The sequence below is a fragment of the Plecotus auritus genome, assembly GCF_963455305.1.
Source record: "Plecotus auritus genome assembly, chromosome: 8".
In the NCBI taxonomy this organism is placed as follows: domain Eukaryota; kingdom Metazoa; phylum Chordata; class Mammalia; order Chiroptera; family Vespertilionidae; genus Plecotus; species Plecotus auritus.
The window spans coordinates 111,635,195-111,922,207 of record NC_137782.1 but is presented as its reverse complement, the minus strand read 5'-3'; the positions used below and the strand labels follow the sequence as shown (position 1 = coordinate 111,922,207).

At 47.1% G+C, this 287,013-nt stretch overlaps 5 protein-coding genes, 1 long non-coding RNA gene and 2 pseudogenes across 21 annotated transcripts in view; 3 read left to right on the top strand and 5 right to left on the bottom strand.

Annotated features, from left to right (window-relative positions):
* LOC308256322 overlaps positions 1-4,633 on the top strand; it is a 9,543-nt gene extending 4,910 nt beyond the window's left edge. The window contains exons 4-7 of the long non-coding RNA XR_013961442.1: positions 3,317-3,386; positions 3,515-3,698; positions 3,850-3,969; positions 4,058-4,633. This is a non-coding gene — a long non-coding RNA (uncharacterized lncRNA). The remainder of the gene's footprint in view (positions 1-3,316; positions 3,387-3,514; positions 3,699-3,849; positions 3,970-4,057) is intronic.
* A 35,752-nt stretch (positions 4,634-40,385) lies between these two features.
* Positions 40,386-41,157, bottom strand: LOC308256645 (RNA-binding protein 7-like; annotated as a pseudogene). The gene has a single exon. The product of its transcript is annotated as an RNA-binding protein 7-like (transcript).
* Positions 41,158-99,406: 58,249 nt separating this feature from the next.
* Positions 99,407-207,325, bottom strand: NPHP1 (nephrocystin 1). Of its 9 annotated transcripts, none has more exons than XM_080683195.1 (20): positions 207,199-207,319; positions 203,042-203,115; positions 189,146-189,206; positions 188,561-188,685; positions 185,646-185,878; positions 175,619-175,716; positions 170,032-170,132; positions 169,428-169,470; positions 168,481-168,577; positions 167,089-167,183; positions 165,058-165,186; positions 151,179-151,253; positions 147,490-147,600; positions 144,952-145,034; positions 138,016-138,092; positions 127,271-127,370; positions 111,558-111,670; positions 111,097-111,170; positions 102,072-102,116; positions 99,407-100,175 (listed from the first exon to the last, which is right to left on the bottom strand). In XM_080683195.1, the coding sequence occupies exons 1-20, from the start codon at positions 207,265-207,267 to the stop codon at positions 99,903-99,905; spliced, it is 2,076 nt and encodes a 691-aa protein (XP_080539321.1). In that variant the 5' UTR covers positions 207,268-207,319; the 3' UTR covers positions 99,407-99,902. The 9 variants fall into 9 exon arrangements, 8 of the variants coding, with proteins under 8 accessions (XP_080539321.1, XP_080539323.1, XP_080539320.1 ...); XM_080683197.1 differs by having other exon boundaries at positions 111,093-111,170; positions 175,619-175,720; positions 185,650-185,878; XM_080683194.1 differs by having other exon boundaries at positions 175,619-175,720; positions 185,650-185,878.
* A 5,034-nt stretch (positions 207,326-212,359) lies between these two features.
* Positions 212,360-213,700, bottom strand: MTLN (mitoregulin). 2 transcript variants are annotated; one of them, XM_080685752.1, is made up of 2 exons: positions 213,400-213,700; positions 212,360-212,905 (listed from the first exon to the last, which is right to left on the bottom strand). In XM_080685752.1, exon 1 carries the CDS (start codon positions 213,626-213,628, stop codon positions 213,458-213,460), a length of 171 nt encoding a protein of 56 aa, XP_080541878.1. In that variant the 5' UTR covers positions 213,629-213,700; the 3' UTR covers positions 212,360-212,905; positions 213,400-213,457. The 2 variants fall into 2 exon arrangements, with proteins under 2 accessions (XP_080541878.1, XP_080541877.1); XM_080685751.1 differs by having other exon boundaries at positions 213,320-213,699.
* Positions 212,360-233,334, bottom strand: TMEM127 (transmembrane protein 127). Of its 3 annotated transcripts, none has more exons than XR_013961496.1 (4): positions 233,035-233,278; positions 223,341-223,505; positions 222,294-222,682; positions 212,360-212,905 (listed from the first exon to the last, which is right to left on the bottom strand). XR_013961496.1 is itself a non-coding variant. In XM_080685750.1 (3 exons), the coding sequence occupies exons 1-3, from the start codon at positions 233,276-233,278 to the stop codon at positions 222,375-222,377; spliced, it is 717 nt and encodes a 238-aa protein (XP_080541876.1). In that variant the 5' UTR covers positions 233,279-233,334; the 3' UTR covers positions 220,009-222,374. The 3 variants fall into 3 exon arrangements, 1 of the variants encoding a protein (XP_080541876.1); XR_013961497.1 differs by lacking the exon at positions 212,360-212,905 and adding an exon at positions 220,328-221,686 and having other exon boundaries at positions 222,282-222,682; XM_080685750.1 differs by lacking the exon at positions 212,360-212,905 and having other exon boundaries at positions 220,009-222,682; positions 233,035-233,334.
* CIAO1 (cytosolic iron-sulfur assembly component 1) lies at positions 233,146-239,476 on the top strand. 3 transcript variants are annotated; one of them, XM_080685748.1, is made up of 8 exons: positions 233,146-233,370; positions 234,034-234,311; positions 235,080-235,228; positions 235,366-235,477; positions 235,585-235,673; positions 235,909-236,110; positions 236,725-236,812; positions 237,377-239,476. In XM_080685748.1, exons 2-8 carry the CDS (start codon positions 234,173-234,175, stop codon positions 237,615-237,617), a joined length of 1,020 nt encoding a protein of 339 aa, XP_080541874.1. In that variant the 5' UTR covers positions 233,146-233,370; positions 234,034-234,172; the 3' UTR covers positions 237,618-239,476. The 3 variants fall into 3 exon arrangements, with proteins under 3 accessions (XP_080541874.1, XP_080541873.1, XP_080541875.1); XM_080685747.1 differs by lacking the exon at positions 233,146-233,370 and adding an exon at positions 234,862-234,943 and having other exon boundaries at positions 234,035-234,385; positions 237,377-238,040; XM_080685749.1 differs by lacking the exon at positions 233,146-233,370 and having other exon boundaries at positions 234,035-234,311; positions 235,116-235,228; positions 237,377-238,040.
* Positions 239,477-240,778: 1,302 nt separating this feature from the next.
* SNRNP200 (small nuclear ribonucleoprotein U5 subunit 200) lies at positions 240,779-282,734 on the bottom strand. The gene is made up of 45 exons (XM_080685746.1): positions 282,569-282,734; positions 281,989-282,152; positions 270,826-270,997; positions 269,717-269,909; positions 268,410-268,465; positions 264,486-264,584; positions 263,756-263,908; positions 263,554-263,653; positions 263,255-263,391; positions 262,623-262,706; positions 262,358-262,531; positions 261,936-262,073; positions 261,566-261,721; positions 260,847-261,017; positions 257,885-258,078; positions 257,543-257,666; positions 256,250-256,399; positions 255,904-256,014; positions 255,401-255,532; positions 255,054-255,242; positions 254,199-254,396; positions 253,645-253,797; positions 253,453-253,533; positions 253,112-253,195; positions 252,217-252,323; positions 251,777-251,895; positions 251,336-251,490; positions 251,047-251,236; positions 250,713-250,886; positions 249,407-249,567; positions 248,866-249,093; positions 248,358-248,549; positions 248,094-248,272; positions 247,723-247,874; positions 246,604-246,712; positions 245,335-245,443; positions 244,721-244,910; positions 244,461-244,625; positions 244,151-244,272; positions 243,789-243,932; positions 243,512-243,688; positions 243,072-243,232; positions 242,889-242,970; positions 241,298-241,390; positions 240,779-241,198 (listed from the first exon to the last, which is right to left on the bottom strand). Exons 1-45 carry the CDS (start codon positions 282,611-282,613, stop codon positions 241,055-241,057), a joined length of 6,411 nt encoding a protein of 2,136 aa, XP_080541872.1. The 5' UTR covers positions 282,614-282,734; the 3' UTR covers positions 240,779-241,054.
* On the top strand, positions 276,750-277,451 carry LOC308255846 (solute carrier family 25 member 16-like; annotated as a pseudogene). The gene has a single exon. The product of its transcript is annotated as a solute carrier family 25 member 16-like (transcript).
* Positions 282,735-287,013: the final 4,279 nt, after the last annotated feature.

Here is a 287,013-nt window from a genome sequence, read left to right as displayed (position 1 = left end):
TTTAGTAATCAGAAGCAAGAATTTCAAGAGGAAAAAGCCCAAGTGTGCGCACTCCGTGGCTGCGCATAAGTCTAGCACACCCCTGAAATTCCTAGGGTGTCCCTGCACTTCAGATCAAAATGGGTTGCTTTTTAGAGAGCCCTTCTGTTAGCAGCTCTGAGGACCCCCTTCCACATTCACAGATCACGCCAGCCCCAACAGCCACCGATTTTTCTAGGCACAGACTTCCCTGGTCCTCCAGCTCCCGCAAAACGCGCGTTCCTCTCTCGCGCTGGGACCAGAGACCTCACCTTATCCCAGGCGAAATCTGACCTTTCCGTGGTGGAGTATAGAGCTCCTCTGAACCCGTGTGTTTGCGCCAATTGGGGAGCGTTGTTCTGGGGCTCGCAGCTGTTCCGTGGGTGCCCCAGTTGTGGATTCTCAGGCTTCCGATAAGCTCCACTTTCCGGTTCAAGATGGCGCAGATTCCGCGTCCAAGCCCACAGCTCCGGGAGGGGACCCAGCCGCAGTGGGAGCTGCCAGGTCAGGGGAACCCCGTCTAGCAGTCTCCCACCTTCTTCTGGAGTTCAGCTGTCCCCCAACTTGCCAACAAACACTCCTCGTGCGACCCTCAGCTGTTCTTTCTTTCTGCTCCGAGACAAGGCTCGGAACACGTCTGTCTATTCCGCCGCCATTTTTCTCCTCGCTACCTTTGCTTTCTTTTGATAATTCCAGTATCAGCTACCTTTGCTGCATTGCTTTTAGGCCAGGACACTGCTGTCCTTTGGAGTCCCAGTCATTGCGCAGGCAGAAGTGTGACTTAAAGTTAAATCAGATAGAGTCCCGAGTGTGAGGCTGTCCCAGCAGGAGAAAAAGGGGAGAGATAGGACATACAGGCACCTGTTCCCTAAGGACACGGTCCACCCGTCCCTCCCTCCTCCAGGAGCTGGACACGACTACACCTCGGGGGCTGGGCCAGAGTCAGAGGTGGCTGTCTCACTAAAGGCCCAGGTTTCCCCGTGGATGTTCCAGGTCCGCTGACTCTCCAGCCCTATGTTCTCCGCGGGCTAGAATTCAGATGACAGCCCCTGTGAGCGGTCCCTGGAGCTCAAGTTCCCAACCGCAGGCAGCACGGGGCGTGGACGGTGTGTGGTGCCCTTCCGCCTGGGTTATCACACCTGTTTCCATCAACAGTGCTTTTCCTTCAAGCTAAGGCCTGTGTGCAAATCCCACACACAGAGGAGGTGAACGAGGAGGTGTTGTGCTGAAGTGGGAATGGGGACCCACAGTTCCTCAACACCCTTTTCCTGCCTCCCCTAGGGGCCTAAGCATGCAGCTCCTGCTTACCTCCCTCCAGTGATGGGTGTCACTACTTCTGGAGGCTCTGACTCCTCTTGCTGGCAGGAAGCGCTAGTGGCCCAGGCACAGAGCACTGATTGCAGGAAGGTCTCACCTTCCTCACCTGGACTTTAGTTGCCCAGAGCAGCTCCCAGTTGAAAATTTCATCTTAGAAATTGGTGGAAACACTTGCCATCTCAAGTAGGCAGAAGGGAATCAGTGAATGATACCAGCCTTTTCAAACATTAACAGTTGCTTTGGGTTTTTATAATTCCTGAGAACAAAATCCTAGGAGGGTGGGAAGCTAACGTTTTGAATAAAGTGAAAACTGAGAGAGTTTCCATTGGATTCAGCTTCTGAAGTAATCAACAGTAAGTGTAGCAGTGAGCATTATCTCCTCCCTCCCATTGCCTAGAAAGCTCCATGGTGCTGGCATGGACTCTTACAACTTATGGGCAGAGACAGGCTCTGTGGGGAAACAGTGTGAAACCCCGGAGCCCTCACATCTTCTCACTGGGTGGAGGGGAACAGGACAGGAGGAGTCGGCCACCGCTCTTGGAAGTGTCACTGAGGGGACAGATTTATGCCGAATCAGCTGAGGAAAAGGGTCTTATTCCTGAGTGTTCTGATTCCTCGAGCTTCTCATATCAAGAGACAGAGGCGAAGGGGTGGGCAGTGCTGGGCTCCAATGGACGGAGGGTTTGGAGCCCGCTGATCTGTGTCACAGTTGCCTTTCAGTGACACGTCCTTTTCCAAGAGGAAGGTGGATGTTTCTGTTCAAGGTTTTTCTTTCTCAAAGAGGGGGCTGGTTCTGCTTCTGTGCTCTCCACGGAACCAAGTACTTTTCGGCTCACCCCCAGCCCCGCTGCTAACAGGCTTTTTCAGAATCCTGCTATTTGGGGAGCGGGCCAGGGCTGGGGAACTGGGTGCCCTGTGCCCCTGTGAGTCCAGAGCAGACTGCTAGGTGGGGCAGAAGCAGAGCTGCTCCTAGTGTGTCCCCGGTTCTCAGTGCAGTTCAGCTCAACACCAGCTGTGTGCAGGGAGGACGGGCACACAGTCCCTGTCCCCAGCTGTGACTGTGCGGTGGGACAAGCCCTGATGGTACACGGGGCGGGGCCGTGGGACTGCGTGTGCTGGGGGCATGGACCAGGAGGGGCGGTCTGCAAGCCTGGAAGGGACCGCCTGCCCTGGCCAGGTGGTGCTGCCCTCCCTGCAGCAGGTGCTCCCCCTCTGATCCAGGGAGGCAGGGAGGGCTGCCCTAGACACGCTCAGGCAGGCACACACCACAGCCAGGAGGGCGGCTGCCCCACACTTGTCATCGTGAGGTCCATTTCTTTTCCCTTTGGGGCAGCTGTCAATTTGAGACAAAAAGAAGAGGAGCTGAAGGACAGCAAACAGCCACGGAAAGCCAGCATGTTCTTTCCTCCTGAGACCCAGCACACGCCCCTCGGACCCCCGAGGTGAAGCGGCCCCTGGAGCGGGCACAGGCTTCATTGTGCACACGTGGAGCGGGCACAGGCTTCATTGTGCACACGTGGGCGCTCACTCTGCCCTGTCCTGGCTCCCGCCCTCACCAGGTGCCACTGTTCTGGTCTAGGCAGCGTGTTTCCACATGTTCTAGAAAGCTCCATGTGTCCTAATGGTGGGCTCCTCACCCCTCCAACGTTTTGCTTTCCCAGAGCCACCCCATTTGGTCTATACCGGAGTTCTGCGTGAAATTTCCTTTGTCAACAACATTGTTTGAGCTCCAGACTGCACATACACAGACGCACAGGCTGTCATCCCGCACAGCCCATGCCCACTGTGCACGGGGCCTGACTCTCAGGGGAGGCGGGTCCCCTCCTGGGGTGTCTCCAGAACCTGCGTCTGTCATTCTGAGGGCACTCCCTGAGCTGTGGCAGAATCGCTCTGTTCTGTCCTCCTTTGAAGACTGGATGGCGTAGTCTGGGCTAGACTGGGTCAGCGGCCCTTTCGGTTCAGGGTGGTCCTTTCCTCTCAGGGTCCCGGCCAGGCAGCTTAAGAGAGCCGCAGGGATGCATCCAGTGACTGCTCACCTCACAGCATGAAGGGTAAATTGGCCTTCCTTCTGGGCACTTTCTAGTGCCCTTGAATCTCTGCTCCGGGCTTGGTGCTATCTGTGTGATTTAAAGAAGACGATTAGCAAGTTCTTCAAAGCTTGATGGGTTTGCCTCCATAGGGCACACCATGCCGTTTCAGGCTCAGGCCTGGGAGTTTTCACGGATTGGGGTTCAGATCCCTTCTCCTCACTGACCAGCTCTGGGCACCTGGGCAAGCCACCCATCCTCCGAGTCTGAGTTCCTGCAGCTTCCGGAAGGGGACAGGTCCGTGAGTTCCGGTCCATCGTAGTCAGAAGACACGGGGTGAGTGTGATTCCTTTACGATGTTTAAGCTTGTTAATGGTGCAGAAGATGGCTGTGTACGCCTCACAGCTGTTGCTAATTTCAGCTTTAGCAGAAGCTCTGCACCTCCCTCCCACATATTTTGTTTTTAAATCCCACTGTGAACTTCTAGAGAATTCCAGCATGTCCTTGACATCCCCAGTGCCAGCCTGGGAGAAGTGTGCTCCGGGTCCCCCAGCAGGGCTCCCTGTGTTCCATGAGCCGGAGGCAGCGCAGAGCCCACTGGAGGCAGGTGAGTGAGAGTGAGTGACTGACGTGTGTCCCTCTGTGTCCCCTCGCCCGGACACCAGGTTCCTCTGACCCGGCCCTCTTCACCGCAGGCCCGAGAGCTTCCGCAGTGAGGACCTGATGCCCAGCAGGGACACAGCACTCTGCCCCGCCCCGCAATGCCAGGACCCCAGGACACACTACCCTCAGCCGCCTGGAGTACCCACCACCCGGAATGGGCCTCTCCACCAGGAGGCATCCAGAAGAGGGGTGTGGCCCAGCCCCAGGGATGGTCACCCTGGAGGAGTTCCTGGAGGAGCGTGACTGGGCTCCCCCTATGCTGCGTGTGGCCCGGGAGTGCTCTTTCCTCACTCTCCCCTCAGATGGACCTGGACCAGAGGGGAGACCTGGACAGCAAAGTCACAGGGAGGGATGGGATGGGGCTGGCGCAACCTGGCTGCAGAGCTGGCTGGATGGGAACATAACCACTAGCCAGAAAGTGACTGTGCTGGCGGCCCGCCCAGACCTGGGAGGCTGTTCTCTCCATCTGTGCAGAGAGTGGCAGAAATGCTAACATGAGGGGTAAGCCATGCAGTCTCTCTTGTAGTTATACGACGCTGCCACTGGGAAGGAGGCGGTCCTAGTCCATCTGTCAATAAACGGGCAAGGCTGTGCTGCAATGACACTTTACTTATGGACATTGACCTTTGAATTCCATAGAGTTTTCACAAAAGATCGTTTAAAAAAATTTTTTTAATCATTTAAAAATGTAAAAACACTGCTTAGCTCACAGGCCATACCAAAGCGAGTGGCAAGTCCTAGCCGGCTTGGCACAGTGGTTAGAGCATCAGCCCGTGGACTGAAGGGTCTCAAGTTGGATTCCAGTCTAGGGCACATATGCAGTTGCAGGCTTGATCCACCAGTCTTGGTCGGGGCATGTGCATGGGGCACCCAATCATTGTGTCACTCTCACATTGATGTTTCTCTCCCCCTCCCCCCTTCCCTTAACCCCTTCTACTTTCTCTAAAAATTAATGGAAAATATATCTCCTCAGTGGAAGGTTAACAACAACAACAAAAAGAGAGAGAGTGGATGTCAACGGGCCTATAAAAAGTCCCAGCACAGTCTGGCCTGTGCCAACAAGCTCTTCCATCCATCCACCTGCTTTCATTTTTGAGCACTTGCCCTGCGCCTCCCTGGGCTTGACACTGGGAAAATGCAAATGCAAAGGCCGCAAACAGCGGAGACTGGAAAGAAGGAATGCTATCAAGGCCACTCATGCTGGATGGAGACATTTGGGCCCTGTCTCTGGAGCCCAGCCTGCTGTGGTGGTTTTTGTGGCCAAGAAAGACAGCGATCAGTGCAGCATCTCAGATCAGCGTTCCATGAGCACAGGCCAAAATTAACCATTTTCTAGGTCCTAGAAGGCTCTAGAAGGCAGTTGTACTTCATTTTAATTAAATGAACTGAGTGCTGTTCACAAGGCCAATGCCTGATGGTGTTTGCTTCTGCCACGAACTGGATAGTTCTTGGTTGAAGCATCTGCCCCCTGGTAGTCAGTGCGCATCATAGCAACTGGTAGAATGGTCAAATTGTCAGACACTTAGTATATTAAGCATATACACACACACACACACACACACACACACACACACACACACATACTAGAGGCCCAGGGCACGGAATTCATGCACTTGAGAGAGGGGGGGCGTCCCTCAGCCGGGCTGCGCCTTCTCCCAGTCTGAGACCCCTCAGGGGATGTCCACCTGCCCACATTCAGACATCCCTCTTGCAGCCCGGGGCCCTTGCAACAGGACCCCTCACTCCTTACCGCCCACCTGCAGTGGAGGGAGGAGCAGCTCTGCCACTGAAGCTGAGCTAGCCAGCCATGAGCCCAGCTTCTGGCTGAGTGGCGCTCCCCTTGTGGTAGCACACTGACCACCAGGGGGCAGCTCCTCTGTTCAGTGTCTCCCCCTGGTGGTCAGTGTGCGTCATAGAAACCAATCTTTCAGCCGTTCAGTTGATTTGCATATGAGGGTTTTATTATATAGGATATATAGAAGTGGCCCGGTGCACAAATTCATGCACATTGATAGGAAATTAATTAGAAGAAATAATGTCTGGCCAGGGAGGGACCGCGGGAGGTTGGTTTCAGGGAGTGTCCAGCCCATCTCGCCCAGTCCTGATCGGCCAGACCCCAGCAGCAAACTAACCTACTGGTCAGAGCATCTTCCCTGGTGGTCAGTGCGCATCATAGCAACTGGTCAAATGGTTGGACATGTAGCATATTAGGCATATATATATATATATATATATATATATATATAGACTTTTAAATGACAAAAGTATAGAGATGGAGCGCAGGTTAGTGGTCATCAGGTGTAGGCACGGGGATGGGGGTGGTATATGTGACTATAAAGGAGAAGCATGAGGGAGAGCTTTAAGGTAATACAGAAGTTCTGTTCCTTGACTGTGGTGTCTGTACAAATCTACACACACAGAACTTCCTGGAATACACACACACACACACACACACACACACACACACATCCTTGTAAACTGATAAAACCTGAAAAAGGTCTGAATATGATATCAGTTCCCTAGTTTTGATCATGTACTGAATTATGTACTAAAGTTATGTAAGATGTTACCTCTGGAGCAAAAAGAGTGCAAGAACCCTCTACTATTTTGCAACTTCCTGTGATTTATAATTATTTCAAAATAAAGAGGTAAGTAAATGGGCAAAGACATGAATACACATCTCCTCTAAGAAGATAAATGGCTAATAAGCACATGAGAAGATGCTCAACATCGTAAGTCATTAAGGAAATGCAAATTAAAACCCCTCACACTCACTGGCATGGCTACAATCAGAGACCAACAATACCCAATCTTGTCCAGGAGAAGGAAGCTGAACCCTTCAGGCGTGGCTGGTGGAAATGGAAACAGTCTGGCAATTCCTTAAAAAGTTAAAAGTGCATTTATCATTTGACACAACCATTCCACTCCTAACAATCTACCCAAGGAAAAAGAAATCACAGATGTCCCCACAAAGACCATAGCTCCAGTGTTCATAGCGCAGTAACTCACAATGTCAAAAAGTGGGAGCAGACCAAGTGTCCATCAACTGCTGAGTTATAAACCACACGCGGTGCATCTGCACCATGGACAAGGGCACAGAGAGGACCACAGCATCACACGCGCTACACATGGGCCTGGCAAACATTGTGCTGGTGAACGAAGCGGGCCACAAAAACTGCCTTTCGTACGATTCTATAATCTGTCCAGGAAAGGCAAACCCACAAAGGCTGGAAGCCTGCAGAGCAGCTGCCCGAGGCTGGGAACAGGAATAAGACTGACTGCAAATCACATACGAGGGATCTTCTTAAGATGAGAGGAATTTAAAAAGCTGGATTGTGGTGATGGGTGCACAACTCTGTTCATTAAGTAAAACCATTTAATTGCACACTTAAACATGGCAATTTTATGGCATGCAAATTATTGAAATATAGCTACTTAAGCAGCAAGAACAAATGAGAGAGAGAGAGAGATAGAGAGAGAGAGACTGCAGGAGGGCTCCAGAGTGTGTCTGGCCCATCTTGCCCAGTCCCAATTGGCCAGACCCCAGCAGCAAGAGGGGTCTCCTGCAGTCCCTTATCTACACAGAATCTATGGAATATGCACTTACCTTGACTGCAGCTGGGACTCTACTAAAGAGCAGGAGAACTTCTCCCACATTGGTCAGTTGTAATGGACACTGTTGAGGACCTTGAATTTTTCTCTCTGCCAGATACATTAAAGAAATAGCTGTCAGCATTGGTTCAGAAATCTATTAAAAGTCATACAAATTATTCTGCAAGAAACCTAAAAACTCCATGGGCCAAGCAATGTCCTTAGAGACCCCCAAACACTTCTAGGATTTGAATTTCATGATCTCTGAGATTACTTTCACTTTGAGACTGAGTCACCTCCACAGCTTTTTTTGGGGGGTGGGAGAAGGAGAATCAAAATACATTGAATTAACATCAATGGACTTTTTCTTTTCCTTCCATATTACGCTAGTCACCTACTGCTAAAGTAATGCAGACTTGAATTTTAACCCGTCAAGGGGCTCAGGCATTTCATAACATCTGTGTGTGTGTGTGTGTGTGTGTGTGTGTGTGTGTGTGTGTCCCTCTCTCTCTCCCTCCCATCTCTCCTACTAGGTTCTACTTCCTCACTCATTTTAAAACCATGCCACTAATGCCCCAAAATTTCTTCCTGGAGTGGTGCAGAAGACCAGAAACCTGTAACAGGGATCTGCAATATATTCAACTTACCAACAAGGTCTTTAAAGACAGGGGTTTTTATTTTATTTGTGAGGACCAACACAGAGAAGCACCATCAGCACTGTATTCCCATCTCTCCTTCCCCTCCAACCCGCCCCTCTAAGAGCATGCATTTGCCTGCTGTGTCACAGCTCACCGCCTACCTCTGTGTGTGATAAACACAACCTCCTTTCTCCTCAGCCTACTCTACCCCTCCTCAGTCCCTCTCCCCTGTATTTCCAATGCTTTCCCAGCTTGGGTGTGCTCCTTAAAACCTATTCTCTCAATTAAGATAAAGGTCTCAAAATATAACGGTGGGCTGGCTATTATTTTTAAATCTTTATTGTTGGAAGTATTACATGTAACCCCTTTTTTCTCCCATTGACCCCTTATAGCCTGCCCCTGCCCCACACCCCAGGCCTCCACCACCCTATTGTCTATGTCCATGGGTTATGCATAGATGCATACAAGTTCTTTGGCTGATCTCTTCCCACCCACCCATCCACTCCTGCCACCTCTGACATTCGACAGTCTGTTCCATGTTTCTGTGTCTCTGGATCTATTTGGACGGACTAACAGATGACATGAAGGACTCATTGAAAATTAGCAGGTGTGACAATGGTGTTACGGTTAGTTGAGGAACTGCCCTCAATTTTTAGAGACACACTGAGGTATTTGGTCATTAAGACGCATTTCCTTTAAGTAGGTCAGCATACACAAACTCGCCCTTGACCCAGACCTCCGTCCGGCTAGTTGTGTATCCTCACGGCCATTCAAAGGCAGACTCCTTAACACAGCCTCTAGGTCCATGTTCACTTCCTCAGCCCCATTTACTTCCTCCCCCAACTCCTCTCCACCACCTGCTCCCCACGTGTTCTAGCCAAGGTCCCTGTGCAACCCATCAGAAGGGAAGGGATCCTCTCTCCTTGCTCAGGCCTCGGGACTCCAGAAGGAGGCTGACTTCCCTGTAAGCCTCATCCACAAGGAAGCAGAGATTGGAAAAGAGTTTTAGAAACTACGACATCCATTCTCATTTGAAACGGAGGAAAATGGACTCGGTCGCACATTGCTGACGGGGGTGTGAATTCCCTCCTAGAAAAGTCTGGCAGAATCTATTTAAAAGTACACATGCTATCCCCACATGTTTTGAGAGAATCTAGTGAATAAGCACAAATTATATAAGGAGGTTTATTGTATAGTTATTTGCAATGGCAACCCCCTGGAAACCAGTTCCATATTCATCAACAGGAAATTAGATGAAGAACTCTGGTATGTATGCTATGAAATATTATGTACGTCTTGAAAATAAAGAGATGTGTGTGTGTGTGTGTGTGTGTGTGTGTGTGTGTGTGTTGAAGTGGAAGGATGGCCATAATATGTTGTTATTAAGTAGAAAAAAGTAGTAAGTGGAAAAAGCAAGTTACCGAGTATGTGTAAAATATCTTCCCATTTTTCATTACAGAAGAAAAACTGCTATATAAATACATTAATGTACACAAACACAAACATGTATGAAAGAAGAAACACATATATATTTATGTAAAAATCTGGACTAATACCCACACACATAAGGGTTAAAGCCACAACCCGAGGAGAGAGCCCTGGGCGGCCCTAGGCACAATGGGAAGTGGGGGTGCACCAAGTGGTCCTTGACTTCCCACTTCAAACACTCATCCTACCTGTTCTGCCAGGGCCTGGGTGGAGGACAGAGGCAGAGAGATTGCCTGGAAGGTCCCTCTGGTCCCTTGCTTTGTCCTTGGCTGAAACTCCCCACACCGGAGGGCAGACGTGCTGGTGCCGTGAGCATCCTGAGCAGGTCAGGGGCAGCTGGGCCTGTCTCTGCACCTCCGAGAGGGATGGCACTTAGCTTCCTGGGCAGGGCTTGCTCCGAGAGGCGGAGGCTTGGCAGGCGAAGTCCCAGCTCTCGCTCCACTTGCTGGGAGTGGGGCAAGCCTTGTCCCGTCCAGCACAGGAGTGGTGGTCTCAGTGCCTCTGAACCCCTCGTGCCCTGGCTCCGTGTGGCATCGATAGCAACACGTTTCTAGTGAGCTTATCCTGGGGAGTTCTGTCCACAGATCTGGTCATGCAGGGAGGGGCAGGGCGGGTGGTGGCAAGGCAGGTAGGAGCTGGGTTTAAGATCGGCCTCGGGTCTGGTGGTCTCACACTCTCTGCCTGCTCCAGGCCCAGCCTTTGCCACTGTAGAACTTGGGCACAGCTTCTTGCCTTCTGGTCTCTCACTTCTACGTTGGTGGGCTGTGCAATGCAGGTTTAGATGTTTCTGCTGCCTAATACCTGGGCACATGGGAATAGTAGCTATAAATCATTTAGGTCACGCTGTACTCTGCTTCTGGACACTTGTCCATTCTGGCCTGTCCCCAGGTCCTTCAGGGCTCAACTCACATGGCACCTCTGATTCCCCCTCATGGCACCTCTGATTCCCCCTCAATCACCTCGTGATTCCGCTGACAAGTGTCTTTGAACACTTCTGGGAGCCCCATGAGAACAGAAGTGCATAGTCCTGCCCTGCAGAACTAGCCTTGGGGTGGGGGACAGGCCAGCTCTGGGTTGCCTCATAGTAGGCACTCTGGGTGCCCCAGCATCTGATTCAGTGGGTGGGACAGAGTGGAGTTGAAGTCCTTCTCAGAGGGAGCTGAATGAAGACAATTACACTTCAATGGACACCAAGGGCCTTCTCCAGGAGCAGCTGACTGTTTCTTGGTTTTGGACTGAAAAGCTATTCGAGCAGGAGGAGAACGTGCAGCTGAAATCTAAGCTGCGCCACCTACAGTTGGTAGGACAGGCTGTTGTCGCCACGTGTAACACAGAGAGGGGCAGTTTCAGGTTCATGTTGTGCCCTTCTCTGATGTTCAGCTACTGGGTTGGTGCTGCTGCGGACACAGTGACCCGTTGACGGCGGAGAGTCGCTTGCTAAGCTCAGTGGCTTGAGTGGGCACCACTTAAGGCTCCCAACACAGAGAGGGCCTGATGCTGTGTTGCTTTCCTGTGAGGATGGATGGATGTGGGCATCTGTTGTAAAATGGGTCTCTGCTGGAGTTTATGGTGTGGTTTGAGCTGTGCTGTGTGAGTCCCTATGGCCTTTCCAAGGTGTTAGGCCTGCTAAGGGGCCACAGAGCTGCCACCATCATAGCACTTCCTTTAAAGCCCTGTGCTGTACGTCACTTTGTTCAGACACCGCTCAGAGACCTCGGGTGTCTTCATCCCCTAGGTCACTGGGTCAACATACCTTCTAGTGGTTGTAAGTCTCACAGCTGGGCTGTATGTTGGGGTCATTTCTGTGTGGCTGTGTTTTTGAAGTGAGCAGGGCATGGAGGCCCTTCATCCTGGGGGAATTAGGGCAGATGCACGGGGGCTGGGGGCTGTCCAGAGCGTGTCCCAGGCCGCATCCTCACCCCCCCCCCCTTTCTGCACTAGGCCTGGGACACAGAGCAGAAACGCCTTGAGGAGCTGCGGGAAGAGAACTTGGCCCTCAAGGCAGCACAGGGGCAGAGTGTGGAGGAGTCCGGCCACCTGCGCTGGGAGCTGGAGCAGCTGTCAGAGGGTAGGCAGCAGCCCTTGGTGCCTGGGATCCAGCCTGATTGAAGACAATTACACTTTAATGGATACCAAGGGCCTTCTCCAAGAACAGCTGACTGTTTGGCTTCTCCCTCACCCAGGGAGCTGAACCCTTGGCTCTGAATCGTATGTGTCAGCCCATCCTCAGCCCAAGTAAATAGGGTTTTATTCAAGGGCCATTTGGAACTGTTTCATTGCAATTCTCCCAAGAACATGAAGGGCCTGGCAGCCTTGAAGTCAGGACATGAAATGCAAAGGAAGTGTTGCCAGATTTATCAGTTCCCATTCGGCCAGGCCCAGGAGCTTCCAGATGACAGCACGCTGACACCGGGAGGGTGTTTCAGATCTCTCCCTGGAGCACTGGAAGCTCTGGATGCAGGAGACGTCGCCAGTGGTCACTAACCCCCATTATAGTTGTCCCCGGGGCATGGTTTCCTTAGTTGCTTTCATAATCGGGCAGATGGGTGTAGTCTGCTCTCCTTCTTCCTGGGCAGGGGCTGCTCAGGGGCTGCTGTTCAGGGGACCCAGGCCTCTTCCTCTCCCTCTGGCATTGGCCCCCTCCCAGCCCCCAGAGGAGGTGTGGGATTGGCCAGGGAAGGTGTGTGGGTCAGCTGGCAGTGCAGCAGGAGTCTCAGCACCCAGCAAACAACAAGCCAGTTCCCGTGTCCAACAATCGCACGCGTGCACCTGAGAGTGCAGGTGAAGGCTAGCTTAGAGCTCTGCAGAGCCAGGAGGGCCTGTGGCTGGTTTGGGGAGGGGCTGCTTTTCAATTCTGAGCAACACTACTCAGCGTCATGGAAAGGCTGTTGAAAACAGCTGGGTATTCCTTCTCTTCAAGGCCCCCATCCACTCCAAACCTAAAATCAGTTCATTGAACTAGGAGTCTGTGTGGGAGTTAGTTCTTTCTGTGGTTTGGTGTCTCCCTGCTCCTGGGAACCCAGGCTCTGGGAGTTCAGGTTCCTGGGGAGCACCACTGCCCCCTGGTGGGACACAGAAGCGGTGCGGCTGGCAGGGACTGGCTCAGACCAAATGTGCTTCTGATAGGGACCAGGGTGGCTGATGGGGTTGGAAAGCCTCCCTGAGTCAGATGCTCAGTGTAGCCTGAGAGCCCTTTCAGGTCACTGACTGACTCCTTCTTGGTGTTCCCAACTCCTACTGCTTAGCTGGCAGCTCACGAACAAAGCGGGAATGTACTTTGGTGTGGTTGGTGTGGTGACGTCTTGAGTCAGAAAGGCCTGGTTTAAAGTCCTGGCTCCTACACTTGTTAGCCAAGTGACCTCTTCTAAACCTCAGTTTTCTTATCTGCAAAATGGGGGTAGTGAAGCTGCCTCTCAGGATTGCTATGGAATCTTGTGAGGAGACAGTGAGGCTGTCCCTGGCCCACGGGGCACCAACAAAGAATGGCTGTACTTATCGCCCTTGTCTTACCCAAAGAGACGCACTGCTCTGCTTCTTGGGGTGCTCATGAGTAGCCTTATTAGCAGTACAGTGCGATAAGGCTCACAGGGCTGACTGTGTGGCCCTGGAGGGACAGCTGAGGGAACAACCCTGACCCCTCATGCATTCATGTTTCCTCCTGAACAAGCCCCGGAATCTACTCAAAGTCACGCACCTGCTGGTGGCAGGGAGGGGCCGAGAACTCCAATTCTTCTCAGGTGTCTGCTCCCTTTTCTGTTCCGCATTCAAGCTGTTTCAAAGCCACGGAGGACATTGCCTTTTTCTGGCTTTACCCTATGTTTTCATCTCACTTAGAATTTTTAAAGCAATTTGGATACACTGTCCGATTCTTTTTCAATGCAATTGTGAAAGTACAAAATGAAATCTCTGTCTGAAGGACCTTACCCAGAGATGGCGAGTACTGGGCTTATGCGCCCCATAGCCTCTTCCACCCACAGACATGTGGGTCAATGATCGTGTCCCCCCTACACCCTAGGCTGAACCACCCGGACACCCCCACTCTGAGGCTGGCACAGAGAGCGCACTCTCTTTGCCATCTCTGTTCCTCTCTGAAATCCTTGACTTGACCGTCAGGTTATAACTTTATAAAAAGTGGTGCCAGCTGTTCCACCATCTTGAACTTTTACATTGGCTTCTCCACCGTCACTTGCTTTCTTCTTAAGCTCTGGCTGCTTTCCTAACAAACCCATCTGAGCCAGCAGAGGGCCTATAACCGCCCAAGGAGCCCTCAGATGCACACAGCAACAGCACCCTGGGAAAAAGGGAGGGCATCCAGCTGACCATTCTGGCCCCCCAAACCTAGGGCTCAGCCTGATGGCTGTCTTGGGGCGGGGGCAGAGAGGCCCCTGGACTCTGGGCTCTGACTCCACTTGCTCTTCAGCCTTCAGGTGCTTCCTGAAGCTTGACCAGGAGGAGCAGAGCCTCCAGGGCACCATCCAGGGGCTGCGGGACACCTCCCAGGTCCTGCAGGAGAGCAGCCTCCAGCGCGGGGAGCTGGAGAAGGAGAACCAGCAGCTCGGCAAGCAGGTACCCGTGGGTGCTATCCGGAACCTAGGGGCATGGAAGTGGCCAGGGGGAGCACCCAGGGGTCGGTGAGCATGCGCAACTGGGGGAAAGGCAGTGTCCGGTGCAGCCACCGTTATGGGAGGGGGACAGGAGTCCTCCTGGAGAGGCGTCACGAGGCAGCATGAGGTGTCCCTGCCGCAGTGAGACCGCACCCGATGGACCTCTGTGTGCCTCGCTGCCTTCACCTGTGAAATATGTTAATGATGTACCCCCCTAGTAGGTGTGGTGAGGATGGTGTTAGTCAGTGCAGATAAACGGTCCAGCTCGTGGTAAGTGCCTAAGGAAAGGAGAGCAGCGCCCTGTTAGGAAGCACCGGGCCGGCCGGGGAGGGAAGTGGCGATGGAAGACATGCTCGTGTGTGGAGGACACGGGTGGGCCGTTTCAGGGCATGGCTGCTGGTGACACGAGCGCAGTGCTCACTCTCCTTTCGGTCAAGGGGGTGAGGAAGAAGAGAAGGCTGGACTGCACTGCCTTTCTGGACAACCCAGGCCTTCCCAGTAGTGCAGTAGGACAGACATCTGGGAGGACAGACAGGCTCATCAGCCAGGTTCATCCTGCAGTTACCAGGACCCCATTCACGTGGCCAGAAGGGCCCTGAGGGGCTAGCAACAGCCTCCCTGTGCAGGTCATTCTGGGTCAGAGGCCTCAGTACACGTAGCCACCGCGGGTGACACAGCTGCGTCTTGGGCTCTGAGCCCACCTTGACCGGTGGCTGGATTCTGGATGAGGGAGGGGCAAGGGCCCTCTTGCTGTCTGACCGCCTGGCAGGACTGATGCTTTCAGGTGTCTGGGTGTCTGCCCGACCTGCCCAGGGGTCCTGCGAGCGTCATTCGCTGAGGCTGCCCCATCAATGGCAGGGACATGGGCTGCAGACCGGAGACCTGAGTCCCGCTGGTCACAGCTCTGCTGGAACTTAATCTCTGGGTGAGGCTTGGGACCCCCCTCCTCCTGTGAAGTGGTTTCTCCAGGCCTCTCGTGGGACGTCCGAGGTTCGGTGACTCACGCTTCTCATCGTTTGAGGCTCCCTGTGTCCTGTCTGTGGGCCAGGGGGAAGCCCTCCTCACACCGTGTCTCTCTGCGCATCACAGCTCAGGGAAGCCCCCAGAAAGTCTGGGTGTTAGGTTCACGTGGGCCGGGCACAGGGAATGTCTTTAAATGGCAGCCTGACCTCGGCCGAGATAGAAAGGCTTGACCTTTAGAAAGATGAGAACCTCCAACGGGGCGGGTCCTCATGGCTGAGCCGCAGAGGCCTGCACTGTAGCCTCTGGCCCAGCCCCCGGCAGGCCTGACAGGTGCCCACTGATGCTTCTCCTGCCCTCGGGGTCCACTCGGGTCTCTCCTCCGCACACACAGGACTGGCAGGGAGTGCCGCTTCCCCGCATGCCTCCTTAGCCCTGTCTCTCGGGTCTCATCCCCTGCTTCCTCTCCGGATCAGTTCCCTCAAGGACACTGTGGCCATCCTGCCACAGCCCTAGGGAGGCCAGTCTTGGCTCTGAGTCCCTGGTGGGAGGGAGGGGCCGCAGTTCCCAGACCAGCACCTTCCCTTGTCTGCTGCCAGAAGCCCTGCGAAGGCGGTTCTGCTGCTGCTCCTCCCTGTCCTGCTCAGCCCGCTCGGGGCCTTCCTGCATCTGTCCTGGCCCAGCGGGGCTGGTCGGCTTTCTCCCCCGAGCCTGGCTGCATCATGGGTCCTCCCTCATGTTGGATCGATGGTGTGTCTTGGCCATCAGCTGAGCATCACAGGGGACATGGTCCGACATTGACCTCCCTGGAGCCAGGGCAGGCCCAGCCTCGGACACTTCCAGGACACATGGTTCTCTGGGAGGTGTCTGAGAAGGAGGGGCAAGCATCAGCCAGGACAGGCGGCCCGGAGTCCCAGGTTTCCTGGTGCCAGCTCAGCTCTCTCACCGCCCAGTGTCCCTCAGGCTGTTGGCTCGCTTTGGTCTGTGTAACCGTAGTTGCCAAAGTTCACGTCCTTCCCTGTTACTCACGACCCTTCTCTAAGGGAGGACCTGAGAGAAGGTGCGTCCCCCACCCTCACTTGGCTGTGACATCCTAAGAGTTCATTCCTTCAGCCAGGAGTCGTGGTTTTGAGAGGAAGAGGGGCAGCCCTTTGGGGCCTATCATGGGAACACAAGCGTAGCACAGGGGCTGATAGGCAGGCCCCTGGTACCCGCGTGTTCTGGGGACCTGGAGCCTCCCCACAGGAGCCCACGGCCCAAGCCTGGTGCTTTGGGGAGGACGGGAAAGCCATCTCAGCCCAGTGAGCTCTCCCGAGGGGAATGGAGGGCCTTTGGAAAGGACAGGAATGAGGACTCCCGTTCCAGGGCACAAAGAAGCAGAGAGAGAAAGATGGGGGTGTCCAGCAGGGGAGGGTGGGACATGGGGCTGTCATATCTTCAGACCAGAAGCAGCCACGCCAGATAGGCAAAGGTTGGACATAACATTCCTTTCACTGGGAGAGAAGGGGCAGCGGGGGAGAAAGATTAACAGCAAGACAGGGAGGTGTGAATAGGCAGGAGGTTGGGGGGCCACACACCCCAAGGCCTGACTGACAGAGCTAGCCTGGGGTTGGCCCCTGCTGTGCGTTTGACTCTGCTGCATAGTCACTGTGAGGCTCTGGGCAGATCACTGGACTCCCTGGGCCGGTGCCCTTGTCTGAATGAGGGTGAGTGACCGCTGCGCAGGGCCTTCCTCCTCAGGGCTGGCTCCGGAGCAGGGGCTGCCAGCAGGGCAGATGCCTGCCTCCCTGCTGAGCCCAGACCTGGTGCTAGGAAGTGGGGCAGCGATCAGGAAGGAGAAGAAAGATGTTCTCACTTGTGAGAAAGACTCAGACACGTGGCACGTTACAGCGCCTTTTGCTGTTGGCCCTGTCTGGGTGGAGCTGCCCCGTCCTCGGGTCCCCATGTTGGGGCAGGGGGCTTGATGTGCCGACAGGGTGCCATGAGGGCACGAATATGAGCCCCACTGTGCCTGACCGACCCCCATCATGGGGAAGAAGCTGGCTGCCTGCTGCTTCTGGAGGAGTCTGGAGACTGTGCCCAGACCTGTGAGATAAGGCAGGGCGGCCCTCGGCCCAGGAGAAGTAGGCAGAGCTGGCATCAGGGCAGCGATCCTTCCGGGAGTTTGTGAACCTACCTGTGCCAGGCCGCCGCCAGCCAGGTGAAGGAGCAGTCTCTCGGTCCTGCTGCTCACCGGGTCGCTGGGCGTCTGAAGGTCCTGCCCCCAGAGGTTCTAGTCTATGGCCTGAGGTCTGAGGTGTTTAAAAGCTCTGAGAACCACCTGATCTTCGATCGTGGGGATCCTCTGTTTTAGTTTTAGAGCCGTCATCCCAAACCAGCAGCATCAGGGTCACACGTCCAAATGCAGGTTCTTGGGCCCCAGCCCAGACGGACCGTGTCAGGAGCTCTGAGGGTGGGAGGGGCCGGTGTTCTCTCACGGGGTCAGCTCTTGTTGGACCTGCCACCTGCCAGGTGTGTGCTGAGCACTTTGCCCTGACAGAAGCGGGTGCCCTTGCCTGCTGCTTGCTGGCCCTGTCAGTTACAGAAACCCGCTCGTGGTCACATTGTTAGCAGGGAACAATCCTTTCCCCCTCCCGGCTGGTCATGAGTTTGGTGTCAGTGGGAAGGGACAGCAGCACGGGCCTCGCCTGGGAGTCGCACCTCAGGTCCCACCCTGAGTCGGAAGCTGCGTCCATCACGGTGTTCAGGTGTCAGGCACAGAGTGGGAGACCTGCGGGTCCAGGTAGTTCATGTTCAGGGAGTGGGCATTGGTGGGTCCCGCAGAAGAGCTCTGTGTCGGGCCGCTGATTGGGCAGTCGTGCAGGCAGCACGGAGGTGGTCGGGCCTGGCGGCAGTGGGGTGTGGAAGGGAGCCGCATGGGGAACGAGGACAGGCCTTGGTGGCCCATTTACTTGGAGGGGAGAGGAGGGAGAGAGATGGCAGAAGACACCTCTGAGCAGCTGGATGAATAGGAATATCACCAACCTGGAGATGTCCCTGTAGGACATCCAGTGGTGGCTGCTGGCCCCAGGGCATGTGGCCTGACCCTCAGAACAGTAGTTGACAAGGCCTAAGACGGAAGCAGTGAAAGCTAGTAGTGGAAAGGGGAGAGGGAAGCTGACCGATTGGTTTCCATGGTTTTTCCTCTACCAGGAGCTGGAAGCGGACGCTGTGGGCTGAGAGGTGATGGTCAAGGGTGTGGGGAGCTCACTGCACAACTAGGCCTGACCGGGGCAGCGGCTTAGGGACACCACCCAGGCCCCAGGCTTCTCCCTTCCTGCTCTGCAGTCTTGGCAGTGGCTGTTGTACCTCCCCAAGAAGGGCAGGAAGGTTTTCCCTTGAGAAAAGGCTGATAAAGTGTCTGTGGGGCTGACAGGTTTCAGGTTTGCTTTAAAACAAAGTTCACTTCCTAAAACTGACTTTGCATGGGCTTGGTCTTTGGCTCTGCAGATTGAAGACTTGTGGGTCCAGATGGAAAAAGAAAAGCAGACCAGTCAGGATCTGGAGACCCTCAGTGAGGAGGTGGTGGAGGATTACTCCCATTTAGATCGCAATGTATCCTCTCCTGCAAACCTACACTTCATGACCTTTGAATTATGGAGTCTTATCAGAGCAGACAATTGGCCCAACTTCCTGAACATGTCACATACATGGGCATAACTGGTTTATCTGATTTCTGATTTTGGATTCAAGTCCATAGCAGGACCTCTGTTATTTCTCTCTCCACAGCACCACCTGGTGGCCACAGCTCACACCACAGGAGAAGGGACCCACTATGCAATGCTGGTGCCCAGGCTTGGTCAGCACCTTCAGGGACCAAAGCAGCTTTAACTGCAGGCAGTGCTCACAGTGGTGAAGAGTTCAGGCTCCATAATCTGTCAGACCCGGGTTCGGATCCCAGCTCCGCCCCTTATTCTCTGGGCAAGGGCTTAACCTTGTCAAGCCTCACTTTCCCAGCCCTGCAAAGGGGATAGGAATTGTGCCTGCCTCACGTGGCAGTTGGAACGAAAGGAGAGACATAAAGTGTGAAACTAGCTAAAGGGTGCTGAGCCCAGAAAGAGCACCCATTACATGGCTGCAGTTACTAATATCTACCACTGACCTGCTCATTCACGGATCCAAACAGTTGTTTGTTTTGTTAGTCCTCACCCAAGGATTTTTTTTTTTTTTTCATAGAGAGTGGAAGGGAGGGGCAGTCAGAGAGAGAAACATCTATGTGAGAGAGACACATCGATTGGGTACCACCTACACACCTCAACCGGGCCCGGCATTGAGCCTGCAACCCAGGTACTTGCCCTTGACCAGAATCAAACCCTGGACTCTTCAGTCCGAGGGCCGACCCTCTAACCACTGAGACAAACTGGCCAGGGCAGTCAAGCATCTTTTTTCTGAAAGTTTTGCTAGCTCAGTTAGGATGATTATCGTTCATTAAGTCAACTTAGACAATAACACAAGTGGAGGTGGTGAATGTAAAAAAAATTATACAGCCTGAATGAAAACCCGAGGCAACAGACGCCTCTACAACAATGTTCATAAGCTTTATTATCATTTATCTGCATGTGAGCATTTTACCTAATTCACTTCCTGTAAAGACTGGGAATGCAAGCACGAGTCCCAAGCACTGGTATGATGCGTGTGCACACTTTGCTTTTTGCGTTTCGAGGGAAACACCAGGACATGCAGTGGTGACTGTCACCTAGAAAGGCGTGTGCACAGGTCTTACTCAGATGGCAGCTGATCAGTGGCCCTGGGTGCTGTCACGGCCGCCCCTGAGAGGGCCCGAGTCCCAGGCATGGGCTGGTCTCAGGAAGTCCTGGTGTCCTTCATAAATTTAAATTCTCAGGGAGCACGTTTGGCAGGCTTATAGGTAAGTCATGCAGGACATGATTTTTAAAAGTAAATTGAAAACTAAACCATGTTTAAGGCAAGTAAGGTGCGCTTTGGCCCTCTCCCAAACCTAAACATCTCTGAAATCAGGATGCAGCTTCGAGCCTGTCGGCCAGGTGGCAATTCTGACAAATCGTCACTGCCACAACCCATTGATCTTCTTTTTATGTGAGCACCCTTGTCCTGACAGCTTGTTAGATTCCATGAAATACATACAGCACATGCAACTAGAAATCCACTTCAGACCTAAGGCAACTCCACACGTCAGCCCTGAAGGACGAGTACAGTGCACCCCGTGGTGGCAGGACTCAAGGCCAGATCAGGTTTGAGGAGAAAACCAGACCCGCTTTTCAAAGTGACAGAACGATCAGAGCCACAGGAGGCCTTGCTGGAGACCTTGCCGCTGTCCTTATGCGCTCAATGCACCGCGGAGCTCCCTACAGAAATGGCCTATTGTAGGCCTGGAGGAAACCGGGAACCCCAAACACATCCGCGGTGGAGCTTGTCTCTGCGGCAACTGTGTGGACTTCAGCTCTGATAGTCGAGTCCCTACCACAGTGTCCACGATGCGTGAGGCTCCTCATGCTAAAGGACCTGAATTGTTCTGGGACGGAAGTGCAGCAACACTGATGGGGGTTTACATTTTCTACTTGGTGTTCACATACCTCAGGAGGCAGTTGTGCATGTATGGAGCACTCCCCCTTCAGGCTCCTACACACACACACACACACACACACACACACACACACACACACGTTTGAACACCCAGCATGCAGTGTCCTTGGTTCTCCCCTGTCCCTGAGGGTGACCTGAGATCCTCCCCTTCACATCCCACCTGCAGCCAGGTCTGCCCCTCCTACCTTTTCCCTTGCGCCCCCTGCGGGCATCTTGCTCTTCTGAACACTTTGAGTTGCATGGGGTGGCCTCGAGGGGCTCCAGCTGAGACTGAAGAGGCTGAGAAGTACTGGGCGAGGCCTGTTCTGAGGACCCCAGCAGCCAGGGAGGCCTCTCTGGGGTTGACTTTGGTTGTTCTCTGGAACCCCCTTTCTTTCCTTTGATGAATTTGACAATGGCTTTGGCTCCAATCCAGTACTTCTTCCTGTAAGAAGTAGGTTTTTAATACATAGCCAACCTTCACTGCCCCTCCATCAGGTCCCTGGGTGCCCCATGCCAGCTGGGATTTCCATCACCAGCTTGGGAAGGCGGCAGTTAATCTGGTTCAGAATGAGGGTGCTCTTCGCCATCACCACGCTCATCCCACCTGGGGCTCAGGAGGTGGCACACCATGTGCAGTTAATTCGCACAGACCCAGGGATGGTAGAAGCCTTCCTCATGGCAGGAACCCACACTAGCCCCTCGGGAAAACAGAACCTCCAACCCAGCTCTCAGCTCTCCATTACTGTGCCAAGTGCAGGAAGCGGTGCTGTGCTGACTTAATCATGCTGGTTGGCAAAATTCCACCAAAATGCCATTTTCAGAACGGGTCAGGGACCTCCTCATTTTCTGCTAGAGTTAATAATACGTGGAATAGGCTGGTATACTTGCCCGTTCCCGGCATTGAGGAGTCTGGGTGAGGGGAAGAGGGCAGGACAGTGGGCCGCTTCAAGTAGAAACAGTGATCCCTGGTGGGGAGCCTGGTGGTTGGAGCATCAGCCTGAGCACTGAAGGGTGGTGGGTTCGATTCCCCATCAAGGGCACATACCTGGGTTGCAGGTTCGATCCCCGGTCCCAGTCAAGGCGTGTGCAGATGGAAACTAATTGATGTGTCTCTCTCACTTCGATCTCTCTCTCTCTCTCTCTCTCTCTCTCTCTCTTTCCTCCCGTCACTTCCCTTCTACTCTCTCTAAAAATCAATGGGAAAAATATCCTTGGGTGAAGATTAAAAAAATAAGTAAATAAATGAAAACAGTGATTGTAAAGGTAATACGCTGCAGCTAACAGGAAATGAGGCATTCTAATGTAACAAGGACCACAGCTGGGTTCTGACCCTGCTCTGCCACGTAACAGCACTGTGCGACACAAGCCAGTCCATTTCCTCATCGGTGCCTCAATTTCCCTGTCAACGGCAGGGTCAGGCAGAGGTTCTGAAATTCTGTGGTTCTGTGATTTCCACAGAGAGGCCCTGCCGGATTCATGGGGATTTGACGCCAAGGCTGGGCTGGGACAGGACAATGAGAAGGTCCAGCTCCTGGGCTCGGGCCCGGGCCCAGAGGAAGCCCTGCTGGACTGAGTCCGGCAGTCTCAGGGACCGAGCCGTCCCACCACTGGGGCTGCTGCTCTCAGGAGAAGGGAAAGTGTTTGTGAACCTGCCCTGGGGGGTCCAGTGAAATCAGAGGAATGGAGGTCAGAACAAAAGATTCCTGTGCTTGAAGATGGGGGAGCTGGTCCAGATATCTGACCCAAGCTTCCTTCCCAAAACAGAAACATGGTTTTCTAGGTCCCACAATCTTGAGACCAAACCTGATACGCCTGCTTTAGTGGCTCTAAAAGCACAGACTCTCTGCCCCTTAGACAGGCTCCTGGCCAGCTGGCCTTCACCGTCCCTCATAGGATGACCCAGATTACAGAGGGCGGGACCAAAAGAAACTCTAAATTCTTTCCTTGCTGTGAGAGACCTGCATATAGGGCAGCTGCCATACAGCAGAAGGTACGGGCCCAACAAACTGGTCGTTGCTCTAGATGCTACAGCTTTCCCTACTCGTGAAAGAGGAAGCTTCTGTTCCGTGTGTAAGTTACTGATGCTTAGATCAACTCACTTCTTTGGCGCTGGATCATGGAACTTGTGCTGAGCCATGCTTTGTTCTTCTAGGTTTTCATTAGTTTTCTGTGAGGCATTTACTTTGTCTCTAACAGAGGAGAGAGGAAAAACAGTCTGGTTTTTAAAATAAAACACGTGAATTGACTCATCAGCCCCGCCTGGGACCTGGCCCAGGAGGAACCGGTGTGTTTCTGGGACTCAGACATCACGCTGCTCATGGCCATCATGACCACCGAGTTAGGAATATAGGGGTGGAAGCAGGTGACGTGGGTCCAGGACCCCTAGCACATCGAGGGGACTGGCTGAACACCTAGGATCAGGCTGTATGTCACCTCAGGAGAGCAGACCCCGAACCACCTGAAATTCAAGCTGGGAAACTCCGAGGATTCCGGGCAGGTCAGCTCAGGATCTTGGGCACTCGGGTCGGACACGGGGCTAGGCGGGCTCCTGCGGGTGCAGAGCAACGATGCCTTTAGTGGTGGGGAGGGGTCTGCCCTCCGTGAGATAGACGGGCATCAGGTGAAAAAGGTCAGTTTAGCAAAGTCAGACCTCCGACCTGGACCCACTCCAATGTTGGGCTTCTGCTCACACTTCCAGGGAAGCAAACTCAAAGCCTTTCGGGGGCCAGACAGAGAAGATAAGGAGCAGGGCGGCCTGGGAGGACCGAAGGACGGGTGGGGCCTGCGGCGAGGCTGAGCGCATGGTGCCACGTGGGACCTAACGCAGGGCCTGTAATCAGAGCGCTGCTCTCCATGTGGGGGAGCTTCTGATTGCTTTTCCCGAAGGATCCAGAAGCCCCGGCTCTGAAGCATAAACTCTTAATTTCTAAATGTGGGAAGTCAGTTCACATTTTCAAAAAAGCAGAAAGGACCAGAGAGACACCTCTTAAATCTTGGGCTGGCAGAGGGCACCCCCGCTCTTGGGAGAGGGAGCCTGGCCTTCCTGAAGCAGACGGCATGGCATGCTTTCGTTCTGTGTGTCTAGGAGCCGTGCACGCAGTGCTCGCTGTACAGCGTCCCCCACTGGGCCGCCGGCTTTGGTCCTCTTCCTGCCTCTCCTCACCCATGTGGCCATGACAGCTCAGACCCCTGCTTTCCTTGCTTGAAAGTGAGTCCTAGCCATCGAGGCAGCTGCTCAGGCTCCTTCGGTCATAAGGTGCCCAGGCCCCACCTAATCCCAGGGCTTTCCCGCGAGTTCACCGCGAACTGGGCACCCGTGAAAAGTGATCTCTTGCAAACCACTGGGCCCTTGGCCCCTGACCTGCTCTGCTGCCAGCGCCCTTGGCTCAGCCTCTGTTCTTCTAGTCTGTTATTCTGTTCCCACGGCCGTCCGCCAGCCCCGCAAACTCATGGCCCAGCTATCCTAGGGCTGGGGAAGACTCTGCTCAGAGCAGGCTCAGGAATCCTGCCCACTCCCTGGCCTCCTGCAGACACTTTCTAATGCAAAAGCATCATCAGATCATCCCCCAGGGTACCAGGTCCGCACTCTTCTAGGTCACACCCGCCCAACCTCTGCTGGTCATTTTTAGTAGCTGTGTAACTTCAGGCTACAAACTCTCACTTCTACCCCAAAACTGCAGTGCGGTTTTCCATGTCAACCATGTCAACCATCTTTGGTACGTGGCGAGCCCCCTGTAGATGAGCAGACGACTCTGGGAGAACAGTGAGCAGCATCGTCACCCCAGGGAGCTGGGACGGTGCCATGTGGTCACTGTGCCCATGTCCCTCTGTCCCACACTGGCCAGCCATTCCCGATCACAAGGAAGGACAGTCCCAGCAGCACAGCACCGAGGGGTGAAGATCACCCTGGACCCACAAGACGCATCTCATATTACTTGACTTCCAGACCACGAGGTTTCCAGCACCAAGGCTCTTCCTCCTGCCCTCATTTCTGGCAGCTTCCTAGGCCCTGTACACCAGCATCCCTTAAACACTTCCCAGTGAATCCGACTCATTAGCGGGCATGGAAGCCTTCCACGGCTGAGCGCTGCCCCTTCCAGCCTTCCCTCCTGCCACTCCTTGCACCTTCCCTGCACCCAGACCATGCCATGCTCCACCCTCACGTCCCCCACCTTCTCCCCTCCACACACACACACACACACACTGGCTAGCCTTTTCCCCATCCGTGTCAGCAGAACCCCAACTCCCACCACCACGCTTCCTTCTGGTGTGCACACAGCTCTGCTCACATCCCATCATCCCTACTGGTTCCTGGGGACAAGGTAACTGGTTCTGTGCACCTCGCAGGGCCCACGCCAAAGCCAGGACTGGTGACAAAGTCAATGTCGGCAGAGCGAGGACAGCTACTGTGCACCAACAACCCACTCTCCAGCCCATTAAGGGAAACACCGACACAGAAAGGGCTCAGCCTGCGAGCTGAAGTCCTTCCCTAGGACCTCTCTGTATCACTGTGGTGTTTTTCAAAGTGAACTTAATCCCCAAAGCAGATTAAGAAGAGTCTGGCAGGGGGCAGTGTCTCTGAAAAGCCAACAAAGCCAACCACCCCTACTTGCAGAAATCTAGAACCATTCCAGGGAAAGCGTGAGAAGGATGAGCTGGTAAGATGGTCTGTCCCCTCCCCTTGCCCTGGGGACACCAATGCGCCCAGGATTCTCTGCTGCCCAGAAGGGCACTGTCCAATCCTGGAGCTGGAAGCCACGCACCCTCTGTTGATGGGCGGCCATCAGCCCACACCCCTCCCACTTACTGCTGCTGCTCCTCCTGGTGCTGGTCCTCATTCTCCAAGTCCTCCTGGAGAAGCTTCTGGTTCTGCTCATTCAACCTTTGGACTTGGCTCTGCAGGTGACGGTTTTCTCCCTCCATGTTCCTCTTGAGACGGGAGAGCAGCTAAAACACAGATGGACAATGTCTCAAAACACCACACGCTCCCGTGATTCCACTGCTGGGAATCTACTTCCAAAAGAAGAAACAGGCCACGTGCACAAAGATGGCCACTTTGGTATTATCTGAACCAGCTGGAATGACCAATGCGGCCAATGCCATGGAGACAGCCAAGCCTTCTGCCACTGCACCGTCCACTCAGGCAGCCAGTGGCCACGTGTCACTGAGCCCTGAAAACGCAGCCAGTCTGAGCTGAGACAAGCCATAAGTGCAAAATACATAATAGATTCTGTGGACTTAATTAAAAATAATGTAAAATATCTCTTTAATAAGCTTCCCGACGCTGTGGCTCAGTTGGTTGAGTGTCTCCACATGCACCAAGAAATCACCGATGTAATTCCTGATCAAGGCATATGCCTGGGTTGCAGCTCCATTCCCCAGTAGAGGGCATGCAGGAGGCAGCTGATTGATGTTTCTCTCAAAAAATCAACAAAAACGTATTTTAAAAATCTCATTAATAAGCTTTTGCGGTTACATGTGACATTTTAAATATAATGGTTAAATAAAATAGACCATTACATTAATCCCACTGTCTCCTTTTACTTTTTGAATATGGCTACTAGAAAGTTGAGTATCACATGTGGTGGCCTGCATTATATTCCTGTTGGACATCTCTGCTCTAGGCAGGGTTGGCACGCTTTTCCTGTCAAGAGCGAGGCACTAAATATGTGAAGCTTTCCAGGCGGACAGTGGTCTCTGTTGCAACTGTTCAACTCTGTTATTACAGCAGGAAAGGAGCCAGAGATGCAATGTACACACATGGGTGTGGCTTTGTTTAAAAAAAAAAACAAACAAAAAATCTTTATTCATGGACACAGACTTATAAATTTCATATCACTTTCACTTGCCACCAAATATTATCCTATTTTTTATTTTCCCCAACCATTAAACACTGTGGAAGCTATTATTGGTTCACAGCCGAACGCAAGCAGGCGTGGGGCTGGACCTGAATTTGGGGCTGAGGCTGGCCAGCTTCTGCTCTAGAATTTCATCACAGGTGGTGAGTAGAAAAGCCCCAAGTTTTGGCTTCAGACAAACGGGGTTCCAACCCGCTACTTCAGAGGGACAGGGATGGGCACCCCAGCTCAGAGATCATTGTGGGAATTAAATGAGATGACACAGAGAGCAGAGTGCTCAGCCGAGAGGTCGGAAATAAAACGGTACTCGGCTGTTTCCATGCACCGCCCCGACCCTGCAGAAAGCAAAGATCGGGTGAAAGGTGTTGTGTAGCACACCCCTGCCAGTCATGGTGTTCATCCCAGCCACATGCTTCTGGCTTCCCCTCCGCCTCTGTGTGACATTCACACACACTCTTTGAGCAGAGATGCCAATGAGGACCCATTCCCACCTGGCTGAGCCCAAGGCGTCAGCACAGGGAACAGGCCCACCCAGGGTGCTGAGGCCCTGCAGCCCCAGGCCTCACCTGGCAGTGGTTGTCCAGCTCCGTCAGCGAGATGTCCATGCTCTGGAGCTCCTCCCTCAGCCTGTTGCACTGCGCCTGCCAGCAGTTCACCTCCAGCTGCATGTCGTTCAGGGAGATTTGCAGCTTCTTGGTGTGGGTCTGCAGCTCCTCCTGCTCCCCCTTCAGCCCCTCATACTGGGCCTGCCAGCGGTTCACCTCCAGCTGCGTGTCGTTCAGGGAGGTTTGCAGCTCCTTAGTGTGGGTCTGCAGCTCCTCCTGCTCCCCTTCCAGCCCCTCATACAGGGCCTGCCAGTGAATCACCTCCAGATGTGTGTTCTTCAGGGAGGTTTGCAGCTCCTTGGTGTGGGTCTCCAGCTCCTCCTGCTCCCCCCTCAGCCAGTTGCACTGGGCCTGCCAGCAGTTCATCTCCAGCTGCATGTCGTTCAGGGAGCTTTGCAGCTTCTTGGTGTGGGTCTGTAGCTCCTCCTGCTCGCCCTTCAGCTGCTGGTGCAGGAAATTGGCCCTGGGGGTGGAGAGACACAGGGCCAAGGGCTGAGGAGCACTCCCAGGCTCTGTCCCAGTTGTGCAACCTTAATCAAAACTGCAACCTCTCTGGGCCTCAGCTTTTTTCATGCGTTAATGAAGGGTTGAACAAAACCAGCGGTTTTCAAATTGTGTTCATTGGGGTTCTATGAGGGAGGCTTCCCCAGGTGCCCCACTGTGGGCTGGGGGAGACAGGACAGGCAAGCTCGGACACCACGTCCACAGAGCATTCCTGTAGAAGTCCTTTCTATGTGAGGCTTTGACACAGCTGCCTACTTGGAAAAAGGGTTCTTTGATTCAAACACTTAAACACTGAATCAGAACATCTTTGCTCTAAGACTCTATGTCTATGCCCAGCTCTTCTTCCCAATTGCAAACCCCTTTATAATTTCAACACCTGAGATAAATAAAATAGGAGATTCTGCAGTGTTATGTAAATTCATGAAATGATCACCATCATCATCATCATCATCATTAACCAACTGGGATTCCTAGGGGAAGATTTATACCAAAAAACTCCTAAGACCAGAGGCTGGTGGACTCAATTTGAACACATGTGTGTGAAGTTTGGCCCACATAGCTTTATTTTTTTTTAATTTTTAACATTTACTTGTTTTTTCTATTTAATTTCATTTTAAACCGTGTATGGTTTTATTAACTGATGTCTCCTCAATAAAGTCGACTACAAAAAAAATAAAATAACATAAAGAAAGGAAACACAAAAAGATGAAAAGATTCCTCCGTTGTGGTCCTGTGAATACTCTCGGGTTTAGGTTTAAGGGTCCCCGGCCTCAAAAATGTTTCCAGGTCCTCCCAGTCCTCTGCCCCGACCAAAAAAGCAGCTTTTTAAAAAACAACAACAAAAAAATTAATTAGTTTACCAGCATTCAAAAATTTTAAGTTTTCACATCAACATTCAGATATGAGAAAAAAAATTTAAAAAAGCATAAAGAAAGATGACCTGGCAGCCTGGCCTGCCTCCCAGCTGACAGCCTTTAGCCAGGTGTGTTCTCCCCCAGGGCCTGGTCTATCGCTGACTCTCCTTCCCCACCTGCTGGACCTGCCCGGCCACTGCAGGCAGCTGAGTTTACAGCCCCACAACACATGTTAAATCAGGGCTGTGCCAAGGAAGGCTTCATATGGTCACGCCTCTGGGTTGAGGCAAGACCTGGATTTGAATCCTGCCGGTGCCACTAACTAGGAGCACTGACCTTGAACAAGTTGTGTCATCTCGCTGAGCCTGTTTCCTCCTCTGTTGCTGTGGTTTTTTAAAGGATAACAATAGCTCAGCTAATTCTCATGATTCACAGTCTACTGTTCTACCCAGCCACCCGAACACTGAATTAGTGTATACTGAAACTGTTCCCACCGGTTCCTGGAAGTCTCTGTTCACATTTTGTCTACTGATCAAGACATGAAGATGCCTCCTGTAATACACTCACAGCCAACAGCACCAAACCTGGGCCTGAATGACCCTTGTGTGCCACTCGTATGTATATTCCCCGTGAGGCCCAGCGCAGCCTCGCACCTGGGAACACTAGACAGAGCTTCAGCACTCCATTTAGGGGCCATTTCATGCGGGGAAATCGCCCCCACAGAGCACAAATAGAACACCATGGCACTCAATGGACCACAAAGAGGACGCTTGTTTGAGAGAGCTGGAACAAGCCCGGAGTCAAAGGTTCAACCTCAGCTGCAAATGTGCACATCAGGCGAGTCCAGTATCTCCCACACTGGGCACGTCCATGAAAGGCCACGGGAACTGATTTGGGGGTCACCGGTACATTTCAGCGAGGAGGTGAATTCACAAATGGGAATGCGAAAATGCTGAGGACCGAGCCTCTCTCCCTCAGGGAGCGCTGGTGTTAGAGGATGCAGGTGCCGGTGCCCCACAGTCATCAGCATCATAAATGTGGGAGCGGAGGTAATCCAAACCTAGACAATGCACCATCCCAGCTGCCCGAGTCCTTCCTTCCAGCCACCAGCTGCAGTCCCCTCTACCTTGTTGCCACCAGCTGTTACCATGGCAGGTTTGGTAAAGATGCACCATCACCAGGGGTCTCCCTTGAGCTCAGCTCAGTGGGTGCTGAGTGAGTGGGTGTGAATGACATCCTGGCAGAGGCGCTGCAGGGGGCCTGGCGGTTACCTGTCCAGCTCTCGCTGCAGCCTCTGGTTCTCCTCGGCGGCCATGGTGCTCGTTCTCTGCTCCTGCTGCAGAGCCTCCCGCTGGGTGTTCAAGAGCCTCCCCAGCTGCTCCAGAGCTGCCTTATGTTGGAGCTGGTCCTTGTAGCTGTTGAAGGGAAACACACCCGCTAGGAATGGACACCCCGGGAGACTGCAAAGCCTGGGTGAGCGGCTTCTCTCTGCAGAGCTGAGGGAGAGGGCGATAGGTAAGGGGCGGGGCTGGACAGAGAGAAGGGACAGACACTGGGCCAGCTCTGGGGGTCTCCTCCAGCCCAGGAGCCAAGCCCCCCTCCTCCACCCGAAGTGTCTCCATGGTCCCTTGCAGTCCCTGTCAAAGCAGCCTCCCTCCTTTATCCCACTGGAAACAAAACCACTGTTTCTGAACTCCACGCCCTTCTCAAAGAAACCACCACACATACAGCGGAATTCCACCGCCCATAACAGCTGATCCCGCTCACCGGGCCCTGGGTGAGCCGTACACCCCAGCTCAGGAACACGACTCTCCCTGCTCTGAGCCAGGCAGCGTGGGAGCCAGAGGCTTGCCTGGTGGGGTCCAAGCAGCCACCAGGGGCAGTTGCACATACACTCGCACACACCCTGCTCCTCAAGGCACCCCTAGTCCAGCCCTTGCCCTCTCTTTCCCACAGCCTCCCCTCAGCTCGGGCTTTTATTTCCTTCCTGTCTCAGTCTGTAGAGGGTCCCGCACAGCCCTCTCTGGAGGGCAGCAGAGCACAAGAGGGAGCCCCTGACCAGCCCCAGGCCGTTCCTCCTTCTGCAGGAACCTTCCCTGTTCAGGGGGACTCGGAAGCCTCCCCAGGTCCAAGGTGGAGACTGATTCACCCTTTCAATATTCCCCTTGCAGGCAAATCCCTTTCCAGACCCCCTTCCTGAGTTGTCCACACCCAGAGACAGGCTGACAGAGACCGCCCAGGTTCCAGGGTTTCAGCCTCTGTCTGCAGCCCTGCATCCCCACCTGCTGGCCCCATATCAGCTGTACTTGTACCATCTTCCTAGAGCCAAGACTTGTGGGGACTCAGACTCAGACACCTGCTCGGGTGGCTGTTGGAAGACAAACGTTCCTTCGTGTGGCCTTTAGCCACGGGACGTGGGAAGTGGAAGGAGGGGGTGGGGGCTCTGTCTGGCTTTCAGGGAGGCGATCTTTCTCATCAAAGTTTGACAAGCAGGGCCACGGACCATTAGGGTCCCCACCTCCTGCTTCCCTGTTGTGTTTTGGAAAAGCACATGGAGCAAGCATATCGAAACCATTAGTAATCATCCTACTGCAAGGCAGAAACTGCGAGTCCTACTCCCCATGAATCCGGGTAGGAGGCTTGCCACCCAGTACATGTGTGCCAGGGGAACGAAGGAGCGAGTGTCCCAGTCAAGTGTCAGGTGAAATGAATACAGAGCCCCTGGCCTGTGTTCCAGGTACCTCCACCTCCAACCTCCAGCCCTTCTGCAGATAGACCAAGAGCCTCCAGCTCTCTGTCCAACCAGCAAAATCTACTGAGTCACACAGCAGGTCCATCAAGCAAGGAGCTACAGGCAGAACAACAATGAACTCCTCCTTCAGACCAGTCAAATGCCACCTGCACAAACCTTCCCATGTGAACAGACAAAGGAATATATCCACACGGTTACCATAGGGCATTGAGGGTAAGGCCCGCAGTTCCTGGGGAGGGGTGGGCACCACAGGAGGCTCCCATCATTAGTCAGCTGTGTGCATTCCCACCACGTCAGACAGCACCAAGCGCCCAGTGGGTGCTCACTAAGCGTCTCCTGAACCCAGGATCGGTGCGGAGGAGGCAGAGATGGAGATGCCAAGAGGAAGAAGATGCTCATTCTGGCTAGAAGGAACGAGGGCCTGATAGGAGCAGACATCTCGCCCCCCCCCCCCCCCGAAGGATGGGGATCTGGGTGGAGAAAGGGGGTGGAAGGCACCAGAGAGAGTCCACAGGAAGCACTGGGTGAGGGTGTAAATGAACGTCATTGCTCCCACACTCAGGGCAGCAGCAGGCACCTCAGGAGGCTCCGCAGGTTCAACGCCTTCCCTGGTCTCTGTGATGCCAACTCCCTGCACCTCAGCTGCTCCCACGGAAGCCCCAGCGTTTGCCTAGTGTCTTGCTGAGGCAGAGGCAAGGGAAGTACTCAGCAGGGCCGCCTCTCAAGCACAGGAAGTGGACAGCTCCCTCCTGCACTGCTCCAAGTGTGGGAAGACCTCTCTTTAGCGCATCTCTCCCTCTCTCTCCCCAGCCTTGGAGTCCTGTGCACATCACACCTCCTCCGGCTCTGGGTCCCGCTGTAACTGCCCGGGCCATTGCAATCAAGGGTCTGCCGGGGCAGACGCTCGGCCCACCTTGGTTGGCTACATGCACACACAGCCCTGATTTGGCAAGAGCACAAAGCTAAGATTTGCATATTTAAGGTACATCAATTGTACCTTAAAAAAAAGGAGTATGAAGAGTCAGAGGTAGAGGTGACATGAGAATGGCAGAGTATGGTTAAGTACTGATGCAGGAGACGGGAACACGGGGCTTTCACTTTACTATTCCGTTCACTTCCATATATTCAGCAGTTTCCAAATTAAAAGTAAAAAAAGAAAATCAGAAGCCCAAACTTTGAGACTTTGACAGGGAAAGGCCTGGGGAGCTAGGTAGGGCACACCCCTGAACATCGGCAGCTGAGGTGAACTTCCCCTCATTGTTCTTGGTTTGGAGAGAAAAGGAAGAGGTAGGAATCCCCAGGGGATCTGGGACCCCAATGCTGACGCCTCGATTCCCTGAGCTGGGATTAGCTGGGCTCACCCTTCTCCCCTGGGGGACCCTCCTCCTCCTCAGCCTCCAGCCACACCAACTCCACATCGCTGAGGGTGACGGTGGATTTTTTTCTCTTCACTGTGAAGCAGAGGAACCAGAGGACACACGAGGGGCCAGAGTGAAGGGGGGACAGGAGCTGGGAGAGCCCGCCAGTCACCCACCAGCCGCAGGCACGCACCTGTCACTGAGCGCCTTGCTCTGCAGCTCCAGGGACGGACGCAGCAGCGTCTTCTTGTGGCTGTACTGGTCCCTGAGGGCCTCGTGCTCCCCAGACAGGTGCTCGTGGAGCACGCCCAGGCACGCGTGGTCCCGCTGCAGGGCCTCGTGGGCTGTCGCCTGCTGCTCGTGCTGCTCCTGCAGGGTCTCAAGCTCCCCCTCGGTGGCCGCCTGCTGGTGCTGGAGCTGCGTGCTCTGCTCCCTGAGTGTAGTGAGCGAGGCGCTATGGGAGCTCAGACTGGAAAGTTCCACCTGCCGGGAGGGAGAAGGGGATGATGCCTCACCAGGTGCAGGCCCAGGGGAACCACAAGCTCTGGATCCCCACATCCCCACATGCAGTGAGGGGCCAAGAGCGGGTCAAGTGCAGACACCAAAATAGCAGGACCCTCAGGACAGGCAAAACCCAGCCGTGCTGAGGACAGTTCTACCAGCACTTAAGGAACTGCTCTGGGAAGGGCCCGCGGCATAAACAGACTGTCACATGGGCCTAAGCTTAGTCCTGGCCCCCTCTCTGCACATGTGACCCCTCTTGGGCAATTGGCTTTCTCTAGATAAGCTCCTCGGGTTCCCTCTTTGACTACTTTGAAAAGTACATAGGAAATCAGTAAGGATATAGAGTACCTGAACAGCACTACCCACCCATGTAACCGATATTACAGAACACCCATCCCACAGCATTCAAACTATCAGAAAGCTGACCGGGGAGGAATCCGTCCTCACTCATTCTGAGGCCAGAATTACCCTGGTGTCCATCTGCTGGTCCCGCTCCAGATCCTCAGGCTGCAGGGTGTCCAGAGACGTCTGCAGCCTCTGGTTCTCCAGCAACAGGCCCTGTCTCTCCCGCTCCAGGGCATGGACCCTCTCGGGGGCCATCGTCAGGGTGCTGACCTCCGTGGCCAGGTTTTCCAGGGCTCCTCCTGCAACCGGTGCAGCTCCTGCTCCAGCTCCTGTGCCCGCGCCGCCTGCTCCTTCACCTGCTCTAGGTCCCAGCACAGCTGTCGCCACTCCCACTCCAGCTTACTGACTTTGCTGCTGGTCTCCATCACCATCTGCTGGAGGACTTTGTTTTCATTCTCAATGCCCTGCACGCGGGCCTCGCTGCTGGCCTGTGAACTCGCCCGCGGCAAACGCACCACTTGTTCAAGATCCTTGATCTGCAGGAAAACACAATGGAAATGACACAGGCATGATTTCAGTCCAAACTGGGGGCCTAACATGTAGGCCTGGAACGACCATCTCCTCATGGACCCAAAGGACGTCCTAACGTTTCCCAGAGGCCTGATATGGACACAAGGTGAAGGGCACGGAGATCCCCACCCAGACAGTTCAAGTCTAAACTCATTCACAGCAGCTGATGATTTAGAACCAGAAACCACAGCTCCTCTTACTTAAGACAATGACAGTGACTTCCTTGGTGCTTTTTACCCTGGTCCACAGGGGCCCAACGAGCTGGCCGCCCACCCCTGTGGCCGCTCCTCACGCCACTCTCCCCTGCAGACATTGCACGTGATCTTCCCTCTGCTGTGCATGCTCACCTGTCCCTACCCCTGGCCTCCAGCATCACTGGCTCCTTTTCACCCTCCCGGGCTCATTGTGATTGACAGGTCCTCAGGGAAGCCCTGCACCAGGATTCTAAACATCCTGCACCTAACAAGACTCTCCCTGGACCCACGTATATTCCCTCCATAGCACACGTCTGAAATCACCTGGCTTGTCACCTGTCATTCAGCCTGCTACACTGGAAGCTGTATCAGGGAAGGGTGGATGCATGTCTCTTAAGTCTACACAGCACCATCCCAAGCCCCCTTTTTTGCTCTACTAGAGGCTGAAGAACTCAAGTGCCTGATACCCAGCCTCCCTTGTAGCTAGGGGTATCATGTGTCAGGTGAGGCCAATGAGATGTCCACAGAGGGTGCTGGGAGCCCTTCCCTCTGTCTCTTCACCCTCCTCATTCTTCCTGCCCACTTCTTGGGGAGGTACAACAGCCACTGCCAATACTGGCAGAGCAGGAAGAGAGAAGCCTGACTCCTGGGTGCCGTCCTTGAGCCACTGCCCCAGCACTGGGCTGCCTAGTTTGGGACTTCTTGTAGAGTGAGGCGGACCAGCCCTGGAGGTTTTCCAGGGCTCAGAGCGTGAGGCTGGACATTGGAAGAGGGATCTTTGTCCTGCAGGCTGTCCCATGTGCTGCAGGACATTTAGCAGCATCCTGGCCTCTCCCTCCACAGCCAGGAGCACAGCCAGGAGCATCTCCCTTCTCCTCCCCCAGGTCATGACAATCATAAACAACATGGACAGTGTTACCCAGCCAGTGTGGGTCACTGGTTGAGCATCAACCTATGAACCAGAAAGTCACATTTCAATTACCGGTCAGGGCACATGCTCAGGAGCTGGTTCGATCCCAGTAGGCGGTGTGCAGGAGGCAGCCAATCGATGATTCTCTCTCATCATTGATGTTTCTCTCTATATATCTCCTTCTCTCTCTCCCTCCTCTCCCCTCCAAGTAAATGGGCCACCAAGGCCTGTCCTCGTTCCCCATGCGGCTCCCTTCCACACCCCACTGCCGCCCAGGCCCGACCACCTCCGTCCTGCCTGCACGACTGCCCAATCAGCGGCCCGACACAGAGCTCTTCTGTGGGACCCACCAGTGCCCACTCCCGGAACATGAACTGCCTGTACCCACAGGTCTCCCACTCTGTGCCTGACACCTGAACACCGTGATGGACGCAGCTTCCGACTCAGGGTGGGACCTGAGGTGCGACTCCCAAGCGAGGCCCGTGCTGCTGTCCCTTCCCATTGACACAAAACTCATGACCACCGGGAGGGGGAAAGGGTTGCTCCCTGCTAACAATGTGACCACGAGCGGGTTTCCGTAACTGACAGGGCCAGCAAGCAGCAGGCAAGGGCACCCGCTTCTGTCAGGGGGAAGTGCTCAGCACACAACTGGCAGGTGGCAGGTCCAACTAGAGCTGACCCCTCGTGAGAGCGCCGGCCCCTCCCACCCTCAGAGCTCCTGACACGGTCCGTCTGGGCTGGGGCCCAAGAACCTGCATTTGGACGTGTGACCCTGATGCTGCTGGTTTGGGATGACGGCTCTAAAACTAAAACAGAGGATCCCCACGATCGAAGATCAGGTAGTTCTCAGAGCTTTTAAACACCCCAGACCTCAGGCCACAGACTAGAACCTCTGGGGGCAGGACCTTCAGACGCCCAGCGACCCGGTGAGCAGCAGGACCGAGAGCCTGCTCCTTCACCTGGCTGGTGGCGGCCTGGCACAGGTAGGTTCACAAACTCCCGGAAGGATCGCTGCTGTAATGCCAGCTCTGCCTACTTCTCCTGGGCCGAGGGCCGCCCTGCCTTATCTCACAGGTCTGGGCACAGTCTCCAGACTCCTCCAGAAGCAGCAGGCAGCCAGCTTCTTCCCCATGATGGGGGGCGGTCAGGCACAGTGGGGCTCATATCCGTGCCCTCAGGGCACCCTGTCGGCATATCGAGCCCCCTGCCCCAACATGGCGACCGGAGGACGGGGCAGCTTCACCCAGACAGGGCCAACAGCAAAAGGCGCTGTAACGTGCCACGTGTCTGAGTCTTTCTCACAAGTGAGAACATCTTTCTTCTCCTTCCTGATCGCTGCCCCACTTCCTAGCACCAGGTCTGGGCTCAGCAGGGAGGCAGGCATCTGCCCTGCTAGCAGCCCCTGCTCCGGAGCCGGCCCTGAGGAGGAAGGCCCTGCGCAGCGGTCACTCACCCTCATTCAGACAAGGGCACCGGCCCAGGGAGTCCAGTGATCTGCCCAGAGCCTCACAGTGACTATGCAGCAGAGTCAAACGCACAGCAGGGGCCAACCCCAGGCTAGCTCTGTCAGTCAGGCCTTGGGGTGTGTTGCCCCCCAACCTCCTGCCTGTTCACCCCTCCCTGTCTTGCTGTTAATCTTTCTCCCCGGCTGCCCCTTCTCTCCCAGTGAAAGGAATGTTATGTCCAACCTTTGCATATCTGGCGTGGCTGCTTCTGGTCTGAAGATGTGACAGCCCCATGTCCCACCCTCCCCTGCTGGACACCCCCATCTTTCTCTCTCTGCTTCTTTTTGTCCTGGAACTGGAGCCCTCATTCCTGTCCTTCCCTGAAGGCCCTCCATTCCCCTAGGGCAGTGGTCGGCAAACTGCGGCTCGCCAGCCACATGCAGCTCTTTGGCCCCTTGAGTGTGGCTCTTCCACAAAATACCACAGCCTGGGCGAGTCTATTTTGAAGAAGTGGCGTTAGAAGTTTAAGTTTAAAAAATTTGGCTCTCAAAAGAAATTTCAATCATTGTACTGTTGATATTTGGCTCTGTTGACTAATGAGTTTGCCGACCACTGCCCTAGGGAGAGCTCACTGGGCTGAGATGGGTTTCCGTCCTCCCCAAAGCACCAGGCTTGGGCCGAGGGCTCCTGTGGGGAGGCTCCAGGTCCCCAGAGCACACGGGTGCCAGGGGCCTGCCTATCAGCCCCTGTGCTACGCTTGTGTTCCCATGATAGGCCCCAAAGGGCTGCCCCTCTTCCTCTCAAAACCACGACTCCTGGCTGAAGGAATGAACTCTTAGGATGTCAATGCCAAGTGAGGGTGGGGGACGCACCTTCTCTCAGGTCCTCCCTTAAAGAAGGGTCTTGAGTTACAGGGAAGGACGTGAACTTCGGCAACTACGGTTTACACAGACCAAAGCGAGGCTACATCCTGGGCGACACTGGGCGGTGGAAGAGCTGAGCTGGCACCAGGAAACCTGGGACTCCAGGCCGCCTGTCCTGGGTGACACTTGTCCCTCCTTCTCAAACACCTCCCAAAGGGCCATGTTATCTGGATGTGTCCGAGGCTGGCCTGCCCTGGCTCCAGGGCAGTCAATGTCGGGCCATGTCCCCTGAGGTTTTTAGCTGATGGTGGAGACGCAAAATTGATCCAACATTAGGGAGGACCCATGATGCAGCCAGATAGGAGCAGGCTGAGCAGGACAGGGAGGAGCAGCAGAAGGGCCTCCTGGCATCAGACAAGGGAAGGCGCTGGTCTGGGAACTGCGGCCCCTCCTTCCCACCAGGGACTCGGAGCCAAGACTGGCTTCCAAGGGCTGTGTCAGGACATGTAGTACAGGGAACTTACCCTGAGAGGAAGCGGGGGATGGGACCCGAGAGACAGGGCTAAGGAGGCATGCAGGGAGGCGGCAACCCCTGCCAGTCCTGTGTGTGCGGAGGAGAGACCCGAGTGGACCCCGAGGGCAGGAGAAGCATCAGTGGGCACCTGTCAGGCCTGCCGGGGGCTGGGCCAGAGGCTACAGTGCAGGCCTCTGCGGCTCAGCCATGAGGACCTGCCCCGTTGGAGGTTCTCGTCTTTCTAAAGGTCAAGCCTTTCTATCTCGGCCGAGGTCGGGCTACCATCTAGAGACATTCCCCGTGCCCGGCCCACGTGAACCTAACACCCAGACTTTCTGGGGGCTTCCCTGAGCTGTGATGCGCAGAGAGACACGGTGTGAGGAGGGCTTCCCCCTGGCCCACAGACAGGACACAGGGAGCCTCAAACGATGAGAAGCGTGAGTCACCGAACCTCGGACGTCCCACGAGAGGCCTGGAGAAACCACTTCACAGGAGGAGGGGGGGTCCCAAGCCTCACCCAGAGATTAAGTTCCAGCAGAGCTGTGACCAGCGGGACTCAGGTCTCCGGTCTGCAGCCCATGTCCCTGCCATTGATGGGGCAGCCTCAGCGAATGACGCTCGCAGGACCCCTGGGCAGGTCGGGCAGACACCCAGACACCTGAAAGCATCAGTCCTGCCAGGCGGTCAGCCAGCAAGAGGGCCCTTGCCCCTCCCTCATCCAGAATCCAGCCACCGGTCATGGTGGGCTCAGAGCCCAAGACGCAGCTGTGTCACCCGCGGTGGCTACGTGTACTGAGGCCTCTGACCCAGAATGACCTGCACAGGGAGGCCGTCGCTAGCCCCTCAGGGCCCTTCTGGCCACGTGAATGGGGTCCTGGTAACTGCAGGATGAACCTGGCTGATGAGCTTGTCTGTCCTCCCAGATGTCTGTCCTACTGCACTACTGGGAAGGCCTGGGTTGTCCAGAAAGGCAGTGCAGTCCAGCCTTCTCTTCTTCCTCATCCCCTCGACCGAAAGGAGAGTGAGCACTGCGCTCGTGTCACCAGCAGCCATGCCCTGAAACGGCCACCCGTGTCCTCCCCACACGAGCGTGTCTTCCCTCGCTGCTTCTCCCCGGGCCCACCCGGTGTTTTCTGTTTTGTTTTGCTGTATGTTTTCAATATATTAAAAACTAACAGTATAAAAATGCTATAGTTATTTAAAAGGATCCAAATATAGGAAGGAGTGAATTTGTGCAAACTAGTTCTATAATTAAAGGGAAACATCTTGATACATAAAAGTTTTAACAGGATTTAAATTTTTTTAAATCAGTAAGTGTGAAAGACTTAACTCTTTCAAATGTTCAAACAAAAAGACAACATGTACAATCCTTATAATAAAATGCACACATACTCTTCGTCTCAAAAGGCTTTGTGAACCTTTTCCCAAACAAGCATACTTCCAGTAAATCATGTTATCTGACTCTGCATTTGCATTTTTGTTCTTCCTGAAAAGGAGAATTTACACTAACACTGAATTTTTAATTTAAAAAAGTACATTTAGAGATATTTAACTTTCTGATTGACTTCAGTTATTCAGTCAAACATGATTTAATGAGAAAGTTCTAATATTTTAGAATGAGATAGGAAGTGAAGACTTACACTTGATATCCAATTAGGGCAAAACTCAAAGACGAAGTCAATGAACTTACGTTCTCCATGAAGTTAAAGAATATGATTAATCCCAACCTTCACCAATAATGTTTCTCAAATGTTAGTAAAACCAATCATTGAAATTCCATTTTCTCATTTGTTAACAAAATACTAGTATATTTTAGACTACCAACGTGAATGTTTTCTATTATAGACACAAAATGTGATTCACTAATAAGCAGGTTCTTGCAATACAATAGATCATTAAAATATTTGCTTTATGATACAACCAATACATATAACATGTGCCTTCCTCAATTTCTAAAACGATTAGGAATTGTGGAACTTTCTTTTGCATAAAACACTTTCCTCTTCATGAAACCCTGAGGTGAAAGTCTATTAATGTAAAACTGTAATCACAAGTCTTCTCATTTCTGTATTAGACTATAGCTATATGTTTAAAAATTTTTATAAAGAAATGTGGCAACTTGTAAAACTGCTCTGTACAGTTTTAACAAAACATTCCCAGACCAACTTGGTCCAAAGGACCTAGGATGACCCTATGAAAACAATGTCCTTTGAACACTTGTTAGCTCCAAGATGAATGCCACTTCCCAGCTCTACTGCTGTCTCTTCTGCTATCGTGGTCATGGCTCCAGCCATCGCGATTCCTGTCTGCATAGAAGTCATCACCTCTGTGTCCTCTCTAATGCTGCTCACGACTGAGTGTGTCTGTCTACTAGGGAGGGACGAGGACTCTGCCTGGCTTTACGCAGTGATGATGGTGTATCTTGACGCCATTGGGAGCTTGGAGACTTGTTATAACTATGATTGTGTAATTGAACTGATGGGGAAAATCCTGATCGATCAAGATGTGGAGAACCAAATTTCCCACCATATGACCTCTGTCTTAAAACGTTCATCCCTGCTTGTTTCTGAAAATTTTCTGGAGAAGAGTAAGTTCTCTGAATGACCTGTGGTGATGGAGTCATGTTATCCACAGTCCTTTCATGTCTGTTAGGAGATGGAGAGGCAGGGCTTGAATTTCCAACATGATGCTGGGAATATGACAAACTAACCTCCTGCGAGGCATGGCTGCTTCCTGATCTAAACTGAAAGTTGACGGGCCTTCCAAAAAGTCTTATTCCATTAAGGAGATTCGTGGCCTAAGGAACAGACACTTCCTGTTTGAAATTCACAAATGCAAACTGCTTTGGTTTACCATCCTTATCTGTGGGAATTTTCACTTGGATCACTGGCCCAGCCTGCTGGAAAGGCTGGGAAAGGAGCTCCTGGGTCACTTTAGTGTCTAGGATGCCCACTAAGAGAGTAGGATCCGCTTCCGGGGCCGCCGCCCCCATCTCGGCGTCGCCCCCTCCCGGAGAGGCCGAGGGGTCCTGGCTGAGGCTCCCACTGCGCACTCTCCAAAGCTCATGTCCTCGCGCTCCCAGGCCCAGGCGTCACCCACGTAAACGTCAGTCACGCTTGCTCCCGCCTGGCGTCAACGTGCACTGACGGAGTGCGCAAGCTCCGAGTAGAGCGCTGGTCGAAGGCCATGTCTCCCAGGAAGGCTCGCGGGGCAGGCCGTGTCCACGCCACACACGGGCTGCACTGACCTGGAATCGCGGAGGCCTCCCTGGTCCCAGGGACGTGAGGCAGATACAGCGGCCGCGTTTGAAGATGGCCCTGAAACACGTGTCCCTGTGCCTGGGCGACTAAGGGAACAGGGTGGCCCATCACACTCCCCTCAATGGCCGCAGTCCACTGGCTTCAGCACTGGCAAAGGTCTCTGGAGACAGCGCCCTCCTGGCCAGGCCCAAGGTGACCCACCGGGGACCTCCTCCTCTGCAGACCACATGGCCAGGCGTCTGGACCAGAGCCCTGAGCGACTGGCAGCGGCAGGGGCCCACCTTGCTCATTGAAGGGAAGGGACCCAGATGTGTGGTGCCAAGGCCACGAGGCGAGATTCTCCCTGTACCTGACCCTGGTGCGGAACTGGACCTGCCACGGAGCTCATGGTGCGGGACGCTGCGAGGGTGACCCTGCTGCTGTGTGACCCTGGCCCGCATTTCGGCCCTGCCCGGTGCTTCCTAACAGGGCGCTGCTCTCCTTTCCTTAGGCACTTACCACGAGCTGGACCCTTTGCCTGCACTGACTCACACCATCCTCACCACACCTACTAGGGGCGGTACATCGTTAACCCATTTCACAGATGAAGGCAGCGAGGCACACAGAGGTCCATCGGGTGCGGTCTCACTGCTGCAGGGACACCTCATGCTGCCTCGTGACGCCTCTCCAGGAGGACTCCTGCCCTCTCCCATAACAGTGGCTGCACTGGACTCTGCCTTTCCCCCAGCTGCGCATGCTCACCGACCCCTGGGTGCTCCCCCTGGCCACTTCCATGCCCCTAGGTTCCGGACACCACCCACGGATACCTACTTGCTGAGCTGCTGGTTCCCATTCTCCAGCTCCCCGCGCTGGAGGCTGCTCTCCTGCAGGGCCAGGGAGGCGTCCCGCAGCCCTTGGATGGTGCCCTGGAGGCCCTGCTTCTCCTGGTCCAGCTTCAGGAAGCAGCTGGAGTCTGGAGAGCAAAGTGGAGTCAGAGCCCAGAGTCCAGGGGCCTCAGCTTCTGCTCTCTGCCCCCGGCCCCAAGACAGCCATCACCCTGAACCCTAGGTTTGGGGGGCCTGGATGGTCAGCTGGATGCCCTCCCTTTTTCCCACGGTGCTGTTGCTGTGTGCATCTGAGGGCTCCTTGTGCGGTTATAGGCCCTCTGCTGGCTCAGCTGGGTTTGCTAGGGAAGCAGCCAGAGCTTAAGAAGAAAGCAGGTGGCGGTGGAGAAGCCAATGCAAAAGTTCAAGATGGTGGAACAGCTGGAACCACTTTTTATAAAGTTATAACCTGACAGTCAAGTCAAGGATTTCAGAGAGGAACAGAGATGGCAAAGAGAGTGTGTTCTCTGTGCCAGCCTCAGAGTGGGGGGAGTCCAGGTGGCTCAGCCGAGGGTATAGGGGGGACACGATCATTGACCCGCATGTCTGTGGGTCGTAGAGGCTATGAGGTGCATATGCCCAGTCCTCACCATCTCTGGGTAAGGTCCTTCAGACAGAGATTTCATTTTGTACTTTCACAATTGCATTGAAAAAAAATGAGACAGTATATCTAAGTTGCTTTAAAAATTCTAAGCAAGATGAAAACATAGGGTAAAGCCAGAAAAAGGCAATGTCCTCCGTTGCTTTGAAACAGCTTGAATGCAGAACAGAAAAGGGAGCACAGACCTGAGGAGAATGGGAGTTCTCGGCCCCTCCCTGCCACCAGCAGGTGCGTGACTTTGGGTAAGTCCCTAGACTTGTTCAGGAAGAAAACATGAATGCATGAGGGGTCAGGGTTGTTCCCTCACCTGTCCCTTCAGGGCCACACACTCAGCCCTGGGAGCCTTATCACACTGTACTGCTAATAGGGCAGCTCACGAGCACCCCAAGAAGCAGAGCAGTGGGTCTCTTTGGGTAAGACAAGGGCGATAAGAACAGCCATCCTTTGTTGGCACCCCGTGGGCCAGGCACAGCCTAACGCTTCACTGTCTCCTCACAAGATACCCATAGCAATCCTGTGAGGCAGCTTCATTACCCCCATTTTGCAGATAAGAAAACTGAGGTTTAGAAGAGGTCACTTGGCTAACAAGTGTAGGAGCCAGGACTTTAAACCAGGCCTTTCTGACTCAAGAAGCCACCACACCAACCACACCAAAGTACATTCACGCTTTGTTCGTGAGCTGCCAGCTAAGCAGTAGGAGTTGGGAACACCAAGAAGGAGTCAGTCAGTGACCTGAAAGGGCTCTCAGGCTACACTGAGCATCCGACTCAGGGAGGCTTTCCAACCCCATCAGCCACCCTGGTCCCTATCAGAAGCACATTTGGTCTGAGCCAGTCCCTGCCAGCCGCACAGCTTCTGTGTCCCACCAGGGGGCAGTGGTGCTCCCCAGGCACCTGAACTCCCAGAGCCTGGGTTCCCAGGAGCAGGGAGACACCAAACCACAGAAAGAACTAACTCCCACACAGACTCCTAGTTCAATGAACTGATTTTAGGTTTGGAGTGGATGGGGGCCTTGAAGAGAAGGAATACCCAGCTGTTTTCAACAGCCTTTCCATGACGCTGAGTAGTGTTGCTCAGAATTGAAAAGCAGCCCCTCCCCAAACCAGCCACAGGCCCTCCTGGCTCTGCAGAGCTCTAAGCTAGCCTTCACCTGCACTCTCAGGTGCACGCGTGCGATTGTTGGACACGGGAACTGGCTTGTTGTTTGCCGGGTGCTGAGGCTCCTGCTGTACTGTCTGCCACCCCACCCACCTTCTCTAGCCAACCCCACACCTCCTCTGGGGGCTGGGAGGGGGCCAATGCCAGAGGGAGAGGAAGAGGCCTGGGTCCCCTGAACAGCAGCCCCTGAGCAGCCCCTGTCCAGGAAGAAGGAGAGCAGACTACACCCATCTGCCCGATTATGAAAGCAACTAAGGAAACCATGCCCCGGGGACAACTATAATGGGGGTTAGTGACCACTGGCGACGTCTCCTGCATCCAGAGCTTCCAGTGCTCCAGGGAGAGATCTGAAACACCCTCCCGGTGTCAGCGTGCTGTCATCTGGAAGCTCCTGGGCCTGGCCGAATGGGAACTGATAAATCTGGCAACACTTCCTTTGCATTTCATGTCCTGACTTCAAGGCTGCCAGGCCCTTCATGTTCTTGGGAGAATTGCAATGAAACAGTTCCAAATGGCCCTTGAATAAAACCCTATTTACTTGGGCTGAGGATGGGCTGACACATACGATTCAGAGCCAAGGGTTCAGCTCCCTGGGTGAGGGAGAAGCCAAACAGTCAGCTGTTCTTGGAGAAGGCCCTTGGTATCCATTAAAGTGTAATTGTCTTCAATCAGGCTGGATCCCAGGCACCAGGGGCTGCTGCCTACCCTCTGACAGCTGCTCCAGCTCCCAGCGCAGGTGGCCGGACTCCTTCACACTCTGCCCCTGTGCTGCCTTGAGGGCCAAGTTCTCTTCCCGCAGCTCCTCAAGGCGTTTCTGCTCTGTGTCCCAGGCCTAGTGCAGAAAGGGGGGGGGTGGTGAGGATGCGGCCTGGGACACGCTCTGGACAGCCCCCAGCCCCCGTGCATCTGCCCTAATTCCCCCAGGATGAAGGGCCTCCATGCCCTGCTCACTTCAAAAACACAGCCACACAGAAATGACCCCAACACACAGCCCAGCTGTGAGACTTACAACCACTAGAAGGTATGTTGACCCAGTGACCTAGGGGATGAAGACACCCGAGGTCTCTGAGCGGTGTCTGAACAAAGTGACGTACAGCACAGGGCTTTAAAGCAAGAGCTATGATGGTGGCAGCTCTGTGGCCCCTTAGCAGGCCTAACGCCTTGGAAAGGCCATAAGGACTCACACAGCACAGCTCAACCCACACCATAAACGCCAGCAGAGACCCGTTTTGCAACAGATGCCCACATCCATCCATCCTCACAGGAAAGCAACACAGCATCAGGCCCTCTCTGCGTTGGGACCCTTAAGTGGTGCCCACTCAAGCCGCTGAGCTTAGCAAACGACTCTCTGCCGTCAGCTGGTCACTGTGTTGGCAGCAGCACCAACCCAGTAGCCGAACATCAGAGAACGGCACACATGAACCTGAACCTGCCCCTCTCTGTGTTACACGTGGCGACAACAGCCTGTCCTACCAACTGTAGGTGGCGCAGCTTCGATTTCAGCTGCACGTTCTCCTCCTCAAGCTCGTACAGCTTATCGAACAGGGACCCAGCGATAGCTGCTCCTGGAGAAGGCCCTTGGTGTCCATTGAAGTGTAATTGTCTTCAATCAGCTCCTGGTCAGCAATAACACAAATGAGAGCCATCAGGTTAAGGCCCCTGGTCATGAAGACAGCTCTTCCAGGCACCTGGACCCAAACCAACAACCTAGGGATGACTCTGCTGCTGCGGGAAGTTCTGTCTCCGCTTTTAAGCCCCTGCCCTTGTCCATGAGGCCAGGCCAGATGGAAAATCCCCGAAGCAAGACACCATTTAAATTTGGGAAAGGAACACTGTGAGAGCGTCTGACACGTACAGCCTCGGGTGGTTGGACGAGTGCACCTGCTGACAGGTGTGGGACTTGGCTGAGTCCCTTTCCCATTCACTGAGTCAGGTGCTGGGCACCCAGAGTGCCTACTATGAGGCAACCCAGATCTGGCCTGTCCCCCAACCCAAGGCTAGTTCTGCAGGGCAGGTCTATGCACTTCTGTTCTCATGGGGCTCCCAGAAGTGTTCAAAGACACTTGTCAGCGGAATCACGCCATGAGGGGGAATCAGAGGTGCCATGTGAGTTGGGCCCTAACGGACCTGGGGACAGGCCGGGATGGACAAGTGTCCAGAAGCAGAGTACAGCGTGACCTATATGATTTATAGCTACTATTCCCATGTGCCCCAGGTATTAGGCAGCAGAAACATCTAAACCTGCATTGCATAGCCCACCACCATAGAAGTGAGAGAACAGATGGCAAGAAGCTGTGCCCGAGTTCTAAAGTGGCAAAGGCTGGGCCTGGAAGAGGCAAAGAGTGTGAGACCTCCACACCCGAGGCCGATCTTAAACCCAGCTCCTACCTGCCTTCCACCACCCATTCTGCCCCTCTCTGCACAATCGGATTCAGGGGCCCCATCTGTGGACAGAACTCACTGGGATAAGCTCACTAGAAACATGTTGCTATCGATGCTACACGGTGCCAGCGCATGAGAGGCTCAGAGGCACCGAAACCACCACTCCTGTGCTGGACGGGACAAGGCTTGCCCCACACCCAGCAAGTGGAGCGAGAGCTGGGACTGCGCCTGCCAAGCCTCCGCCTCTCAGAGCAAGCCCTGCCCAGGAAGCTAAGTGCCATCCCTCTCGGAGGCGCAGAGACAGGCCCAGCTGGCCCTGACCTGCTCAGGATGCTCACGGCACCAGCACGTCTGCCCTCCAGTGTGGGGAGTTTCAGCCAAGGACAAAGCAAGGGACCAGAGGGACCTTCCAGGCAATCTCTCTCTCTCTGCCTCTGTCCTCCACCCAGACCCTGGCAGCACAGGTGGGACTGTTTGCAGAGGGAAGTCAAGGACCACCCGGTGCACCCCCACTTCCCTCTGTGCCTAGGGGCGCCCAGGCCTCTCTCCTCAGGTTGTGCCCCTGACACCCTCCCCTTTTATGTGCTTGTCAGTGCTGACACTGGACGGTCTCTCAGGAGGGCATCCGGGCCGTCTGTGGCTCCCCCTGTACCCATAGGAGAGCCCCTGCATGGGGGGTGTCCATGTGACAGTCGTGCTCGGCTCTCTGCTTGCTGCCCATCACACCTGACACTGTCACCATTCCAAAGGAGACAAAACCTCTGATCTCCCCCGTCCTTCTCCCCAGGCTGCAAGTCTTTTCATGCTGAGAAGGTTTTTAACATGACTTGTGAGGTCTCTACTACGTGCCTTGTGTGTGCCAGCCCCAGGCATGCAGTCGAACAGGACCCTGCCCCTGCCCTCAGGGGCTCGAGCTGCACTCAGGAAACCTGGCCCAGCAGGGCTGAGGGAGCCCTGCGCACAGCCTGCAGGGCTGTTGCAACCACTGCCATGTAAGCCTGCGGATGCGAGCACTGTGCTCGCTGCTCCCTGGAACCCGGCACACGGGCCTCGGAGGACAGTGGGACTCATCCTCTATGTGGCCTGGCCTCCACGGACCACGCTGTTTCTCTTGTAATTCATTTACTAATGCCAACTTTAAGGCATTATTAGTTTCACAGCAAAATTATTAATCGATATGAAAAATGTTGCTGCTGTTATCCAGAGGCACGCACCTTGAGAACATGGAAAAGGGGTTCTCATGAGAAACTCTGCAAAAGCCCAGAAGCTCCGAGTGCAGGGAGCGAGTCTTGCTTTGTGATCAATCCCCTGCTCCTGGCCCAGGGCTCGGCACCACACAGGCCTTCAGTCACCGCCTCTGCATGACTGAGTGAGGCTGCTTGGACAGGCCCAGAAAAGACCCGAGACAGAGGCTGAGCCCTGAAACCCACCCCCATCCACGGGGCAGAGTGTCGGCTGAGATGTGGGGGCTGCCTTAGGTCTCCAGCGTGCAGGAGGCTGCGGAAGCGGCAGCCTAGGGAAGCTAGCACATGACCTTCCACAGCCCTCCCCACCTGTGGCATTTCCAGTGAGTGAGGGTGCCCGTGCCCCACACCTGTCTGTGCTGCAGATGGATGCCCTTCATCACCAGCAGGGCCAGGGGACCATTTCCAGGACAAAGCTGAGAGCTAGCCTCCCACCCCACCCCTGCCTGGGCCAGGCTGCTTTGGCACAGCACCCAGGGCGCCTTCTCCCCAGGGGGTAGAGCAGGGAGCCACCAACATTCCTGGGGGAACAGCCACGCCCTGCGTAGGTGGGAGGAACCAACAAGCCTGGACCAAGGCCATCCCCAACCACCACCACTTGGCCCAGGGACCCCGGGGCCTGTCTGAAGCAGGAGAGCATGTTGAGGTCTCCGGCCAAACCGCCTGCCCCCAGCACACCTGCCTACCAGCAGCGTGGCTGGGAGAGGGACAGCCTGTGCTGATAGACCTGTGTTCCCCTCACAAGCTTCCTGCTGGAAATGGTATGATTTTCTACATCCAGCAGGCCCCTCAGTGTGCGCTGACATCCTGATTTCACCCAGCTCCCTCCTACTGCCTCCAAATGCCGGGCTCAGCAGAGGAGGCAACCTTCCCAAATCCTCAAAGAGAGGGTCTGGAACCTGCTGTTGACGCGAAGCAGTCGGATGTGTGCTCAGAGCATCAATAACCCTGCCTGGGTCTTGATTCAGTCCCCCCTTAGCCCTAACACCCTCTCCTGAACGGACCCATAACCTCAGGATCCGAGTAAGCTACACCACAGAGAGCTTAATATGGGACTTGCCCAAATACCAGGTATCTTACCTCTTTCATAGTAAAAACCTCACGGACTAGTACAGTTATCTCTGTTTTACAGATGAGAAAATAGTCCTGGTAAGATTTACCCACAGAAACTACAAGGAGTCTTAAAAAAAAGATTAGTGACTAGAAAGTCATCACTGTGGCATGAAGGAGGAGAAGAAAAAGCCCTAAAAGAATGAGGGCCCTTCAACCACATTCCCAACCCTGTTCCTTCCACCAACAGAGGGAGCCCAGAGGTCGTGCAGGGAGAGGGCCAGCTGGGGAGCCATGGCGGGCCCTCTTCCCTCTCCCAGGACACAAATGCCCGAGGGCCACCTGCCCTGGCTGGGCTCACCTTCATGCGGGCTGCCTGCCTGAGGCCCATCGCCTCCCTCTCCAGCCTCTCCACGCGGCTCACCTTCTCCCTCAGGGAGTCCAGCTCAGACAGGGCGGCACGAGCAGACTGGGTGCTGGCCGCCAGCTCCATGTTCTGGGAGGTGGGCAAAGGCAGGGGACCTGGCTCAGGGCACCCTCGGGGCTGGGGAAGGCCCAAGTCCCTGCAGCCCCAGCAGAAGGCAGGGGCGGCCAGGCTGGTCCATGTGCAGGCCCCTGAGTGGGGGCCCCACATGCTGTCACTGAAGCATGTCACCCCACAGCAGCTCCCAGGACAACTGGCTCTCAGGCAGTGCTGCTTTGAGCGGGAAGGAGTGAGGTTCCAGGTCACATTCCTGGACCTGGGGCCACGGTGACTGGGGCACCCTAGCCCCCCAGCCACCCCCACAGGACAGGCCTCCCGCTCACATCGCGCTGGGCCTCCTGCAGCTCCAGCAGCAGCTGGTCCACCTCATGCCTAGTGTCCGCCAGCTGCTCCTTCTTCTCCTCCCTGGGGGCGATGGGAGGACGTGGTGAGGGTTTCCTCAGAAGGACCTGGAAAACCCACTACCTGGGAGACCCCAGCGGGGAAGGAGAGGGACCTGGCTTCTGGGTGTGAGGAGTGCGTCTGCACGCGGGGCTGCAAAAACGCTCCTGACTCCAAGGTGAGCTTGAAGTTTTCAATGCCTGCTCTCAGAACAACCACAGACCTGAGCTTTCCTCTGAGGGTGCGGGACAGGGAAGGAGCCCCCGGAGTCACTGTGCCCTCCACAGCCAGGCAGGCAGCGAGGCCCACTGGAGGGGAGGTGAAGCCGGGCAGCTCCCGAGATACCGGGCATGGTGCCATCACCTGCATCAGGAAAGGAGACAGGACAGGACAGGAGACACACATCCTCCCTCCAGCCAAGAGCACCCACACTGGGCCCGAGGCGAGCAGCAGGCTGCTGCTCTGTGTCTGCCATGTCTGGACTGGCAGGAGCCCTAAAGGCCCAGCAGAACCCTGCTGTGCAGGCCCTGGGAAGGGAAGGGAGGGAGCGGGCTACCCAGGGCCCAACAGGGACCCAGCTCAAAGCAGAGCCCAGTCACTCCCAGCACCTGTGAGAGCGCCCCCGTTTGCTGCCCCGCATGGCAGTGAACCACATGTGCTAGCTGGTGTGGTGACACAGGGCACAAGGGCAGAAAGAACGGGGTCACTAGGGGACTCACAGCTCCTGCCTGATGCCGCGCAGCCTGGCCTTGGTGTCCGCCAGCTTCACGGCCAGGTGCTGCGTGTCCTCGCTGGGGCGGCTGCTGGTGTCCCGCTCCAGGGTCAGGGTCACGATCAGCTACAGAGGGCAGACAGAGGGGTCTCACCAGTGTGCTCCTGTGCCTGGCACAGTGCCCGCACTACAACTTGCTGAAGGATGACCAAAAGACGGAAGAAGTAAAAGAGAAGATGGCAGCCGAGACTGCAACGCCAGGAGGGAGGCAGGAGAAAGGTGGGGGAGTTATTAAAACGCAAGGATACATTTACTGAGACAGCAGAGCCCAGTGAATGGAGCAGGGCCCCAGGCTCAACTTCCGTCCTCACGCAGGTGTCTGGGAGGGGACTGGGCCCTGCAGGGAAAGTGCCCTCACCCTGCCCCCAAGGAAAATGGATCAGGAGGACAGGCAGTGTGCCCGCTTGAGAGGAAGTTAGGATGAGGAGCCAGGCCCATAACTAGGGGCCCAGGCCCAAACCCCTCCCCACCTGTCCCCCAGCTGCTGGGCCACCAGCAAACACACCTCCCTGCAACTGTCTCGCTCATCCATGAGCCTCCTGAGGTGAAACGCCATGTTCCTCGAGAGGGACTGCAGCTCCTCCAGGGCCATGTCTGGGACCTCCAAACTCTGCAGGTCAAACAGGCTCTCCTGGTCGTGGGTCACCTGGGGGCACACAGGGGCACGGTGCTGCGGAGGCCGGGCTGGGAGCAGCTGTGGGGTCCCAGAGAGCACCCATCTCACAAGGCCACGCCCCCTGGGACCTAGGCCTACTCTCCCACAGCTGACCCCCCTCACTGACATTATGAACCCTCAGCCACTACGTCTCTGTGGAGCGCGGGCAGGCACCTCAGCAAGCACAGCCACACTCTGCAGCCGAGCTCTTTACTCACACACCACTGCTGCTGTCACACTAGTTCAAGGAGGACACTGACTTCACACCAGACAGCACTGCTCACAGTGTGGGAGCTCCCTAACTGTCCCCGGGGATTTCAGTCGTGCACCATCCATGTATCACACAAAGAAGGTGAGCCTTGGGAGGGGAGGCTGAGGAGGGATAGCATCTTATTTCTTAAAATAGAATCTAATGCAAAGATGGCAACACATTAGATGCTTCTGTCAGAATGTTGGGTCCATGACAGTCTTATGTTACTTTTTGAGGAAACATTTCATAACCCAAAACACTTTTCAGGTGAGCCTGTATCTCCTCCCCACAGGCCACACCGGCCCACCTGGTTTCCCCTTTTCACCAGGTGTGAGCGCAGGCCCCAGCCTCATCCTCGCTGGGCAGCCTCTCCTCCAATTGCCAACATCACCTTCTTCAACCCAGGGACAGGCCCTTGACGGGGAATCAAACCTGCGACCCTTTGGTTGGCAGTCCAACACTCTAACCACTGAGCCAAACCATCTAGGGCCTGACCTCACCTTCTCAGCCTGAGCCCCCAGACCAGCCCGAGGAGGCAGGTCTGTTTCCAGTCCGTGTCTTCTCAGTGTGGGAAGGTGAGTGTTAGTGCACTCGGGCCTCAAGAGGGGAAACAAATGGTAATCCACTGAGTGAGGTGCACCAACAAAGGTCTTACATTTCCCAGAGGGGCAAATGGAGGGGGAGAGCACCTCAAAAACCCTGCTCGGCTGGTTTCACTCAGTGGTTAGAGCACCAGCCTGGGGAACGAAGGGTCTTGGGCTTAATTCCCAGTCAAGGGCACATACCTCATTTAGTGCTTTGAGCCTGGCCCCCTGCTGAGGCAACCAGTTGATGTCGCTCTCTGACATCAATGTCTCTCTCTCACCTCCCTCAACCCTCTTCCTGCTTCCTTTTCACTCTTTCTAAAAATCAAAGGAAAAATACCCTGGGGTGAGGATTTTTAAAAAAGCAGAATGGTCTTCAGGCTAACAGGTGGCCACTCACTGTCACGAATGGCTGAGCCTATTTAGGACGAAGCTGACTTCCCCTGACTGCGACCAGTCGCTTCCCTCTCCTACTCCAGTGCTGACTCAGCACCCACCACCCATGGTGCCTGGGGCTGGGTGCCCATCAGCCCAGCCTGTCCCTGGTGCCAATCTGGGATACTGTGTTCAGCGGCCCCTGCCAGCCCCACACCTCCTCCTAGATGCTCCTGTTCATGTCTTTTTCATGCCTTTATCTCATCTGTCCAATCAGACTGAAGGCTGAACCACATCTCCTAAATTAACTAAGTCATACAAGGCTTCTTCTGGAGGCAGGGGGAAGGATGTCAGGAAAATACACTTTCAGGTCGGTGGCTGCCCCACAGGCCCGGTTTCCAGGGAAACCACTTCTCTGATGTGACCACCTCTACCAAGGTTCATGGCAGAGGGGCTGCCCTCAGTGCAGAGTCTTCCCGACCCCACCCCAGGGCCAAGTCTACAGCGACAGCCTTTCTAGGACTCGGCAGCCTGTGTCTCTGCCACGTCCCTGACAGTAACGGAGATCCTTTCCCCGGGAAGATCAGCCATGGGAAGCAGAGCCACATGGGCCAGAACACATTTTCAGGGCAAATCAAACTCTGAGCCCAAACCCCTTGACAGTACTTAAAACCAGTCTGGCTCCATATTAGGCAAGAACAGGAGGCAAACGGAGACTTGATTGAGATGTTTTAAAAAATTTTTTTACATTTTTACCCCCATTTTATTTTAGCTTGCTGATGACTACCTTTCCAAACAGGTTCAGTACGTCTGGTGTGTGAAACCTCAAATTAGGAAAACCACTAATGGGTGATGTAGTCTTTAAACTTTCCCTTGGTGGTGAGAGCCTGCCTCCTGGCTGCCACCGGAGCGGGGGTCCACGGCTAAGCCCCACAAAGCCAGCCACACACCTACCTCCTGGATATGGGCCATGATCCCGGCCTGGGTCTCAATGTCCAGCTGTTGGATTTTGTCAAGAAACTCCCCTTTCCTGTCGCACTGTGGAAGTAACGCATGTTAATGGAAGCATTCTGCAAGTGAGGCAACCTGGGCCCAGCACAGCCACAGAAATAGTTTCCAAATGAACTGCCCACCAGCCCCTGTCTTCCTCCTTTATAACCAAGAACTTGTCCTCCCTCCTGTCCCTTAGACAGAGGTTTCTCTAGAAGATGCTCTGACCACCACAGTGGAATCACCAGGGGTACTTGTTTTCAAAAAGCCCACCAGGTAGAAAACGCTGGCGGTGAAGCACAGAAATCTGCATGTTAAACAAGCTCCAGTGACTCTTAAACCAGATAAGGTCAAGAGCACCAGGGGTGACAACCTTCATCTTCAAAGGGCCGGATGGTAGGAACGTCACAGAGTCTGAGGGCTATTTAGTCTCAGCTCTGCCACTGTGCTGTGCGAGCAGCCAGAGATAACACATGAAGAATCGAGTGGGGCCCTGTGCCCATGAAAGTTTTTTTACAAAATCAGGAGTTGGTGAGATGGGGCCCCCGGCTAGATGGAGTTTCTGATCTTTGGTCTAGGTGTCCCTATACCGGGGACAATTTGCTAAGGGCACCCAGGGCTGAGGAATCCCCACTTGCTTCTTGCCAAAGGTGCCCTGGGCCTAGAATCGGCTGCCACCTAATGAGTGGTCCCTTCTCTCAGGAAGCCGGGATGTGTCATGTTGGACTGAAGGCAGCTTCCCTCCTACCTCAGTCACTATGGGGAGTTTGTCTCCACAAACCCACACACAAGATGGCAAGGGCAGGCCCCTACCACCCTTGCCCAAGCCCTACCTGGACAGCACAGCCCAGCACCAGCACCAGCATCTTCTTCATTTCCTCCATACTCTTTGCTAAATCAAAAGAACAACATATTTCAATAGACTCATCTCCTCATAAAATCTCACCAGTGATATACCACTCAGCTGTTGGGGGAGAAATTATATAAGCTAAAATAAATCATTTCAACTTGGGTGTACCCCGCCACCTGTTTTCTACGTATGGGCTTGTATATTATTTAAACCAAATGAGAATTTTGTACATAAGTATTTGTGGTCCTTTCCCACTCAAATATGTCATAAATGTCTTCCCATGATAATCCATGAACTTCAACATCAGGATCTCTTGTTAGTATGTGCAGGAAGCAAGCCCAATGGCAGAGAGGTGTCTCCGGAGGAAGTGCAGAGTGGGTGCTAACATGAGGTGCACACAACTCTACCTGTTCATCGTGCAGCACTACAAATAGACAAGCCCCAGACGCATCCCCCAGCTTCACGCAGCCCACATCCTGCACATCTGTCCCGCCCCTGTGGGGAAGCACGGTACTTGGTGGGAAAGTCTGTAAGGAGGATTCTCCAAAAGGTTGGGGACCTCTGGGGGGACCTTGCCAAAGGCGGCAGTCCTGCATTGACTTTTCCTAACAAGTCCGATCCTCCAGGGTGTTTTGCCAGAATCTCTATGTTGAGTCTTTAAAGACCCGACCTCGTAGAAGCACATACTTTCTCAAGGATGCTTACCTTGCTAATTGTATCTAGAGATTCCTTTTAATTCCAGCTGTTATGACAATAAAAGCCAAAGGAGGCAGGCGAACAGGGTACTTGGTGGCAATAGCCAAGTAGTGCCTTAGCCTCTCTTTCACAGAAGCGCGTGTTAGTCATCATTCATCCGCTCAGGGTCTGCCTGCAGCCCCGGCACACCCCCTCCTCCTCCTGTTTCTCAGTGTCAGTGTTTGGCTGGAGGCTTCCAAAGAAAACCCCAGACAACATACAGATGTCAATTTTGATCATCTCATACTTACTTTGCACAAAGGCTACAAATTTACTCGAACAACTTCCTTCAAGAGGCTCAAGTTTTCAGTGTTTTAATCTAAATGATGCTAAACAACATTTAGTGGTTAGGTTCTTTGATTTTTAGAAGAAAGAAGAGCAATTCATTTTTAAAAAATATTTTTAGAGGAATGGGAGAGAAAGACAAACTTGATCTGCTCACCCCCTCCTTCCCTAGCTTGAGACAGAGCCGGAAACCCAGGCATGTGCCCTAACCAGGAATCAAACCAGCAACCTTTTGGTGCACAGGACGATGTCCAACCAACTGACCCACTCAGGCCAGGGCTTAGAGCAGGGGTGGGGAATGTCTGGCCGGAAGGCCATATCAGGCCCCAAAATCATTTGGCCTGGCCCTCCCAAAGTATTAGGAGTGAGTTAATCAAATGTTTGACCAAATATAACAGCTAATTTTTAAGTTGATAATTTTGTATGGCCCAGGAATGATATACCCACATGGCCCTTGGCAGAGAAAAGGTTCTCCTCCCCTGGCTGCTGGTGTAAAGCAGATTCTTATTTATCTCTTTAGGGAAAACTCATCCTTCAAACTTCTCCTACTGCCCAATTGCCAGGCAGGAAGGCTTTTACCATTTCACTCTTTCACAACCAACATATGATAAGCCCGATTTCAGACCCAGACTAACACTATCATACTGTTCCTTCTCAGCTCTGCCAATCAGACAGGACAAAACAACAACAACAACAAAACAAACAAACAAACAAACTAAAAAAAACAACAACACACACATACACATTCAAAAAAAAAACCACACACTTCATCACTTTACACTGTCTCCTTGATTATGCATCTCCATGTGCTTATGAGTGCCAGCCACTTAGATCAACAGCATCAGAATACTGGGATCTAGACCTGGCTGGTTACCAGGAGCAGTATGATCCCACCAAGCTGTCCCCTGTCCCACAGCCTCAGTTCCCATCTCTGAAATGGAGACAGCTGGCCTGGGTGATGTGCAGAGTGGTTTGGGGTAAAATAAAAGTTCTCTAGCTTTCTAGCTTTCTCATCATATCCTGTTCTACTTGGGGAGAAGGAACGTGCCAGAAATACATAGCATTGTTTTCTTGGAAGACTTACCCACACCCCCTTGCACTGTGCTAAATGGCCCAAGGTACCACTAACGAACCCTGGGATGAAGAAAACAAACTCATGTCCCAGGAATGAGTGCTGTGATTTATTTCAGATCCTGGGCTGTAAGGTGTGTATGGAGTAATAGGTGACATCATCCGAATAGCTCTCAAATGAGAAATAGCTAAAAACAACCTTTCCTGTGATGAAGACACTATGGTTGAGTCTCAGAACTGGGGGCTAGACATTCACTGACCTAAACTGCACCCTTCTTGCCATCTCCCAGCCTGAAGGAAGGCAGGAGGGGTGAGGGCTGGACCACAGGCTGCCCATGGACCATCCAGAACCCACTCTTAACAATATGCTCATTAAGGGTGGGTGCTGCAGATCCATCTACTACACACAAAGACTTCCCTTTGCTGGTAAGTGTAGAACTTCTCAGTGTTTAAAATGGAATAATCCTCAAATACTTAGGGCTGTTATTTCACTTGAGGCATTTCATTTGGCCCCAAGGGCTCCAATCCATTGTCATTCATAAATATAATCACCACCCTCACTCACTTCTCTATTCATGCTGAGCTGATGATCAGCCACATTTCAGTTTTGATAAAAAAAGAAAGGGAATGAGCATAGGAGTGTTAAAAGCCTCCAATCAGTCCCACCAAAATCTTTCCATGGCCACAGTGCTCTTGCCCACCAGCCCATGTGCCCATGTGACCATCCCCCCCACCGCCCTGCAAATCTGTCCGCAGATGACAAAGAAGTGCCTCTTGTAAGCCCTTTGGTAGATATTACAGGCACAGACCCTCCCAGCCACCACCAGCTCCTCTTCCTACAGTGATTCACCACCCCCAGGCTTGTATATGGTGCTGTAGCCAGCAGAGAGCTGATACCCAGAGAGAAAGTGTTTGGAGGGTGTGGAGCAGCAGAAACAGAAGGCAGAGTTCATACAGAAAGTCTTGATGTTCACGGCAGACGGTCTAAGTGTACCATATTTTAGAATAACTCCAACAGCTCTGAGGGTCCATGTTCCCAGCCACAGCAGAGAAAATCAGCATTAAAAGTGGAAACACGTGTAGGATAGGCCCACTGCTAGTAGCAAGAGCATAAGCAAGGAGGAGACTAGAAACCCTGTACATACAGACAGGCACAGACACACACAGACACACATGAGCTCAAATCTACAGTCCAAGGTGGCTCAATGAAAGAGCAAAAGGGCAAAGGGTTCTGCTTCATCAGCACCAGCAGTTACACAGAGTGACAACCATGAGCCATTCATTCATTCGTTCTGTTCATTCATTCACACCCATCAGGCATCAAGAAAAAACTGAATTTGCTTCAGAGCACTGTTAGAAAAGTATGGAATTCCTGTTTGCTAAGTTTTGTCAACACCATGGGGCGGAGGGAGGTTTTAAAGGTAGAGAATTAATTTTAGAAAAAAATCTTCATGGAAAAAAATGATTTAAAATAAGTTTTAGGGCAATAAACAGGGCACTAGGAGATTCAGGTGGAGCAGTGCTGTGTTTGTTCTCACCAGGGTGAGTGGATGAAAACATGTGGTGCAAACAAAGGCATCCTGTGATTTTTATCCCTACACAGATTCCTATGAAACTTATGAGAGAGAGAGAGAGAGAGAGAGAGAGAGAGAGAGAGAGAGAGAGAAGAGAGAGAGAGAGAGAGGAGAAGTTCTCTAATTTCTAATGGGAGGCTGATTTCTCTCAGAATTTCAAGAGTAAGAAAAACTGCTATTTTCCTAAATCTACCAGACTGTGGGATTTGAATAGTTTCAAACATAAAGAAGACTTTCTAGTGGGTCCACACCAGCGAGATTGGCTCAGTGACAGATAAGCAGGCAAAGAAGAAACAAACCTACAGACAGCCCCCTTCCAGGCACCCATGTGTTTCGGCTGCTGGCAGCTTTGTCATAATCAACACCTTCCTCTGCCTCAGACCAAGAACATCGATAATGCACAAAAGCTGGAAAGTGCCCAGGGAACCTGGAAGAAGGGCCTCTAGTCTGCAGTGAGGTCAGGCAAGGCTTCTTAAAGGAAGTGACCTCTGAGCTGAGAACCACAGGGTGAGCGGGGAGAGTTAGGACACAGTGAGCTAGAGCATTGCAGGCACAGGAACAGCACGTGCAAAGGCCCAGAGGTAAGAGAACATGGTGCTTGTTCGGGAGCCGTGGTGCAGGCAGACTCACAGGACGTGGCGGAGGAGATCAGCCGCCCTGTTTACCTCCCCAGGGAGACACCTGACAAGCATGAATTGACTCTGACTTTCTGGAAGATGTCCAGGAGCACATTTCATTCGGTCTTTCAAGGTCACAGCAAGTGTCCGAGGCTAGAACTTGGAACCCTTGCCCTCTCGGGCATCAGGGAGCAGTGGCAGACATGCCAGGACTTCCTGGTGAGACCCACCATGGACTGAAAAGGGAATCACAGGGTCCCCGTAGAAGAGAGATGCCAGTTCCTCCACAGATTCTTCCTTTCTTACCAAAAGGTCCCCACCCTGTGAAGGTGGCCCTGACTCCACATTTACTGAGGAGGACAGACCCCCAGAGAGGCCACATATGACTTGGTCCCCAAGGCCACCAAAGAAGGGGTCTTGGCTTCATGCCCAGAGGAACAAACCCATCCTTTAAAATCTCACTGAGATGATCCCATGTTTTGCTGCCTCCCAGCTGGCAGCCAGAGCTCTGTGTCCAACAGCTGCCCAGAGCCACTGGCACTGGCCAAGCCGCCGAGGCGGGGGGGGGGGGGGGGGGGGGCGGTTCACTCACCAGACAGCGGGTCTTTGTCAATCATCAAAACATCCGGCAAGCTCATTACAATCAGCTGCTGGAGAACTTCCTACAGAAACAAAGAGGAAAGATACCACTGAGAACAGGAAAGGAAAATAAAGAATGACCAACAACATGACAGCTTATCAAGTCACTGAGTGAGCGCAGCTACTGCACGGTAAGTGGGGACATGCTGTGTAAGAGGAAGGAATAGTTAGGATATAAATAAATGTGAAAAGCCAGAGCTACCTGTACTTCTGCCCTCATCATAACCAAATAAACATCATGTCTGCATATGAGCAGAGACCTTGGGAAGAAGAGCATACGTTACATGCCAGGACAGCAGCATCAGGTGTGCGTGTCTTTTTAATTTTTGAAGATGTTTTTATTGATTTTACAGAGGGAGAGGGAGAGGGATAGGAAGAGGGAGGGAGTGGAGAGAAATATCAATGAGGAGAGAGAACCATCAATAGGCTGACTCCTTCACATTCCCTACTGGGCAATTGAGTCCTCAACCCATGCATGTGCCCTGACTGGGAATCCAATTGTGACCTTCTGGTTCATAGGTTGATGCTCAATCGCTGAGCCACACCAGTTGGCTGTGAGAGTCCTGGAACCCCAGAGGAGTCCAAGTAGCAGGCCAGGAGGAGGCCGGAGACCCTGGCTGAGACACCAGCGCTCAAGACTGAGCCTGGCCATGCTGCTTCTCACCCCGTCCTGTCCTCTGAAAAAGGTCAAGGAGAAAGTCTCCCCAGGTTTTCCGAGACAAAACGTGAGCTTCTTGAATAGCTCATGCTATTCAAGAGGGGCCTCTGGTATTCCTAAGTGGCCTGCCCTGATGCCTCAGAAGAGGACAGCCAGGGTGGCAGAAGCGTTGCCTGGCAAACAAGACCAGGGCTGGGTTCTGTGACTTTGCGTATCTCGCTGAAAAGCCATGGGCAGAGGGATCCCACTCTACCTGGGGGTGACCTCTCACCCTCCCTGGTCAGAGTAAGGAATGGCTGTCTCGCTTCGTCCAAGCCCTCACAACAAGGCGACGCTGGGCGGTACTTCTTTTGGAAAACTTTCTTGACTGTCGCTTCACAACAATGACCAGTTATGCGTACGCTGTCATGTCACGAGGGAGGGGAAAAGAGAGAATATGAAAGGCAGGGCATGAAACACAATCCCCATGCAAACACTGGGAGGAAACACTAAACCGCTCTTAGTGACTGTCTTTCAGTGGTGGGATCCAGGGTGGTTCTTATTCTTACTACTTGTGTGTTTTCCTAGCTGTTTGTAAAAAGCACATATTACTTATATGACCAGAACATAACTTTATTTTCCAATAAATCAGAAGGAAATACACAGCACAACCCTGCCTGCACCTCCCTGTGTCAGCCCAGAGGCAAGTGCCTGCGGTTTTCTCCGCGTGAGCAGCACTGAGGCAGTGGCGCCATGGGGCCCTTAGCAAGTGCAGCAGCAAACATTTACTCTGCGCCAGGAGGCTGAGGCTGCCATGCACCCCTGCCCTGCCCTCAAAGAGCTGCCAGTGCAGAAGCCGGGCCAGGAGGCAGGTGCTTCCTTCTCCCTGGGATTCTCTCTGGGCCCTGAGGGTGGACTGGCCATCTTTTCTTTCCTGGGACGGTTCTGTGTTCTGGAGCACTACCCAGTGCCCAAGAGCAGCAAACTGCCTGCAATTCCACATGGTCGGGACCCCTTGACCAGCCCAGAACTGAGCGGCAGGGCAGCTGACCACCATCTGCATGCACCCTCCTCGACCAGCGAGACCAGGAGATGGCATGCGCATGGCCACACAGCTTGCCCCGGAGCCCGCCTGCTCCGTGCTGCTCATGGAGAGCCTCAGAAACCTCCCTCCCCTGAGGCTTTCATCGCTGCCACAGGGAGAGGTGATGCCCTCCCAGCTACACCTGAGGCGGGAGGCTTGCCTGTCAAGAGTCCCACATTGGCATCTCCCTGGTTCTGATTCCTGTGAAACCAGGACAATAGGCCTTCATCCCAGCAACTGGGGCAAGTGCTGACTGTGACAGACGTGGACAGGACTGCCTCCACCTCAACGCCCTTTCCCCTGTCTCCTGCCCATAACCCTCCAAACAGGAAACCCAGTTGCGCACCATCACTCCACTCAGGTGTCATTTACGCCAAGAAGCCTTCCCAGCTGCCCCCACGCAGCCTGAGTTAGGAGTCTTGTCTGTTGAACTGCTGGCACCATCCGCCTCCCTGGCACTTAGCACACAGCATCAAAAGCAACTGCTTACCCCAAATGGTGCCTGTAGCCAGGAATCAAGGTCCCTCCACGCCCAGACCCAGTTCAATGGCAGCACCACCCCCTCCCCCTGTCCGTGGCCGTCATAAGGCTGTCATAGCTGAAACCCACCTGCCTACAGCATGCCCGGCCCTGAGGGTGGCTCCCCTCAGACAAAGAAACTAGGCCACTTCAGCCCCATCATCTGAGCTCTCCCAGGCCCCGCCCAGAGGCTGCTCAGAGACATGGCCATGGAATGAGCACAGCTGTGTGCTGAGAACAGGGCCAGAGGCGGAGTTTGGCCAAGATTTCAGTGAAACCCAATCATAAATCTGGGACTTCTTGGGCAGTGAGTGTTTCTTTATATATATATATATATATATATATATATATATATATATATATATATACACACACACATACACATACACACACACACACACACATACACATACACACATATATATATACACATATACATATATATATGTGTGTGTATATGTATATATATATGTATGTATATATATGTATATGTATATTTCAGAGTGGGAGAGAGAAATATCAAAGATGAGAATCATGATTGCCTGCTATCTGAAGGCCCCACACGGTCAATGCTCAACCACTGAAGCATGCAGGGCAGGCCAATGAGTGGTTCTTAAACCATGTTCCCTGAGGTCTCAGGAACCAACAGAGATGCCCTGCAGGGAAAGGAAGGGGATACTAGGGTCCCCCAACCCCCAAGTCAATTACAGTCATTGGGCTTCAACTGGGATCTTTTTTTTTAATTTCTTTATTGATTAAGGTGTTACATGTGTCCTTATTCCCCCATTGCCCCCGCCACTCCCCCCGCCCACTCATGCCCTTAACCCCCTGTTCTCTGTGTCCATTGGTTAGGCTTATATGCATGCATACAAGTCCTTTGGTAGATCTCTCCCCCTTACCCCAACCCTCCCCTACCTTCCCTCTGAGGTTTGATGGTCTGATCGATGTTTCTCTGTCTCTGGATCTGTTTTTGTTCATCAGTTTATGTTGTTCATTATATCCCATAAATGAGTGAGAGCTTGTGGTATTTATCTTTCTCTGAGTGGCTTATTTCACTTAGCAAAATGCTCTACAGCTCCATCCGCGTTGTTGCAAATGGTAGGAATTCCTTCTTTTTTAGCACAGCATAGTATTCCATTGTGTAGATGTAACACTGTTTTTTAATCCACTCATCTGCTGATGGGCACTTAGGCTGTTTCCAAATCTTAGCTATGGTGAATTGTGCTGCTATGAACATAGGGGTGCATATATCCTTTCTGATTGATATTTCTAGCTTCTTGGGATATATTCCTAGAAGTAGTATTACTGGGTCAAATGGGAGTTCCATTTTTAGTTTTTTGAGGAAACTCCATACTGTTCTCCACAGTGGCTGCACCAGTCTGCATTCCCACCAGCAGTGCACGAGGGTTCCTTTTTCTCCCCATCCTCGCCAACATTTGTCATTTATTGATTTGTTGATGATGGCCATTCTGACAGGTGTGAAATGGTATCACATTGTCGTTTTGATTTGCATCTCTCTGATAATTAGTGACTTTGAGCAGGTTTTCATATGTCTTTTGGCCTTCCTTCTGTCTTCTTTCGAAAAGTTTCTATTTAGGTCCATTGCCCATTTCTTGATTGGGTTGTTTATCTTCCTTTTGTTGAGTTGTATGAGTTTCCTGTAAATGTTGGAGATTAAACCCTTATCAGTGATACCAGTAACATTGGCAAATATGTTCTCCCATGTAGTGGTCTTTCTCGTTGTTTTGTTGATGATTTCTTTTGCTGTGCAAAAGCTTTTTATTTTGATGTAGTCCCATTTGTTTATTTTCTCTTTAGTTTCCATTGCCCTAGGAGCAGTGTCAATGAAGAAGTTCCTTCGGCATATGTCTGAGATTTTGCTGACTGTGGATTCCTCTAGTATTTTTATGGTTTCCCATCTTATATTTAAGTCCTTTATCCATTTTGAGTTTATTTTTGTGTATGGTGAAAGTTGGTGGTCTAGTTTCATTTTTTTGCATGTATCTGTCCAATTTTTCCAACACCATTTATTGACGAGACAGTCTTGATTCCATTGTATGTTCATGCCTCCTTTGTCAAATATTAATTGGGCATAGTGGTTTGGGTGGATTTCTGGGTTCTATATTCTATTCCATTGATGTATATATCTGTTCTTGTGCCAGTACCAGGCTGTTTTGAGAACAATGGCTTTGTAATACAGCTTGATATCTGCTATTGAGATCCCACCTACTTTGTTCTTCTTTCTTAGGATTGCTGTAGCTATTCAGGGTGTTTCTTTTTTTATTCCAGATGAATTTTTGGAGAGTTCGTTCTAGGTCTGTGAAATATGCCATTGGTATTTTAATGGGGATTGCATTGAATCTATAGATTGCTTTGGGTAGTATGGACATTTTGGTGATGTTGATTCTACCACTCCATGAACACGGTATGTTCTTCCATCTGTTTACGTCTTCCTCTATCTCTTTTTTCAGTGTCCTGTAGTTTTTTGCATATAGGTCTTTTACCTGTTTAGTTAAGTTTATTCCTAGGTATCTTAATATTTTTTGGTACAACAGTAAATGGGATTGCTTTTTTAGTCTCACTTGCTGTAAGTTCACTATTGTTGTATAGAAATGCCATAGATTTCTTGGCGTTAATTTTTTATCCTGCTACCTTGTCGAATTCATTTATTAAGTCTAATAATTTTTTGATGGATTCTTTAGGGTTTTCTATGTACAGTATCATGTCATCTGCAAATAAGGACAGTTTTACTTCTTCTTTTCCAATATGGATGCCTTTTATTTCTTCTTCTTGTCTGATAGCAATCACTAGTACTTCCAGTAATATGTTGAACAGGAGTAATGAGAGTGAACATCCATGTCTTGTTCCTGTTCTTAGGGGAAATGGTTTTAGTTTTTGTCCATTGAGTGTGATGCTGGCTGTGGGTTTGTCATATATGGCTTTTATTATGTTGAAGTATGATCCTTCTATTCCCACCTTGCTGAGAGTTTTTATCAAGAAAGGGTGTTGGATTTTGTCAAATGCTTTTTCTGCATCAATTGATATGACTATGTGATTTTTCCCCCTCAATTTGTTTATGTGATGTATCACGTTTATTGATTTGCGGATATTGTACCATCCTTGCATCCCTGGGATAAATCCTGCTTGGTCATGGTGTATGATCTTTCTGATGTACTGCTGGATCCGATTTGCTAAAATTTGTTGAGGATTTTGGCATCTATGTTTATGAGGGATATTGGCCTGTAGTTCTCTTTCATTGTGTTGTCTTTATCTGGTTTTGGTATTAGGGTGATGCTGGCTTCATAGAATGAGTTTGGAAGTGTTCCTTCCTCTTGAATTTTTTGGAATAGTCTGAGGAGGATGGGTTTTAGTTCTTGTTTGAATGTTTGGTATAACTCACCTGTGAAGCCATCGGGGCCTGGGCTTTTGTTTGCTGGAAGCTTTTTGATGACTGCTTCAATTTCTTCCATAGTTATTGGCCTATTGAGATTTTTAGAATCTTCCTGATTGAGTTTTGGAAGGTTGTATTTTTCTAGGAATATGTCCATTTCCTCCAGGTTGTCTAGTTTGTTGGAATAGAGTTGTTCATAATATTTTTTAACAGTCCTTTGTATTTCTGTGGGTTCTGTTGTTATTTCACCTCTATCATTTCTGATTTTGTTTATTTGTGTCCTCTCTCTTTGCTTCTTTGTGAGCCTGGCTAGAGGTTCATCAATCTTGTTTATCCTTTCAAAGAACCAGCTCTTTGTTTCATTGATCTTTTGTATTGTTTTTGTGGTGTGTTTTTTTGGTCTCTATGTCATTCATTTCTGCTCCAATCTTTATTATTTCCTTCCTTCTGCTCACTCTTGTTGCTCTCTTTCTAATTCTTTGAGTTGTAGCATTAGATGATTTACTACCATTTTTTCTTGTTTTTTGAGGTAGGCCTGTAGAGCTATAAATTTCCTTCTCAGGACTGCTTTCATTGTGTCCCATAGGTTTTGGATTGTTGTGTTTTTATTGTCATTAGTTTCCAGAATGTTTTTTAATTTCTTCTTTGTTCTCATTGATAGCCCAATCATTGTTTAATAGCATGCTATTCAGCTTCCAAGTGTTTGAGTGTTTTGGATTGTTTTTATTGTAGTTTATTTCTAATATTATGCCATTGTTGTCTGAGAAGATGCTTGGTATGATTTCAATCTTCTTAAATTTGGGGAGACTTTGTTTTTACCCAGTATGTGGTCTATTTTTGAAAACGTCCCATATGCACTTGAGAAGAATGTATATTCCGTGGCTTTGGGTGAAATGCTCTGAAGATGTCAATAGGTCCATCTGATCTAGTGAGTCATTTAGAATTGCTGTTTCTTTGCTGATTTTTTGTCTAGAGGATTTATGCAGTGATGTCAGTGGTGCATTAAAGTCCCCCACTATGATTGTATTGTTGACGATCTCTCCCTTGATATCTTCAAGGAGTTTTTTTTATGTATTTGCATGCTCCTGCATTGGGTGCATATATGTTTATCAGGGTTATATCGTCTTGTTGTATCAATCCCTTTATTATTATGAAGTGGCCTTCCTTATCTCTTGTTATGACCTTTACTTTGAGGTCTATTTTGTCAGAAATAAGTACTGCTACCCCAGCTTTCTTTTCATTTCCATTTGCCTGAAAGATGTTTTTCCATCCCTTCACTTTCAGTCTGTGTGAGTCCCTTGTTCTGAGGTGGGTCTCTTGTAGACAGCATATATATGGGTTGTGTTTTTTTATCCCTTCAGCCACTCAATGTCTTTTGATTGGAGCATTTAGTCCGTTTACATTTAAAGTTATTATTGAAAGGTACTTATTTGTAGCCATTTTTATTTTTTGTGTCTGTGTTTCTTCTTACCTTTTTATTTCTTCTTTTCACACTAGTCCCTTTAGCATTTCTTGCATTGCTGGCTTGGTAGTGACAAACTTCCTTAGCATTTTTTTGTCTGTGAAGCTCCTTATTTCCCCTTCAATTTTGAATGATAATCTTGCTGGATAGAGTATTCTTGGATTCAGTCCCTTGGTTTGCATCACTTTGTAAATTTCCTTCCATTCTTTTCTGGCCTGATGTGTTTCTGTTGAGAAATCATTTGATAATCTAATGGGAGCTCCCTTGTATGTAACTTTCTGTCTCTCTTGCAGCCTTTAAGATTCTTTGTCCTGAATATTTGCCATCGTAATTATGATGTGTCTTGGTGTGGGTCTTTTCGGGTTCATCCTATTTGGGACTCTCTGTGCTTGTGTGACTTTTTTCTTTGCCACATCAGGGAAGTTTTCTGACATTATTTCTTCAAATAGTTCTTCTAACCCTTGTTCCTCTTCCTGTTGTTCTGGCACCCCTATTTTCCGTATGTTGCTTCGTTTCATGTTGTCCCATAGCTCCCTTAGGCTCTCCTCCTGTCTTTTAATTTTTTTCTCCAGTTGCCATTCAGTTTGGCTGTGTCTTGCTTCCCTGTCTTCTAGTTCACTAATTCGGTCCTCCGCTTCTCCTAGTCTACTGTTGAAACTTTCCATGGTGTTTTTTATTGCAGCTATATCACTCTTCATTTCTTCTTGAATCTTACATAAGGTGTTGATTTTTAATTCCATCTGGTTTATGAACTCTATGACCCTTATTCTGAATTCTTTTTCTGACATATTGCATGCCTCTGTTTCACTTATCTGCTTTTCTGGCGATTCCTCCTTTTCTTTCCTTTGGGAGTATCTTTGTCTACCCATTTTTGGTCTCACCGACTGATCTAGATGTCAAGCTGTGCAGGGGTTGCTCCTTGGGTGGCAGTGGCTTCTCTGGCTGAGGTTGCTCCTTGGGCAGTTATGGTAGCAGCTGCTTCTCAGTTGGCAGCGGCTCCTCTGGTGGGTGCTGATTGCAGCAGTGGTGCCTCCTCTGGCTGGTGGGGGAGGCTGCTCGTATAGCTGCTGTTCCTTGGACGGGGTCCAGCTGCTCATGTGGCTGCTGCTCCTCGGACAGGGGCGGACTGCTCGTGTGGCTGCTGTTCTTTAGATGGGGGCTGGCTGTGTGCTGCTCCTATTCCTCAGATGGGACGGGCTACTCATGATGCCACCGCTCCTTGGATAGGGACAGGTTGCTTGCAGGGCTGCTGCTCCTTGTACAGGTGCGAGTTGCTCATGCAGGTGCTTCTCCTCAGACGGGGGGGCGGTCTGCTCATGTGGCTGCTGCTCCTCGCATGGGAGTGAGCTGCTCGTGCTGTTGATGCTCCTCTGACAGAGACAAGCTGCTCACCCGGCTCCTTCTCATCAGACAGGTGCAGGCTGCGTGTGGGTGCTGCTCCTCAGACCAGTGCGGACTGCACAGGGCTGCTGCTCCTTAGACATGGGCAGTCTGCTTATGTGGCTGCTGCTCCTCAGAAGGGGGTGGGCTGCTCACACAGCTGCTGCTCCTCAGATGTGAGCCGGCGGCTTGTGCGTCTTTTGCTCCTCAGATCAGGTGGGCTGCTCACACAGGTGCTGCTCCTTGGATGGGTGCAGGCAGCTCACACAACTGCTGCTCCTCAGATGGGGGCAGGCGGCTCACACAACTGCTGCTCCTCGGATGGGGGCAGGCGGTTCGTGCGGCTGCTGCTCCTCAGAAAAGGATGGTCTACTCACACAGCTGCTGCTCCTCGGAAGGGGGTTGGCTGCTTGCACAGCTGCTGCTCCTTGGAAGGCGGCTGGCTGCTCGTGCAGTACAGCTGCTGGTTTTTGGACAGGTGCAGGGTGTGGGGCTGCGTGCAGCTGCTGCTCCTCAGAGGGTGGCCTGCTGCATGGGGCTGCCACTCCTCAGTAATGGGTGGGCTGCTCAAGCGGCTGCTGCTCCTCGAATGGGGCGAGCTGCTCACATGGTTGCTGCTCCTCAGACGGGGGAACTGGCTGCTCACACAGCTGCTGCTCCTTGGACAGGGGCAGGCCACGTGAAGCTGCTGCTCTTAGGCCTGTGGCGGGTTGCTCGCGGGGCTGCTGCTCCTTGGACAGGAGTGGGCTGCTCGCGTGTCTGCTGTTCACGTGGTTGCAGTGCCCTGGGCTAAAGCGTTGGGCCGGTCTGAGGGAACCCTGCTTCCGAACTCACAGGAGCCTGCACCCAGGGTGGCTGGAGCCTCGTTGACTGTGGGATCACAGCCTAGGTAGCATGTCCCTGGCCAGGGTGGCTGTAGAGTCCCAGGTGTTATCTGAGGGCACTCTGGGTGGAGTTGAGGCTGGGAACCCAGTTACAGCAGCTCTCCCCTTCAAAAAGACTAGGCCTCTAAGGACAAGCTGGCCTCCCGGTACTGTGTGCAATGGTAGCAGAAGCTGCCTAGTTAGGCGAGCCTGATTAGCCTGCCCCTGAAGGTCCTGTGGGATCTAACTGTGCCTCACTCACTCTCTCTCTCTCTCTCTCTCTCTCTCTCACACACACACACACACACACACACACACACCACCTGACCACATGTTCCTCTTTTACTCCCTCACTCACTCACGCTCTTTCCCTCACTGCCGCATTCTTCCTGCCTCTATAGTTGGGTCTGGGGTGTTATTGACCTGTTTGTGGGTGGAGTTTCCTCTCCAGGTGTCTGGTTATGTGGCTTGCTCTCAAACCCCTTGACCAGACAGGATAAAATTAACCTCAACAAGACACAACACAGAGGGAACTAAGCACAAATGTACACACAACACCAATAGCCCCAATATAAGTGACCACCTGAGCAAAGAGAGTTAGGGCAGAGAAAAGAGAGCACATATGCTATTGAAGAGAGAGGAAAAGATAAGGGATAAAAGACAAAGGAATAAAAAGGAGAATATATATATATGTATATGGGGGTAAGACACCACAGAACCAATAGATAAACAATCAAAAAAAAAAAAATGCAACCACCACACACCCAGCAAAGAGGACTGGGGCAGAATCTGTAGAGCAGTGGTTCTCAACCTTTCTAATGTCGTGACCCTTTAATACAGTTCCTCATGTTGTGGTGACCCCCAACCATAAAATTATTTTCATTGCTACTTCATAACTGTAATTTTGCTACTGTTAATGAATCGTAATGTAAATATCTGTGTTTTCCGATGGTCTTAGGCTCTACAGCAGCAGTTCTCAACCTGTGGGTTGGGTCCCACAGGTTGAGAACTGATAGCAGGGTCGCCTTAAGACCATCGGAAAGCACAGATATTTACATTACGATTCTTAACAGTAGCAAAATTACAGTTATGAAGTAGCAACAAAAATAACTTTATGATTGGGGGTAACCACAACATGAGGAACTGTATTAAAGGGTCATGGCATTAGAAAGGTTGAGAACCACTGCTGTAGAGGCTGAGCTTATATAGTGAAAATAAGATTAAGAATTGGATGAATATGGGGAGGACCTCAATTCAGTATTGAGGGAGTAGAAAGGGAGTAAGTGGATGAGAAGAAAGAGAATGAGAAGAAAAATAAATAAATTTACAAAAAAAATTGATTTCAAAAATGGTATAAAAAATTAAAATAGCAAATAAAAAATAGTGATGGAAAAATAATGCAAAAAGAAATAGAAAAAAGAGCAACAAACAAAAACAGGAAAACAAAGGAAAAAAGAAAAAAGGGATAATAAAAAAATAAAAATAAAAGTGAAAAAAGTGGAGTGTCGTTCCTTTGGCTGGCTTATGATTCCAGTTGTCTGTACTGTACTGTTTCTCAGTTTCCGGTTGCTGGGGCTAAAGATTTCTCTTTAGGCCAGTTCCTATGACCTCAGGGAGTATTCAGATTCCTTTGTATTATTCAGGGTGGGATCTGGGTGTGGCTATATTGGTTGCCTGGAGACTGGAGGGAAGGGCTATCTCTCAGGAGAAAATGGCGACTGGGGCTTAGATATGACTCAGCACCAGACTCGCTACCACCTCTCCTGGACCACTGCCTACTCTCCCCAGATTCCACAAGTCCACACCTTCTCCCGCACCTCAGCCATGGGTAAGTGTCTGTATCCAAAAGGTCCTAGGAACTAGGTTCAGTAGAGAAAGGCACAGGCCCCAGCACCAGGAGGGACTGCGTCTCTGCAAGCTCCTCTCTTGCAGGCACTGCATGGTCTGGCCAGCCCTTCAGATCTGCCTCTGAGCTCAGATCCAAAATTCAGACTCCAAGGTCCAAAATTCCTACCTCCTGCAGTCCCGTGGTCCCTTTTTTTTCACAGTCAGACGCTTTGCCTGTCCTCAGGGTCGCGGCTTGGCGCCCTGTAGTTTCTCCCTGACCCTCTGGGCACAGAGGTCTGGCAGACTCTCTTGCCTAGATCCTTGATTTCACCTTTATCCAGGGGACCTCTGCCCTTCACGGCTGCAAACTGTCTCACCAGCTGCATCTCCTTTGCCAATTTGGGCTGAATTCCACTCATTTCAGCCACTCACTCTATTTGCTCTGGGACAAGGTTCAGGACACGTTCGTCTATTCCGCCGCCATTTTGTCTCTCTCCCTCCTTACCTTTTTGATTCTTCTTTTTACAGCAATCCCTTTAGCATTTCTTGCATTGCTGGCTTGGTAGTGATAAACTCCCTTAGCCTTTTTTTGTCTGCGAAGCTCCTGATTTCCCCTTCAATTTTGATTGATAGTCTTGCTGGATAGACTATTCTTGGATTGAGTGCCTTGCTTTGCATCACTTTGTATATCTCCTTCCATTCCCTCCTAGCTTGATGTGTTTCTGTTGAGAAATCCTTTGATAATCTGATGGGGGTTCCTTTGTAGGTAACTCTCTGTCTCTCTCTTGCAGCCTTTAAGATTCTCTCTTTGTCAATAACATTTGCCATTGTGATTATGGAGTGTCTTGGTGTGGGTCTTTTGGGATTTATCTTGCTTGGGACTCTTTGTACTTGAGTAACTTTTGTCTTCCCCATATCAGGGAAGTTTTCTGTCATTATTTCTTCAAATAAATTTTCTAATCCTTGCTGCTCTTCTTGTCCTCCTGGCAGCCCTATTATATGTATGTTATTTCTTTTTGCATTGTCCCAAAGCTCCCTTAGGCTCTCCTCCTGCTTTTTAATATTTTTCTCTAGTTGCTGTTCAGATTGGGCTTGTTTCTGTCCCTGATCTTCTAACTCGCTGATTCAGTCCTCTACTTCTTCTAGTCTACTGTTGAAGCCTTCCATGGTGTTTTTGATTGTAGCTATAACATTTTTCATTTCTTCCTGATTTTTGCATAGGCTGTTGATTTTCTTGTCCATCCGGTGTATGAACTGTATGACCCTTACTCTGAATTCTTTTTCTGTCGTGTTGCATGCTTCCGTTTCACTTATTTCCTGTCTTGGCAATTCCTCTTTTTCTTTCCTCTGGGGATTGCTTCGTTGTCTCCCCATTCTGACTATCACCAGAAGGTTCAGATGTCAAGTTGTGGAGGCCTGTACTGTGTGCAGTGTGAGTTTTGCACCCCCAAGTGTCACTGAAGAGCTCTGACACCAAGATGTGCGGTTGCTGTGGGTTGGAGGGAGTCACGCTCACCCTGGGTCAGAGTCACAGGCACTTAGTGTGGCCTCATGTGTGCACCTAGAATCAGGGACCCTACCTGCACCACATTGAAACAGAGAACGCACTGGTGTGTGCCAAAAATCAAAGTCCCCTATTGCGTGTCAGGAGTCAGAGGCTCCCTGTGTCTGTGCTGAGAATCAAGTACCAGAGTCTCTGTTGCTTGGTGCTACCTCGCACTGAGAATCAGGTCCCTGTGTGCACATGTGCGAAGAATTGGAGTCACTGGCTCTTAGTGTGAATGTACTGAGAATCAGGGATCTCAGGCGCACATAATGAGGAATGGAGTCTAGTCACTGGTGCTCATTGCTGCCTCTTGTGTGGAGATTCAGGGTCCCCGATCTGCTCGGGAGACCAGGTTGCTCAGTCGCACTGTGTTGGCAGGAGGTCCGCTTCTGCCCTGAAGTAAACAGCCTCTGTGTGCACTTGCCCTGAATCAAAGTCAGGTGGCACTGCCACTTAGTGTGGGTGTGGGGTCTGGTCACGCGGGTGTGCACTGTGGAAAACAAACTCCCTGTGTCCATGCACCCAGGCTCAAATTCAGCGCTGCCTTCCTGTGTGGGCACAGGGTCTGGTTGTGGGGAACAAACTCCCCAAGACCGCACTTCCAGGTTCAAATTCAGTGCAGCCTCTCTGCTAAGGTGCAGGGTCTGGACATGGTAAACAAACTCCCCGTGTTTGCACCCCCAGGCTCAAATTCAGCGCTGTCTCCCTACGTGGGTGCAGGATCTGGTCGCGGAAAACAATCTCCCCAAGGTCGTGCGCCTATGCTCAAATTCAGGACTGACTCCCTGCCTGGGTGTGGAGACTAGTCACAGGAAACAAATTCCCCGAGTTCGCAAGTCCAGGCTCAAGTTCAGCACTGTCTCCCTGCCCTGCGTGGGCACGGGGTCTGGTTGCAGAAAACCACCGCCCTAGGGATGAGCAGCTAGGCTCAAATTCAGCTCAGTCTCCCTGCCTGGGCGTAGAGACTTGTTGCAGGAAACAAACTTCCCATGTCCGACACCAAGGCTCAAAGTCAGGCAGAGTCACCACTGCTTTGTGTGTGCAGAAAGCCTTATAGTGCGGCTGGGGTCTGGTAGTTTCTATGTCACTGTCACGGGGGCAGTGGAGGAGGGGTATTGGCTTTGTGACTCTCAGAAATCTGTGGCCGGGTGCCTGGAGTCTTGGTGTCCCTGGGTCTGGCAGTAATCATAGGACTTTTACCAGAGTGGCTGTAGGGTCCTAGTTTGCTTCTGTGACCAGACTGGGTGTTGGTGAGGCTAGGATTCTAGTCTCAAGCAGTTCTGATCTTCAAGATGGCATGGTCTCTGTGCCGCCAGTGTCCTCCCTGGAGTGTTTGCGGCAGCAGTGGAGTTTTGCCATCCAAGACTGCCTGGATTGGCAGTCCCCTGGAAGAACTGCAGGGTCTAACTGTCCCTATTTCACTCACACACACACACACACACACGTTGACACACACCTCTATCGCTCCCTCACACTCTCACACACTCTCCCTCCCTACCTTCCTGCCGGTCGCCATCTTGCCTCCTCCTTCACCTGGGATCTTTAAAAAACTCATAGAGGGGACATTGATGCTCAGAAAAAGTATGAAAACCAGGGCCCAGAGGGGCAGTTTCAGTCCATATGGCATTCGTACCTCTGGCCCTTCTCACAATGAGGGCAGAGGTTGGGAATAAAAGATTCAAGTGAGAAACCCCCAATTGTCAGCAAGCAGCTGCCTCACCATGAACACCATCTCCTCTGGGCTTCCTGCAGGGAAACCTTTTGGGAGACGACATTGCCAGGAGCACAGAAGTCCTGGGAACAGAGGCTTCCCTTACCTGGTAAAACGTCTTAATGTGTCTGACCAAGATGGTCAAGTTCTCAATGCGGAGGTTCACATCGTTGTTCACGTGCTGGTGGAAGCGCTGATTAGGCCTGGGGTCTCTAGGGGAGGAAACACGAGACTGGAAACAGCGTCTCCCAGCATTTGCCACACCTCCCTTCCCAGCGCTGGGCAGCCCTCTCCAAGCCTAGGTCAGTGTGAGGCTGAAACCAGTGTGGCTCCAGTCAAACCCGAATTCTGCCCCTGCCGAGCCGTGGACCTTAGACAATACACATCCCTCCCAACCCCACGACAAGCCCTCCTCAGGCCCTTAGTCAATGTCATTTCCATTCCCACTCCTAGCAGCTCCCACAAACCACCACCAAATGCAGTGCAGACCCAAAAGGTTACACTGTGTGAAAATCGATAACCCACCCCACAATATATTTAAAGATTAAGAGCTGGAACTGAACACGCCAAAATATATGAACCATCAAGAAAGAAAAAGTGAGGAAATGGTACATTTTCTGACTTAAATCAATAAAAATCATTAATGTTCTACTTCACATGGGTTCCCCTCCTCTGTCACCAGCCTGGGTCTCGGACTGGACCTGTAATTTTACATTTTAGGGACGCAATTCCACCTGGACAAACCGACATCATCAGTCCGTGGCACCATATGGTGTACAATACCGCCTAGGAGACATGCTAACAGTAGAGACATAAGTAATTCATGTAGGAACCCCAAAGCATCATTTACTTTCCACTCTCCAGCAAATGTCAGGTCTGGTCTTGATAAAACTAGAAATCTGAATCAAGTGACTTATAAGTTTACTCATCGGTATGTGTTCAGGGTATTTCTCAAAATTCTCAGGCTCCAAAACAGGTTTCCTATCTGAAGATAACAGACTCAACAGGAGGCCTTAGCTGCTGCCTCTCCTGCTTTTCATAACAAAGCCCTCCCCCACAGTTACTGTCCCAGGACACAGGGAGGGTGATAATTCAAATTAGAGCTGTCTTCATGGGTTCATAAGGGCACTGAGCCTCCTGGGAGCTGGTCTGATGGAAGAGAGGCAGGTCTCTTCCTCTTTCCACAGTAACCTGCCCCCCTCCATAACGAAGGGGAAATTGGAGAGGCATGGAAATCTATCTCAGCCCTAACCGGTTTGGATCAGTGGATAGAGCATTGACCTGTGGACTGAAAGGTCCAAGGTTGGATTCTGGTCAAGGGCATGTACCTTGGTTATGGGCATATCCCCAGTACAAGGTGTGCAGGAGGCAGCTGATAGATGTTTCTAACTTTTTATCCCTCTCCCTTCCTCTGTGTAAAAAATCAATAAAATATATTAAAAAAAAGAAAGAAAGAAATCGATCTCAATGCCATTTGGCTCCTTTGAAGCCAATAATTAATACAAAATTGACAAACAGGGAAAAACCTACAAATAAACATTTCTAATGTCACTGGAAGTACAATTTTAAAACCACCACCACCACAAGTTATTTGAAATTCAACCAGGACACCAGCAGCTAACTTGGAGAGGAGGACACTGGGACTGGGGCTGGGGCAGTCCCAACTGTTGGGCTGGGAACAGGAGTGAACAGTCATCCTCAGAATGTTGGGCAAAGACCAAATTGAAATCTTTCCCTGGCAAATAGCACAGACCATGAAGAAGGCCCGATTAAAAGGAGCACGGACAGGTCATAAACCTCCTAAAGAAAGAATTCGATGCCTTAACCTTTGATTCCCACAGATCCTAAAGATTGTAGCGGCTAAAATGTTGATGGTGAAGTGATGAGAGAAGCTGCCTCTACTCACTGAGGCAAGTTCACAGCAGGGGACTTGAGCACCACAGTTAGCCAACATGAAAACAAGGCCCAAGTGAAGATCTGAGGGAAGAAAGAGGATGCAGCAGGTGTTACTTTGCCAGCATTTGAACATGACCATGAAGGAACTGACAGCTATGAACTGACCATTTAGCCAGAGGTGGGGAACAATTGGCGAAATTAAGTAAGGAATTATGCTAAAGCAATGGGACTACAGGTGGATCTGGCCTCTGGCAGCCTTCCTCGGTTACTTGGGATGAAGCTAGGAAGATAACCAACAGGTGTGTAGATGCCACTGAACATGTCATCATTCCCCAAATTGAACGCGCCCCTGCTTACATCATCACAGCACTGGACAGAGAGAGCGAGAAGAGTCCTCTAGGTCAAAGAAGGCACAGGAGAAGAAAAGAATCTCAAGGAAAAATCTGAGAAAGACTTGGAGCAACAAGGGCATCTGGTGGGGGGCGGAGCCTGGCAATCTTCTGGCTGAAGAGAAGGCTGAGGCTCTCCTGATTAATCATCTTTCCTGCCCTGGTTCTTTCGAAGTCCTAACATGGCACCATTTTAGTTCAAAAACAGGTTAATTAAATTAACTTCAACCATGAAGTACATATTTGTTAGCTACACTATGAGTCCCCACCTTGCATGATACGTATGCAAACCCCTTTATTCATTGCAGGCAATATCAGCCAAGGACTTCATCCAATCGCCCTGGATCCCCTAAAATAGTCACATGGGGAAACAAGAGGACCTCTTTTCAACTGTCAGATGACAACAGTTCTTACTGTCCCCACACAGTAATAGAGTCTGCCAAGCCACCTACACGTTACATGTTTCTCATGGAGCCATTCATTACTGAGGAAATAAAGGTGAATTGTTCAGTGGAAATTAATTTAGGAACAAAGGAGGCTTTCAGAATTTAAATAGCAAAGGCACTTTGGCTGCAGAAGTGTGCCTAGCATTACACAATAATTTACCTGCAGGGTGCAATTCTCCCTGAGAACATTAAGAGATAAGAAGCAAGTTCATAAACTGACAAATGTGCTTCTTAGCATAGCAGAGCTCAGGGAAAAAGCAGGGCTCTTCCTGTTCTCTTATTGCTGTCGCCTGAGCTTTCATTTACTAGTAAGTCAGATGGGACCTCCCCAGGAGTGCCAGCAGCCAAAGGGCCTCAGCACACAGGGGCTCTCACTGCACCTAAAAGACTCTCCACACACCAGGGTGGGGGCCTGGGCTCTGACCTTCTGCTTCTCCCTCCAGCTCTGAAGGGCAGTACTAACTGAAACTACGCTCCAAAAGAGCCCTGGCATTTACTACCTGAGCAATCAGACTAATTATCATGATCATTAACCAGTACTCCCTCTAAGGCTCTCAGGGCAGAGAAAGGTTATTAGGAACCAAATCCAAACAAGCCAACTATGGCTAAGGGAAGTCTATCCCACTCTGCCCAGGATGCGTAACCCCCTCCTCCCCTGCTGGGGGAAAAACAGAGCAAGCGCTGCTGATTCAAACCTGGGCCAAATCAAAACAGTGTCCACTCTCACAAGTACATGCACACCAGCACAAGCATGCTGGCACATGGACACACACACACACACACACACACACACACACACACACACACAAAACCCAGTTCTGGGCCTCACTCTAATGACAATGATGATGGACATTTGTTGGGCATTTTCTATATACATGATCTTTTTTAATCCTCTCTAAATCTATAAAATTCCATCCCTTATTACAGATCAGGAAATGGAGGGGTAGAAGTTTAAGGAATTTGCCCAAAGTAATAAACTAGTAAGTGGTAGAGGTGGGGTTAGAATTTGCCTGCCTGATGCTAGAGTCAAAGCTCTTAGATGACTTTCCCACAAAACAGTGAAAAATGTGTGCAACGTGATCAGACACCTTCTTTTCCCTGGGGACCAGTGGGTACCCGGAGATTCTGCATTTACAGAGGAGCCATTCAGCAAGTTTCCCACGCATCTCCATCCACGCTCCTCAACGCCTCACTTTCATTCAGCAATGCTCCTAGACCAGGGCCTCCCCAGAAAGCTGAGCTCACAGGGCTTTCCAGCTGCCAGGCCCTCATGTCACTGGGAGGCCAGGGCCCAGAGACCAGTGCAGCATTCCTCAGTTGCCCAGGTGCAGGCACCTGAGCCTCTGCCAGCCTCCTGGTGGCTCTGAAGTGTCAGGTAACAGGCCCCTTATCTGAGCTCCAGCAAGCCAGTTAGCATATTGCTGCTCTCTTTCCTCAGGTCCTATCAACCTGGGGAGAGTTGATCCAAACAGGTGAACAGCATGCAGTCGAAGCTCCCAGCATGGGCGGTAAAGCACAACAGCCTTACCTGCTGGTGAGTTACATTTCTCCACTTGGCAGGAGTGAAAACACAGGCTTAGCTTCAGTACAGTGTCGGATGTGGGGCTAGGACGTGGGTCCCAGCGTCCAGTTCTGTCCTAGACCTCACTGGGAGGAGCTAAGGCTATGAATTATCATAATCTAGGAGACTAAGAATGTGGGAGAAAGACTGAAGAAACACAAAAACAATTCTTATGGGCTGCCTCAACTCCTTCCTGGATAAGGAGGGTATACACATAAGTGAGTAACTGATATTAACGCCTTTCACGTGGCAGGCGCTGTGCTACACGCTCACAAACATCTCATCTAATCCTCACAACCATCTCTTAAGGGAAGCACTGCACTTCCCATTTTAGAGATGAGCAAACTGAGGTGATGAGTGCTATGCCCAGAGTCAGGCAGCTAGGATAAGAGATACCTGGACTTCAGTCCCCGCTGGCTCCTTACGTGTGGACACAAGGACTGGGGTTCTTTTTCTTTTTTAATTGAGGGGATTGTTACATAGAGTGAAGTACATACATCTTAAGCTACAGCTTGATGAGTTTTTAAAATGAAATATACTCCAGTCGTTATAGAGAACACCTCTGTCCCTCCCAGTTCTCCCGCACCCCTTTTCCAGTCAATCCCACCACTTCCAAAGGCAACAAATGCCCTCATTTCCACACCTGGAGCAGGGTCATTCTCATCTCCAGTCAGGAAACTCTGCTGCTGGGGCCACTCTCGCCTGCATTTCCTCATTCTGGAACGCCACCCAGAGGGCTTTCCCGCTTTCCCTCTTCAGTGCCTGGCCCTCACCAGAAAGACCCAGAAGCCCTCCTTAAGGCCTTAAGACCCTCAAACTGGTTGGCTCTCACTTCTGGACGGTTACCTGGGCACATCACTGAGGAGAAAGTAACATTTGAAATTGTCAAGGGGAGAGGAAAAGCCCTTCCAACTGAATTTAGCCACAGGCCAAGTGTGAACGAGGGAGGAGCTGGCGTTTCTCAAAGGAAAGTCCACCAGGCTTTCCTCCGGATCTACAAGCAGGTGGTAAGAGCTCAGGGTTTCCAAAGGCAGGGAAGAAAGAGCCACAGTTCCCGGGCTTTTGTCCTCCCTCCGCCTGGGTGTAAGAGCTGAGTGGAGAGGCTCGGAGTGCTGCTGACTGCTTTAACTAAACAGTCTTGGGCTGGGGTAAGGGCAGGTGGAAGTTTCACTGGTCACTGCGCCACGGAATGCAGTAATTTCGGGGTCTACCACAATGGGTGGGGGTGGGGCTGGGGGTGGTTGCCAGAACCTGACTATGCCACAGGACAACCCCAGGAAAATTCATTTTCATCAATGTTCTCGGAGATGTGCTGCCAAAGCTAACAGATTTGTCATTTATAATCTAAGCAAACACAGGGTTGGAAATCTTGGTAAGATTGGTAGGGCTTCTGAAAAAAACAACAACAGTAGAACTGAAGTGTCTCTCCCACAGCATGATAACACATGACTTATTAAAACAAAAGGAGCTATGTTCTTGGGAAATTTCTTAAAACAGATCTTTTTAGGTAAGTCTACTTAAACCACTTTCTGAATATGCCCAACCTAACTGCTCCTCCTGTGTGGGCCACAAATGAAGCTGATTCTCATTAGCCAAAGGGACTATGCTCAAATCGGACAGCTTAGTTGCAGGTGAGTAGGTGAGCATAAGGGGTTGGTCCACGGAGAACGTTCGGATGTTCCCTTTTCCTTCAAGTGCCCAAGAACCACACCAACACTAAGTTCCAACACCTCCCCTGCCATTTCTGAGTTAAAACAGAGTCAGAGGTAGGGGACACCACCTCCTTGGGGCAGGCTGTCAGTCAGACAGGCTCTGCAGAATTCAGCAGCAGGAGAGGATGTGGTCCCGCATGCATGCTAACAAGTGCCACCTCCCCCAGACCCTGTTTGAGACGCTCCAAATCGGTCCCTCAGCATTCTGACGCCCTGTGCCTGTCCTAACACGGTGGCTTTCAGTCCAGAACCTGAGAAGCCACTTAACTGACTGCACTCGCTATGGGGCAATGAACGTGGAAGATGAAGTGAAAGATCTCAGAAACAGGCGTCCTAACCAGGAGTGAAGCCTCAGTCACTCTCAGTGCTCCCGGCCCACCCGACACTTCCTGTGGCCAGACACTGTCTGTTACAGTTCCATGACCCCCCACAAGTTTTCTTTTGAAAATGTGATCACTTAAACCACATTAATACCTGAGTTTGAAGTTAACTGAACCATCTGCACCAAGTGCTTGACAGTCCTTCAGTTGCAAATACCCTTCATCAAACAAACTGCCACCCACTGTCCTGCAGTTCTTCATCCCCAACGAATGGAAGCAAAAGGGCCTGTACTCTGAGGTACCACTGGCCCACGAGAAACCCTCCCACAGCAACTCAGGTTCCTTCATTACTACACTCTTAAGTCACACCTTAAGAGCATCAGTTTTGTCCTTTGCCTGTGAGGACAACTTACATTTCCAGCATGACTTGGTTCAGCAAGGTGCCATCCACCAAGTGCATGTATAGGTTGTCATCGTTGCCGCTTGTGACTGGGCTCAAACTTTTCACCTGTGAGGAGGGGGGTGCGGGCAGAAAGGCAGGAAACGTCACCCCACGTGAACATTCTGAAGCTCTCCGGGGCAACGGCAGGCAGGGCCCCTGTGGGCTCGCCCTTGTGGGCTGAAGGGTCACTCAGCGCCCACCCTCGCTTCAGTTGGCACCAAGCCCACCTCTCCCCAGGGCCTGTCTCCTTGCCCAGATCCTGGCTACAGATGCGAGACAGCAGGAGGCAAATTTTCTCGCCACTTTTCTCCAGCGTCACAGGACAGGGAAAAATGAAAAATAAAAGGGACTTTTCAACGCATTTCTCACGTCTCTGATCTATCGGAGTCACTGTGCCCGTCCCAGCCGGTACACGATCCCACTCAGAGACACCCCAATCCTCACCCATCACCGCCATCCACTGACTGGTCTCGGGTTCAAACACTACACCAGGATATTTGGGGGCAGTGAGTGCTTTTCCCCAGTGGTCCAGCCACATAGATCGGGTGACCCTCAGACCCTGTCCGCTCCAGGACCGGCAGCCTAGCGCCCTGGCAGGAGCAGGTGAGCCCATCTCAGTCCAGGGCTGGGAGCGCCACGGGATCCTGCACCTGGTGCAAGGGCTCCAGAGTAGGAAACCCCTTAGGCCCCCTGGCCAGAACCCCCGCTCCCAGCTTGGAGACCTGCGAAGACCCCCGAGTCCCCGGACTGCCAGAGCCCAGGTGGGTGGGGTCTGTGGAGACACAAGGGGGGCGGGAGAGGAGCCAGGGCATCAGCAATGGGACAGGGAGGCAGGTGCACTCACCCAAGTCACCAGCGGGCTCTGCACAAAGAGCTCCATGAGCTCCCGGACAGTAACGTCCATCCTGAGGCTGTGTCCACCGTCCATCGCTGCGCACACCGGCTCTGGGCCCACCGTCTCTGTGCCCACCAGCTCTGCGCCACGCATTGCCAACGGCTATTTGCCCCACATTCCAAACGGCTCCTCACCCCACATTCTAAACAGCTCTTTGCCCCACATTCTAAATGGATCCTCACCCCACATTTGAAAACGGCTCTTCGTTTCTTATTCCAAACAGCTTTGGGCCCCATATTCCAAAGGGCTCTGGCAGGGAACACAGGTGGGTTGGGGGTTGTGGCAGCTCCTGGCCAATGCTAAGTGCTTTGGAATACACAAAAATTATGACACAATCTCTATGAAATTTAAGATCTATCTGGCATATGAAAGATAAGGAAATATAAAAGCTCTACATCTACATCAAACTTATCAAACTCAAAGGCTAACACTGGCCAAATAAATAAGGTTAAAGTTTATGTGGACCGTAAAAAAAAAAAAAAACACACAAAAGTTTTAATTTTCATAGAAATGTAGCTTTATTTCGATAGAGACATGCTGAATACAAAGGGCTGAAGTAAATGAGTAATTCCTATATAATACAAGGCCAGAGGCCATAAGTGTCACGACCAGAACAACCACTCCACTGGTTGCTATGAGGTGAATTGACCACCTCTCGGTCCCTCCCCCTTGGCCCGCAGGCTCTGATCTCAGCATGGCAAATGGGGAACCACCGGGAACCGGGTGGGTGGCGGCCGTGGCTGGAGCGAAGCTGCCCAGGTCCAGGTCCTGGGTGCCAGAGGGAAGCTGGTGCCAGCAGTCGGGGGAAGGAAGGCCAACTCTTGTACGAGTCTTTGTGCATCAGGCCACTAGTTGCTAACATAAAATAATAGAACATTTTAATAAAAATTAATATTTTTTCTTGAACATTAACTTACCAGACACTGAGTAACTGCACAAATTAATAAGTGTAACACAAACAAACCCATTTTTCTTATTCTCCGAAAGTGAAATATTTCCTGTTGTGTACACCAAACAAGTCAGTCCAAGACTAATGATGAGGCAATCAGCTGCTAAAATATTTGCTGCTAGTATTAGTAGAGAGAAATGGTGCACCTGTGTGTAAGGTGCGTAAGGGAAATGCATGCAACACAATTATAGTAATCAGTCGTTAGTGAATGTTGCAGTTCGTTATTAATAATTATGTATAACAGGAGATTGTAAAAATTAAGCTATGAAATTTTTATTAAAATGTTTCTTACATACCGTTATATTGGCTGGTCTACAAAAATACTCATTGTGTGCTGCATGTGGCCCACGGGCCGCGAGTTTGAGATGTTTGATCTACATACTATCCTATATAATAAAAGCCCAACAACCGAACAGCAGAACAACCAGAACGACCATTTGACCAGTCACTATGACGTGCACTGACCACAAGGGGGCAGACGCTCAATGCAGGAGCTTCCCCATAGTCGTCAGTGTGCTCCCACAGTGGGAGCACTGCTCAGAGAGCAGGTCCACAGCTGCTCGGCTGACCGGGATTAGCAGCGCTCCCACAGTGGGCTGATCCCCGCATACCATCCTCCACCACCAATGCACGCATCCCGTGCACCGAGCCTCTAGTCTATATATATATAAGCCTAATATGCAAAGTATCCCCTCGGGAGTTCGACTGATCAGGAGTTCGATCGCTTGCTATGACATGCACTGACCACCAGAGGGTAGTGCAGAATGTAGGAAGGCCCCAGCAGGTGGCTGGCAGCCACTAGGGACCCTACCCATGTACCACTTTCATGCACTGAGCCTCTACTATGATTATAAATGAAAATTAATCACTTAAACCTAATTTTGCCAATCTCCATTTTTAAAAAATTATTTTTTTTATCAACCAAATTACAGAAATTTGATCGGTTCCTTTGAGGTAACACTTCATTCATTTTATTTTGTTAAGTCCGACCTTGTAGCTCAGCTTGGGAATTCTTCTCCCCATCGACAGTAAAGGGAGATGCTCCAGTTAGTAGTTCATACATTACAACTCCTAAGCTCCACCAGTCAACTGCCTACAAAATGATTTGATAGAATTAACTAATAAGTAATTTAGAAGAAAGAAACATGAACAAAATGAAGCTGCACATTTGGAAAATACTTAAACAAAATAACTTTCTGTGCAAGGAGCATTAAACTAGCACATGCAAGAAAGACATTTAGAGAACAGATATGCAGGTATCCTCAAAACAAAATTTAAATATCTAGGCTGTCAATCTATGAACTAAAAGTGCTTTAATTGTTTTCTAAACTAGTAATGGTTTTATTTTGGTTTACTAAAACCATTTCTTTCCATTTAAAATAAATATAAAATTTTTAAGTAAAAAAAATCTTTGGATTTATGATTGGGGGGAGGAGGGAGTACTGATTAGCATTTTTATTAACTATCCAGCTCCAATAAACGGTATCAAATTACTTAAAGTCAAAGAACAAAAATGAAAAAAAAATCCCACCTACAGGTGTTATCTTTTTAATAACCATTTAAATCAATTCTTCTTATAGAACCAACCACAAATCTAATAGCCTTCATTTGCAGGAAGCATGATGAGATTTAAAATAATGTAAAACAAAATGTGATCAAACGGAAAACAAATGTATAAATGTAGTTACCTGAACTGAGAACACAGCAAATGACATATAATTGAAAGAATCTTGATAAATTGAAAATTACTTCTTTTATAATTATATGAATCAAGATTTCAATATATAAGCTTATGCCAATGACATATTAACTAGATGCTAAAATTTTAAACTCTCTGCTTCCAAATTTCAGGGCCAAGGTTTCAGAGAAATGCAGCAAAGTTTATGGGACTAGAACTGTTTTAAAGAAAACACGTAACAGTGACATAGAAAACAGGGAAGGCAGACTGAAACCACAAAAGAGTGCGTGCAAGCCAGGCACAGTGAGGAGCACATTGCATACATTAAAGCTCAATCAACTCAAAGGCCTCAAGGTGTTCCATCAACTCCCACTGACTTAGCTGAACTTTGGACCTCGGGTATGCAGAAATTCTAGGAGTAATATAAGGTTTTCTTTCCTGAAAACCGGTCCCAGGCCCTGGCTGCTATGGCTCAGTTGGCTGGAGCATCATTCCATACACCGAAATGTTATGGGTTTGATTCTCCGTCAGGACACATACCTAGGTTGCAGGTTCAATCCCCAGTCAGGATGCTTAAGGGAGGCAACCAATCAATATTTTTCTCTCACATTGATGAAACTTTCTCTCTCTCTTCTCTCTCTCTCTCTCTCTCTCTCTCTCTCTCAAATCAATAAGCATATCCTCAGGTGATTATTTAAAAAAAATTGGGTCCATTAGGTCTTAAAAGGCAATTTTCAATTTTAATAGTTATAAATTCCTACCAAAATTCCCAATAGTTTCAGAGAATACCTTGGCACAAACTAAATCAGCAATTCAATTATTTTATTTATACAAGCAGCTTTACTGCCATCTGAGTCAGACCCTCAGAATGTTCTGCTGTGGGATTAGAAATCAATAAATTCAGCTCTACAATCAGGCTCCTAGTTGTGAAAAGTTGAACAACATATAAGTCATTAGCAAACATCTCCACACTTAAGATGTGTGGACTGTACATGTGGGGTTTTGAAAGGGGATGAGGAAAGGGGGAAGGTAAGAAGCAAAAAAGAGTCAGAATCCCTTACTTGAACAAAGTTATTAATAAAGCAAAAGTGTTAAGAAAGAACTGGATAGGTCTGTACCCTTTCATACATGAAATAAATATATGTGACCTAGATTTTATAGCATAGCTACTTAGAAAGCCTCTTCCCAGCCTTCACTTTGGACATAAAAAGGAAAGTGGGGAGGAAAACATTGAGCTCTTTAAAGGGCTGAGGAAAACAAACTGAGACTATCTTGGATTATTTTCTTTCTCCAAGGAGTGCTACAATGATTATTTCTGTTGAAGAGATAATTAAGAAAGTCTCCAGTATGTCTACAAAGTTAAAAGCAGAAATTGGGAATAAGAAAATAGTAAAGATTCCCTTTTCAATGCCCTCTTAGAAAGCAAATATCAACCTAAGGTGACACAGCTAACTATATATCCTGTGTATTTTTCTAACAAAAATCAGTAATGCCAATATGCGCTGTCCAAAATCACCAAGCGCGACTCACACAGGAACAGTGGCAGTTTGTGCATTCAGTGACACCTCTGTACTATGCTGTGGCTCAGCTGAGTCCTAAAAGAGCAGGTCCCATGCAACAGAAAATGAATGATTTTTGTTTTATATAGAGCTACCACTGGTGCTTTGCTCAAGATACAGATTCTTTTAGGAAATAAGATTATTATTTGAAGAATTAGTTGTTTTTAAGGTTTCCTTTAACAAAGAGTGTTACTCTATAAAACAAAAGATTATCCTCACCAATAAAACTTGAAAAAAAGGAAATCCAGAATGTCCTAACCTTTCTATTATCTTTTCCCCCCACAACCCTAGATATCATAATGTGTTCATGTATACAAAGCAAAGGAGAGAAAAAGTAAAGATAAGGCAACACCAGAAAGAGGACTCTGTTGGAGACTCTACCTACGTTATTAGCTAGGATTCTTACTATACAGTTTATGGAGATATATAAAGATGTGTCAAAAATAGAACATACCTTGTCATGTCCTGAATCTCCCCCTCTGACAGTATCTGGTGTCACGTGTTCAATAGTGCCACAGAACGAATGTGGTCTTCCAGCCTTAAACAGACAATCAAACAAAAAGGGATTTGATCTCAAGCTGGTATGACAAGTGACAAAAGGTAAAGTTCACACTACATGTAAGTGGTTGAGTGTAATTACTAAGATGTCTGGTAAAGCAACATAGTGGCAGAATCTACTTGGCAGACCCTCTTCTCACAGGATAGACCATCGCTGACACAGTAGGAGTCCCGGAGAAATAAAGACTTCCCATGCCTGAAGCCTACCACCATTCATTCACCCGTGCATCCACCATCCACTCAGGAAGCCATTCATTCACTCTTTTTTTTTTTTTAATTGTTTGAAGTATTACAAATAGTAGTACATATGTCTCCTTTTTTTCCCCCCCATTGACCTCCCCCCGGCCTCCCCTACCCCCCAGTACATGCCTTTACCTGCCCCCACCCCAGTGTCTTGTATCCATTAGTTATGCTTATATGCATGCATACAAGTCCTTTGGTTGATCTCTTACAGCCCCCACCCCAACCTCCCCTGCCTTCCCGCTGTAGTTTGACAGTCTGTTCAATGCTTCTTTGCCTCTGTATCTATTTTTCCCCCATTTCTTTCCTTTAAAAAATCTTGCCTCTGCAGACTAGAAATAAACATATAATAACAAAAAATGTTTGAGTCCCAATTTCAATGTCCAACAGTTCTGAGTCCCCGTTTCAATGTCAAACAGTTCCTTATGTGTACATGTCAGCAATGATATCTGGATGGTGGGCACATGGTGGCAATGCAGGTCCGACCCTCTCTGGTTTGGTCCTAGGCAACCTGCTGCGACGCACAGCTGCTGACTGCTAGCGTGGCAAGGCGTCATCAGCGTCTTCCATCTCTGGACTGTTTCTCCTCTTGTCTTCGTGGTTGGAGCAGACCTGTCAATTCCTCTCTGTTGCAGGAATCCACATGGTCTTGGAGTTGTTTTCTGAAAATATACAAACATATTCTCGACCAAAAGTTAATAAAGGAATCTTTTCTATATAATTGATTTGGGATCCTTTTTATTTTTGCCCAAACGATTTTCCTTTGTCTTATTTAGACACCATATGTGTTTTTCATGGGTGTCTTGCTGTTAGCATTACAAATGAAAATTAATTTTGTAAAGTAAAAATTTTCTAGATGTAATTTACTTATAGGATATTTTTCCTTACATGAAATTACCCTACTATCCCCCCCCTTTTTTTTTTTTATTAATGGAGGCTTTTGTAAATTTTATAATGCAGTCTTGATAACTTTAAATTTTAATTTTTTGCACAAAAATATGACTGCTTTAGTTTCATTGCATGTTCAGAAATTTTACTATGTGATGAACTACCAATAAAAATTTTAGTTACCACTTTAGGAACAGCTTTTTGTCCAGTACAATTAAATTTTCTTGAATATTCACTTATTTCAATTAGCCAATTTAAATTAATCTGAAAACTTGATTATTATTTTACTGTCAAATTTAATACTCTACCAACAATCTTAGTTTACCCTGTAAATATTAGTGGAAAGGATTATTTGCATTCTTGAGTAGGTTCTGAGCATTCCTGATGCTAGGCTGGATTTAGATATAGGGCAGCTGCTGTCTGCCAAGTCTCTGTCTGTTACCTGGGTCCCAATCTGAGCTGGGCCAAGTCACTGTCTGTCACCTGTGTCCCGATCTGAGCTGGGCGTGGGAAGCAAAGCAGCCATGGGGGCAGGAGACCTCCCTCAGACAGGGTGAGGGTTAAGGCCCCTGCAAGGTTGGGGGGGTGAGGGTCTGTGCCCCACCTCTGTTGATCCCAAGTTCTCTCTTGATGGCCCTCTATGATTGTGCCTGTCTTATGTTGTTCCTTCCCTGAGGAATCTTACCCATCTCTAGCTAACCAGCCATCCTCCGGGGCCAAGCAGGGTGATGTGAGGTGAGGTTCTGTCTCCTTGGTAGCCTATGCCCCCGTGGCCTCCACGCCCAGCACCTGCCTTGGGATCCCCTGGCCTGCTGGCGGGGCCCCAGCACTGATCACATATCTCGGGGAACTCAGGTTTCTTCTCCAGGGAGGGCCCAGCTCACACGATTGGGCGAGAGACAGATCCATGGTACCAGCCACCACGAGGCTTAAAGCTCAGCATGAACAGAAAGCTCAGGCAACAGCTGAGGGCAATTGGATTGTGAGAAGAGGGTCCCTCTTGGCACAAAAGGCAAGAGGGGCCAATAGAGAATGCTCAAATGCCTTCCCAGCGCCTTAATTCCTTCTGAAAGGGATTAAATCCTTTCATGTCCCTTTTTTTAAAAAATCATTCATTCACTCTTCCTCTTCTTCCCTGTATGTGTGTAGGTTTCAATTGTTGGTTTCCTTGACCATTCTTTTCTGTACGAATGCAAAGAGTCCAAGGAGGATAACATGAACCATCTAATACTTTACTAGGGATGACTTTATTTCCAGAAAGGCAAGACTGGGAGAACACTAGGAAACTTGGAAGGGGAAGAAAGGCCAAATGCTAAGAGGAATAGGGAACCCAAAGAGAAAAAAATTTTTTCATACCTTACCATCTCATCTAGGTTTGGCACTGCTAATAGAATGTTTGGTGGTGATGAGCCAGCTGTGTGTTTTTTAAAAGATTTTTTTCTTAAATGACCAATTATATCATCTGACTTACCCCAATATAAGAAAGATCTGAATCGGCCCTAACCAGTTTGGCTCAGTGGATAGAGCGTCGGCCTGCGGACTCAAGGGTCCCAGGCTCGATTCCGATCAGGGGCATGTACCTTGGTTGCGGGCACATCCCCGGTGGGGGGTGTGCAGGAGGCAGCTGATGGATGTTTCTCTCTCATCGATGTTTCTAACTCTCTATCCCTCTCCCTTCCTCTCTGTAAAATATCAATAAAATATATTTTTAAAAAAAGAAAGATCTGAATCATAATGCAGATATATTAAATAGGGATAAAAATCCCATTTAATAACACACATTCATATGGCTATGTCTGAAACTTAGGTGCCATTAAAATACTTTTACAAAATTATTTTAGAGGAAGCTCTTCAGTTTACACTTTACTCTTCTTCGACTAACTAGGGTTAAGAAAAATAAGCATTCCTCTTATTTACCATTTTTAATGTATAAACACTATTCTAGCAATGTTATAGAAGTGGTAGAAGTCCCCTATTTTGTGAGCTGAAAGTTAAGCCCAGAGACAATGAATGTAATAAATGTATTTAAACACTGTGATAATAAATGTACTAAAACTACCTAATTATTATACACTAGAGGCCCAATGCACAAAGATTCATGCAAGAATGGGCCTTCCTTTCCCTGGCTGCCAGCACCGCCTTCGCTCCACCCCAGAGCTGCCTTTCCACCTTCCCACGCTACCCAGAGGCCTGGAGCAGCTGGGGTGGTGCAGTGCCTGCATATGCAAATTAACCCACCATCTTTGTTGGGTTAATTGGCATACTCACTCCTGATTGGCTAGTGGGCATCGCAAAGGTACGGTCAATTTGCATCTTACTCTTTTATTAATGTAGATATATAAGTAAAAATAATATATGGTATATAATTAATTTATTTCTATTCAAGTGCTATGTAAATTAACTATTAGATACTATCAACAGGGTAAGTATCCTTGAGAAGACACATGCATCTGCAGTGTCCTTTAAGCAAGGACGTCTAAAGACTAAACATAAAGATTCTAGTAAACACCCAAGTGCTAGCATGTACACAGACTTGCTTCCCTATATGTGTGCACCATCCTGGCAGAATACACGGAACACTGTTACACTGGCATGATCAGCTGATCAAAGAGACTTCATGTTCCTTAGAATAATCAGATAACACTGGATAAAAAGCCTGATTTCCTTCTAATGAAGAATCCAAATAGGAACTCAACTGCCAAGCTCTCAAGTATTTCTCAATAAATACTAGATTAAATAATTACTAGTTTTTATTTGCCAATGTTTTATCCTGCTCTTATCTGCTCATTCTTTTATAAACATGTGAGTTAAATGTAAATTACCAATGAAACGTTGTTTTCATGTCCTGTATTTTTCCCCACCTTAATTTTGAAAAATCTCAAAAATGACTATCTAGAAATGTTTGATTTTAAGTAAATATTGCATTGCTAATCATCCAAGATTTTGGTCATCAGAAAGAAAGGATAACCCCCAGGTGGCAGACATGAAGAGCATGCTGAAAACCAATGAGGTAAGCATGTGCCCTGTGCTACGCGCTCAAAGGGAGGGAAGGTAATTTGTTACGGGTCTCAGCAATCCAGAAGCTTGACTTTGGATACGCTTATGAGGATAAAAGATGAGGCCCTCAGCTGAAATGGGATGAACTAGAATTAATACTCTTGTTTAAACCTTGGAACCTAGGAAAGCTGAACTCTTAGTAAATGTGAAGTCTGGAAAAATAAAAGTCATCAGTAACACAGGTTTGTTTAAATTTGGGCCCTCGCTTAAAAAAACAAACAATTTTTTTAGGAAACTCCATACTGTTCTCCACAGTGGCTGCACCAGTCTGCATTCCCACTAGCAGTGCACGAGGGTTCCTTTTTCTCCGCATCCTCGCCAGCACTTGTCCTTTGTTGATTTGTTGATGATAGCCATTCTGACAGGTGTGAGATGGTACCTCATTGTCGTTTTGATTTGCATCTCTTGGATGATTAGTGACTTTGAGCAGGTTTTCATGTCTCTTGGCCTTCCTTATGTCCTCTTTCAAAAAGTATCTATTTAGGTCTGTTGCCCATTTTTATATTGGATTGTTTATCTTCCTTTTGTTGAGTTGTATGAGTTCCCTGTAAATGTTGGAGATTAAACCCTTATCGGTGATAATATTGGCAAATATGTTCTCCCATGCCGTGGGCTTTCTTGTTGTTTTGTTGATGGTTCTTTTGCTGTGATGCACAATTTATAATAGCTAGGAATTGGAATCAGCCTAAGTGCCCATCAGCAGATGAGTGGATTAAAAAACTCTGGTACATCTACACAATGGAATCCTATGCTGCTGTAAAAAGGAAGAAACTCCTACCATTTGCAACAGCATGGATGGAGCTGGAGAGCATCATGCTAAGTGAAATAAGTCAGTCAGAGAAAGGTAAGTATCACATGATCTCACTCATTTGTGGAATATAATGAACAACATAAACCAATGAACAAAAACAGATCCAGAGACAGAGAAACATCGATCAGATGCTCAAACCTCAGAGGGAAGATAGGGGAGGGTGGGGGTAAGGGTGAGAGATCAACCAAGAGACACGTATGCATGCATATAAGCATAACCAATTGACGCAAACAACAGAGGGTGACAGTGAGGGCAGGATTGGAGGGTGGGGGGGCAATGAGGGGATAAACACACATTTGTAATACCTTAATCAATTTAAAAAAACTCAAATAAACATTCCTCTGTGAAAGCAAATTACTAGGCTTGTATCTCTTATGGATTTGGAGCATGAACTTCTTTTCCCCTGTGCTATGAGGAAAGTGAGAAAATCTGGTCCAATGTGGTGATTCTCTGGAACACATAACAGAACCAGAGAAATTCCCACAACTTAGATGGCTCAGAAGTCACACTAATAAAGCCTGGAGGCACAAAATTACTAAGCAATTAAACTAGGCTCCATAAATGCAACAAAATGGATTACTTTAAACCAGGGATGGGGAATCTTTTTTCTGCCAAGGGCCATTTAAATATTTATAACATCACTGATGGGCCATACAAAATTATCAACTTAAAAATTAGCCTGCTATATTTGGTCAAACATTTAATTAACATACCCCTAATGCCTTGGCAGGGCCAGACGAAATGATTTCACAGGCCTTATATGGCCCATGGGCCAGATATTCCTCATCCTGGCTTTAAACAGTAATGCTTTATAAAAGACCAGTATGGCCAGGCTGGTATGGCTCAGTGGTTAAGCATTGACCTATGAACTAGGAGGTCATGTTTTGATTCCCAGTCAGGGCACATGCGTGGGTTGCAGGCTTGATCACCATTAGGGGATGTGCAGGAGGCAGCCAATCAATGATTCTCTCCATCATTGATGTTTCTATATCTCTTCTCCTCTCCCTTCCTCTCTGAAATCAATAAAAATATATGTTTTTTAAAAGACCAGTATTTTGCCCTAACCGGTTTGGCTCAGTGGATAGAGTGTCGGCCTGCGGACTGAAAGGTCCTAGGTTCGATTCCGGTCAAGGACATGTACCTTGGTTGTGGGCACATCCCCAGTAGGAGGTGTGCAGGAGGCAGCTGATCCATGTTTCTCTCTCATCAATGTTTCTAACTCTCTATCCCTCTCTCTTCCTCTCTGTAAAAAATCAATAAAAATATATTTAAAAAAAAAAAAAAGACCAGTATTTTGTAAAAGATTAAAATTACAAATGAAGGAAAATATCCATAAAACAATATAGCAACACAGGAAAAGTTAGAACAATATGAAAAATCCTATATAATAAAAGCCTAATATGCTAAGTGTCCAGGCATCAGTTGTCCGTTCAACCAATCAAAGTGTAATATGCTAAGGCCACTCAACTGCTCACTATGACATGCACTGACCACCAGGGGCCAGATGCTCTGACAGGTATGTTAGCTTGCTGCTAGGGTCCAGCCGATCAGGACTTAGCAAGACAGGCCGGACACGCCCTGGAGCCCTCCCGTGGTCCCTCCCCACTGGCCAACCTCCACATCCTTCCCCGGCCTTGATTGTGCACCAGACAGGGACCTTGATTGTGTCCCTCGGCCTGGCCTGTGCCCTTTTGCAATCCAGAACCCCTGGGGGGATGTCAGAGAGCCAGCAGAACGACCAGTCACTATGATGCACACTGACCACCCAGGGGCAGACACTCAGCACAGGAGCTGCCCCCTAATGGTCAGTGTACTCCCACAGGAGGAGCACCACTCAGCCAGAAGCCAGGCTCATGGCTGCAAGTGCAGCAGCGGTGGCAGGAGCTTCTCCCACCTCCACGGCAGCACTAAGGATGTCCAATTGGAGCGGGCCTAAGCCGTCAGTCAGACACCCCCTGAGGGCTCCTGGACTCTGAGAGGGTGCAGGCCGGGCTGAGGGACCCCCTCCCCAAGTGCACAAATTTCATGCACTGGGCCTCTAGTAATCAAATAAAACTATATAAATGAAAAATATATATACTAATAAAAAAATAGGCAGAGTAGACACAACTAAAGAGATAATTTGTAAAATAGAAAATATAGTTGAGGAAATTACCCTGAATGTTTCAAGAGTCCCAAGCAAATACAAATATATCCATAGGTGATGCATTCCTATTTCTTAACTTGGGTATTGGTTATGAGTGTTTGCCTTATAATAATTCACTAAACCATAATGGGATTTTTTTTTTGTTTTTGTGTTTTATCCTATCTAATAAAGAGGGAATATGCAAATTGACCATCATGCCATAACAAGATGGCTGCGCCCACGGCAGAGGCAGGGTTACCATAAAAAGCCTTAATGAGCAATCAGCAGGGACCTGAGGCTGAGTGGCACTGGGCTGGTGCAGGGGACCTGAGGCTGCACCCCCTGCCTCGTGGGGCTTGACAGGGGACCTCAGGCCACGACCCCCACCTCAGCACCAGGCTGGGGGACCTCAGGCCATGCCCCCTGCCTGGCGGAGCTTGACAGGAGACCTCAGGCCATACCCCCCCCATGGGGTTTGACGGGGGATCTCAAGGTGCGCTCCCCACCCTGGCACAGGCCGGGGAAAGTGAGGCCATGCCCCTTGCCCAGTGGGGCTTGACAGGGACCTCAAGGCATGCCCCCCAGCCTGGGCTGGGGAATCTCAGGCTGCACCCCTCACCCTGGCGCTGAGCCAGATGACCTGAGGCTGCGCCCCCCCACCCAGCAGTGCTTGATGGGAGTGAGGCCGGTCAGGTCTGGGTCTTGTGTGATTTTGAGGCACATGTGGGTGGGCAGGGACTTGACTCTGGTTCCCGTAGGGTGCCCCAGACTCTGAAAGGAGGAAGATTTTCATATACATTTTACTAATTTTCTTTCACCTCTGACACTTCTATTATAGAGAAAGGGCAAATAGCAATATTAAAATATTCCCTCTAATTCCCTTTTAATGTGCATGAATTTCATGCACCAAGTCACTAGTTTTATAATAAAAAGTTATTTCTAAAAACCTAGTCCTTTCTTAGATATATCTATACCCAGCTAAGTAATCACTAGATATGTATGCCAAAATGAAGGCATATTAAAACAAAGACAGAGTTTACTGTTAACTGATCCTTGCTAAAAAAAATATCTAAAGGATGCACTTCAGAAATAAACTGAACTCACAAGAAAAGAATAAGATGTAAGAAGCAACAGTGAGTAGAGAAAACAGGTAAGCATGTAAGAAAATCTAAACAAGTATTTAATTTATAAAATGACAATCATAACTAAAATAATGATTAATTTGAAGAAACATAAAATATGGTGGGATTAAAATAATAAGCAACACTAAAATACAAAATGAGATGGAAAACTGAAGTTAAGACAGTCTAATGTTCTTGAAGTGGTCATGACAATCATAAACATAATGGTTAATTTCAGACTCTGTTAAATCATTATATAAGTTTAAAATGTCAGGGTAAAAACCACTAAGAGAATATAAATACTATAGGTAACTTCTAGACTATTCGGAGGAAATGAAATAACATCATCTTAATCATTTAAACAGAAGATAGGAAAGGAGGGGGAAGAGCAAAGAGAAATTATCATAGAAAAAAATGCAGACAGTAAGATGAGAGAAATAAATAAAAATATATCAGCAATCATAATATACAGACTTAACTCTCCAGGGAAAAGACAGAAACTCTGGAACCTGCGGAGCAGGATGGAGCCGGTGGGCAGCAGTAGCGCTTCCCGCAGGGACCCACCGGGCGCCTTCGTGCTCAGCAACCTGGCAGAGTTAGTGGAGCGGGTGCTCTCCCTCCTGCCCGCCAGGGCGCTGCTGCGGGTGGCTGGCTTGAGCCGGTGGAGGGAGAGCGCGGCGGGGGCTGGATCTCCGCTGCCTGGCGGACGGCGGGGGGCGCCAGAGCACTGCCTGTGGACCTGTATCTGTTTTTTGAAGTTTGCGGCATATGTCGGGGGTTGATTGGGATATAAAATGGGTGTTCAGAAGAAGGGCTCCCTCTGGGGAAGTGAGGTCTAAGGTGGTAGAAGAGGACAGGGTGATACAAGAGGCCTGGAGAGGTGGAAAGACAGCATTTGTCAGCGGGGGGGGGGGGGGGGGGGGAGCGGGGGGGAGGGGGAGGGGGAGGGGGGAGGGGGCGGGAGGGAGGGGACGGGAGGGAGGAGGGGGCGTGGGCAGGAAGAGGCTCCGAGTTCCCTGAGCAACCTGGGTGGATCCCCAGGCGGACCAGGTTAGGAAGCCTGAGGAAAGCGGGCTGTGAGAGACATCTGAGTATGCAAAAAGGAATCAAGTTTCTTTCTCCTTCACTTCTCAAAAAATACTTCGTATGTGTTGTATTTATGATTTGTTTATATGTTGCTCTGCTGTCCCAGTTCCAGAATGAAGGGATTCTTCAAAACGTCACGATTCTCACTACAATGAGGATTGTACTTCCCACAGCTGGAACTTACATTCATTTTATGAGAGAACCTGTCTGAAACAGAGTGACTCTAGCAAGTATGTGTAGAGTAGGTGGCTCTCTGGGAGATATGGCTGCCATTTCAAATTTGTCAGAATGCAGAATTTGTCTGGAAAATGAAAGCAAACATTTTTCATGATGTTTAAAATCTCTTGTAATGTGTTATTTCTTTGCAGTATTTGAAGTTTCCCTCCTTAACTCATTAAAAGTTGCTATATTAAAAATTTATTGAGAACAAAGCTTGTTCAATCAGTTGAATTATATTGATAAGAATTTTGTCTTTTCCTTAAAATTCATCCGAGAGAAGAGTCCCTCTCCCTCAGCGTCCTGGTCACCTGTCTGGCTGCCACTGCCCTTGCTATTGTTACTGTCACTAGACCGCTGGGGCGCTGGGGCCGGGCAGGAAAGACAGAAAACACACAAATAAGCAGGGGCTTTCCATGCTCTGGCTGTCGGGCTCGTTCCCATTCCTCACAACAGCAAGCGAGGCTTCGCCGGGAGCTGTTTGTCTGTCTCCTGTGCACTTCCCAGGCCCATGCTGTCTCTGAGCCCAGACGGAGGAGAATGGGGCTTCCACCAGTTTGGTGGTGTTTGAGTTCTGGTTTCCTTCCCAAGACTCCCTGCTCCCATTTATTGCTTCGAGTCCTCAGATGCTGCCCAGGCCTTCTGGCTGCCCTCAGTGGGGAGGAGGAGGAGGCAGAGCCACCCTGTCTGACCAGAACGGGGCTGCGCCGGCCTGTTGTGATTCTCTGCGCAGCACTGTCACCACCCAGTACCCCTGCCTATTGGTTCATCCACATCTGTGTCCCCATCCCTGTCTCTCCCCAGGATGCTGCTTTCGGGAGAGCAGTTGCTTGGTTCACAGCAAATACTGCCACACACAGTAGGCACTCAAGTCATGCTTCAAATGATTGAATCTAGTCTCTCAGGCATAAAGACTTTGGGACAACTGCTTTTATCTTTCACTAGAGGCCCGGTGCACGAAATTCATGCACTGGGGGGGGGGGTGTCCCTCAGCCCAACCTGCACCCTCTCCAATCTGGGACCCCGCGGGGGATGTCCAACTGCCTGTTTAGGCCCGATCCCTGTGGGATCGGGCCTAAACAGGCAGTCAGACATCCCTTTCACAATCCAGGACTGCTGGCTCCCAACTGCTCACCTGCCTGCCTGATTGCCCCTAACCACTTCTGCCTGCCAGTCTGATCACCCCCTAACCACTCCCCTGACAGCCTGATCAATGCCTAACTGCTCCCCTGCCAGCCCGATCATCCCCAACTGCCCTCACCTGACAACCCAGTCACCCCCAAATGCCCTCCCCTGCATATTCCCTCTTTATTAGATAGGATTTTGTCTTTAACCTATTGGACAGCCCTAACTGGTTTGGCTAGGTGGATGGAGCATCGGCCTGCAGACTCAAGGGTCCCAGGTTTGATTCTGGTCAAGGCCATGTACCTTGGTTGGAGGCACATACCCAGTAGGGGGTGTGCAGGAGGCAGCTGCTTGAAGTTTCTCTCTCATAGATGTTTCTAGCTCTCTATCCCTTACCCTTCCTTTCTGTAAAAAAATCAATAAAATATATATATTTTTTAAAAAAACATTTAAGATTCCTCCATATCTGCCTGGCTGGTGTGACTCAGTGGTTGAGAACCCAGGCTCCCGCAGCTGGGAGGGGATCGCACAGTGGGGGGTGCCACGCCCCTGCCAGACTGAGACCCCAGCCCAGGCTGCCGGCTGGCAGGGGATCGTGCCGTGGGGGTGCAGGGGATCACACCATGGGGGTGCCGCGCCCCTGCCAGGCTGAGACCCCAGCCCAGGCTGCTGCCACTGGCAGGGGATTGGCCGTAGGGAGTGAATTTGTTTTTATTATAAAGGGCCAAGAGGGCCGCTGGGCAGCATTCTGCCAGGCCGCTTACTCTGCAGGCTCTCAGCGGCAGCCCTCCCTGAGACTGGGGGACTCCGTGGGGCTGAGAGGACTAGGCGCCGCCATCTTGTGGCTATGGGCACCGCCATTTTGTCACAAAGTGATGGTTAATTTGCATATTACTCTTTTATTAGATAGGATTACTCCTCCTCCAACTCTCTTCCCACCATAAATTGCTTTTCACACTTTTCAGAGACAATTTCTTGGTCACCTGACAAGGGGCAGGAGGCCAGGGGAAATCCTGAGGTGCCTGGGGAAGGAAGGGACAGGTGTAGCCATTGGGCGGCCTCCATTGAAAGGTTAGAAGGAGGCATTCCGGTTAACCGTGGAGGGAACTTTCTACCTCCGCAGGCGAGCGGTTCCGGGGAATGTGGGCTTCAGATGAACTGGACCCAGTGATCACACAGCGCCCCCAAGGACGTCCGTCCTGTGTCGTCATCTCTGCTCCTCACTGTTTCTGCACTGGCTTCATTCTAACCTCGCTCAGTGCTGCCCCCCACACAGGGCTGCCTCTAGAGGGAGGACTGGATGGAAGGCCGTGCAGAGAGGCCTACCTGGAAAGGGCTCGCAAAGCTGGGAGCCTTTCCTGCTTCCCCAAGGTGGCCTCTTCGAAAGGACAAAGTTCTGCCAAGTAATCTGCTGGCAAAGCCAGACACACACGAACAGGTTAAGGTCCAGCCTGCCTCCAGAGCCGGAAAAACGGCTACAAGACACAGGACTGGAACCTGGGGTTGAGCTGTGTCTCACAGTGACTCCGCCTGGCATTGTGGCCGCACACGGCGGCTTCCTTCAGCAGGAGTCGCAGCTCTGAGCCCCTTCCTACCTGGAGGCACAGCCCTTCCTGGCCCTCACTCCCAGCTCCACCCAGCCCGCCTCCCTGCCCAATCGCTTGATCACCCACCAAACACCGAGAGCTCAGACAGCAAGCCTGGATGCTGAGGGGACCAGGTTATCTAACCTACCCGCTAGAGAGCAAATAAGGGGAGCTCAGACCGTGAGGGGCACAGCCAAAACCCCGTCCATATTATGAGGTGCCCCAAGTCAGGTAGCGAGGCGCGGGGAGGGGGCCGCGGGCGGGGGGGAATGCCCACTGTGGTCCATGGCCACCTACTCTGCGCAGGCCCAGTGCTAGGACATCGCAGGCCACAGTGCTGCTGGGTTTAATGTAACCGCAGCCGTGACGGGCCCTGCAGTCGGCACCTTCCCTCTGGTTCCTTCCTTCACGGTTCCTCTGGGGGGATCCATCCACCTGGGGCGTTGATAGGACAGAGAGCCTGTCGGGGCTGCCCGCCCCCCAAACTGGCGCTGTGCCAGGGCATCAGGTGCTCCGGGACACACGCCCAACAGGGGAGTGAGGGGCTGCTCTGTAGCTCAGACGCCGGTGCGCAGGAAGAGGGTGCTGTGGTGGACTCCGTTGTGAGGAGCGACCCAAAGCCGCCAGGGGACAAGGGGACAGCCGGCTCTGACCCCCTCCGGCCCCCCTCGGAGGACGCTCACACGGAGGAAACTGAGCCGGCCACGCACAGGGCCCCCAGTGCGGCTGTGGACAGACAGACAGACAGACAGACAGACAGCCTGCCTCAGCTGGGACTCCCAGCCCCGCCCCTTTCACGGAGGCCTCAGGGATTCGGGCTCAAACCTGCTCCGCCCGCCCGTACGTGGTATGTTCTGTACCGCAGCTGGCTCCTGTGAGCTCCGCAGGCCTCACACCTTCCAGGGGTGGGCAAACTTTTTGACTCGAGGGCCACAATGGGTTCTTAAACTGGACCGGAGGGCCGGAACAAAAGCATGGATGGAGTGTTTGTGTGAACTAATATAAATTCAAAGTAAAGGAGCGGAGGGGAGAGCAAGAGAACCGGATAGAACAGCCGGATCCGGCCCGCGGGCCATAGTTTGCCCACGGCTGCCTTAAGACCATGAAACCATGAGGACAGAGGCTGTTCCTGCTCTTTGGTACATGCGTCCCCTCGCCGTCCCAGCACCCAGACCCGATGGACAGGACACGGCCGGGAGGTTGGGGGGAGTGGGCCCCTCATTTACAGTTCAGAATCCCTGCCCTGACAGCTGGGCTGACTCATTCCCCAATACCTGAACTTTGTTTTTTGAAGGAGCAACTATTAAATGGACATAAAAAGACACAACTAACTTCTTTCTTACATCTAATTAGGTTAAATCACATTCAAATATTAGACTGAGTGAAGTGGTTAACAACACAACTTTCTCAAATAGGTTGTGCTTATTTCCCCTTCATTTCACATCAATTCTATTAGCAATGATCATACATTTCTATATTCCAGACACTAGACTCTTAGAGACATATGACCTGTACATATCTCCTGCCATCCCCTGGGTTGTATAGTCACTTTCTTGAATAATCATAATTCAGCTTTTGATAAAAATCTTGCTTTTATACAAATCTATAAGTACAGTCAACTTATATTTGTTAGTTGGTTTTTGAAATTTAAAATTAGGTATAACAGTATTCCTTATAACAACTTATTTATTAAAAGATTCACATGACCATATAGATATTTCTTTTAGAATGTGGTCTACACAGGGACGAATAAAGCTAAGTTCGACGTGACCGTTACTTCTGGCTGCACTTCATGGGGGCAGCATGGTGGGCAGCGGAGGGCCGTGGGCCACCACTGTCAGGCTGCTTTCTGTCTCATTTCACCCAGGAAGTCGTAGGTCTGCTCTGAAATGTCAAAAGGTTCATGGACACCCTCTGGTGACAGCAGAGCTTGGAGGGCGCCCTGGTTTTCTTGGTTTTGCTTCAAGAAGTCAGCGATGACTTTCCACCTCGCGGCCTCGGTCTCTTCTTCAGCCCACTTGAACGGGGGCAGGAGTGTGGAGTGGAGAAGGGGCACCGCGCAGTCGTGGTAAACAAGGAGAAACACAGCCTTCAGGAACTCTGTGTCTCTCTGGGAAAACACCACAAGTAACTGTGAATGGATCTGCATCATTAAGTGTTAAATTCTATGAACTCTGTTGACTAAAAGCCATTACAGCTGGGCGGAGGTGCCACAGTGCCTGGTGGGTCAGGTCAGCAGCTCTGCACCAGGGAGGCAGCAGGAAGCAGCCCCTCAGTGGGAACGAGTCACCAAGTCACATAGAGCAGAAGGTCTGTGGGCGACTCCTCGAGACCAGGGCTCTCCTAAGGCACTGAGGGTGTCTCACACATCCCAACAAGGAGAATGGGCACTAAAGTCTAATTCCGGTGACAAGGGTGTGGGTCCAAGTAAATACAACGAAAGCACAACGTGAAGCCAGCTGTGCCCCTTACTTCCATCACAGCACATCAGACGATTAAGTATACAAGGGAAGGGCCACAAGTGCTCTGCGTGAAATCCAGAGATAGGACCCCAGCGGTAAGGATCCGCTGTAGGACTCTCCCCATAACAAGAGGACTGCAGTGTAGACTGTCACTCAGCCCCCACACAGAGAGGCTGAGTGAGAATCACAGGGCAGGGCACTCTGAAGGTGGAGGTGTCCCCACATTGTGGAGTCTGCACAGAGATGCCACCCTTCAAGCACACCCTGTGCGCAGGGCAATTTCCACCTGCCTCAGGCCCAATACCTTGTCCATGGCTACACCAGAATAGCATTAAACCTCCAATTCTAGCCCGGCCGGCGTGACTCAGTGGTTGAGTGTCAACCCATGAACCAGGAGGTCACAGTTTGATTCTCAGCCAGGCACATGCCTGAGTTGCAAGCTCAATCCCCAGTGTGGGGCATGCAGGAGGCAGCCAATGGATAATTCTCTTATTGTTTCTCTCTCTCTCTCTCTCTCTTTCCCTCTCCCTTCCTCTCTGAAATCAATAAAAATATTTTTTTAAACTGCCAATTCTGGCAAAGGTCAAATAAGGATACAATATGGATACTTTTTTTCAACTTTTAGGGTTTTTAGTTTGTAGATAATTAAGACTTTAGAAGTCCAAAACACCATGGCCCATGGGTCCATGTAGCCACTGCTACTTTTTATAAACCAAGTTTTATAGAAACAGCCGTGCTCAGATGTTACAATGGCAAAGTTGAGTCACTGTGACAGAGAACGTAGGGCCCACAAAGTCAAAAATACCGACCATGTGGCCCTTTCCAGAACCGTCTCTTGGACCCTGGAGTGGAGGAGCAGTCAGGGTGTTGCTCACTGACGGGGATGGTGCTGCTGGTTTGTAATGAACACGCTTCTGTGGCAACGAGGCACACCCTGCATTTTCCAATGTCTGACATGGCTCAGGCCGATTTTCTTTTTCCTTCTCCTTACCTGTTATGCACTATGAGAGCAGGAGGAATTTTTTAAAAATAGTAGAAATCTGATAGTCAACTGGGAGCTTTGGTTTAGAATCTCCCCTCAACGAAATGACACTCAGTGACCTGAAATGACTCCTGATCCAGCGTCGGTTCACTTTAGGAATCAGCACCCAGACACTCCTGGAATGTGTCTTTACAACCGTAATGACCCCATTTAAGGGACTAGGAGGAATATGACTATGGCCACTTTAGCCTAAAAGGAGCCTGTGTTAGATTGTGTGAGCAGTGACACTGAGGATGTTAATGTGGACGGATCACAAGAATTCTCGTGTTTTCATATTACACAGTGTTTTACAAAGTATCATACTTTAAAAATATATTAGCTTGTAAGAACATGTAATAAATAACTTCAAAATGCAATGAGTATTTAATTTTAAGGTGTGCCTTTAACATTTATGTAAAACGTTTTGCACTCATTCAGTAGAAACTTATCTGGCCACTGGGTCAAGCTAGCAGTAAAACTACTGGTCCACAACGTGTTAAGTGCATGTGGAAAAGCAGGTTACCTTCTCCGATCTTTTTAATGTACTTTCTTTCCCAGCCCACGAACTCTGAAAAGGAAACAAATGCTATATTAATCTGAGGGTTCACCAGTCTTTGCCACATGCCTGCAAGTTTACTGTAATTAAGCTGGTGCCCGGGGTTTAGAACCCTGTCAGAACCGCCACCGTAAGAACGGTCTGAGGGCGCCTGCTTCTAACCACAGAGCCAGACCGGCCAGGTGGGGAGGGACGTCCCAGAAGCCTGTGCTTCTTACACATTAAACCAATTTAAGATCAGAATCAGTGAACCGCAATCACACACATTCAAACTGCACAAACACAGCACCTGAACAATGAAACACTAGCGAGCTTTTCAGGCGAGCCAGTAGAGACATAGAAAACTGCCGAGTACCACACCTGTCTACAGTTCTGTCTGCTGGATGATGACAATGGTCACGGGACATAAATGCTGTACAGCTTTGCAGGTAGATATTTCCACCTTCCCACGAGGCTTCCCCAACGCTCTTTACAGAAATAAGAACTCAGAGTTCAGGTAGCCTCACAGAAGTCAGGATTGAAGCCTCTGGTGCCAGCTCTGCACACTGTACCCGAGGGGGTGCCCAGGCTCAGCTGCTCGCTCCTGGGCCTCATGCGGAGCCTGTTGGCCGGTATCCTTCCTCTGGCACCTGAGTTCATGGATTCTGTGGGTGCATCGACCTTTCTCAGTGGGGAAGCACTGGGGTGAACTTGACATGTGGCACCAAGACGAAGAGTCTCCAGGAAACAAAGTTCCCCACCGAGACCACAGAGGTGCGCCCCCGCTCCCCAGCAGGAGCCTCCTGGCAGGAGCCTCGCCCCAGATGCTCACAGTTCCCCCAGGAAGAACTGCCTTAGGGGCTGTGCTCCTCACCCCTGGCGGCTGCACCTGGGGCCAGAGAGTTTGAAAAGGACTCTTAGAGGCCAGAGCACGTCACTAACCAGACCAGGAGCCATTATCATCATCAACGCGCCAACAAGAAGCTGAGCTTTACTAAGTTAACAGTAAGAGGCTCACACGACACAAACTCTGTAAGGAATCTGACTTAACGCCAACAGCACTCAGCAACTTTAGACTCACCGGCTGGTGTATGATCTTTTTAATGTACTGTTGGAGCTGGTTCGCTAATATTTTGTTGAGGAATTTAGCATCTATGTTCATCAGGCATATTGGCCTATGATTTTATTTCTTTGTAGTGTCTTTATCTGGTTTTGGAATTAGGATAATGCTGGCCTCATGAGATGAGCTTGTCTTTTCCCCTTGAATTTTTGGGAATAGTTTGAGGATAGGTATTATTAGTTCTTTGAATGTTTGGTAAAATTCACCTATGAAGCCATCCCGTCCAGAACTTTTGTTTGCTGAGAGTTGTTTTTTTTTTATTATTATTATTATTATTATTATTATTATTACTGCTTCAATTTCATTAGTTGGTATTGGTCTATTCAGGTTTTCTGATTCTTCCTAATTCAGTTTTGGAAGATTGTATGTTTCTAGGAATTTATCCATTTCGCCTAGGTTGACCAATTTGTTGGTATATAGTTGTTCATAGTATTTTCTTGCAGTCCTTTGTATTTATGTAATGTCAGTTGTTATTTCTCTTTCATTTGGGTTTGAGTCCTCTCTCTTTTTTTCTTGATGAATCTGGTTAAAGGTTTGTCAACCTTGTTTATCTTTTCAAAGAACCAGCTGTTGGTTTCATTAATCTTTTGCATTTTTTTTTTAGTCTCTGTGTGATTTATTTCCATTCTGATCATTATTATTTCCTTCCTTCTACTTACTCTGGGCTTTGTTTGTTGTTCTTTTTCTAGCTCTTTTAAATATAGGGTCAAATTGTTTGAGATTTTTCTTGTTTCTTGTTGTAGGCCTATAATGCTATGAGCTTCCCTCTCAGGACTACTTTCACTGTGTCCCATAGATTTTGGGTTGTTGTGTACCCATTTTCATTTGATTCCAGGTAATTTTTTATTTCTCCCCTGATCTGTTAAACCCATTCATTGTTTAATAACATGCTATTTAGCCTACATATGTTTGAATGTTTTTCAGGTTTTTTTATTGTAATTAATTTCTAGTTTCATACCACTGTGATCTGAGAAGATGCTTGATATGATTTCAATCTTCTTGAACTTTTAGGGACTTATTTTGTGTCCTAACATGTGGTCTTTAAGAATGTTGCATGGGCACTTGCGAAGAATGTATATTCTGCTGCTTTTGGGATAAAATGTTTAGTAAATATCCATTAAATCAACCTGATCCAGCGTGCTGTTTCCTTGTTATTTTTTTGTCTGGAAGATCTATCTATTGATGGTAATGGGGGTGTTTAAAATCCCCTACTATGACTATATTGCTGTCAATCTCTCCTTTAATGTTCACCAAGATTTTTTTTATATATTTAGGTGCTCGTATGTTGGGTGCACATGTTTACAAGGATTATATCCTCTTGTTGGATCAATCCCTTTAGTATTTTGTAGTAATCTTCTTTGTCTCTTGTTATTACCTTGCTTGGAAGTATATTTTGTCAAATATAAATATTGCTACACAAGCTTTCTTTTTCCCTTTCCATTTGCATGGAATAATTCTTTTCCATCCTTTCACTTTCAGTTATGTGACTACTTTGTTCTGAGGTGGGTCTCCTGTAAACTGCATATACATGAGTCATGTTTTCTTATCCATTTTCAGCTACCGTGTCTTTTGGAGCATTTAATTTGTTTACATTGAAGGTTATTATTGATAAGCATTTATTTATTGCATTTTATACTTTATATTTATGTTCCTCTCTCTATATATTTCTTCTTCTTACAGCAAGCCCTTTAACATTTCTTGCAATACTGGTTTAATGGTAATGAACTCCTTTAGCATTTTTTTTTCTGGGAAGCTCCTTATTTCACCTTCAATTTTAAATGATAGACTTGCTGGATAGAATAGTCTTGGTTGCAGATCCCTGCTTTACATCACTTTGAATATTTCATGCCAATCTCTCGTGGCCTGATGTGTTTCTATTGAGAAATCAGCTGACTGCCTTATGGGAACTCCCTTATAAGTAACTGTCTCTCTCTTGATGCCTTTTTTTTTTCTTTTCTGTCTCTTGATGTCTTTAAGATTCACTCTTTGTCTTTAACCTTTGCCACTTTAATTATAATATGTCTTGGCTTGGGTCTCTTTCAGTTTCCTGAACTTGATGGGGACTCTCTCTGTTTCCTGAACTTGTACAGTTTTTTCCTCCACCAGGTTAAGAAAGTTTTCAGCCATTATTTCTTCAAACATTATTTCTTGTCTATCCCTTGCTCTCTCTCTTCTCCTTCTGGTAACCCTATAATGTGAATGTTGTTATACTTGATGCTGTTCCAGAGACCCTTAGACCAGTGGTCGGCAAACTGCGGCTCGCGAGCCACATGCTGCTCTTTGGCCCCTTGAGTGTGGCTCTTCCACAAAATACCACGGCCTGGGCAAGTATATTTTGAAGAAGTGGTGTTAGAAGAAGTTTAAGTTTAAAAAATTTGGCTCTCAAAAGAAATTTCAATTGTTGTACTGTTGATATTTGGCTCTGTTGACTAATGAGTTTGCTGACCACTGCCTTAGACTGTCCTCATTTTTAAAAAAATTTTTTTTCATTTCTTATGCTCTTTTTGGGTGCTTACTGTTATCCTGTCCTCTAAATCAGTGATTTAATCCTCTGCTTTATCTAATATGCTATTGATTCCTTCTAGTGCATTCTTCACTTGAGATATTCTATTCTTCATTTCCAAATGGTTCTGTTTTATGGTTTCTATGTCCTATTTTAATGCTTACTATCTCTTTAAGTTCTCACTAAGATCATCCATTCTCCCCCTAAGGTCCTTGAGCATCCTTATAACCATTGTTTTAAACTCTGCATCTGGTATTTTGGTTGCTTCCATTTCATTTAATTCTTTTTCTGGGGATTTATCTTGTTTTTCACTTGGGGCCAATTTCTTTATCTCCCCATTTTGTCTCTGTGCATTAGGTAGATCTGCTATGATTGCCAAACTTGTTATGATGGCTTTAGGATGATGGTGTCTTATTGTGCTTAATGGCACAATCTTCCAGATCACCTGAGCTCCTTGCTCCAGAAATGTGTTTTGTGGGCTATGTACACCCTCCTGTTGTAGTTGAGTCTTGAGTGCTGTTGGCCCTTTTGCAGATAGAGTTACCCTTCAGCCTGGCTGACTATAGGAGACGTTGTGTATGAGACACTGTTCAGGGGCTACCCCCTGAGGCACAGTTGTTTCCAGGAGGGTCTGGTGCTTGCCGTCATTCCCCTTTGGGTGTGCAGCTTATGTGGCTACTAGGGTCGAGCTCTGGTCTGATCTGAAGCCCACCACTGGCTGTGTTGGTTCTGGGTCCACTTAAGTGGGGTTCGGGTACAGGTCACTGTCAGATGTTGTGTGTAACTGACTGTAGGCAACCTGTCTGGAGCTACCACTCTGTTCATTATTTGTGGCTGCATCTACTGGACCTAGGTGTGTGGGGGAGGGGTCAATTTGTATATAATGATCAGCTTCCTCTGGGTTAGAGCTGGTGGCAGATCTGTAAAAGGACCAAGGCTCTCTGAGGTCCACCTCCACCTGTCAGCTACTCTGGCTCACCCTAAAGTTTCCTGGTCTTCCTCCAGAGCCTGCCAAAGGATGACTGTTGAGTGGGCCCAACAGGGTGGCCACAAACCACATCCCCTTCCACAGGTTGCAAGCTCAGTAGGGTGGGATAACCGGGGTTGGGAGGACAGGGCTAACAGGTCCCCTACTTGCATCACGCAGTCAGGCACTCAATGAGGAAAAAGTGGCCCCTACTCCAGAGCCAAACCACTCAGTCTCTGTCTGAGTCTCCAACTCTAATTTCCCCTGGAGGAACTCACTACAGGTTTAGGTTGGGTGCAGCCAGCCGTCCTCTCTGCACAAGCAAGCTAAGCTGCCCCAGGTTCAGGCAGACATATCAAAGGAGTCTCCCATTGGGGTGATGCCAGCAAAGCCCACAGGAGGGGGCTACGCACTTTGCCCCAGCCCCACACAATAGCCTCCAAGGGGCTTACACTTTTAATGTCCAAACTCTGAGACACTCTCCCTTCCCCTTTCAGAACTGAACCCAATGGGATGGGGTATCCAGAACTTGACAGGGCTGATCCCAACAGTCTCCCAGTGGGAGGGGTTGGAGGGGCAGTACCCTGAAGTTTATATGAGAGGGGACAGGCATATCTTCCCCTTCCTGGGTAGAAGAGGCTGATATCACTAGGGAAATTGGAGTAGCCACACACCCCAGCATCTGCCTGTCTGGTTCCTGGACAGAAATTTTTCCAAAAGACTGGTCTGACAGTCCCAGCTCTGCACAGCACTCTGGTCCCCCTGCACCACTGAACTCAGCAGGCCTGCTAAGTGATTCAATAAGTAGGGGAGAGGCTCTGGCTATGTGCTCAAGGTAGGGAGACCAGCATTCTTCCGAAAGTCACACAGTTTAGTCACTGTCTGAATCTCCACCAAAAGCCTTTCTAGAAAAAGAGGGCCCCAAAAGTTATTGCTGGGTATAGCCAGCAGATCCCTCCATAGGACCTAAGCATGGCAGAGTGGTAACACCAACAGTGGGAGACCAGGTGGTGCACCCCCCAGGCTGCTGCTGTAACAACAGGTTGCTCATCCCTGTGAAGGTGCCATCTGGGTCTTTCAGGTAGACTGAAGACCCACTGATTTTTCTTTCTTTCTTTCTTTCTTTCTTTCTTTCTTTCTTTCTTTCTTTCTTTCTTTCTTTCTTTCTTTCTTTTAAATAAATCTTTATTCAGGTTATTACAATTGTTTCTCCTTTTCCCGCCCGTAGATCCCCTCCACCCGGTTCCCACCCCACCTTCTGCCCTTACCTCCCCCCCGCCACTGTCCTCATCCATAGGTGTATGATTTTTGTCCAGTCTCTTCCTGAACCCCCCATACCCCTCTGAGAATTATCAGTCCACTCCCTTTCTATGCCCCTGATTCTATTATATTCACCAGATTATTCTGTTCCTCAGGTTTTTAATTCACTTGATTTTTAGGTTCACTTGTTGATAGATATGTACTTGTTGTTCATAATTTTTATCTTTACTTTTTTCTTCTTCCTCTTCTTTAAGAATACCTTTCAGCATTTCATATAATACTGGTTTGGTGGTGATGAACTCCTTTAGCTTTTTCTTATCTGTAAAGCTCTTTATCTGCCCTTCAATTCTGAATAATAGCTTTGCTGGGTAGAGTAATCTTGGTTGTAGGTTCTTGCTATTCATCACTTTGAAAATTTCTTGCCACTCCCGTCTGGCCTGCATAGTTTCTGTTGAGAAATCAGCTGACAGTCGTATGGGTGCTCCCTTGTAGGTAATTAACTGTTTTTCTCTTGCTGCTTTTAATATTCTCTCTTTGTCTTTTGCTCTTGGCATTTTAATTATGATGTATCTTGGTGTGGTCCTCTTTGGATTCCTTTTGTTTGGGGTTCTGTGTGCTTCCTGAACTTGTAAGTCTATTTCTTTCACCAGGTGGGGGAAGTTTTCGGTCATTATTTCTTCAATTAGGTTTTCAGTATCTTGCTCTCTCTCTTCTTCTGGCACCCCCATAATTCTGATGTTGGTATGCTTGAAGTTGTCCCAGAGTCTTCTTACACCATCTTCAACTTTTTGGATTTTTTTTTTTTTTGCTTTTTGCTTTTTTGGTTGAGTGTTTTTTGCTTCTTTGTATTTCAATTCTTTGACTTGATTTTTGTGTTCCTCTAGTCTGTTTTTGGGTCTCTGTATAATATTTTTTATTTCAGTCAGTGTATGTTTAATTTCTAGTTGGTCCTTTTTCATATCTTTGAGGGTCTCGTTATATTTATCAGCCTTTTCTAGGATATTCTTGAAAAGCCTTATAACCGTGGTTTTGAATTCTATATCTAGTCGTTTGTTTTCCTCCATTTCTTTCGTTTGTGATCTGATTCTTTGATGCCGCATTTTCACTGCTTCCCTGAGTTGGTACGGTAGATTTGTGTGCTAGGTTTCCAATATGGCCCAGTGGCTCAGCCTCCCCAGTTAACCTGAGGTGGACACTCTTGGTGCACCCCTTTGAGAACTGTGTGTACAGCCTTGTTGTAATTAAGTCTTGATTGTTGTTGGTATCACTGGGAAGAATTGACCTCCAGGCCAGTTGGCTGTAAGGATCAGCTGTGTCTATGCTGGGAGAAGTTCGGTGCTGGAGACAGCCTTATAGGATTAGACTTGCCAAATTGCAATAGCCTCTGTGCTCAGCTTGGATGGGGTGGAGTCTCAGTCTTGGCTTCCCGTCAGCCTTGCCCTTGCGTGCACATGCGCACCTTCAGACCTCTGCCTTCTCCGGCTCCTGAGTCTCCGCCCGAAAGTCCAGACTCCCCCCACAAGAGCGTGTGTCCCCAGGGGCTCGCCTGGAACCAGGGTTCAGTGTAGTCAGAACTGGGGCCCAGTGCAGTCAGGAGCCTCCGACTCCCTTCCAGTAGGGAAAGCCTGTGGCAACCTCCGCAGCCTTTGTGCGCACTGGCAGGCGCGCTCCTTCAGACCTCTGCCTTCCCCAGCTCCCGAGTCTCCGCCTGAGAGTCCAGACTCCCCCCGACAAGAGCGTGGGTCCCCAGAGGCTCGCCCGGAACTGGGGTTCAGTGCAGTCAGAACTGGGGTTCAGTGCAGTCAGGGGCTTCCTTCCCCCTTCCGCCAGAGAAAGTCAGCCAGGCTCTCAGCCGTCCTTCCCTCTGCGCGCACAAAGACCCTTTGCCGTACCTCCAATTCTCTGTGAGCTTTTCTCTTTCCTTCTAGTTGTAGAATTTTCACTCAGCCAGCTTTCTTGTGGTTCTGGATGGTGTCCGTTCTGTCTTTTAGTTGTAGTTTTGAAATTGTTGTGCGAGGCAGCAGTTTAGGTGCTTACCTATGCCGCCATCTTGGTTTCTCCCCACTAAGACACATTTTCAGACCCACTGATTTTCACCACCAGATGCTATGTGGGCTCCTCTTCCCATCTCTGTTGCTCTGGGTTCTCTCTACATGGGGTTGAGACCCCATGATTCTGGGGGGAGGGAGTTTTGTAGGTACAATATCCCTCTAGCTTCTTAGCCACTGCCGCACTTGGGTGTGGGGGCCAGCCCTTTCCATGTCTCCACTCTTCTTGCCAGTCTCTATGTGGCTTCTTCTATAAACCCTTGGTTATAATATTTCAGTTTAGCTAGCCTTCAGTTGGTTATTCAGGTTGACTGCTCTATAATTTAGCTGTAAACCCAGTTTGGGGTGGGGAACAGATGAGTGTAGTTCCCATCTACTCTGTAGCCATCTTGGGATCTATCCTGTAATGTCTTCCACTGCCATCTCAGCACATCAAAACCAGACTTGGCCCCAGTGTGTACTAGGTCCATCTCACCCAAGACCTCTTTAATGGAACAGTCCCTGGTCCTCATTTGCTGCCTTATTAAGTCTCTAAGGACCTGTGTCATGCTTCCCCTGTGGCACCTGCCATGGTATCTGTACATCTGCCTTGTGGGCTTACAGGTCTTCTAATATTTGTTGACCCTGTTATGATAAGTTGAACTTTATAAAATTGACATTTTAAAGGTCAAAAATGGCTGAAAATTGAAGAATTCATGTGGTTCAACCAGCTGCTATTTCATGCAGCAGACAGTATATGTCGAATTAAATAAAGAAAGATATGTGTGCCCTGATTCTCCCCTGAGAACTCAGTTCATGTATTTAACAAACCATTTTGGATTTTTGCTCTTAGGCCACAATTAGTGGCCATCTTAAGTTAAGGAACAAACAACAAATAAGAGATTGCAAGAGTGTACACAGCATGCCCTTCACCTGCTTATTGGGTGCTGAGCAGCCTGGAAAAGTAACACTCATGCTAAGAAAGGAAGGATGAGCCCAAGTCAGCTAAAAAGTGGACACAGATCAGGAGGTGTCATACAAATAGGGGGGGGGGGGAAAGAATAGGTGTCAGAATGCACTAATGTGTGTTCAATTGCTTTCAGAACCCACCAGATTCCCATCATGATACTACCCACCCTGAGCGCATCCATCACGTCAGGCTGCTCCAAGAGCTTGGGGAAGGTGGCCAGTATGGGATTACTGATTACATCTGAAATACAAAGACCAAAAAGGATTTACACAAACTTTATCCAATATGTTTTACTGCAACAGACATATATTCAAATTAGAATCACTGTGTCACAAGATTTGTTGACAACATATTCTAACACTTTAACCTCTAGGAGCTCAAAGCTGTCCCCTCAACCTCCATCCCCCACTATATCCACACCACAGAGGGTTCTGGAATGAGTCTTGTACCAAGTAAACAGAGCTTTTAGGAGGGGAACATCCTATTATTTCTGTGTTTTTTCCCAGCCTCACTTTTCTCATGACTGGTCTCACCTTTGGAAGCAGAAGATACAGGCTGACATAGGTTACCATTTATTCAAAGCATGATGCATTACTGTACAAAAGGAAATTGCAAAGACCCCCTTACCAGCACTTTGCATGCTCAACCTGTCTTTCAGGAGTACATCTCCAAGAATTTGGCGATAAAATATCAACAAATGAATGTAGGACATGCTTCCAATTAATGTTTCCGGCAGTAAACTATTAAAGAAGAAAAGAAATGTATTCACTAAACAATATCCTACACTCCACCTTATAATGTTTTTTATATGTGTGTTTATTACTTTAATGAACTATTCCAAGTTTTGTTTCATCATTGGGAAAAATTCAACAATTATATGGGAAAATCCCACTCCAAGTTGGTCATGTTAAATTTCAGATAACTTACATTTTTATGGGTACACTTTCAAGTCTCCACTCTGGCCTGCCATACTTATGCTTCCATTTTAGCTAAACGCCCATATTAAATGTTAAATTTTTAAAAAGCCATGAGCCCTAGCCAATTTTACTCAGTGGATAGAATATCGGCCTGTGGACTTAAGGGCCCCAGGTTCGATTCCAGTCAAGGGCACATGCCCAGGTTTCGGGCTTGATCCCCAGTGGGGGGTGTGCAGGAGACAGCCAATCAATTATTCTCTCTCATCATTATTGTTTCTATCTCTCTCTCCTTCTCCCTTCCTCTCTGAAATCAATTTTTTTAAAAAAAGGCATGATTACGTGTTTTGGAAATAAAGAGACTAGTCAGCTACATGTTTTAACAAAGCCATGTGGCCATCCCACCTGATGTGATGAATGCAGAAGAAATGTGAGCTGATTGTTCACAGTACTGGGTGGGACATGAAAGGGTGTGGCAGACGTGGAGTGAATTCTGACTTTGCTACTTCCTAGCTATGTATCTTCAGGTTAATTAATTATTCTCCTTGTGTTTTGGTTTCCTCATTTGTAGAATACAGAAGTAATACCTGAATTTCAGAAGGCTAATACAAAAATTGAAATGAAGTAAGTGCGGAGTGTTCAATGCAATGCATGGTACACATTAAGGGTTCAAAAACAAAATAAATGTCAGCATTAAAGTTAAATTATTATCAGTTTAAAATAGATTCTTATAACTATGTAATCCCCATAGTATCCACAAAGAAAAAAATCTATAGAATGCACACAAAAGGAAATGAAAAGGAGTGAGTGTATCACCACAAAAAAATCAATTAAACACAAGAGAAGGACTCCAGCCGGTTTAACTCAGTGAATAGAGAATTGGCCTGCACACTGAAGGGTCCCAGGTTCGATTCCAGTCAAGGGCACATGACCTGGTTGAGGGCTCAATCCCCAGTAGGGGGTGTGTAGGAGGCAGCTGATCAATGATTTTCTCTCATCATTGATATTTCTATCTCTCTCCCTCTCCCTTCTTCTCTGAAATCAATAAAAATACATAAATAAATAAACAAACAAACACAACAGAAGGTAAGAAGGAAGGAAATGAGGAACAAAACAAATCTGAGACATACAGAAAATCAATAATAATATGGCAATAGTAAGTCCTCTCCTATCAGTAATTATTATAAATGTAAATGGATTAAACTCCCCAATCAAAAGACAGATTGGAAGAATGGACAATAGGATTTAACTATATCCTATCCTATATAATAAAAGGCTAATATGCAAATAGACCAAATGGCAGAACAACAGGTTGCTATGACATGCACTGACCACCAGAGGGCATGTGTGGAACATGGCAGGCATTGGCAGCAGGAGGCAGAGTGCGGAACATGGTGGGCTTCAGCCACGGCTGGATGGTGGAGCAGGTGAGCGGGGATGCCAGACCAAGGTGGGGAGCCAGTCATTGTCATCGGGGCAAGCCTCTGTTGGTTACTGAAAATTCCTTGCTCCCACACACCGGGGTCCCACCCGGTGCTCGCACCTGCTGCCAGCGCCCTGCTCACACCTGCTTCTGGTGCTGGAGCCACCGCTCGCACCCACTGCCGGCGCCTGGTGCAGGCTCAAATTGCTCCTGAGGGCTTCTCCACCTCTCCCTGCTCTTGAGGGGCATTCGGGGCAGTAGCCACTGCTTGCACCCACTGACAGCACCGGCTCCGCTCACACCTGCTGCTGGTACTGGCCCCAATTGCTCCATGCCGTCAGTAGGTGCGAGCAGGGTTGCCAGTGGACAGGGGACCAGGGGCCGTAGCAGGAGGGGCCAAGCGGGGGTGTGGAGGATGGGCCGAGACCCGCCCCTCTGCCCACTGCAACCTCTCGGCCCACAGTTTCTTTCAAGGTGCACGAATTCGTGCACTGGGCCCCTAGCACTACCTATAAAGAGACTCACTCTAGATCTAAGGACACTCATAGGTTGAAGATGAAAGGATGGACAATGACATACCATGCAAATAATAAACAAAAGTGAACAGGGATGACTAATAATATTAGACAAAATAATCCTTGAGCCAAAAAACTGTTACAAAAGACAAAGAAGGACATTATATAATGAAAATAGAGTCCATTCACCAAGAAGATATAAAAATTATAAATATATACACACCAATATTAGAACTTCTAAATATATGAAGCAAGCATTGACAAATTGAAGACAGTAGGAGACAGATCTATAATATAGCAGACTTCCATACCTCACTTTCTTTTTCTTACCTTTATTACAGATGTACTCAACTTTTTTCTCCCCACTGTCCTCTTCCACCCAGTTCCTGCCCTGCCCTAGACTTTCACCACCCTATTGTCTGTGTCTATGGGTAATGCACATACACATATAAGTTCTTTGATTAATCTCTTCCCACCCTGCCCCTTTCCTCTGAGATTCATTAGTCTGTTCCATGTTTCCATGCCTCTGGTTCTATTTTATTCATCAGTTTATTTTCTTTACATTCCTTGTTCATTTATTTTTATTTTTAGATTCAATTGTTGGTAAATGGTATTTACTGCCATTTTATTGTTCATATTTTTTTTCTTCTTCTTAAATAAGGCCCTTAAACATCTCTTGTAATACTGGTTTGGTGGTGATCCTTTAGCTTTTTCTTGTCTGTGAAGCTCTTTATCTGACCTTTCATTCTAAATTATAGCTTTGTTGGGTAGAGTAATCTTGGTTGTAGGTCCTCGCTTTTCATCACTTTGAATATGTCTTGCCACTCCTTGTGGCCTGCAAAGTTTCTGTTGAGAAATCAGCTGACAGTCGTATGGGTTCTCCCTTGTAGGTAACTAACTGCTTTTCACTTTTTATGTCTTTGATATTCTAAGTCTCTTGAAGCTCTTAAGATCCTTGAGTTTCCGTATAACCATTATTTTGAACTCTATATCTACTAGTTCGCTTGCTTCCATTTAATTTAGTTATTTTTCTGGAGATTTCTTCTGTTCTTTCATTTGTGACATGTTTGTCTCTGCATTTTGGCTGATTTCCTGTGTTTGTTTCTATGTATTAGGTAGAACTGCTATGTCTCCTAGAATTGGTAAAGTGACCTTGTGTAGTGGGTGTCCTGTAGAACCCAGTGGCTCAGCCTCCCCAGTCACCTGAGCTGGGCACTCTAGGTGTGCCCCTGTGTAGGATGTGTGCACTGGTTTGTTATAGTTGAGCCTTGATTGCTTTAGCATCACTGGGAGGAACTGAACTCCAGGCCAACTGGCTGTGAGGACCAGCTGTGATTACAGTGGGAGAGCTGCTGTGCAGTAGACACTCCAATGGAGCAGGACTTGTTTCAGTGGGGCTTCACTGCCCACTAATTCTGCCCCTTGAATGTGTAGCTTATGGATGTGTAGAGTTATAATCTGGTATGGTCTGATTATATGATGTCCACTGGGTGCACTGGCTCTGGGGCCTTCCAGGAGGTGTACAGTCAGCCACTGCTTGGGGCCACCTGGCAGGAGCTACAGAGAGAGCTGCAGATGGCTGCTACTTGTATTGGGCTAGGAAGTGCCCATGCAAGGTCCAGCTGTGAAGCAAGGCAGGCTGGTGCTAGTGCAGGGTCTTGGGCCTTTAATTGATATGTTTGACACTAGCTGTTGCTTGTTTGAGAGATTTTAGCAAAGTCTGAAACCTGAGCCAGGAAAGGCCACTGACATGGAAAATCAGCTACAGACAGTGTGGGTGTGGCTGCAATTGGATGAGGAAAAGTCTTAGAGAATCACCAGGGTGGAGAAAACAGTTGGGTCAAGCTGATGGAAACTCAGCTATGGCTGCCAGTAAGGGCTGCCAGTAAGGGCTGCCAGTCAGGAGCGACTAAAACAGAAGAGCTGCTGTGCAGGAGACACCCCTATGGAGCAGAACTTGCTTAAGTGGGGCTTTGGTGTTCCACTTGAGTGTGTTGCTCATGGATGTGGTAAAGTTATAATCTGCCGTGGTCATATCCCACTTTCAATAAGGGACAGGACAACAAGGCAGATTAATAAAAATATAGAGGACTTGAAACAACACTGTGGACAAATTGTAGCTAACAGACATATTCAGAACACTCTGCCCAACAACAGCAGAATACACATTTTCTCAGGTGTACATGGAACATTCTGTGGGCTAAACCAAATGTAGGGCACAAAACAAGTCTTAATGGACTTAAAGACTGAAATCATACAAGTATCTTTTCTATCACAATGGCATGGAACTGAAAATCAAGAACAGAACGAAAATTGGAAAAGTCACACAGGTGGAGATTAAACAATACACTCTTAAAAAACCATGGTTAAAAAAAATTATGCCCTCGCTGGGTGGTTCAATGGATACAGCGTCAGCCTGTGAACTGAGGGGCCTGGGTTCGATTCTGGTCAAGGGCACATACCTCAGTTGCAAGCTCGATCCCTGGCCCTGGTTAGGGCATATACAGTAAGCAACCAATCGATGTGTCTGTCTCACATAGATGTTTCTCTCTCTCTGTCTCTCCCTCTCCCTTCCACTATCTCTAAAAATCAATGGAGAGAGGGAAAAAAATGGCGGCTTTGAACAGACAGACGTGTCCTGAGCCTTGTCCCGGAGCAGATAGAAAGAACAGCTGAGGGTCGCATGGGGAGTGTCTGTTGGTGAGTTAAGGGACAGCTATACTCCAGGAGAAGGTGGGGGACTGCTGGACAGGGCACCCCTGACCGGGCAGCCCCCACTGCTGCTGGGTTCCCTCCTGGAGCCACCAGCTCAGACACAGAGACTGTGCCATCTTGAAGGGGAAAGTGGATGTTATCGGAAGCCTGAAAATCTACAACTGTGGCACCCACCGAACAGCTGAGAACCCCAGAGCACCAGTCCCCAATTGCCGCAAACTTGCAGATTCAGAGGAGCTTTACACTCCACCATGGAAAGGTCAGATTTCACCTGGGATAAGGTGAGGTCTCTGGTCCTGGCAGGACAGAGAAACGCGCACACTGTGGGAGCTGGAGGACCGGGGGAAGTCTGCGCCTAGAAAAATCCGTGGCTGTTGGGGCTGGCGTGATCCGTGAATGTGGAAGGGTGTCCTTAGAGCTGCTAACAGAGGGGATCTCTAAAAAGCAACCCACTTTGATCTGATGCAGAAGGACAGCCTAAAAATTTTAAAAGTGTGCCAGCTGCTTGGACACGGCGGGGTGGGGGGAGGAGGAAGGCTGTGCAGACTTGCGCGCAGCCCCGGAGTTCGCACACTTGCGCTTTCTCCTCTTTAAATCCTTGCTTCTAATTACTAAGCCCAGTGCATGGGATCACCCAGTTGGGGACACCCTAGGAGACTGCAGGGGAAAGTTGTTTTACTGAAACCTGGGGATCAGAGCGGGGAGTGACCGTCGGAGAACCAGCTCTGGAGCAGCCCACTCCCACAAACCAGTATTGAGTGCCACAGGGAAAGCAGGATCTAAGCACAGGCTAGAGAGGACCTATAGACCCGGAGGTCAATCCAGAAACACTGCCACCCAGGGGTTGAACCACAAATTGACTCTTGTGTAATCACAAATAAAGGAATAAAAGACACACTGCCTGCTTAAAAATCAGGACTGGCTTACAACACTGAGGAGCAGTGGAATGCAGGAACTGCAATACTGTCCTGACTGGGAAACAGGCGTGCCCAACAGAACAATAGAGGAAGTGAATGACCTTCACTACTGCACATTTTTTTTTCATCTTTTACTTAACAAACTAATTTTTTTCTTTTTTTCCTCACTTGATTTTACCTTTTTAATTATTACATTTTTATTTCCAATCAGTATTATTACTACTACTATTTTATCTTTTTTTTAAAAAAAGTGTCATTTTATTTTCTCTTTATTTGACTTTGAGATTAGTGTTCTACATTCTATTTTCATCTTTCCTTTAGCATCATTCTACTCTACCTCAACTCTACCTTTATGCATCACTCTCTTCCTAACGTTTCCCCTTTTGTTGTCCTGTTTCTCTTAACCTTCTCCTGCTTTAGATTTTCCCTATTCTTTCCTTTTACCCCCTGTCAAAATTTCACCCTACTTATATATCTAATTTCCAATCCCCTGCTCCGAGTTCATACACACCTCTCTCTTCTCTGTCTTCACTATCCAAAAAAATTGTTTTTCTCTCTGTCCTTTTGTTGTTGTTTGCTTGAATGTTGATTATATCGATTTGTTATGCTTGTTTGTGAGATTGTTTTGCTTATTCTTTTTGTTGTTTTGTTTTTTTTGTTTGCTTTGTTTTTGTTTGTTTGTTGCTTCTGTTTTCCCTTGCCTCGCTTGATATTAGTTGTTGTTTGTAGTTTGTATTCATCTCCAGGTACTTGTTGCTGGCATTTGCTGGGATTGGTGGCTGTTCTATTGGAGTTTTCTCCCCATATATATAGTTTGTTCCCCTTTCTCTCTTAGTCTCTTTCTTTTCTCTCTTACTTTTTTTTCCTTTTCCCAATTTCATTTTGGCACTCCTTTCTTTTTTTTTTTCCTCTCTTCTTCTTTCTCTCCTATCCCCTAATTTGCCTTTCTCTGGTGGTCACCTTTATTTGGGGTTATTAATATCATGAATATATTTCTGTTCAGTGCCTTGGGTGTTGTACCTGGTTGTGTTGTATTTTGTGCCTTTAAGTCAACACAGGAGAGAGAGAACTACATAACCAGACACCCTGAGAAGAGAGACCATGGGTAGACAAAGAAACAGCCCGCATATGAAAGAAAAGCAGGCATCAAGAGAAAAGGAAATAAACGAAATGGAGGCAAGCAACCTGTCAGAGAAAGAATTCAGAGAAATGGTCATAAGGTGGCTGAAAAGAATGGAAGACAAATTCAACAATATGAGTAAGAACCAAGAGGAAATGAAGACAAACCAAGAAGAAATGAAAAATGACATCACTGCTGTAAAAAATTCAATAGAAAGCATCAAGAGTAGACTAGAAGAAGCAGAGGACCGCATCAGTGAGCTAGAAGACAAGGTAGGAAAAAATACCCAAGTAGAGCAGCTTCTAGAAAAAAAAATTAAAAAGCAGGAGGAGAGCCTAAGGGAACTTTGGGACAACACAAAACAAAACAACATCCACATAATAGGGGTTCCAGAAGGAGAGGAAACTGAGCAAGGAATAGAAAACCTGTTTGAAGAAATGACAGAAAACTTCCATGATATAGGGAAGAAAAACCCACACAAATCCAAGAAGCTCAGAGTCCCAAGCAAAATGAACCCCAAAAGACTGACGCCAAGGCACATTATAATTAAATTGGCAAACACCAACGACAAAGTAAGAATCTTAAAAGTGGCCAGAGAGAGACAGAAAGTTACCTACAAAGGAACCCCCATCAGACTAGCAACTGATTTCTCAACAGAAACTCATCAGGGCAGAAGGGAATGGAATGAAATATACAAAGTCATGCAAAGGAAGGGTCTGAATCCAAAAATACCGTACCCAGCAAGGCTATCAATCAAAATTGAAGGTGAAATCAGGAGCTTCACAGACAAAAAAGGACTAAGGGAATTTATTACCACCAAACCAGCAATGCAAGAAATGCTAAAGGGTCTGCTGTAATATATAAAATAAATGTCTTTAAAAAAAAAATCACAAGGCCTCGGCCAGATGGCTTAATTTGTTGGAGTGTCATCCCATACACCAAACGGATGTGGGTTCAATTCCCAGTCAAGGTACATACATACCTAGGTTGTAGGTTTGATCCATGGTTGGGACGCATACAAGAGGCAACAGATCAATGCTTCTTTCATCATTGCTTTCTCTCTCTCTCCTCTCTCTCTCTCTCTCTCTCTCTCTCTCTCTCCCTTCCCCCCTTCATCCCTCCCTCTCTCTTTTTCTAAAATTAATAAACATATCCTTGGATGAAAAAAAATTTTTTTTAATTACAAGGAAATACTTAGAGATGAATGAAAAAAAACACAACATACAAAAACTTATGGGACACAGTGAAAGCAGTGTTAAAGGGGACATGTATAGCTATAAACACTTACATTAAAAAATAAGAAAGATATCAAATCAACAGCCTAACTTTGCGATTTAAAGAACTAGAAAAAAGAAAAACAAAGTTAACCTACAGATAGCAGAAGGAAGAAAATAAAAAAGATTAGGGGAGAGATAAATGAAAGAGACTAGAAAAACAATAGAGAAAATCAATGAAACAAAAAGTTGGTTCTTTGAAAAGACCACCAAATTGACAAAACTTTAGCTAGATGGACTAAGAAAAAGAGAGAAATCAAATTACTAAAATCAGAACTGAATATGAGGATATTACTTTTGATTCTACAGAAATAAAGGATTATAAGAGAGTACTATAACAATTGTAAGTTTTTAAAAGTTGAATCTAGATGAAATAGACAAATTCCTAGGAACACAAAAGCTATTAACACAAAAAAGACTATATCACAAATTAATAGAAAATCTGAAGAGACCTATTACTAGCAAGGCAATTGAATCAGCAATAAAAATATATCAAAAAAGAAAACTCCTGGACCAGATGGCTTCACTGATAATTCTACTAAATATTTAAAGAAGAACTAATCCTTCTCAAGCTTTTCCAAAATTGGAAGAGGAGAGAATAGCTCCTAAATCATTCTATGAGACTAGCATTACCCTGATACCAAAGCCAGATGAATATACTATAATAAAACTACAGACCAATATCCCTTATGAACATTGATGCAAAAATCTTCAACAAAACACTAACAAACAGAATTCAGCAGCATAATAAAAGGATTACACACCATGACCAAGTAGGATTTATTCCTGGAATTCAAGGATGGTTCAATGTAACAAAATCAATCAATGTAATACACTACATTAACAGAATGAAGGAAAAAACCCCACATGATCTTCTCAATTAATGCCCAAAAGGCAATTGACAAATTTTAACTCATAATAAAAACACTCAACAAACTAGGAATAGAAGGAAACCACTGGTAATCAGTTTAATGGAATGTAAATAATTATCCTTGACTATCAGGGGTCCTCAAACTTTTTAAACAGAGGTCCTCATGGCTGAGCCGCAGAGGCCTGCACTGTAGCCTCTGGCCCAGCCCCCAGCAGGCCTGACAGGTGCCCACTGATGCTTCTCCTGCCCTCGGGGTCCACTCGGGTCTCTCCTCCGCACACACAGGACTGGCAGGGGGTGCCGCTTCCCCGCATGCCTCCTTAGCCCTGTCTCTCGGGTCCCATCCCCTGCTTCCTCTCCAGATCAGTTCCCTCAAGGACACTGTGGACATCCTGCCACAGCCCTAGGGAGGCCAGTCTTGGCTCTGAGTCCCTGGTGGGAGGGAGGGGCCGCAGTTCCCAGACCAGCACCTTCCCTTGTCTGCTGCCAGAAGCCCTGGTGCCATCAGATGGTGGCCCATTGGGAGAGAAGGCCCTGAGGGTGGAGGACTCTCTGCCTGCCCACATCCTCCCACTGAAAGCATTTATGGCCCAGCCTGTCTTCCTCCATGGCGTCTTCCTCCAGCCTGCATAGGTCTCTGTCCATTGACTCTCATTAGACTGAATATTTGTAACACTCATTTCAGTCTGTTAAACGTTCTCTGTCAACTCTTCCTGGAGAGGGTTAATGTCTAGGGGCCACACAGGTTTCTTGTATCTCCTCACAGTTTATAGAATGCTGCAAACTAGGAATGTAACTGATACTCAAAATGCTCTTTTAATTAAATTTTCTCTTTTTGTTTTATATTTAGGATGTAAAGGAGAGAGGTTTACTTATTGGGGAATAAAGCTGAGAGTGAATAATATCTCGGGAAAAAATTTATTTATTTACAACTCTTGCCTCCCCTATGCTGCTGTCTTACCCCCCTTCTCCCCCTACCCAGAGGTAAGTATCATAAAGAGAATCTCTGTTGGTCACTGATAAATCCAAAGTTCCTGGAAACTAGTAGGCACTCAACAAATATTTGTTAAATTAATTAATTCATACTTCCACACAGATGGCAAACTATTTTTTAATTTACATTTTCTTATGTTTTAAATTTCAAAAGTAGTAAGTGGTTATTTCACCTAGTGATACCTTGTAAAGATGTATGAAACTAATTCTCTTCCTTTTCAAGTTATCCAGTTAACTTGTGTATCTGTCTATCCAGGGGTCCTCAAACTTTTTAAACAGGGGGCCAGTTCACTGTCCCTCAGACCATTGGAGGGCCGGACCATAGTTTAAAAAAAAAAAAAAACTATGCCGAAACCGGTTTGGCTCGGTGGATAGAGCGTCAGCCTGTGGACTGAAGGGTCCCAGGTTCGATTCCGGTCAAGGGCATGTACCTTGGTTGCGGGCACATCCCCAGTGGGGGGTGTGCAGGAGGCAGCTGATCGATGTTTCTCTCTCATCGATGTTTCTGGCTCTCTACCCCTCTCCCTTCCTCTCTGTGAAAAATCAATAAAATATATTTAAAAAAAAAAAAAAAAAAACTATGAACAAATTCCTATGCGTACTGCGGGCCCGGGACGAGTCGGCTGCTAAGCAGAACAGGCAGCGGCACCCGGCGGGCCGGATAAATGTCCTCGGCAGGCCGCATGTGGCCCGCGGGCCGTAGTTTGAGGACCCCTGCTCTAACCCCTGGCATTTCTAGAAACATCCAAAAATGCAAGACAGGTTCTCTTACCCACACTTCATTCATATTATAGCATTTGATATACAAAGTTAGCAATCATCTCTTTCCAACTCTTCTCAAATTCTGATTTTGTGTATATCTGACCCAATTTTCAAAGAGTGGCTACAGGGGGGAATTTAAGCAGCCCTGATACCTCCACAAGCCTTCCCAGTGTTTATGCTGATTCCCAGGGGCTGTTCTACCTCCTGCCCTCTGGTTCATGGCCATGTGAGCAGTGTTTTAGCTGCAAGCCCAAACTCATGTCTTGGGCTAAAGAACAGCCATTGCTGTTGCTAGGGAAAGGGGTGGAACCTTTCTTCCTTCCATTATAACCCTTCCTTCTCTCACGGACCCACCCTCCAGCCTGCATTAGAGGCCTTCACTCCTCCCACAGTGCAGGCACTCCTTTTCTTCTGGTACCTCCCCACAACATGAAGCAATGCTGCTTGCTCTTGTTTTCTTTAGGGAAATCTGATTTTCCCAAACCCAAGATGACTAGGAATCTCTGTGTTATCAAAGTTTAGCTGAGCTAAAGAAGTCAAAATACACAAACTCTGATGGCAGAAGTACAATGAGCATAACAATGGGCCCCAGGTAAACAATAATACTGTCTCATTTATTTTTAGCTACAATACAATGGAAGCAAAGGAGGAAAAAAAGGTGAAATGTATAAAAAAAGGCAAAGTAAAATAAATTTACAGCAATCTATACACACCCTTGTGCCTACTTGTACAGATTAGAGTTCCTGGTTCTGAACTAAGGCACTGGCAGACTGAGTCTAAATTCAGGGCTTTCCCTCATCGGGGGCTGGTGGACAAATTCTATCAACTTTAATCCTTTTGGAAACAGCTCCAAAATTAGAGGCAAGTCTTGATGAAACTGAAGATTCCATTTGCTCCCTCCTTCATCTCATGCTGACAGGGTCACAATGACCACACTGCCTCCACAAATCAAGACCCATGGGCAGAACTCTGCTGCTATATATTTGGTAAAGGAGGCAAGGATTAACTGCATTTGCACAGGTCTCCCTGCACCCAAGGGTACGCATACATCCAAGGGCACTCACTCATCCAAGGGTAATCACTCATCCAAGGTACTCACACATCCAAGGGTAATCACACATCTAAGGTACTCACACATCCAAGGTACTCACACATCCAAGGTACTCACACATCCAGGGTACTCACACATCCAGGGTACTCACACATCCAAGGGTACTCACTCATCCAAGGTACTCACTCATCTCATCCAAGGTACTCACTCATCCAAGGGTACTCACATGTATGCCTGCTGGCTGGAGAAAGGACAGTAGGAGGCCAACTAGCAAGGATGCTGCCCACCCATGACCCTGACACCACTGTTGCATGTGCCCTGGAATAATGAAAAGAGCCTCTGTCCTTTCTCCTTTAAGCAGAGAAATTTGCCTAAACCAAGGAGAACTTCATAAGCAAGGGAGGTGTGGACAGAGGTGGGAGGCACCTTAGAAGGAGAGGAGGACGGCTGATTTATGTTACCCTTATTTACCTTCTTCTCCATCCACTGAAGGGACGGGTCAGTGGAGAGGGGACAGATAGATGATCAGTCCTACCTAAGTGTCCATCTCCAGGCTACACAGGCTCAGAGCACTGATGTCCAAAAGCACCCACAATGGCACCCAGCCTTTCACCTGGACCAACCTCACAGCCCTCACAGCACAGCCCACACCCAGCAGCCACCCCGGGTCCTCTGGGTCCACTGTGCCCAGGGCCTCGCTTCTGTGAGAGCCAGCCTGTGCCAGCAGGGTGCCCTGACCCACACTCAATGCTATCAGAAGTGTATGTTTCTGGACCATGCAAAGAAGAGTGGCAATTTCAAGACAGCATTCAAGTCTTTGTGTGGGTTCTAGGAGGAAAGAAGCGCACAGAGAGTGGGGGTGGGTATGAGGGGGGGACGGCACAGGGACAGCAGGAGTCAGAGCACAGCTCTGAAATGACACTTCTACACCAACAGGAAGATCTCTTTAACAAACGTTTTTCGGTGCCTACTGTGTGCTATATTCAAACAAGTGCCTAGATTCCTGAGGTCTGGGGGCAAGGACTCAGGAGCCTGCTCTACAAGCCCAGCACACAGAAACGTCCCTGCTTTGGAAGAAGGCCTGCCTACCTGACCTCTGCACAACCAGCCAACTTGGATCTCTGGTTAGAAGTATCTGCAAACCAGTCCCCAGGCCAAAGAAACGCTATTGAGAGCTGTGCTGAAAGACGCTCAGGAGAGCTCTGGACTCTGGGAGGTGGATCAAAGAGGGAGATAGTGAAAGAAAGAAGAGGGGGAGGAGGGGGAGGAGGGGGAGGAGGAGGAAGAATTAGGCCAAACAGGACCTTGCTTTTCTGTTACAAAGACTGCTACTGTGCTTTAAAAAAAAAAAAAATACATTTTTACTGATTTAAGAGAAGAAGGGAGAGGGAAAGAGAGATAGAAACATCAATGATGAGAGAGAGTCATTGATCGGCTGCCTCCTACATACCCCACACTGGGGATCGAGCCCATAACCCAGGCATGTGGCCTTGATTGGAATTGAACCTGGGACCCTTCAGTCCACAGGCTGATGCTCTATCCACTGAGCCAAACCAGCTAGGGCTGTGCTTCTTTTTCTAACCTTGATAAATAATTTTCCAAAGTAAGATTGGCCAAAAAATTGAATTTACAGGCTCTATAAACACCCCAGGGAAAAAAAGCCATGAGAATGAATAATACCTATGAACACATTATTAAGGGTTATTGAAAGATTTAACTGTTAATACTATATTTATGAAACACATTTCAGTACTGGATATAAGAACAAGGGAAAGTTAGGATGCTTACACACCAATTGATGTTTCTCTCTCACATTGGTATTTCTCTCCATCTCTCTCTTTCTCTCCCCTCCTCTCTTAAAAAAGTCAGTAAAAATTAAAAATACACACAACACAATATCTTCAAAGCACAATAAAGCTAGGTGTGCCAATATTCCATTGGCTGGATGTATCTTAGTGTATTTACCCATGAGTTAGTTGATGGACATCTGGGTTGTTTCTAATAAGATATATATATCTTATTTTAAAAAATGAAAATTTATGGCAACCCTCAGTTGAGCATGTCTATTGGCCTTTGTTCCAACAGGCTCAGATAATGGTTAGCATTTTTAAATTGAGGTATATACATTGGTTGTTGTTGTTTTTTACACATAATGCTATTGAACACTTAATAACTAAAGTATGGTGTAAACATAATTTTTATATACACTGGGAAACCAAAAATTCATGTAACTTGCTTTCTTGCAATATGTACCTTATTGCAGTGATCTGGAGCTGATCCCACAATATCTCCTGTACTGTTTAAAACAAAAAAGAACAAACTACTAACACAGGCATCAGCATGGATGAATCTCAGAAGCACTATGCTGAGTGAAAACCAGACTCACAAGCCTACATACTAGATGATCCGATGTATAAGACATTCTAGGAAAGGCAAAGCTGTTGGGAAGGAAAACAGAGGAGTGATTGCCTGGTGCTAGGGCTGGGCTGGGCATTGAGGGCAAAGACAAAACCGCAGAGGTAACTCTTTAGAGTGATGGACACATTCTCTATCTTGACTGTGCTGACAGTTATATGACTGTATACATTTGTCAAAACTCAAAGAACTGTAAACTAAAAGGAGTAAACTAAATTATACCTCAACAAACTTAACATTTTAAAAAGTTCTCTGAAGATAGACTCATGGGTCGGTAAGCCCACTTAATAGAAGTTCTCTCCTCTATTTCTGACCAAATCTGTCCTTTGTGCTAACTAGTAAGTAGAAGAGTAAGCTAATCTGAGCTTGTTATTCCATTTCCCTGATCTTTGGCAAACAAGTTAATCTATATATATAAAACCCTAATATGCAAATAGACCAAATGGAGGAATAACCAAACAACTGAACAACCGGTCGCTATGACGTACGCTGACCACCAGGAGGAGCATGCAGAACATGATGGGCGTCAGCAACAGGTGGCAGAGCATGGAACATGACGGGCATTGGCCCCAGCGGGATAGTGGAGCAGGTGAGTGGAGGTGCCAGACCAAGGCAGGGTGCCAGTCACTGTCATTGGGGCAAGCCTCTGGTGGTTACTGAAAATTCTTTGCTCCCACGCACCACAGTCCCACTGACGCCCAGCACCGGCCCCGATCGCTCGGCACTGTCAGCGGGTGGGAGCGGCAGCTGCTGGCCCCAGTGGTTCCTCAGGGCTTCTCCACCTCACCCTGCTCCTGAGGGGCGATTGGGGCCGGCAGCCGCCACTCACACCTGCAGCTGGCGCCAGAGCCACTGCTCGCACCTGCTGCCGGTGCTCAGCGCCAGTCCCAATTGCTCAGCGCCGTCAGTGGATGCAAGCGGCGACTGCCCGCCCCAATCACCCCTGAGGGCTTCTCCATCTCCCCCTGCTCCTGAGGGGCGATCAAAGCAGCAGCAGTCGCTTATACCCACTGCTGGTGCTGGCCCCAATCGCTCTGCGCTATTAGCTGGTGCAAGTGGGGCCAATGCCGTCAGCTCATGGGAGTGGCAGCGGTGGAGCAGGGCTGCTGGCAGACAAGGCACCAGGGACCATGGCAGTAGGGGCCAGGCAGGGGCGCGGAGGATGGGCCGAGACCTGCCCCTGTGCCCACCACTGCCTCGCAGCCCACAGTCCTTGCAAGGTGCGCAAATTTGTGCACTGGGCCCCTAGTGAGGAAATAATGACCAACAAAAGATGACCAAGCAGGGGGGAAGCTGAGAGCAGAGATGGTCTACACATGCTGAGTGACCTGAGCTCCCAGACAGACAGAAACCACAGAAGGCATACCAACCTTAGTAGGTCTCTTGATCTTCTGTTCAAAGACCTCAGTTTTACTAGAAGCTGCGGCTGCCTCCTCATCATCATCATCTGATGGAAAACACTCCCTTGTGCTTAAAAAAATTAATAAATGTTACAACTTTAAGTGCTTGGGACAGTGCTTTGTTATGCGTATAATACAACAAAGTATTTTCATTTTAATTTAAAAGCATGGTATTTTGCTTTTCACCACCAGTGCCTTACCCTGACAGCTGCATTGTGTGGCTGAATTACAAAGAAAAAAAGAGGAGTTTAAAAAGCATGTCTGGGAGAGTGATGTCAGAGGAATGGCAGCATGAGGGATCCCCCTTGGCCTCTCCCCTGAAATTTTAACAAGTTTATCAACTATAACTCAACAAAGGATTCCATGCTCAATATAGAAGCATGCCTGAGAGACCCATGCATTGAAGCATCTAAAGGTGGGCAACCAGGAGTAAATGGGGAGGCAAGAAAGGAGGAGAGCTCACACGGCCACAGATGCAGCCCTGCGGCTGGGAGCTGGCTGCTAGCTCAGCCCCAGAGAGAGGAGGAAGCAGGTATTTCCATGGGCCAGGAAGAACAGAGAATCTTGGTGGGCTCTCCAGCAGGGCAAATGGTGCGAACAGCAGCTGAGCCAGCTGAGAGGCTGGGGTAAGGACACAGTGCCAGGGTTCTGTCGTGACTGTCTGCTGTTGGATGGTTAGTGTTCCGGGCAAAGATGGAGACACAGAGGCCCATCACCCCTTGGACTCCAATAACTCACTTCCCATTGCCGTTAGTGTCAGGTCAAGGAGCACATTATCTGTAAACTGAGAGATATTGCAGTAGAGTCCCTATTTCCTCCGGTGATTAATCTCCATTTGGAGTTGGGGGCGGGGAGGACACCATGGAGGTCCGGGGGTCACCATTATGGTGAGGGTAAAACAAAGCCCACCCCCAAGCAGCACAGCTGTAATGTCTAATCAGAGCTATGGAGGGCAGCTCTGGGACGTCACAGAGCTAAAAATCTTGTGATTCAGCACCATCTACTAGAAAACAGTAGAAAGACCTGTTCAAAGAAAAATGCTAGAGAAGGGCCAATATAATACATAGATGCCTAGACAAAGGGGACCAGCAAATACCATGAATAACCATGGAAATAATAAGGAAGCCCAGAAAAAAATGAAAAATCTCCATAAAGCAAGCTGGAACACATGGGAAATATATAAATGACAGAGAATTCAAGATTGCAGTTCTGAAAATATTCAACAAGATGTTAGAAAATACAGACAGGCAATCTAATACACTCAAAAAACAAATTAATGAACAAAATGAGTACTGCACCAAAGAGTCTAAAACATTAAAAAAGAACCAATCAGAAATCCTGGAAATGAAGCATGCAATTAAGGAGATTAGGAGTAAACTACTGAATATAGGAAACAGAACTGACCAGATGGAGAAAAGAATTAGTGATATCAATATAGGAATCTAGAAATGATGCATAGGGAAAAAGAGAGAGACCCAAAGAGCTCTATAAGAACTATCTGACTCATCAGAAAAAGCAATCCTACATAATAAAACCAAATATGCTAAGTGTCCGGTCAGCCTTTCAACCAAACAAAGCATAATATGCTAATAATATGCTAAGGCTGCTCAACCACTCACTATGACATGCACTGACCACCAGTGAGCAGAGAGATGACAGGTCAACCAGTCGCTATGATGTGCACTGACCACCAGGGAGAAGATGCTCCAACCAGTAAGTGAGCTTGCTGCTGGGGTCTGGCCAATCAGGACTGAGTAAGATGGGCCAGACACACCCTGGAGCCCTTCCGCGGTCCCTCCACAGCTGGCCAACCTCCCACGTCCCTCCCCAGGCCCAATCGTGCACTGGTGGGGTCCCTTGGCCTGGCCTGCACCCTCTCGCAATCCGGGACCCCTCGGGGGATTTCGGAAAGCCGGTTTCAGCCCGATCCCATAGGCCAGGCTGAGGGACCCCACTGGTGCACAAATTCATGGACCAGGCCTCTAGTATAAGAATAATAGGCATACCAGAAGAAGGAGAGAGGGATAAGGAAACAGAGAGCCTATTTAAACAAACAATGGGTAAGAACTTCCCACACCTATGGAAAGAACTAGATCCTCAAACCCAATAAGCAAACAGAGCACTTAGTTACCTCAGTCCAAAGAGGCCCTCTCCAAGGCACATTGTATTAAAATTGTAAAGAATGAATGAAAAAAAAAATTCTCAAAGCAGCCAGGGAAAAGAAGAAAGTTATCTTCAAAAGAAAACCCATCAGCCCTAACTGGTTTGGCTCAGTGGATAGAGCGTCGGCCTGCAGACTGAAGGTTCCCAGGTTCAATTCTGGTCAAGGGAATGTACTTTGGTTGCGTGCACATCCCCAGTAGGGGGTGTGCAGGAGGCGGCTGATCGATGTTTCTCTCTCATCGATGTTTCTAACTCTCTATACCTCTCCCTTCCTCTCTGTAAGAAATCAGTAAAATATATTTTTTTTTTAAAAGAAAACCCATCAGATTGTCATCGGACTTCTCAGCAAAAACTCTACAGGCCAGAAGAAAGTGGAACCAGATATTCAAATGACTGAAAGAGAGAAATTCTCAGCTAAAGAATAATATATCCAGCAAAGCTATCCTTTAAATATGAAGGAGAAATAAAGATGTTCCCAGATATACAGAAGCTGAGGGAATTTATCACCAGAAAACCACCACTGCAAGAAATACTCAAGGGAATTATTCTACTTGAAACAAAGAGCATAAGGTCATAACACTATGAGTATGATCACCAAACAATTTACAGCATAAATAGGAATAATTTGTTATAACAAAAATATAAAAGAGGAGAGGAGTGAAGGTCTGAACTGGCAAAGGAGGATAGAGATCAGATGCACTCAAGAGAGAAAAAACTACGGTACATATGCAACTTTATTTTTCATAAACCTGATGGTAACCACACACAAAATCCCCAAAATTAAGACACATAGCTTAAAAAAGAGAAAGCAGAAGAAAGGAGTGTAGAATACCACCAAACAAGAGACAGAAACACAAAGGAAAAGAACCACTGAAGGCACAGAGCTACAAGAAAACAAAAGATAAAATGGCTATAGGAAATCCTCTTACATCAATAATTATACTAAACTAGAGGCCCAGTGCACTAAATTCCTGCACTGGTAGGGTCCCTAGTGGCTGCTGGCTGCCAGCCGGGTACTCCCACCCTTCCCCCAGCCGCCTGCCACTGCCACCAGCCAGGGCCTCTCTCCCTTCCCCCTGGCCGCCTGCCACTGACGCTGGGCGGAGCCTCCCTCCCTTCCCCTGTCAGCCCTGCCCCCTGGTGGAACTCCCGGACAACCTCCGGGTAAAGGGGACAATTTGCATACTATGCTTTTATTATATAGGATGCAAATTACCTGAATTCACCAATAAAGAGGTACAGAGTAGCAGAGTGGATCAAAAAACAAAACCCAACGATATGCTGCCTACAAGAGACACATCTAAGCTGCAAAGACAAAGGTAGATTCAAAGTAAATGGGTAAAAAATTATTCTCCAAGCAAAAAACATCCACAGCAAAGCAGATGTAGCCATACTTTATCTGACAAAATAGAATTAAAGATAACAAGAGACAAAGATGGACACTTTATAATGATAAAGGGGACACTACATCAAGAGAACATAATACTTCTTAATATATATGCACCTGATCAGGGAGCATTGAAGTATATAAAGCAACTATTATTAGAACTAAAGGGAGAAAGAAATCAAAACACAATCATAGCTGAGGACCTTAATACTCCATTCACAGCTCTGGATATATCATTCAAATAGAAACTCAATAAAGAAATATGGATCTTCAATGACACACTAGACCAAATAGACATAATTGACATTTATAGAGCTTTTCATCCCAGAACATCAGACTATACATTCTTCTCCAGTGCACATGGAACATTCTCAAGGATAGACAGTATGTTGGGTCACAAAACTAGCCTCAACAAATTCAAGAGATTGGAATTATATTCTCTGACCACAATGCCTTAAAATTAGAAATCAGCTGGAAAAAAGAAGTAAAGAAACCCACAAATATGTGGAGATTAAACAACATACTACTAAAAAATGACTGGGCTAAGAAGAAATAAATAAAAACATATCAAGAACTCATAAAACTCAACACCAAACAACCCAATTAAAAAAATGGACAGAGGACCTGAACAGACACCTCTCCCAAGAAGACATACAAACGGCCAACAGATATATGAAAAGATATTCAACCTCACTAGCAATTAGGGAAATGCAAATCAAAACTACAATGAGATACCACCTCTAACCTGTTAGAATAGCTATTATCAACAAGACAAGTAATAAGTGTTGGAGAGGCTGAGGAGAAAAGGGAACTCTCATTCACTGTTGATAAGAATGTAGACTGGTAGAACCACTATGGGAAGCAGTCTGGCAATTCCTCAAAAAATTAAGAATAGCCGAAACCGGTTTGGCTCAGTGGATAGAGCGTCGGCCTGCGGACTGAAGGGTCCCGGGTTCGATTCCGGTCAAGGGCATGTACCTTGGTTGCGGGCACATCCCCAGTGGGAGGTGTGCAGGAGGCAGCTGATCGATGTTTCTCTCTCATCGATGTTTCTAGCTCTCTATCCCTCTCCTTTCCTCTCTGTAAAATATCAATAAAATATATTTAAAAAAAAAAAAAAATTAAGAATAGCCGAAACTGGTTTGACTCAGTGGATAGAGCATCGGCCTGCGGACTGAAAGGTCCCAGGTTCGATTCCGGTCAAGGGCATGTACCTTGGTTGCGGGCACATCCCCAGTAGGAGGTGTGCAGGAGGCAGCTGATCGATGTCTCTCTCTCATCGATGTTTCTAACTCTCTATCCCTCTCTCCTCCTCTCTGTAAAATATCAATAAAATATATTTTTTTTAAAAAAAATTAAGAATAGAACTACATATGACCCAGCAATACCTCTCCTGGGTATACATACTTGAAAAACTCAAAAACATATATTCACAAAGATATATGCACTCCTAAGTTCATTACAGCTATATTCCCAGTGGCCAAGACATGGAGACAACCCAAGTGTACTGCTGAAAGGACTGGATAAAGAAGTGGTACACACACAGTCAGCGTGGCTCAGTGGTTGAGCGTCGACCTATGAACCTGGAGGTCATAATTTAATTCCCTGTCACGGCACATGCCCAGGTTGTGGGCTTGATCCCCTGTTGGGGGTGTGCAAGAGACAGCCGATCAATGATTCTCTCTCATCACTGATGTTTCTATCTCTCTCCTTCTCCCTGCCTCTCTGAAATCAATAAAAAAATATATTGGGGAAAAAAGATGTGGTACAGCCCAGCCAAGCGTAGCTCAGTGGTTGAGCATCAACCTATGAACCAGGAGGTCACAGTTTGATTCCTGGTCAGGGCACATGCCCCGGTTGGGGGCTCCATCCCCAGTGTGGGGCATGCAGGAGGCAGCCAATCAATGATTCTCTCCCATCATTGACGTTTCTATCTCTCCCTCTCCCTTCCTCTCTTAAATCAATAAACATATTGAAACAAAAAAAAGGATGCGGTACATATACACAATGGAATACTTACTACTCAGTCATAAGAAAACACAAAATACTGCCATCTGTGATAACATGGATGGACCTTGAGAATACTGTATTATGCTAAGTGAAATAAGTCAGGCAGAAAAAGCTAAGAACTATATGATTTTACTATATAAAACTGAAACTTGTGGGCAAAAACAGCAGTGTGGTGGTTGCCAGAGGGAAGGTATGAGGGTGAAGGAGGCCTAATATATAGTAACGGAAGATGATATGACTTTCGGTGGTGAACACATAGTGCAATGTACAGATCTTGTGCCATAGAAATCTACACATGAAATCTATGTGATTTATTAACCCATGTCATCGCAATAAATTTAATTTTTAAAATAAAAAGCATGTTGTCCTAGTTTGGCTCAGTGGAAAGAGCGTTGGCCTGCAGACAAATGGCCCTGGGTTCAATTCCGGTCAAGGGCACGTACCTTGTTGCAGCCTCCTCCCCAGTCCAGGCCCTAGTCAGGGCTCATGCAGAAGGCAACCAATTGATGTGGTTCTCTCACATGGATGTTTCTCTCTGTCTTTCCTTCTCTGCCACTCTCCATAAAAAAATCAATGGAAAAATATCCTCAGGTGAGAATTAACAACAACAAAAAAGCATATCTAGCCTAGCCGGCGTGGCTCAGTAGTTGAGTATAGACCTATGAACCAGGAGGTCACAGTTCAATTCCCAGTCAGGGCACATGTCCGGGTTACAGGCTCGATCCCCAGTAGGAAATGTGCAGGAAGCAGCTGATCAATGATTTTCTCTGATCATTGATGTTTCTATCTCTCTCTCCCTCTCCCTTCCTCTCTGAAATCAACAAAAATATATTTAAAAAACAAAACAAAAACATGTTAACCCACCTGCATCCCAGACCTCAAACACCTTCCCCTTCTAAGAAGAGAGGCTGGTACTGCTGGGGCAACAGCAGGGTCCTGAGCTGTGCAACAAGGAGGGGGAGGGCTAAGGCCATGGTCGGCAAACTGCGGCTCGCGAGCCACATGCCGCTCTTTGGCCCCTTGAGTGTGGCTCTTCCACAAAATACCATAGCCTGGGTGAGTCTATTTTGAAGAAGTAGTGTTAGAAGAAGTTTAAGTTTAAAAAATTTGGCTCTCAAAAGAAATTTCAATCGTTGTACTGTTGATATTTCACTCTGTTGACTAATGAGTTTGCCGACCATTGGTCTAAGGAGCCAAGGTGAAGTTTCAACGCTGTCAGGCTCCGAGCTGCACGAGGCAAGAACCATACCTGTCTGAATCTCTATTGCCATTGTCTAGCACAGTTCCTGGCCAGGGAACATGTTGGAAGGTGCTCGATATTGCTGGAGGGCAATCTGGCATTTACAACACAACTGCACATGTCTACACCCTTGGACTAGCGATAGATAATCTCTGGATTAGCCTGTTTATGAGTTTAGCCAAGTGTTCAATGAGAAGGAGCAAATGCAGGCTCCTCCCACTTCCTCATTTCCCACAGTAGAGTCTCAGGTGTGCTAGCAAGGAAAGAAGCACTGAGGAGAGAACCAAGATGGCGTCATAGGTGAACACCTGTACTTGCTGCCTCCCACAACCACATCAAAATTACAGCTAAAATACAGAACAACTATCACCCGAACCACAGGAAAGCTGGCCTAGTGGAAGTACTATAACTAGAGAGGTAAAGAAGAAAGCGCATAGAGACTGGTAGGAGGTGTGGAGGTGCGGAACAGGCTGGTCCGGCACCTGGGTGTGCCGCTTTTTAATCAGGAGGGAGATCGCCTCTGCAGAGGCCGCCTGGAGGAGCGAGGGATCCCAGCCCCACACCAGCCCCCCAGCCCAGGGTCCCAGAGCTGGGGAAATAAGTCCCTACGGGCCGTAAGCACTACGGACTGTAAACACCAGTGTGGATTGGGGCTGAGTGACACACAGGCTGCTGGAGACCCAGCTGCTCATCTTAAAAGGCCAGCACCATGAACTGAATTTACAAGTTCCCACTTCCTCTGAGCTCCAGTGCCAGGTGAGGCTCTGGGGGATCCAGTCACATACAGGGAGAAACTGGACTGTCTGGCATTGGGGCAGGACCTCAGGTTGAAGTATGGTAGCAATCATCTCAGATAGAAACTGCTGTTTGGGTTCTGTACTTACTTGTTTGCTAAAACAATAGAAAGTTATTTTGATTTTCTGAACTTATGTATGCTATCCCAATACTCCACTGATGATGCTTTGAATATCCCATTGATTGTGATCTCACTGGTCATCGAAGCACATTCTTCTGGGAACCAGGACAGCACAATTATCCTAAATTGTCTCAGTAGCTACAGATAGTGCATTCCTGTTGACTCAGTGATCCCAGAATCTGGACAGCACAATTATTCTAAATTGCCCCAGTGGTCCCAGATAATGTGTTTCTGTTGATCCAGTGATTCGTAAATACTTTAGATAACTAACTTGCTCAATTTTTGCTTCTGTAAAGAATGCTTTTCGCGAAACAGGTTCCTCATTCCAGACCCAAAGATGTAATCGATACTTTTGTGATACTCTGCCAATATAAGCCAGATGTGGCAAGCTGTTCAGGGCTGCGAGGTCTGGAGTGCTTTAGCCCCTCGTATGCCGCCGGCCTTTAATAAATGACTCCATAATTCAACTTCTTGAGGCGTCCTTTGTAAGGTGGGGGTACACTACAACAAGGGCAGCTTTCTTCCAGAAGGAGGTGCCCACAGTAGTCACTGTTCCTGTGCTGGGACCTCCTCGAATCAGGGCTGACTGGCAGCCATTTCTGTTTGCTCTGCCCTGGTGATTCCCTGAGACCCTGCCCCACCCAATTTACAACTCCACCCAAGCTGTGCACAGCTGCTTTTGCATATGAATGGACTGTCCTTTCTCAAGCAAAAACTCTGTTAAACAAGTTACAGCTGGGTCAGGGAGCTGCAAACCTATCAATAAAAGGTCCAAAAAACCAGCACCAGCACCAGCCTGCCTTGCTTCACAGCTGGGCCTCGTCTGGGCACTTCCAAACCCGATACAAAGAGGAGGAATCTGCAGATCTCTCTGTAGCTCCTGCTGGTGGCCCCAGGCAGTGGCTGACTTGGCACCTCCCAGGAGACCCAAGAGCCAGTGTACCAGTGTGAGACCATACCAGATTATAACTCTTCACATCCATAAGCGACAAACTCAAGGGGCAGACTCAGTGAGCACTAAAGCCCCACTGAAGCACCAAAGCCCAACTGAAGTCCTTCTCCATAAGGGTGTCTCCTGCACAGCAGCTCTCCCACTGTAGTCACAGCTGGTTCCCACAGCCAATTGGCCTGGAGGTCAATTCCTCCTAGTGACACCAACAGCAATCAAGGCTCAATTACAACAAAACTGTGCACACAGCCCACAAAGGGATGCACCAAGAGTGTTCACCTCAGGTGACTAGGGAGGCTGAGCCACTGGGCCCCATAGGACACCTACCACACAACGCCACTCTATCAACTCAAGGAGACTTAGCAGCTACCCAATACATAGAAACAAACATAGGGAAGCAGCCAAAATGGAGAGACAAAGAAACAGGTCACGAATGAAAGAAATGGAATAAAGCAAACTACTGGATATAGAGTTCAAAACCACGGTTATAAGGTTTCAAGAATCTGCCAAAACCGGTTTGGCTCAGTGGATAGAGCGTCGGCCTGCGGACTGAGGGATCCCAGGTTCGATTCCGGTCAAGGGCATGTACCTGGGTTGCGGGCACATCCCCAGTGGGGGGTGTGCAGGAGGCAGCTGATCGATGTTTCTCTCTCATCGATGTTTCTAGCTCTCTATCCCTCTCCCTTCCTCTCTGTAAAATATCAATAAAATATGTTTAAAAAAAATTCTTTAAAAAAAAAAAGAATCTTCTAGAAAACTCCGAAGAATTTCGTGAAACTTTTAAGGATCTTAGAATGCAAAAAAAAAAAAAAAAAAAAAAAAAAAAAGGAAAAGGAAAAGGACCAGTCAGAAATTAACTATACACTGACTGGAATAAAGAATAATATACAGGGATCCAACAGTAGATTAGAGGATCCCAAGAATCAAATCAATGTTTTGAAATACAAGGAAGCAAAAAACACCAACCAGAAGAGCAAAAAGGAAAAAGAATCCAAAAATATGAAGATAGTGTAAGGAGCCTCTGGGACAACTTCAAGCGTACCAACATCAGAATTATGGGGGTGCCAGAAGAATAGAGAGAGCAAGATACTAAAAACCTATTTGAAGGAATAATGACAGAAAACTTCCCCTACCTGATGAAAGAAATAGACTTACAAATTCAGGAAGTACAGAGAACCTCAAACAAGAGGAATCCAAAGAGGACCACACCAAGACACATCATAATTAAAATGCCAAGGGTTAAAGACAAAGAAAGAATCTTAAAAGCAGCAAGTAAAAAGCAGTTAGTTACCTACAAGGGAGTGCCCATACGACTGTCAGCTGATTTCTCAACAGAAACTATGCAGGCCAGAGGGAGTGGCAAGAAATATTCAAAGTGATAAATAGCAAGAACCTACAACCAAGAATACTCTACCCAGCAAAGCTATCGTTTAGAATTGAAGGTCAGATAAAGAGCTTCACAGACAAGAGAAAGCTAAAGGAGTTCATCACCACCAAACCAGTATTATATGAAATGCTGATGGGTATTCTTTAAGAAGAGGAAGAAGAAGAAAAAGGTAAAGATAAAAAATATGAACAACAAAGTAACAACAAATACATATCTATCAACAAGTGAATCTAAAAATCAAATAAATAAAAAATCTGATGAACAGAATAAACTGGTGAATGGAATAGAATCAGGGGCATGGAAATAGAAAAGACTGACGATTCTCAGAGGACAGGGGGTGTGGGGGGGTGCGAGAAGAGATTAGACATGTATGCATTACCTATGGACACAGACAATAGGGTGGCGAGGGCCTGGGTGGGGTGGGAACCAGGTGAAGGGAGCTATGGGAGGAAAAAAGAGGGACATCTATAATAATCTCAACAATAAAGATTTTTAAAAAAAGAAATGAAGCACTCAAATAAAATGACCAAGATGTTAGCATGGAACAATACATTTTTAAAACGTGAATTTCCTATTTGTATTAGAACATAGCTATCTTCTCTGATGCCTCTTGTTTGCTTGATCTCTAAGGCAGGGAAGGAAGGTGCCCCATGAGAGCTGTACCTCTTCTGGATACCGAAGGGTCCACTTCCACACCTTTTTCATAAGGGGTGCCACCGTTCAGGAGGAGCTCATAAGTCCTACAAAAGAAGGGTATGCTGTGACCGAGACCTGTGGTGGATGTCCTGAGTCAATTACTTTTCAGCTCAGATATCTTTGTGTCATTGATGAGTGAGAATGGAAGCTGATCCTTCTGTGGGGCATCAGGTCAGTAAATAAGTCTCTTTCTTACCTATGAACTGTAGAAATACATTTTCCACATTAACATGAAAAAGATTATTAACGTTGTTAAAATGTTTTGAATCATCATTCAAAATAAAGCCAGGCCTGGGGGAGGGGATGCGAGGAAATGGGTGCGGTGGAGGGGTCAATGCAGGGGGCGGGGGGGAGGAATATCTTTAATACTTTCAACAATGAAGATTTTTTTAAAATAGCCAATATGAGTTTATATGATTTTTAAAATATAAAAGTAATAAATAAATAAAATATAAAAGTAACATGCAGATTGTAGTAAAAAGTTTCAATGGCCTAGAAATAATAAGGAAAAAGTGACAGCCACCTCCTTCCCCTCTAGTTTGGTAGTCCCTTGCCCTATCTTGTTCTATGCAAATGCAAACAAATACATTCCACAGTGAATCTCAAACTGAAGACTTTTCTTTTAAAATTACAAACTGCGGAATTGTAGAAGCAGGAAGGAGGTAAAAGGCCTCTCTAATTCTGCTGCCAGTCCCCACTCCTGCTCTAGGGGCAGCCTTGGGAACAGTTCACATAAACCCACCCATGAATGCACACAAACGCAGCTCTTTGTGGACCAAAGTGGAGTGACAGTACACATCCTATCCTGCCACTTGCTTTTTCATGTAAAAATATACATTGGAAATGTTTCTATATTAATACAGAGGCCTCTGGCCTCCACCTCATTTAAAAAAAATAGCTGTGGCTTTAGCAAAGATTGAGTAGACACACCATTTCTTCCTACCAAGTACAACTAAAACCTTGAACATTAATAATCTCAACAATAAAGATTTTTTAAAAAAGAAAAGAAACGAAGCACTCAAATAAAATGACCAAGATGTTAGCATTGAACAATACATAAAAATAAAACTCCCAAAATCATAAGAAGCCTGGGCTTCTGCATCTACCGGGGGTAGGAGGGCCAGGGTAATAAAGTGTCCCATTTCCTGCCTGGTGACATCAGAGGACTAGCACAGTCAGGACTTTCACCTCCGTCCTGTGGTAAGGAGGACCCATCCACCCTGAGGTGTCAGCAGAGGTGGAGGGGGGAGCATTACCTGAATTAAACATTTGGGGTTAGAAACTATGATAATTCCCCATTCAAAAATTGGGGGAAACTGTGGCTTGGAGACTTACAGTTACAAGGCACAGCAGGACTAGAGCCCTGAATTTTATGCAAATCTGGGATCTTCATCATCCTCTTCCTGACTGCCCACCTGTATCTCTCTGTGAATTTCCTGTCTATATCCTAGACTTAGATTTACAGTATGTGTGTGTGTGCCCATTTTAAGGTTAGATTTCTATGTGTGTGCCCATTTTAAAATTAGATTTCTATGTGTGTGGCCATTTTAAAGTTAGATTTCTATGTGTGTGCCCATTTTAAAATGTAATTGTCTTTGCCCTGTCAGTGTGTTCAGTGATTAGAGTGTCAGCCCATACACCAAAGGGTCACAGGTTCCATTCTCACTCAAGGGCATGTACCTGGGTTGCAGGTTCATTCCCCAGCCCCACCTGGGGCACATGCAAAAGTCAACCAACCGATGTATCTCTCTCACATCAATGCTTCTCTCTCTCTCTCTCTCTCTCTCTCTCTCTCTCTCTCTCTCTGTCTTTCTTCCTCTCTCTCCTCTCTCCCCTCCCTCCCTTCCACTTTCTCTAAAAATCAATGGAAAAAAATATCCTAAGGTGAGGATTAAGAAAAAAAAAGAAAATAATACAATAATGAATAAATAATGCAAGAATAAATTGTTTTGCATATGCAACACTATAAACCTACTTTCCCCCATCCTGTATTATAAATATTTGCTACCAGTTTGCCATTTGGTCTTTTTTTTTTTTTTGCCATTTAATCACTTTTATTATTCAATTACAGCTGACATACAATATTATATTAATTTCAGGTGCACACACCCCCCCCCCCAATTAGACATTATACAACTTCCTAAGTCAGTGGTCGGCAAACTCATTAGTCAACAGAGCCAAATATCAACAGTACAACAATTGAAATTTCTTTTGAGAGCCAAATTTTTTAATCTTAAACTATATAGGTAGGTACATTGTTATTAACTTAACTAGTGGCCCGGTGCGCGAAATTTGCGCACATTAAAAGGGGATTAATTAGAGGAAATAATTTAATATTGCTATTTGCCCTTTCTCTATAATAGAAGTGTCAGAGATGAAAGAAAATTAGTAAAATGTATATGAAAACCTTCCCCCTGTCAGAGTCTGGGGCACACCACGGGACCCAGAGTCAAGTCCCTGCCCACCCACATGCGCCTCAAAATCGCGTGAGACCCAGACCTGGCCGGCCCCCCCGCCCCTCAATGGGATAGATCCAGACCTGGCTAGTCCCACCCTTGTCAAGCCCCACTGGGCAGGGAATGTAGCCTCAGGTCCCCTGGCCTGGCACCAGGAGTGGGGAACAGCCTCAGGTCCCCTGTCAAGCCCCATCAGCAGGGGGGTGCAGCCTCAGGTCCCCCCTGGGCAAGGGGCACGGCCTGAGTTCCCCCGACCCAGCACTGGGGGTGCACCTTGAGGTCCCCTGTCAAGCCCAGCCAGGCAGGGGGGTGCAGCCTCAGGTCCCCTGGTTCGGTGCTGGGGCGGGGAATGCAGCCTGAGGTCCCCCAGCCTGGTGCCAGGGTGGGGGGGCATGGCCTGAAGTCCCCTGTCAAGCCCCACCTGGTGGGGGGCGTGGCCTGAGGTCCCCCGGCCCAGCACCAGGACGGGAAGCACACCTTGAGGTCCCCTGTCAAGCTCCACCAGGTTGGGGGCACGGCCTGAGGTCCCCCGGCCTGGCACTGGGGCGGGGGGAGCAGCCTGAGGTCCCCTAGCCCAGCACCAGGACAGGAAGTGCACCTTGAGGTCCCCCGTCAAGCCCTGCCGGGTGGGGGGTGTGTGGCCTGAAGTCCCCTGTCAAGCCCCATGGGGGCGGGGGAGGATGTAGCCTCAGGTCCCTGCTGATTGCTTGTTAAGGCTCCTTATGGGAACTTGGCCTCAGCTGCGGGTGCAGCCATCTTTGTGACAGAGTGATGGTTAATTAGCATATCCCCTCTTTATTAGATAGGATTAGGGTACTCCTAAGCTGGCCTTTGCTAAAAACTCAAGGGGCCAAAGAGCCGCATGTGGCTCACGAGCCGCATGTGGCTCACGAGCCGCAGTTTGCCCACCACTGTCCTAAGTGATCATCCCAATAAATCTCATACCCATCTGACACCATACCTAGTTATTGGAATTTTATTGACTATATTTCCTATGCTGTACTTTACATCCCCATGACTATTCTGTAACAACCAATTTGTACTTCTTAATCCCTTCATCTTTTTCACCCATCCCTCAATCTCTCCTCCCATCTGGCAACCATGAAAGTGTTCCCTGCAACTGTGAGTTTGTTTCTGTTCCACTTGTTCATTGATTTTGTTTTTTAGATTCAATTGTTGATAAGTATGTATTTATTGCCATTTTATTGTTCATATTTTTTTATCTTTTTTCTTCTTTTCTTAAAGAAAACCCTTTAATATTTCATACAATACTGGTTTGATGGTGATAACTCCAACCTTTAGCTTTCTCTTGTCTGTGAAGCTCTTTATATGTCTTTCAATTCTAAGTAATAGCTTTGCTGGGTAATCTTGTTGTAGGAACTTGCTTTTCATCACTTTGAATATTTCTTGCCACTCCCTTCTGGCCTGCAAAGTTTCTGTTGAGAAATCAGCTGACAGTGGTATGGGTTCTCCCTTGTAGGTAACTAAATCCTTTTCTCTTGCTGCTTTTAAGATTCTCTCTTTGTCTTTAACCTTTGGCATTGTAATTATAATGTGTCTCGGTGTGGGCCTCTTTGGGTTCATCTTGTTTGGGACACTCTGTGCTTCTTGGGCTTGTATGTCTATTTCTTTTACCAGGTAAGGGAAGTTTTCTGTCATTACTTTTTCAAATAGGTTTTCAATTTCTTGCTCCCTCTCTTCTCCTTACAGCACCCCATGATATGAAATTGTCCCAGAGGCTCCTTACACTCTTCATATTTTTTTATTCTTTTTTCTTTTTGCTGTTCTGATAGGCTGTTTTTTGCTTCCTTATACTATTCCAAATCACTGATTTGATTCTTGGCTTCCTCTACTCTATTGTTGATTCCCTGTAAATTATTCATTTCAGTTAGTATATCCTTCATTACTAACTGGTCCTATTTTATGGCTTCTAAGTCCTATTTCATACTGTTTAAGTTCCCACTGAGTTTTTTGAGCATCCTTATAACCATTATTTTTTGTTAGTTTGTTTGCTTGCCTCCATTTCATTTCATTCTTTCTCTGGAGATATCACCTATTCTTTCATATGGGACCTATTCCTTTGTCTCCACATTTTGGCTGCTTTCCTGTGTTTGTTTCTATGTATTAGGTAGAGCTGCTATGTCTCATGGAATTGGTAAAGTGGCTTTGTGTAGTAGGTGTCCTATAGGGCCCAGTTGCACAGCCTCCCCAGTCACCCGAGCTAGAAGCTCCAGGTGCACCTCTGTGCATACTGTATGCACTGTTCTGCTGTAGTTAAGCCTTGATTGCTGCTGGCATCACTAGGAGGGATTGATCCTCAGGCAAACTGACTGCAAAGACTGGCAGTGACTACAATAGAGGAGGTGCTATGAAGGAGCTAACCCAATAAAGCAGGACTTGCTTAAGTGGGGCTTTGGTGCTCACTGAGTCCGCCCCTTGAGTGTGTCACTCGTGGAGGTGGTGGGGTTGTAATTGGCATGGTCTGAAGCTGTCTGTTGGGTGCACTGGCTCTGGGGCCTCCCAGGAGATGCAAGGTCAGCAACCACTGTGCCCTGCCTGGCACCACCCAGCACAAGCTACAGATCTGCAGATGGCTGCTACTTGTGTTGGGCTTAAAAGTCCCCCAGAGAGCCCTGACTGGTTTGTCTCAGTGGATACAGCATTGGCCTGTGGATTGAAGGGTCCCAGGTTTGATTCCAGTCAACCATGTACCTTGGTTGCGGGCACATTCCCAGTGGGGGGTGTGCAGGAAGCAGCTGATTGATGTTTCTCTCTCACTGATGTTTCTAACTCTATCCCTCTCCCTTCCTCTCTGTAAAAAAATCAATAAAAAATATATATTTTTTAAAAAGTCCCCAGGAGAGGCCAAGCTGCAAACCAAGATCAGCAGCCACTAGTGCCAGGCTTGGGCCACTTAGCAAGAGGTACGGGACACACCAAGGCCAGATGCTGCCTGTCTGCAATTTGTGAACCATTGAGAGATTTTAGGAAAGTCTACAGCAGGAGCCAAGACAGGCAGTTTGTGTAAAAAAAAAAAAAAAAAAAAAACACTGGAAATGGCTTGGGTGGGTCCACAAGTTGGGTGTGGTGTAGTCTCAAGGAATCACCAGGGTGATGTGAACAGTGTTAACCAGGTTGATGGAGACTCAGGTATGGCACCTGTCTGACAGCTCTTTGGGGGTCGGGGGTTTTGGAAAAAGAACAATGGCCTCTGCCAGCACTTTTGTCAAAAGCTGCCCCTCTATCTCTTGCCCTGATGATAAACAATTCAGTTCCTTCCCATACATCTATGATGGCTTTCCAGCTGCTGCCCCAGTGTTAGAACTCACAGGGAGCAAGTCTAAGTCCATGCACAGACTCTTTAATTGGAACTGCCTGGGCCCTAGCTGGTTTGGCTCAGTGGATTGAGCATCAGCCTGTGGACTGAAGGGTCCAGGGTTCAATTCAAGTCAGGGGCACATGCCCAGGTTGCAGGCTCGATCCCCAGTAGGGGGCATGCAGGAGGCAGCTGATCAATGATTCTCTGTCATCATTGATGTTTCCATCTCTCTCTTCCTCTCCCTTCCTCTCTGAAATCAATAAAAATATATCATAAAATAAAAAAAGAGGAACTGCCTGGGCCTCCAGCATCCTTTGTCTCACTCAGCCATACTCCCCACTAGTTTTTACAGCCAGAAGTAATGGGGACTTCTCTTCTGGCACTGGAACCTGGGCTTTGGGGCCTGGTGTGAGGCTCGGACCCCTCACTCCTCAGGAGGGACTTTAGCAACCAAGATATCCCTCCCAAATTATATCCAGCACACATAGGGTGTGGGACCAGCCTATTCTGTGTCTCCATCCCTCCTACCAGTCTCAATATGGTTTCCTCTTTAAGTCCCTGGTTGTAGGACTTCCATTCATCCAGATGTTAAGTGGTTCTGAATGATGGTTGTTCTGTAGTTTAGTTATAATTTGATGTAGTTGTGGGAGGAGGAGCATGGTGTGTTTGCCTATACCACCATCTTGACCAGAAACCCACCTTTTGGTCTTAAGTTTTAAATTTGCTTACTGTGGCTGCCATAACAAGTTCAATGTTCCACCTACAGAAGAAATGCAGAATCACAGAGGCCCTGGGGACCCTGGACTTAGCTTTCCCTCGTTTTGGAGGGTATTGGGCTGTTTCAGCACTGTGAAAAGAACTAATCCCACACAAAATTACTGAGGAATATTCTCGGCAAACAGTTTGTACAAACATCTTTTAAAATCCCTTTTCTATGTGTCACTTCCCCTCTCTAGCATGAGACTTACATGCTGTTTTCATACCCTACCTGAAGGAACATAAAAGCAGATTCAAAGCCTTCTCCCCATAAGCTACTGAAATGCTAACAGAGCATACATTTGGCAAATCTAGATTCTAAAAACTGATCTACAAAGTTACCCATTTAGAAGGAATATATAACCAACTTACTTTGCTGGAATTGGAATTCCACTGGCATCAAAAAGTTTAAGAAACACCCAGCCACAGCTTAATTCTCCTCTTTCACCAGTTGACTAGGAAATAAAAACATAGATGAAACAATGTCTGAAGCAGTCAAATTTATTTGTTTAATTAATTAATTTATTTATTTATTATTATTTTTTAATATATTTTTATTGATTTCAGAGAGGAAGGGAGAGGGAGAATAAGAGATTGATACGTCAATGTTAAGACAGAATCATTGACTGGCTGCCTGGAGCCCGCAACCCAGGCATGTGCTTTGACAGGAATCAAACCCTGGACCCTGCAGTCCACAGGCCAATGCTCTATCCACTGAACCAAACCAGCTAGGACTGAAGCAGTCAAATTTATAATCACATACCAGGTCCTTTTAAAGGTACAAAATTAGTATTCACTTTAGACTAAAAAACTCTTCACAAGAAAATAAAGTGAAGCACAGCAGAGTCCCTTTGTACCTGCAGAGCTCATGGCCATATGCAAACCCCTCTGAAAATCTCTATACCTGAGAGGCCCTGGCCAAGTAGCTCCATTGGTTTGAGCATCGTCCCAATACACCAAGATTGAAGGTTTGATCCCCAGTCAGGGCACATACAAGAATCAACCAATCAACCAATGAATGAATAATAAGTAGAACAAATCAATGTTTCTCTCTCTCTCTCTCTCTCTCTCTCTCTCTCTCTCTCTACCTGATTGATGAGGTGGCAGCTGGTGCTTGAGTCTCCTGAGTGACAGGTCATGGGATGAGCTCAAATCACATCGACAGCACCTGAGGTCAGGAAGCCTTGTCTCCCTGGCAGATAAATGAGCAAGTTAAATCGTTCAAGGGTCTTTCCTGCTCAGAACTTTGCCCAACAGTTAACTGTCAGAGGCCACTGGGGAACACTGGGGCCCACTCAGGGGACCAGCTCCTCTCCTATCCTATCCTCATTACACAGACGGATGAATCTGCCTTAAAGAAATGAAAGGATGGTGTAAGACCACCGATGTAAGAACAGTGGGCTCTCTGGGTGGGGACTTGACTCTGGGTCCCCCTGTTAATGTGCACGAATTTCGTGCACCAGGCCACTAGTGTGTGTGTGTGTGTGTGTGTGTGTGTGTGTGTGTGTGTGTGGCAAGGGGGCACAGCCTCAGGTCCCTCATCAAGCACAGCTGGGTGGGGGGCGCAGCCTAAGTTCCCCCGACCCAGCACTGGGGGTGCACCTTGAGGTCCCCCGTCAAGCCCCCTGCGTGGGGAGCATGGCCTGGGGTCCCCTGTCAAGCCCCGCCAGGCAGGGGGGCACAGCCTCAGGTCCCCTGGCCTGGTGCTGGGGCAGGGGGTGCAGCCTGAGGTCCCCCGGCCTGTTGCCGGGGTGGGGGTGCAGCCTGAAGTCCCCTGTCAAGCTCCACCTGGTTGGGGGTGCAGCCTGAGGTCCCCCAACGTGGCGCTGGGGCGGGGGAAGCAGCCTGAGGTCCCCTAGCCCAGAACCAGGACGGGAAGCGCACCTTGAGGCTCTGTCAAGCCTCGCCGGACAGGGGGCGTGGGTCAGGTCCCCTGGCCTGGCACTGGGGCAGGGGTCATGGCCTGAGGTCCCCTGGCCTGGCGCCAGGGCAGGGGGCAAGGCCTGAGGTCCCCCAGCCTGATGCCAAGGCAGGGGGCATGGCCTGAGGTCCCCTGTCAAGCCCTGCCAGGTGGGGGGGGCACGGCCTGAGGTCCCCTAGCCCAGAACCAGGACGGGAAGCGCACCTTGAGGCTCCTGTCAAGCCTCGCCAGACAGGGGGTGTGGCCTCAGGTCCCCTGGCCTGGCACTGGGGCAGGGGTCATGGCCTGAGGTCCCCTGGCCTGGCACCAGGGCAAGGGGCACAGCCTGAGGTCCCCCAGCCTGACACCAGGGCAGGGGGCACAGCCTAAGGTCCCCTGTCAAGCCCCACAGGGGCGGGGGAGGGTGTAGCCTCAGGTCCCTGCTGATTGCTTGTTAAGGCTCCTTAAGGGAACTTGGCCTCAGCTGCGGGTGCAGCCATCTTTGTGATGGAGTGATGGTCAATTAGCATATTCCCTCTTTATTAGATAGGATATACACAGACACTGAGTGGCCAGATTATTATGCATTCAGAGATCATAATAATCTGGCCACTCAGGGTATAATATTAAAATCACTGCCATTGCCCTAACTGGTTTTGCTCAGTGGATAGAGCGTTGGCCTGTGGACTGAAGGGTCCCAGGTTCGATTCCGGTCAAGGGCATGTGTCTTGGTTGAGGGCACATCCCCAGTGGGAGGTGTGCAGGAGGCAGCTGATCGATGTTTCTCTCCCATCGATGTTTCTAACTCTCTATCCCTCTCCCTTACTCTCTGTAAAAAAATCAATAAAATATATTTAAAAAAATAAAATAAAATCACTGCCATTCCCATTCCTCAAGGATTAAAATTCTATAACAAAAATCTCAATTATTTTACTTGTAAATACAAGCTTTTAAAAAAACCTTCCCTTTCAACTGATACATGAGAAAGCCTTATTTGTTAACTGACATACATTACGAATATAAGAAATTCCAAGTTCAAATAATATTCCAAGATCGGGAGATGCAGAATTGGACCTGATAAAACAATCACCATCAAGCAAGCACGGCAAGGTGCCAGTAACCTGAAACAATAAGAAAACTAAAGTCACCAATAAAAATTTAAACTGGGGGAAGTTTTCAGCTCCATTCACCTGTAAATGACTGCTGTTCCCTACCAAAATCTTTCTAGATGCTGGACAAGACCACCAGCATGACCTTGCATCACAGTAAAGGTCTCTTAAAGGAAACAAAGAGCAGATGGACTGGACTCATCTGAACTAATGATTTGAAATTTAAAACTTTAACTTTGTGTTAAAGGGAAATAACTTTACGTTCACTTACCCTTTCCTTAGAGAGGCTAAGCAAACCAAGTAATACCTACATGCCTAGAGGTGTGATGGATGTCATTTGCATATACTGTATAAGATTTTTATACTAACCATAGTTCCTTGTGAATAGAGCTAAAATTAAAGACTTCATACACACATTGATATGTGATCGCCGGAAGCCAATTCCAGCATGTCAGCAGGGCTGAATCATTTGGGACAGCTGAGGGCATTTCCCCAAACCTGAAAAGGATGCATAAATGATTGCTTGCTGCCAGCAATCTACATGTTATTGCCTCCTACTGGCCAAACACCTGAACAGCCATAGGCAGTTCCCCCAATCTGACAATGGATTCTGTATACTAAGCCTTGCCTTTGATATGTATATCTACCTTGTTTTAGGACAATTTATGTTAATAGGACAATTTGTGTATTCTTTATTTCAGCTACTAGAGGCCTGGTGCATGAATTCATACATATATAGATATATATATAGATATATATAGATATTTATAGATATAATATATATATTATATATATATTATATATAATACATATATGTTATACATATATATATTCAACATATATATATATATGTTAGTCTTCATTTCCGATTTGTTGTTTTTCATTATTTCTATGTATTTTTCATGCTGTTGAGCATTCTAAAAACTATTACTTTATACTCCGTTTCCAATAAATTGCTTTTCCTCCATTTCATTTAGCTCTTTTTCTGAAGAGTCCTCCTGTTCTTTCATTTGGGCCTGTTTCTTTTTTTTCCCATTTGTGCTGTTTCTTTGTGTTCATTTCTGTGTATTGGATAATGCTGCTATCCTCCCAGTCTTGGTGCAGTGGCATTCTGTGGGACCCAGTAGTGCAATCTCCTTGATCTTCTGAGCTGGGTGCTCTAGGAATGTCCCTTGTGTGTGTTATGTGGGCCTACTGTTGCATTTGGGTCTTCACTGCTATTGTCCCCTTCATGGGAGGGTTCAGCACTCAGGCTTGCTGACTGGGAGGCTCAACCCCGACCATGTCATGCCATCCGGGACTGACACATCATGGGGGCAAATTCAACAGCATTGGAGCAAAATTCAACGAGCTCCACAAGTAGCAGATCCAAAGTTTTTTTCTTTCTTATCTTTTTTCTTTCATATCTTTTATTTATTTATTTATTTTCATTCTATTCTTTTTTTATTTCTCTTTCTTTAGTTTTTATTTTTAATTTATTTTTTCTTTTCTCTTTTCTTTTCCTGTTTTCCTTTTCCTATTTCAGATTTATTTTATTCATTATTATTACAGCTTAAAAATTATCGTTTCATTATTTTTTCTTTTATTTTTTTATTCTTATTCTATTTCTTTCCCATCTTTCATATTCTCTTTTTTGTTTTGTTTTGTTTGTTCATTTGTTTTTGTCTCCTCTAATTCTTTTGGTCTTGTGTCTTTTAGGTTTTTTTGTTTGTTTGTTTGTTTGTTTGTCTTTTGTTGTTGAGTTTCATGTTGTTTTAGGTTTGGTCTTATTTTGTTCTGTCAGCACCTGTGGAGGCTGTGAATCACTGTTCCTGCCTGGCCCTGGGCAACCTGACTGAACCACACCAGGGCACAGCCACAAGTAGTCCAGGGGGTAGGGCCTCCATAGGACAGAGGCTGTGTCTGCCTCAGGTCTTGTACCTTAAATATATATATTGTGAGCTGCTCTCACTCCCCCCATAGAACCGGGCTCTGTAGGGGTATCTAGGTTTTGGCCAGGATGCTTTAAACAGATTTGTGTTGGGGATAGTACCTATACCTTGTAAAAAGCGGTAGCAGGCACTTCCTCTCCTTCAAATGCTTCAGCTCTGCCTGGCTCACGGGCATCCCCTTTCGGCCACCCCAAGCAAAAGGCATTTTTTTTCAAAATAAAAATCATCCCCACTACACACGCCAATCTTTCGGCAGGGCCTCCGCCCAGGCTCAGACCTGGCCAAATATCCGAGTCCCTTATGCTGCCAGACCCAGTCACATGGACACAGATATCCAGCCCAGAGCCATTCCCTCTGGTCTCAGGCTGTAGCAGGGTGGGGCAGAACCAGCCGTTGCCCTGGTGGGAGAAGGGGCATCTGCTATACACTCAAGGTAGACAGGACTGATCCTCTTCCGTGGGATCAGAGAAAAGGAAATAATAAATAAAAACTAAAAAAAAAAAAAAAAAAAAAAAAAAGGAAAGAGAAAAAAATAGAATGAAAGGGAAGAAAGAAATGTTATGAAAGAAAAAAGATAAGAAAGAAAGAAAAAAACTTTGGATCTGCTACTTGTGGAGCTCGTTGGATTTTGCTCCAATGCTGTCCAGCCCCCACCTGAACTCCACAAAAAGTCCTACCGCAGATTACAGGGTCCCTCAGATTCACTGCTGGGTGTACCGGTCAGACCCTTCTGCCAGTCCCAAATTCCAATGCATGGCTCCTCCCATAAACACAGATTGAGCCGAAACCGGTTTGGCTCAGTGGATAGAGCGTCGGCCTGCGGACTGAAAGGTCCCAGGTTCGATTCCGGTCAAGGGCATGTAGCTTGGTTGCGGGCACGTCCCCAGTAGGGCGTGTGCAGGAGGCAGCTGATCGATGTTTCTCTCTCATCGATGTTTCTGACTCTCTATCCCTCTCCTTTCCTCTCTGTAAAAAATCAATAAAATATATTTTTTAAAAAAAATTAAAAAAAAAAAACACAGATTGAGGTGAACTTCCCAGGCTGGTGTTGTGACAAAGCAATCACTCTTTGAATATGGTGGTGTGGTTTGAGACTCTCAAGTGGACCGAAACACCACTGATTCCCACTGCCCAATTATACCAGAGGACAGGGGCTGGACTGCCACACCTTCCCTCTGGCTTCCCAGCCATGCAGCTCACCCTCTCCTCATCTCTTCCTGTCCCCTCTCCACACTCCCCGCTCACAATAATTCAGATCAGCTACATTTCAACTGGTTTTTCAAGTTGAATGCTCTGAAATTTAGCCACAAGTCTAGTCTGGTGCTGGAAGCAAGTGGACAGAGCTTCCTGCTAGTCTGCAGCCATCTTGGAATCTTCCTCCAGCGAACATTTTTCTGAATTGAACCCTGAAATCCACTGAATGAGGTGATTCACAGAATTATAACTTTGCTGAATCAGAAACATGAATAATTTTTGTCGGTCCTCAAAGAACATTAAATAATCTAAAGATTTAAATATGACCCCCATATAGTCTGTGCTAAACGTAAGTATATCATTTCAGAAATACACTTTGACAGCCTCACCTTAGAAATTAATTGTATGACACTTAACAATAAAAGAAATTCATCTTTCATTCCATTCACTCAGCAGATGACTCACCTGAGGAGAAAAGGTCCATGTTCTGGGCTTTTTAGGCTGCCATGTGGCTCTGACTGTATGAATGTTGCTCAGAACCTGAAATGAGATTTTCCCATTAGAAATCATGTAGAAAGCTCTCTGAAACACCACTACTTCTACACCCTAAACAGTTAACAGTGGCTAAATTGTGTGGAGAGGAGGGAGAAGGGATCTTTCACTTTTTACTATGTGCAATTCTGTCATTTCTGCTTTTTAAAATCAAGTACATATATAACTTTTTAAATGATTAACAAAAAGCAAGTGTTAAAGCACTTTATAAAACAGAGAAGGACTAATAAAATGATTTCAGACTCTTATCTTTGCATTAGTGATAAATTATATTAAGTGAAATTAATATTTGAGATAGAAAAGTAAGTTTCAGGTACAAAATGACCTTTAAGAAACGTGAATCATAAGAACATTTCATGTGTAGTCTGTCACCCTGCCCCTGACACAGACAAGGCTGACAGCTCAGATATATGGTTCCATCTTCTTCAAGATCTCAATGCCCATAAATTATATTATTTCTGCAATTTAATCTCCTAAAATGCTACTGAAGAAGTTAGTCACACAATATACATAAAACAACAAAATACAAGAGGAGCCAAAACTATAAAGAAAAGTTCAAATTCTATAAAGTTACAGTCAAAATTGACATCTTCCAAAGAAAAGGTAACAATTTTTATCTTCAATAAAAAATATTTAAAAAAAATATTTTAGTATAGCACTTCTAAAACTAATCTTTTTTTTTTAAATATATTTTATTGATATTTACAGAGAGGAAGGGAGAGGGATAGAGAGTCAGAAACATCGATGAGAGAGAAACATCGATCAGCTGCCTCCTGCACACCCCCCACTGGGGATGTGCCCGCAACCAAGGTACGTGCCCTTGACCAGAATCGAACCTGGGACCTTTCAGTCCGCAGGCCGACGCTCTATCCACTGAGCCAAACCGGTTTCGGCTAAAACTAATCTTTAAAAGTAATTAGAAATTATCCCAAACATGTCATCTGAGGTCAAATTCAATTCACTGCCCTTTAAGTCCCTACGGTAGGCAGTTAGCAGTATCTTACGGGCGTGCAGGAGGCAGCCAATCAATGATTCTCTCTCAACATTGATCTCTCTCTCCCTCTCTAAAATCAATAAAAATATTTTTTAAAAATTCCTGGAAACAAATAAAAATGAACACATGACAACCCAAGATCTACGGAACACAGCAAAAACAGTCTTGAGAGGAAAGTCCATAGCACTACAGGCCTATCTCAAAAAAACAAGAAAAATTAATAATAACCTATTTAACCCTACAACTTAAATAATTAGAGAATAACAAGAAAAGCCCAGGGTAAGCAGAAGGAAGAAAATAATAAAGATTAGAGCAGAAATAAATGACATCGAGACTAAAAAAGAAAATACAAAATACCAATGAAACCAAGAGGTGGTTCTTTGAAAAGATAAACAGGACTTTAGCCAGATACATCAAGAAATCAAGAGAGATAGAAGTCATATCAAGCATCTTCTCAGACCACAGTGACATAAAACTGGAAATCATCTACAATAAAAACAATCCAAAGAAATCAAGCACATGGAGACTAAACAGCATGCTATTAAACAATGACTGGGTTACCAGAGAGATCAAGGAAGAAATAAAAAAACATCATGGCAACAAATGACAATGAAAACACAACAATCCAAAATCTATGGGACACAGTGAAAGCAGTCTTGAGAGGGAAGTTCATAGCTCTACAAGCCTACTGCAAAAAAACAAGAAACAATGGTAATAACTTACCTAACCCTACAACTCAAAGAGTTAGAAAGAGAGCAACAAGAAAATCCCAGTGTAAGCAGAAGGAAGGAAATAATAAAGATCAGAGCACAGATAAATGACATAGAGACCAAAGAAACAATACAAAAGATCAACAAAACCAAGAGCTGGTTCTTTGAAAGGATAAACAAGATTGATGAACCTCTAGCCAGGCTCACCAAGAAGCAAAGAGAGAGGACCCAAATAAACAAAATCATAAATGAAAGAGATGAAATAACAACAGATCCCGCCAAAATACAAAGGATTGTTAAAAAATACTATGAACAACAACTCTATTCCAACAAACTGGACAACCTGGAGGAAATGGACATATTCCTAGAAAAATAAAACCTTCCCAAACTCAATCAGGAAGAATCTAAACATCTCAATAGGCCAATGACTATGGAAGAAATTGAAGCAGTCATCAAAAAGCTTCCAGCAAACAAAAGCCCAGGGCCAGACGGCTTCACAGGAGAGTTTTATCAGACATTCAAGGAAGAACTAAAACCTATCCTCCTCAGACTATTCCAAAAAATTCAAGAGGAAGGAACACTTCCAAGCTCCTTCTATGAAGCCAGCATCACCCTAATACCAAAACCAGATAAAGACAACACAATGAAAGAGAATTACAGGCCAATATCCCTCATGAACGTAGATGCCAAAATCCTCAACAAAATTCTAGCAAATCGGATCCAGCACTACATCAGAAAGATCATACACCATGACCAAGTAGGATTTATCCCAGGAATGCAAGGATGGTACAATATCCGCAAATCAATTAACATGATACATCACATAAACAAATTGAGAGATAAAAATCAAATAGTCATATCAATTGATGCAGAAAAAGCATTTGACAAAATCCAACACCCTTTCTTGATAAAAACTCTCAACAAGGTGGGAATAGAAGGATCATACCTAAACATAAAAAGCTATATATGATAAACCCATAGCCAACATCATACTCAGTGGGCAAAAACTAAAACCATTTCCCCTAAGAACAGGAACAAGACAGGGATGCCCACTCTCACCACTCCTGTTTGACATAGTACTGGAAGTATTAGCCATTGCAATTAGACAAGAAGAAGAAATAAAAGGCATCCAAATTGGAAAAGAAGAAGTAAAGCTGTCCTTATTTGCAGATGACATGATATTGTACATAAAAAACCCTAAAGACTCCATCAGAAAACTATTAGACTTAATAAGTGAATTCGGCAATGTAGCAGGATACAAAATTAACGCCAAGAAATCTATGGCATTTCTATACACCAATAGTGAACTTACAGAAAGAGAGACTAAAAAAGCAATCCCATTTAACATCACACCAAAAAAATTAAGATACCTAGGAATAAATTTAACCAAGGAGGTAAAAGACCTATACACGGAAAATTACAGGACACTGAAAAAAGAGATAGAGGAAGACGTAAACAAATGGAAGAACATACCATGTTCATGGATTAGGAGAATCAACATCATTAAAATGTCCATACTACCCAAAGCAATCTATAGATTCAATGCACTCCCCATTAAAATACCAACAGCATATTTCACAGACCTGGAAAGAACTCTCCAAAAATTCATCTGGAATAAAAAAAAGACCCCGAATAGCCACAGCAATCCTGAGAAAGAAGAATAAAGTAGGAAGGATCTCAATACCAGATTTCAAGCTGTATTACAAAGCCATTGTTCTCAAAACAGCCTGGTACTGGCACAAGAACAGACATATAGATCAATGGAATAGAATAGAGAATCCAGATATCGACCCAAACCACTATGCACAATTAATATTTAACAAAGGAGGCATGAACATACAATGGAGTCAAGACAGTCTCTTCAATAAATGGTGTTGGGAAAATTGGACAGATACATGCAAAAAAATGAAACTAGATCACCAACTTACACCATACACAAAAATAAACTCAAAATGGATACAGGACTTAAACATAAGACGGGAAACCATAAAAATACTAGAGGAATCCACAGGCAGCAAAATCTCAGACATATGCCAAAACAACTTCTTCACTGATACTGCCCCTAGGGCAATGGAAGCCAAACAGAAAATAAACAAATGGGACTACATCTAAATAAAAAGCCTTTTCACAGCAAAAGAAACCATCAACAAAACAAGAAACCCCACTGAATGGGAGAACATATTTGCAAATGTTATCACTGATAAAGGTTTAATCTCCAACATCTACAGGCAGCTTATACAACTTAATAAAAGGAAGATAAATGATCCAATAAAAAAAATGGGCAACGGACCTAAATAGACACTTTTCGAAAGAAGACAGAAGGAAGGCCAAGAGACACATGAAAACATGCTCAAAGTCACTAATTATCCGAGAGATGCAAATCAAAATGACAATGCGATACCATCTCACACCTGTCAGAATGGCTATCATCAACAAACGACAAGTGTTGGCGAGGATGCGGAGAAAAAGGAACCCTCGTGCACTGCTGGTGGGAATGCATACTGGTGCAGCCACTGTGGAGAACAGTATGGAGTTTCCTCAAAAGCTAAAAATGGAACTCCCATTTGACCCAGTAATCCCACTCCTAGGAATATAGCCTAAGAAACTAGAAACACCAATCAGAAAGGATATATGTACCCCTATGTTCATAGCAGCACAATTTACAATAGCTAAGATTTGGAAACAGCCTAGGTGCCCGTCAGCAGATGACTGGATCAGAAAACTATGGTACATCTACACAATGGAATACTATGCTGCCATAAATAAGAAGGAATTCCTACCATTTGTAGCAACCTGGATGGAATTGGAGAACATTATGCTAAGTGAAATAAGCCAGTCAATGAAAGAAAAATACCACATGATCTCACTCATTTGTGGATAATAAAAAACATCATAAACTGATGAACAAAAAGATAGATACAGAGGCAGTAAAGCATCAAACAGACTGTCAAATTACAGCGGGAAGGTTAGGGAGAGGTGCGGGAAATAAGAGATCAACCGAAGGACTTATATGCATGCATATGAGAATAACCAACAGATGCAAAACATTGGGGGGTGAGGGCATGTATGGGAGTGGGGTGGTGGGGGGGCCAATGGTAAGATATGTACAAATATAACACCTTAATAAAAAAATAAAATCTTAAAAAATAAATAAATAAATTATGCTTGATCTTTGAAGCCAAAATTATAATACTGTGAGATGTGGTTCTCAATGTATGTATGGAAGGGAAATATTTAAGATGATTATATTATAAAGGAAAGAGGGTAACGACAATCAAAGGGAGGTGAGGTTTCTATCCGTGACTCAAACTGGAGTGCTGACTCTAGCAGACTGTGGTGAGTTATGTGCCTACAACGAACACCCAGATCAAGCAGTAAAACGCTGTACAGAGATCCTCTCCATAGCACTGCAGGTGATTCAGAGGGTCTGTGAGAGTAGTATGGTCAAGTAACACACCACAGTAGGAAAAAAAAACAAAAAACAGATGAACGAAAAAGAGAGGCAATAAAGAGAAAACCCCCCAGCAGACTAACGATTTCAGACTCCTCTTCAGTATCTGTCTGCTTTCAGACAGTTGCTTTTTGTACATCACCCAGAATGTACAGTTGTCACCACTGGGCAAGCTGTTCTGAGAGGAGCTTACTCAGCCAGTATTAGAAGCAAGCAGTGTCTTGTTAATCAATTTTACAAATATGCTTTTTATTTGGAATGAGGCTTAGATTTATTAAAGAAGCACTCAAGTCAATAGCATCAGTATTTGTTCTGTAATTTCTCAAGTTGGAAAGTTGACATAAATAGGTTTCAAAAATTCTATTATTTTATGTAAAATTACTTTTATTATTCAAAATAAAATTTCAATCTTTGTTTTATGTTCTCATGTAACAGGCAATTCATCTTTTCTTGGCCACTGGCGACACCTGCTGGCTCACGTATGGCAGTGGCTGGTATTGTGCAGAGTGTGGAAGTGAGGCAGGGTCCCTGTAACACAAATTCATTTACTCCCAGTTCAGATGAATGGACAACATTTTTCTCATGCCATGAGTTAGAGGTCTACCAGGATAAGCAAAGCAAACCACAACCCCTTCAGACCTGATCTGCTTTCAGTGTCCCCACCAAACTGTACATCAGCACCATGGATAGAGCCCACTCTCCCTCACCAGCCACATCCAATCCATCATCAAATCCTGTTGGTTTTACCTCTCTGATGGCTACCTCCACCTCCCTAATCTAAGTCATCACCATCGTCTCTCACACACTTACTATGTCCCGTGTGTTTATGCTAACTCATTAAATAACCCTCACACTGACCCTAATAGGTGTGAACAGATGAGGAGAGGGAGAGCAAGGTCAAGTACTTTGGTCAGCATTCCACACTCAGCAGCTGGTGGAGCCAGGGTTCATCCTGGCAGGCTGCTACCAGGTTTGTTTTCCTGAAGGTGACACTTGCTGCCCGTTCACCACCACACTGTGCCATAGCCCCCAAATGGTCTACTCAGGTCCCTTCTGTCCTCTCTAATCCATCTCCAGAGAGGAGCCAGACATCTGCCCAAAACATATATCAAAATTGTGTCACTTCCCCCAGTAATTCTCCTATTTTTAGCATAAAGACAAAACTCTTACACCATGGTCTACAATGTCCTAGGTTCTACTTCCTGATGTCTCCCATTTTAAACCAATCTGTACTTCCCCTCGCTCTCTTCACTCAGCCACACCGACCCACTTCCCAAGTCCTTTCCCACATAAACTTTGCTTGCACTGCTCACCTGCACTGCTCCTTCAACAAGATACACAGTTCTCTTTTTTCACCTTATTATGGCCTGTTCACCCCACAGCTCTCAACTCAAGCATCACTTCCTCAGGAGGGTCAGATTACCCATCTCTAATGTAAACATGCAGTGCTATCAACTTCCCTGAAAGCACAGCTTTAGCCAGCATCCACTTTATATGCTACATTTTCATGTTTTGTTCAGTTCAAAAAATTTTCTAATTTCCTTTTAACCCTTTGATTATTTAGAAATGCATTTCCAAATATATAAGGATTTTCCAGTTATCTTTCTGTTACTGATTTCTAATTCAATTACATGGGATCAAAAATGACACCATCGGCCCAACAGTTATGGTTCAATGGTTGAACATCAACCCATGAATACCAGGAGGTCATGATTTGATTCCCAGGCTTCGGACTCGATCCCCAGTAGGAGGCATGCAGAAGGCAGCCAATTAATTATTCTTTTTCATCATTGATGTTTCTATCCCTTTCTTTCCCTTCCTCTCTCTGAAATCAATAAAAACATATTTTTAAAAATATTTTATTATTTCAATCCTTTTAATTTGTTCAGAAGCATCTACCTTACTGAACATTCCATATGCACCTAAGAGAATGTCTATTTTGGAGTGAAGTGTGCAAATGTCAGTTAGATCCAGTTTGTCAGTGGTGTTATTGGGTTCTTTTCTATCCTTACTAATTTTCTATCTGCCTCTTGCATAGCAATAGGCATACACACACACACACACACACACACACACACACACACACACTAGTGGCCCAGTGCACAAAATTTGTGCACATTAAAAGTGAATTAATTAGACAAATAATCAATGCTGGGAGAAACCAAGATGGTGGCATAGGTAAGCACCTAAACTGCTGCCTCGCACAATTTCAAAACTACAACTAAAAGACAGAACGGACACCATCCAGAACCACAGGAAAACTGGCTGAGTGAAAATTCTACAACTAGAAGGAAAGAGAAAAGCTCACAGAGAATTGGAGGTATGGCAAAGGGTCTTTGTGCGCGCAGAGAGGAAGGGAGGCTGAGAGCCGGGCTGACTTTCTCTGGCGGAAGGGGGAAGGAAGCCCCTGACCACACTGAACCCCAGTTCTGACTGCACTGAACCCCAGTCCTGGGCGAAACCCCGTGGACTCAGGCTCATAAAGGGGGAGTCTGGACTGTCAGGTAGAGAGAAAGGCACCCGGAGACTTGGAGACCCGGGGGAGACCCGGGGAAGCCCCGGCGGGCAGGGGTCTGGAGGCGCGTGCGCCAGTGTGCACAAAGGCTGCGGAGGTTGCCACAGGCTTTCCCTAGCAGAAGGGAGTCGGAAGCTCCTGACTGCACTGAACCCCAGTTCCAGGCGAGCCCCTGGGGACCCACGCTCTTGTGGGGGGAGTCTGGACTCTCGGGTAGAGACTCGGGAGCCAGGGAAGGCAGAGGTCTGGAGGTGCACGCGTGCCAGTGCGCACAAAGGCTGCGGATGTTGCCACAGGCTTTCCCTAGTGGATGGGAGTCAGAAGCTCCTGACTGCACTGAGCCCCAATTCTGACTGCACTGAACCCCAGTTCCAGGTGAGCCCCTGGGGACCCACGCTCTTGTGGGGGGAGTCTGGACTCTCGGGTGGAGACTCGGGAGCCGGGGAAGGCAGAGGTCTGGAGGCGCACGCGCACAAGGGCAAGGCTGACGGGAAGCCAAGACTGTCTGCTCTGCCCTGAGACTCCACCCCATCCAAGCTGAGCACAGAGGCTATTGCAATTTGGCAAGTCTAGTCCTATAAGGCTGTCTCCAGCACCGAACTTCTCCCAGCGTAGACACAGCTGATACTTACAGCCACCTGGCCTGGAGGTCAATTCCTCCCAGTGATACCAACAACAATCAAGACTTAACTACAACAAGGCCGTACACACAGTCCACAAAGGGGTGCACCAAGAGTGTCCTCAGGTTAACTGGGGAGGCCGACCCACTGGGCCATATAGGAAACCTAGCACACAAATCTACCCTACCAACTCAGGGAAGCAGTGAAAATGCAGCGTCAAAGAAACAGATCACAAACGAAAGAAATGGAGGAAAACAAACGACTGAATATAGAATTCAAAACCACGGTTATAAGGCTTTTCAAGAATATCCTAGAAAAGGCCGATAAATATAACGAGACCCTCGAAGATATGAAAAAGGACCAACTGGAAATTAAACATACACTGACTGAAATAAAAAATATTATACAGAGACCCAACAACAGACTAGAGCAGCGGTGGGCAAACTTTTTGACTCGAGGGCCACAATGGGTTCTTAAACTGGACCGGAGGGCCGGAACAAAAGCATGGATGGAGTGTTTGTGTGAACTAATATAAATTCAAAGTAAAGGAGCAGAGGGGAGAGCAAGAGAACCCTCCGCTCTTTCGGCTCCGCGGGCCGGATAGAACAGCCGAACGGGCCGGATCCGGCCCGCGGGCCGTAGTTTGCCCACGGCTGTACTAGAGGAACACAAGAATCAAGTCAAAGAATTGAAATACAAAGAAGCAAAAAACACTCAACCAGAAAAGCAAAAAGAAAAAAGAATCCAAAAAGTTGAAGATAGTGTAAGAAGCCTCTGGGACAACTTCAAGTGTACCAACATCAGAATTATGGGGGTGCCAGAAGAAGAGAGAGAGCAAGATACTGAAAACCTATTTGAAGAAATAATGACTGAAAACTTCCCCCACCTGGTGAAAGAAATAGACTTACAAGTCCAGGAAGTGCACAGAACCCCAAATAAAAGGAATCCAAAGAGGACCACACCAAGATACATCATAATTAAAATGCCAAGAGCAAAAGACAAAGAGAGAATCTTAAAAGCAGCAAGAGAAAAACAATTAATTACCTACAAGGGAGCACCCATACGACTGTCAGCTGATTTCTCAACAGAAAGTAGGCAGGCCAGATGGAGTGGCAAGAAATTTTCAAAGTGATGAATAGCAAGAACCTACAACCAAGATTATTCTACCCAGCAAAGCTATCATTCAGAATTGAAGGGCAGATAAAGAGCTTCACAGATAAGAAAAAGCTAAAGGAGTTCATCACCACCAAACCAGTATTATATGAAATGCTGAAAGGTATTCTTAAAGAAGAGGAAGAAGAAAAAAGTAAAGATAAAAATTATGAACAACAAATACATATCTATCAACAAGTGAACCTAAAAATCAAGTGAATTAAAAACCTGAGGAACAGAATAATCTGGTGAATATAATAGAATCAGGGGCATAGAAAGGGAGTGGACTGATAATTCTCAGGGGGAAAGGGGTATGGGGGGGTTCAGGAAGAGGCTGGACAAAAATCATACACCTATGGATGAGGACAGTGGTGGGGAGGTAAGGGCAGAAGGTGGGGTGGGAACCAGGTGGAGGGGAGCTATGGGGGGAAAAAGGAGAAACAATTGTAATAATCTGAATAAAGATTTATTTTTTTTTTAAGTGAATTAGAGGAATTATTTTAATATTGCTATTTGCCCTTTCTCTATAATAGAAGTGTCAGAGATGAAAGAAAATTAGTAAAATGTATATGAAATTCTTCCTCCTGTCAAAGTCTGGGGCATGCCACAGCACCCAGAGTCAAGTCCCCATCCACCTGCATGCACCTCAAAATCGCACGAGACCCAGACCCGGCCGGCCCCACCCCCGTCAAGCCCCGCCAGGCAAGCCCCGACAGCCTCAGGTCCCCAATCAAGCCCCGCCGAGTGGGGGACGCAGCCTCAGGGCTCCCATCAAGCCCCGCTGGGCGGGAGGCACAGCCTCAGGTCCCCCGGCCCAGTGCCAGGCGCGGGGGCACAGCTTCAGGTCCCCTGGCCCAGCGCCAGAGCGGGAGGCACGGCCTGAGGTCCCCCGTTAAGCCCCGCCAGGTAGGGGGTGTGACCTAAGGTCCCCCATCAAGGCCCACTGGACAGGGTGGGCACAGCCTCAGGTCCCCCATCCTGGCCTGGTGCCACACAGCCTTAGGTCACTGCTGATCGCTCATTACGGCTCATTATGGGAACCCTGCCTCCGCTGTGGGCGCAACCATCTTGTGACGGTGTGAGGGTCAATTTGCATATTACATCTTTATTATATAGGATATATATTGATTGATTTCAGAGAGGAAGAGAGCAAGAGATAGAAACATCAATGATCTGCCTCCTGCACACCCCACACTGGAGATCAAGCTCACAACCCGGGCATGTGCCCTTGACCAGAATTGAACCTGGGACCCTTCAGTCCACTGGCTGACCATAGGGTCAAACCAGCTAGGGCTGTATAGATTTCTGAGAGAAGAAGTGGTAGAGTTTCCAACTGTAACTGTGGCTTTGCCTGTTTCTCCTTTCAGCTCTATTTGTGCATTGTGAAGCTCTGATGCTAGGTGAACACTTTGGGGATTGTTACATCTTCTTGGTGAACTGTCCCTATCATGCAGTGTACCTCTCTATTCCTGGTAACTGTCTTGTTCTAAAGTCCACTTTGTCTGATATTAATATATTTTAAGTGCTACATGTTTTCCCACCCTTCTTATTACATTTAAGGTAGGTTTCTTATATGTAGGCTATGGTTAGATCGCTCTCATTGTGGTTTTAACTTGCATTTCCCCAATGACTTATTATATGTTGAATATCTCTTTATATGCCTCTTAGTTTTTCATATATTTTCTTTTTTTAAGTGGTTTTGTCCATTTAGAAAACTGAGTTATATTTTTGTTTCTTGGACATCCTTGACTTGTTCGTGATCTTAGGGAACAAGTGTTCAACATTCCACCATTAAGGATGATGATGCTAGCTTTAGTTTTCTCCTGTTGCCCTTTTGTAGACAGCACGGGGGGAGGCACATGGGCATTTCTTTAATTATTGTCCGCTGTACTCAGGGCAACAGGCAGAGCTGCGCCCTGGGAACGCGCTTTGCCAAAAAGGCAAGAGTGTTATCAGCTTGGCCTTCATTTCAGCCCAGGTGTCGGGGAGTGTGACTTTGATATGTAAATCCAGTCAAGCACCAGGAATGCTCGGGCCTACTCAAGAATGCAAATAAGCTCCTTTGATCCTAACTTTTCGTGAAACTTCCTGGTATTTGGGGGTATAAAATAAACATGCTATATCGGCTCTGGGTCCCTGTCCCTCCATCAGAGAGGACGGCGGTCCCACCTGGCTCCCAGCTTTTTTCTTCTATCTTTGTGTCTTGTCTTTTTCTTTCTTTTATTTCTCAATCCCCAGCTCCTCTACTCAGGAACTGGACCCGCTCTCTTTCCGTGCTGGATGAGGAAAGAGAGAAACACCTACACCTTTACCAATTTAAGGGCATTCTCTTTTGTTCCAAGTGTGTTGGGATTTTTTTAAAATCATGAATGGGTTTTGAAGTTGATCAAATACTTTTTCTACATCTATAGTTCTTTAGTTCTATTAATATGGAATATTACAATTATCTGAATTCAAATGTCAAATGTTGGTTACACAGGTGCATACATTTGAATTCCTAAAATTCAAGTTCAATATTCCCCAATTAGTCATGATATTCAATGTGCTAATAATTTTGTTTAGGATTTTAGTTTTGATATTCATGGGGGACACTACTCTTGTAATTTTTTTTCTTGTAATGTCTTGTAGTATTTTGGCATAACATTTTTCCTGGCCCTACAAAATGAGTGAGGAACATTTCCTTTTCATCTTTGGAAGAATTTGTCTACTACTGGAATTATTTCTTCCTTAAATGTTTGGAGGAATTCACCAGTGAAGCCATCTGAGCCTAGGCTTTTCTTTGTTGGAAAATTTTTAATTACAGTTTCAATTTTTTTAACAAAGGTATTCTAAATGTTCTATTTTTTCTTATTTCACTTTCAGTAAATTGTGGTTTTTCAGGGAATTGATGTATATAAACTACCAAGTTTATTGGCATAAAAATGTTTATAATATCTCCTCACTGTCCTTTTAATGTCTGGGGGATCTGTGGTAAGGTTCTATTTTCATGTCAAATATTGATCATTTGTTTTCTTTCTCCCTTTTTAAACTTTCTTAATCAGTCTTAACTAGTTAGGCATTTCTCAGTTTTACTAATCTTTTCAAAGAATAAACTTTTGCCTTTTCTGATTTTCTCTTTTGTTCATCTGTTTTCTGTTTCATTAATTTCTATTCTTACCTTTATTATTTCCTCCACTCTGCTTCCTTCTAGTTTAACTCACTCTTCCTTTTCTAGCCTCTTGAGTTAGTTTAGATGACCAATTTTAAATCTTTCTTCTTGTCTAGTAGTATATGCAATCAAAGCTATACATTTCCAGCCCAGCCGGTGTGGTTCAGTGGTTGAGCGTTAACCTATGAACCAGTTCACGGTTGGATTCCTGGTCAGGGCACATGCCCATTTGCAGGCTCAATCCCCAGTAGGGGGCGTGCAGGAAGCAGCTGATCAATAATTTTCTCTCGTCATTTATGTTTCTATCTCTCTCTACTTCTTCCCTTCTTCTCTAAAACCACTAAAAATATATCTGTATATTTTTTAAAGCTATACATTTCCATCTGAGCATCACTTAAAGATATTGTCTCACAAACAAATCAATATTTTTAATCCTCACCTGAGAATATGTTTTTATTAATTTTAGAGAGAGGAAGGGAGAGAGAGATAGAGAAACTTCGATGTGGGAGAGAAACATCAATCAGTTACCTCCCATTCACAGCCCAACCAGGGATCGAACCCACAACCTAGGTCTGTGCCTTGACCAGGAATCAAACCTGCAACCTTTTGGTGTATGGGACAACGCTCCAACCAACTGAGCCACCTGGCCAGGGCCAAAACAATTACTTTTCTAAGAGTCATTCAAATTCTTTGTTTGGTACTGGATAAAAAATATTCTCCTAGAAATCAGTGAGGAGTCAAGTGGAAAAGAACACAAAGAAGCTCCATAACAGGAGGTAATGCTCCACTTACTGATGGGGGTGGGGGTTATACAGGGATGTGCGTTTGACAGAAATGCAACTCTGTGCACCTAAGTCTTGAGCTATACGATACTAGAAGGCAAGTATCAGTACCTTTTAGTAGGTGAAAAATCTATGGCTAAGAGGCCTTAACTGCGACATTAGCCAACATCACACATCTGGCCACTGAAAGAGCCAGAGTGAAGCCTATGTCATCAAAACCCATGTAGTTTGCACTCGGCCACATATTACTTTATATGTATGTATACATGCCTATACATACACATACACATACACATGCACATGCACATGCACATATAAAGAAACAGAGACAGACAGACCCCCACCAGGACGTGTTTAACATGTTGACTAACAAAATGTTTTCCATCCTGACGTGAACCCTGTGCTCCTCAGTAAGCTCACCTTATTGCCATCAAATAGACAGAGGCGCACGTGTCTGCTGAGGAGCTGGATGCTCACTCCCGGAACAGGAATCATTTTACAGCTCCAGAGGGTCAGGATCAAGGAAACACGACTTGCTCTTGACCTAATCTAAGAAAAATTAGTTATGAAAAAGGTTCACTTTTGTGACTAACAAGACAAATTCATTTTCAAAGCATCTTTTATAAATATGTAAGAAAATATACATAAGAATAATGTACAAATAACAAAAGGAAGAATTTTACAAAGAAATATACACCCACAAGAAAACTGTCAATAGTATGATTAATTTAAGTCAAAATTTTAGGGACATTTTTTATGACAATTTATATTTGAAATATTTGCACTTTGGTGGAAATGTATAAAACTGTGATGGGAAGAACCGCCATACAATCAGGTAAGATGTATGAGCTCATTCACACAGTCGCTCCTCCACAATGGGGATGAGGGCAGATGGTCACAGCATGTGTAGCTTCCAGCCAGCTCCTCCTTGGTTAATTCCAAGCACTTAGCTACATTGTTCCTTGGCTTCCTAAACAGATGTTTTGACAGAGAGAAGTCACTGACCACGGGATATGACTGCTTGGTTCACCTTCACAGGTACAGTTCAGAATGTCCATAAACAAATTTCATCTGGTTTCTAATTTAAGAACATCTTCCATTCTTTACTTTCTGCCTTATGATCATGGTCCTTCCATTTAAAGTACTTACATCATTGATAAAATAAGGCAACATCTAAAAGCCTCACCTTTTCATTTTAAGAAATGAGAGCTGGGTGTAAAATTCATAAAATGAAATGCCATTTATTCTAGTACTAGTACACTAAACAGACCAAATACAACATCTTTATTGACTTGCAATAAGGGATATTCAATACAAAGAAGGTTCCAGGCAATACTTGGGTTGAGAGGAAAAGTGGCACTAAAATTCTATGCTACTCCTCTCCACAACACCTGACCACAGTAGGTCTGTTCTCCCCTTGAGGCCCTGGGGCAGGAAGGGGAAAAAGGGGAAGATAAACAGGAAGGGGAGTGATGCATTCCAACATGGTGTAGATCTGCTAAAGAGTTGGAGAGTACAATGAAATGAAAAGTTGTCCTACTTCAACTGGGGATATAAAAATCCTTTACTCTAAGGAATCCCAAAAAAAGTATAATCAGAAAGTACTTATTCTTACTTAATTAACATAATATTAATAATAATAATAATAATAATAATTGCTGAGGCTGACCAGCAGACCCTGAGCGACAGATGAATAATTTCTCTGACACACATTTCTGTGAAAGAGAGGGCTAAGGGACTGCTTGGCTATAGGAACCAAACAGCCCCATTCACCTGCCTCCTTAGGCTTTTATTGTAGCAACAGCTTGAACTAAAATTAACTTCTAGATACTATCTGCAGGGTAAGTAGCCTTGAGAAGACACATGCATCTGCAGTGTCCTTTAAGCAAGGACATCTGAAGACTAAGCATAAAGATTTCAGTAAACACTGGGGGCTCAGACTTATTTGGAAAAGTCAAGGCAGGAGCTGCCGCCTTTGGCAAGGTCCCTTAGAGGCCCCCGACCTTTCAGAGAATCCTCCTTACAGACTTTCCCACCAAGTCCCGTGCTTCCCCACAAATAATAATGATGATGATGGTGATACTGGCTAACATTTCCTGAGTTATCATCATGAGCCAGGCTGCCCTTCACACACATAATTCTCTCAATAACCCTATGAGGCAAGTATTGCTATTATTCCCTTTTCATAGATGAAGAAACTGAGGCAGAGAATGACTGAGATAGGTACTATTTCCTTTGTAACAATAGGAGAAGAGAGCTATGGAGAATAGAAACAAAATAAATCACAAACCCAAGTTTTGTCTTAGCTATGAAACTCATTGAGTATTTCAAAATCACAGAACAGAAATAATGTTTTTGTTTTTCATAATGCATTTATCAATTTACATGTTATTGGTATACTTGCAACCATGACACAATCTGGAAAAGTTGTAACTTAGTAGCTACACTTACAGTGCCTGTCTTAGCATCCCACAGGAGATCCCTGAAGGCCAGCTGTGAAGGAGTGAGCTCTGGCTGTAAGAAGTAACTTGCTCGAAATTGATTCCCTGCAAAAATAATGTTTTATTTATTTTCTTACAAAGAAAGGAATTAAATTCAAAACCAAAAATCCATTATGCTATGCTATAAACTTAAGAAACAGACATCCAAAAGGCCAGCTGCTTCCTGGGAATGGGCTTCCTAAGACAGAGGCACCAACCAGGATTTACAGACAAAAAACAGAGGAAACACAAAGATAGAAACACATAAGAGCTGATCGCCAAGCAACTTTAAGAAAGATCTGAAAGCCTCTTAGGCCAATAACATGGACCGTGATGAAGGTGATCCATTCAAATATTTTTTGTAAGATTCAAGAAATCTGTAAATATTTTTTTGGAAATTTAGAAAAATATATAATCATTAATGTTACTTCTTTACACAAAACCATTTTGATACTGTTCTCCCAAACTTTAGTCATGAAGAACACTTATTACAAATCATGTATTCGTTGCAGAAATCATCTTTGACTTCCTACTCTGTGCCAGGTGCTATGCTAGGACCTGGAAATCCAAATGAGAACAGAGAAATGTCGCCCTGCCCTCATGCATTTACAGTTGAGTTGGGGAAACCATTTAAGAATTAAGTAGATTCCCAGCCAGGGTGACTCAGTGGTCGAGCGTTGACCTATGAACCCAAAGATTGTATTTTGATTCCTGGTCAGGGCGCATGCCCATGCTGTGGGCTCAATCCCCAGTAGGGGGCATGCAGGAGGCAGCCGATCAATGACTCTCTCTCATCATTGATGTTCCTATCTTTCTCTCCCTCTTCCTTCCTCTCCAAAACCAATAAAAATATATTTTAAAAAATAAAATAAAATGTTCTTATGGACAAATGTCAAGTACGGGGAAATCCAAGAACAAGTAAGACAACAGAAAAGGCGAATGGAGGAAACTCTTCGGAAAAGTCTTGCTGTGAAGAAAAGCAGAGAAAGGGAGGCTTGGCCTGGAAAGGAGAGGCTGGTTCTCAGAGGCGGGAGGCACTAGGCTTGCCAGTGTCACTGAGGAGGGAAGAAGTGGTGGACCTAGCTGAGAATACATGGAGGGGCTGACAATTAAGAGCCATGTTTCTGGAATAAAGGGAAGAGACTGGAGCCCAGAGTACAGGAACACAGGAAGACAGGCTGGCCTCTGATCGCATCAGGGGTCCTTCCTCCACTGTCACAGGAAAGATGAGGAAAAGATGAGCGAGCACCAATGAGATGTGAGGCTCACCATCTTTTTAAGCAACTTGTTTGGGCTAAAACAAGGAAGTTAGACATAAAGCTTAGCTAAGGTCTGTGGTGGCTGAGAGACCCCGGATTGTTACCTTCCTCCAGCAGCTGGAAGAGCATGGACGGCCTGAACCCAGCAGGAATAGCTCCCATCGTGGCCAGCACATCAACAGTGTTTATCTGCTGAAGATGCTAAAAACAAATTGATTCGCTGTTTTCATTCGTGTTTCCCTCACCTCTTACAGTATTGTCTTTATCATTATAGCAACTGCAACCCAGAAAGGAAAGCACAATGTACAGATGTTAGTGAACAAACAGAGCAATTTACCCCCAAGTTCCTGAGAGGAGGCCTTCACTGAATCCTGGCATCCCCCAAGGACCTAAGCCTCAAGCTGTGCCCAGTGGGCTGAGCCCTGTGCTCCTGCACATGCCTCATCAAAATGTCCCCCATCTTGTCCCGCCCCACAATGTACTGCCATGTAACAGATGAGTTAATATCATAAACTCACATGCACTGACAATGGCTTTTTTGTATATATGTGTACACCACACACACACAAACGCACACACACACACTCACAAGCATGTCCATGTGAGACCCAGGTTAAAACGTCAGAAAGAATAATTACTAAGCTGTTAATGGTGATTATTTATGGGGGGAGTGAATTTTCATTTTTCTATGTAATTTTTAAGTGATAAGATTATGAATAATTTCTTACTTTTTGAGGTTTCTGGAATTTTTCCTACTAACTAAAATTTAACAGTAGTCTTTAACTAAACGATAGAAAATGCAGGCAGAATCAGTGAGAGAGATTACCAAGCCCTCAAATCTACTCTTCTTACAGAAAAGATCTGATGGGGAATGCTGGTTGGAGCGCAGGCTCACTAACCAGAAGCACATGTTTCATGCTCTGTCCATCCAAGCCTGCACCCTTTCTCACATCCAATGCTCTCTTACAAAGCCCCATCCTGTTCTGATGAACTCTAGCAGAACTGTTAGGTAACAGAGTGAGACACCATTGACAAGACAGGAGGTACCAACCTCTGAGAGAGCTTTCTGGACAGCACTCCAGTGAGAATCAGTTCTGGGAGACAAAACAGTAACGTGAATGCACAGACAGGTCACACTTATTCACTTGGTTAGGCAACTTCATTAATCAAAGAACAAAGTACATAACTATCAGTAAGTCCTTTTTTTCCTTTTCCAAACTGTGAGAGAAAAGGTTTTTGGGTGTGTTTGTTTGTTTTTTAGGAAGAGGAAAGAGAGAGGGAGAAAGGGAGAGAGAAATATCAATTTGTTGTTCCACTTATTTATGCATTCATTGGTTGTTTCTTGTATGTGCCCTATCGGGGACTGAACCCACAACCTTGGCCTATCGGACGATGCTGTAACCAACTGAGCTACCCAGCCAGGGCTGTCAGTAAGTTCTGAAAACCTAACATTATCCAGATGTAGCCAAGAAAGAACAATCACAAAAATAAAGTAGCAATGATCTTTAAGCAAACAGTAATATGAAAAGCACTGTTCACAAACTGCAAGTTGTCTCTTACCAAAAAAATCTTGAATTATTTACAATGATAAAAATAAACAAAGTTTCCCAAACCTTTAATTTATTTTACTTGGATATCCCCTCAGGCCTTGGTACCTATGCTCAGCTTGTGCTCCCTGTGCTATCTCTTCTGCCACCTCCACATCGCCTTCACTGCCTTCTTCACTTGACTCGTGGCATTCTTCTTTATGATGGGGCTGAAAAATGATTGTAATATAAGGCACTTTTCTTACCTAATGCAAAAATCAACCAATACAATGACTTTCAGAGAGACTTGAGTATAGATGGGAATTTACATGAGGGGCATATAAAAAATCAGTGGGAAGAAGATTTCAACATGTGGTTGATCGTTTGGAAAATTACAAGGATAGAGGTAAAGAGAAAGTTTAATCAAAATACATTCCAGATAGAATTTATTCAAATGAAAAAACAAGGAAGTAAAGGTACAAACAAAAGAACTCAGGAGAAACCAAGATGGCAGCATAGGTAAACACCTAAACTGCTGCCTCGCACAACAATTTCAAAACTGCAACTAAAAGACAGAACGGACACCATCCAGAACCACAGGAAAGCTGGCTGAGTGAAAATTCTACAACTAGAAGGAAAGAGGAAAGCTCACAGAGAATTGGAGGTACGGCAAAGGGGCTTTGTGCGCGCAGAGAGGAAGGGCGGCTGAGAGCCTGGCTGACTTTCTCTGGCGGAAGGGGGAAGGAAGCCTCCGACCGCACTGAACCCCAGTTCTGACTGCACTGAACCCCAGTTCCGGGTGAACCCCTGGGGACCCACGCTCTTACGGGGGAGTCTGGACTCTCGGGCGGAGACTCGAGCTGGGAAAGGCAGAAGTCTGAAGGCGCACACGGGCCAGTGCGCACAAAGGCTGCGGAGGTTGCCACAGGCTTTCCCTAGTGGAAGGGAGTCAGAGGATTCTGACTGCAGTGAACCCCAGTTCCAGGCGAGCCCCTGGGGACCCACGCTCTTGTGGGGGGAGTCTGGACTCTCAGGCGGAGACTCGAGCGGGGGAAGGCGGAGGACTGAAAGCGCACATGCGCGCAAGGGCAAGGCTGACAGGAAGCCAAAACTGAGACTCCACCCCATCCAAGCTGAGCACAGAGGCTATTGCAATTTGGCAAGTCTAATCCTATAAGGCTGTCTCCAGCACCGAACTTCTCCCAGCATAGACACAGCTGATCCTTACAGCCAACTGGCCCGGAGGTGAATTCTTCCCAGTGATACCAACAACAATAAAGACTTAATTACAACAAGGCTGTACACACAGTCCACAAAGGGGTGCACCAAGAGTGTCCACCTCAGGTTAACTGGGGAAGCAGACCCACTGGGCCATATTGGAAACCTAGCACAAATATCTACCTTACCAACTCAGGGAATCAATGAAAATGCGGGGTCAAAGAATCAGATCACAAACGAAAGAAATGGAGGAAAACAAACGACTTGATATAGAATTCAAAACCACGGTTATAAGACTTTTTAAGAATATCCTAGAAAAGGCCGATAAATATAATGAGACCCTCGAAGATATGAAAAAGGACCAACTAGAAATTAAACATACACTGACTGAAATAAAAAATATTATACAGAGACCCAGAAACAGAATAAAGGAACCCAAGAATCAAGTCAAAGAATTGAAATACAAAGAAGCAAAAAACACTCAACCGAAAAAGCAAAAACCAAAAAAAAAAATCCAAAAAGTTGAAGATAATGTAAGAAGACTCTGGGACAACTTCAAGCATACCAACATCAGAATTATGGGGGTGCCAGAAGAAGAGAGAGAGCAAGATACTGAAAACCTATTTGAAGAAATAATGACCGAAAACTTCCCCCACCTAGTGAAAGAAATAGACTTACAAGTCCAGGAAGCCCACAGAACCCCAAACAAAAGGAATCCAAAGAGGACCACACCAAGACACATCATAATTAAAATGCCAAGAGCAAAAGACAAAGAGAGAATATTAAAAGCAGCAAGAGAAAAACAGTTAATTACCTACAAGGGAGCACCCATACGACTGTCAGCTGACTTCTCAAAAGAAACTATGCAGGCCAGACGGGAGTGGCAAGAAATTTTCAATGTGATGAATAGCAAGAACCTACAACCAAGATTACTCTACCCAGCAAAGCTATCATTCAGAATTGAAGGGCAGATAAAGAGCTTCACAGATAAGAAAAAGCTGAAGGAGTTCATCACCACCAAACCAGTATTATATGAAATGCTGAAAGGTATTCTTAAAGAAGAGGAAGAAGAAAAAAGTAAAGAGAAAAATTATGAACAACAAATACATATCTATCAACAAGCGAACCTAAAAATCAAGTGAATTAAAAACCCGAGGAACAGAATAATCTGGTGAATATAATAGAATCAGGGGCATAGAAAGGGAGTGGACTGATAATTCTCAGGGGGAAAGGGGTATGGGGGGTTCATGAAGAGAATGGACAAAAATCATACACCTATGGATGAGGACAGTGGGGGGGGAGGTAAGGGCAGAAGGTGGGGTGGGAAATGGGTGGAGGGGAGCTATGGGGTGGAAAAGGAGAAATAATTGTAATAATCTGAATAAAGATTTATTTAAATTAAAAAAAAAAAAAAAAAAAGAACTCAAACAGCATTAGGAGAAAATAATCCTGAGATGGAGAAGCCATTTCCAATTATGATGCCCAAACCAGAAATCATACAGGAAAAGAAACACTGACAGACTTAACTACATAAAAAATAAATGTGGTTGAAAATCAACAAAGAAAACACCTGTCACAAATTTTCAAGAATTAATATCCTTATTATTAAAATATTACAAAAATGCCAATAAATCAGTAAGAGTTTTAAAAATCCCTTATAAAAATGGTCAAAAGAACTGAAAGGCAATTTACAAAGAAGAAACAGAAAAGGTCGTAAAGCATATGACATGAAGCTCAGGTCCATGAATGCAAATCAAAACAATCACAAGCCCTGCTGGTGTGGCTCAGTGGTTGAGCATCTACCTATGAACCAGGAAGTTACAATTGGATTACTGATCAGGGCACATGCCCGGGTTGTGGGCAATACCCAGTAGGGAGCATGCAGGAGGCAGCCAATCAATGATTCTCTCTCATCATTGATGTTTCTGTCTCTCTCTCCCTCTTCCTTCCTCTCTGAAATCAATAAAAATATATTTTAAAAAACAATCACAAGCCTTTTTTGCCATTACACTGGCAGGAAGACTGGTGATGGCCATGACTGCAAATGTGTGGGAAGCATGTTCTCTTGACACTGCGGTGGGGAACAAGTAGGCCTAACTTTCTGAAAGGCAAAACAGTAAATTAAGTCAAAATGTAAAGGTCAAGCCCTCTGAACCAGCACTGAGCATCTGGGGCTCTACCAGGGAACAATGAGGGAGTTTACAAACTCGCCTGATAGACGGAGCTTCACAGAGGCTGCGGGGGGTCTGCCGCTGAACCTCCACCTCCTCCTTTCTTTTTTTTTTTTCTTTAAATATTTTTTACAGAGAGAAAGAGAGAGGGATAGAGAGTTAGAAACATCGATGAGAGAGAAACATCAATCAGCTGCCTCCTGCACACTCCCTACTGGGTATGGGCCCGCAACCAAGGTACATGCCCTTGACCAGAATCGAACCTGGGACCCTTGAGTCCGCAGGCCGACGCTCTAGCCACTGAGCCAAACCGGTCAGGGCCACCTCCTCCTTTCTAACAGAATCCCTCACTTCAGCAAGGAGCCAGCAGAGAGACTACAGTTTCCAAGCCCTTCTTGCTGCTAGATGTTGAAAAGAACTGGAAATAGTCTTAAAAAGATGGAAGTTTGGGCATTTTGACATCTTGTTCCCTTTCCTCCTATTTTACTGTTAGGAACTGTTAAAAGATCTAGCAGCCAACTTAACCTACAGAGACAACCCTGGGAGAGCTGCCCCCACTGCCCAGAGGGAAACATTAGCTGGGGCCTCAGCACCCTTTGACTGCTACCTCCACCTTTTGCCAAGCGCGAGAGAAATCTGCTATCTAACTTAAGCCACTATTTGGGGATCTCTTGTAACTCATAATGGAAGCTAACCATAGCTTCTTCACCACAAAATTGATAGCTGTGATAGGCAGAAACAACCTGAATGTCCACTTGTGAAGCTGGAAGACACTGCTGACATTGAAAAGATGAGCCAGACCCATTGTGGGATAGGACAGCCACTCGCCTCCTGTAGCTGCTGCAACTCCTCCAAAATGAGATGCACTATTTACCAGTAAGTATAAAATACACACAGGAATTCGAACTTAGCATAAAAAAATAATTTTTTACTATTGATCAGATGTTGAAATGGTACTATTTTTGATATGTTGAATAATATACAATATATTATTAAAAATCATATCACCTGTTTCTTTTTTACTTTTTTAAATATGTGGTGTAATGAAAAATATATATTTGGTCTTTATTCCCAGTTCTTGGCAAGAGTTCCTAAAACCCTTGGAATGTCCTGACTGACAGAAGTGTCCTGTTCTTCATAACCATACTTGAGTTTATGCTAATGCGGTGATGGGAGGGGGTGCTGTTTGCCAGAGAAACCAACCCTGTGATTAGAGGACTGGAACTTTCACCACACCCTTCCCCACTTCAGGGAGGGGAGAGGATCTGGAGAGGGAATTCAGTCACCAATGGCCAAGGCTTTAATCTCATGTCCACATAATGAAACCTCTATAAACCCCCTAAAGGACGGGGTTTAGGGAGCTTCCGGGTGGGGACCACTTCCAAGTGCTGGGGGGTGTGGCACACAGAGCGGGCATGGAAGTCCCAGGTCCCACTCCCTCCACCTCCCACACCCTGGGCACCTCTTCCTGAGTCGGGTCCTTCATAATAACCTGATAAACACAAGTAAGCTGTTTTCCTGAGGTCTGTGAGTCCCTAGCAAATTCTCAAAGCTGAGGAGGGCTGTAGGAACCACCGAATTTATAGCTGTTACTCACAAATACAGGAGGCTCCCAGGACTTGAGACTGGCATCTGAAATATTTGTGGGCTGAGTCCTTACCTGGGGCGTCTGCTAATTCCAGAAGTTAGTGTCAGAACTGAATTGAACTGTTGGACCCCTGGTTGGTTTCAGACAATTGGTGTGGAAAACAACACTTATTTGGTTTTAGGGAAAACCACATAGTTGGTTAGAAGTGGTGTCAGGGGAAAAAAGACATCTCAGTGTGGTTACTAGAAAAATCTTAATTATATTTATAGTTTGCATTAGATTTCTATTAAACAGCACTGATCCCAACAGATTATCTATGTGTATTGTCACAGAAAATGACCACGCTATTTCATGAAATATGAAAAACAATAGGTCACAAACATGAATGTAGAGTATGTTCATATCCTAGTTGGGATCATATATGCGTGGAAGTAAACACAAAGTTAACTGTGGTTTTGCTTTACAACAAATAATAAACCTCGATTAATTTTTATGACCAGCACGAACCCACAGCATCTTGATTGTGAGATGACATTGTAGGCCTCACCTGCATGAGAACACTCACAGATCCCAGGACTCTTAGCACACAATATATCCCCATGCCCTGTTCCTCAAAATTAAAGTGAATTCTACACATCAAGTAATTCAATAGTCAGTTGATCCAAGAATAAAGCTTAACTTTTATGAAAAATGAAAAGGTGTTGAAGGAGGAAAGGAAAGAATAAGCAAAAATACTAACCTCCAGGTAGGTTCTGGGAACGAGACCTTTGTTTCCTTTGGCATTTTTAGCCATCCACCAACCATCAGGGTGTTTTTCAATTATAAGGAGAATTTCCCCTTTCTTAAAGAAAAACAAAGTAAAAAAAAATTAATTAAATTTTACTCTTAAAATAAGAATTACCAACATTAAAACTATTTTTAAAAATATAATGAAGGATAAAAATCGTATGGTCATATCAATAGATACAAGAAAAGCATGTGACAAAATCCAGCACCCACTTATGATAAAAACTCTCAGCAAAGTGGAAATAGAGGGGACATATCTCAACAGATATGGCAAACTCACAGCCAACATCATACTCAATGGGAAAAACTAAAAGCATTTCCCTTAAGATCAGGAACAAGACAGGGATGTACACTTATACCACTCTTATTCAACATAGTACTGGAAGTCCTAGCCACAGCAACCAGACAAGAAGAAATAAAAGGCATCCAAATTGGAAAGGAAAAAAGAAAACTGGCATTATTTGCAGATGACATGATACTGTATGTAGAGAACCATAAGATTCTACCATAAAACCACTAGAACTGATAAATTAATTCAGTAAAGTAGCAGGACACAAAATATTCAGAAATCAGTTGTATTTTTATACATCAACTAGAGGCCCAGTGTACAAAAATCATGCACTGGATTGAGGGGGAGGGGTCCCTCAGCCCGGCCTGTGCCCTCTTGCAATCCAGGACACCTCGAAGGATGTTCGCCTGCTGTCTTAGGCCCACTCCCCGCAGTAGTCGGACATCCCTCTCACAGTCCGGGACCCCTTGCCCCTCACCGCCCACCTGCTCACTGCTCCTTCCTTAGCACTGCCATGGAGGCAGGAGAGGCTCCCACCACCACTGCTGCGCTTGCTTCTGGCTAAGCAGCACTGCGGAAGTGCACTGACAAACAGGGGGCAGTTCCTGCATTGAGAGTCTGCTCCCTGGTGGTCCGTGTGCCTCATAGTGACCGGTCGTTCTGGTCATCCTGCCATAACGGTCACTTAGGCTTTTATTATATACTAGAGGCCCACTGCACAAAATTCGTGCACTGGTAGGGTCCCTAGCCGTTGCCAGCTGCCAGCTGGGACTTCTCTCCCTTCCCCCGGCCGGCCTGCCCCCTGGTTGAACTCCTGGAAGAATTGTGATTGAGGGGACAATTTGCATACTATGCCTTTATTATATAGGACTAGTAGACTAGAGGCCCAGTGCATGACATTCGTGCACTGTGAGGTGGGGGGCGTCGCTCAGCCCCGCCTGCACCCTTTCACAGTCCAAGAGCCCTTGGGAGATGTCTAACTGACAGCTTAGGCTCGCTCCCCACAGGGAGCCTAAGCTGCAGTCGGACATCCTTAGTGCTGCTGCAGAGGTGGGCCACTGCGCTCTCCGGCCATCAGCCCAGCTTGTGGCTGAACAGCACTCCCCATGTGGGAGCACACTGACCACCAAAGGGAAGCTCCTGCATTGAGCATCTGCCCCCTGGTGTTCAGTGTGCATCATAGTGACCGGTCGTTCCACCGTTAGGTCGATTTGCATATTAACCTTTTATTATATAGGACTAGAGTTCCGGTGCACAAACTCATGCATGGGTGGGGTCCAGCCGGCCCGCCCCTATGGGGGCCCATTGGGCTGGGCCAGCAGAGGGAAGGGGCCATGGGCAGTTGGTCAGCTGCCCCCGCCCCTGATCGAGGGGGACCATTCAGGGGCGGGGCCATCTGGGGGGAGGGGCCATGAGCGATTGGCTGGTTGGCCCTGCCCCCAATCAGGGTATTGGGGCCAATCTGGGTGGGGCCAGCTGGGGGAGGGGCCGTGAGCAGTTGGCCGGCTGGCCCCACCCCCAATCGGGGTGTTGGAGGCCAATCATGGGGTGGGTGCCGGCCAGAGTGGGAGGCGATGAGGGCCTAGATGAGGCCAGTTGGCTGCTGCAGCGTGTGTCATAGCCACCAGTAGTTCCGGTTGTTCTGGTCATTGCGTAATTCTGGTCACTGGGCTTTTATATAGATAGATAGATAATGAACTATCAGAAAGGGAAACTAAGAAAATAATCCCATTTACAATTGCATCAAAAAAATAACTAGAAATAGCCCTAGCCAGTTTGGCTCAGTGGGTAAAGCATCGACCTGTGGACTGAAGGATCCCGGGTTCAATTTTGGTCAAGGGCAAATGCCTTGGTTGTGGGCTTGATCCTCAGTGTGGAGTGCAGAAGGCAGCCAATCATTGATTCTCTCTCATCATTGATGTTTCTATCTCCCTCTCCCTTCCTCTCTGAAATCAATAAAAATATTTAAAAATTTAAAAAATAACTAGAAATAAACATAACAAAGGAGGTAAAAGACCTGTACTCAGGAAATTATTAGAAACTGAATAAAGAGAAACCAAGATGGTGGCATAGGTAAACACCTAAACTGCTACCTCGCACAACAATTTCAAAACTACAACTAAAAGACAAAATGGACATCAACCAGAACCACAGAAAGGCTGGCTGAATGGAAATTCTACAACTAGAAGGAAAGAGAAAAGCACACTGAGACTCAGAGGAACTGTGGAAGGCAGAGGTACCGAGGCGCACGCACAGAGAGGGCAAGCAACTGAGTACGCGGCTGGCTTTCTTAAGCGAGAGGGAGACAAAAGCTCCTAACTGCACTGAACTCCAGTTCCCGGCAAGACTCTGGGGACCCAGACTCATTCGGGGAGAAAATGTACTGTCTGGCAGCGGGCGAAACTTGAGGGTGGCTTTCTCTCAGAGGTGTTTGCAGTGATTACCACGGGACACTGAGACAAAGGGGCCTAATAGGGCAGGGCTGACGGGAAACCAATGCTGTTTGTTCCGCCCTGAAACTCCACCCCATCCAAGCTGAGCACAGAGGCTTTTGCAAGTCGTGTCTCATAAGGGTGTCTCCAGCACAGAAGTTCTCCCAGCGTAGACACAGCTGATCCTCACAGCCAATTGGCTGGAGGTCAATTCCTCCCAGTGATACCAGCAACAATCAAGGCTTAACTACAACAAGACTGTGCGCACAGCCCACAAAAAGGTTCACCAAGAGTGTCCACCTCAGCCAAAACCGGTTTGGCTCAGTGGATAGAGCGTTGGCCTGTGGACTGAAAGGTCCCGGGTTCGATTCCGGTCAAGGGCAACTGATCGATGTTTCTCTCTCGTCGATGTTTCTAACTCTCTATCCCTCTCCCTTCCTCTCTGTAAAATATCAATAAAATATATTTAAAAAAAAAAAAAAGAGTGTCCACCTCAGGTGACTGGGGAGGCTGAGCCACTGGGACCTATAGGACACCTAGCACTCAAAGCCACTCTATCAACTCAGGGAAGCAGCCAAAATGCAGAGACAAAGAAACAGATCACAAATGAAAGAAATGGAGGAAAGCAAATGACTGGATATAGAGTTCAAAACCACGGTTATAAGGTTTTTCAAGAATTTTCTAGAAAAGGCCGATAAATTTAGCGAGACCCACAAGGATATGAAAAAAAAACAACTAGAAATTAAACATACACTGACTGAAATAAAAAAATATTATACAGAGACCCAACAGCAGACTAGAGGAATGCAAGAATCAAGTCAAAGATTTGAAATACAAAGAAGCAAAAAACACTCAACCAGAAAAGCAAAAAGAAAAAAGAATCCAAAAATTTGAAGATAGTGTAAGGAGCCTCTGGAACAACATCAAGCGTACCAACATCAGAATTATGGGGGTGCCAGAAGAAGAGAGAGAGCAAGATACTGAAAACCTATTTGAAGAAATAATGACTGAAAACTTCCCCCAACTGGTGAAAGAAATAGACTTACAAGTCCAGGAAGCGCACAGAACCCCAAACAAAAGGAATCCAAAGAGGACCACACCAAGATACATCATAATTAAAATGCCAAGAGCAAAAGACAAAGAGAGAATATTAAAAGCAGCAAGAGAAAAACAATTAATTACCTACAAGGGAGCACCCATACGACTGTCAGCTGATTTCTCAACAGAAACTATGCAGGCCAGTCAGGAGTGGCAAGAAATATTCAAAGTGATGAATAGCAAGAACCTACAACCAAGATTACTCTACCCAGCAAAGCTATCATTCAGAATTGAAGGGCAGATAAAGAGCTTCACAGATAAGAAAAAGCTAAAGGAGTTCATCACCGCCAAACCAGTATTATATGAAATGCTGAAAGGTATTCTTTAAGAAGAGGAAGAAGAAGAAAAAGGTAAAGATAAAAATTTATGAACAACAAATACATATCTATCAACAAGTGAATCTAAAAATCAAGTGAATTAAAAATCTGATGAACAGAATAATCTGGTGAATATAATAGAATCAGGGGCATAGAAAGGGAGTGGACTGACAATTCTCAGGGGGAAAGGGGTGCAGGAAGAGACTGAACAAAAATCGTACACCTATGGATGAGGACAGTGGAGGGGGGGTAAGGGCAGAGGGTGAGGTGGGAACCGGGTGTAGGGGAGCTATGGGGGGAAAAAGAGGAACAGTTGTAATAATCTGAACAATAAGGATTTATTAAATTTAAAAAAAGAAAAAGAAAAAGAAAAGAAACTGAATAAGATACAAATAAAAGGCCAAAACCGGTTTGGCTCAGTGGATAGAGCATTGGCCTGCGGACTGAAGGGTCCCAGGTTCGATTCTGGTCAAGGGCACGTAGCTTGGTTGCGGGCACATCCCCAGTAGGAGGTGTGCAAGAGGCAGCTGGTCAATGTTTCTCTCTCATCGATGTTTCTAGCTCTCTATACCTCTCCCTTCCTCTCTGTAAAAAATCAATTAAAATATATTTTTTTTTTAAAAAAGGCATCAGAATCCTGCTGGGCTGGCGTGGGTCAGTGGTTGAACATTGAACTATGAACCAGGACATCATGGTTCGATTCCCAGTCGGAGCACATGCCAGGGTTGCAGGCTGGATCCCCAGTGAGGGGTGTGCAGGAGGAAGCCAATTCTCTGTCATCATTGATATTTCAATCTCTCTCTCTCCCTTCCTCTCTGAAATCAATAAAAATATATTTTTTTAAAAAGTTACAAATAAATGGAAGCATATATTGTGCTCATGGATAAGAAGAATTAATATTGCTAAAATGTCCATACTACCCAAAGCAATCTGTAGATTCAATGCAATCCCCATCAAAATGCCAATAGTGTTTTCCACGAAAGTAGAACAAAAAAAATCCCAAAATTTATTTGGAACCACAAAATACCCCAAATACCCACAGCAATCTCAAGGGGGGCAGGAGGGGGCAGAAACAAAGTCAGAGATACACCTGATATCAAACTATAATACAAGGAAGAACAAATTTTTTAAAAAAGAAAACACATTAAAAGAAACTATCCTACAAGGTATATTAATAAAAAGAACATGAGCCTGGCTGGCATGGCTCAGTGGTTGAGCATCAACCTAGGAACCAAGAGGTCATGGTTCGATTCCAGTCAGGCACATCCTGGGTTTCAGCTTGATCCCCAGTCGGGGCTTGCAGGAGGCAGCTTATCAATGATTCTCTCTCATCATTGATGTTTCTATCTCTCTTCCGCTCTCCTTCTCTGAAATCAATAAAAATATATTTTTAAAATAATAATATCATGGTACTGGCATAAAAATAGACACATAGATCAATGGAACTGAATAGAGGGCCTAGAAATAAGTATTAATTGACTATATGGTCAATTAATATATGACAAAGGAGGCAAGACCATACAGTAGGGTAAAGTCTATTCAATAAATAGTGTTGGTTAAAGGACAGATACATGTTAAAAAATGAAACTACACCACCTTCTTACACCATACACAAGAATAAACTCAAAATGGATTAAAGATTTAATTGTTAGCCTTAGCTGGTTTGGCTCAGTATTGGCCTGCACACTGAAGGGTCCTGGGTTCAATTACAATCAAGGACAGATGCCCGGGTTGTGGGTTCAATCCCCAGTAGGCAGCATGCAGGAGGCATCCAATCAATGATTCTCTCTCATCATTGATGCATCTATCTCTCTCGTCCTCTCCCTTCCTCTCTGAAATCAATAAAAATATTTTTTAAAAATAATAATAAATACAGGAGAATATTTTTTAAAAAGACTTAAATATTAGACTCAAAACCATAAAAATCCTAGAAGAAAACATAGGCAGTAAAATCTTGAACATTTCTCAGAGCGATTATTTTTCTGATATATTGCCTCAAGCATGGGAAAAATAAATAAGTAAATAAATAAATAAACAAATGGGACTATATCAAATTAAAAAAGTTTTGTGCAGAAAAGAAAACCATCAACAAAATGAAAAGACAACCCACTGATGGAAAACATATTTGCCCATACATCTGATAAGGGGTTAATATCCAAAATTTATAAAGAACTTATGAAAATTAATACCAAAAAACAATCCAGTTAAGAAATGGGCATGCCGAAGCCGGTTTGGCTCAGTGGATGGAGCGTCGGCCTGCGGACTGAAGGGTCCCGGGTTCGATTCCGGTCAAGAGCATGTACCTTGGTTGCGGGCACATCCCCAGTGGGAGGTGTGCAGGAGGCAGCTGATCGATGTCTCTCTCTCATCGATGTTTCTAACTCTCTGTCCCTCTCCCTTCCTCTCTGTAAAATATAAATAAAATATAAAAAAAAAAAAAGAAATGGGCAAAGGACTTGAATAGACAATTCTCCAAAAAGGACATACAGATGGCCAATAGACATATGCAAAGATGCTCAATGTCACTAATCATCAAAGAGATGCAAATTAAAACCACAATGCAAATTAAAATCTCACACTTGTCTGAATGGCTAACATCAATAAATCAACAAACAAGTGTTGGTGAGGATGTGGAGAAAAGGGAACCCTTGTGTACTGTTGGTGAGAATGCAGAGTGGAAAACAGTATTTTTTCTCAAAAAATTAAAAATGGAACTACCTTATGACCCAGCAATTCCACTTCTGGGTATATATCCAAAGAAACCCAGAGTACTAATTTAAAAGAATATATGAACCCCTATGTCCACTGCAGCATTATTTACAATAGCCAAAATATGGAAGCAACTCAAGTACCAATCAATAGATGAGTAGATAAAAAAGCTATAGTACATATATACAATGGAATATTACTCAGTCATAAAAAAGAACAAAATCTTACTATTTGCAATAGCATGGATAGACATAGAGGGCATTGTACTAAGTAAAATAAGCCAGTCAGAGAAAAAAAAATACTATCTGATTCCACGTATATATGGAATCTAAAGAACAAAATAAATAAACAAACAAAACTGAAACAGACTCATAGACACAGAGAACCAATTGATGGTTGCCAGAGGAGAGAGGATTCAGGGTACTGGGTGAAAAAAGTGAAATAGGATTAAGAAGTACAAAGTAATCATTACAAAATAGTCATCAGATATAAAGTACAGCATAGGGAACATAGGAAATAATATTTTAATAACTAAGTATGGTGCCAGGTAGGCCACTGAAATATCAGGTTGGCCACTTTGTAAAGGATATGATTGTCTGACCACTATGCTGTACATCTGAAACTAATACAAAAAAATACTGAATGTGAGAAACCAAGATGGCAGCAGAGGTAAGCACGTAAACTGCTGCCTCGCACAACAATTTCAAAACTACAACTGAAAGACAGAACGGACATCATGCAGAACCACAGGAAGGCTGGCTGAGTGGAAATTATACAACTAGAAGGAAAGAGAAAAGCTCACGGAGAATCAGAGGAGCGACAAAGTGCTGAGGTACGGAGACACGCGCGCAGAAAGGAAGGGCGGCTGAGTGCCTGGCTGACTTTATCTGGCAGGAGGGGGAAGGAAGCCCCCGACTGCACTGAACCCCAATTCCGACTGCACTGAACCCCAGTTCTGGGCGAAACCCCGTGGACCCAGGCTCATACAGGGGGAGTCTGGACTGTCAGGTAGAGAGAAAGGCACATGGAAACTCGGAGACTCGGGGGAGCTGCGGCGGGCAGGGGTATGGAGGCGCGCGCATGCGAGTGCTCGCAGAAAACACAGAATGCGGAGGTTGCCACAGGCATTCCCTAGCGGAAGGGAGTCCGAAGCTCCTGACTGCACTGAACCCCAGTTCCGGGCGAGCCCCTGGGGACCCACGCTCTTACGGGGGAAATCTGGACTGTCAGGTGAAAACTGAGGGGAGCCGCAGAAGGCAGAGGTCTGGAGGCGAGGACGCAAGGGCAGGGCTGACGGGAAGCCAAGACTGTCTGCTCCGCCCTGAGACTCTGCCCCATCCAAGCTGAGCACAGAGGCTTTTGCAATTTTGCAAGTCTAATCCTATAAGGCTGTCTCCAGCACCGAACTTCTCCCAGCATAGACACAGCTGATCCTCACATCCAACTGGCCTGGAGGTCAATTCATCCCAGTGATACCAACAACAATCAAGACTTAACTACAACAAGGCTGTACACACAGTCCACAAAGGGGTTCACCAAGAGTGTCCATCTCAGGTTAACTGGGGAGGCCGACCCCCTGGGCCATATAGGAAACCTAGCACACAAAGCTACCCTACCAACTCAGGGAAGCAACGAAAATGCAGAGACAAAGAAATAGATCACAAACGAAAGAAACAGAGGGAAAAAAAATGACTGGATATAGAATTCAAAACCACGGTTATAAGGCTTTTCAAGAATATCCTAGAAAAGGCCGATAAATTTAGTGAGACCCTTGAGGATATGAAAAAGGACCAACTAGAAATTAAACATACACTGACTGAAATAAAAAATATTATACTGAGACCCAACAGCAGACTAGAGGAACACAAGAATCAAGTCAAAGATATGAAATACAAAGAAGCAAAAAACACTCAACCAGAAAAGCAAAAAGAAAAAAGAATCCAAAAATTTGAAGATAGTGTAAGGAGCCTCTGGGACAACTTCAAGTGTACCAACATCAGAATTATGGGGGTGCCAGAAGAAGAGAGAGAGCAAGATACTGAAAACCTATTTGAAGAAATAATGACTGAAAACTTCCCCCAACTGGTGAAAGAAATAGACTTACAAGTCCAGGAAGCGCACAGAACCCCAAACAAAAGGAATCCAAAGAGGACCACACCAAGATACATCATAATTAAAATGCCAAGAGCAAAAGACAAAGAGAGAATATTAAAAGCAGCAAGAGAAAAACAATTAATTATCTACAAGGGAGCACCCATACGACTGTCAGCTGATTTCTCAACAGAAACTATGCAGGCCAGTCAGGAGTGGCAAGAAATATTCAAAGTGATGAATAGCAAGGACCTACAACCAAGATTACTCTACCCAGCAAAGTTATCATTCAGAATTGAAGGTCAGATAAAGAGCTTCACAGATAAGAAAAAGCTAAAGAAGTTCATCACCGCCAAACCAGTATTATATGAAATGCTGAAAGGTATTCTTTAAGAAGAGGAAGAAGAAAAAAGTAAAGATAAAAATTATGAACAAATACATATCTATCTACAAGTGAACCTAAAAATCAAGTGAATTAAAAATCTGATGAACAGAATAAACTGGTGAATATAATAGAATCAGGGGCATAGTAAGGGAGTGGACTGATAATTCTCAGGGGAAAGGGGTATGGGGGGCGGGATATGGGAAGAGACTGGACAAAAATCGTACACCTATGGATGAGGACAGTGCGGAGGAGGTAAGGGCAGAGGGTGGGGTGGGAACCGGGTGGAGGGGAGCTATGGGGGGAAAAAGGAGAAACAATTGTAATAATCTGAACAATAAAGATTAAATTTAAAAAAAAGAATACTGAATGTAAACTGCAATTGAAAAATTAAATTAACAAAAAGTCTTAAAAGGATAATAAATAAATAAAATAAAAAGTAGAAGAGTATTATTACTCTTTTACCATTTTACTACCATGTAACTTTGGTAACAATTTCACATGACTACTGCCTATTAAATCATAACTATTACTTATTTAAATGGATTGAGTGTCCAAAAACTTAGTATCAGGAATTTGTAACACAGGTACCCAGGTAGAATCTCCTTATTCTGTTAGGTATGCAAATTGGTCCTGAGCTTAGGTTCCAGTCTTGTTTCTACCTGCCTTAAATGTAAGGTCCCCAGCCTGCTGAGCAGTAAAATCTCCAACAGCAATGTATTCTTCATCTGTTGCCTGCCGCTGAGATTCATTTTCCTGTTTCTCTTCCTCTTCCTCTTCTGTTTCTTCTTCCTCCTCACTACTTTCTTCACTTTCTTCTTTATCAACATCGTTGTCTTCTTCATCTTCTTCAGCAAAATCTTTATCTTCCTCTCTTTCGGTAAGTGCCTCAATTCTGCAAAAAAATAATTCTATTTCAAGGATCACTTGAAATAGTACTTAAGAAGAGATGAAGTATGAGTGTAACTTCTCTACATAGAAGAATTGGCCATATTTGAAACTAGCAAATAAAGAAAATAAGGAAAAAGCACGGCTAATAGTTTCTAACATCGAGCTAAGAATATGGGACTTGAAGGACTGAGTGGTGAAGGAATTATATAGCAGGAAAGTAAGTGACAGGGTAGAGCATGCGCTGGACTAGAGGCCAAGAGACTTGTAGTCTAGTCTTGGATTCATCCACTCAGCAAACTGCTTGAGCATTAGCACACAGTGCTTAGAGCACGGGCTCTGAGTTTAAATTCTGGCTCTACTCCTTCTTGCTGAGGAATAACTGTGATTTACAGGCAGTAAATCATAAGCTCCTCATTTCTCATTGATAAAGTGGAGATAATAATAGCACTTGCTTCATGAGGAGTATATAAGTTACCGACTCGCAGTGTTTGGAAGAATGTCTGCCCCTTATCACAGCAAGCTTGTAATAAAGGTCAGTGCTGATGATGCTGGTCCGTGTCAGACACAGTGGCTACAAAGGTAAGCCAGACACAATGCCCGTCCCCAAGGAGAATCTAGGAAATGGATAGTTACTCTAGAGCTCAATAGGTACTAGCGTGGAGGCACACACAGGATGCTAAGAAAACACAAGAGGGGCACCTAACTTAGACCACATGGCTGCAGATCAGGAAAGACTCAGAAATAGGTCTTGAGAGATGAGTTAGAGTTAATCAGGTAAAAGGAAGTAGCAAAGAGGGGGAGGGAAGGAGAGAGAAAGGAGGCTCAAGATCAGGGAACCTCAAGCAGGTCATGAATGGCAGGACAAGGTTTGGAGAAATGGGAGAGGTGAGGCTGCGAAGAGGTGAGCAGAATGTAGCCAGGTGAGCGCCATCTGTAAGGCAGTCCTAAGATGAAGTGAGGGAAGGGCAGCATCTGCTCCGCACTTTAGAAAGATGGCTACACGTGGGGAACAGACTGGAGGAAGGGCTAAAGGAAAGGTCGCTGTGAAGAGTGATACAGGGCCACAGTATGGACTAAGAAAACAGCATTAGGGAGGAAGAGTAAGACTTTTTGGAAAGATGAAGGAGGTAAAATGAAAGGTGAGGGAAGCGAGAGGAGTGCAAATAATACTGACTGGGATATGTTGCTAAATCTCTGAGCGTTACTTATTCATTCAACATTAGCAAAGTCATCAAATGTTTACAGGACTATTGTGTGACAGACACTGTGTGCTTGGGAGACGACAACAAAACAGAGACCTTTGCTCTCCTACAGCTTACATTAGGGAAACTTACCTTTAAAACGGTCATGTTTAAAAAAAAAAAAAAAACGGTCATGTTTAGGATTTCATTTTATTGTTTATGTTGGTTTTCTTAGCTACTTCTTTATCTTATTTAGTAGTGATTGCTCTAGGTTTTACAATATGCATCCCTAACTTATCATAGTCTAACCTGAATTAATATTACATTTCACCCAAAATGAAAGACCTTTAAGATGATATCCCATGTACCTTCCGGCCCTTTTAGCTACTCCTGTGCCTCTGTTGTCACATATTGACTTCTGCATAGAGTTGATCCTTACTATTTACAGATTCCGTATTTGTAAATTCACCTACTTGCTAAAATGTATCTGGTAACCCCCAATCAACACTTGCAGTGCTTCTGTGTAGATGCACAGATGAGTGCAAAGCAGCAAAAAGTTCAAGTTGCCCAATGGACAGGCTCACAGCTGAGGTTGAACAAGGCGACACTCTGCCTTCTTTTTTCAGCTCTTGGATTGAAAACAAGTATCCTTTTTACAGTCTATTTAGTGCCAGGAATTTTGCACTTTTGTGCCTTTTGTTGGCAATTCTATCATTTAAAGTGGCCCCAAACATACTGCTGAAGTGCTGTGTAGTATTCGTACAAAGACTACAGCAGAAAGTGTCAGATCTCATGGGAGGGGGAAAGAAGGGAAGTCACAACTTTGCCCTCAGGTAATTTATCATCTAGTTGGGGAACAAAGCCGAGATCTGAAAAGTAAATAAACAAATGTGTGAAAATGTATGAAAATACAGATGCTGCCTTTAATGTCAATGTTCATATGTAAAAAAAAAATTATCTGGATCGTCTACTTGCATACGTTCTCCTAACTATTCTTTGAAAGCTGGAGGCAGAAACATGCGCTGCTTCCTGCTGGAGAGGAGGTAACAGCCTTTGCAAAGTAGAAAGGAACCTGATAGTGTAAACAAACCAAATTTGTAGGAAGCAGAAAGGAACATATCAACTATTCAGAGTCTTCAAATGATGTTCCCTTATTTTTATGCTGTATCCTGGGATAATGCTAAGGATGGATGTGCAAGGACTCTAGAACTCCCACTGATTTCCAGTACTGAGAAGGACAAAGTAGCTGGTATTGGACTTAACCTTCTAACCAGAAACAGCTCTAAAATATACAACATGTCTGTTTGACATCACTGAACATCACCCAAGCAGGACTGAGGTCTTCTGCATGACTCCTGGGCTCTCACACTGTCTACTGTGCTCTGTGACCAGTGTCCGCTGATTATCCTGTTACAGCCACTTGTTTATATCTGTACTGTTGTGTCTGTATCCAAATACTAAAACTGGTGACCTCATATCTGAAAGAAGGAAGGGAAGAAGCATACTCAGTTCTACTTTCTCTGCTTATGGACACGGCAAGTTCCTGCAGTTGGTGGGTCAGGTTGTCCAAGAGACTGAGCTCCTCCTCCTTTTTCTGATGATAGTTTCCAACAGGTGCAGGTTCATCGGCCTGGAGAGAACATGAGTCCATTTCACTGAAAAATGTATTTGTTTTCTATTGCATTTACTTAAAAAAAAAAAGACAACTCCTATACATGCTAGAAGACAAAGTAAATAGCAGTATGAGACTAGGCCTCCCTTAGGCAAATAAGATGAAAAGAAATGTAGATAATTAGTTAGAATGTAAACCAAACGAAAAATTAAATTACTTGCTTTTTGTTTTGTTCCCTTCTAGGTCCTGCAGACACTCTGCAGTGGGAAGGGCTACATCCCAGGCAGATGGCTTTGTCATAAAGTGGAGCCCCTCCCAAGCACCCCCACCCGGGCAGTGAGATGGGAAAGCTGCTCCGCCTCTGGAGCCTGTTTCCGCATCTGTGAAACGGGTCCGCAGGTTCCCAAATGGATAGTCGGTCTGCATGGAAACATCTGTGAAACAGATGTTCTGGGATATGAGTGTCTGTAATACTTACTTTGTTTAATTTCTGAAGAGCATTTTTATTTTCATCGATTGCCTGTTTTAATTGGATACACCTAAATTTTTAAAAAGAGAGAAAAAAATATTGATTTTTCTATTGTCAAAACCAAAAAGTTAGTCTATAAAATCATACATTAGACTTTAAGCAGGCAAGGCAGTTAGTGATTATATGGCTTACTAGAGGCCTGGTGCATGAAATTTGTGCACAGGGGGGAGGGGCGGACGGGATGTGTGTCCCTCAGCCCAGCCTACACCCTCTCCAATCTGGGATCTCTGTCACAATCCAGGACTGCTGGCTCCCAACCACTCGCCTGCCTGCCTGCCTGATTGCCCCAACTACTTCTGCCTGCCAGCCTGATCACCCCCTAACCACTCCCCTGCCAGCTTGATCGACGCCTAGCTGCTCCCTGCTGGCCCAATCGCCCCTAACTGTCCTCCCCTGCCAGCCTGGTCGCCCTTAACTGTCCTCCCCTGCAGACCTGGTCGCCCCCAACTGCCCTCCCCTACTGACCCAGTCACCTCTAACTGCCCTCCCTTGCCAGCCTGTTTGCCCCTAACTGCCCTCCCCTGCTAGCCTGGTCACCCCCAACTACCTTCCCCTGTAGGCCTGGTCGCCCCCAACAGCCCTCCCCTGCAGGCCTGGTCCCCCCCAACTGCCCTCCCCTGCAGGCCTTGTCCCTCCCAACTGCCCTCCCCTGCAGCCCTGGTCCCCCCCAACTGCCCTCCCCTGAAGGCCTGATTGCTCTCAACGGCCCTCCTCTGCCGGCCATCTTGTGGTGGCCATCTTGTGTCTACACAGGGGCAGCCATCTTGTGTGTTGGAGTGATGGTCAATTTGCATATTACCTCTTTATTATATAGGATTATTATTTAGGATGTTTAAAAATACACATGTAGCCCGGCTGGTGTTGCTCAGTGGTTGAATGTCAATCCATCAACCAGGAGGTCCCATTTCAGGCTCAATCCCCAGTGAGGGGAGCAGGGGCAAGCCAGAGGCAGCCAATCAATGATTCTCTCTCATCATTGATGTTTCTATCTCTCTCTCTCTTTCTCTCCCTTTCCCTCTCTGAAATTATTAATAACATTTTTAAACTGTAGAAAACCTTATATGAATAGGCAAATATGTCATAAATATTTTAAATAAATAAATATACACACGTAAATAAAATGCACATATAAATGCTTTTCCACCCATTAGCCTGGCATCCTCCCAGCCCAGCTCTGAGGCACACAGATATGAAAACCAAAGCTGGAAAGCTAAGTGACTCTGGCTTCAGGGTCCTGCCTCTAAAATAAGGATAGCACTGGATTGAAATGCTTCTCCACAAGCCTAGGACCCAGCCAAGAGGACACTAAGAATGAGGATAAGGCTAACAGGTAGTGTGCACCAAGCAGGATGCTAGGCAGTTTACAGGCATCGCCTCATTCGACCCTCAGAACCACCCTCCCTCCAGATGGAGAAAGTGAGGTTCTAAAAGGTGAGCACAGGCTGTCAATGGGAGAGTAACCACATGGAGGCAGAGCGGAGGACCGCACAGCGGTCTTTTCCCATCACAGGGCTCATTCCCTTTGACCTTGGCCTGTCCATTCACCTAGGGTTTAGGTATTCCACAGACAGCTCATAGCATTTAGCTTAAGCCTTAGACATCCAAGTGAGAAATACAGTATAATCACCACCAAAAATGGCTACAGCTAGGGCTTGCTTTATATATTAGTATGTTATTTATATTATCGTGTATTATATAAATTAAATCATGTCCATAACATCTAAGCTATACAGAGGGAAATAAGTCTTAGGGCAATCTAAGCTCTTTCTATTATGCAGGGAGAGAGTGAAGACACTGATTAAGTTTAGATTCAGTAGCCCTAACCGGTTTGGCTCAGTGGACAGAGCGCCGGCCTGCAGACTGAAGGGTCCCGGGTTGGATTCTGGTCAAGGGCATGTACCTTGGTTGCGGGCCCTTCCCCAGTGGGGGGCGTGCAGGAGGCAGCTGATCAATGTTTCTCTCTCACCGATGTTTCTAACTCTCTATCCTTCTCCCTTCCTCTCTGTAAAAAATCAATAAAACATATTAAAAAAAAAAGTTTAGATTTCGTTAAGGCCCTTCTATAAGTCTTTGACTATTAAATAAGCCTGTTTACGTACATAAAGCCTGACAGTTAGCTCCCCTTTCTCTTACCTCACCCCTCACTGCTCTCCCTCCTTACCTGGGCACTCTTCTCTAAAAAAAAAATTAATGAATGACCTGGTACTGTGGGCTCCTCAGGCTAAAGGCTCATTCCCAGCCCCTGCAAATCCCTGCCCACACACAGAGGACTTCATTCTCAGCAGGGAGTACTAGTAGGAAGGAGACCTAGATATACAGCAGTAGAAAATCCTATAAGGCTCTCTAGACTAATCAACCTAGTCCCTCACCTATAATAATAAAAGCATAATATGCTAATTAGACCAGACGTTCTTCCGGACGAAGCCGGGCTGCGAAGGAAGCCCGGGTCGCCAGTGCCTGTTGGTGGCTGGAGGGAAGCCCAGGTCCCGGGTGCCAGAGGGAAGCCAGTGCTGGAAGCCGGGGGAAGGAAGGCCTACTCTTGCACAAATTTCATGCATCAGGCTTCTAGTTCTTAAATAAAAATGGATAACCCAAGGACCACCAGAAGTAATAAAGAAAACCAGCAACATGGAAGATAAAATTTAAGACTCACCAACATTAAATAAAGACAACTCAGAGAACAGAAGAAAACTTTTTAAAAATATCCTAATCATGAAAGTAGTGAGATCATCTGAAAACAGAAGCATGATCTTATGAAAAAGAGCAAGAAAAAACACAAGTTGCCAATGTGTCTGCTAAAATCAAACATTCCATAGGAAGTTAAAGAAAAATCAAGAGAATCTCCAGGCGAAAACAAAAAGACACAGAAACAAAAACTATTAATGGGGAGATAAGAGACCAAGAAAACAGTTCAGGAGGCTCCCTGACTCAAAGCTGTTTCAGGAAGAAAAAGACACACAAAAGTAAAAAACTTACCTTTTAATAAAAGAAAATCCCCTGGAGCTCATGAGAGACATGAGTTTTCAAACTGAAAGGATGCACTGGGCCCTGGCCAGGTGGCTCAGTAGGTTGGAGCATTGTCACATGCACCAAAAGGCTGCCAGTTCGATTCCTGGTCAGGGCGCATATGGGAGGCAACCAATCGATGTTTCTCTTTCTCTCAAATCAATTTTTAAAAAACATATTGTCATGTGAGAATTTAAAAAAAAATAAGACACAATGAATATTGAGCAAGATAAAAACCATAAAGACATTGTGATAAAATTTCAAAACATCCAAGCTGAAGAGAGAAGCTAACAGGTCAGTTAGAAAGGAATGGTCATCAAACTTAGCATCACTAGATGCGAAGAAACCTGACAATGTCTTCAAAGGTTTAAGTAGAAATTATTTTTACATTATCTCCCTCCAGCCAATTATTAATCAAACATACAGGCTAAAATACATTTTCAGACATACAAATCTCAATGTGAATCTTTAAAATAGCTGTGAGGAGGTCTTTTTATACACAGAGAAGGCTATTTTATGGTTATTTGGGTTTAAAAATAATTAGTTTATTAAAATAAAATTTAAAAACCTAGTTTTTCCTGGAGCTTCAAATTCAGCCTATAAATCTTATTCTATTTTTAAGCCTAGTAAAGCAAGTACAATCACCTTCACTTTTTCTTTCACTATTGTTTAACTCAACTCGACCTAAATTCCTTAAACAATCAATCCTACTAATAAATGTAGTTAATTAAATCCCCTTAGACATTTTAAAATTCATATAAACTTAATTTTGCTTTTAATCACTTTGAATGCCTGACTTTAGTAAGTTTTTCAAATGATTCTAATGAATCATTTAAACTAGTAGAATGAATCTCTAATGTTCTTTGGGATGTTATAAACTCTTTAAATACCCCCAAACACACAGATTATCTTAATGATGTCCTAAACAATACAAAAGTATTAATAATCTAATTCAATTTAGTTCATTATGACTATACTAGGGGCCCGGTGCATGAAATTCGTGCACTTGGGAGGGAGGGGTCCTCAGCCCAGCCTGTGCCCTCTTGCAGTCCAGGAGCCCTTGGTGGATGTCCAACTGATGGCTTAGGCCCGCTCCCCATGGGAGAGGCTCCTGCCACCACCGCTGCACTTGCCAGCAGTGAGCCCGGCTCAGGGCTTCTGGCTGAAAGGCGTTCCCCCTGTGGGAGCACAATGACCACCAGGGGCAGCTCCTGCATTGAGCGTCTGCCCCCTGGTGGTCAGTGCGTGACATAGTGACCAGTCGTTCCGCTGCTTGGTCGATTTGCATATTAGCCTTTTATTATATAGGATTACATATTACTTTAATGTCTCATTTCCCAATATATGACTGCCACTTTTTAAAGTATGTTTAGGCTGCCTGGCTGGTGTGTCTCAGTGGCTGAGCATCAACCTATGAACCAAGAAGTCACAGTTCGATTCCTGGTCAGGGCACATACCCGAGTTGCAGGCTAGATCCCCAGCAGTGTGGGGTATGCAGAAGGAAGCTGATCAATGATTCTCTCTCATCATTGATGTTTCTATCTTTCTCTCTCTCTCCCTTCCTCTCTAAAATTAACAATAAAAATATATTAAAGTATGTTTAGGCTAAAAATTTACAGTCTTTTGGTATTACCCAAACTATTTAAATATTTGTAGAAAAAGTAAATGCCTATTTTTTCAATAGTTTATCAGTATTACTACTGAGTCCACAAACTATGAGAATAACAAAAAACCTACTCTTTTACTTCTTCTTAAATTCCAATTATTGAATCATAAATGGTACTCCATTTGAGATGATATTTTATGCAGAATATTTGGTGAATTATATTGAATTGGAGTATGATTTCTTCAGAGTTCTTTTTTTTTTAAATAAATCTTTATTCAGATTATTACAATTATTTCTCCTTTTTCCCCCCATAGCTCCCCTCCACCCATTTTCCACCCTACCTTCTGCCCTTACCTCCCCCCCACTGTCCTCATCCATAGGTGTATGATTTTTGTCCATTCTCTTCATGAACCCCCCATACCCCTTACCCCCTGAGAATTATCAGTCCACTCCCTTTCTATGCCCCTGATTCTATTATATTCACCAGATTATTCTGTTCCTCAGGTTTTTAATTCACTTGATTTTTAGGTTCACTTGTTGATAGATATGTATTTGTTGTTCATAATTTTTCTCTTTACTTTTTTCTTCTTCCTCTTCTTTAAGAATACCTTTCAGCATTTCCTATAATACTGGTTTGGTGGTGATGAACTCCTTCAGCTTTTTCTTATCTGTGAAGCTCTTTATCTGCCCTTCAATTCTGAATGATAGCTTTGCTGGGTAGAGTAATCTTGGTTGTAGGTTCTTGCTATTCATCACATTGAAAATTTCTTGCCACTCCCGTCTGGCCTGCATAGTTTCTGTTGAGAAGTCAGCCGACAGTCGTATGGGTGCTCCCTTGTAGGTAATTAACTGTTTTTCTCTTGCTGCTTTTAATATTCTCTCTTTGTCTTTTGCTCTTGGCATTTTAATTATGATGTGTCTTGGTGTGGTCCTCTTTGGATTCCTTTTGTTTGGGGTTCTGTGGGCTTCCTGAACTTGTAAGTCTATTTCTTTCACCAGGTGGGGGAAGTTTTCGGTCATTATTTCTTCAAATAGGTTTTCAGTATCTTGCTCTCTCTCTTCTTCTGGCACCCCCATAATTCTGATGTTGGTATGCTTGAAGTTGTCCCAGAGTCTTCTTACATTATCTTCAACTTTTTGGATTTTTTTTTTGCTTTTTGCTTTTTCGGTTGAGTGTTTTTTGCTTCTTTGTATTTCAATTCTTTGACTTGATTCTTGTGTTCCTCTATTCTGTTTCTGGGTCTCTGTATAATATTTTTTATTTCAGTCAGTGTATGTTTAATTTCTAGTTGGTCCTTTTTCATATCTTTGAGGGTCTCATTATATTTATCGGCCTTTTCTAGGATATTCTTAAAAAGTCTTATAACCGTGGTTTTGAATTCTATATCCAGTCGTTTGTTTTCCTCCATTTCTTTCGTTTGTGATCTGATTCTTTGACCCCGCATTTTCACTGATTCCCTGAGTTGGTAAGGTAGATATTTGTGCTAGGTTTCCAATATGGCCCAGTGGGTCTGCTTCCCCAGTTAACCTGAGGTGGACACTCTTGGTGCACCCCTTTGTGGACTGTGTGTACAGCCTTGTTGTAATTAAGTCTTTATTGTTGTTGGTATCACTGGGAAGAATTGACCTCCGGGCCAGTTGGCTGTAAGGATCAGCTGTGTCTATGCTGGGAGAAGTTCGGTGCTGGAGACAGCCTTATAGGATTAGACTTGCCAAATTGCAATAGCCTCTGTGCTCAGCTTGGATGGGGTGGAGTCTCAGTCTTGGCTTCCTGTCAGCCTTGCCCTTGCGCGCATGTGCGCTTTCAGTCCTCCGCCTTCCCCCGCTCGAGTCTCCGCCTGAGAGTTCAGACTCCCCCCACAAGAGCGTGGGTCCCCAGGGGCTTGCCTGGAACTGGGGTTCACTGCAGTCAGAACTGGGGCTCAGTGCCGTCAGGAGCCTCTGACTCCCTTCCACTAGGGAAAGCCTGTGGCAACCTCCGCAGCCTTTGTGCGCACTGGCACGCGCGCGCGTTTTCAGTCCTCCACTTTCCCCAGCTCCCGAGTCTCCGCCCGAGAGTCCAGACTCCCCCCACAAGAGCGTGGGTCCCCAGGGGCTCGCCTGGAACTGGGGCTCAGTGCAGTCAGAACTGGGGCTCAGTGCAGTCAGAATCCTCTGACTCCCTTCCACTAGGGAAAGCCTGTGGCAACTTCCGCAGCCTTTGTGTGCACTGGCGCGCGCATGCGCGTGCGCACTTTCAGTCCTCCGCCTTCCCCGGCTCCCGAGTCTCCGCCCAAGAGTCCAGACTCCCCCCACAAGAGCATGGGTCCCCAGGGGCTCGCCTGGAACTGGGGTTCACTGCAGTCAGAACTGGGGCTCAGTGCAGTCAGAATCCTCTGACTCCCTTCCACTAGGGAAAGCCTGTGGCAACTTCCGCAGCCTTTGAGCTGTAGAATTAGATCTTGATGGCACTATTTATCTTCAGATGGTAATATGACATAATTGAGATTAGCATGGACTCTGAAAGTTGAGGAACCCAAGCTCAAATAATAAGTGACTTTCAGTACTAGAAAACACTTATATTTAACTCCACCTGTGCATGAAATGTAAATGTAGAGATCAAACTTGTTTACATATGTAACACCCAATATAAGATGTAGAATCTTTTTTTAAGATTTTAGAAGTTTCTTTCATCCCCCTTTCTGACTACTACCCTCAGAATTTCTTAATTTTCTGACCTTTATAATCATTGATAGTGCCATCAGTTCATGAATTCATATCAGTGGATTTATATGATGTATTCTCATTTGTGTCTCACTTCTTTGGCTCAAGAAAATATCTATGGGAGAAACCAAGATGGCGGCATAGGTAAACACCTGAACTTGCTGCCTCGCACAACAACTTCAAAACTACAACTAAAAGACAAAATGGACATCATCCAGAACCACAGGAAGGCTGGCTAAGTGGAAATTCTACAACTAGAAGGGAAGAGAAAAGCACACTGAGACTCAGAGGAGCTGCAGAAGTAAAGTGCAGAGGTACGGGGGCACGCGGAGGGCTGGCAACTGAGTACGTGGCTGGCTTTTTCAATCCAGAGGGAGACACAAGCTCCTGACTGCTCTGAACTCCAGTTCCGGGCAAGACTCTGGCATATGAATGGCCTGGTCCTTTGAAATCTAAACTTACCTAACAAACTGCAGCTGAGTCAGAGAGACCCAGAACATCCAAAAGAAGGCCCACGGCCCCACAGCAGCTTGCATTCCTTCACAGCTGGGCCTCATCTGGGCACCTCCAAAAACCCCAAACAAAGAAGAGGAATCTGCAGATCTCTCTGTAGCTCCTGCTGGGTGGCCTTAGGCAGAGGCTAAATTAGCACCTACTTGGAGATCCAAGAGCCAGTGTAACCAGGGGTCAGAGTAGGACCATCAGATTACAACTCCTTAGATCCATAAGGACACACTCAGGGGGCAGACTCAGTGAGCACCAAAGCTCCACTGAAGCAAGTCTTGCCTCATAAGGGTGTCTCCAGCACAGAAGTTCTCCCAGCGTAGACACAGCTGATCCTCACAGCCAATTGGCCTGGAGGTCAATTCCTCCCAGTGATACCAACAACAATCAGGACTTAATTACAACAAGGCTGTGCACGCAGCCCACAAAGGGGTTCACCAAGAGTGTCCACCTTAGTTAACTGGGAGGCTGAGCCACTGGGCCCTATAGGACACCTAGCACACAAAGCCACTCTATCAACTCAGGGAAGCAGCCAAAATGCAGAGAAAAAGAAACAGGTCACAAATGAAAGAAATGGAGGAAAGCAAACGACTGGATATAGAGTTCAAAACCACGGTTATAAGGTTTTTCAAGAATTTTCTAGAAAAGGCCGATAAATTTAGCAAGACCCTCGAGGATATGAAAAAGGACCGTCTAGAAATTAAGCATACACTGACTGAAATAAAAAATAATATACAGAGATCCAACAGCAGACTAGAGGAACACAAGAATCAAGTCAAAGATTTGAAATACAAAGAAGCAAAAAACACCCAACCGGAAAAGCAAAAAGAAAAAAGAATCCAAAAAGTTGAAGATAGTGTAAGGAACCTCTGGAACAACTTCAAACGTACCAACATCAGAATTATGGGGGTGCAAGAAGAAGAGAGAGAGCAAGATATTGAAAACCTATTTGAAGAAATAATGACTGAAAACTTCCCCCACCTGGTGAAAGAAATAGACTTATAAGTCCAGGAAGTGCACAGAACCCCAAACAAAAGGAATCCAAAGAGGACCACACCAAGATACATCATAATTAAAATGCCAAGGGCAAAAGACAAAGAGAGAATATTAAAAGCAGCAAGAAAAAAACAGTTAATTACCTACAAGGGAGCACCCATACGACTGTCAGCTGATTTCTCAACAGAAACTATGCAGGCCAGACGGGAGTGGCAAGAAATTATGAAGAGCAAGAACCTACAACCAAGTGATGAACAGCAAGAACCTACAACCAAGATTGCTCTACCCAGCAAAGCTATCATTCAGAATTGAAGGGCAGATAAAGAGCTTCACAGATAAGAAAAAGCTAAAGGAGTTCATCACCGCCAAACCAGTATTATATGAAATGCTGAAAGGTATTCTTTAAGAAGAGGAAGAAGAAGAAAAAGGTAAAGATAAAAATTATGAACAACAAATACATATCTATCAAGTGAATCTAAAAATCAAGTGAATTAAAAATCTGATGAACAGAATAAACTGGTGAATATAATAGAATCAGGGGCATAGAAAGAGAGTGGACTGACAATTCTTGGGGCAGGGAAGGAGGGCGGGGGGTGCAGGAAGAGATTGGACAAAAATCATACACCTATGGAGGAGGACAGTGGGTGGGTAAGGGCAGAGGGTGGGGTGGGAACCGGGTGGAGGGGAGCTATGGGGGGAAAAAAGAGGAACAATTATAATAATCTGAACAATAAAGATTTATTAAAAAAGAAAAGAAAATATCTATGAAATTAACCCATATTATTCTTCATATCAGAATTTTATTCTTTTTTTTTTTTTTTGTAGGTGTGTAGTGCTCTATTATTTGAATTTACTACCATTCTTCCATTTTCCTGTAGGCAGATTTGTAAGTTGTTTCTAATTTTAAAATATTATGAATAAAGGTACGCTAGACATCCTTTCACATATGATTCTGAGGACCTATATGCTCATGTCTTTTGGATATATAAAAGCAGTAAATTTAATGACTCACGCTGTAGGCATATGTTTAGATTTAGTAGATACACTTTTGCATCCTTTTATCCAAGTTATACAACCACCTGCAGTGAATGAGAGTTCCAGATCCTGCAGATACTTGCCAATAATTAATATTATAAACCTATTTAATTTTAGCTATTCTGGTAAGTAAGTAATGGAGGAATAAGTTTGACTTTACCTGGATAGTCATGATATTGAATATATTTCATATATTTTTTGACATTTGGATATTATTCTTTATCAATTCTTGTTTACATTTGTGTTTTCTCTTCCTGAGGTGCCTTGATTTTCTCCATATTGCTGAAGGATATTTTCATTGGAAATAGGAGTCTGTTGACAATTCTTTTATTTTTAGACTTTATGGTTTCTAATGGAAAACCTATTGTCATGAGAATTACTTTTTCTTTATAAAGTGTTATTTGTCATTCAGAACTTTCAAGATTTTTTTGTTTTGATTTTTATTTTTCAGAAGTTTGACTATGATGTGGGTGTTGATATCTTTGGGTTTATCTCATTTTGTATTTGCTCACCTTCTTAAAATTGAGGATTTCTGTCTTTTTATCAATTATAAGAGTTTTCAGCCATTATGTCTTCAAGTACTCTTTCAGCTCCATCTCCTTTAATTTCTTCCTGGACTCCAAATGTTAGTTTTATTTATTTATTTGTTGTTGTTGTTGTTGTTATGACTATACTGGTTCCTGTGGTTCTGATCTTTTTCTGTTGTTGTTTTCAAGCCCATGTTCCCCCTATTCTCATTGGATATTTTTATTGTTATATTTTCTAGTTCCCTGAGTGTTTCCTCTGTTCCATCCATTCTGCTTTGAGCTTATTCACTGAGTTACTTATTTCAGTTATTATATTCTTCTGTACTATAATTTTCATTTGTTTCTTCTTTATAGCTTCATTTTCTTTGCTGAGACTTTCTATTTATTTGCCATAACTTTTTTTCCCCCATTTAAGGATGTTCAAAATCACTCATGTAAAGATTGTTTTGATGGCCGCTTTAAACTTATTATCAAATAACTCTGTCATCTCTACTATCTCAGTGTTAGTATGTATTATCTTTTTTATTCAGTTTTAGATCTTTCTGCTTCTTTGTATGAGTAATTTGATAATTGAAACCTAGAAATTTTGAGCATTATGAAACTCTGGATATTTTTCAACCCCATTTTATCTGGCTTTGCTTTGATACTGCTCTGGTAAGAGAAGGGTGAGATGCCAACTCATTATTTCAAGTAGAAGTACAGGTTCCCCACTTGGCCCAATGTTTGTAGGTGTGTGTGTGGGGGGCGGGATGGGTATTCATTATTGTTATGAGATAGTGGGAGTTCTGGCTCCCTGCTATTCTTCTGCCAATATTTCCCCATGTGGAAGGATTGGTCTGCCTTGTTTCTATTTCTTAAGGTTTCCACTTACATGACCCAGGACTGACACCCGCCTGGGACTGACTCTTACACTGACTGACTCCAGCCCCGCACTGGCTCTTGCCTGGGACTGACTCCCACAGGGCACGGCCTGGCCTGGCCTGGGACTGATTCCCGCCCTCACTGACTCCTGCCCGGGACTGACTCCCACTGGCGCAACCCTGACTGATTCCTGCCGGGGACTGACGCCCGCCCTGCACGGCAACCCAGCACTAACTTCCAGTTGGCCAGCCTTTGGTCGTGATTGGTCGTTACAATCCTGGGTTTTTATTATTAAGACTAGAGGCCCGGTGCATGAAATTCATGCGGGGGGGGTGTCCCTCAGCCCAGCCTGCACCCTCTCCAATCTGGGACCCCTTGAGGGATGTCCGACTGCCCTCTCACAATCCAGGACTGCTGGCTCCCAACTGCTCGCCTGCCTGCCTTCCTGATTGCCCCTAACGGCTTGTGCCTGCCAGCCTGATCACCCCCTAACCACTCCCCTGCCAGCCTGATTGATGCCTAACTGCTCCCCTGCCAGCCTGTTTTCCCCTAACTGCCCCCCCCTGCAGGCCTGGTCACCCCTAACTGCCCTCCCCTGCAGGCCTGGTCCCCCCCAACTGCTCTCCCCTGCAGGCATGGGCCCCCCCCCGCAACTGCCCTCCCCTGCAGGCCTGGTCGCCCCCAACTTCCCTCCTCTGCCGGCTTGGTTACCCCTAACTGCCCTCCCCTGCAGGCTTGATCGCCCCCAACTGCCCTCCCTTGCAGGCCTGGTCCCTCCCAACTGCCCTCCCTTGCTGGCCATCTTGTGGTGGCCATCTTGTGTCCACATGGGGGCAGGATCTTTGACCACATGGGGGCAGCCATCTTGTGTGTTGGAGTGATGGTCAATCTTCATATTACTCTTTTTTTAGATAGGGTAGAGGCCTGGTGCATGGGTGGGGGCCAGCTGGTTTGCCCTGAAGGGTGTCCCGGATCAGGGTGGGGTTTCCCTTGGGGCGTGGGGTGGCCTGGGTGCGGGCCTGTGGTGGTTTGCAGGCCGGCGACCCAAGCGGAGGCCCTGGTATCTGGGGTTTATTTATCTTCTACAGTGGAAACTTTGTAGCCTGGAGCGGAGCCAAGCCTTCTGCTTGCTCCATGGCGGCAGCCATTTTTGGGGGGATTTATGTATCTTCTATAATTGAAACTTTGTAGCCTTAAGCGAAGGCCTGGGCCAGCCAGGGTGTGTGGAAAGCTTGGCTTCCTCCATCACCAGGGGCAACCCTAGCCTCCTGCTCTTTCCAGCTCCGTGGCTGCTGCTATTTGTTTGGATTTATGTATCTTCTATCATTGAAACTTTGTAGCCTTGAGTGGAGGCCTAGGCTGGCAAGGGCAGGCAGAAAGCTTGGCTTCCTCCATTGCCGGGGAAACCCAAGCCTCCCTCCTGCTCTCTGTGGCCATAGCCATCTTGGTTGGGTTTATTTGCATCTTCGCTCCTGATTGGCTTGTGGGCATGTCTTGTGGGCATGGCTTGTGGGTATAGCGGAGTGATGGTTAATTTGCATATTACTCTTTTATTAGATAGGATAATTTTAAACTCTATTTTATTTTAAACTTTTCCAGAGATTAAAAAAATTTTTTCAAAACAACACAAAAATACTTATCCACCAAGAGAACAGTTTTCCCACCTTAAGGAAGTTGGAATTGTTACTAGAGATTTCTGACCAGGTCACAGGACCTGGGCCTACACAGGCCAAGGACCTCCCACAATCCTGCCTCAGCCACCACGTCTACTCAGCAGTTTCTATAGTTGCTGTCACAATAGCAAGTCCACCACCTTCAGGTTTAGGGTGGTTTCTCCTAGATCAGCCTTGGACAAACTTCAGCCCGAGGGCCGGATCCGGCTGTTCTATCCGGTTCTCTTGCTCTCCCCTCCGCTCCTTTACTTTGAATTTATATTAGTTTACACAAACACTCCATCCATACTTTTGTTCCGGCCCTCCGGTCCAGTTTAAGAACCCATTGTGGCCCTCGAGTCAAAAAGTTTGCCCACCCCTGTCCTAGATCCAAGTGAGGCCGTGATGTAATTCCTCCACTGGATTCAAATGGACCAAATCCTGCATCTCCATGGCAACTTCAGCAATGTCCTTCCTCTTGCTTCCCTGAACCCTGCGTTTCTCAGCAAACTTAAAGTATTTCTATTGCCCCTTCACTCTAATGTCTCATAGCAAAGTAATGTTAGAGAAGTTAACAAAACACTGTGAACCTTCATTTTCTCCTGGTGTATTGTGAAAATTAATTAAGAAAAGTTTTCAGAGTGTGGACCACACTGCTTGGTACATACAGAGTACAAAATAAATTAAGTTACCTCTTTTTAACATTTGTAATTCTCCATTTAATCTTAACATTTTGGTTTTTAGACCTGATAGATCTAGATAATTGCAAGAAATACTTTTAAATATATTTTGAAAAAATTCATTGTTACCTCAATATTTCTCATTATTAGTTTTTTTAATTGTACTAATAAAAACAGAAAGAAATAATGCCATAAACAGTTTCAATTCTGTAAACACAGCTCATTGCAATGCAAGTACAGTTCTTGGAAAGCTTATAAAATTGAGTATGCTTTACCTTTGGTAAATATCTCGCCTTTTACTGGTTTCTAGAGCTCCTTTCAATTGACTCTCAGAAAGCAAACTATCAACCTATAATAAACAGAAATTTTAAAATATCATATTCTTACATACCATGTAACCTTAGGAAATAAAATTTTAATCTTTTCACCAATATTTTAGGATGAACACATACAACAAAGTGGAAAGCACAGAATAGTGAACTCCCAACAGCTAGATTTCACCACTGACATTTCACTATATTTATCCTTATTTGATCCATCTATTCACCAGTCTTATTTATGAATTTCGAAGTAAACTGCAATCATCAATACATTTCCCCTTAAATAATGCACCATGGTATCACTAACAAGAGTTCAATAATTGGTGTAACATTTACATACAATGAAATGCACAAATCTTCAATATACATTTGTATACACCTATGTAACCCAAACCCCATCAACATATAGAAAAGCACCTTTACCCCAGAACGTGCCCAGGAAGTATGTGCTCTTTTGTGTAATCCTTTTATACAGCATATTTTTGAGATACGCCATATTGTTTGTTGTATATATCATTAGTTTATTCCTTCTTATTGCTGAGTAGTATGCACTGTATGGATATATCATATGTTTGTTTATCCTCATTCTTATATCTTACACCTTGACTTAGTATTTTCCAAACACATGTAACTTTGCCAAAGTACCCACAAAAGAGCCACATACTTCTGTTGGATTCTTTTCTATAAATGATGCGAAGACAAAGTGGGTGAAGAAAGAGAGTTCACTAGCTTCTTCTCTACTCTTGCTATTTTGCATATTTTCTGAGGCAAGAATGACTTGGGCTCTTGTCCCCTGGACACCAAGTGGGAAATCTGTTCCATTTTTTGCTTTAGGTGTCCTCTATAGAGACAGGGAAGAATGAGTTCACACTATCTAAGAGCCTTTCCCATGCAGGATATCAAAGGCTCCTGAGCTAATTCTTCTCCAGGTTGGACAATCCTTATTAATGGTTTGTTTTGTTTTAATAACATTTTTCGTTATTCTCCCAATATCGCACTAAATTATATTTAGATACAGAATCATATTAAATATCTAGACAAAGCTCAGCTTAAGTTCATGCCTCATCAAGTTTTATTTTTATTTCTACCAAAGTCTATTTTGTGTTTGTTGTACCACTACAATTCCAATAGAATCACTTAAGAAATATTTATACACCCTAGCTGGTTTGGCTCAATGGATAGAGCACTGGCCTGTGGACTGAAGAGTCCTGGGTTCGACTCCAGTCAAGGGCATATGCCCGGGTTGTGGGCTCAAGCCCCAGTAGGGGCCATACAGGAGGCAGCCTATCAATGATTCTCTCTCATCATTGATGTTTCTATCTCTTATTCTCCCTCTCCCTTCCTCTCTGAAATCAATAAAAATATTTAAAAAAAAAAAAAGAAATATGGCCCTGACAAGTTTGGCTCAGTAGATAGAGCATCGGCCTGCAGCCTGAAGGGTCCCGGGTTCGATTCCAGTCAAGGGCATGTACCTTGGTTGCAGGCACATCCCCAGTAGGGGTTGTGCAGGAGGCAGCTGATCTATGTTTCTCTCTCATCAATGTTTCTAGCTCTCTATCCCTCTCCCTTCCTCTCTGTAAAAAATCAATAAAATATATATTTTTTTAAAAAACGAAAGAAATATGTATCTATCAAATCTTTGGTACTTTTAAATGAGTGTCCAAAAGTAGATAAAACATGAACATTCAGTAAATCTCTTGTCTGCCATAGATAATAAAATAATTTTATTTAGTGGAAACAACACTTGGCAATAGATCAAATGAAAATTAAAAGGAAAATTAACAAAGTTAAATAGGAATTTGCCGAAACTGGTTTGGCTCAGTGGATAGAGCGTCGGCCTGCGGACTGAAGGGTCCTGGGTTCGATTCCGGTCAAGGGCATGTACCTTGGTTGCGGGCACATCCCCAGTGGGGCGTGTGCAAGAGGCAGCTGATCAATGTTTCTCTCTCATCGATATTTCTCGCTCTCTATCCCTCTCCCTTCCTCTCTGTAAAATATCAATAAAAATATATTTAAAAAAAAAAAGTTAAATAGGAATTTAAAGAAATAACCCACCTTTTATTTTTTATTTTTTTTAATATATTTTATTGATATTTCACAGAGAGGAAGGGAGAGGGATAGAGAGCTAGAAACATCGATGAGAGAGAAACATCGATCAGCTGCCTCCTGCACACCTCCCACTGGGGATGTGCCCGCAACCAAGGTACATGCCCTTGACCGGAATCGAACCTGGGACCTTTCAGTCCGCAGGCCGACGCTCTATCCACTGAGCCAAACCGGTTTTGGCTATTTTTTTTTAAGTAATATACATCTGGTATTCAAAATCATAAAAATATCAAAATGTATGGAGAGGAACATAATAATCATCAGCATGCTACAAAACAATCCTAGAATGCTTCTGTCTATCTTTTTTCTGCATATACAGGGTGTCCCAAAAAAATGTATACACACTTTAACAGCTGACAGCTTCGTTTTAAAAATAAAATGTATTTTAATAAACATTGCCTTTATAATTATTCAAAGTGTGCGTGTACATTTTTTGGGATACCCTATATATTAAAAAATACTGTATATTCAAATTCATATATTTGTAAACTGACATTGTATCACAAATAGTTTACCAATACATTAAAATCTCTCATATTTTAATTACAGTATTATAGCCTATCCTAAGTTACATATCATTCCCCACTAGTGATCATTTAAAAGTTGTAGCCAGTCCTTTCTATGAGTAATACTGTGATGAACACTTTTATACATTAATATCTGTCCCAATTTTTTATTCTTATGTGTGGTAAATTCCTGGAAATGTAATCATTCAGCCCAGGAGATGAATATTTTCTACATCTTGTCAAACTGTCTCCAGAAAGGCTGCCCCCTATACCAGGGAGCAGTGTAAGCAGGTGTCTGTTTCATCACACCATCTCCAGTACTGAATATTGTGATTTAAAAAGTGTTCAAGCCCTCGCCAGTTTGGTTCAGTGGATGCCTGAGAACTGAAGGGTCCCCGGTTCCATTCCAGTCAAGGGCACTTGGCCAGATTGTGGGCTCCATCCCCAGTAGGGGGCCTCCAGGAGGCAGCCAATCAATGATTCTCTCTCATCATTGATGTTTCTATCTCTCCCTCTCTGAAATCAATTATATATATATATATATATATATATATATATATATATATATATATATATATATATAATTTTTTTTTTTTTTTAATGTTCAAGAGGCCCCGCTGGTGTTGCTCAGTGACTGAGCATGGAGCTATGAACCAGGAGGTCATGGTTGGATTCCAGGTCAGGATTACCAGCTTGATCCCCAGTGCAGGAGGCAGCCGATTAATGACTCTTTCTCATTATTGATGTTTCTATCTCTCTCCTTCTCCATTCCTTTCTGAAATCAATAAAAAATATTTTTTAAAAAATAATGTTCAAGAGCCCTGACCAGTGTTTGTTATTTGAGCATCCTGTGGACCAAAAGGTCGCAGGTTCAATTCCTTGTCAGGGCACATACTTAGGCTGTAGATGTGATCCTCGGTCACGGTGCATACAGGAGGCAACCAATCAATGATGTTTTTTTCTTTCTTTTTTCCTTCTCTCTCTCTCCCCCCTCACTCCCTCTCCCTTTCTGTATAAAATCAATAAAAACACTTAAAAAATAAATAAGTGTTCGAGATATCTTTCCTTTGCAACTACTTATCTTTGAAGTTAACTTTTCTCAAGTATATTAGTTACTTGTATTTCGTCTTTGCTCACTGACTAAGTCCTATTTCGCTTAAGTTCACGGGAAGCAATAGCGGCCTCCATGGAGGAAGCGGGAGGGGGCGGGGGGGGGGGCGGGGAGAGAAAGTGGTGGCTGGAGGAGGAAGAATGGTGCGGGGCACAGATGTGGTTGATTGGCAATGGTCCCTGTTAAAAGGTTAGATCGGAAGTGAGGGGGTTAAGGGAGGTGTTAGGTTCGGGGACTGAAATGTTAGGGTGAGGGCGCGCAGTGAAAGGTCAACATTTCGGGAGTTTGGGTCCCCGGGGTCTGGTGGGAGGACGAGGGTCAGCTCCCAGGATTCGCCCCGCAAGAGCCCCGGCCGCCCCAGGACGCGGCCCCGTGACAGCCAGATGTACCTGCAGCTTCAGCTCCCGGCCCCGACGCCGCAGGGACTGCAGAGGGTCTCGCGGCCGCCGTGGCAGCATCTCTTCAGCTTCGCGCTGGGCGCGCACCGGTCGCCAGGGAAACCGCCTGAGCAGGCCCGGGAGGTGACGTCACCAGGTGACGCCATCAGCGCGCGTCCACCTCGCAGCCCGCCGCTGCAGGGGCTGGCGAAAACTGTAAAGGCAGTGGTCATCTATCGCATCCCCCCCGCAGCTGCCCCACAGGCCGGAGCCCTCCGCCCCCGCGCACGTGGTTGTTTGTAACCGGCACCCAGAGACCGGGATGGAGGTGGGGGTTGGGGGGGGTTCCCCACGGCGTCCTAAACTGCCTGTCCCACGACCGCAGTGTTATCACGTGACTGCGGGGCCTCGGTGTTATGCCCCTAGTTTTTTTATGCCAGTTTTGCTAAGCCATTCTTAAGATACCATTGAAGTATCTTAAACTGCAAGGACAGCTTTCCTCTACGGCCCTCATGGGATACACAGTTCTGTTGCATAATCTTCTTTCACAAGGCAGTTTTTAGTTCTTTGCTATCTGGTGTTCCTGTCCCATGGCCTGACTCCAAATCACCCAACCACAGGAATTTGGCTGATGCTGACCAGTTCCAGAATGCTGACAGTAAAGATCTATATTGGGACCACCAAGAAGGCAGTTTCGCTGCCTGTCCACCCGCCCCCTTCCTTCCACCCTGTCAGAATGGCTGGCTTCACCAAGATGAGAAGATGGTTTTTAGGACCAGAGTCCACCATCTTCTCAGGTCACCCACACTTGAATAAACCACTTTTCTTCTCACAAATACCTGTCTCAGGAGTTTGGCTTTTGTTGAGGCAGGCAGTTGAACCTGTGTTCGGTTTCAATTTTATATCTATACTCTGAGATTGTAATAACATTTCCCCAAGTGGGACTGGATCCTATAAATCCAGTTCCCAAACTCCACTACATTGAATAAGAAAAATGATGTGAGCTTACTTTTCAAATGATGAATCACACTAATATAAATGTTCTTCAGTACCACACACAATTTGATTCCACAGGCCCAACTGCCATGCTATTTATGTATGATTTTTATCTTCAAGTATAATATAAAGAAAAGTGACAAGTGTCCACCTCACTGAATTTTTACACTGACACACCCCCAGGTAACATCACCCAGATTAGGATAGAGAACAGTACCAATACCCTAGTAGTCTTCTCCTCCTAGGTCCCACCCACTTCCATTCCTTCCACGTCAAAAGTAAATACTACCCTAGTTGCTAACAGCAAAAACTTTTGAACTGTGTGTCCTGGCAGCTTTGTCTGGCTTTTATTCAACATGTTTGTGAAATACACTTGTATGACTGTGTGTTGTTATAGTTTGTTCATCCTGATATTTCGTGTGTGATGTACTCAATTCATTCCTTCTGCTGTTGCTAGACATGTGAAAAGTTTCCAGTTTATGGCTATTATAACTGGCTACTATTTACATATGTACACAGTGGGAACATAAGTGCACAATGCTGGGCCACAGGCCATATTTTATGTTCAGGTTTAGTAGATACTGCCTATTTTCTCAAAGTTGTACTGATAAGTCAGTACTTCTAAGTGATCTTTTAAGTGTTAAGGGAAAAAAATGCACTAAAGACAATCTATCATTTATGAAATCCTTATTTATTTTAAGTGTCTATAAATAAATTAGGAGCCCTAGCTGGTTTGGCTCAGTGGATAAAGCGTCGGCCTGCAGACTGAAGGGTCCCAGGTTCAATTCCTGTCAAGGGCACATTCCTGGGTTTCAGCGTCTATCCCCAGTAGGGGATGTGCAGGAGGCAGCCGATCAATGATTCATCATTGATGTTTCTATCTCTCCCTCTCCCTTCCTCTCTGAAATCAATAAAAATAAAAATATTTTTTTTAATGTTGGGAAAAAATCCTATATCTGATTTAAAGAAATTTCTGTATTTTAAATGGAAAAGTCATGGATATAGTTTAGTTTAACTCTATGTTGGGAAACATAAACAAACTCCCAACATATGTGTATACATATGAGCAATGAGAAGAATGAAAACAGTTTATTACTCTTGTTCACCTCAGGTGACTTTGATTTTATACATTTTTGTACCATATTCAGAGTTACAAGCATTTATTCCTTGTGAGTCCTGGAACAGCATCACCACCAAAATGGTGGGGTTGCGGGGAGGGGAGGGAAGGTATATTTTGATGAGTGAACAATGTCATTTCCAGGGTACATGACTGGCATCATAACCCATCTCCCAACTTCCTCATTGTTAATTTTAGCTAACATGGGAAAAGTAACATCTCCATATGAGATAATGTTTTTAGGGAGAAACATTTTAAGTATGGCAAAGGGTAGAGGGCTAGAGAAATGGCCAAAGAGGCAATGTCAAGGGGAACTGCCCACTACAGAGCTGGGCACACAGCCATGGTGTAGAAAGGCAGTAAGCAGAAAACAAAGGAATGACTAGGAGGGGCATGGCTGACTAAAAACCACAGAAGCACCTACCTAGATAGGACTTGGGGGATGAGCAGCACATCCCCAGAGAGACAGGGATGACAGAACATTGAGGTGAGGCAGGAGAGGGAGATGAGTGGGTGGATCAGGGGGCTACACATAAGTAATGGGAAAGGAAGCACCATTGGGACGATGAGGTCCACAAGTGACACGCCACATGAACAGGCCCAGACAGACAGAACTGGTCATAGTCCAGACACTTAACTAGGCACAAATCAACTGTCTGGGAGCACCATGTGCCTTAAGAAACCTATCTTGTCTCAAAGAGTCTCAACTCCTGGAGCCCCAATGAGTAATGGGGACTAGGATACTTCAACAAACTGCCGCCCAGATGAAATGTTTTTGTTTGCTGTAGCCTTCCACAATTTATGAGAAGCACCTGGTAATTAAACTCCAAGATTGTTAGCTCCTCTGATTCAAACAGGATCTCTGTTCAAACTACAGGACAAGGTAAGTTACTTTCAAGGCTACATTCTTGTATTCCCCTCCTCCCTGCTGTTTTTACAACTCAGAGATAATTTGCACCAGAAAGTCTCTAGTTAATAGGAAAATTCCCTTCCCCCTCTTCAAACAAGCCTCCTTTGAACTCTTCATAACTTTTACTCTCAGCATGTTGTGCAGGCTTGGGAAAAATATTGAGACACTTCCCTAGGACAGTGGTCGGCAAACTGCGGCTCACGAGCCACATGCGGCTCTTTGGCCCCTTGAGTGTGGCTCTTCCACAAAATACCACAGCCTGGGCGAGTCTATTTTGAAGAAGTGGCGTTAGAAGAAGTTTAAGTTTAAAAAATTTGTCTCTCAAATTTCAATCGTTGTACTGTTGATATTTGGCTCTGTTGACTAATGAGTTTGCCGACCACTGCCCTAGGACATCTGCAGCCATTTCTCTTTAAAGAGCAGGCTGCTGTTTATTACCTGCCCTTGTATTGATCAGGAATGTGCCGGCCTTTTCCCTTCAAGGGAAAGTAAAAACAAACTTTCTTTCTGCATCTTTCTCTTCTTTTAGTTGGAATTATTTCACAGCCCGAGTCACCAGCCAAAAAAACCTTAATAGGATAGAACTCTAAGAACCAGCACATCAGTCCTCGAATACTGCATTCACAGAATGAACACAAGGTTGGCAGTAAAGCATAATGACCCCAGTAAAATGAGAAAGCTTTCTGTGGAAACAACTTTCTGAATTTTCTTGTTAACATGGAGATGTCATTAAATTTGCTAAGACAAAAACAATTAATCTTTACAGGAACAAACAAGGGCCGTGTTCTAAAAAACACCTCTCGCAAATCCACAATAACCAGGGACTTGGTCTCTCACTCTTGATTTTTACATAGAGATTCATCACTAAGCTCTATTCAAGAGGGTTTCTCCTTCACATGCATATTCCATAATACTCCTGGAAGCACAAATGTTTCATTGTTTTTCAGGCCTGAACTATTGTCCCTGCTAATAAGGAGATACTTGAGGTAAATTCTTCAAAGAGCACTGAGGTCACTGGCTCCAGGAGCCGCCAGAGATTAAATAGCTGCATTTGGGTGTGTCCACATAGAAGAGGAGCCAAGGGGAACTGGGTACTTTCAAGTTGGCCCTTCTGCCTTACTCCCTCCTGTATTCAGGCCCCTGAAAGTCTGGTTTCCAGGGAGTCATTGATGATTTATTGAGTCATTTTCAGTTTACTTCTCACAGTGATATGAAGTTATTTGTTGTCATTTAGACTGATTAGGCAGGTCCCTGAGCAACAAACCTACCCGTAATTACAGAGCCTTAGGTCTTGGATCTCTTAGCTGCTTGTCACCTATAAACTACTGCTCTGGGATTTCCAAGGATGCCTCGTTGTAAGAAGTTTTCAATAGTGCCACATCCCTCCTGAGCTTCAGGGATTTTCATGTCGATATGCCCACTGAAACCCCTTAGTGAGTGTTGAAAATAAGACCCAGCCCAGCCATCACGGCTTAGTGGTTGAGCATCCTCTTGATCTATGAACCAAGAGGTCATGGTTCAATTTCTGGTCAGGGTTCATGCCCAGGTTGCAACTCAATCCCCAGTATGGGGTATGCAGGAGGCAGCTAATCAATGATTCTCTCTCATCACTGATGTTTCCATCTCTCTCTACCTTTCCCTTCCTGAGATCAATAAAAATGTTAAAATTTTTTAAAAAGAAAAGATCCATCTTCTCTTCATGGAAATGAGCTTGAGTCTGGGTAAGAGATGCTAATTAAGATCATTCCCAAATAAGGTAAAACATATACCTCATTCTCCTCTTCTTGAGTGTCAACTTGATAGACATCATAGCCCTATTCCTCAAAAGATTTATTTTTGAAAGTATTCTTTGAGCTTCTAGAAAATCAAATACACTTTATCAGAGAATTTGTAACATGCCCTCTCACTTGCCCGACTTCAGCTTTCTTGGTCTTCCTTACCCTATTCTGCTCTATTTCATCCCGTAACACTGATCACCTTCTGAACTGTAATTTACTTATCTTTATTATCAGACTCCCTCCACTGGAATGTAAACTGCATGAGGATAGGGATTTTAGTCTTTTGTGTCAACTGCTGTAGTAGATACTCAGTAAATATTATTTGGATAAATTTAAGATCCTTAAGGGCAATAATAATAATAATAACCTCAGTTATTTTTTAAAATACATTTTTATTGATTTCAGAGAGGAAAGGAGAGGGAGAGCTATAAACATCAATGATGAGAGAGAATCATTGATTGGCTGCCTCCTGCACACCCCACACTGGGGATCAAGCCCACAACCCGGCATGTGCCCTGAATAGAAACTGAACCATGACATCCTGGTTCATAGGTCGACACTGAGCACACTGGCTGGGCTAATCTGTTATTTTTATACAGCCTCTTACTTCCCTGATCAGGTCTAGTAAACAACTGACCAAAAGGACTCACAACAATGCCCAGGCCAATTCTGCTTTGCAGTTGTACCAAGGAACTAGCATAGATTCCTTAAGAAACAAGGTAGCCGCTCAAAGACACTAACATATAGTTTGAAAATCCAGGTCTCTTGATGCAGTGAACTGCATGGCCAATAAAATACTTCTTCTCCTTTTAATAAAAAGTTCAAAGATGTTTGAAATTTTATTTTAAAAATAAAATTGGTGCATAAGTGCAAGGAGAAATAATTTCTGTCCAGTGCTCTATATCCATCTTCAACAAGCTATGGAAACAGAAAAGAGAAGAAAAAAAAATGAGAAATACATAATCATTAACTTCAACTTATCCTATTGTAGAGCTAAACCATGAACTACAAGATCTGGTGTTACAGCTTGGATGAAAAAGCCAGCACTAGATGCAAGCCTCCTGACTTCAGACCCTCTCCCTTTCCATTTTGCCAGGCTGCCACTAACCCAGGGACTCAGACTGGAGATTACAAAACACGAATGCAAGGACTACGGTGCTACATTGCACGTGGTATGTCATTCCTAGTAAACACAGGCAATGAACTGGGTCACCAGTGCAAGTTACTGGGGGAAACAAAGCTTCCTCCTCTTGTTGGTGTCTGTGGGAGCAAGCCACCTCCTGTGAGCTGCCATCTCCACTTAGACTTAGAGCCACTCTACGCACTGCTCACCGACACTGCAGAGGAGCCTAGCTGGCGGGTGGGGGTGTGAGAGCGCCTGACTCAGGCGGCCTTCCCCACCCCACCCTCACCCCCCGGCGTGGGCAAGGCGAGGTGGGCGCACGGGAGCGGCGGGGCCCACGGCCGCGCTCAGGCCAGGTCCAGTTTCTTCTGCGCCACTGCTAGCTGGTCCTGCAGCCTCCGCTTCCTCCAGTCCAGGTAGCGCCTCCGCAGCCGGTTCGCCTGCCAGCCCACGAGCACCCCGGAGGCGAAGGCCAACAGCACGGACAGCTGCAGCGTCCTCTCGGACACGTCTGCCATCGCGGCCGCCGACGCGCAGAAAGGCCTACGGCGGGGGACGCGACACCCGGCGAGCGTTCAAGGAGGCGGAGGAAGCTAGCCCAGCGCCGCCTGCTGCGCGGCGGGGGACCTGCAGCGCCTGCACCAGGAGCGTGGGACGGGTCTGACTTGCTGGGATGTCATTCCTATGGTCACGTTTACATAAAACTCCTTACCAGACTGCAGACTCTCCAGTGGGCTGGATGAACTAAGTAAGCAAGCATGTTGGAGAAGCTCAAATAGCAAAGCACTGATGTGGCCTCTAGGAACTATGGCCACCCCAGCCAGCAGCAAGCCAAAAGCTAGAGCCTCCTCCAACCTGCAACTGTCACGAGAAAGGAGCCCGCCTGAGCCATCCGCCTCCCATGGCCTGTAGTGTGGTGTAGGTTCTTGACTTCATGCTGGAAAGATTTTACAATACGAGTCCAGGTGATTTTGAGAATGTTTATTAAAGCTGGGACAGTGAAATAAAGGAAGGGCTTAGCATAGAAGCAGCAGGAGAGCAGAGGAGGTGCTGCTTTAGCCCTGTAGAAATTTTATAGTAAAGAAGTGAGCCACACTGGTTTGCGAGGACTCACTGAGAAGTAAAAGTCACAATGACGGAAGTGAGCCAAGGTGAGGCTGCTGTTAGATCACTGAAAAGTGAGAGAAAGGGGGGCCTTGGAGGCAGATTCCCAGTGTTAGCCCGGGAGGAGCTATTGCTGCCCACTGCTCCTCTGGTTGCAAGTCTAGTGGGGACCTTCAGAGTTTAGGAGAGAGAGCAAAAGGACATGCCCCAGAAAAGGAGGGGTGTGGGCGTAGTCCAAGGAGAGCACATGCTGAGTCCTTTGCTTTGAGGGTTCTTATCTGTTTTCTAAAGGAGGAAATCCTAAAAAAAAAAAAAAAAAAAAGCCCTGACCGGCTTGGCTCAGTGGATAGAGCGTCGGCCTGCGGACTGAAGGGTCCCAGGTTCGATTCCAGTCAAGGGCATGTACCTTGGTTGCGGGCACATCCCCAGTGGGAGGTGTGCAGGAGGCAGCTGATCGATGTTTCTAGCTCTCTATCCCTCTCCCTTCCTCTCTGTAAAAAGTCAATAAAAAGTGTTTAAAAAAAAAAAATAAATAAATAAAGGAGGGAATCCTAGGGGAGGGCCTCAGCAAAATATTCATCAGCTTTCCAGGTGTGTTCTTTAATATGGTGATGTGTCAAGCTGAGCAAATAGAGGGACCAGGGTTATTTTCTGGTGAGCTTTACCTCTATCTTGGATTTGCTTGGTTCTAATTAGGGGTTTTTTGTTATTTGTTCCCCTGACTTCATTTGTGCTGGGGTTTGGCTGGCATTAATGACACTAACTGGATCTCTGTTATCTCCCTGACCAGGGTGATTTAAGCTATTTACTTTAGGAAGAATTGTAAACCATTTGCTCTCAAGTGTCCTTGGTTATGGAAGATAAGATCTTGCAATTCATTAGCAGGCTGTAAATTGCTCAAATTGACCCCATTTGTCTAACCGTTTGTCTCAGTTTCCCTTTTCCCACTTGTCAAAAAATTCTCCTAACATCTAACCATCCTGACTCACAACCACAGATCATCCAAACCACAATTCAGCAGCCACTTCTCTCAAGTTTCTAAGTCCACAGGCACCTCATGCCCACACCCTCCTCACACACAGTGTCACTCAACCCCAAATGGTGGCTCCTGGTAAGACACCCTGGCACCCACCCCGCTTATCCTGATCCCATCCAGCCCCGTCCAGGAACACATCTGAAGACAGCAGGAGAGCGCATGTCCACTGCGGTGGCACCAACACATTGATGGGTCCCCTCACACAGACTGCAGCGCCCATTCTGCTGAAGTTGCTGGCCCTCTGTTCTGTGGGCTGTGCAGCAGCCAGTGGCCGCAATGGGCAGGCCCCCGGGTCAAGAAGCTGCCTGTGGCCTCTGGGAGCTGAGGACACCTGCAGCCGCAGCCACAGGAGATCCACCCCTCAGTCCCACCTGCAGGAAACAGTTCTGCCCACAACTGGGGTGAGATTAGAAGCATCTCTTTTCCTCACAGACCTTCAGGGGAGACCTCAGTCTCAGCCAAAACCCTGGTCCCATGAGCCCCGAATCAGAGAGACTACTTACGCCATGCCCTGCTCCTGACTGCAGAAGCTCTCAGTCAGTCAGGAATGTGTAGTGTCACTAGGCTGTGGTGATATTGCTCCACAGCAAGGAATAACTACTCCATATCCTTTATGAAATCAGGTGGCATCTTTAGTTGACTTGTATAGAAGAAACTTCCTATTGGAGAGGGTACTCGTTCATAACACAATTTCCTAAAAGTGAAAGTTACATGTTGCCTTGATGGGAGACAGTTCTCTAGGGGTCCCTCATGGTTCTGCTTGTCTTGCACGGGGCACTGTCTGCTCTTGTTCCTTTGTATATAGGAGACAGTTTTGGAAGAGCGTGTCAGCCTCTGGAACAAAGGGCAGGCTTGCTTTCAGCCCTAGGAGATGGAGATGAGGTCTCCCTTTGAGCCAACAGAAGACGTTCTTGTAGAGGGCCCCCTGGGAAGGCACATGGGCATTCCTTAATTATTGTCAGCTGAACCCAGTGGCATCGGCAAAGCCACGCCCTGGGAACACGCCTTGCCAAAAGGGCAAGGGTGTTGTCAGCTTGATCTTCATTTCAGTCTGTGGTGTGGGGAAATGGTTTTGATATCTAAATCCAGCCTAGCACCAGGAATGCTCAGGGCCTACTCAAGAATGCAAATAATCTCCTTTTGTCTTGACCTTTTGGTGAAACTTCCTGATATTTGGGATATAAAATAAACTCGCTGGATTGGCTCTGGGTCACTGTCCCTGTCTCTCTATCAGAAGAGGACGGTGGTCCCACCCAGTCCCAGCTTTTTCCTTCTATCTCTGTGTCTTGTCTCTTTTACTTCTCAATCCCCAGCCGCCCCTACTCAGGAACTGGACCCGCTCTCTAGCCGTGCTGGACGCGGAAAGAGAGAAATACCTATACGTTCTTACTGCCCATTATTAAAAGATGTGGGTTTTTTGCCCAGCCAGAGTGGCTCAGTGGTTGTGTGTTGAACCATGAACCAGGAGGTCACCGGTTCGATTCCAGGTCAGGGCATATTCCCAAGTTGCAGGTTCAGTCTCCAATAGGGGGTTTGCAGGAGGCAGACAATCAATAATTTGTTCTCATCATTGATGTTTCTATCTCTCTCCCTCTCTGAAATCAATAAAAAATATGTTTTTAAAAGACATGTGTTTTCTAAGCTCACTGTTCCTTTTCTGTGATACCACTCAGTGTGCATGCAAACATCACCTGGCCATCTTCACAACACCCTGTGGGAACGAGGACTCAGAGATCTGGCACAAAAATGGTGATACTTCATTGCTATGTCATAAACAATAGAGTCTCCTTTCTCTCTGACTGGAATAGGGCAGGAAGAAAGGGGCAAGGGAAGGAGGGAAGGAAAAGGTATAATCCTGGAGCCCAGGGCAGGTGTAATCAAGGCCCAGGTTGCCTGCTGGCAGTGGGCAAACCTGACTTCAAGGCCCAGCCCTGGTCAAAGATAGGACACACAGAACTTCTACAAGAAAGCAGAGCTGGCCAGTGCCCACATGCCCCATCATCACAGTAAGGAGAGAGGACGAGACTAGAGGTGGCTCACCTTGGGGTAGCTTCACCCTTGGGCTCAGGCATCCCAACCGCCATTAGCAGCGCCACCTCTGAATCTAATATGGCAATGTAACCATCCTCATCCTGGGCCACAAGGTGAAGCTCCAAGTCCTTGGCCACTGGTCAGGGAAAGGGGCCTGATCTAAGTTGGGCAAAAGACACTCATCCAGCCCTTAATTAAGAGCTTCGTGTGAGCCTGGGGCTGCTGGTGACCATCTTCTCCACCTTTGGGAAGACTCCTGAGCCCACAAGCCGAGCAGAGAGAAATCACGTCTTCATATCATTGTTTGAGTCCCTGGATCCAGCCTTTTCAGCTATGGGAATCAATAAATTCCACTTAATTAAGGTATTTCTGTGCTAAGAGTTCTGTATCTTGCAGCTATACGTGTTCTGACAATAACCTTGGTATTCCAGGCCCTGACAGGCTGGGCCCATCCATGTCACCACTGCTCAAACACCAGCTCAGTGGTCCCCAAGCCTGACCCTTTCTGCCTGCTTTCACACCACTGATTACATCATTCTCTCGTGAAAGGCTACCCATTCTTCCAGGCCAGCATGCCATCTCTCCTCCTTCATGAAGCTGCCCTAGCTAGACCATCAGTCTCAAGGGGCATCAAGTGCCAGGTGTCAAGTTTCTGCCTCATCAGGTTTCCTCCCCTGACAGCCAGACTGGAAGGCCCTACAGGGCAAGGCATGTGTGCTAATAGCTACCTCCTTTTGATAGGTGAACATTGCAAAAGAAAGCATGGAAGACAGGTGACAGAAATTGTGTGTGAGTGTAAGTGCGCACACGTGCAAATTTCCCTCGCCACTCTTATTGAACACAGGGAGGAAACAGGTGGGAAAGAAAGAATATGAAATATGCTCCCCCTTATTAAAACAAAGCCTCCCTCCCCCAGGTCATTCCAGAAGGAAACTCTCCAACAGCAGTAGCCCTATAAATCTAGGTGAGAACCCCCGAGAGTAAGGTCAAACCGAGGGGGGCAGGGACTGGGCCGGGGTGCCCGCAGCGTCAGGAAGTGCTCCTTCACAGGGCTGGCTGCGGTTCCATTAGAGCCAGGAGGACAGGAAGCTTCCAAACAGGGCTGTCTGCGCCCTGCCCCTTCGGGCCCCATCCTCATAGAGCCCTGCAGCGCTTAAACAAAATGGAGCAGATGTCTTTTTGAAAGTTCTTCCATTACCAAACTCTGAGACACAGCTGGGCTCCAGGGCCTCCATGTTTCCTACTGCCCTTCACACCCTGCATCTTCTCATGCTGAGTCCTTCTCAACCTGCAGCACTGGCTCCATTTTCCAGCTCGTGACAAGTCGGCAGGGACTGGGGCTCCTGGGTTCCCCACTCCAACACCTGCTGAGACAACATACTGGGGCCAACTCTGACTGCTCTCCTCCTCCCCTTGGCCAGGTTCCAGGACTCCACACCATTTCCCATCCATGCCTCCCTTCCCAGGCTCTCAGACTCTTCACTAACACAAGGCTCCCTCCTCACACTGTCACCAGTCATTAAGAAAAACCTGATTAAAAATAAATAAAAATAAAAACCTGATCCTTTCTTGGCCTGGCCAGTGCGGTTCAGTGGCTGGAGCATCGGTCATAGGTTTGATTTCTGGTCAAGGGCATGTACGTGGGTTGCAGGTTCGATCCTGAGCCCTAGTTGGACACAACCAATTGATGTGTCTCTCTCACGTTGATGTTTCTCTCTCTCTCTCCCCCTCCCTCCCTTCTCTAAAAATCAATGGAAAAAAATATCCTCGGGTGAGGATTAACAAAAAAGAAAAAGAAAAAAAGGTCCTTCCTTTTTTTTCTCAGAACCAACCCTTCCAGGGCTCCCCACTGCTTTTAGTGCCTTCAATGGGCCCCCTCACCTTGCTAACCTCTACTCTTGCCACACCTTGGCCACCAGTTGTGCCTCACTCTTGCTAGCCCATCCTCAGGAATTGCCTCACCCACCTCCGAATACTCTCACATTGAACCTGGCTCCAGCTGTCATCAGGAAACCTCTGGCACTCAGGCACAGCCCACTTGGCATAGCCCTTCCCAGCTGTCCAATGGACCACTCACTGCCTTTCCATGGACAAGTCCATCTCCAGAACTGAGACTATAAAGCCCTTAGAGACAGGGTCCTGGGGGTCATGGCGTTTCCCTCATGGTATCTCACATGCTTTGGACAAAGCACAAGTCGCAGCAACAATCATCAATTTATCAACAATCATTGATAAATTCCTGAATTGAAATGGGAGAGGACACATTCCTAGCCCCCGAGAAAGATGTGTGCTCTTCCCAGGAATAAAAATAAAAATGTTTAAAACCACCAAAACAGGCTGTTCCTCAAAGGGAGCCCTAAGATCTTTTACTGTGATGCACATTTGGGGGCCCAGCATGTCAGCTGAGTGTAGAAATGAATGAATGGGATGTGGGTAGTCCTGTAAGGAACCGACACTGAAGGCTCTCCTGCAGGTCACATCCCGGACTATTGACACTCACATGCCTCTCCCAGTAAGGAAGTAACCACTCCCTATGGTTTCAAAAGAAGGTAGTTTCTTTGGCAGTCCTTGCCCTGGGTCTATTTCTCCCCATACAGGACAAGAATTATCCTCTGCAGCTCACCCACTTGGGCTCCATGGCACCCAGCGATGGGAGGATCTGTTAGATGAGCTTCTAAATGGAAGTGCCTTGCCCAGAGTAGGCACATGCACTCGCTCACGTTTTTTATACAGATGTATTTTTATTAATTTCAGAGAGGAAGGGAGAGGGAGAGAGAAACATCAATGATAAGAATCATTGATCGGCTGCCTCCTGCATGCTCCCTTAATGGGGAATTGAGCCCTCAACCCAGGCACGTGCCCTGACCAGGAATCAAACTGGGACCTCCTGGTTCATAGGTCGACACAGTCTCGGAGACACACCGGCCTGGCCCTCTGACGTTTTAAATTACGCACTTCATCAATTTCTCCTGCTTCTCCAAGAGGATGGGAGCAAACCAACTCAGGGAAGTTGTGACAAAAAAACGACAGGGAGCCACTGGCATTTACATTCTTACTTGTGGTTTCTGCTCATTTGTTTTGTTTTTATTTGTTTTTCCTAGAAAAAAAGAAAAAACACAACCAGGGGGATTTATATGACAGTGTCAGGATAGCAGGGGGAAGAGAAAGGCCGGAGGCGTGGACAGTTAATAAAAGGTGGGTTCTGAATTACATGGAACAGTCCACAGGGTCATGTCTGAGGCCTCACGAGATGACCGGTCATTTTGGCATGCGTGTCCGGTGCCTGGTCTCCTGATCTGCCCCTCAGACATCCAACCACCCAAGGTCAGCGAGAGCTGGCCACACCCTAGATATCTGCCAGACAAACTCGGACTTGATAGAAAGACAAGGCAATGCAGCTCCTTGGCTTTGTGCGCAGGTACCACAAGGCAGTCTTTCCTGCCTAACGCTGGAGTCTGGGGTGAAAGTCACAATGGGACACACTTTGACATCACAGTGAACTCCAGGCAGCCACCATTTATGTGCAGACATGGGCTTCACCACCCACACAGATGTCTGTCCAGACATCCCCAGGTGGTCTGGCCCAAGGATGAGGCACGTAACGTTCCTTCCTAGCCACCGTTCAATAGTGGTGTCCACTCTCTGGTCTTGCTCGGTCACCTGCAGGAGAAGATTGGGACCCATCTGCTTTGCAGCTCTGCAATGAACATTGATTCCAAAGACGCCTGGCCATCTGGATCCATACTGATGGTTTCTTGAGTTTCTCCCACTTTTATGTTGATCTCAGGGCAGAAAATTCAGCCAGACCCAGAGCCATGTATGGCAAACAGGAAAGCCAGAATGATGGCTGGGCAAGAAAGTGCCAACAAGTAGCACAATGCAAGGCCAGAGGACATTCAAGAAGGGGAGGGGGCATGCAGCAAGCTGTTGCCCCAAGTCACAGTTTAGGGGAGGCACTAAGCCTGAAGGACACAGCCAGCTCTGCCATCCTCCCGCAACGGGGCCCACTGGTTGTGATTCCTATGTGGAGAGTGCCCTGCTGTGACCTCTGTTCCTGCAAGGAGGCCAGGTTACATCTCAGTCCACAGTCCTGAGGAGCACCACGCTGGCCAGCCAGCCAGGCCTTAGTCCTCAGCCCCTCTGCTGAGGGGGCTCTGGGTTCCACAGGAAGGCCCTGGGAATGAGGGAGCAAGGGAAGAGGGATGCATTCTGCTGGGAGAAGTTCAGGGAGAAACTACTGTGGGCTGGAAGGAGCTGTGGCTCAAAACAGTGCAGAGCCCAAAAGAATGGGATAAACATTGATAAAATGACAAGTCTTGTCGCTAGTTTAAAAACAGATGATTGTTGCTGTTGCTTGGTTTTGTTTTTTCCTTTTAAAACCACTCAATTTTAAAAGGTGAAGGGGCTGGGGAGGTTCAGCCCCTTCACTCTGATCCTTTCTGGGCACCAGGAGGCCTCAGGCCCATACCCACTGCTCTCCTTTCCTGGGCACCAGCCACCTAAGCCAGGGCAGGGTGGGACAAGACTTGCTCTGCTTCCCAAGAGCAATTCCGTCTCCCATCAAACCAGAACACGGAGGATGGGAAGTCCAAAGACTAAAGTGCAGAGATTTCCAGAGCGGGCGCCTGCCACTGGGCACTCTGAGAAGGAATGGGGCGGGGTCAGCCCACAGCTGCAGCTGTGGAACAGACACTGACCATTATGAAGGAAGCCTGCAGGGCACAGTCCCCTTTCTCCTGTTGACACCTCTTTCTGAGACAGTCCACTGTCAGTAGCTCCCCAAGGAAAGAAAGTTCTGGTATGAAAGATATGGCCCATGAAGGGAGAAAACTTGTATGACCATCCCTGGTTGGTAATGACTAGTGACCTCGGGGTCAGGAAGGTGGCAAGAGGGGAAACAGTGCATGATATAAAATCCATGAACCCCAGGTTTCAAGAGCAAGGCTACATGAACAACCCAAAAGGCAGTCTCTCTCCTGGGGAAGGTTTGGTGAAGATGCTCAGGATCCTACCAGTAAGGCCTGCTGGGGGAAGGCAGTCCTCAGGTGGGAGGAGCCGCCGAGTGGAAGCAGGTAGGAAGGCCTAGGCTGGCATTAGGGTGTGTAGGCCGGGGGTGGCTGGAATTGGTTGATGACCTCATATTCCGAGGGGTAGGGCTCGGTCTCCTCCATCTCAGACAGCAGCTCCAGCGCCTGCTCCTCCTCCTCTGTTGGGTAGTGGCGCAGGAGGTTGGCTGCTGTGGCCAGGATTGAGGCTCCACCAGCTCCTGCCACCAGGTAGAAACTAACAGCAAAGGTGACATACACCTGGGAACCATGGTACTTCTTATGTTGCTGCTGCTGGGCCAGGATGAGTTCGGAAGCCCAGTAGGAAAAGCCGATGACGGTAGCACACTGCAGGACTGGGGGACAGAGGGACAGCACAGAAAGGGGTTAGCAGGCATCCTGAAGCTGGGATGATTAAGGAACCAACTGCAGCCTCTCCACCCAAACCCCAGTGTCAGAGAACCTGTGTGGCCCTGGATCCTGCAAGGGGGAGCTCTCTGGGCCATGGGGTTCTTGGGCGGAGGCTGGGACAGATGCACGACCCGTCTGAGCCAGTCAAGTCTCTCCATCTTAAGAATGTGGAGATGGAACCTGAGGGCTGCTACAAGTCAGAGTGCTTGAAAGACACAGACAAGGCCATGCAGTTTGGGACTGGAGTTCGCACCACCACATATCAAATCAACACCCAGCCCAATCTGTGGGGAAGCAAAAGGGGAGGAAAAAATCCAATGAGACCAGGAACTCCAGGGGAGACACAGTGAGACACTCTGCTCATTCCAGGCCCCAGGAGCCCAGCTGAGCTTCAAACCCAGTTCTTGGAGAGCTGTGAGATTTCTTGGGGAATTAATTAAAGCAAGCTGCTATCATGCCCAGTGCTCCAGGAAAGGCTAGAGTTGAAATGAGCATCTGGACCGATGCCTGCTCAGAGAAAGCCCATCATCTCCACCTACAACCCCAGACGGTGCTCCTATCCTGTTGCAGTTCCTCCCCCACTGGGAGCAGTCCTGGACTTACCTGTGAGGATGTGGGCAAAGGCATAGCGACGGGTGATCTTCAGGGCTGGATGCTTGGGCCCAAAGACATCTAGGAGGAATGCGGAGAGACTGCACAGGATGCCCAGGAAGCAGAAGGCGGCAATGACCCGCAGGAGCAGCACCGTCTGGGGATTCATGCAGAAGTCTGTAGTGGGAAAACCAGATCTTCAGGACCCCAAGCAGCACCCTGGAGTCCCTACCTGGGAGGAGTTTGTCCCCCTCAGCCACAGTCCTGGAGTGCCAGGGGAGTCCTAGAGAAACCGCTCATAACTCTTGCTCACAGCTGGCCCACAGAGGTGGAACAGCACCTGAACTGGCAGACAGTTCAGGCCACTGCTTCCATGCACTCAACTCCTTCCCTTCCAAAAAACCAGTCTAGCCCCGTCAGTGTGGCTCAGTGGTTGAGCATCGACCTGTGAACCAGGAGGTCACGGTTCGATTCCTGGCTAGGGCACATGCCTGGGTTGCAGGCCCATTCATCATTAATATTTCTATCTCACTCTCCTTTCCTCTTTGAAATCAATAAAAAAAATACTAAATTTTAAAAATACCTAGTCTAAGTGCAGGCCTCCACTTTGTTGTACTGGCCATGATCTTCTAAGCATTTTTAAAGATGCTGACAATTAATCTGACATGTCAACCCATTCTCCTGGGCTGCAGGAGGAGCCCACTAACTGCTATGCTGAGATGGACAGAGAGGCAAGGCCAGAGGCCGATCAATGTCGATTCTCCATTCAGCCACTCATTCATCCCGTCGTTTGTGTTCAAAAAGAATCTGAAGCCATTTAGAAAAATATATCCTTACAAGAGTGTACTAAATAAGTTAGGAAAGGTGGTAGGCTGGACCTTCACATTTATTTTTGTTCATTCCCTGAACCCTACTAAAACAAAACGAAACAAAACATTTTAAAGACATAAACCCACACCACAGGGAGAGGGGCAAAACACAATTCTGAAAACTGGAACATAAAGGGGCTTAGAACTGCCTTAGCAGACTGAGTAAGCTGAAGTGTCAGCCAGAAGTGGGAAAGCTAAGAAGCAACTAGATTTATACCAGGAATGCCTAAGGAGCTCAGACACTGAGTACCAAACGCCTTCTAAAACGAGTGCAAAGCCAGTCAGGGTGCACACTCCCCCAAAGAGAAGGAGCGAACCAAGGCCAAGGAAGATGCTGCAAAAGGAGACCCCACATTCAGTCGCCCAGGGTCACGGTGAAGGGAGAACCCAACAACTGTACACCTGACACAGCCACCTAGACGCCCCTCCAGGACATCATACCATTCTCATTCTTTTAAATTCCGCCGAAACAGTGTCAGACCCTGTGATATCTGTGCAAAATGCCACAGCTCCTAAAAACAGACAGAAGAAAGGCGGATCTGAAAAGAAGCTGTTTTAAGCTTCAAGAAAAAGTAGGAAATGTGCCTTCCCCTCTCTCCTCTGTTCCAGCCATCGGCGAGCTCTTCTTTCATTTAGGTCATGGGTCATCAAGTGATTTAGGAAAATCTGGGAGCGCTGGCTTAGACTACAGGCTCCTCTCCTGAGTCTTGACCACCGGCTGAGGCTGGGAGATGGTGGTCATCTCTCTCCAGTGCACATGTCAGTCACTGGGGTGCTGGCTGAAAGCACGTGCCCAGGCCCCAGAAATTCGAAGCTCTCAGTCTGGAGCAGGGCCTAGGAATATGGATTTAAATTTTTCTTTTAATTGTATTGATTTCAGAGAGGAAGGGAGAGGGAGAGAGAGAAACATCCATGAAGAGAGAGAATCATGGAACAGCTGCCTCCTGCACGCCCCCTACTGGAGGGGACCGAGCCTGCAACCTGGGCATGTGCCCTTGACCGGGAATCGAACCCGAGACCCTTCAGTCCTCAGGCCGACGCTCTAACCACTGAGCAACACCGGCTAGGGCAGGAATATGGATTTTAATAAGCAGCCCAGGTAATTCCCATGCAATGTGGCCCAAGTCTTACACTCCAAGAAACACAAATCCTGGGCCTGGAGGACAGGGGACTGAGAAGAAAAGGCCAAGAACCCAGGGTGTAGACCTAAACCCAACAAAGCAGACTCAAACCAAGTCAGTGGCATAATGGGTGCTTGGCAGAGGGCTTGGCATCCGGACCACAGAACCAGAGCAGATACCAGGAGACCCTGGGCCTTTGTGACTGCACGCACTCCCTGCCTCAGGCTCAGAATTCACCAGGCAGATGGTGGTTGAGCCTATTCCAGACTCATGCCGCGATCTAGCTTTAGGTCATCCACTAAGCTGTCCTCAGAGCTATCTGTCACTCTCTTGTCAGCTGACCATCTGTTTTGGGAACGATCATCCAACCTGGTGTTCACTTACTACCAGGAGGCTTGTCTGTGTGATGGTTCTGCCAGTGACCAGGCCCAGGCTCCGTTTCGTCCAGCCCTACATAGCCTGAGACTGTGCTGTGGGCCTGCAGGAGGTTTCGCTGAAGGAAGAGCTCCTGGAGACGGGGACTGTCTCCTGGCTTTACTTTGAATATTGTTAAAAGCTCTCTGAGATAGTTCTTCTTGATCCATGTGGCATGAGCAGGGTTGGGGCAGGATGAAAGTGTTCTTTCTTCTAGTGCTTCCAAGAATAACCTGGAGCATCAGGGTGCAAGGGCTTGCAGCACACTCCACTCTGCAGCAGGCTGTGCTCAGATTACTTAACACATTGGGGACCAGTAGTTTTATTGCTAGCTTTACCCAGTGGCCAGATAAGTTTCTAATGAACGAGTACAAAAAACGTTGTACATAAATGTTAAAGGCACACCTTAAAATTAAATACCCATGCATTTTGAAGTTATTTATTACATGTTCTTACAAGCTAATATCTTTTTAAAGAATTCTCATGATTGGCCACAAGCCTTAGAACAGAAAACACGAGAATTCTCGTGATCCATCCGCAAATATGGCCAGGCACTTGGGCTTTAATTGCGGTTCTTAAAAATCTACTAAGGTTTGACCAGCCAGTGTGGCCCAGTGGTTGAGCATTGACCCAGGCACCAAGAGGTCACTGGGCTTGATCCCAAGCAGGGGGCCTGCAAGAGACAGCCCCTCTCATCGATGTTTCTCTCTCTCTAAGAATCAATAAAAATATATTTAAAAAGAAACACTAAGTTTTAATTTAACAGCTAGTTTTAACTGCAAAACACTCAGTGGCTTCAAAGCTACTTTCTTAGGCTGCATAATGAGTACAGGGTGTCCATTTTATTATCATCCTTAAAAATGTACATCTAGCCAGAACCGGTTTGGCTCAGTGGATAGAGCATCAGCCTGCGGACTGAAGGGTCCCGGGTTCGATTCCAGTCAAGAGCATGTAACTTGGTTGCCGGCACATCCCCAGTAGGAGGTGTGCAAGAGGCAGCTGATAGATGTTTCTCTCTCATCGATGTTTCTGACTATCCCTCTTCCTTCCTCTCTGTAAAAAAATCAATAAAATATATTTTAAAAAAATGTACATCTATTATATACACTCCCATGTGTCTCGTGTTCCATAATACACTTATCCTATATAATATATAATAATAAAAGTGTAACATGCTAATTAGATTGGACGTCCTTCTGCGAGGGAAGCCTGGGCCCTGGGTACATGCCAGTGGTGGAGGGGAGCCCGGGTCCTGGGTGCCAGAAGCCGGTGCCGGCAGCCGGGAGAAGGAAGGCCTATTCTTGCCCGAATTTCGTGCATTGGGCCTCTAGTAATATAATAAAAGGGTATTATGCAAATCGACCAAAGGGCAGAATGACCAGTCGCTATAACGTGCACTTACCACCAGGAGGCAGACGCTGAATGCAGGAGCTGCCCCCAGCCCCAGGCCCCGATCGATCGCCCGATCAGGGCCAACCTCTCGGTCCCTTCCTTCGGCTGGCAGGCTCTGACTGCCTGATGGGAACGGGGAATCAGGGGTGGGTGGTGGCGGATGTGGGCGGCCGCTGGTTGCCCCACACACGGAGGGTGACCGGCGGTGGGGGACGGGGCCAGCGAGCGGCAGGAACGCCCAACCTCTCGGTCCCTCCACCCTGGCCGGCTGGCATTCTTTTCCACAGCCAAGACACAGGCCTGCCCACAGCTGCAGACAGTTGCTCCTCACTCCTCCCCACCTGCTCCCTGATGGGGAGGGAGAAGCCATCAGCAAGGTAGCAGGCGCTGGTTCGGTGGGTTGTTGAGAAACCTGCCTCCTGATGCTACTGAATTCTAACCCTGTTCAGAATTCCATTTCCTCTGCTTAAAGCACCTGATCTTACCCTCCTCAGTGGTGATGCAACCTGAAATCTAATGGGACCTTTTTGTGGGATGGGTTGTCGTGCCCCAGGACCTGACAAGTAGATTCCTCCAGCGAATAAATGCAGTGAATGTTCAGGCATGACCCTCATAGCACCATCGGCCCCCTGGAACTCTCTCAGGCATTGGGCCCGCACCCCATGCCTTATCTGAAAGAAATTCCACACAAAAGCACCTCCTGTGAACGGGCCTCCACCGGGGGGATCACAGCCTCCTACACGGGCTCGAAGTATATCCTGGGCCAGGCCCACCTCGTGTGCAAGATGGCAAACAGGGAACCGGGGGTGGGTGGTGACGGGGGTTGGGGCCGGCTGCCGGCAGCCAGGGAAGATGGCCCTGATCGCAGGCCAGGAGTAGGACAGTACCCATGCATGAATTTCATGCACTGGGCCTCTAGTTTTGATATAAGGAAGAGTCTCACATGATATGAAGCTTCAGAGAGAACATCCCCTCCCTTCCACATGTCAAACTACCCCTTTTGAGAGACAAACATTATTGGCAGTTTCTTCTGTCCCCTCCAGGAATAGCCTGTGCATACTGACAGGTCAAACATTATCTTAGTTAGGCATCACACTGGGGATCCGTCATGCAGCTCAGATGAGGGACTGGCGGTTCCAGGACGTTGACTTCCTTCAGGTCCCACAACGCAGGACTAGACTCCAAACCAAAGCTAGACTCCCAACCTAGGACAGGCTCCCTTGCATTGTGATGCCAGAATCACCCATAGAGACAATGCATCAAATGCTAACACGTGGCATGTGAGTGGTTGGTATAAATGCTCTCAGAGCCACCCTCAGAGCCAGTAGCTGCTGAGCGCAGAACAGCTGAGAGCACAAAATCCCTTCTAGGCAAAACATGTGTGGGCCATTGAACAAAGAGAAGTGCTCATACCAGGATTAGGCAAAAGCTGGTTGGTATGGTGTAAGCTTCTGCAGCCATCAGAAGCAGTAGGGAAATCAGAAAGGCACTGGACTTGGCACCAAATCCGAGACCTACCATAGACTATGTGTTACTGTGAGCAAGTCACTTAACTGCCCCTGGTCTCTGCTCTCTCATGTCAAATGAAGACAGTACTGCCTGCCCCATCTCCATGGGTGCACTGAGCAGCCTGTGTGGTAGCTGCCCCGCTCCCTCCCAGGGCATGTCAGCCCTGGTGTGCCTGCCTGCTTACAGTCAGTGTGGGCCAGAGAAAGCGCCTGCTAAAGCCAGACTAAGGGTGTGCCCAGCCAGAAGAATGAGGAATATGGGCTTTTGGCCCAAATTCAAACAGGTTTAGTTTCTATGTGACTGACTTTCCCCACTCCAAAGCTGTGAGTAAACCCTCGGGCTTAGTGGAAAGCCAAATGTGAACGTCCCTTGGAGAGATGTTAACAGATAGCCCAGGATCTTCCCCCCGGCCCAGGCAGTCTCTCAGCGGGTCTCAGCTCACAGAGAAGACAGGCAGAGCACCCTGGACCCCTCAGATCAAACTCAGGCTCCCCTGGGTCAGGATCTCAGTATTCTCTCCTTCCCTGCCAGACGTCAGAGTGGAGGGGAGGACCACAAATATCTGCTCCCTTGAGACGGCTGCTAAGGGAAACAGAATTCCCAAATGTGTGTAGGCATTATTTTATTTCTGAGGAAAAAGGACTCATGGAGCAAGGTCCTCATTTTAAATTCAAACCAGTGGTGCAGCTCACCACACTCTGGTCAGACAGAACACATCCTAACTTCCAGTGGGATTGTGGCGTGTTTATTTTGGTAACTATTGCTCGACTGCCCCCCCAGTCACCAGAGAAAGAGGAAGCTGCTGTGTAATAGGATCCCAAAGCACTGACTTTGGCTCAAGGTTACTCACTGGTGAGTCATGGGGCAGGATCTGTTTTGAAGGCCTGGCTCTTCCTGTCTACCTGCCCACTGCTCCCAGCCCCTCCCAACCCAAACAGACTGAAGTGGCCTCTGGCCAGTTCCCTTTTTCTGTCCCACTGCCCTTCACTTCCCCTCACTGCAATCCCTGTGAGTTAGAGACACTGCCCCAACACCCTGACCCCAGCCCCGACCTTCCCAGCACTCATCCGCCCCACCTGCATAGCCTCTCCCCACTGAGACTAGCTTCCAGACAGGCTTCTGACAGAAGATTCCAACAGGGCCCCCTAGAGTGCCTGGCTGGCCCATCACCAGAGATTCCAATGGTCCCAGCCAAGCTGCCTCAGAGGACAGGCCCAGCAGGACCTGGAAGTGCCAACTGCATCAGTCACTACCCCTCGGACATACAGGCCCTCTGGTTGGCCCTTGAACTTCCAGTGGCAATCATGACTCACTTGACTTCAAATCCAAGACTTCCTCATTCTTCAAAGGTACTTCCCAAGGCTGCTGTCAGTGCTGCCCTTCACTGCCACACTTGAGAGGCAAAGGAATTGGTGTGCAGAGGGAATGATTATCTGGGGCCCCCCTGCTTGGGGCCACTAGAGGTCTGAGCATATCTCTGGACCTGAGCCCAGGCTGAAGAGCACTGTGAGAAGCTGGCACCCCTGGGAAGAAGGAAAACCCAGGATGGAATCATTCGAGGCAGCCTGCATTTGCTAAAGCCTCCAGGGCTCAGCCAGTGACAGATCTTGCCTCAAGATCACCAACTTGAGCCGATGGAGATGATGAGGAATAAAAAGCACAGCTTGGGCTGGGCTTGTGATAAAAACTCAACTAGAATGGGGAAGTAAAAAGCCTTGGACAGCTTTGACAAAAGGAAAAGAAGCTGGAGGGCACTAAGGTACAAGGTAAGAGTGGAGGCCATGCCATGGAGATTAGGTGTGTGGCCTCGGGCATGTCACTTGACCTCCCTGAGCCTAAGACCCCTGTGAAGTGGTGGTGATGACAGTCCCAAATGAAGGTGCTGTTTAGGAGAAACTAAAGGCAGGCGCATGAAATGTGCTGAGCACAATGCCTGGCACTCAGGGGGCTGAGAAACAGGAAGGTACAGCTCTAAAGCCTGCAGGCCCAGCTTACTCCCTGTCACCTGCAGAGACTTGGCAGAGTCTGTTCTCCCTTTGGAAGTATCTATAGGCACCAGACTTGACTTCCCTGCAAGGACATCTGTTAGGTCCTGAGGATCAGCATAATCACACAGGACAGCATGTTTAAAGGCCCACTGAGTACCAAAAACCAACCACAACAGAGAAAGGGAAGAAGCAGAGCCATCAAAATAAACTATCAACTTTCTTATGAATGGACAGCAAGTATTCCTAGCTTGCAATGGCCAAGGAGATGGCCACAGGTCAAAACTGTCCGTGGGTTAAGATCCCTAAACACATGAGCAAATGTAAAGGTTAAGGCAATGTGCTTTTTTTAAAAATTGATTTCAGAGAGGAAGGGAGAGGGAGAGAGAGAAACATTAATGATGAGAGAGAATCATTGATCAGTTGCCTCCTGCATGGCCCCCCCACCCCCACCCCACCACTGGGGATCGAGCCCGCAACCTGGGCATGTGCCCTTGACCGGAATCAAACCTGGGACCCTTTAGTCCACAGGCCAATGCTCTATCCACTGAGACAAACCAGCTAGGGCGGCAATGTGCATATATATATATATATATATATATATATATACACATATACATATATACACACACACACACACACACACACACACACACATATATGAACAAAGAAGAACCTGCACCAAGAATTTATTTTTACTTTTTACATGGTCTTGACAAGGATGTACACCAAAGCACAATAACCCTGAGATCATTCCTGACAGCTGAAATAAAGGATAAAAAAGATAAATGAGATAGTATCACTTTATACTGAGTCAACAGATGAGGCAGACACAGCTATGCCACTCCCAGCTGTGTGGCCCTGGAGAAATGTGACTTCACTTCTGAGACACAGCTTCTTGGACCTCTAAAATAAGGACCTCGGATCACACTGCCTCTCCCCTATCACACAAACTTCATGAGCCTCCCTAGGAATGAGCTGAAGGGGAGAAGCACTGGGAATTGTCTCCCAGTTTGTAGGTGACACCAAGCTCTGAAAACACTGAAACACCAGGGGGTCAAGTGCAAAGGTCTGGATGAAGTGGTGGCAGCTGAGCTTCAAAGAAGGCAAGTGAGGGAAATGTGCTGAGGGAAAAAACATCCAAATTCAACTTCAGCTTGATGGCCTTTTTTCCATTGCTACACACCAGAGAAAAAGCTGCGTGTCACAAGGCCTCCATCATATGTGTAACTTCTGTCTTAATGAGCCAACCCAGCGAAGACTATCATCAGGAAAGAATCTGGAAACAAACTAGAAGCCCCATCCTGTTCTCTAAATCATTCTAAAACCTCAAAAACCCTTAAAAAGAGAGAGAGAGATACAAAACAGAGAACTCTCAGAGAAAGACGTTAGGCCACAACTGATACAGCTTTTCAGCCTAGACCTGCAAAAAGTGGTATAAGATCCAAGGCACAGAGGAGAACTTGACCTTTTCACCAAACCCCAGTGTCTGAGTCCTTAAAGAGATGACATGAAGATATCTCCAGGAAGGGCCTCTGAGACATGGCACAGCAGACAGCTGGAACACATCACAGCCAGAGAGTGGCACAGGGAGAAAATAGAAAGACCTTCAAGAATGGTTCAAAAGACCGTGGGGACGATGAACTGTGCTGGTACCAAGGGTAGTGTGGGGTCCACTGACTGTTTTTTCCCATAAAAGCCAGGCAGTGCAATCCTGTGCTCACACTACACAGCCTGTACCCTCCCTGCTGGAGACAGAGCTGGGCAGGAGCAAATATTGGCTCCCTGGGATAGCAGCCACCCCACCATCCCCCACCCCCGCCAGGCTGTGGCCTCCCTGTGTCCAGCAAGGAGACCAGTCCCTAGTCTCTTTCCCCTTTCCTCTGCACACCTGGCTGAGCAAAGAAACCTCACCTCGTCAGGTGTATGGCTCTGAGAGCCAAGTTCCAACTTTTACTGAGGCTGGAACTGACTCCTGGTTATCTAAAATGCCAAAGACTCCCTTTTTCTAGAATAAAAACCCAACTACTGTATAATTTGAAAACATATTTTAAAGTCTAAGCATATTAAAAGTTCATTTTCTCCATCAATCAGCTGACCCAAAGAAACCTCCCCGCATCCCAGAGATTCCTTAGCTAGTTTTAATGCCCAGCATCTTTATCTTTTCTCCATATACTGCGCCCTTCCTCGGGCAGAATCCTAAAAGAGCAGCAGACTATGAGCATGGAGTGAAAAGTAGGTGCTTGGCTGAATAACATCTAATTAACGAGGGGCCGGAGAACCAGGCAGCAAAAGGTCTGTTTCCTTCAACCAAGCCCTGCCCTGGCTGTCAGCTCTCCAGCCACACCCCATTCTGCTCCCCGCCGAGGAGCCCCGGGTCGCCCGGGAAGAAGAGGCCCCGGCGCGGCGGCCTTACCTTTCAGCAGGTCCGGGTGCACATAACCCAGTACGTCGGAGACCCCCAGCTCCTGGCGGGAACAGGTGCCACCATGGATGTGCAACCAGGCAGGCTCGGCGAGGGCAGTGCACAGCGCCGTGATGGACAAGGCGCCCGGCAGGGCCGAGGCCAGGCTACGCTCCGGCTGCTTGGGCAGAGCACTGCCGCCCGGGCTCCTCCGCCGGCGCCCGCCGGGCAGCCCTGCGCCTCCCGGGGCATACATGCCCGAGGCCGCCCGCCGTCGCTCCGCGGTCGCTGCTGCTCGCCGCCGACTTCCGGGGGGCGCAGAGTCTGCCTGTTCCAGGGAGGACGCGGGTGAGGAACCTCAGGGCTGCCAGGGCGGACACCGGAGGCTGGAGGAGTGGGACCTGGGGACGAGCGGAGACCCGAGGGCTGCTGGATTCTAGGGCGGAGATGGTGACTGGGTGCCTGAAATGGAGGCGCGGTATGAGGACCCGAAGAGGATTGGGCTGGAGGGCGAGGGTATGGGCTACTGATGGGAGGAGAGACCGGACCCGGAGTCTCAGCCAGAGGGTGCCAAGAGGGGAGGACCAGGCTGAGCTGCGGGGATCGGAGACCCGGGATCCGGGAAGGACGCTTTGGGGTGCGACCTCTGCCCAGAAAAGACCCTTCCCACGCCGATCGCTGCTCCTCACCGGTCAGCAGGCCGCAAGGGTGGTGCCGTTCGTCCCGTCACGGGACCCTCGGCTGCCGGGGCCAAGCGACCCAGGCCCCACTACTCCCGGACCAACCCGGGTCCGACCCACTTCCGTTTCCTCTGCCTCGGCCTCGGCCTCCGCCTCCGCCTCCTCCGGCTCCCCGCCCTGTCCCCGCTCGCGTCATAGTCCGGCGCACCACAGCCTCCCTACGGCCTCACGGGACTGGTAGTTCGAAGCGGTTCCACGACGTTTTATGCCGAGGTGGGAGGTCGACTACAACTCCCAGGGGGCAGCGCGGTCGCATTAGCGGGCACTTCAGTTCCCAGGTCGACCGGGATTCTCGGGCGGAAGTGGCCGGATCGGCCGTCCTGGAAGGCTGAGTCGGGGTCCCTGAATCTGCACAGTGGAGCCTGCCGTGGGCACGCCCCCAACTCCTCCACGTACTGCGTCGGATCGCCATGAAGGACTCGCTGGTGCAGCTGGGCCGTGTCCCGGCGCACCCGGACTCGCGCTGCTGGTTCCTGGCCTGGAACCCCACGGGAACCCTGCTAGCCTCGTGCGGGGGTGACCGTAAAGTCCGCATTTGGGGCACCGTGGGTAAGGCTCGGCCTGGGCGCGCGACCCCGCCGCCCGGCGTTCCGCGTGCGTGCTATGCGGGTGCTGTGCTGGAGGTGAGCCCAGGGAGAGCGGGGGAGAAGCCACCTCGAGATAGACTTTTGTCATTCCTAGAAAGACTTTTCAGGCAAGTACAAGAAGCCAAAACGTCAGGAGACAGCCTGGAACTGTGGAGGAAATTGTGATAGTTGCTGGGGCAGGAAACCTATTAGAAAAGGGCGGTGGAAAGTAGCCTGCAGAGTAATTTGCGACGACGGTGAAGTTTAAATTTTATCCCGAGGGGACATTCGGCAGCCTTTTGACTATTTAAGAGTGTGTATGTGTGTGTGTGTGTGTGTGTGTGTGTGTGTGTGTGTGTGTGTGTGTGTGTATTTTATTGGTTTCAGAGAAGAAGGGAAAGAGAGAGATAGAACCACCAATGATGAGAACCATTGATCAGCTGCCTTCTGCACGCCCCAAATTAGGGATCGAGCCTGCAGTCCAGGCATGTGCCCCAGCCATAGTTATTGATCCGTGACCTCCTGGTTCATAGGTGGACTCTCAATCACTGAGCCACGCTGGCTGGGCAGCCTTTGACCATTTTAAATTAGGAGGTGATGCCGCCTCCAGAGGAAGTAAGTCAATTACTTCTTCCTAAAAGCATATTGTTAAATGTGCCCATTGAGCTTGGCTCCAATGTCAGATGGCAGTGATAGTGTTTCAGTGTCTTGTGCGCCCAGCCCCAGTGCCTGGCCTGGCCTCTACTTTTAGGTGGCAACTGGATCTGCAAATCTGTCCTTTCTGAAGGCCACCAGCGCACTGTGCGGAAGGTGGCCTGGTCTCCCTGCGGCAATTACCTGGCCTCTGCCAGTTTTGATGCTACCACTTGTATTTGGAAGAAGAATCAGGATGACTTTGAGGTAACCAGACTGGATCGGACCAGGATTGTTGCAATTTGCTCCCCAGAACTGGTTCAGGAACTTGAACCAACCTGGGCCAGCGGTCTATCCAAGGGTCTTAAATGCCATTGATTCTTGTCCCTCTTCCCTTCTCACAGTGTGTGACCACTCTGGAAGGCCATGAAAATGAGGTCAAGTCAGTGGCCTGGGCCCCATCTGGCAACCTCCTTGCTACCTGCAGCCGAGATAAGAGTGTGTGGGTCTGGGAAGGTGAGTCTAGGTCCCTCCAGGTGCAATTGGAAGCCAGCAGACAAATAATCTGCTACATGACCCTCACAAGGTCAGCTTGTGGGCTCCTTTCTGTTTTCTTCCCATAGTTGATGAAGAAGATGAGTATGAATGTGTCAGTGTCCTTAATTCCCATACCCAGGATGTCAAGCATGTGGTCTGGCACCCAAGCCAGGAGGTAAGAATCTGGCAAAGTATCTCAATGGGAAGGAATTCTGGTATGGAGGGTGTGCCCAGCCCCCCTCGGCTTGTCAGCCTCAGCTGGCTTTCAAAGAGATCACTACCTGTGGCCAAAAGACATTAGTCCCCGTTATAAAGAAGCTCCCTGGGACTGTCCTGTCCTAGCAGGGAGAGGTATTGGAGCCACAGGCACTTCCTGGGCCATAAGTGACGTGTTTTCCCCATGTCCCCAGCTATTAGCCTCTGCCAGCTATGATGACACAGTGAAGCTATACCGGGAGGAAGAGGATGACTGGGTATGCTGTGCCACCCTTGAGGGTCATGAATCCACAGTGTGGAGCTTGGCCTTTGACCCCAGTGGCCAGCGTCTGGCGTCTTGCAGTGATGACCGTACCGTGCGCATCTGGCACCAGTACCTGCCAGGCAATGAGCAAGGTGAGGGGCCAGGCACAGAGCTAAGAAGACTCCTAAGAGGTTGACAGTCTATCTGGCTGAGACACAGATGAAGCACAGCAAACGGGTAGAAGGGAGATGTGCCATGAGAGCGCTGGAGAGATGGAAGAAACAGGGAAGGCTACGTAGAAGGGCTATTTCATCAGAACTTGAAAGGATGTGTAGGATTTTATAAGAAGAGAACTCTGGGTGAGAACAGAACAGCATGAGCAAAGGCATTACAGATGGGAAAGCCTAGATCTCACAGGAGCGGTGCTTCATTTAGGTGAAGCATGAGGTATATAAAGGGTTTGCAGGAAATAAGGTGGGTTGGGCTGGCTGGTGGGTGGCCTTCAAAGGCAGGCTAAGTAGTCTGCAGCAAAAGTTTTTTTTAAAGAACAGGACATTCTCTTCTCAGAATTCTGCAAAAATACCAGTGTGGCCATAGAATGTAAGGCAGATCGGTGAGAGTGGGGACAGAGAAATGAAGACGGGGACTCATGATTGAGGGTGAGGGTAAGCAAGGGCAAATTAGAATCTTTGCAGTGAGGCGTTTAGACCCCTAAGGTGCCTGGAACACAGATGTGCCTTGGACTCAAGAGAAGTCTGTCACGCAGGGGTGGCATGCAGCGGCTCTGACCCCAGCTGGAAATGTATCTGCACTTTGTCAGGCTTCCACTCCAGGACCATCTACGACATTGCTTGGTAATTCCTCCATCTCCTGTCCCCATCTCCACTCCACTCCCCAATTTGGAAACATTTTAGAGAAGTCAGACATGTGCTGCTGCTTCTCCCTTTGGTAGTTCTGGCCCTAAGAATCTATCCCTAGGACGTAATCCTAAATAATGAAAAAAGTTGATGTGCCTCTCAGCTTTATTTACATTAACAAACATTTGGGAGTAACCAAAACAGGCTTAAGTGTGGTAAAATTCAATGGTCTGTTATACCACTTTAAAAAAATGATTAAGCAAACTTCATGACAAGGGAAATTGCTTATGCTAAGTGACAAAAGTGTAATTCAGAATCTTATTTAGTTTTTTAGGTTAATTATATTGGGGGAAACCTGGATGACAGCACTTGAATGCTTAGGGGGCGATGTCTGTGGCTATATATCAATTAGGGGAACTCTTCAATAAGACATGCTAGCTGAAGCCAGAATTTTGGGAAGAAAGCCAGCCAGGGCCTGTAAAATCAGCATCCTCTACTAACTTGCTGGGCTGGGGAGGGAGGAGTCACCAGCATAATCACTGATGCACGTGTTCCTCCCAGGTGTTCGCTGACAGGGGCCCTGGCTACAGCTTGTGGGGACGATGCCATCCGAGTGTTTGAGGAGGACCCTGGCTCAGATCCACAGCAGCCCACCTTCTCCCTGACAGCGCACTTGCCTCAGGCCCACTCCCAGGATGTCAACTGTGTAGCCTGGAACCCCAAGGAGCGCGGGCTTCTGGCCTCCTGCAGCGATGATGGGGAAGTGGCCTTCTGGAAGTATCAGCGGCTTGAAGGCCTCTGAGCCACCTTGACTTTGGACAGAATCATGGTTCCCCCCAAAATGTCATAAGACTTTTCTAGCCCAAGAAGAGCTGGAAGAGCAGCCTGTCCTGCCTTTAACTTGGCTCTCCCGTTCAGACCTGGGTAGACGTGCGGAGCCATAGGACCACTCCTTCCCATGTTGGCGTGGGCCCTTGGTGAAGAACTGCAGAAGAAGAGTACCTTGTAGTAATGCCACGGATTTTGCTTCCAGTCAGGACACAGTGCTAAAGTTTGCGGGGTGAATGTACTACTAATAATCACCATGTTTATATATCGGAGGCATGTATCTCAGACCTTTCTGAAATTGTAAGCCTTATAGAAATAATTCATCTGAGTCCCAAGTCCTATTTGTATTATTAGAACGTTCACAGTTTAAAACATTTCCATGATGATTCCCTTTCTGAAATAGGTCCTGCCTTCCTGCTTTCTGACGAAGTCCTTGCATTTAAGACATTCACTCAATATTGAAGATTTTCTAACGTAGGCTAGTTTAGAATAAGACACCTCTGCTTTCCCTTAGGAACCTTTGTGTATCTTCTATGGCTTGCGGGGAATGCCAAAAAGGGAAGGGTGTGAACTCTAAAAGGGAGAATTATTATTGGCCATAGGCCATGCATTCTCAATGGGGCTGTAAATTGGCTCTTCGGTGAAGGACAGAAAAATCTTAGAGACAATGATTTGTGGCCCTCTAAGGGACTGTAGTACACAATAATACAATGTATCTATGGTATTCAGTTTTCATGGTGAGGGCAAGTAGGAAAAAGATGTCTTTGATAGAGCCCTGGCTGGTTGCTCAGTGGTTAGAGTGTCAGCCTGTAGACCGCTGACACTGGTGGTCCATAGGGTCCGAAAGGTTGACGACCGCTGGACCAAAGGGTCCCAGGTTCTATTCCCGGTCAAGGGCACATACTTGGGTTACAAGTTCTCCAGCCTTGGTAGGAGCACGTATGGGAGACAACAAATCGATGTGTCTCACATCAGTGTTTCTCTCCCCTTCTCCCTCCTTTACACTCTAGAAATCAATTGATGGAAAAAAATATCCTTGGGTGAGGATTAAAAAAAAAATGTCTGATATAGCTCTTAAAGAGAGTGATAATGAAAAAAAGGTGGTGAGTCACTGCCATGGGCGATCAGTTGTGGCATCTCAAGTTCTTCTGTCATTTCCATATGGGTTTTGACTTGAGGACAGTTCCCCAAAGCTATAGCCTTCATTAATTTTTTATACAACAGAAATAATGACAGACTGAAGTGGCAGCTGGAGCAGTATCAACCCAAGCACCTGGAGGTTGGGTCCAAGAGGTCAGCTGTTGACATGTTGGCAGGAACCATGGTAGTGGCACCAACTAGTAGTTATAGTTTTGTGTTTTCTTTTTCTCATTTTTAAATCATCATCTGAGGATATTTTTTTCCATTATTTTAGCAAGAATGGAAGGGATTGAGGGAAGAGAAACATCAATATGAGAGACACACATTGGTTGCCTCCTGCATGCACTCCAACCAACTGGGGTCAGGGATGGAATCTGCAACCCAGGTACATGCCCTTGATCAGAATCGAACCTGTGATCCTTTGGTGTGTGGGCTGGAGGTCTAACCACTTAGCCACCAGCCAGGGCTGTAGTAGTCTTCACTTCCTTGCTCTCACAACAGTATTGTCAACTTCACTTAGAAATGTCCTTCAAGAACAAATACAAACTATAAGATCTTGACCCTTGGGAACGTTGATGGCAATGGCAGCATGCAGAAGCACAGAGGTCTGTCTTGAGGAAAAGCAGATGTGTAGCTGAGTGAGCTATCTACCATTTTTACATAAAAGAAGTAGTAAAACGTGGTATCAAAACTTGGCTACTTGGCCGATGATTTCTAGGAAATGAATGAGCCTTTCACGGCAACTGATAGCATTGCCAGTGATCAAGCTTTCAAGCTAAAATTAGAATTTTGGAAAACTTGCACCATGAGCTTGCCATCTTCGCAATTCTTAGACTCTCCTGAGGGGATTGGTGGTGTTACCAACAAACGTGATTTGTAGGATGAAATGTCAACATTTGGAAGATCTGCCTGATTCAGTGAATCAGCATTTTCCAAACGATTAATGCATGATGTTACAGAATCACTCATGGGTAAGAGGTAAGAGAGACTGTGGGTCTTAACAAACTCATTGATAAGGTTTCAGATTCCACAATCCACCTAAGAAACTATCACTTATGGAGTCTCACTACAGCATCGAATAGCCACAATTTCCTGAACTGGCCATAAAAACTTCCTTTTCAACTGCTTATGTGGATCAAGTCAGCTTTACCTCAACTTAATAACAATTGAAGCAACTACAAGAATCCCCGTCTTCTATTAAATCAGACAGGAATGAGATTTTTAAAAATGTCACAGGCCACTCTTCTCCCTGGATTTGCTTTGGAAGTAATGTTTTTATTGATTTTAGAGAGGAAGAGAGAGAAAAACATCAATCGGTTACCTCCCTCCCGCACCCTCACCAGGGACTGACCCACATGTGCCCTGACCAGGAATCAAACCGGTGACACGTGCACAGGACGATGCTCAACCTCAAACAGCCACACTGACCAGGGCTGTTTTTATTTTTAATATAGTAAATTATAAATGGATAATAAACTCTTTGGGGTTCTTAATTTTTATAGTGTAAAGGGTTCCTAAAACCTAAGGAATTACTCTAGAGAATCATCTAATTTTATGCAGTTGCAGAAGGCAAGAATTTGAAGTAGAAAGCCTGCAGATCTGGATCACAGTATCAGTGTACCCAGTTGGTACATTTCAATCCCTCCTGTGCTGCCTCCTTGGGGAGTAGGGGAGGCAGGCGAGTGTCTATACAGATCTTGAGAAATTTCTAGCCTAGGATCTGTCCCTGCAGCTGTATTAGTTCCTGCAGTGGTGGTGATATCCAGGTAATGAGATGGGGGCAGGAATACTGACTAGAGAGAAGTTACCTAACCCCTCCTCCTCCACACTGGCTGAAATGGCTGCCTATGACAGCCCAACAAATGGCTGCCTATGACAGCCTTGTCCTCCATAAGTATTCTAAGCAAGTTCAGTGGTTAAAAAATATATATATTTTTGGCCATGGGCCTTAGGTTAGCAAAAGGAAATTTAATTTGGAATCACTGGGACAACAAATGGTTTCTCCAACTTATTTTATTAGAATGTTTAATTCTATAACCAAAGAACTACCAAGAACATGCATAAAAATGCTGTATAGTTTATGCTTGATAGCTACACGACACCTGCAGACACTGGATCCAAAGTTTGGATGGCACGGTAGCAAGAAGAAAACGAGGTGGGCTGGGACGGCACCTGCGTTGACTGCCAGTTCTTGCAGCCAACAGACCTGGTCTCCATAGCTGCAATCCCATTCAACTGTACAAGTTTCAACTCTATGCAAAACCTCTGCACTCAATCCGAGTCGCTGTCTGTCTCAGCTTCTTTCACATCCACACTGAATTTGTATTCCTGGTCACATCCCATGTAAGCGTCGCTCATGAAGTACAGAGTGTAGTTGTGGGCACCAGTGGCCGGGGCCACGAAGTCAAGCTTCACCTAGAGAGAGCAGGCAGGAATCAGGGTGAGCAGGACACAAGAAGAGTGCTCCCGCCTGCCTGTCTGTCTCAGAAAAATGCTGGGCCACTGGATACTCACCTTGGCCTTCTGCTGCAGGGTCAGCCTCTTGATGGAGATGAGGCTATTGGACTTGGCATCTCCGATCACCACCCACCAGCCTTCTTCACGTTTCTGCAGTGACCAAAAGCCAAGAATTTCAGCACATAAAACTTGACAGCTATGCAATACTTTCAACAATAAAGACTTTAAAAAATAAAATAAAATGAAACGTGACAGCCATATGAGACCATGAGAATGGTTACAAAAGTAGGAAAACAAAAACCAGATAGAAAGCTTTCTAAAATTTCCTCCTGAAATATAATTTGATAAAACTAAAATTGAGTTCATTTGCGATACCTTGTAACAGTTTTAAAATCTAAGTAGCAAATGGACTCATTTTTTTGGTTCTGGCCCTTGTCCATTCAGTACTTGCCCCTGCATCCAAGATTCCACTGTCAGAGATCGAGACCCTCTGGCCTGGCAGCCTTGAGCTCTTCAGACACCCCTTTAAGGCACATGTGCCAGACTGACACGTAAACGGGGAGAGGAGTCTGCCACAGAGAGCATCTATCAAGACACCTGCTGCCACTCCACTGTGAGGAAGCGCAAGAATTCTAGATCCCAGCATCATTCCTCAGAGCGTATTAAACCAGTTTGTAAAATTAAACTTAGTATATCTGGTTTCTGCTTTTAATCTTTAAAAGCACATCCTAGCCCTAGCTGGTTTGGTTCAGTGGCATCAGCCTGCAGACTGTAGGGTCCTGGGTTCAATTTTGGTCAAGGGCACATGCCTGGGTTGTGGGCTCAATCCCCAGTAGGGGGTGTGCGGGAGGCAGCCAATCAATGATTCTTTCTCATCATTGATGTTTCTACCTCTCTCTCCCTCTCCCTTCCTCTATCAAATCAATAATAAATTTTTAAAAAAACACATCCTGGAACCATTTAATTCATTTAATTTAAGGTTAAAGACAAATGTGTTTTAACAATCACAGATTGGCAAGACTGTTCAACTGCTGTTTTTTAACAATGACCAGTCATCTACACTGTCTTAAAGCAAAAAAAATCAATGGCCCTAGAGATTTGGCTTAGTGGATAGAGCATCGGCCTGCGGACTAAAGCGTCCCAGGTTCCATTCCAGTCAAGGGCATGTACCATGGTGGGGCGCGTGCAGGAGGCAACCAATCAATATGTCCCTCTCACATCGATGTTTCTGTCTCTCCCCCTCCTTTTAAAAAGAAAAGCAATTGCCGAAACCGGTTTGGCTCAGTGGATAGAGCATCAGCCTGCGGACTGAGAGGTCCCAGGTTCGATTCCGGTCAAGGGCATGTACCTTGGTTGCGGGCACGTCCCCAGTGGGGGGTGTGCAGGAGGCAGCTGATCGATGTTTCTCTCTCATCGATGTTTCTAATTCTCTATCCCTCTCCCTTCCTCTCTGTAAAAAATCAATAAAATATATTAAAAAAAAAAAAAGAAAAGCAATGTCCCCAAGATTAATTCTCAGTCTATGATTCATGACTTCATTATTACTCTAAACGTCTCCCCCAGTGACAGTGCACCCTTGTACTCTGACTCTACCAGTGGACAAACGGCCTCCAGTAGACATCTGGAAAAGCCAGCTACCAGGACGTACCTGTGGGAAGAGAGGCGCAATCACGGGGCCTGTGACTTCCTCCTCTCGCTCCAGCTGTACCAGCACAACAACAGGCCCGCCACTGGTGGGGAGAAAAGCAGGGTAGCACATCAGCACCAGGACAGTGGAATCACAGCACATCAGCAGGAACCCCAGGGCAGGGCACCTGGCCCTCTGACTCACCTGCGGATGCCGTCCTTATCCACCACCTCGTAAGAGAGCTCAATATTAGGGTAGCGGTTGCAGAAGCGGGCCACGTCCGCCATCTGGCCGTCAGACAGCTGAAGCAGCGCATTTCGCTCTTCATCCTCCATCTCCATGATGTCGAAAACACTCTCCACTCCCTGCAGTGGGCATCCAGAGGTCGGGAAGAGAGAACACTTGCTAACAACAAATAAAACGGCTCCAAGTGGCTGCTAATTCCCATCCTACCCTGTCAGACACCTACAGACATGGCTTCAGACAGAGCACAGACGCATGAGTCAGGCTCTCTAGCATCTCAGTATATAGCACCTTCAGAGAAACCAGACAGAACTAGAAGTCTACCCTCCTGTGACTCACCCCCCCACCCCAAGTCCAGGACACTCAGCTCTCAGGCTCAGCCAGGTCTTGACCCAGCTCACCTTGTCTGTGCAGCGTTTGATGTGCTCTGAGGTGAAGTGTGGCAGCTGCTTCAGGTATGAGTCCTTGGACCACATGGCTTGGGTGACCATCTGGGCCAGTTCCATGGCTGCCAGGGCAGGACTGAGCCACCCATTGCTGGACAGGACATCCACACAGGCCTGGATGAGCCGGATTGCCTGCATGGGATAGGAGCACAAGAGCAGGTAGGGTTGAAACTGTTCCTTCACAGGCCCATGCGGGCCCTCCTGACCACGCCCACAATGGCACCGACTCTACCTTGCTGAGGATCTCCTCGGTATCTGACTGTAGCTCAGCACTCAGCTGCATGCGGGACAGGTGAGCCTGCAGGAGCAGGTTGGTCTTGACATGTGGGTCATTAAACTTAGGGTTGTTCAGCTTGTGTGGGACCTTCTGAGCCAACTGGAAAGCACAAGAAAAATAGCCGGCGATAAACAAGTGCCTCAGCCTGAGACCAGCTCTCAGGCCCAAGGCACCATCCATCTCAGGCTCACAATCCTTCAAAACTCAGAGGGTGGCAGTGGAGGTGGGTGATGGGGGCATGGTGGGATTTTCCTGTATTGACAGATCTGTGTGCTCTGGGCACATGGGCCATTCTCCTGAAGCCAAGGTGTCCTCACCTGCCGCAGGAGGTTGTCCTCATGGTGCCGGATGGGAATGTTCTCGTACTCAGCCGCATTGGAGATGATCTCGATGAGCCCCCGCACCTTGGTCTTGGCATTCAGGGACATGCTGAAGAGCTCTGACAGACACAAGATTTGGGAGGAGTCAAAAGCAGCAGAAAGGAGCAGGGAGAAGAATTCATGGCCTGGGCACCTCTGCCCTGGCCTGGAGTATGTCCCTCTAACAGACTCTGTCACTAGAAGCCTGTCATCTCCTCCCGGGTAGCTGCACCCCTTCGACAGACAGCAGCCTTTGCCGGCCCCTCACCAATGGTTGTGTAGTTGATGTAATAGTAAGCAGCGATCATGCCCAGGTTCAGAGGTGCCACGTCCATCTCGTCCTCTATGCTGATGCACTTGGACTGCTCCAGGTCACTCAGGGTCTGCTCCACCAGCTCTGACAAGTGGTCAGACAGGTGGCGGTGGGAGATGCCTGTGAAGGAGAGTGGTTGGTGAGCAGTTGCAGGGAGACGGCCAGCGAGGGTTGAGAAAACCACAAAAGGACAGTGTGCTCCAAGGTGTGCTGACCCTGCAGGTTGTAATAGTTGGGGTTCTGTGTCATGCGGCGGTACAGAAAGGTCCAGGTGAGGTAGTCCACGGCATCCTGCTTGTTCTCAATGGTCTTGGTGACAATCTCAGCATTGAAGTGGTCATGCATGCAGTGGTCCAGGTGAGACTCCACTGGCAAGGGCTCATATAAGAACTTCTTGAAGAAGTCCTGTGGGTTGGGAGGGGAGATAGTACTAGTCAATGACACCCTGGTCACAAAGAAGAGATGGACCTTGTGTGACAGACACAGCCAACACCAAAATGGAGGAAAGCAGCTGCAAACAAGTGAGCTAAGTCTACACCAGGAACGTTTGCCTGTTCCCACTGGCATCAGCGGTTATTTTCACAACGGGACAGGATACACGGAGTTGTGCAGGCTGAGCAGCACAGGAAAAAGAAGGAACCAGCCAGATGAAGACCATGGACACAACAAGAGCACCAAAAACAAAAGGCTACGAAATTCCCTGGGGCTGAAAGGCTTATTACAAAGCAAAGTGGACAACAACAGAAGCAGTTGACAGAAAGAATGGAGTAACTAAAACCTCCATGAGAAGAGGAAAGCCTGTGTTCTGATGTCCTGAGCCAAAACTAACCTTTTTGGAGCCCTGGCACATGATGACACAGCGCCCCTCGTCATCCTGCAGAGGTCGGTTGGCATGCCCCACCATCTGAAGCACGTCATAGATGGGGTAGTCCACGTACCTGGTGAGAGAGGGGACAGAGGCACAGTGCATCAACACAGGGACCGCACAGGAGGCTGTGCCTCCCTGACGTCAGAATAAAATGTAAACATGGGGAGACATGGGCACGTCACAGCAAACACGGGGTTTATGACTTTCTGTGCTGAGGCACCAGTTTCACTTGCAGTTTTCAAGTTTAAGAGTTGTGACTTTCGCCGAAACCGGTTTGGCTCAGTGGATAGAGCGTCGGCCTGCGGACTCAAGGGTCCCGGGTTCGATTCCGGTCAAGGGCATGTACCTTGGTTGCGGGCACATCCCCAGTGGGAGGTGTGCAGGAGGCAGCTGATCGATGTTTCTCTCTCATCGATGTTTCTAGCTCTCTATCCCTCTCCCTTCCTCTCTGTAAAATATCAATAAAATATATTTAAAAAAAAAAAATTTAAAGAGTTGTGACTTTGTTGCTCAGGGTCCTTGGTTCAAAGCTACAAACCATTTAATGGCAAAAGCAAAGTAACTTCCTAATAAAAGAGCACATATGTAAGTCAAGCTGCCCAAACTTAACAGCTGTGTATTTCTTAAGTTATCAAGTCACCTGACTTAAGTCCAAGCTTACAAGTAGGTTCAGACATTAAAAGTAAAACTCATTTCAAAAGTAATCTGCATTTTAGGAAATACTATTATGGAGTTAAATTATCTGAGCTTTTTCTGAGAAAAATCAAATCTTCTACTTCTTGTCACCCCAAGAGTATGTGACCTGGACTAAAAGTCACTTTCCCAATCTACAGAACAGGTTTAACTACATAATCCCTAAGGTTTCTTCTGGCTCAAACTCTCTGGTTCTCCTTTTTCTTTTTCTGTTTTTTTTTTTTTTTAAGAAAGATATAACAAACTGTTTAATACACTAATGACTACAATCATAAATTTCAAATAGATGTTATAAAACTGTGTTGTATCATGATCCCTGGTTCTCCTCTTACTGCAACATGGGAGGATGGCTGTAAGAGCCAATGTGAGCCTACGTTCTGAGACTGAAAACTCTCCCCAAAACCAGGCTGAACTGGAACTCAGCTGGCTGCTGATTGCCCAAACACTTTTCCTCCGTAACAATTAGTTTCTGGATTTGCAGGTGTTATGTCCATTTTACGAAAGGCTCCCCTTAGCGCAGAGCACAGCGGGACTCACGCGTGAATCTTGCCATTGTAGTATTGGGTGTCCATGATGATCACCAGGTGGGCGGCCACACTCATGCCCCAGCAGAGACTCCGAGAGGCTACCACCACCTGGATGGCCCCTGAGCAGAGGGGAGGAGAAGACTGAGTGCAGGGCTCTCTGGCTGAGGCAGGGGTTTACCTTGTTTCAGAAACCAGAGCAAAGCTTGCTGGGAACAAGGTCTGATGTGACTAAAAAGGTAGTTGCAGTACTAGTTGCAGTACTACAGGAGGTGGCTCCATGACAGCGTCACCTGCTTAAAGGACTATCCTAGAAGCAAGGACGTAATCCTGGAACAAGATTCCCAGCCCAGGGAAAGCTAAGCTTAGACGCCTGCCTGACTGGCCCTGCTCACTGGAAAATGCCAACTCAACCATGGGCTGGCTCAGTCGATGGCAGCAAAACTGAGCTGAGTATGCCCCAAACCAGACAGACTCAAGGGCTTCAATCTGGTAAGAAGCTATTCTGGTAGGACCATCTCCCCTGCAGCTCCACCACTGCCAAAATGGTAATACCATTTACACATTTCTGAGGTCTGACGACCTTGGTAAGTCTGATGTCCATGAGAAACCAGGTATAGAGGCTAAAGGGCCGGTCTAGAAAACCAGGTTCTGAAATGATATAGTCTTCTGTGTCTCCTTGTTGTCTCTCTAGCAAGTAGGGATAGCATCTATCCCACCGACATGACAAGATTATTGGGGGAATTGAATGCAATATCAGATTCAATAAACAGTGTAGTACTTTGAAAATGACTAGTGTGCTGCAGGGAACTAGCACCCACGCCCTGGAGTTGAAAGCAGACCAGCGTGGCCAGATTGGCTCAGTGGTTGACCATCGACCTATGAAACAGGAGGTCACAGTTCAATTCCTGGTCAGGGCACATGCCCAGGCTATAGGCTTGATCCCCAGCGGGGGCTGGGGGAGGGCGTGCAGGAGACAGCCGATTAAGGATTCTATCTCATCATTGATGCGTCTCTCTCTCTCCCCTCCCCCTTACTCTCTGAAATCAATAATATTTAAAAAAAAAAAAAAAGCAGACCACCTGCACATTCTGGTGATGATACTCTCACTCTGAGCCACCGGGCTTCTCACCTGAGCTGAAGAGCTGCTCCACCAGGCGCCGCTCCATGGGGCTGAGCCCCTCGTGCAGGTAGCCCACCCCGTTCAACAGCGTCTCCCTGAGCGTGTTGTTGCTCAGCTTCTCCAGGTACGGGATCAGGTCCTTCTCAGTGCAGTGCAAGAACCTGGGCGGCATCAACACTGGCTCAGTTCGAGAGGTTCCGGCCCCACAAACACCCTCCACTGTGCAGTCATCCAACCCCTAGCCAGAGGAGGGCTAACTCCACCCTCATAAAAAGACCACCCTTTAGGATGGGCCAACCTCCCATGACCCATCTTCCCTTGGCCCCACCCACAGAAGCCAGGCAGACAAGAGGAAGTGGACAGAGCCCAGCCCTGCCCACCTCTGCCTCTGGATGTCCGCTGCACACGTGCTGAGGATGTCGATTGCAGTGAGGCGGGTCTGCTTGCGGGAGGGCACAAAAACGATGACAGGCTTCTTGGGCGAGTGCTTGGTGATTGCATGGTACACGGGCTTGGCCATGGACAGCAGGCGAGTCTGTGTGTGGCTGATGTTAAAGCCCTGGGGAAGAAGGAAAAGAGACAGAGGTTACAAGACCTGGCACTCTGCACAGGAGGCCTCGAGGAACGGGAAGAGCGGGTCCTACCTGGATGTGCAGCTCCAAGGGCACAGGGCGCACATTCGGGTGGAAGTTGAAAGTGGACGTGGCGCTGCACCCCAGCCAGTGGGCCACATCCTTAGCATTTGAGAGCGAGGAGCTAAGTGCCACAATGCGAATAGGCCGCTCAATCTGGGAGGAGATATAGCGCATCCGGGAGCAGATCACTTCCAAGACAGGCTGGGAGAGAGGACAGAGGGAGGAGTGGTCACTTCAGGCCCAGGTGCCACCCTCGGCCCTGAGTTACCCTTTGTGCACAGCCCAATGCCCTCAAAATGATGTCCTAGTTCCTCCTCTGACTAGGGCTCTTCCACAGCAGCTAATCTCTACTAAGATTGCCACAAAAAGTCTCACACCATTTCTTTGAAATAAGGTGACAACAAGAGTCCTCCTGGGAAAATGTCCTAGTCCCTGACCTCAGATTCAAACATAAGGCCCAATGCCAAGGTCATTTGGCCAGTCGCAGCCCACTGTGTGCTGCAAGGTCAGGCCATACCCCATTCTCGCCCCCGATGAGGTGGACCTCGTCCACCACGAAGAGGTTGATGTTCTGGACGTTCTTGCGCTGCTTCCAGCGCCGAGAGAGGATGTCCCACTTCTCAGGGGTACTGATGATGATGTTGCCTTTGCCCAGAAGCTTGAGGTCTGTGCTGGTCTCGCCTGTCAGGAGCACCACCTTCTTGCTGAGCCGGTCCTGGAACTTCTCGTACCAGTCCATGTACACCTGGCAGGCAGGAAGAGGGGGCCAGAAAATGTGAGGCCCAGCCGGGCAATTGTTTCTGTATTATGAGAAAAAAACGGAGGAGCCAAAGGGAGAGACGTGTTGCTCGGTAGCTCCTGAGCTACTTTATAACCCACACCAACTTTTAAGCAATGGGACGCTGCTTTTCAGTTCACAGACTGAAGGAATGACCAAGAAAAAGCAAATGGTCCGGCCCCAAATAACCCTACAGATTTCGGGCTTTAAAGAAGCTTGACCTGGACTCACAGATGGAGACAGCTACTGGGAAGCGCAGAGGTGACGGCCCATTGCTTACCTGCTCTGCCAGCGCCTCCATGGGGGTAATGTAGACACAGCGCCCCTCCGAGCTCTGCAGCAGCATGCGCAGGATGGCGAACTCCGCACAGATTGTCTTCCCGCTGCCAGTGGGTGCTCCCACAAACACATTGTCATCACTGTTGTACACTGTGTTAAACACTGCAAACCAACAGAGCAGCACCGTGAAACCCACCCAGGAGGAGATGCAGAGCGCTCATCATACAGAGTCAGCAGGAGCTCTGAGGAGTGACGGGATGCAGCCCCTCCCCACAGTCGGGCTGCCTGTCAGTCCCCTCAAAGGTCTCCCTCCCACACAGAAGGAAGGGGGGGGCGGTCAAGATCAAGAGTTCTGGTCCCATGCCCAGCCAACGTGGTTCAGCAGTTGAGCATCGACCTATGAACCAGTAAGTCTCCATTCGATTCCCGGTCAGGACACATGCCTGGGTAGCGGGCTCCATCCACGTGTGGCACGTGCAGGAGGCAGCTGATCAATGATTCTCTCTCATTACTGATGTTTCTATCTCTCTCTCCCTCTCCCTTACTCTGAAGTCAGTAAAAATAAAAATAAAGTAAAATGAGTTCTGGACCCAGGGAGACTTGTAGGACAAAAGCAGAAGCAAAGCAGGCCGAGTCTCCTTCTCTGCCTCATAGCTGGTCTTCTCAGAGCCCAGACACAGAGCAAAAGGGCCCTGGCTGCCTTTCTCTACCTCCGATGCTCTCACGTTTCCTAGAAACAGTCCAATGTGGAAAGAAGGAAATAGCCAAACCCCGGAATCGACACTGGGTGAACATTCAAGTCCTGTTTATTAGCTCATTCAACTGGGTATCTCTCTGCCTCAGTTTCCCCATCTGTCAAATAGGACACTGACAGCAATATCTCACATAGTAAATCCCTCATAGTGTTAGTGGGAGAAACAAAAACGTCCGTGATGCCCTCAGAGCACAAGCAGGTTCTATGGACGCCTGGTATCCAAAGTGATAAAGGGGAGGCCTCAGTCAACACTGGACAACGGCCAATACTTGAGTGTCAGGGGCAGGCAGCCTCCTGAGCTTGAGAAACGACAATGCACCATGACTGATGAGACCCTTTCCCACCAACCCTCCTCAGTGAGACACGCAAAGAAGCAAAGCAAATCTACCCAACAAGGACTTAGAGGGGGGAGGGGCGAGGGGCAATGGGTGTGCTCCTTCAGCCGGCGCTGATGGACTGCCATGCCAACTAAGACCTGAGCACACTTCCCTTCTGGCCCAGATGACATCTCTCAGTGGCCTTGCCAGGCCTTCAGGGGAACCAACACACCTACCTTGGGTCTGGATGGGGTTGAAGAAAGGAAATTTATCTTGGTAAAGGCTCTCGAAGGCACTGTTTCTCAAAGCAGACACGGGCAAGGGCTGCAGGTCTAAAAGTTCAGTGGGAGGTGGGTACTTTTCTGGCAGGATCAGGTGTCGGAAGGAGACAGGAAGCTGGGTCTCACAAGCTGCCAGGAGAAAAAGCAGGCAGTCCTCTTCACCTAACAGCTCCAGATCCCCTCCGGGCACCCTGGAACCCCAGGCAGCATGTGCTCTCCCCCAGCCAGCTCATTCCTACAACCACCCTGGGAGGGCCTGTCCCTAGGGGGCTGTGCAGAGGGCACTCACAGAGCCAGCGGTCAGACACCACACGGATGAAATACTGAGGGGGCAGTGGTTCAAAGACAGGCACAAAGAACGTAATGAGGTGCTCATCCTGGGCATACTTGGCCTTGAGTAGAAAATACTCATGGTGCAGTATCACCTCACTGTCCACATCCTCCACCAGAATCCAGAATGCCTCGGACGAACCATGGACCTGAAAGCATGCACAAGCAGAAGGAACGTGAGCAGCACCTCTAAGCTAGCTCTCCTCAAATCACGCTGAAGCCAGTCCCTCCGCCAAGCGAGAGCTTACCTTTTCATCCCACTGGAAGTCTGGCGTGATGGTCAGCTCCACCTTCAGGGTGGAGCGCGTGATGGGTTGCAGGTGCACCGACAGCTCCAACTTGGGGAACAGGTGGACATATTTATGGATGGTCTTGCCCATCTTCGGCATGCGGATGAGCTCCCCTGTGAAGACACAGAGGGCACAGGGGCTGCAGCCCAGCCCACCAAACGTGTCCGCACACTCGGGCCACCAGGAAGGAGCACATTCTACTCCAGTGTGGCAGGCTGTTCCCTTCACTCTCAGTGGAGCCCAAACGAGTCAAAGGCCAAGACCAGGGGCGGGTCCAGTACTTGAATGGGCCACGAGAAGTGACCGGGATATTAGGCACAAGGCCTAGGATCTGGAAAGTATGAAGGCTTAGAAAGACATCTGGGCTGTAAATCAGGTGGGTGACAGCTTCCCACACACCTATCTCATTATGATTCAGGTCATACAGACGCTCAAAGGGGAAGTTTTTCTTCTCAATCTTCTTCACTACTTCCTCAGGGAGTTTCCGGAACTGACGCAGCGGACACATGGACTGCCACCTACCCAGGAAGAAAACAAACTGTTTAACCCCTTGTGCAGGGCCTGTAACAAACTGCCCTCATCATGACTCCTGATAGATCAGCTGTGACCACACAAGACACAGCTGTTAAACATTCGAAACCATGTGGGACCTGAGAGCCAACCCTCACCATCATCCTGTGCCCACTCCCCGGCTCCACCCCTCAGGGCCTTCTCTCTTCTCAACTTCCCCAGGGCCATGTCCCATTTCGTGCTTCAGGACCAGAGGTCATGTGAACTCACACCACTCTCAACCTGGGACCCCAACATGGTGACCAGCTGCCAGCACCCTGAGTCCTTACATGCGTTTATCGATCATCTTGCAGAGATTCAGGGTCTTGTCTGTAAGCTGTGCCCAACCTCGGTTCAGGACAATTTCAAAGATGGCTCGCATCAACCGGCCCGCCGACTGGAGAAAGACGAAGCATTTCATTCTTTCTGTCCCTACTCTGCAGTTTAACTGCCTCACTCGGATACAATCAGCCTCTCCAACTCAAAAACAAAGTCCCTCACCCTGACTGGTGTGGCCCGTTGGCTGGGTGTTGTCCAGTGTACTGAAAGGTTCAATTCCCGTTTGGGGCACAAGGCTCTATCCCCAGTAGAGGTATTGCAAGAGGCAGCCTATTGATGTTTCACTCTATATTTTTCTCTTCCCTTTCTAAAAATCAATAAAAAAAAATCCAAAAACAACAAAGTCCCTCTGTAATTACTCTTTCCCCCTCTATACAGTAGGTGCTTGCTAAACACAGACTAACTAGAAAAGGCAGCTTGAGCTCACCATACATTTTAACCTAAAGCTCACTGTGATTTTAAAGCTTTTGGCCCATTTAGCATTTAGGTCTCTAGCAAGAGTAAGATGCTAGTGACCTGCTTTCAGAAGTAAAGTTTAACAAAGAGTAGATAATAAAGCCTTTCACCAATTCTGGACAGTGGCCACAGAGGGAAGTCCTCTCTAGAGAAGCTGCCACTGTGTGTGGCTCTCTCTATGGAGGCCTCAGTTCTCTCTCGAGGCCTTATCTTCCTGCACACTCAAGAGCAGAGAGACAGAGCAGCTCTTTCACACACGCGTGAACCAATGAGCCAACTAGGGCAACCCCAGCACTCCCTCCCTTATGTGTTTAGCCCATATTCTCCAAAACGCACACAGCACACGGGAGCGAACTGTTCAGGCCCTCTCCCGGCGGTAACTGCCCTCACCTGTGTGACATACACCATGTCAGCCATCAGTGCAAAGCCCTCCAATTTTAGCTGTGAGATGAAGGCTTGGAGAAGCACATTGATCTGAAAAAGCAAGGTCAGCCAGAAGGCAGCCAATTATTGGATAGTCCAGATCACGTTCTGCTCTGGGAATCCACGCCAGATAAGATCTTCTACAGCTCTTGATTTAGACATTAAGTAACTGTTGCTCCATATGAAAAGAACACGCGTGAGAAGTATACTGGGAGAATCAAGCAGGTTAGCCAAGTACAAACCCCCATCTTTCAGATGATTCTAAAAACCACCTAAAATCCTTACCCCAAGCAGAAGTGCAGGCTTACCTTCGCACTGGGTTCCTCAATGCTCTCCTTTACGGGAATGGGCACCCTCTCCAGCAGCTTCTGCAGTTCCAGCTTCTCCTCCTGCCACAGGAAGGAAGCAGGTCAAGGGAAAGCCAGGTGGCAGAGGAGAGAACCCACACAGTGACTTGGCGGTGAGGACCAGGTACCCGTCCCAACATGCCGTGGCCGCACCTCTCTCACAGTGATGTTCTTGAACTCTGAAGACAACGAAAAGACTCTGAAGAGCTCAATCTCGCTCAGAGTGGGTTTCAGCAGCTGGTTGTAGGTCTGCACTGTGTCGTTGGTGATGTAGTAGTGGCTGGCTATACGGCCCAGTTCTGTCACCTATGAAGAAGGAAGACGCAATCCAATGCTGAGCTGCGACCTCTCATTGCAAACAACAGGTGCCCACAGGGTAAACACATCACAATACAAGTGCCTGGCCCAAGCACATGAAGAAAGATGGCACAATAATCTGCCCTATAGTGAACTGATGCCCACACAGAAAAGACAGATAAATTAGCCACCTCCACTCACGTTACAGAAAGGAAGCACTGACAAGACTTGACTGTACCATTTCAGAAGTTCCTAGGCTCAATCAGCACAGTGCACAGTGCAACCCCACCTGTTTTCTACTGTTCCAAGCAATAAGCATGAGGCAGTGCTCAGATTAAGAGCGGTCTGAACATGTCTCCCGGGATGATGACTTCTGCTGAGCCCCTACTTCCATCCTTCAGCCCACTCACCTGGAAGTTGCCTGTCTTCTTATCATACTTGACCAAGTTGTTCTTATCCAGCATCAAGGCAGCAGTATGAACCAGATCCAGCCGGCGCTGGTCCAGTAGGGGGTCTCCCTTGAGGTCGTCATGAGAGATGCCATAGAGGGTTGGGGATCGGAGCATTCGGATATACAGGTAGGCATAGCCCAGCCAGTTCACTGCATCCTATGAGAGACAGCTCGTGCGTCTTAGCATGGAGAACTGGTGTCCAAATGAAAAGCTCCCATGGATTATTAGAAATTACCTCCCAACTATAAGAATGTTTATCTTATTACATGTCTTCTGAGGGTTTATAATATTTCATCATGAAAAAGAGGGTCCTTTCTAATATCTTTTTTCTCTCTAATCCTATATAATAAAGATGTAATATGCAAATGGTCGTTACGCCATGAAGCATAATGACCGGATCACAGATCAGCAGGAGGGTGGGGCAGCGAGCTATAAGCTGACAGTGGAGAGCTATAGGAGGGGGCAGGGCAGCAAGCTATGGTGGGGGCGGGGGGAGGAAGAAGGGAGCTACAGGAGGGCGGAGCAGTGGGTGGAGAGCTACAGGAGGGTGGCAGCAAGCTACTGGCTACAAGTGGGCAGCGGAGAGCTACAGGAGGGGGCAGGACAGCAAGCTATGAGGGGGAGGTGGGGGGGACAGGGGGAGCTACAGGAGGGCGGGGCAGCAAGCAGAGAGCTACTGGAGGGCAGCCCCGAACTACTAGTATCTTACAACAAGTGAAAATGTCAGCCCACAGCACCACAGAGACCATCCACTCCTGACATCTTGGCCTCTCTGGAAAAGGCAAGAGGTGCCAAGAGCAGTGCCCTCCCTACCTTTGCATTCTGGACATTTCCCAGCACGATTTCCGCATTGAGCATGTCAGGCAGCTTTGACACCATCTGGCTCTCAATAGGAAGCTGCTGGTTGAGGAGGGACAGGTAGTACTGAAGCTCCCCATGAGATGTGATGAGGATGCCTTCGCCCTTGGTGTCATACTGGGGTCTTCCGGCTCGTCCCAGCATCTAGAGCAGAGACAGCAAACCAAGAGTGCTGTGGCCACAGGGATGCTGGAAGGGATTCCAAGCTTCTCCTCACCTCCCATCTGCCATATTTTCAGCATACTTGCATTCTATATACAGGGTACTCTTCCCAACCCAGAATAGACACAAAGGATCTGTACCTGCAGAATGTCCAGTGCTCCCAGCTCTGTCCAGCGCCCCTTCTCTGGACTATACACCTGGGTGCCTTTGATGATGACTGTATGTGCGGGGAGATTCACACCCCAAGCCAGAGTTGCTGTGGAAACTAAAACCTACAAAGATAAAGCAAGGTAATAAGGAAAACAGAGGTCAATATCGCTAACTTCTCTAGGCAACCAGCCCCAGAGCTTCTAGCAGGACTGAGATGGGACCCATCTTTGTCAGTGTGAGGCCAGAATAAAGAAGAAGGAGTCCTTGGGCACCTCTAGTCAGTAACCAACCTCTCAAGTTTCTAGAAATACCTAAGAGGCAGAAGTACAGACCTATAGTAATCAACTTAGGGTTACTAGACAATTAAATGCTCAGGCTCCAAGAGACAGAGTGAACAAGGAAGGCCCTGCCAGAAACAACGAAAAACAGGTGCAAGCGTAAGGCACAAACTTTAACATTTCGGGTCTCTGAAGTCTGTGCTTCGGCCCCTCACCTGAATGTGTTTATCAGCAAAAAGGTCCTCTACAAGTGTCCTGTCCACTCTGGTCATGCCCGCATGATGAATAGCAAAGCCATAGGGCAGCAGATCCTTCAGCTCCAGGTTCTGAGGAACAGAGGAAAACAGGCGGTGAGAGAAGCCTCATTGGGGGGGTTCTCCCAAGGAGGACTAAGTCTCCTCCCACGAGCCCCACCCCTAACCTACACCACACAACCACATGCAGAGAATCAACTTAACTGAGTGACACAGCAGCACCCGGGTGCAGCCCTGAGGGACTGTCTGGACACCTCAACTGAGCCAGTTCCAGGGAGGGAGGAAGAACCGGCCTGTCTCTCCTCACCTTGCACTGCTCTGCCTCCGTCCGAAGGACTTCTGTGGAAGCAGAGCCCTCTCTCAGAAACAGACCCAGAGTGTCCTTCTCCAGGCACATGTCCCGAATGGCCCTGGCCGTCTTCCCAGTCTCCTTCCGGGAGTGGACAAACACCAGCACCTAAGTAGAAACCAGGTTTGTCACAGTCAAGACATAGCTCACACAGCAGCAAGATGCAGAGGCTGCAGCAGCATATGCCAGAAGCTGTGGGCCTGAGGAGGAGCCACGGCAGGAATGTACTGGCTCAGAAGCCTAATCATGGCTGTAAGACCCTAAGAGAATGAACCACCCAGTCCAGTGAGAGTCCTGCACTGGGAAACCAAACTAACTGCCAGCAACATCATTAACAGCAAGTTACACACAGCGAGAACACTCAGGAATCTCAAGTAAGAATTTGTGTGCAGGCACCTGGTAAGATTCTAAGCCACCTGAAGCATGTGTCTGCAAAATAACAGCTAAAATACTCATGACATGACAGGTACTGCCCTTTATAGAAGGACGTTATAAATTCAATTCCTTTAACTGTCAGGATGACACGAGCACCATTTTCTAGGAAATACAGTCCTCCAAGTATTTAGTGCCAAGAAAAGATATGCCTCTTCATTAAATTCATCTCCTCACCTAAATGCAATGCTTTTTATCAGACAAAAACAAATACATAACCTGTTACTTTTTACTTGGTTTTCAGTCTTGGTTAACATGCCTGAAGTCAGTTTTCAATTAAAAAATTACATCCTACTTCCTAGTCAAACGTTCCCTTCCACTAGCTGTCTGTCATCTTCATTTTGACTGTGTTACACTTTTAGTATAAGCCGCCCAGCTCTTTTATGGGAGGACCCTGGGTCATACAGAGAGACAGATTGATTATCTGCACCTGAGGATTTCTTTTCTGGGAGTTTTTAGACTACACATTCAATTTCTTTAATGGCTTATAGCACAAGTCAGATTACCTCTGTCATCTAAGTTATATCATCTTGGCACCAAACTGTCTGAAAAGTCTGAGCACGGGTATTGGTAGTTGGTAGTTTTGAAAAAAATGGAGCATTTCTTCCAGGTTGTCAAATTTATGTGCAAAAAGTGGTCAGAGTATTCCTTTATTATGCTTTCAATGGCAACAGTTTGTGTAATACCACATTTCATTTCTGATACTGGTGATTTGTGTTGTGTCTTCTCTCTTTATCTTTGTCAATCTTGTCTAATTATCAGTAAATCAAGAATTTGAAAGAACAGAGTTCAAAAAATGATAAGAAACCACACACAGACCTGATTTTTCCCTGCGTGCTCCATTATCTTCTCATAGACTATTTCATTCATGATCTGGAAACGCTTGATAGCCTTTTTCTCTGTGATGCCTACATAGGTCTGTTCCAGAGGCACTGGGCGGAAGCTAGAAGATCAACAGTTAGATAAATGATGCTTCTGGCACAAAATATTGAGAAAACAAATGGTCCTCTTCACTGCCCAGGACCACTATTCCCCTTTTTCAGGTTACACCATATCAAAACCCAAAGGCCCTTCCTAAACCCAATCCAACAGAGTTCCTTGGCAAAGGGAAAATACAACAGGAAGGTCACCTGGCTAAACTTCCCCCATCTCTTCTCATACCTATTGTCGAAGTAGAAGAGGCCCTTGGCAGGATCAACACGCAGAAATGTGGCCACGTCTTCGTAGTTGGGGAGAGTGGCGCTCAGCCCGATGAGTCTGACTTCCTCTTGGGTCATCTCAATGTTTCGGATGGCCCTGGCCACCAAAGCTTCCAAGACAGGACCTCTGTCATCATGGAGGAGGTGGATTTCATCCTAAGGAGAGAGAAATCACCTCTAGGACTAGAGAAATGGAGCCCTTTCCTAAGAGCAGTCGCATTTTGTAGGTACACACCTAGTATGCCAAATAAAGACAAGAAAAGGGATCTCAAGCTGGATAAACCATCGATGAATCAAAATTCACCATGAAACACCCCCAGAAATAACATGCTCTCCCGTAAGTTGCTTTGCTACACAGTTCAGTGAAATGATGCTTTAATGCAAGGAAATCTGATACTTCAGGGAAAGTAGTTCTAACTTCACTCAAAGGTGTATTTCTTTACTGCAAATAAAGCTTCTGATCAAACTACATTTATATCAAATAAGACTTCACCTCTTATGAGATTTCACCCTCACCAAGAACAAAAGATATTGTGCATCAAATGGTGGTTCACCGGGCAGTGCTTCTCAAATTTCGGGTTGGACACAAAGCAGCAGGGGACCTTATTAAAATCACACTGCATTTCAATAACTTTGGGGTGGGGCAGGGACTCTGTATTTTTTTTAATATTTATTTATTTCAGAGATAGAGAAGGAAAGAGAGATAGAAACATCAATGACTGGCTGCCTCCTGAACACACCACACTGGGGATTGAGCCAGCAACCCAGGCATATGGCCTGGACTGGAATCGAACCCGGACCCTTCAGTCCATAGGCCGACGCTCTATCCACTGAGCCAAACCAGCTAGGGCAGGACTGTATTTCTATCAAGACTGAGCAGCAAGGTTCCAAAGCAGGAGTCAGCAAAATTTTCCTTAAAGGGCCAGATAGTCCATACTTCAGGCTTATGGGCCACACTCCGTTACAAATATTCAATTCAATCATGGCAGCACAAAAGCAGCAATGAATACTACCTCAACTAAAAGTAAGGCTGTGTTCCAACAGACAAAAACCAGCAGCCAAAGCTTGCCGGCCCTCCTCTGGATCACTGAACATGACGTGAGCTCTCCTTTCTGCTTCCCCAGACAATGTAAACTACACTCACACTCAGGCATTGGTCCTGGGCGCTTCTGCTTCTATGGAACACAACATCCTGACTCCTCACTCATTCCCTCTGGGAATGGACTATCCTATCTAATAAAAGAGTAATATGCAAATTAACCATCACTCTGCTACACCCACAAGCCACGCCCACCATCCAATCAGGAGCGAATATGCAAATAAACCCAACCAAGATGGCTACGGGCCACAGAGAGCAGGAGGGAGACTTGAGTTTCCCCAGCAATGGAGGAAGCCAAGCTTTCCGCCTGCCCTTGCCCGCCCAGGCCTCCACTCAAGGCTACAAAGTTTCAATGATAGAAGATACATAAACCCAAACAGAAATGGCGGCAGCCATGGAGCTGGAAAGAGCAGGAGGCTAGGGTTGCCCCTGGTGATGGAGGAAGCCAAGCTTTCCCCACACCCTGGCCGACCCAGGCCTCCGCTTAAGGCTACAAAGTTTCAATTATAGAAGATACATAAATCCAAAAAAAAATGGCTGCCGCCATGGAGGAAGCAGAAGGCTTGGCCCCGCTCCAGGCTACAAAGTTTCAATTGTAGAAGATAAATAAACCCTAGATACCAGGGCCTCCGCTTGAGTCGCCAGGGGGCATGGCTGGCCTGCAAACCACCACAGGCCCCTTGCCCAGGCAGCCCCACGCACCAAGGGAAACCCCACCCTGATCCGGGACACCCTTCAGGGCAAACCAGCTGGCCGCCCCCTGTGCACCAGGTCTCTATCCTATCTAATAAAAGAGTAATATGCAGATTGACCATCACTCCAACACACAAGATGGCTGCCCCATGTGGTCAAAGATCCTGCCCCCATGTGGACACAAGATGGCCACCACAAGATGGCCAGCAAGGGAGGGCAGTTGGGGGCGATCAAGCCTGCAGGGGAGGGCAGTTAGGGGTGACCAAGCCGGCAAAGGAGGGAAGTTGGGGGCGACCAGGCCCACAGGGAAAGGAAGTTGGGAGGGACCCAGGCCTGCAGGGGAGAGTAGTTGGCGGGGACCAGGCCTGCAGGGGAGGGCAGTTAGGGGTGACCAGGCCTGCAGGGGAGGACAGTTGGGGGGGACCCAGGCCTGCAGGGCAGGGCAGTTAGGGGTGACCAGGCCTGCAGGGGAGGGCAGTTAGGGGTGACCAGGCCTGCAGGGGAGGGCAGTTAGGGGAAAACAGGCTGGCAGGGGAGCAGTTAGGCATCAATCAGGCTGGCAGGAGAGTAGTTAGGGGGTGATCAGGCTGGCAGGCAGAAGCAGTTATGGGCAATCAGGAAGGCAGGCAGGCGAGCAATTGGGAGCCAGCAGTCCTGGATTGTGAGAGGGATGTCCGACTGCCTGTTTAGGCCCAATCCCACTGGATTGGAAGGAAGCCAAGCTTTCCCCACTGGGATCGGGCCTAAACGGGCAGTCGGACATCCCTCAAGGGGTCCCAGATTGGAGAGGGTGCAGGCTGGGCTAAGGGTCACCCCCCCCGCCCCGCCCGTGCACGAATTTCATGCACCGGGCCTCTAGTTTGTTTATAAAGTCCTTTGATGTTCTGGAAGGACACAATTAGTTTTTCGTCTGTCTGTTAACATAGCTCTCAAAATATTTTAGACATAAAAAAGATATAAAGAATAATATGGCAATCACTGTGCACCTACTGGGAAATTCTCACTGAAGTACAGACTGTCATTTAATGGTAAATGCAATGCTGACAACAGGGGTCATTACAAAGGCCAGTGACTGGAGACAAGTTTCTGAACCAGACTAGTCTCTGCGCCCCAACAAGTGCCCACTGCTTACCAGAATGATGAGCCGCACAAGTTGGGTGTAGGTACGCTCCCCACCCTTGCGGGTAATGATGTCCCACTTCTCAGGGGTACAGACAATGATCTGAGTGGCACTGATCTCCTCCTTGCACAGCTGGTGGTCACCAGTCAGTTCTGCAACAGTAATGCCATATGTGGCCAGGCGCTGGTGGAAGAAAGGCAGATCAGGCAAGAATGCTTGCAGGGGGCCTTGGCACCAAACTGTCTGAGAAGTCTGAGCACAGGGAATTGGCAGTAAGTATCAATCCATCAGGGAAACAGCAGATGAATTAGATCAACCTAAGAACAAATCCAAGTTTACATTTGGGCAAATGAAGCAAAGGCTCTCTGGGAGCTCCACACACAAGGGGGAAATGGAAACATGCAAATCACAGGACCTGGTCTAGCAGCAGCAGGTCTTTATCAACCCCAGCCACATGAGGGCCACACAGCTACTCCAACAGTGCCCAGGAGAACTGGAGAAAACTGCTATGCAGAGGGTGACAGAAAGATGACACACCCTTGCGAAGGCCAGAATAGGTCAAGGACATTCTTGGTTCAGAAACACTCTGTACTTGGGTCAAGTACCACTTTTGAAGTAGAAACGCCATCTGAGGCACTGCAGAGACACCCTGATACCGGAAGCAGTGACGCGCCAGGCCCCCTGCCCTGTGACGCTGCAGATACCATCTTGTGGAGGAGCCCCACCCTTACCTTCCCAAAGCTGCCCACCATCTCCTGCACCAAGGAGCGCATCGGGGCGATGTAGATAATCTTGAAGTTGTCCACATTGATAGTGCCGTCCGGGTTAATGTGCTTCCCGATCTCACGGAGCATGCACATCAGGGCCACATTGGTCTTCCCGGCGCCCTGAGACAGAGGCCAGGGATGAGGAGGCCCGTTTACTTACTCCTGTGGACTTACCACCAAAACAGACTAGAGCACGTCCAAAAATTGTATTCACCCATTTAACATCTCTTCCATCAAAGAATGAAGAATTGGGGGGTATGGGTGGAGACGAACCCTCTTGCCACCAAAAACAGACACCACATTCCACAAGAAAGCTGAAGCAGGCAGTGCTTACAGTGGGAGCGCACAGTAGCAGGTTCTCATCTGTCTCCAGGGCGGCCCGGTAGAGCTTACTCTGGATCCGATTCAGTGTCTTGAAGCCCTCGAATCCAGCCTGGGCATACTTGGGCAGCTTCTCCACTGGAAGCAGTTGCTGAAAGAAGAAAGGTATTCCTACTGAACTGGCAGCACCTTGAGCAGGCCGTGTTCTTGTGGGGTCTCCAGGACCACATCTCCTGGCAAGCTCCCTATGTACTCCCCACTGAAGGCCAGACCAGAGGGGTCAGTATTGTCCCCTGGGCTCAAAATCAGAATGGGAAAGCTTCCACTTCTGGAATAAACTGTCTACGAGACAAGGCCACATGTGGTCAATGGGTTGAGATCCTAACAGGAAGGGAGGTGAGCTGAGGAAAAAACCGAGAGAAGCAAGGAACTCACTTCCTCGGAGCCGAAGGGCTTGGGCTTCAGAGCAGGCACGTGCACCTCCTCGTAGCCTTTGCGCTGGCGCCGGAAGGATCCATCTGGAAGCTGACAGCGTTTGTTGGCCATGAAGTGGCTCCCTTGAGTAAAAACGAGGTCCTCCAAGTCCAGAACCTGCCTCGGAGCCAATGCCTGACAGCAGGAAAAACAGAAATACAAAGTGAGGAGGCCGAGCAAATGAGCTTCCACCCATCACAGCCTTGGAAAGGGCCCGAACACCGACCTCCCCACCCTGGTCCAGATCCATGGTTTCCAGATCAGTGTCCATGCGGGACTGCCGTACTCGCTCCCTCCGGGACCGCTCCTCCTGCAGTGGGGAAAGAAAAAAAGGTCGATGATTTATGACCACTCTGGGTTCGTGTCCTTCTCAGTCCCTCCTTAGCTGAGCTTGACTCATGGGTGCTGACCAGCAAATCCCAAAACAGAAAGACAGCCCTTTATGTTAATATACCTGCCCCGGGGGCCACCAGATGATGAAAATAAGAAACGGCTTTAAAGCAACAATGAATAATGTGGGGGTTTCAAAAGCAGACGGTCAACCATTCAGCATCGAGGTCTCTCCCTCTGTTCAGCAAACACACATCCTTTCCTCTACGTTCAGGAGATAACATGATTTACTGCGCAAACAAACAGGAAAGGGCCCACAGTGCTGGTCTCACGACCACAACAATGTGAATTTGTCAGTTCTAATCTGTATCACTGACAAACCTCAAAACATCTAGATAAATACTTTACTTCTTCATCTTCCAGTTAGTAGGCATTTAGCTTTATGCTGCAATCTTCTAATTGATGTCTCTTTTCCAAACCAAACACTCTAGCTCCGGACTCAGACAGAAAAGCCAGCCCAGCCCTTACCCGGATCAGATCCTCCTTCTCTGTCTCGTGGAGTTGGTAGAGGAACTTGGATAACTCTGGATCAGCTTCCATCTTTCCCATGATCCTTTCCTTTTCCGCTTCACTCTGTGCACTGGCCAGCAAGGTGCAATATAAAACTGTCAACAGCAAAAGAAGAAGAGAAGGTGAGAGGCAGTGAATAAAATCAACCTTCAACCTTGGGGTAGAAAGGAAATGAACGAAACACGTGCTGAAGCTATGACAACAACAGCCTCATGGCACACGTGCATACACACTACAGAAGGGCCACTGTGACTCACTCATCATCCTGTGCTGCCGCAGCACTTTAATAAAATCGAAAGTATTGAAACCGAGCAGTAGCACCAGCTGGTTCTCACACTCACGGTCATCACTGGCCGTCTGCAGAGAAAGTAACACCACGATTAAGGATGCAGACATCTGCTCCATACACTGTCCATCCCCTAAGATACACTAAAGGCAAAAATATGACATTGGCCATACCTTTAAGATTTCCAACACTTCATCTGCCTTCTTCTGTGATACAATGGCATCATCATAGAAGCGACTGAGCTGCCGCTGCAGCCAAAATGCATCAATGTCTCGAGGGTGCAAATCCTTCTTCTTAGAACTCATCAGTTCACCAGAGGCTACAAGCTGCACAAGTACCAGGCATTGAGCTCACCATGACTGTCTGCCCCAACTACTTTCTCATCATCCTGCAAAGGAGCTCTACTCGCCACCCGTAGCCCACCTCTGGAAAGAGCTTTCCAGGGGAAAGAAAAGTCTGCTATCCTGAGTTTGGAATCATACAAAACTCATCAACATATCTCATCAATACATGCCCTTAAGAGGGAGGACTGACTAAAATCAAATAAGGAAACCAAGATAGTAAATGTTTATTACAGCTCACACTATAAAAAAGGAGGTCAAGCCCGGCTGGTGTGGCCCAGTGGTTGAGCATGACCAGGAACGAAGAGGTCGCCTTCGATTCCTGGTCAGGGCACATGCCCAGTTGCAGGCTCAATCCCCAGTAGGGGGAGTGTAGAAGGCAGTTGATCAATGTTTCTCTCTCATCAATGTTTATATCTCTCTATCCCTCTCCCTTCCACTCTCTCTAAAAAAAAACAAAACACACAACTAAATAAAAAGGGAGCTCAATAAATGATATAACAGAACCTTGGTATGGGAAGGACCTGGCCTGAAGCAGTGGGCAAGAACAGACTATACTCACATTAGCTGAGAGGGTGCAGCGCACCACAGCCTCATCCCCTTCCATGTCGTCATCAGATGCCTCTTCTCGAACTTCCCCGTAAGCATCTTCATCGCCTTCCTGTGGAAAGAGCCAAAACACAACCCATGATTTGGAGCTGATTCTGACATCACCACAGAACTTCTCCCGAGTCACTAAGATTGGTTAGCACAACTGGGACCAGGTCCAGCCTTATCCAGAGTACATTTAATGGGATAACCTCGGTATGCAAGTAGTCTAAATCCTCGTGGCATGGCTTCATAAGGTGCGTCTATTCTCTTTTCTGCTTTTCACCGGAGGCCGCCACAAAGGCAACCAACTGGACCACAGTCTCTCATAAACACACAATCAGTATATGTGAAAAAGAGCTAGCAGCTAGCAGGAGAGACAAACTCTGCAGAAGCATGCCTGGATCCAGAAGTGCAGACCACACTTGGCTTGCTCACTCGTCTTTACTCACACACTGGCTCATACTACACTGTGGACTCGGCACAGTATTATGTTTAAAGCAGGCACTTAATAATAAGTATTTGTTAGATGAGTGAGTTCTGCAAGCAAAGCATTCTTTCAGGTTCTTGCTACTTAAACTCTGAAATTCTATTGCTTGTACTGCAGGAAGAGGCTTAGCAGTCAACTATTTCACTCATCACATTTGATAGATAGTGAAACTGAAGCAAAATGACCTGCCCAACATACAGGACCAAAATTCAGACCTCCTGACTCCCAGCTTGGTGCTCTCTCGACTCTTCTGTGCTGCCCCTTCTTCCCGTCCTAGGATATAGTCCAAGGCCAGCATTTTCCCTTCATGAGCCAATTTCAACCACTGAGAATTCTAGGGCAACTTTGCAAAGATTTTCAAGAGCCCCCTTGTTTCTATTTAGTTATAGTCAAGCAATTATGATTAGGTCATAAACCTCAGTGGCTGCTGCAACCGTTATTTAAAATAACCATACAGGAGAGAAACCAAGATGGCGGCATAGGTAAACACCTAAACTGCTGCCTAGCACAACAATTTCAAAACTACAACTAAAAGACAGAACGGACACCATCCAGAACCACAGGAAAGCAGGCTGAGTGAAAATTCTACAACTAGAAGGAAGGAGAAAAGCTCACAGAGAATTGGAGGTACGGCAAAGGGGCTTTGTGCGCGCAGAGAGGAAGGGCGGCTGAGAGCCTGGCTGACTTTCTCTGGCGGAAGGGGGAAGGAAGCCTCCGACCGCACTGAACCCCAGTTCTGACTGCACTGAACCCCAGTTCCAGGCGAGCCCCTGGGGACCCACGCTCTTGTGGGGGGAGTCTGGACTCTCGGGCAGAGACTCGGGAGCCGGGGAAGGCAGAGGACTGAAAGTGCGCACGCGCGCACGCGCTGGTGCGCACAAAGGCTGCGGGGGTCGCCACAGGCTTTCCCTAGTGGAGGGGAGTCAGAGGATTCTGACTGCACTGAGCCCCAGTTCTGACTGCAGTGAACCCCAGTTCCAGGCGAGCCCCTGGGGACCCACGCTCTTGTGGGGGGAGTCTGGACTCTCGGGCGGAGACTCGTGAGCCGGGGAAGGCGGAGGACTGAAAGCGCGCCCGCGCTGGTGCGCACAAGGGCTGTGGAGGTTGCCGCGGGCTTTCCCTGGTGGAGGGGAGTCAGAGGCTCCTGACGGCACTGTGCCCCAGTTCTGACTGCAGTGAACCCCGGTTCCAGGCGAGCCCCTGGGGGCCCACGCTCTTGTGCGGGGAGTCTGGACTCTCAGGCGGAGACTCGAGCTGGGGAAGGCGGAGGACTGAAAGCGCAAGTGCGCGCAGGGGCGGGGCTGACAGGAAGCCAAGACTGAGGCTCCATCCCATCCAAGCTGAGCACAGAGGCTATTGCAGTTTGGCAAGTCTAATCCTATAAGGCTGTCTCCAGCACCGGGCTTCTCCCAGCATAGACACAGCTGATCCTTATAGCCAACTGACCCGGAGGTCAATTCTTCCCAGTGATACCAACAACAATAAAGACTTAATTACAACAAGGCTGTACACACAGTCCACAAAGGGGTGCACCAAGAGTGTCCACCTCAGGTTAACTGGGGAAGCAGACCCACTGGGCCATATTGGAAACCTAGCACAAATATCTACCTTACCAACTCAGGGAATCAGTAAAAATGCGGGGTCAAAGAATCAGATCACAAACGAAAGAAATGGAGGAAAACAAACGACTGGATATAGAATTCAAAACCACCGTTATAAGACTTTTTAAGAATATCCTAGAAAAGGCCGATAAATATAACGAGACCCTCGAAGATATGAAAAAGGACCAACTAGAAATTAAACATACACTGACTGAAATAAAAAATATTATGCAGAGACCCAGAAACAGAATAGAGGAACACAAGAATCAAGTCAAAGAAGTGAAATACAAAGAAGCAAAAAACACTCAACCGAAAAAGCAAAAAGCAAAAAAAAAATCCAAAAAGTTGAAGATAATGTAAGAAGACTCTGGGACAACTTCAAGCGTACCAACATCAGAATTATGGGGGTGCCAGAAGAAGAGAGAGAGCAAGATACTGAAAACCTATTTGAAGAAATAATGACCGAAAACTTCTCCCACCTGGTGAAAGAAATAGACTTACAAGTCCAGGAAGCCCACAGAACCCCAAACAAAAGGAATCCAAAGAGGACCACACCAAGACACATCATAATTAAAATGCCAAGAGCAAAAGACAAAGAGAGAATATTAAAAGCAGCAAGAGAAAAACAGTTAATTACCTACAAGGGAGCACCCATACGACTGTCAGCTGACTTCTCAAAAGAAACTATGCAGGCCAGACGGGAGTGGCAAGAAATTTTCAATGTGATGAATAGCAAGAACCTACAACCAAGATTACTCTACCCAGCAAAGCTATCATTCAGAATTGAAGGGCAGATAAAGAGCTTCACCGATAAGAAAAAGCTGAAGGAGTTCATCACCACCAAACCAGTATTATATGAAATGCTGAAAGGTATTCTTAAAGAAGAGGAAGAAGAAAAAAGTAAAGAGAAAAATTATGAACAACAAATACATATCTATCAACAAGCGAACCTAAAAATCAAGTGAATTAAAAACCTGAGGAGCAGAATAATCTGGTGAATATAATAGAATCAGGGGCATAGAAAGGGAGTGGACTGATAATTCTCAGGGGGAAAGGGGTATGGAGGGGTTCATGAAGAGAATGGACAAAAATCATACACCTTTGGATGAGGACAGTGGGGGGGAGGTAAGGGCAGAAGGTGGGGTGGGAAAGGGGTGGAGGGGAGCTATGGGGGGAAAAAGGAGAAATAATTGTAATAATCTGAATAAAGATTTATTTAAAAAAAAAAAATTAAAAAAATTAAAAAAAAAAATAAAATAACCATACAGCCCTAACCGGTTTGGCTCAGTGAATAGAGCGTTGGCCTGCGGACTGAAAGGTCCCAGGTTTGATTCCAGTCAAGGGCATGTACCTTGGTTGCAGGCACATCCCCAGTAGGAGGTGTGCAGGAGGCAGCTGATCGATGTTTCTCTCTCATCGATGTTTCTAACTCTCTCTCCCTCTCCCTTCCTCTCTGTAAAAAATCAATATATTTTTAAAAAAATAAAATAAAATAACCATACAAAACATGCCCATGCTCTTGGGGCAAATGTACATCTTTTGAAACTGGCAGTAGGACACAGCACTGACCAGTGGGACATTATCACAATAAAATTAAAATGTAGTTAAAATGTGGCAGCATACTCCTTCAATATATCTTTCTTTTCGCTGATGCCAAAGTTTATTTTAAATTACTGCATTGATTTATAAGTTTATTTCTTAGTTTATTTTAAATTACTGCATTGATTTATAAGTTTAATTTGTGTATAAAACCTGATGATAATTTCAAAAAACAAGAGTAAACTAGGTCCATTTGTTTTACACTCACCTCCTCATCAGACTCAAACTGTACATTCACACCATAGGTTTCATCAATGTTGTCATCTGAAACAAGGAGGGATTAGAGAAACAGGTAATGAAATGAGGTACTACAGAGCGCATTTTCTCCCCAAATGCCTGACTTGCCTCTCCTCAGGGCAGATCTCAGGTCTAAGGACTCACAGACACTTAAAGATCAACATAAGAGAGCCATCTGTACTGCCACCAATGAGGCCTCCTCTGACCAGCCAACCTTGGATATGACCCTGCTCTGTTTGCTCAACCACTTTGAGTCCCCCAGGCTCTGCCCAATTTTCCCCCCATCTACACTAATAAAAGAGAAACATGCAAATTAACCATCACTCCGCTACGCCCACCAGCCAATCAGAGCGAGTATGCAAATTAATCCAACGAAAGGTGGGTGGCTAATTTGCATACACAGACTAGAGTGAAGACTGAAGATAGCATAGAAGGAAGAGGGAGGAAAAGTGGAAAGCGAGGCCGCAGTGGCAGCGTGAGGGAAAGCGCGGGGGGTGGGGGGGCGGCAGTGGCGAGAGGAAAAGTGCAGGGCGGCAGTGGGAGGGAAAGCACAGGGCAGCAGCGACGGCAGGAGGGAAAGCGCGGGGGGTGAGGGAGCAGCAGGAGGAAAAGTGCGGGGCGGCGGCGGGAGGGAAAGCACAGGGCAGCAGCAATGGTGGGAGGGAAAGCGCAGGGCAGCGGCAGTAGGGAAAGCGTGAAGGGTGGGAGGGGTGGCGGTGGCGGGAGGGAAGCCCACTGGAAGCCCTGTTCTTACAGGAATCTTCCTGCAACGGGCCTCTAGTCCTATATAAAACCCTAATATGCAAATCAACCGAACAGCAGAACAACCGGTCGCTATGACACACACTGACCACCAGGGGGCAGACACTCAACACAGGAGCTGCCCCCTGGTGGTCACTGTGCTCCCACAGGGGGAGCGCCACTCAGCCAGAAGCCGGGCTCCTGGCGAGCGCAGCTGCAGTGGTTGGAGCCTCTCCCGCCTCCATGGCAGGCAGACATCCCCCGAGGGGTTCCAGACTGCAAGAGGGCGCCCCCCGCCCCCAGTGCACGAAGTCGTGCACTGGTCCTCTAGTGTTCTATACAATAAAAGGCTCCAGAGTAAGAAATGGCTTCTGTTGTAGGGATTCCAGTATCCATCAATCATAACTCCTCAAAACATACCAAACAGGTTATGGGAAGTGACACATACAGGTGTTTTAATGACTAAAGCTAGAAGGTCACATTTAGGGGTCATCAAGCAATCAGTTAATATGAGCAGGACATAATAAGCTCGATTACCCATATTCTGGATTTCCTTGTCTCCACCATAGTCTGTGATCTTCTTGCCCAAGTTCACCAGTACATGGTATCTGGTATCATCTGTCTGCCCTAGCAACAGGTCAATCTCCTTTCTCCTTTCCTTGTCACGAAGCTTTTCATTCTTTAGGACAGCTAGAACTTCATCAGCTGCCCCACAAAGAATATCACGTGGCTGGTTGCAAAAAAATAAATAAAAACATTTAGAACAAAGAGAGGCAGCACACCACAGTCCAGCTTTATGTGACAACTAGATGTGAAGAGTCACACCCCTTTAAAACCTGTATATAAGATTCTGATCATTTTCATTAACATTAATAAAAAATGCCACCAGTGTCCACCAGTGTGCTCAGTGGTTGAGCATCAAACCGTGAACAAAGAGGTCACAGTTCAATTCCCGGTCAGGGCACATGCTCGGGTTGTAGGCTTGTCCCCAGTAGGGTGTGCAAGAAGCAGCCGATCTACTATTATTACCTCTCATCGTTGATATTTATTTCTCCACCTTTCCCTTCCTCTCTGAAATCAATAAAAATATATTTAAATAAAAAATTCTAGTCACACAATTGAAGGAAACCTAATCTTTTAAAAAGATTAGGTAGGTGGTCTTAGGAAGCAGGACATGACTTCCACTAGTCTGCCACATTTCTCCAGGTCTTCCTCTAGCCCGCCAAACTTTTGGTAATTCTGTCCTCACCTCCTCTAGCACCCACCTCACCAGAGCCTCTCTGAGACTCATAAAGGTCCTGAATCTCACCACACACATACAGTGGGGTTAAGAGCAGATTCTGGGTACCAGGCTCTTATCCTGGCTCTGCAAATACAACCTTTGTGACCTGGGAAAATTATGTAACTATTCTTTGCCTCACATCTCTCCTCTATAAAACTGAAAACGGGTGTTAGCAGCACCTAATCATAGAGCTAACATGAGGACTGTAAAAGGGAAGACATGCAAAGTGCTATCCCACAGAAAGTAAGTCTCAGCAAACTGGCACGGCCCTCAGAGGGACACCACAGACAAGGCTCTTCTGGCTCCTTCCAGTTGTGACTCTCTCCCTCTCTAAAATCATGACTTCACCCTCTAGCTGCCTCACCTGGTCCCCAAGGGCAGCCTGGATGAAGCTGAGCAGCACTTCGTAAGTCTCCCGGGTTTCTTTGGTTTTGGGCTTATAGATGATGCCCACCATCTCATCAATGCCCTCCGAGAGCAGAGTGTACCCCTTCATCTTGTTGATGTCGTGCCGGTCCTCGTCACGCTTTCTTCGCCTAACGGACACACAGAGTGATGGTGAACAGGCAGAACCTTCCCTCCCAAAGGCAAGACTAAAATCAGGCCCCACACCCCTCCTTCTCAGCTCCATGGAACACAGGTAATATCTTAGAACATGAATCTGTACCTCAGTAAGTCATCCCCACTTGGCCTTAATTACTTGCAGGAGTTACTTCTTTATAGGAACACAGTAACTAACACGAAGAGAGTCCACTATCATTCTCTCACTAGAAGCACTGAATGTTACAATGAGACATCCTCTCATTCATTTAATAAACAACTCTTTTCATTTTGTATGACATTATACAAATGGATTTTGACTGGTGTTTCAGATAAATTTTCTTTTTCTAGCCAGAGCAATGGTAGCTCCGAAGGAATCTACTGCCACTGGGTCCCAACAAATGATAGCAGAATGGGTAAAGAAGTCATATTTTGCAAAGTAGAAGACCAATAATGCATTAACTTATTTCAAACATAACTACTTTAATCAAAACTGAGCCTACAGAAACAGAAATACCACATGATCTCACTCATTTATGGATAATAAAGAACATTATAACCTGATGAACAAAAAGATAGATACAGAGGCAGAGAAGCATCAAACAGACTGTCAAATTACAGCGGGAAGGCTGGGGAGGGGAGAGGGAGGTAAGAGATCAACCGGAGGACTTGTATGCATGCATATAAGCATAACCAACGGACGCAAGACACTGGGGGGTGAGGGCATGTATGGGAGTGGGGTTGGGGGTGGGACAATGGGTGGATATGGACACATATAATACCTTAATCAATAAAAAAAATCTATAAAAAAAACCTGAGCCTACAAATTTTTGAGACTTCATGGGCGGAGGAAAAACAGATGATCAGGGTGAATGGAGTTGAATGAGTTTTTAAGTTTAAAACATATCCTCCAAAAAGTAAAAAATAACAAAAAAAAACCTGTCATTTATACCATGGATGGTTGAATATTAGCTTATAAACTTTTAACAAAAGTAGGAAATGGGCAACAGCAGAAGGAAGTAGGGGTGGGAAGTTGGTAATGGAAGAAAAAATGTTACTGAGACAAGGGAACAGCAAGGGTCTTGAAAATATCAGAAAGAAAATTAAAATCTCTCTATGGACCAAAAAAGCATACGTTAGAAAAAGGTCTACAAGTAGGGACTCCACCCCACCTATACGGTGGTCAGTGTCCTGTCAGCACCAGCAATGGCCATGGCCTCAGCCCTTGGATTGTAAATTAGTGACTAAAGCTCCAAGCAGCCGTTCCTGACAGTGGCAGCGATGGTGGCCCTGGTATCAGCCGACCCCCCTCCCACAATGGCACAGGCACAGGAGCCAGATGGCCCATCACCTGCCAAGACTTCTACTGGCTGTGCTCCTTCTTGGCTTGAGGTATCTCGGGATGCTGTGCTAAAGGTTACTCCTTTGGGTGGAATAAAGGTTTTATTACAAGCTCACATTCACCATTACAAACACTTAGGAATATTTTCTATATTGTGTGCCATTTCCAAAAGTAGGGATACCTTGGATTGTATAAATTTTAGGAAGCCCAGCCCAGCACTGCTCAATGGTTAGAGCATGGGCCTGCACACTGGAGGGTTGCGGGTTTGATTCAGGTCAAGGGCACATACCAGGAGAGGATCCAAGATGGCGGCATAGGTAAACACCTAAACTGCTGCCTTGCACAACAATTTCAAAACTACAACTAAAAGACAAAACGTCTATCACCCAGAACCACGGGAAAGCTGGCTGAGTAGAAGTTCTACAACTAGAAGGAAAGAGAAAAGAGCATTGAGACGTGCACAAGCGCTGAAAAGCTGAGGTACGGAGGTGCGCAATCCGGGCTGGCGGCAGGCATTGCTTTTTCAACCCGAAGGGAGACAAGCCCCCAATTACTCTGAAATCCAGTTTCTGGGGAGACGTGGGGGACCCAAACTCCTACGGGGAGAAGCTGGACTGTCTGCCATCGGGTCAGAAAGTGAGGGTGGCTTGCTTGCAGAGCTGCCCACAGGAATAATTGTTTACTGCGCAGAGCCGGCTAACTGGCAGCCATCGCTGTTTGCCACGCCCTAGCCTAGTGAAGCCCTGAGACCCCGCCCCACACAACCTACAAACCCACCCAAGCTCCAATCAGCAGCTTTAGCATATGAATGGCCTGCCCTATCGCAGCTTAACCTAGCAAACTTGCAGCCCAGGTCAAACAGCTCCAAAACCTCCAAACCCCAAGCAAAGAGGAGAAAACTGTAGTTCTCACTGTAGCTCCTTCTGGGTGGCCTCAGACAGTAGTTGACCTGCACCCCATTGGAGATCCAGAAGCCAGTGTACCTAGTGGTCAGTGTGACACACCAGATTTCAACTCCTCACACCCATAAGTGACACATTCAAGAGGCAGACTCAGTGAGCACCAAAGCCCCACTGAAACAAGTCCTGCACCATAAGCGTGTCTCCAGCGCAGCACTTCTTCCATTATAGACACAGCAGGTCCTCACAGCCAATTGGCCTGGAGGTCAATTCCTCCCAGTGTACCAACAGCAATCAAGGCTTAACTACACCAAGACTGTGCACTCAGCCCACAAAGGGGTATACCAAGACTGTCCACCTCAGGTGATTGGGGAGGCTGAGCTACTGGCCCCTATAGGTCACCTACCACACAAAGCCACTCCATCAACGCAGGGAAGCAGCCAAAATGCGGAGACAAAGAAACATGTCACGAATGAAAGAAATCGAGGAAAGCAAACTACTGGATGACACAGAGTTCAGAACCACATTTATAAGGTTACTCAAGAATCTTCTAAAAACCTCTGAAGAACTTAGTGAGACCTTTAAGGATCTTAATGAGAATGCCAAAAAAAATGGAAAAGGACCAGTCAGAAACTAAGCATACACTGTCTAAAATAAAGAATATACAGAAACTCAACTGTAGATCAATGTACCCCAAGAATCAAACCAAAGATCTGAAATATGAGGAAACAAAAAACACCCAACCAGAAAAACAAAAAGAAAAAAGAATCCAAAAATATGAAGATAGTGTAAGGAGCCTCTGGGACAACTTTAAGCGTACCAACATCTGAATTTTTGGGGTGCAAGAAGAGAGAGAGCAAAATATTGAAAACCTATTAGAAGAAATAATGACAGAAAACTTCCCCTACCTGGTGAAAGAAATAGACTTACAAGTCCAGGAAGCACACAGAACCCCATACAAGAGGAATCCAAAGAGGACCACACCAAGACACATCATAATTAAAATGCCAAGGCCAAAAGACAAAGAGAGAATATTGAAAGCAGCAAGAGAAAAACAGTTAGTTACCTACAAGGGAGTACCCATATGACTGTCAGCTGATTTCTCAACAGAAACTATGCAGGCCAGACGGGAGTGGCAAGAAATATTCAAAGTGATGAACAGCAAGAACCTACAACCAAGATTACTCTACCCAGCAAAGCTATCATTCAGAATTGAAGGTCAGATAAAGAGCTTCACAGACAAGAAAAAGCTAAAGGAGTTCATCACCACCAAACCAGGATTACATGAAATGCTGAAGGGTATTCTTAAAGAAGAGGAAGAAGAAGAAAAAGGTAAAGATAAAAATTATGAACAAAATGACATCAAATACATATCTACCAACAAGTGAATCTAAAAATCAAGTGAATAAAAAAATCTGAAGAACAGAATGGACTGGTGAATATAATAGAATCAGGGACACAAAAAAAGAGTGGACTGACAATTCTCAGGGGGAAGGGGTGTGGGGGTGCGGGAAGAGATTGGACAAAAAATCTTACACCTATGGATGAAGACAGTGGCGGGGGGTAAGTGCATGGGGTGGGGTGGGGAATCAGGTGGAGGGGAGCTATGGGGGAAAAAAAAAAGAGTAACACCTGTAATAACCTGAACAATAAAGATTTATTAAGCCGAAACCGGTTTGGGTCAGTGGATAGAACGTCGGCCTGCGGACTGAAGGGTCCCGGGTTCGATTCCGGTCAAGGGCATGTACCTTGGTTGCAGGCACATCCCCAGTGGGAGGTGTGCAGGAGGCAGCTGATGGATGTTTCTCTCTCATCCATGTTTCTAGCTCTCTATCCCTCTCCCTTCCTCTCAGTAAAATATCAATAAAATATATTAAAAAAAAAAAAAAAGATTAAAAAAAACCCAAAAAACTCAGGAGTCGGGCCCACCAGCCCTGATCTCTCCCGGGTAGTCCCCAGCCCTTTCCTCCCTCCAGTTCCAGGCATCCAGGTTCCCTGGCCCTTCATCTGTTAGACCCAGGACTCCAAGACCCTCCTCCTTTAGTTAGCAGGAGTCCAGGCCACCATTCCCCTTTTCTTTCTGCAGGTGTCTGGCGCCTCCTTCACACGCAGGAGTCTGGACTTCCAGGCTCCTCTCACCTGGAGAGTGGGCAGGCAAAAGGGCACGGATGGGATAATGTGGTGGGCGACACCACTGCTGGTGAGATGCCAGTTGGGCCAGGATCCTGGATCCTCAGCCCCAGAGATGGGGGGCCAGGGAGGGCCATAGCGCAGAACTAGGGTCCGACCGACCATGATCCCTCCCCCGCCCTTTGGCCAAGCCAGAGACTTCTTGTGGCTGTTGCCATAATGACAGAACCTCCTCACTGAATCCAGCCAATGGAGGGCCTGCAGGCTGTGGATGGGGAGAGTGAAAAAAAGGTCTGGGCACAGAGGGGCATGGACTTTGACAGAGCGGGGCAGAGACCCCCAAGAGGGGCACAGAACCTCAGAGAAGTTGGGTGGAGGGGACCCCAGACAGACAGGAGGGCAGAAATGGGGCCCCGAGGAAGGTGAACTGGAAGTTCAATTTTAGACTTTTAGAGACAGAGACCCCTAGACAGGGGGAGACAGAAATTCACAGAGGAGACAGCAGAGAGGACATAAACCTGGGGGGATCAGAGATCCAGGAAGCTGGTAACAGAGACTCTGTGGGGGAGGAGGATACACTACCCAGCACATCAGGAAATCCATGGGAAACACCCCCATTCCTATAGGGATCCAGCCCTGCTGACTGCCTGCTCCCTTGGCCAGGCCTGTCCACGAGGGGGGGGGGGGGGGTTGACGCAGGCTGTCCCTCCTTCCCTGTGTGTATAGAGTCAGCATCTATCCTACTGCCTTTGATTTGACTGGAAACTTCCACCTGGGAATGGGGGAGGGCAGAGGGAGAGACCCACAGAAGAATGCACAGGAAAAGACTTCACCAAAAAGGGGGGTGGCAGTGGTGCAGAAAGGGCTTTGATGAATGAAAAAGACACGCAAGAATGGGTGAGAGATGGTGACTAAGAGACAGACAGAAAGGGAGCTACTGACGCAGAGACAAGAGACGGAAGTTAGAAGAGACAGGGACGTGGCAAAAAAGAGTAGAAGTGCAGACCGAGAAGAGATGTAGCCACAGAAGCAGCCAGACCCTACCCTGCCCTGCCGCCCACCCTTCCCAGGGACCCAGTCTGTGATGGTGGGGGGTGAGGGTTTCTATGTCCTTTGCCGAAGGCTGGCCCTAAAATAAAGTCTGTGAGTTGGTTAAAAAAAAAAGGGGCGGGGGCACATACCAGAGTTGCAGGTTTGATTCCTGCGCCCCTTCTCCTCCAACCCCCGTCAGGAGGCAACCAATCGATGTCTCTCTCTCACACTGATGTTCCTCTCTCCTCCCCGCTCCTTTCCACTCTCTCTAAAAATCAATGGAAAAATAACCTCACTCCTCTGATGAGGATAAATAACTAATAAAGAATTTTAGGGAATGTTACAATGATGATTCGAATCTTTCCCTATGGTGCAATCCAGTTTATGGCATTTGAGCATTATAAACATTAATTACTACAAATCTGGGAATTTCTGGTTATGTGTACAGATTAATGGCTGGGTCCCTGCCAGGTATGACAGCATACCTTCTTGACATGGTCAGAGCACACCTAGCATTCCAGGTGAAAGAGGAGTACACACAGCATATTCATGCACTCAGAACAATGTGTGCGAGGGAAGGCGGTTTCCTTGGATGTTACAGAGGCCTGAGGCCGACTATATTAGGATTGGCTCTATATGCCTGGTTTCATTTTGCACTTTTGGTACCTTAAAGAGTATTGGGCTTCCATGCACATACCCTTCTTGGCAGACCTACATCAGACAATCCTAATGTCTGTTTTGAAAACTCACATAAACTTCCTTTATGGTGGTGTTGCTGGAGCAATAGCACAGACAATATCCTACTCATCTGATGTCGCTCGTAGGCGAGTACCATTGGGAACTATTCTTCCAGATTTTGAAAAGTACCTTACCATGCCGGAGACTATGAAATACGCCTATGGACACCATGGAACTGAAAAAGGATTATATCATGGTTTATCTCTGAACTACATTCGCTGCATTCCCTCTCAAGCAGTGGCTTTTATAACATATGAACTTATGAAGCAGCTTTTTTCACTTCAGTTAAAAAAAAATTTCTTTCCTTAATAAACTCTTAGAGGGAGAAATAAAATATTACTTTAATTTTGGGGTAAACATTACTTGAAGGGGGATATTTATCCTGTCACTGGAATCACTGATACTTCAGCACTTGAATTTTTATTAATCATAAATCCAAAGTGGTTACTATACCTTCTGATGCCAAAAGTTACACCACAGAACATTGGAAAAAATCCTAAACTGATGCTGCCTAATCAATTAGGTTATCTGAAACCATTCAAATGTGTTATGTGGACATAAAAGTAACTTAAAATGGGATTCAAGAGGTTGACATTAGCTTTAGCATGCTGTCCCAAGCTTTTCATTGTAATCATGACTTTCAAAGACTCTATAATATTGGTTATTATTATAACAAACAAACTTTGCAGCAGCATGAGAACTGAACTTTTAAGTTATATAAGCCATAGCATAGAAGCCAGCACTGAAATATTACTATTATTTCTCTTCTTAAAATTCTGCTCCACTGCCCACTGGTGTGGCTCAGTGGTTGAGCGTCAAACTATGAACCAGGAGGTCACAGTTCAATTCCTGATCAGGGCATATGCCCGGGTTGGGGGTTTGATCCCCAAGTAGGGGTGTGCAGGAGGCAGCTGATGGATAATTCTCTCTCATCATTGATGTTTCTATCTCTCTCTTTCTTCCTCTCTCTGAAATCAATTTTAAAAGGAATTCTGCTCCACTGAATCAAAGGACACTTTTTCTCTTTTCAAAAAAATAAATGTTGTATTTAAAAAGTAGTTAAATAGAGAATCATCAATAAATGAAGAATTTTCAGGTATTGGTCAAAGTATTGTATTGTTTTTAAAGTACTTTTTATGTTTTAGTATAAGCATGATAGAAATGGGAGAGGAATAGTTATAGTTTTGTCTTCAGAAATAGTGATTTGTATGAGCATAACCAATGGACACAGACAGTAGGGGGGTGAGGGCATGTGCTGGGGGGTGGGAGCAGCCGGGAAGAGGTCAATGGGGAAAAAAGGAGACTCATGTAATACTTTAAACAATAAACAATTTAAATTTTAAAAATAAATAAATAAAATGTGTAAAATGAAAAAAAAATAGTGATTTGTAAAACTGATGTAATTTTTAAGATTTTAGAAAACTAAATTCAAAGTGGTATTTCTGCTTTGTTATTTGTGCATAAAAGATTGCTTGTCACACCTTGGTAAAAATTAGATGAACTGGTTTCATTTTCAAAGTCTTTATTTTAAAATAAATATGTATCTTTGTATGATTTGTAAGTGTACATACAGGCAGAAATACATATGTTTCTAAAACTATTTTGTATATTTTCATTTCTGGATTGTTCTGTAGCTAATATTGTTATCACCAAATGTCTAAAATAAATATCTCAGTTATGTTATCAATAAAAAGGACAGCAAGCCCGGCCAGTGAGGCTTAGTGGTTGAGCAATGACCCATAAACCAGGAGATCACTGGTTTGATTCCTGGTCAGGGCACATGCCTGGGTTTCCAGCTCCATCCCCAATGGGGGACATGCAGAAGGCAGCCAATTGATGTTTCTCTCTCATCAATGCTTCTATCTCTCTATTCCTTCTCTAAAACAAAAACCTATATATTTTTTAAAAGGATGACAAACTGGTACTGGCAGAATTGCAGGTATATAGATCAATGGAACAGAACAGAGACCCCAGAAATCAACCCAAGCCATTATGCTCAATTAATATTTGACAAAGGAGGCAAAAACATACAATGGAATCAACAGTCTCTTCAATTAGTATTGGAAAAATTGGACAGGTACATGCAAAAAACTAAAACTAGAACATCAACTTACACCTCACACAAGAATAAATTCAAAACGGATAAAAGACTTAAATATAAGTCATGAAACCATAAAAATCTAGAAGAAACCATAGGCAGCAAAATCTCATACATCTCTCGTAGCAATGTTTACAGATACACCTCTTAGGGAAAGGAATCTTAGGAGAAAATAAATAAATGGAATTATATCAAAATAAAAAGCTTCTGCACAGCAAAAGAAACCACCAACAAATGAAAAGGGAACCCACTGTATGGAAGAACACATTTAGCAATGATACATCTGATAAAGCGTTCATATCCAAAATATATAAGGAACTCATACAACTTAACAAAAGATAAAACAGGGGTCCTCAAACTTTTTAAACAGGGGGCCAGTTCACTGTCCCTCAGACCGTTGGAGGGCTGGACTACAGTTAAAAAAAAAAAAAAACTATGAACAAATTCCTATGCGCACTGCAGGCCCGGGACGAGTCGGCTGCTCAGCAGGACAAGCAGCGGCACCCGGCGGCCGGATAAATGTCCTCGGCGGGCCGCATGTGGCCCGCGGGCCATAGTTTGAGGACCCCTGAATTAAAAAATGGGCAAAAGACCTAAATAGACACTTCTTCAAAGTGGACACACAAATAGCCAAGAAACATATGAAAAAATGCTCAAAGTCATTGATCATCAGAGAGATACAAATTAAAATGACAATGAGGTATCACCTCACACCTGTCAGAATGGCTACTATCAACAAATCAACAAATGACAAGTGCTGGCGAGCATGTGGAGAAAAGGGAGCCCTAATCCACTGCTGATGGGAATGCAGGCTGGTGCAGCCATTATGGAAAACAGTATGGAGTTTCCTCAAAAAATTAAATATGGAACTGGCATTTGACCCAGTGATCCCACTTCTAGGAATATATCCTAAGAAAACTGAAACACCAATCAGAAAGAATGTATGCACTCCTATGTTCATAGCAGCACAATTTACAATAGCTAAGATCTGGAAACAGCCCAAGTGCCAATCAGTAGATGAGTGGATAAAAAAACTGTGGTACATTTCTACCATGGAACACTATGCAGTAAAAAAGAAGAATCTCTTACCCTTTGAGACAGCATGGAGGGACCACGAGAGTATCATGCTAAGTGAAATAAGTCAGTCAGAGAAAGGCAAGTATTACATGATCTCACTCACATATGTGGAATCTAATTAACAAAATAAACTGATGAATGGAGTGGATCCAGAGACATGGAAGAATGAAACAGAGTGCAGAATCTCAGAGGGAAGGAGGGGGTGGGGGATAGTGGGCAGGCGGGTGGGTGGGTGGTAATCAACCAAAGACCTTGTATGCATAAATATATAACCCATGGACACAAACAATAGGGTGGTGAAGGCCTGGGGCAGGCTGGAGGGGGTAAATGAGGAAAAATAAGGGACATATGTAATACTTTCAATAATAAAAATAATAAACAAACAAATAAATAAAATTAGCAATGAACTGGGGTTGGATGTGGAGTTTAAAATTTCAAACGTGATGACTTCTCTATTTACTCCTGAGGGCATTTTATGGCACAATGATTTTAATTTATCTTTTCACTAAAAAAAAATGACCTTCATATCCTCTTATTGTGCTGAAACCTTTTATATAACTCAGAATGACTTAAAACATTGAAATATTTATACAGCATGGTAAAGCAGACTCTAGAAAAGTGATGTTTTAATAGCTTCTAGGTATGTACATTTACCTATATGTCTATATCTACATCTAAGTGCATATCCATATGTAACCTTCCGTGATTTAGAATAGGGTTGAGGAACCTTTCTTCTGCCTAAGGCCATTTGGATACTTATAACATCATTCTCAGGACATACAAAATTATCAACTTAAAAATTAGGTTGCTATATTTGGTCAAACATTTAATTAACTCCTCCTACTGCCTTGGCAGGGCCAGACCAAATGATTTTACGGGCCTTACATAGCCCCAGGGTCAGATGTTCCCCACCTCTGATTTAGAGAATCATGGGAAGAAGACAGATCAAAGGTAAAAGTACTATGAATTTCTTCGGCATTGAACAAATTAATTTTTTTCCTATTTTTAATGTATTTGGGATTCAGTACTGATTGCATGTGTACAGACTTAAACACTACAATCAAGGGTGCATTTGAAAAATGATTTGTCCATATGTTCAGGAACTCTTGTTTGTAGGCTGCTGAAGACAACGGAATTTTATTTTATTTTTTTATATGTCCAAAGACCATAGAGTTTACTTGATGCATTAACTGATTTTAGAGATTTTTCTCATATACACCTGATAAAAAACTGTATAGAGTTAGATAAATTGTACTGTACCAAATATAAACTAACTTTTTGGGTAGTTTTGGTAGCAAACCAAAGCTCAAGTATCACTCAGGGTTTTAGCTGGCTGCTGTTTGCATAGGGTCATTTACATCTGATAAGGTGCAAACACCTGTTTCCACTTAAGTCACTTTTTAAAAATTACTTAAAATAAGGGTATAAGGTGAATTCTGCCATCTTCCTTTAAAAAAAGGAGAAAAAAGGGACAGCAAATACTTTTGTCTAAAAGTTGTTTTCCACTTCAGGGACACTTGTTATGGCCAAAGAACCTTCTAAACGCATGTTGTTTTTACCTTCACTATGTTGTTTTAATGCCACTGATGTCTCATCCTGTATCCAGCATTTCAGCAAAAATGCTGCTCAGTTGCTCAAAGGAAGATGAATCATTCTCCCCTAGGTACTCACTTGGCTCTTCTTTCTTCCTGCATCTGTGGTTTGGTCCGTTGAGCTTTATCTCCCATCCGAGTGCCCTCCAGCTTCCCAACCAGGGATAGCACCTCTCCTGTGGGTTCATCCCGGCGGGTCCGGTCAATGAGAGAACGGTCAGCTTGGAGGACAAGATTCGAGTTCTGAAACAGATCACAATATTATCAAAGCTCTGACGTGAGCAGAGCCAATTCCTACATCACAAGGACACAAGCGGATAATAACAAAGGAAGTAAAAATCAGAGCGGTAAGCACTGATGATCACTAGTCGGAATAAAAATGTTTTCCTGAAGAAGAGAGAGCATCGTATAATACCGCGTGAGCAAAGGGCGAGCAAATCTGTAGACTAATGCGGCTCCTAACGCTGCCCCTATCCCACCCCTGGGAAAGTGCTGGGCATGATGCTGGGGGTGACATCTAGGAGGTGGCGGGTACAGCGCTGAGATATTGGATCTCCCCCCCGCCTTCGTGGTCTAGGCCTTCAGGCTGAAACCGCTTTCCCCAGCCTCCGGCTCCCCACTGGGCTCGGAGCCCGAGTCTTCCGCAAGCCCCCACGCACCGCCTTGTACTCGTACTGCAGGCTCCGGGCGGTCACATCTGCCATGGCGGCGGCTGCTCTGGGGTTCAGCGACCCGCTCCCCTAAACCGCACGCTCCGGAGGCCCGCCGCTCAAAGATCTCCTCAGATCAACGCAGGGAAGACGCTTCGGAGGTAAAGAGAAACGAGCTCCCTTCCGCTTCCGGGTCGTGCGCCGGAAGTGCGAAAGGGCGTGTCTTTGGCGGGTGCCTGGTGTTGCGGCGGCGGCGGGGGCGGCGGCGGGGGCGGCGGCGGGGGGTGCCTATTCCCGTTTTCGGAAGCCGGAACCTCGGACTCAGAGTCCGATCATCTTCTGCCACTTCGGACCCAGGACCAATACTCTCCCCCCCACCTCGAGCTCCGGCCTTCGACCCCCAAGACTCTTATCTTCAGGACAAACGTAGGCCTCCTTACCCGTCTAACCCAAGCACTTTCTTTCTGGCCACTGACTGGGATTATGCAGGCAGGGAAGGGTCCTTAGGCCCATTTCCGGCTGGAAGCTGAAGAAGCCATCGAATGAATGTAGTGTAAGTGTGTGTAACTGATGTCTTCCTTTGGGTTTCTCTTCTATATTTGAGAACTAGAAGAAAACTCTATTTCCCGCCCCCCCATCTGCCCTACCTAAAGCCCTAGGCCAGCTGGGGCCCTCAAGTTGCTTCCAAACGCTTGTCACATTCCACGGCAGAGCTCTGCACGGCTCTCTTGCACGACCCTCGGGGGGATCAACTCCTTAAAGACAACTTAATTTCTTACCCTACGACAAAGCCCCTGCCCTCCCACCCCCAACCAACCAGTTCTCACCTGTGGAATGGCAACTAACAGCTGAATGGGTACCTCACTTAGAGCCTGTTTGCTTTTGAAAAATAAATGAATTCATCCTCAATAGCAGTCTCCTGGGCCCAAATTGACCTGTGGGGGTATTTTGTTTGGCTCACTATTGGCTCCTTATTTTAAAATTCTAATAGCTCACTACCACCATGACAACCAAGAAGAGGGGAAAAAAAAAGGGATATTTCACACAAAATCTGGATTTCCTGCATCTAGGGATAAATCAACACTGGCCACATGAGACCCAGCAGTGCTGATGAGCATTTGTCACTGCTCCTGTTTTCTCAGACCTGGCCCCTCACTCCTTGGTGTTACCTGCCTGGGCTCTATAGGCATCCAGTTTGCAATCCTGACCAAATTTTTCCATCTCAAACTGGGCCTTCCAAGGGACAGTCATCCTTGTGGCTCTGCCCCCCAGTGGCTGTGTGACCTTGAGGTAGCTACCTGGTCTCTGGATGAGCATCATTTTGTTATCCTTAAAATTGAGGTAATAGCCCTAGCTGGTTTGGTTCAGTGGATAGAGCATCCGCCTGCGGACTAAAGAGTCCCAGGTTCAGATTCCATCAAGGGCACATGCCTGGGTTAGGGGCTCGATTCCCAGTAGGGGGCGTGCAGAAGGCAGTCAATCAGTGATTCTCTCATCTATGTTTCTATCTCCCTCTCCATTCCTCTCTAAAATCAATAAAAATACATTTTAAAAAAATATGAGGCAATAAAGCTCCCTCACAGGACTGTTGTGATTACATGAGGTCCTGTGTTTAAAAGCACCAAAAAAGTGCCTGACTCACGGTGGGAGTTCACTGAAGGCTATTGAGATCTGAATCCTCAAGACTGACTTATTCCATGGTAATGCTCTGGCTCACCCACCTGACACAAAAGGGTCTGAAAAGTATTTCTGGGATTCTGCTCTGCATTTCTGTAGGAGTGGTGCTCATGTTCACAATCGAGCCTGGGCCCCAGGGAAAGCTGAAGCAGGGGGAAAAGGAAAATTCCCCCATCTTTCCTTTTCCTCTCTCAGCAATCTCTACCAAGTTTAATCCTCCATTTAGTAATTTAAATGGATTTGGCAATTTCCATAGGACATGAGGACTGGAAAGAGCTTTAGTGATAGAGTAGTTCAGGTTTTCACTTGAGGAAGCTGCAAACAGAGAATTATCCCACAGAAATATATGAACAGGAAGAAAAAAATGACAGCTATGCTTCCTCACTCTAGAGAAGGGGCAGCGTTTATGTCAGAGATGACAGCTCTGTAGGGGGAACCAGTTCAAGGAAATTTCATGGGCTTTTTAAAAAAATATATTTTTTATTGATTTCAAAGAGAGAGGGAGAGATAGAAACATCAATGATGAGAGAGAATCATTAATTGGCTGCTTCCTGCATGCCCCCTACTGGGGATCGAGCCCACAACCCAGGATGTGCCCTTGACTGGAATTGAACCCGGACCCTTCAGTCTGCAGGCCGATGCTCCATCCACTGAGCCAAACCAGCTAGGATTTCATGGGCCTTCTTAATGAAAAGGGTGAGGCTGGGAATCTTAGTGAAGTCAAGGAAAGAACTGAATAAGAAAAGGAAGACGAGTAGCGGTTGGAGGTTGGCCTGTAGAGAAGAAAGGAGAAAGGGATCCAGGAGGCAAGAGTGCTCAGAAGATGACCATCAGCCAGGACCTAAAGGAGACACAAAAAGTTCCCATCGTAGACTGGCTGATGCACTTTTAGGCAATGATCAAATTGTTTTTTAGTTGCTACCCATATGAACTTTGCAGTATTCTCCATTCATTTACTCGAATCCTGAGTGAGAGTTTGCCACACATTGTTGTGTTCATGGTACTCTAGGGGATGAAAGAATGAAGGTGGTGTTTAGGGAAAGTTGAAATGAAGAGAGAAAGTCTAGGTCATAGAAGACAAGACCCAGAGCTGAGTGAAAGCAAGAATTTGGTACAAGAGGTAATGGAGGGAAAACACAGGGGTGGGCAAAGTAGGTTAAATGAGTAGTCATCATTACCTAAAAGGTAAATCACAAGTAAGGGTACAAAACAATAACAACAATAAGAAGACAATAAAGACAAATAATACAAATAAATAATACAATAATTAATAAATACATAATAATACAAGAATAAACTCTGTTTCACATACCCACCCCTGTATGTCCCAGAGAATTCCTAGACTTCTGACAGTGGAGGGATGTTGTTGTCCTCATAACATGAAGAATGAAGCTTGAGGCAATTATTGTAAGATTAAAAGAGATAAACAGCCCTCACCAGTGTGGCTCAATGGATAGAGAGTCGGCCTGTGAGCAGAAGGATCCCGGTTCAATTCTGGTCAAGGGCACATACCTCGGTTGCAGGCTCGATCCCTGGCATGTGCAGGAGATAACCAACTGAGGTGTCTCTCTCATGTCGACTTTTCTCTTTCTGTCTCCCTCTCCCTTCCACTCTCTCTGAAAATCAATGGAAAAATATACTAGGTGAGGCTTAACAACAACAAAAGAGAGAAACATATAGGTCAATGGAATAGAATTGAGAGTCCAGAAATAAACCCATACATTTATGAGGAAATCATTATTTAAATTGACTTTTAGAAAGTAAGGAAGAGAGAGAAACATCAATGTGAGAGGGAAACATCAACCGGTTACCAGGGACTCAAACCCACAACCTATGTACCCTGACGGGGAATTGAACCCAAAACCTTTTAATGTACTGGACAATGCTCCAACCAACTGAGCCACCCAGCCAGGGGTGGGCAAATGATTTTTGACAAGGATACCAAGACAATGCAATGGGTAAAGAAGAGGGTTTTGTTTTGTTTTTGTCTTTTTGTTAATTTTTACATGAGGATATTTTTTCCATTGCTTTTCAGAGAGAGAGTGCAAAGGAGGGAGGGAGGACGGAAGAGAGAGAGAAACATCATTGTGAGAGAGACACATCAATTGGTTGCCTCCTGCATGCATCTTTCGGGGTGAGAAATTAGCCCTAAACTCAGGTACATGCCCCTGACCAAGAATAGAACCCTCAACCCTTTGGTGCAAGGGCCAGTGCTCTAACCACTTAGCAGCACTGGCCAGGACAAGAAGAGGTTTTTGTTTTGTATTTACCAAATGGTGTTGGGACAACTGGATATTCACATGCAAAAGGATAAATCTACACCCCTACCTCATACCATTCACAAAAATTAACTCAAAATGGATAATAAGCTTAATGTAAGAGCTAACTAAAATTGTAGAATTCTTACAAGAAGATGTAGGGGTTTAATCTTCATGACCTTGGGTTAGGCAATGGTTTCTTAGATATAAAACCAAAAACACAACAAAAGAAAAAATAGATAAATTAGGCTTTACCAAAATTAAAAAAATAGTTGTGTTTTAAAAAGCACCATCAGGAAAGTGGAAAGATATGAGACTAGTATCCAGAGTATATAAAGAACTCTTACAGCTTAATAATAAGACATATAACCCAATTCAAAAATGGGCAAAGGATTTTAATAGTGCCCCAAAGAAAATATACAAATGGTCAATAAGCACATGAAAAGTTGCTCAACGTTATTGTCATTAGTCATTAGGGAAATGCAAATCAAAACCACATTGGAACTCTACTTCATACCC

Excerpts from the sequence above, each read along its gene's own strand:
- MTLN (XM_080685752.1), bottom strand. The coding sequence starts at position 213,628 with ATGGCAGACGTGTCCGAGAGGACGCTGCAGCTGTCCGTGCTGTTGGCC.
- TMEM127 (XM_080685750.1), bottom strand. The coding sequence starts at position 233,278 with ATGTATGCCCCGGGAGGCGCAGGGCTGCCCGGCGGGCGCCGGCGGAGG. Across the intron at positions 223,506-233,034 it reads GCACCCGGACCTGCTGAAAG|ACTTCTGCATGAATCCCCAG; the intron begins GTAAGGCCGCCG and ends TTCCCACTACAG. Across the intron at positions 222,683-223,340 it reads CTTTGCCCACATCCTCACAG|TCCTGCAGTGTGCTACCGTC; the intron begins GTAAGTCCAGGA and ends TCTGTCCCCCAG.
- CIAO1 (XM_080685747.1), top strand. The coding sequence starts at position 234,173 with ATGAAGGACTCGCTGGTGCAGCTGGGCCGTGTCCCGGCGCACCCGGAC. Across the intron at positions 234,386-234,861 it reads ATGCGGGTGCTGTGCTGGAG|GTGGACTCTCAATCACTGAG; the intron begins GTGAGCCCAGGG and ends CCTGGTTCATAG. Across the intron at positions 235,229-235,365 it reads AGAATCAGGATGACTTTGAG|TGTGTGACCACTCTGGAAGG; the intron begins GTAACCAGACTG and ends CCCTTCTCACAG.
- NPHP1 (XM_080683195.1), bottom strand. The coding sequence starts at position 207,267 with ATGCTGCCACGGCGGCCGCGAGACCCTCTGCAGTCCCTGCGGCGTCGG. Across the intron at positions 170,133-175,618 it reads TTCCCAGAACCTACCTGGAG|CCCCATCATAAAGAAGAATG; the intron begins GTTAGTATTTTT and ends ATCATTTTTCAG. Across the intron at positions 169,471-170,031 it reads GGAGCACAAGCTGAGCATAG|AACTGATTCTCACTGGAGTG; the intron begins GTACCAAGGCCT and ends TTTGTCTCCCAG.
- SNRNP200 (XM_080685746.1), bottom strand. The coding sequence starts at position 282,613 with ATGGCAGATGTGACCGCCCGGAGCCTGCAGTACGAGTACAAGGCG. Across the intron at positions 257,667-257,884 it reads CTCTTCTACTTCGACAATAG|CTTCCGCCCAGTGCCTCTGG; the intron begins GTATGAGAAGAG and ends TTGATCTTCTAG. Across the intron at positions 256,400-257,542 it reads AGCACGCAGGGAAAAATCAG|GTGCTGGTGTTTGTCCACTC; the intron begins GTCTGTGTGTGG and ends GTTTCTACTTAG.